General features: G+C 40.4%; 1 protein-coding gene across 4 annotated transcripts; it reads right to left on the bottom strand.

Annotated features, from left to right (window-relative positions):
* Positions 1-84,592: 84,592 nt before the first annotated feature.
* Positions 84,593-230,726, bottom strand: NYAP2 (neuronal tyrosine-phosphorylated phosphoinositide-3-kinase adaptor 2). 4 transcript variants are annotated; one of them, XM_055817562.1, is made up of 8 exons: positions 229,692-230,553; positions 222,847-223,089; positions 167,398-167,696; positions 143,987-145,084; positions 123,990-124,202; positions 115,187-115,290; positions 88,364-88,637; positions 84,593-86,317 (listed from the first exon to the last, which is right to left on the bottom strand). In XM_055817562.1, exons 2-7 carry the CDS (start codon positions 223,050-223,052, stop codon positions 88,410-88,412), a joined length of 2,148 nt encoding a protein of 715 aa, XP_055673537.1. In that variant the 5' UTR covers positions 223,053-223,089; positions 229,692-230,553; the 3' UTR covers positions 84,593-86,317; positions 88,364-88,409. The 4 variants fall into 4 exon arrangements, with proteins under 4 accessions (XP_055673537.1, XP_055673536.1, XP_055673539.1 ...); XM_055817561.1 differs by having other exon boundaries at positions 84,593-88,637; positions 229,692-230,189; positions 230,437-230,523; XM_055817564.1 differs by having other exon boundaries at positions 84,593-88,637; positions 230,437-230,726.
* Between the last annotated feature and the right edge of the window lie 38,353 nt (positions 230,727-269,079).

The following is a 269,079-nucleotide window of genomic DNA, read 5'->3' as shown; positions in this document are numbered from 1 at the left end:
CTCACTTTTACAAATTAAGCTGAAAAAATACAGATGCCATAACTTGTGAGTCTGATAGGTAATGACAATTGTGCTTGCATTTAAACACAAAGTGCATTTAATTCCTTCTTGTGCTGCATTCTCTAGTCAGAGAGCACCCAAACATTTTACAGCAAGAATTAGATCTTAACAGTTTGTTGTACGGGCCACCTCTCGTGTCAAGGGAGACCAATACAGATCACTTCTCCTGCCTGTTGGTTAACTACCAGTAGTACGGCAACTACAGTTGTTTATATCAAGTTCCTTATAATAAAAAAAAAATATTTAGATGCATGTCTTCTAAAATAAATAGGGGTGTGTGTGTAAGGAAGCATTCAGTTATGGCCAGAGCTTTGTGATCATTTAGACTGGGGCCTGTAAGATCCAGGGCACAGGCAGCTATGTGGGCAGCAGAAGCAGTTGGTTTCTGTAGCTCTTTACAAACTGTGTGTAAAATTTCTGTAACTGGGAAATCTCCTACACACTCCCCGTCTAGTCTTAGTTCTAGGCTGGGAGTAAATAAATGTGTAGAGGTGTTTTCCCAGGAGTAGGTATTACACCAGTGCTAATGAGGGAATAAGACCCATTTAGCTTCACTCCTCCCCTAATGAATCCATGCTTTTGTAGGTTTGCCCAGACTTCATGCCAGTAATTGCTCCTTCACTAGGAAGGGAGCTTGAAAGGAACTGGGAGTGTGGTATAGGGTCATTAAGAAAGAAGAAAAATTTTGTAGCTAATCGTAATGCAGTTTAATCGACAGAAGTGAAGAGGAGGGTCCATACCCATGTGCATAGCCAGATCTTTCAACACACTTCAGGCTACTAGTTGGTTTTGGATCACAATTTGAATGTGTGTGATGACCAAGAAAAAAAGTGTTTTTCAAAGCATTCATCACAAGTCTAATTTGATCTCCTGTAAGTCAATAATGAATTCTTGGATTTCTGTCAACTGAAGCAAAGTTAAGCCAATGCTAAACAGTTCTGAAAAACTTGCCCAAAAATCTTATCCAGCCATTCAATGCCGATTAAAGATCTGCCTGTATAAATTCACAAGCAATGCAGATATGCAGTTCCAACATGCAATTGTGCTCTCTGCACAAACAGGACAGGGTGGTTTATGTGCAGTTAGCAAAATGGACACATCTCTGATCCTTTTAAAAATAGGCATTTGTTTTATTTTCATGAAGAATTCAAGTATATGCTCAGCACATATATAAGCCATTGCCCACATATTTTTACAGAGGGGAAGAAGGCTAGCATAAAACATTTTTTGTTGTTAGGTGACTTTTCTTGTTTATGAAGACATTTTTCTTCAGCTATGCAACCTTAAGGATAAAAGAAGGCTCTATTTCACAGAAAAGCTTTGTGCTCTGTTTAAGATTATCTTGAAAGTTAGTCACTATTTTGTTGCTTTAAATAATTATGCCAGCTGCAAACCATAAAGATTAAATATATGATCCTAGCCTGAGCAGAAGGTTAATCTCCTACAAAGGGAGATGAGCCAAAGACTACATCAACTGAAGAAGGGATTTCAGTATTGCTCCTCAATTTTATAAGGAAGGTGTTCATATACAATCCTGGCAGAAAGACAGACAGATGAGGAAGGATGATACATGCATGCTCTGTCATGGGAATTTTGGATGAACTGCATGATTTAGCTAGTTTTTAAGAAACAGGAAAGGAAAACTTGATTAGGAGGAAGTTGGAAATCAGATAAGCAACTTTTTACAGAAGGGTTGATGACTTTTACAAATTACTTAAATAGAAATCATCACAGCTATTAATATCCAATAGCTAAGTAAGAGCTCTTTAGAAATAGAGAAAACAGGAGCCGGTGATTGTGTATTTAAAGTAGAAATTACTTATCTGTCCGTAAGTTGTCCCTGGAGACCTGTGCACTTCTCCTTGGTGAGCAACATTCAATTTCTTATCTTATGTGAGTTTACCCTAACATTTCCAAACCAGAGGGAAACAGCATTTCTTGCTCAGTGTTTGAGCGGCTGCTTTCTCCTTGGCCCCAAGCTAGGACTGCTTGTCAGGAGAGCTCTGTGAGCCGGCTGTGTCTCAGTGGCTCTGTGGACACACCAGGAGGACAGCTCTGGTTTTCAGCTCCCAACCTGTTTTTCAATATGCAGCAGAAGCTTGCTGCCATTCAACTTAGAGCCCTTTCCTCAGCCTTTTTCCTCTGCCATACTGTACCATGCATGCTTTGTAAACATTTTCAGTCATCATTGCAATAAAAAAATGAAGCTTTATAGTAACAAAATACTTATTTGTCTCCTTAAGTGCTTGCCTACAATTGAGCTTAATGATGCTGCACTTTCTTGTGGTCTCTCATTGCCTAGAGGGTACTTTGTATTGATTAAGTCATTGTGTAGGTCTCAGTAACAAGGAACCACATACAATGCAGACTAGAATAGGAAAAAACTTGCTCAGGTGGAAAAACACATTTATCAGAGTAATGAAACTTTTGATTTGGAGAATCATTTAGAAGAAATACAAAAAGAAAGAAATTTAGTGCTTAAATAGAAGAATTTCCTTTGTGGAAAGGATAGGGATATACCCACTCAGTTTGTTCTCTGTCCTTTCATAAACAAACTGACCAGTCCCATCACAGAATACAAAATACTGCTAAATATGCACTGTGTCAAGTTCCAGTGAGCGTGTATAATATATGCAACACTTAACATTTGTTGTTAACTACAACTGGAACAAAACTATTATTTTGCAATTTAGATTATCTCAAATAAATCTATTTATTTTTAGAGAAATTTATAGATAATTAATAATCAAATGTTATGTGATAAATGACAAAAAGTAGTCCAGTCAAACTATTATGTTTATATATTTAATCAATGATCGGAGAAATAGGGCCTATCATTTGTATTGGTATGACAAAGTAAAATATTCAAAGAGACGTTTGAATACTTTAAATGGGCAAGGGTTAAGAAATTTCTTCCATTCCAACTCCAATATAAAGAAAACTCTTTCAACTCTGTGGAATTTTTTCCCAGAGAACAAATTTTCTAATGTGCTTAGGGTAGTCATGTAAGAAAAAGGTAATGAAAAAAATATGTAAGGAGTCTCAAAAAATATGTGGACACCATCACCAAAGAGCCCTTCAGGTTCCCTTCTCTCCACAGGCACCAGACCCCAAGCCTGACCACCAGGCTCCCCACAGCGAGCATGGGAGCGCAGGCATCTCTGATGGGATGCAGGATGGCAGGCAGGGAGCCGCCTTGCACAACCCAAAAGGAAGCAATATAGACAAAAAGCCTGGGGAAAAGTCTTATGTTACTGCCTTTCATGTACAAGTTTACAGGCCGGTGCTCTCCACTAAAAAGCAGCAGCAATTTCAGCTTTCCCTTCTTTGATGGTGATTTCTTGAAGCAAGCTGTGACTGACAAAAATATTCCTTAGATCACGTTGGTGTCCTCTTCTAATATCGCTGTCACCCTGCAAGTTTCCAACTTTTGCAACTTAGTGTAAAATGTAAGCCAACAGACAATATTCTGAGTTCCTCAAACCCGCAAGGGAAGATTATGACTGACTTTTACTTGACAACATTAGCTTCTAGGTGTCTTTACTTTTTGCCCTACAAAAGAAATTGTGCTGGAAGACACTACACACTATGCAGAAATTCAGGAACTGTGGAAATGTTCTGCTAAGAACTTCATCAGGCATGATGGCACCATGTGGGTCTTAAACCTAAGCTTTGGGGTCTCTTGATTGGAACCCTAATCTAAAGCAACTCCCAAACTGATTGCTGGTTCTCAAGCAAGAAGTAAAGCCTCCCTTTTTAATTCAGCCTTAAAGCGGTCATAACCAAGGGACTTTCTAAGTATTTCTCACTGGCAATAACATTTTGTGCTGATTTACAGCTCTCACACTATTAACCACCCGATTGGCAGAAACTGAAAAATGGTATTTAGAATTGGTTTTGGACAATGTTTGAGTTACTGGTTTCTTACGCACTACTGAGATGGATGTGCTTTTTATGCAGCACAGAGCTACAGACAAGCAAAGCTAATTTTTATGGCCATACCATTTTCTTACTGACATTCATGTGCAACAACACTCTTATCACACAGTAGTATTCATGAAGGACCACAGAACAAGCAAAATAAGACCTACAATTTGAATGACTTGGAAATAACTCTATAGGTGGTTTCCCCAGAACAGCAATCTAGCACTAATTGCCTCAGCTGTACAAGAGAATATATAGTCTTGATTTAAGGCCTGGAGTTCTCTTTTTCAGAAGATGCATGGGCCTGGAAACATATTTGTGTTCCTAACTGTAAGCATGTGAATAATCCCATTAGAGAGATTTTTGTGGCTGGTTTTATGCTTGAAGTTAAAATCACAGTGTTTAGAGGATCCGTGCCTAAGGCAGACGTCAATATTGAAAGAAAAAAGCTGGTTAATACACATCAGCTTTTTTTTTTTTTTTTTTTTTTTTTTTTTTAAGAATGATACCATTTCTATCTTATCTTTTCTTCTGGAAATTGCAGGAACTGAATTCAAAATTCAGTTTTGTTTTTGATAAATAATTCATTGCTCTTCTGATGTTTTATACTTAGTGAAATCACTAGAACTGGGAATTTCTCCCCATGCATCTTGTATCTTTTTTCACAGAGGCCTGATGAGGAGGAATCAATGCTGTAAAAAAAAATTGTTACTGGCCACTGCATTAAAAAAATTAATTTCAGCAGCGGACTTTGCCTCTTTGTTATCCATCTACAGGCATCTAAGCCACACTTAAATATATCTATAGCAGACACTTTAAATGAATCAATTAAATAGATTCCTGAAATAAAAGCTACCTTTGTAAGAGTTCCAGATTTTTTGAATGCATTGCTTCTATTCAAGTTATTAGTAAGAAGTATAATATTTATATAAAAATATTACATAGAACATTAATACTACAGCACTAGTAACTGTGCTTGAAGTAATTTACGGCAGATAAACAGCACTTCAGGCATTTTCTTTGGCAATCTTTAATAAACCATGAACTCCAGGATCACTGCAGGTCCTCACAACTGATGTACAGTACTACATGGTGTTGTAGTTCATCCACAAGAGAATAAGAAGGTTTCCACATTCCATATCTCTTGGGCTGAACATTTTACCAGAGCTGAGAGAGGAACAGTTTAAATAAACAGCTTTCAACTTGTAGCTGTTTGGCAGTGCAGTCCAGGGCTTGTGGGTATGAATCATTGATACTGACCCACAGGGGTGCTATCTGGTGTAGGTTTAGTGTGTAACCACCAACCAGCAGCTTGCCTGTGACCGTACATTCAATGTGCTTTCCAGATTTTAAGAATACAAGCTCTATAATTCAAGGCTAAGAATCATAACCAAGATTAACACTTCACTCCAAAGGAGTTAGCATGGCTATATAAATTCAAGAAAGAATCCAAAATAATCTCCTGTAACCTATGTAGATAGCTAAAACACTAGACACACAACTTCTGTGACATTTTCTGTTCATACTTAAAATTCGGATACTGTATAGTACAAGAAATGTCAGTGTCTTCACAGTGTCTGACTCCTATCCTATGCAGGATTCACAGACTAGGTAATTACATTTTGCTAGGTGCACAGTGTGGTGGCTGCTGAAAACAGCATGTGATACTAAAAATACATCAGTCTCAGAGAGGAGCTGCAGGATATTTCCTAAAAACCAGAGCAAAAAGTATCTACATGTAATGTCATTTGGAAGACTTTCTTCATTCAAATCTTTCGAAAGAGAAAATCACAGTACAGCAGGTGTAAAGGGAGGGTAATAACTTAGGTAAACTGTAGTTTCAACAACTCTAGGAAAAGAAGCAACAATCCTATCGTAAACAAATGCCAAGAGAAGCTGCAAATTTGCATCTTTATCTTGTAAATCTATGACCTTCCTGGTTTCCAGTCCTAAGCAATCAGGCTTTCACTGCAAACAACCATTTCTCTCACCTCCACTTAAAATAAGTCCAGCTTCTAAAAAAAAAAATTATAAAGGAACACTGAGAATAACACAATCAAATGTCCCAGAGTGACTACATTAGAAGGTATGGTCTGTCTACATTACAAAGCCTTGCTTTCTGTCATGAATAAAATGCTACCAGGATCTGTTAAATACTCAGATTCCTCCCTTATGTTCACAGGCACTGATGAAAACTGGAAGTCAAGTTACTTACAGAAGTTAGTCTTTTTAGTCCTTAAAAAAGGATTTTGAAAGCTTACATCAATTGCCATATTACTGCCTGGGAATGACACAGCCCAGGCTCCTTAGCCTATATCCTACAGACTATACTTGTTTTTAAAGTAAGTTCTCCTGAACTGGCTGTAACTTGCTCAGGGTTGTAGTAGGTTACAACAGCACCATACTCACAGCCCATTAATGGTGTTCCCACTGTAAGATGGCTTATTACTTTTAATCAATAGGATTAGCTCTGCTGTTCTCCTGCCCAGAGTAAGTCAAAAGTGGGCTTCTGACACCAAGAAGCCATGGCTATTGGAAGTGGTATCCCTGACTTTAGGCTGCTGCTCTGAGGCATCCTTTGGAGTCTGCTTTTCTCTACTGAATGCATAGAGGGCCTTGAAGGATGATTAGCTCTTCATTTGAGGTGTTGCAAATCTACCCACACCAGTCATGCTGGAAGATTCCAGCTTGCCTTTAAAAGGAAAGCTGTCAAGAAAAGAAGGCCTAAAGCAGAAGACAGCTAATAGCACAGGGCACTGGGAGATGCCATCCCTCCACCACCTGGGAGCAATGCTACTTAACTTTTACCAAGGCCCATTCAGTAGTTTTATTGAGATCCACTAATTTCCACAGAAATGTGCTCAGCTGTGGGCAGTGTGCCTGCCCCAGTACAGCCATCCCAGCCCATTTCAGGATGCTGTTTATATGCCGTGAACCATGACAGCTTGGTGTCACTGCTTCCCGAGGGAATGGGAAGAAAGGTAGCTCTTCTGCAGGAGCACAGGAGACTCCTCCTGCCCAAGACCTCTGAGGGCTCCAGGCAAGGTTTGCTCCTAGGCCTGGCATAGAGAAGAATGTCATTTGAGGATACCTCCCTTAGAGACTAAAGCTGCTCAGAAATGGGAGTTCTTAAGAATAAAATATGTCCTAGCACTTAATTTTGTAATCAGTTGTCTTTGTTATATTTTCATGTCTTGGTAGAGTTGGGTGGATATGGCCACAAGGCTGGTGGATATTCACATGGAATCCTGCTGAAGAGGCTCATCAGAGGCTGCAAGATAGCAAACAATATCCAAACATCTCTAGGGAGAGGTAGCTGCTGCTTATCTCCAATTTCTTCGAGTTTTTCTAATTTGTGAAACAGATGACAGCACCAACAACTGACTCTTTCATAACTAAGAAGTGCCCTAGCTTTAGTTTAAGGCATCTGTCTCCAGAATTTCTAGGGTGGATAAGTCTAAGAAAGAATTGTGCTTGGTTCTGTCTTACAGAATTTGTTAGGTAATTCTTTTCTTTCTTGGTACGTACGTACTGTGCTTGAATCTGGTAAGCATTTCTAGATGCCAATATAATAAAGAGCAGAAGGGAAGGGAAGGAATGTGGGAAGATTAGTGTAGCTGCTGAGGATACAGATGTGATTCTAAAATCCATTCAGAAGTTGTCACAACTCTAATCATCCTCTGGTTCAAAGAGAACCCAATCTGTGTGTGAAAAATTAGTATCTGCTTCAATGTTCTTCACCACATAGCTCAAGGAGAGTTAGCAGAGGAACCTGTGAATCTTAACATGCCTTCTGTGATAAAGGCAGGTCATCTTTTTGCCTACTCAGAACACCAAAGGAGGTTCTTCACACAACGTGCAATACTAGATTCTTAAAGTTCACAAGGATTCTGGTCTAAGAACAATCCATCAGGGGTAGTAAAATGTGTTGGTGATGCTTGTGGCTCAGAAAGTTCCTGATCTGCTTGTTTCTGGAGGCTGGAAGAGTGCATCACTGAAGTGTGCTTGCCCTGCTCTCTCTCAGTGAGGTTACTGACCACTGTCAGAAATAGAAAATGCACTAGAGAGACTTTTAGTCTGGTTCAGTACAGTTATTCTGGTATCCTTATTAAAATAAAAAGTGGGTCTGAGTGTGATTTTTAGAGGCACCAACAGTCAAAACCCCTGTCTGAAGCCAATGGCAATTGTGGATGTTCAAATCTTCAAAAAATCAGACTTTAAGTATTATATTTATTGAGACTAACAATCAATTTTGAAATTAAGAACCAGTCTGAATATTACCATTGTAAATGGCACAGCATTCTCCTGGCACAATTCTCCCCTCCAGGAAAACCTTAGGAACATCTTGTAATTTGTGTTCATAGGAAAGCTGAGAAAATGTAGGCTTAAGCAGCACTGCCAGCTCTTGTGACTTTATCATAAACCTGAAAACATGATTTCATGTTTTCTTTAAGGTCTAAACTTCTGAATTTATGATGAGAATCTCTGATTACGCATTTGAAAAGGTGAGCTTCAGGTTCTCATGGCTGCAGAGAAAGCTTAAAAATCTGAATGTTAGACTCCACAATCAGAAGACAACCACCTCTACAATCTTTATGTTAAAAAAAAAACCCACCAAAAAAAACCCAAAACCAAAACAGAAGAAGAAAAAATATTTGAAGCCAATCGTGTACTTTTTGGGAACCTGACAGAATTTGAGTGATTTAATTGGGCATTAATACTTAAGTTCAGCTTTACAAAACAGTCATGTTAACATCTAAGTCTCCATGTTTTCCATATGAAATTGGCAGACTTACACACTTTTTAGGGGCTGTAGCTTTATGACTGGTCAATACAAGTTTGTGAGGACCATCAGCACAGGTCCTTTTTCTCACACTATTTCTGGATCATGACCCACTTGTTGGATTTCCACATCTAAGTGAAGGAGGCAAATATTTATATTTAGAACACATTCTCAAGTTGATAGGCCTTTATCAGCACTGCTGGACTTTGGTATCAGGACTGTGCTGAGACCTCTTCCGTTGGGTTCAGAGCAACGTGCATCTTCATCTTCTCTGACTCCCACCCAAATGTTTAGTTTATTCCAGATTTAAACATAAACTGTGGTTGATCCTTGTTGCTGGCAGAAGTGAGAAAAACAGATTTAAATCTTGCTGGGTAATGGCCATCTCAGGTCTTATTGCAGCTGCCCTGACTACTTTTGCTTTCAGCCTTTACTACACAGCTCCCTTCTCAGCTACCTGTGTACAAATGTTAACATCCTCACAGAGCGCCCACACTCCTGACAGGCCTAGGTAGGAGGGTGGGTAGAGCAGGGCATTAAATAAATGACACAAGCCCCTGTCCCAGACCAGGCTTGCCTGATCCCTTTTGTTGGATTCACTCACAGTCCTCCCTTCCTCAGCAGGATTGGCAGCTATAAAGGTACATCAAGTATCTGTCAGATACCACAACATGCATTCAGAGTGCAATTGTTAGGGCTGCAGCTAAGAGTTTGTTGGATCCCTCTGTGATGCTCAGCAAAGTGTTGCTCCTGCCTCCCCATCTGCAGAGCTTCGCAGAAGCTTGCTTTCCCTAGAAATCCCCAGGTATGCCCCGATTTCCAGAGGCTTTCTGTAATGCTTGATATTCATATTGCTGGGAGAAAAACAGAGAAAGTGAGAAAGTTTCTGTACTGCTCCCTGCTCTCTTGAAATAGGAAATAAGTATAACCAAGCACTTTTTCTCTGACATTTGCTTAAGGCTACAGCAGAAGGGATGACATGAACACAGTCCTCTGAGGACAGGAGTGGAGAGTGGAGCCTGGTGACCCTAAGGTACCCTGTTTACCTGAAGAATTGTCTCTGGTAAAGCCTCTGAGTTTTACTACCTCTGTCTGCTGAAAGCATATGACTTAGCGAGGTTGTATCATGAGGTGAGCTGGTTGTAAAGAGAATTCAACCAGCTACATCCATACCTTTTGCAAGTAACAGAAAGACAGTCTCCAAAGAACAATAAAAGCAATGGACTAAAAATAAGCCTGAGGGTTGCTCTGTGTTTCATAGCTTGCTCTGTGACCAGAGTGAGTTACCCATTCTTGGTGCTTCTTCTGGAAGCTTAGTAACAAGAGGCAGTCCCTAATCACGGAAAGCTGCCAGCCTCCTCCAGCCCTGAGCCAAGACAAAACCCCTGGGAGCCAGCCAGGCAGAGCTGGAACCTTGCTGCCCTGCCCCATGTGCCTGTAGGAGCACCACCACTGCCACCACTTTAGAGCCTTAATATACTTCATCCCAAATACAGATTCATTAAATAAATACCATGCAAAATTATTCTCTCACCAAAATTCGATTTTCTTCTGCCTTCCACCTCCTTACAGGAAGATTTCCATAGATACTGATGACATTTTATGTCAGATTAAAAAAAGATTAAAAAAAACCCAGAAAAATATTGAAACCCATCTCCAGCATGACTGAATTATAGAATATTTAGCTTTTGATAACTGCTTATTGGCACATAAAGAGTGGCTTATTCTAAAATATAGCTCTGTGTGATCCCCAGCAGAAAATTAGTATCTTATTTAATATTTACTTTTTTCACAGAGCAAATTATTACTCTGTTTTAAACTGTCCTGTTCTAGGAAGACTGTAAGGAAGACAGTGCAGTCCACACAAATAGTTTTGGTGTTTTGTCACCAAAAATTTGAGGGGGTGGAAAAGGAAAAGGGTGGTGGGACCTCCTGATCCCTGAGCACTCCTAGGTATCAGTAGTTCCTGACAAAGCCTGAATGGACCTTAGTAGGGAAAAGCACAAGTAAGCTACTATAAATAGATTATTTTAAATGTAATACACATTTTTGAAAAGAATCTAGTGACTTCAGTGTCATGCTTTGAGGCACATAATCAAAAGGTTGTCTCTTTGCTTGCACCCTAAGTAGCTATAACTGAAATGAAGTGGGTCTGAAAAGAAAGATTATACAATAAAATAATTAAGAAATACCATTGTAAACACCATGTGGCATTTGCATGCATTCAAGAACCTTTGATTTACCAGTCCCAGCTGTTAATGGTGAGTAGGAAATTGGTCTGCCCTTAATCAATCTAAAGTTAACAAAACCCCAATAACACTTCATGCCTGTCTATTCTTGAACCTTCGTGGGGTTTACTTGTTTTTGGGGCAAGGGGCAAAATTGCACAGTTAACATGCAACTCTGCCAAAACCCTGCAATGAGCCCATTGCTATGAACCAGTTAATAAGGTAACTTTAGAAGCCCAAGTTTGTTTCCGTAGCTACATAACATTACACAAACATTTTGGTTGCAATTTTGTGGCAATGGTTTCACAGTTATTTGATTAAAATGCAGTGCTGTGCTGCTTGGAGCCTGGGAGTGTCTGATATCAGTGAAAGCTCTTTAGAAGTGCTACAATTTAAAATTACAGCTTACCCTGTTTGAATGGATATTTTTAGTGTATTTATTCAGAGTATAAATATAGTTCTATACATCACTGGTTTAATGTCTCTCTCTTGAGCTGGTCGGAAAGACACTTTACCCAGCACCAGACAAAGGTCAACAATTGGGTATCTTTTCTTTCTTTTTTTCTTTCCTTTTCTTTTATTTCGTAAAGCAGCATTAAGTGCTTTAGAAAGGAAAGTATCTTGTCAGCAAAGGCTGCACGTCTAACCCTTTACTGCAGTGACCTACTTATAGGAAATACTCCTATTGAAAAGGGCTTTTTCCAAGATCTAGCATTTCAAACAAAACCATATCTAAAATTAGGTGGAAAGTGTTTCAGGAATCCCTGAGCAAAGATAATTGAAAGAATAAAAGGCAAGAGAAGGGAAGCAGTGATGAATCACCATGCAGTCAGGAGGAGTGATGTAGTGCATATTTCTATGAATGGCCATTCTCTGGCTTTATTATCAACAGCTTCATGAGTTATTTATTTCGGATTATTTGTTTGGGTGTCAGGGGGATGTTTGTGCCTGCAAACCCCTGGAAACCAAAGTTTTATGTACATACAAAAGGCACAGTAGTGACAGCACAGGCAGCCACATCTCTGCTCAGCTGTTGCCCTTGCCCTTGACCTAAAGAAACCCTCCCTTCCACACAACAACCCGACGGCACATATTTGGTTTCTGTGTTAACATACGCTGGGCTTTTCTTGAGCTAAGTTTGCTGGTTGTGCTGAACTGTGACAAATTCTTCAAGAAGCAGTAGGGTTGGGTTGATTTCAGGTTTCATGTGTGCTGGGGGAACAGGGAAAGAGGTAGAATTTCTTCTAATAATGGCCTCTCCTAAACATGTCACTCTTCCAGTTGGAGCTGACCTCAGTCTTACTGTAACTTACAGACCTAAGCAAGTAGAAAAGATCATAAATATTAAGTGGGCTCTGCAGCCACATGTCAGTAGAGCTCCCACCAGAAAGAAAACAACAGAGCCACTTCTGGGTGGTGTGTTTCTCAGCATCTCATTTGGGAAGTGCAAAAATCTAGCTTCTTTCATATCACAGATTGTGAATTGAAATGTGTGTGTGGAAATGCATGTAGTGTCCCTTTGTTGAGGCAGAGGTGACGGTTAGGTTTTTTGAGGTGAATGTCAATGGGTAGAGGAGCTTGGTAGTCCAGAATCTGAGGAAAGAAGGTAAGATTTCTGCATGTGTAGAAAAAGGCTTGTGACCAGGGGGTACAACACAGACATACAGCATGGGACCACCCTGAGAAATTCATGTTGTTTCTAAGGACACACATTTATCAAGGTTCATAATAGCTATTCAGGCACAACCTTTTTTAAACATCTTTGTAAGACTTAATTTTGGAGATCTTTTTATTACTAGTTGACAACAAATAAGCAATTTGGCTGAGATGGAGCCAGATTTCAATGAGGAATATTGTTCTGATTTTTTTTTTCTTCCCAGTTTTAACTATAGATTAACAAAATTCTCCCCCATAATTATGCACCAGAGGGACAGGAGAGACTGCAAGAGATTTCAGCCCTGTTCCTTGTTTGCTGTAAGTCTGGGCATGTGTCATGATCTTTGTGTGTCCTGGTTCTTCACAAAGTGTCTGGGAAATCTCTCCATCTCATCTATGCAGTCTGAGGCTCCATTCTTAACATTTAATGTAACACTCAGATGCTGATGTATCTAAATAGTAGAATTAAAAAAATAATAATTAAACAGAGAAAAAAATCGTTTAATTCCTACTTCATTACCTAGCCCTTCTTTTATTCCTTTCTTTACTCTTTCCATTTCAGAAAATGGAGATTTCTACTTTCTCAGGAATATTAAAATGCTAGGAACGATCTGGAGAAATATTCTTCTCCCCAGGCTGCAGCACAGAAGAGGCTGTTGATCGCTGGCTCTGCACTCGCCTAGTGTGTGGAATACATATCGACGTCAAGGGGAGTTCCTCCCGCAGAACAAAGGTGGAATGCGCAAGCGGGAATGGCGTGGGGCACCGCCAGAAAAAAGGGGGCTGCTCCTGTTCGACAGATGAAGGATAAAGAGAGTCTCCACTGCAGTCAGAAGAATGGTGTGACGTAAGCAGTTTTCCTGTTGATTTTTATCTCACCATAAAGGAACCACTGACAAAACCCCCAAAATGCACAGCATATAAAATAAAAATATTGGGGAAGTCATTTCACACTACAGTAAGGTACGCAGAAGCCCCAAGAACAGGACACTCATTTCTGTGTTGCCTGTATGGTTTTGTATCCCTGAGCACTCTAAATCAAATTCACAGTATCTGCAGGCTGTGACGGGACTCCCCTAAACACACTGCAGTTCTCACAACACAAAACCTGTGAGCTTCAGTGCACAGACAGCCCTCTCTGAATTCTTCTCATGGAAGCTGGGTGGATTTTACTCTGTTCTCAGCTACCAGCTGTCCTTTTTCATTTCTTTGTGAATTATTATGGACATAAGAAATATACTTTAACCTGGACTTCTACAAATGTGTATGAACCATATTTCTTAGTGAGAGAAGTAAAACATGTTGGCTCTTTCCCCAACTGCTTTTGTATTTTTTAATTGCTACTAGATTATTCATTATTATTTTTATATAACTTGAAGTCTTTGGACTACATATACAGTAGTCTGTATCCTAGTCCCCCAAGAAAAATGCCGTTTCTAATTTACAGGGCAGAAATATGATAGACAGGTGACAATGTAATCACTGCCTCACATATCACCTACCACACAGCAAGGATTTCACCTGGAAAGTGTTTATTATAGCCAGAAAGGCAGCCCTCCCTAAAATATTTTAGGATGTGACTCATGATAATGACTAATAGAAAGTTACTTTACGCATAAATCTGCTCTGTCCCTAATCCATCTGTTATTCTTGTTCTTACAAAAGACAAAACAATTTGGCAGAATGTTTTTACACAGATATAATACATTTACATGATTGACTCTCCATTGCTGCTGGAAAAGCAAGCCATTATAGCATGAGAATATACTGTAGGAATTCCTTTTTGGATAACATTTTTGCAATGGCAGTTCCAGGTGAGCCATCTAGAGGCAAAACCAAGATCTTTTAAGAACACTCTGCTCTGGTAGTGTAATGAATTCCTCTCAAATAAATATCCTAAAAAACTTGTAGCATCATATGTACCGAGCTGAGAGATTGCCATCTGTTAAATTCATAAACCTCTTACATGCTTTAATTTCCTGTGTGCTCACGCTATGAGTTTAAGAGTTTCCTCTGCTTTTAAAAATTATTTCTGAGTGGTTTCAATTGCTTTATGCTAATACAGTATCAAGAAGAGCATATATTAATTGTAATAAATAATGTACCAATTAAAGGAGGGAGTGTAGAGTTAAAAAAAATTAGAATATCTTCCTGCTCTTGACTCTGTGTGACAGTGGGAAATTCTCTTAACTGGAGTCAGTTTTACCAGCCATAAAGTATCCCTCCTGATTTTACTGTCTTTGTAAAACGCTTCATGATCTTTGGATGAAATATCAAAATACCACATTAAAGATACACACACAGTAAATACAATGAATGGCCACATTTTGCCTTTACTTTCCTCTTGCTTAATCCTATTAAAATCAGAACTACATAGTGCATAAATCAGAGCAGTGCAAGCAGCCTTCTTTGCACTTAGCAGTGGCAGCATCACAACACAGCTTATGAAAAGAGGAAAAAGTCACCAATCAAAAACACAGCTGGGGTGATCTTAGAATAGGGGTGCACCTGGGGCACCCTGTAGGAGAGTTTAAAGTACATAGTCATAAAAGTCTTATTTACTATTAAAATTGCTAAATTCCTTTGAAAATATTTCTATTCACACAAAACTTCCCTGTGCCATGTAACTGAATCCTACTGAAGTACAAGATTTTCTTCTCAACATGCTGGCTAAAGTAATGCAGCCAAAAGCCTGACCTCTACTGCAGGCCTAGCGCTTGCGGCTGATTACAGGGTGCAATGTCAGCAGGGCTGCCTAGGCTGTGAAGTGGGAGGTGTATCTTCAGCCCCAGGGACTCAGTCCCAAATCCAGCTGAGACTGCCCTGATTTAGAAATTTCTGGTGTCCACCAGCTACTAAAAGTAGACACAGATGCTCAATTACAGCAATTGCAATGGGAAACAGAAGTGAAAAATCTCACTTAGCAGCATTTCTCCAAGCCCGCATGTGGGCAACTCTGCTGCACACACAGTCACCCTTGGGAGCTGGAAGAGCCTGTCCTGAACTACCAACAAGGCCTGAATAACAGTTTAAAAAAAATCTGCATGAAGCCTGGGCTGTAATCTATCTGTCATTTAACTATTCCCTGTAGTATAAAACATGAAACCTACATCAGCATATGTCATGCAGCACACACACAGTGTATGTGACACTGGTCCACGGTGGCTGGAGGTTGTCCACACGGAGATCATCATAGCTGGGAGGTTCAGAAAAGCAAGGAAGGATGCGGATAAGGAACAGGCTGGTGGTTTCTCCCTTCACCAAGTTCACAGGGCATACTGGGATAGCCACTCTGGGAAAACATAGTGTTCTTGTCAAAAAAATAAATGAAATAGTTGAGGGCAAGGAGCCAACAGAGTGATGGTTCCCACTGGGGGCCAGAATGAATCAGAAAATGTCTCCTAGCCTGGAAACACAAGCTTTTCACGTGGCATGACACTGTGCATGGAAGGGGGTGGTGAGGATACAAGGACAAAGGTGAAACAGGGCCTGGCTGTACATCAGCCAATGAGTCGGTCCCTACCCTCTGCTGTACAGTAACAACTAGCAGAGTCAGAATGCAAGAGCACATGGACTTGTGCCTGATCGTCTCCTGCAAGAGCTGGTGTTTTATGGGGGCTCCTATGGACAGGGCTGTCCGAGTTCACAAACTCACTATCTTGGCTACTGGGGTGTGATTTGGACAAGGAGATCTGACCCACATTTGTTTCTCTCCATACCTCCAGCTCTGGTGAGGTGTGGGGAGCCCTCTGCCTGGTTCACAGCATGCTCCAGATGCATGTTGCTATCTTCTGTGGAAGGGGCCAGTTGGACTCCAGTCCCCATTTGCTCTGGACAGCTGTGGTCTCCTGTGGCTTGCATCTCTAACCCAACATCATAAATGCTTGATAATATATTTTAACAGTTCTTCTTTAATGCTTTTCTTTTGGGAATGACAGAGAATTTTTATTAACCATTTGAATAGTGCCAGTAATTGCCCTCATGTAGTTGGAGACACCTGGTATCAGCCTAATAGTAATAAAAGCATTCACTGATTTTCCACAGATACAAGCAGGGTAAGTCTCACGTATATATCACAGACACTTATTCAGACAGAATAAATAAATTCCATCCTACAGCTGTTTCCTAGGTAACTGAACCAGGGACTACAGAAACAGACTGTATGCAGCTTAAAGAGTCAAAACAACAAAACTGCAGCATTTCTTTCTGTCCCCAAACTTTTGATTTTGTGGAGCTACAAATATGATAGAAATGTTTCAAGAATGAAATATGCAACTGGAAAATATGCACCTATTGTGGTGTAGCCAAAACATGCGATCCCAAGAGTCCTGGGATATGCCACTTCTATAAGCCACTCACAATCTTTCCTGTGCTTGGATTTCTGCCAGTGCCCAAACCCCTCGAAAGCTGCAGAGAGCAATCACCAAAAATTGTGTGATTGTGTTTCAAAAATGTGGAATCTAGCCACCTTAAGCTTAATGGGTAAGCTGAGAGGAAGTCAGCCCTGTACAAGGGATTGGTGAAATTTCTGGCCTCTTCAAGCAATGCAAGGGCTCCCTATCCTTAACAAGCTGGAAGGTCTCAGCAGATGGCACCACCTTGCATCAACAAGGTGTGAACAGAATTTTTCCTTAGTAAAATTCTCTGCACCCACAACACAGACATGAGGAAGGAAAATGCAATCAGATCCTCTGAAGCCCTGTTCTGCCTTATTTTGTTCATTACAAACTGCCATATTTGCTTGGCTATTCTTTTCAATCATATACTTATTATCAGTGGCTGTGACTATCCATGCTTTCAGCAAACTCTGGAGTCCATTTTTTAGGACATAATACCTTTTGACATATTTAATCTCCATTGGATTAACTACAGTTGCTGATGGCTGATTTTCTTGTGGGTTGCTTCTTTTTGCCACCCAGAGCAGCGTGGACATCTTACGACACTGGGATAGTTCCTGGGTCTGTGTGCTGACTGCCAGCCCAGGGAGCCAGCAGCAGCACCTACCTTCCTCAGGGATGGAGGGAGATCATTCCTTTGCCTACCAAGGAGTGGCAACAGTTAGTGCAAAGGCTCTGCTGTCACACTAGTGAGATAGGGAAAAAGACACCAAACCCTTGCACTCTTTGGAAACATAATAGGTGCAACTTTGCACCTGCAACAACAAAGGGAGAAGAGTTGTGAAAAATATATGTAGCCAGACAAAGATAAGATTATTTGGCTGCCCACAGTGCAAAGTCTGAAGTATTTTCTGTTTAGACCTTGCATTCAGCTGGGAAAATTAGAGAAAATAAAATAGATTATTTTGGGTATACCCTTATTTAATCTATGGAAAGAATAATACGCAAGTAATCAGCTGCTAAGCGATGTTTATTTGTGACATAATAATAATCGGTTCCAAATATATATTGTGCTGGTTGAAATGAATATATTTGTTTTGTTGTGCAGAGCTATCAACAGTATTTCTGTTTTATGAAGTAGCACATTTTTGTGGATTAGAATCACTATAAATGTGTTACTCTAATGACAATGATAAATAGTTATTTAACTAAACTGTTGGCTGTAGGGCCATGGGAGGGCAAATATATTTGATCATCATTAGAACTAAGGTGAACTAATTTTCATCTCCTGAGTATCAAAATACTCTGAAGAATCAACAAATAGTTATTTTAGTTTTAAAAAAATAAATAAAAAGAATGTCTTCTTCAGTTGTTCTAATACATCTAGGTATTAAAAAAAAAACCAACAACAAAACAAAAAACCGCCACAAATGTGTATATCAGTGTGAGGAAAAAAAAAGTTTAAGTAGTGACACCAAGGGAAACTAATATTCCTGTGTAAAAGGGTTAGAGGATCATAAATACCAGTAGGGAGAAGAGAGGTCTTCTGTTTTCATGATTAATTACACACCATTTTTAGAAAAGAAATAAGAATATGTGGCTATCCACCCAGAAACTCAAGTTCACAGACTGAATTTCAGGAAACATGGTGCCAGCCTTTCACTGAATTACAATTGCGTGGTCCTAGTGAAGGTAATGGGGTTATATGAGGTGAAAGTCCATGCAAAAATGGGCTCAGCCAGACTCTTTAGAGGTATGTAGAAACCATAGAGCCCGAGTTTGATCTCTTTGGCAGTGATTTAAATTTAAATTATATTAAAGTCTATTGATTTCAGTAGGTGAACCGTGAATGCATGCCTATGTAAACGTAGCTAGAGTCAGATCACCCACAGCTATATCCAGCCCTGCAGCTGTGAAAGAGTGAAATTCTGATAATACGGGTTCAAATGCTTCTGGTATGTTTCACTTCCATATGCAAATGCTCAGTCTGCAGGGAAACAAGCTCCCATCTTGTCTGCTTCCTGTTTCATCTCAACAACTCTTTGAAAATTGCTTATTCTGCTCTCTTGCAGTTCATCAGCAAATGGGACATGCAATAATAACTGTTCATGTACAGCTCCTAGTAAATCAAGGAAAACAAGTCTTCACCTGAACTTCAACCAGAACATCCTTAGATGACTGGAAGAAAGCTTAGCTCTCCCATTAGTTGGCTGATCAGAAGCAACAATTAAAACCAAACAGCAAGCACCCTTTGTCATTGAAATTCAGAGATCTCATTTCAAAGCCACACACATTTGTCAAGAAAATATTTAGTTGCTGTAGTCACTTGCCTGAATGTACCTATTTTAAAATTTGATCACCTACACAAAAGCAAGAATAGGATCACATAATTTTATTGACTGCAAGTCATAACCTTTCTTTAAAACTATGCACTACCTTAAGGTCCTGTGAATACAGCAGGCAGTAAAATCCTAATGTTATTCATATATCACCTAGCTAGGAACAACAGAGTCTCCTGGGGTGAAGCTCTTTAGTAAGCATGGCAGGTCCAGGATTTTGCAGCCCAGACAGTTCAACTTTCCCCTGGGGTACAGTGCGGGAAGTTTTCTCTTTTAACATAGCTGGCTGGCACCTGTGGCTCTGGCATGTCAGATGCAAGGGTTCCTAAGTTACTCTGACTTGTTAAAAGGCTAGAGATGTCTTTCTCCTGAAGACATTGTTCTTTATCACAGAAAACATCTAATGTGAACAGAAAAGCTACAATCTGCCAGGAGAGTGCAGATGATCTGCAGGTTGACTCTCTCATGTGGGAAGCTTCCTCCAACTGCAGTTTTGCTGTATGATTCTTCCTGCTGGGTGGTCTTATTCCTTACAAACACGATTCAAAAGCAACCTGCAGAATTACTAAACCAATGAATCACTAAGACTAGATGGTCTGAATGTGAAAATACAGAAGGAAATTTAAAAACATGCAAGAGAGCCCTGAGGGGTCAGTCTCAATGCCATGCTGATGATGCAGACTATAGGAGAAGATCTATTAATAGTGCCTGATGAGCTTGCTCATCCACGTTTTTTTTTTTTTTTTAACATACAGGTAAACGTACAAGAAAACTGTACGACAGCTAAACTTTAGAACAGTGGGATAAGGCCATAGTCATGAGTAAAGCTACACACACCTACTTAATTCTGTAATGCAAGCTGCATACAATTTACAGGGTAAAAAATTAAACAATATCCATGACTTGGCTTATATTTTCCATTCAACCTGTCATGGTTTAAACCCAGCTGGTAATTAAGTACTACACAGCCACTCGCTCATTCCTCATCACCCAGAGGGATGGGGAGGAGAATGGGAAAGGAATGCAAAACTCAAGGGTTGAGATAAAAACAATTTAATAAGGAAAGCAAAAGCTGCACACACAAGAAAAACAAAACAATTTATTCACTACTTCCCATCAGCAGGCAGGTGTTCAGCCATCTCCAGGAAAGCAGGGCTCCGTCACCAGTAACAGTTACTCAGGAAGACAAATGCCATAATGGGGAATGTCCCTGCCTTCCTCCTCCTTCCCCCAGCTTATGTACTCAACATGATGTCATATGGTATGGAATATCCCTTTGCCTAGCTCAGGTCAGCTCTCCTGGCTGTGTCCCCTCCCGGTTTCCCATGTCCCTCCAGCCCTCTCACTGGAAGGACCCAAGAATCTGAAAAGCCCTTGACTTGGATAAACGTTACCCAGCAACAACCAAAACCATCAGTGTGCCATCAACGTTCTTCTCACACCCAATCCAAAACACAGCACTACACCAACTGCTAAGAAGAAAATTAACTCTATCTCATTTGAAACAAGGACACACCTGTAATTAATGTTACACTGAAGCACAACCAACTGCCTCCTATCTCCTACCAGACTGCTCCTATCTCAGGATTCATACTGGGAGCTCCCCTGGTCTGAAATAATATCCAAACCCATAGCAGTTCACTACTGTCCCAAACAGCCAATGGAAAGTTCATAAGGCAGCCTGAACCAACTTCTGCCTTTAACTACTACAGACCACTATCAGCTGAAGATTTTCCCCATATTATAGATACTACTATGTTTAGTACAGCAGAATGTACTACCACATCAGACTCCGTGCAGAGTCTAAAGGACAGCATATAAGGAAGTAAGGCTCCGCCATCCTTTTTCTCCATCAGCTCTTTGAACCTGGCAAGATTTTTATCCTCTTGCTTTTGGCTGCTTGTTAATTTGTCTCAGTCATTCTCTTCTCCTCTCTTCCAGCCTAGCAGACTGTTTTTTTTTTAATATAAGTCTGAGTGAATTGAAAATATAAATCAGAAGGAAAGAGTTGTAGTTTTAAGTCCACAAGCTGCATCATTTATGCACATATTTAGAAAGTATAAAATGTATACCATTTGAAAGGAAGCAAGCCACAAGTAATTAACCTCAAACACTGTAATTATCAGTGTGTTTTTTTCCCCAGACTCTTAAGAAATCATTCCAATGACTGTTTTGTTATTATGCAAACCACTTAATATGAAACATCTCAGGTTAGAAATGTTAATAGCAGATGAGCTTATGTAATCACAGAAGGTCTTCTAGCGATGGATCAATGGAAGTGGTGTAACTGGTGGGCAGCCATCAGCTCAGGTTTTTTTAATTTATTTTAAAGCTATTTCTTGCAGAATCTGGCAAAGTTTTAGATTTCACTTTCATATAAAATTAAATGGAAAAAGTAGTGGTAGGTTTTCCTTAGGTTTACTCAGTGCTGTGTTTCCTGACTGAAACAACAGTTGTCCTTGATCACAAATACAGAAAGGCTCATAACTCCCCACTGCACAACTGAAACAAAATGTGTCCCCATTTCTTACTCCAGCATATACTTTAACTTTTTAGTAATGACAGGCAGTTTGTACACACCACTTAGTTTAGGTGACTGTGGTTCTCCTCTGCTCCCTTACCTTTCCTTGATCCACTTCAAATCTCACTTTTAAGAAAACGTAGTTAAATTTAGTTTAAATGACCAGTGGTGTTACCCAAATTCCCTTACTTTGTTGAGAGGTCAGTGAGCCATTCTGCTGGACTAGGCTTTCATGTCTCTGAAGAAAACCAGAAGGAGTTAGATGCTACAAGCCCAATGCCAACATTTTGCATTCTTTGTAACTATAAGAGACTGTTCTCTGGCTCCATTTCCACAGAGGATGTGTTAGACAGCAAGCCTTTTTGGCATGAGTAGCTCAATGCGCTGAGTTAGATCAATGCTTCAGGGACCACTTCAGAGCAGGTACTCTGCTTGACTTGCTGATATGTAAGCTTTCAAAGATAACTGAACTAGATAAAATGAAAAATTATAAATAAACATTGGAGTCTGCTAGAAATACAGTTAGCTGATAACATGAAAGATTGTACAGACAGGACATGGTTGTTACACACGTGAAGGGATAAAGTGTAGTATCCTTATTTTAACTTTAAAGTGCGAAAAGAGACAAAAGGCACTCAATGTTTGCTTCACAATGATAAATTTTAAGTTTGTAGGACGTATTATTTTTCCTAGGCCATATATTTTTGTGTGTGGGTGTGTGTGTGTGTGATATTCACAAGTATCTGGAGGTTCTTAGTGGCGAGAGCAAATATCATGTACACCCTGTAAGGTTACCAGAACCCAATGATCCCCATTACTGTTTGAACATGGAGTAAAGGAGAGTGTGTTGGCTCCATCTTGGCAAAACAGGGAGTCTTCAGCTGCCATACCAGAACCATCTATATCACTAGTCCTCTGTGTCCCAAGCTAAGAAATGCCTTTTACCCTTGCATTGTATAATCATTAATAGCAATCATTTAATTGATTTATTGTAATGACAAGCAACCCTGACATCGAACCTGTCAGAGAACTGCACAAGCAATTAAATACAATTCTGCAGAAGGCATCATGAAACTGATAACCAAATGAAATAAGTTACTAAAGTTCCACTTAGAAGCCTTATGAACCTATAAATATATAGTGCTGAAATGAATTATTTCTCCCAAGTGTAGATATCTAGCGCTGAAATATGTTGAAAAATAAGGTATATATTGAGAAACAAGGGGCACAGGCTTCACTCCATAGATCTGAACAACCCTTTATAAAAGGGATTATGGAAAAATGTCTCACATACTAAAAATAAGAAATTCTTTGCTCTCAGGGATGTCATATTCCTGGTGTGGAGGCCGTATGTCCACTTCTTCCAGAACGAGATAATTGTACTGTAATTGCTGATTCTGCAATAAAAACGCAAGCAATATTGTCAACTGACTTCCCCTCCAAATTTCTGTTGGTAATACAGTAATTTTTCCACCTCCAGGATTATATTACCTGCCAACAGAACCCCAAATGGCCTGGAAAAGAAGGGAATTTTATTGCACTGCTTTAGGCCACGTCTACATTGGGTTGTTGAACCACTTTAACTGTGGTTAGCTTGCATTAAAGTAGCTGGTGCGCACATCAGACTGGTTTTCAAAGTGATTTAGTACCTCAGGCTAAACTAAGCATCCCTCCTTAGAACAGACGTTAATCCATTTTGCAGGGAGCCTGTTCCCTGTGGAGTTCATGTGCCCTAGCTGCTCTGCTGCCACAAGCCCTTTACTTAGTAATTCTCTCTGTACTAAGCTGCCTTGATATTTCTGTGTCTCCAGCGTATTGAGGTTGCTTTGGCTAGATGCTTCCTTTTTAATTATCAGTAGCCCTAAAGACACCAACATATCAAGTTTATATATCTGCTTTAGGACACATGTATCTCTCTGGGTCTCCTCATAGATCCATGCATAGTTCTTAGACCTGACTGCACTTGCCAAAGAAACATACTCAGCCTCACCACAGTAAGATATCCCACTATGTAGATGCTTTCAGGGAATTGCTAGAGCAAAAAGGCAAAAGGCTGACCAAAGCTTGACTCAAGGCTAAGTCAAAGCAGAGGACTCTGGCAAAAGTGCTGCAATACAAAAGGCCATGATGGAAACACAAATCTCCTAGACATAAGATGACGACTGCATTTTTGGGTACAAGACACAGACAAAGCCAAAATTAACATGGTGCATATTTTTTGCAGCAGCATTGTGATAAGTACCCACAATGCAACAGGCAGGCTCTGGGAAACCACTGGGAGCACTCAGCACCCCATGCACACATAAGTTCTGACCTTGAAGAGAATTACAGGGTGGTTGAGTCTCAGAAGACATGTTGGAGACACACAGAGCCCCAGAAGAACAGCCACACTGAAACATGAACTCAATAGCCAGCTAAAAACCACTGCTGGGACTTGCCAACAACTGTGACATGATACATGGTTACACAAGTGCCCATGGGGATTTGAAAGGGTTGGGGTTTTTTGTTACAAGCTACATGGCAGGAGATAACCCCCTTCCACCTGCCTTTTAAGCCCACTCACACAGACCCCACTTTTGTCCTTTTGTACATGATAATCACAGCTTTCCTCACTGTCGCACCCCTGCTGCAAAGACTGGGTCCTTCCTCCTCCCCAATCCTATCTCCACATGAAAAACATTGATGCTTTTATTTTCTGATTTAGGGTACATATTTGTATTTTGAGCTTTATCCTCCTCACACAACACAGTACAATGTCTCCAAGAGGAGTACAGCTGTGTGGAAGCAAGAAGAATGGGCAGGACTTGGCCCTTGCATTGAAGATGCTTAGTCCAAGGAGTTGGTGGTGAAGCCCTCGCTCTGCACAGCAGCTGGGGCTGGGTGGTTAACAAGACATGCTGCTGGATCAGGAGCAGCAATATATCCTGACTTTGAGGATGCTGGTTTAGGACAGGAGGGGGACAAGAGAACAAAGCCAGAGTCCTCCCTCCCCTCCTCTGCACAGCAGGGTGAGGGTACAGAGGAGATATGCACCACACCAAATCCTGTCCTGAGCCCAACCACCTCACCATAACCTCTGGGAACCAGATGAGGAATGCAGTTCCACAAGAGATGCTGTCCTCACTATCCTAGAGCTCTTCAGGAATCAAGTGTTTTCCAGGCTCTAAGGGTTTATTTCCTCTTTGCCATGATACATGTTCACTGTGTGTTAATGCTTCAGCTATGTATCGTTCATTCTCTTACTCTCCATTTGGGACAAATATGCCAAGCATAACAAGGGAGTTTTTGCACTTATAACCAGAGCAAAGCATTGCCAGTTTCTACTGATGCTAAGTCTGCTGTCAATAGCTACCTCCAGGAGGAACTGGATCTGCTTTCATTAAAATCAACTATAGGACTTCCTTTGCAAGCCCCTATGTGAAGCCAGTGAAAGTGAGGGGTGTTCATTGCTTCCATGCAGTAACTACAAGCTTACCACAATAAAGTCTTTGGGAAACACACTTTTACTGACATGAACAGAGGACTAGAACCCCCGCCATTTGTGTTTCTATGGCAGAGAACAAATTGGAGTTAGTTTCAGACAGGGAAATAGCCAGCAAAGCCAGCTGAGCCATCAATAGCCCTTGATTAAAACTCTTAAATACAGACTGCCTTGACATTCAAGTTTCAGATAAAGAGGAGAGCTCTTGATTCTCACTCCAATTCTGTTTCAAGGGAGAAGACATTTACTTTCCAAATACAACAAAAGATAGTAAATTTTATTTGTTCCAACCTTTTGAATGAATAAAAGAGGGCTGTAACTCCTAGGCAAATGAAAATAATATATCACAAAGTTGCCTTTGTGTTTCTCTTATGCTGCAAGTTCTTTTCTTTACTCTCAGCTATGAGCAAAGGGAGTGAAAAGAGCTACACATCTTCAAAATTCTGTATGCAAAAGTATGAATTATTAGTGGTTACTGGTGTATTTGCCTGACAACAAGCATCTAGCGTCAGCTAGGTACCCAGACTAGCCTGCCTTGCCTCCATGCTATTGTGCCAGAAAGCTGCAGGTCTGCCTGAAGTCTTCCATTGCAGCTCCTCTCTGACCCCATTCTTAATACCCAAATGTTTTAAACTGCACTGGATGGTTTCCTTTGTTCAAGGTACCTAATTTAGACCTGTTGCTGCTTCCACTACTTTTGATTTCTAAGACAATATATCAGTATGCAACAGGGTTTCATATTTAGCCTTGCATAGATGAAAAACTTGACCTGAATAGGGCCACCAAGTACATGTAAACACACATCAGTCTTACTTCTAGAGGCTTCCTCTTCTGCTATACATTGTGGTCCATGTTGTGACACAGCAATGAAGAATTCTGGGTCTGACTGCTCTTCTCTAATACAGTCTTTGTACCACCTAAGAAAAGGCCAAGCACTGATTTTGCATAAGAAATTAAGAAAGCTTTTAGCTTGCTAATGTTGTGGTATTAAATGTCTTACACATCTATCATTACCAAAGCACAGAACCATTCCAACTAAGTATAAAATTCTGCAACCGAATCTGGATCCCACTGAAACCAAATGGTAAGACTTATGCCAGGCATCAGTGGGCCTGGGGCTTGCTCTACACAGATCATTACTAATACAGTTTTTTGGTTTTGTTTCCTAGGAGAATGGGATTTAAGAAATCACACTGTGTGTACAAGCACGTCAGTCTACCCCAGTAACTTTGTACCCACTGGACAATTTCAAAAGAGCACCCAAAACCACTGAGTTTCTACAAATCCACTAAAAATAAGGAGAGAGAGCCTATCGTTGCCTAGTGAAGGCTATATGGCAAACTAAGCTCATTTCTGGTTACACATCAGATAATCCACATGAGGGACAGATGAAGGACACCAGATTTCTTTAGTTCTGCAACCCATGGAGCAGCTCAATTTTGTTGCTTTGTTTTTTGCCGTTCCATGCTTAAGATTCAAGATTAAAATCATTCTCGGTTTGGGAGTTTTCATGTTTTGGTTATTTCAAATAGAAGACAGAACATGCCAATGGCCACACAAGTGAGCAGAGAGGCTGTCTCAACAAATGCAAGCAGTGGTCAAACACCAGTCCTCCTATGACATTATCAGGCTCTCGAATATCCTACCTGCTGTGATAACTGGGAAGTGATTTTAAAGAACACCTTGACTAATATAAGGTATTGCAAAAGCTGAATGAGCCTTCCTTTTTCTAGTCTCTGATTCTTAGGCAGTCACTGATCACTATATTAAATGATTCTCACATTTGCATCTCTGTGACTTTCGCCAGTAAATCAAGATTTTTGTTCCTAAACATTATTTCTTGGATTTTTTTATAAACACATAGTATCCAGTTTCAGCTGTGTTCCAGTGATAAAGAAAAACATATTCCTAGGGGAAGATGTGCAATTTATAGCCATGATTTTACATTTTCTGTGGCTTTTTATTGGGCTAACACTGAAATAAGTATGGGGCTTTTGTCTTTGTCTCCTTGGGCCAAACTCACCATGGCTATAAATCCCACAATTTATGAATTCAGTGCCCAGGAAAATATCAGCCTATTAGTTTTTACATAGAGTAGAACTAAATAAGACCCACATGAATTGTGACCACCCTACAGCAGAAAAGTCTGTCAGTTTTTTTTTCTGCTGTGCGTCCCTCACACTTGATGAGCCAATAATTGTGTTCGGGCAAATCGCCTCTTTTGGGCTATATTTATAATTTTATTAGGAAAACAATTATAAAAGTATCCATTTAATTCCATAGATACTAACAGGTCACTAAAATACTATTTTACACTGGAAAATTACACTGCACACATTTTTCTGAATAAAGCAGACTATATTCTACTGACAAATGAATAATATATTCTGAATTGTACCCCTGACAGTAGTGCTTTCACAGTCATTTCTTTCTATGTCAAAAAAAATTGTTGGCTATTTTTTTTAGAATGTACTATAGTTGTATGTCACCTGCATTCTCAGAACCATCTTTTCTCACTGTGCACAAACCAATAAATATGAGAAATGTTCCTGAGAGATAGCTCAGTGACAACTAAAGAATGAAAATCTTTAGTAATATTAAACAATTTTACAGTTTGGTTTTTTTTATTTGCTATGACAGAGTTTCTTGAGGACACTACCTAGTGTTGACAACTTCCACTGACTTTGGAAGAACGCATAAATTAGCATATATGCACATGAATGTTTGAGAGCACACACTGGCACCCACACGTCCTTGAAGTCTTTACTGCATTGTAGTCTGAGGACATTTTTGCGTTATCTCCATTTGCATGAAGATGTCACACCTCTTTGGTTTTTGGTTTTCTTTTTTTTAAAATATATATTTTTCTTTTAAGGATTCACTTTTAAATCTGAATGTTTTCTCCATATTTATTTCTTCTAGGATCGAGTGCTTTACTTCCAAAAAATATAAAGCAATTGCTAGTCTCGACAAGAGTTACATCCTTAATAACTATAAAGCTATTTCCCCATATTATACAAGACTAGCTGTAATTGTGAAACAAGTTTTCTTAGCAGATTCTACACAGTAATCTGGTACTTTGAAGTAATATTGCTTTATGAAGTGGAACAGCTACTTCTTGACAGATGCCAGGAAAAGCAAGAGGAAAAGTATGTTAGAAGTATTTATAAACAGAGTTTATCATAAAAAAATTAAAATTAGTGTATCTTACTCTGGGAAGAACAATTATGATTACAACAATTATAGAGTAGATTAAGAATGTCAATGTTTTGCCTGCCCTCAAGAGTTATGTTGCTGATGCCATGACATGGCCAACCAAGCTTATTAGGGAAAATTTTATATAACATGTCAGAGTTTTACCAACAAAGCATCACTGTTTCTCCATTTTCCAGAAATATTTTCTACCAGTTGCAACTATCAGTCCCATAAACACCTTCCATATTAACTGTGGGAAATTATAACCTTGAAACAGAAAAGATCTGAGTGATTTAACAGCTGTAGCAAGACACAACATGTTCAAGATTCCCCAACAGTAAAGTATTTTGGTGGAACTACAATAGTTGATCAAGGAAGCCTGCGGTACTCATAGGTACAGAGAGATGATATGCAGGGTCCTTACATCTGTCATAACACACTAATGGGGACCCACAAGTACACTATAGCCAAGTTACTTCAGTTTAAATCAGGGATCCTCAAACTTTTGAAATAGGGGGCCGGTGCGTGGATGAAGTAGCAGGCAGTCATCTGTGGCTGCTTGGTTCCCTGCCCCCCCCAGCTCCCGGCGGGGGGGGGGGGGGGGGGGGCAGGGTGGGTCTGTAAATACCAGGGGCCAGATTAAGGACCCTGGGGGGCCGTATCTGGCCTGTGGGCTGCAGTTTGAGGACCCCTGGTTTAAATGAATTCCAGAACCTTAAATTATTAAGGACAAACCAAGTTTTTTGCAGCATTTAACTTTTTTTGCCTTATACCCCGACAGCTCTTCATTCCCACTTGTTTTATGAACTATGCAATGACTACTTGGTTTGGGCTGTATTTGGGGCTTTGTATCATATAAAACAGAAATGACAGATATTTTCTTAGGAAAGAATGAGAAAAGTTTCAGCCATCTTGCACAGCGTCTTGGCACTGTGATTTACAAGAGGATGACCCAAATGTAGTAAGGCAGCTTGGTTGGTGCTTCTAAGCTTTTATACTCAGTGAAAGCATCTGACAGCTGAGGGCTCCAACACAGGCTTATAAAAATACAAAGTGCAGCTTGATTTTTCTGTTGGAAAGTAAGATAAATTTTCTACAGGGAAGTTATTACAGGAACCATTACATAAATGATGTAATCACATATATCGAACATGTGAGACTGGAAGTTTAAAGTTTCAAAGAGCCAGAAGCCTTCAGTGTCTAACTTTTATTGAGTTCCCTAAGCCTCTCTTAAAAAGCTCTGCCTTTATGAAGGCCAAGGCTGTAATGTTATTTCTAAAGACTTCAGCAGAGTCAGGGTTCCACACTGGCTATTACTCTAAAATAGTCTCAACCACAGGCGAGAGGAGTTGCAGTGATTTCTGTGAAGTTGTGTCGTGCCTTATGTAAGAGGCTGGCCTAGATATTCAGAGCAGACCCTTGTGGCCTTACGAAACAATCAAACTTCACATGCCAAAAATATTATCATTTAAAGAAAACAAAACTTGCAAAATCAAATCTTCTTGATTTATGCACATATCTACATTCTCTGCCAGATCTAGCTTTTTTGTGTTACTATTTTAAAATCAGATTTTAGTTGGCTGAAGTGCTTAATAATTGTGGTTGTTTGCTGTTACAGAAGTATATGACAGCTATCAATCAGGCATGTCACTTAAAGAATTAATTGCACCAATTACAATCAGCATCATTAAATTCTTTGCACAAGGGGACAGTGGGGCATCCCAGGGCTGCAGATTGGGAAGAAGGTCTTCTCTGCTATCAATAGCTCACCCTCGTTTTTTTTTTATTATTTTATTTTATTATTTTTATTCTTTTGCCTGACTTGATCTCACCCCAGGACAGGCTCTATCCCAGGGGAAAGCAACAAGTTGACAGGGGACATGGTGCAAAAGGGTGCTGGATTCTGCTTGCTTGCCCATGGTAAAGAGCCTTTGCGGCAGGCACAGCCCTGGGATAGCTCCACAGAACTGCAGACATTGGAGATGCTTGTGTAGGAAAGAGACTTGTAATAGAAATTAACTCAAGATGAGCTTTTAGCTGTTCACGTTCATTGGCCAACAATAATTTTCTCCACCCCTTTATCAGCCTGCCATGAAGCGGGGTATTTTGCAGCAAGGAGATGACAGTACACTTCTGAAACTGCTCGAGATGTCTCCCCATTTCCCGCCCTCACATGTCAGGTATCTAATGTGTTTTCAGCTCTGCCTTGCTTCTTGCATTACCCATAGGATTTGTCTGCTGTAAACATAGTTACTCACTTGGAACACCGAAGCTTTCTGTCCTTAGTAGGATTGAGAGCTATGGTCTTACACATATAAATACTATGACAAATACCAATATGTTAAAAACTCAAAGATAAAGTTTGCCGCAGAACTGTATCACACACAGCTAACTACTTATGAACACAGATGTCTTTAAGCTCCCCTCAGATTCACATATAATTTTTGTATCATGTGCCCAGGGACAGTATGGCAAATTGTGGTTGTGAGATGCCTTTTTTACTTTATTCTCAAGTGAATTTTTTTTATTAGTTTTCAGACCTTTGCCATTATTGCATGGTGAAAGCATTTTACACAGAAACACCTAGCCCTAATTCTGGGGCTCTGAATTTGCATTACTCCAATTAAAAAAACCCATACAAACAACCCCCCCTCTTGCTTTAGGCTTCACTCACAGTAGGTTTGGACTCTATCTTCACTGAAGAAGACAAAACTAAGTTCTGCTTTTCCTGTTGAAGCACACGGGATTTGTACTTGCACATCTAAAACACTACTTAACTGGGGGCTTGCTGATTGACTTGTGCAAGCGGGGATGATCTTTTGCATCACTCCAGACTATATTTTATTTAATTCAAAGTTTTCTTGGCACACCATGCTATAGGTAAAATGAACTTATGTATTCTAGATAGAATATTGGTTAATTCACTTACAAAATTATACTTCCAGTCATAATGTTAGGGGGGCTCCCACAGAAATTGTTTTTTCTTAGTATAAAATTAGCCTTCCATCACACAACTATTTGTATGTGAAAAAGACCCAGGTAGCACAGGATATTATATGTAAAAGTGTGATTCAGACTAAAGTCAAATCTTACAGTTGTCATCAGAAGTGGAGAAAACTAAATGCTAAAAAAAGTGTCACCATAAAGAAAGTTAATATTTCATCACAGTATAGTTTCTGCTCAGATACTCTAAGGTAGCTTGTCCATCCTCTTAGCCCTGTACCATTTCCTGTGGGTGCTGCCCTGAGAGCTTGTAACATTCAAGAGCAGACCTAGCATACAATTTTCATATACTAAATGCTACCTTCAGAGTAACAGTTGCAGCTTTGAACATTTAGCTGATGCCTATAGAGAACTGGGGACTTAATTTAGAAGAGCAGCAGCATAATGTTATGTATATATGAACAGTATGCAAGTATATTACATCTGTGTGTACATTCAAATGGAAATTTCTTATGATGTTGCACATCGTCAGCAGGGCAGCCATTTACAATACATTTCCTAATTAATTTGTTATATTAAATGTTAGAAATCAGAGCTCTAGCTTAAGAAGCAAAGTAAAACAGGTCTTAAAATCTATGTTGTAAGTAGTTTAGGCATGTTCTGATGATTTAGTCTCAAGTTGCAAGTTTAAACAATTGGAGCTCAGCAAAAAACCCACTGGATCAAGTTGTACCTTCAGCTGTACCCAGTTAATTAAGAAGAAGAGAGTGTGTTTATAGATTCTAAGTGGTCCAAAAAGCATCTTATGTTGACACCAATGAGACAAACAGTATTTAGTCTTAATAATTATTACGTGAATTATATATTAAGCAGCACAACTAAGCACTGATAAGACTGAAAACAACAACACTCTTTTTTTCAAAATAGAACTTATTTAGAAAGTAATGACCTAGGTGACAGGTATTGATTTTTCTATTTACAGGCAATATTTTCATGTTAGCATCTAAACTCACTTTGAACTTGCATAAGTTAGAACTGGCTGCTGACTGCAAATTGTACATATGTAAACATGGGCTGAACCAGAACAATTTTTTTAACAGATTTTTGATAGCCAAATGGAAGTAATATGGACCAAAATGGACTATGCCACTGAAAATATTACTACCGAGTAAATAGAGTTTTTTCTGAAATATTGTTCTCAACAATTATTTGTAAAATATGACTGATAAAAACCTACTTCATTTATAATGCAGTTATTTAACAGTCTGCATACTAAAAAAGGACTTTGCTTATCCCGGCATCCCAAGCAGGAATTTTCACTTAACATCTGCTTGAACTTTTATAGCTTTTGCAAAACAAAATTCTAAAAAAGTAAAATGCACAATTCTCCTAGTTGCAGAAATATAAAGCAAGAGAGTAGATATGCTTGCTACACTACATGAAGGTAGATATTTCCAAGTACATTAAAGGAAACATTATGCCTGCTAAGCTTTGATTTTACCTTTGAATTCATTATGGGACCAAACACAGCTCATAGGAGCTTAACTGTTCAGAAGAGAGGCAGAAGAGGAACTACCAGAACTGAAGTGCCTTATTTCTGTAAAGAGCATGCTTTCCGCTGGGATATCAAAAAGGAGTAGTAGTGAAAATACCAACAGCTTCACGTTCTCCATGATTACCAGCACAGGAGAGTTTATTTTAATCCTTTAGAGTTTGAGGATGGAAGGGGCAGAGAAGAGCTCTGTATACTTTCTCTGCAGTTAAATAATAGAATATTTAGGTGGGCAAAAAACCTTTAAGATCATCAAGTCCAACTGTTAAGCAAGGACAGCCAAGTCCACCACTAAACCATGTCCCTAGGCACCACACCCATACATCTTATAATACCTCCAGGGATGGTGATTCCCCCACTTCCCTGGGCAGCCTGTTCCAAAGCTTGACAAACCTTTCAGTGAATAAATTTTTCCTAATATCCAATCTAAACCTTCCCTGGCACAACTTGAGGCTATTTCCTCTTGCCCTATTGCTTGTTATATGAGACAAGAGCCCTACACCCACCTGCCTACAGCCTCCTTTCAAGAAGTTGTAGAGAGCAATAAGATCCCCCCCGAGCCTCCTTTACTCCAAACTAAACAATCCCAGTTCCCTCATCTGCTCCTCATGAGAATTGTGCTCCAGACCCTTCACCAGCTCCGCTGCACTTCTTTGGACACACTCCAGCACCTCAACATCTTTCTCATAGTGAAGGGCCCAATGCTGAACACATCATTTGAGGTATGGCCTCAACAATTGCTGACTACAGGGGGACAATCACTCCTCTAGTCCTCCTTCAGATACAAGCCAGGATGCTATTGGCCACCTTGGCACACTGCTGGCTCATGTTCAGCTGGCCATCAACCAGCACCTCCAGACCCTTTTCCACCAGGCAGATTTGCAGCCACTCTTCCCCAAGCCTGTAGCCTTGCATGGGACTGTTGTGACCCAGGTGCAGGACCTGGCCTTTCTTCTTGTTGAACCTCATACAAGTGGCCCATTGATCCGGCCTGTCCAGATCCCTCCATAGAGCCTTTTTGCCCTCAAGCAGATCAGCCTCCCCCTTCAACTTGGTGTCATCTGCAAACTTACTGAGGGTGCACTTGATCCCCTCATCCAGATCGTCAATAAAGATTTTAAACAGGCCCCAGTACTGAGCCCTGAGGAGCATCACTTGTGACCGGCCACCAGCTGGATGTGACTCCATTCACCACCACTTTCCGGGCTTGGCCACCCAGCCAGTTCTTTACCCAGTACAGAGTACACTCATCCGAGCCATGAGCAGCCAGTTTCTCCAGGAGAATGCTGTGGCAAATGGTGTCAAAGGCTTTATTAGAGTCGAGGCAGACAACATATCCACAGCCCTACCCTCACTCACTGGGCAGGTCACCTTGTCATAGCAGGAGATCAGGTTAGTCAAGCAGGACCTGCCTGTCATAAACCCGTGTGACTGGGCCTGACCCCTGGCTGTCCTGCACGTGCCGTGCGATCGCACTCAGGATGATCTGCTCCATGGTCTTCCCTGGCACCCAGGTCTGGCTGACAGGCCTGTCGTTCCCCATATCCTCCTTCCTGCCCCTCTTGTGCACAGGCATCACATTGTCAAAGCTCCTGTCTTCTGGGGCCTCCCCGGTTAGCCGGGACTGCTGATAAATGATCCAAAGGGCTCGGTGAGCTCTTCCCCCAGCTCCCTCAGTACCCTCGGGTGGATCCCGCCTGGCCCCACAGACCTGTGTAAGTCTGAGTGGTGTAGCAGGTCGCTGACCGTTCCCCCTTGCGTTATGGGGGCTTCACTCTGCTCCCCATCCCTGACTGCTAGCTCAGGGGGCTGGGAACCCAGACAACAACTGGTGTTACTGGTAAAGACTGAGGCAAAGGAGCCATGAAGTACCTCAACCTTTTCCTCATCCTTTGCGGCAACGTTCCTCACCTCATCCCAGAAAGGGTGGAAATTCTCCTTAGCCTTCCTTTTGTTTCTAATGTATTTGTAGAAACATTTTCTCTTATCTTTTACAGCAGTAGCCAGCTTAAGTTCTAACTGGACTTTTGCCTTTCTAATTTTCTCCCTGCGTAACCTAACAACATCCTTGTAATCCTCCCAAGTTGCCTGCCTCTTCTTCCAAAGGCTGTAAATTCTCTTGTTTTTTATCCCGAGTTCCAGCCAAAGGTCTCCGTTCAGCCAGGCTGGTGGTCTTCCCTGCTCGCTTGTCTTTCAGCACATGGGGAGGGCCTGCTCCCGCACCTCTCAGATTTTCCCTTTAAGAACGTTCAGCCTTCCTGAACCTCTTTTCCCTTCAGGACTGCCTCCCAAGGGACTCTGTCAACCAGGCTCTGAAACAGGCCACAACCTGCCCTCCAGCAGTCCAAGGCAGCAGTTCCGCTGACCCCCTTCCTTGCTTCCTCAAGAATCAAAACCTATCATTTCATGATCCTGTGCCCGAAACGTCCTCTGGCCACCACATCACCCACCAGTCCTTTGTTCACAAACAGCAGGTCCAGCGGGGCATCTACCCTCCTTGGCTCACTCACCAGCTGTGCCAGGAAGTTATCTTCCACACACTCCAGGAACCTCCTAGACTGTTTCCCCTCTGCTGTACTGTATTCCCAGAAGACATCCCCTAGGTTGAAGCCCCCCATGAGAACAAGGGCTAGCAATCACCACACTTCTCAGCTGCTTGTAGAATATCATCTCCAGGGAGCCTGGTTTTGTTCCTTGCCCCCTTCAATTCTAGCTTAAAGCTCTCATCTCTTGGCCTTGAATCCCTTTCCTCCTTTGTGACAGGTGAACCCTGTCTGTTGTCAGCAGGCCTGTTGCCATGTAAACTGACCCATGATCAAAAGAACAAAATTCATCTGGTGACACCAGGCTCAACTATAGACCTCAACTGAGATAAAGCTGGCTTAAACTTTTTTTAAATTAAAAATAATTTAGTTCAACTATCAACATATCTATCTTACAAGGCAGGTTTCAGCTGGTACTTTATACATTGGAGGTTTCATATTACCATTTCTTATTAACTATCAAAGCTGATCCCATTGTATTTTAATAAATACTTCCATTTTAATCTCTTCTGGAGAGAGGTGCTCATTTTTTGTAAGCTTCATATTTACAGCTCATTTAGTTTGTAAACAAAAACCATCTGTTAGCTATACCTGTATTTATTTGGCTAAGTGTGCTGTGTGCAAACTGTGGCACTGTTCCTGCTTCTGCTTTGGATTACTCAAAACTTCTGAAGCGAGCAGCATCACTAGCACCAGTCAAAAAGAGCTGTTGTAGACACTGTTTTCTAGTATTTGCATAGTTGTACGGATAATATAGTAGATCTAGCATCTTGCTAAAGGACCTATTACAATACCATGAACATCAACAGAGGCTGCAGCTAAACAGACTTTACAGTTAATTAAGCTAGACGCTGCCAGTCTCAGGACTTTTATAACTGGACAGTCAGGAAGTTAAAGTTAGCATAAGGCAACTGGTGTTTTTCAGGTTTTCTGAAAGGTTGGATTCCTATGTCTATGTGTTTCTTAAGCAAGTCAGGTTCACTTCTCCAGAAAAGCTTCATGCATATCACAACTCTGCTCTTTAAGTGGGTTTGTGTTTGGTTTTTTTTTTCCCTAAATCTAAGTCCCTTGCAGCCATTTTGATGACCAAATTCAAGTAGGTCAACTTACTCTTTTAAAGCAATACACAAAAAGTCTCTTAGCATAACAGGAGACTCCCTCCAACAGGGTTATGCTACTAGGAAAAACAAAGCAGGGGAAGATATTTCCCCCTTAATTTCTCAACTATGTGTTTTTAATTACAAATTCAGATTTAATAAACCAAGAAAGAGTTGAAGTCTAGTAAAAAAAAAAACTTCTGTACTTTCCTCTTTTTTCCTCTTAGGAGTGATTTGTTTCTACTTTTTAACATCTCTGAATGTTTTCCACAGAAACCCAAATAAACATGTTTCCACTCTACACTATGAACTCTGACTAGGCATTCAGTGCCATGGCCTTTTGAGTTTTACAGCACACAGATTTTAAGCTGAGAGGTGAGAATTCATCTAGGAGACAGAGACATCCCAAAGGCACCCAGACCTGGGTTGTTTCACAAGCAACATTGAATGCTCTGCACAGAAGTTTCCTCACAAGGAGGCCAGCATGTGTCCTGTTGTGTCACTGTTGTGACTCAGTTCTTTGGAGAGACTGGCTGCTCCATCACTCTTTGCTGCAATGGAGGGGACTGTGTGCCACCAATCTTCAGCATCCTGCCAAGTGATAGAGGCTGAGAAAACAGCAGCAAAGGGAGAGTCTTTGGACCATGTATGTCAGGAGTTATTGTCTGCAACCAGTCCTGTGGCACTCCCATGTCAGTCTGACAGCAGAGCCATTGCTTAATCTGAGTTTTCATCAAATGTAACTATTTCCCTCCCCTCAAGTTTAATTAGATTGAGTTACATCTGTATTAGGGAGGCATCCTTCCATGCCAAAAGCCATAGTTCGAAGCAAGATTTTCCCACTGCAAAAGCTAGGATTAAAACCAGATGCTAAGTTTCCACCTTCTCAAGTCATATTAAAATGATCAGTCATTTACTTTTTTGGGTTGTTTTTTAATGAGATAAGATAGTTACAATAAAATGCTAACATGGGTAAAACTTCTATTACTTGCCAATTAATTTAACTGGTTGTGTGTCAAAACCATGGAAAACTGACATTGTTTAATACAATGCAAGTATATATGCTGACAGACAGATTAAAGAAATTATACCTTTATAGATGTGATGACTTTCTAATTCAGTTTTCATGGAGGTAACAAATATAAAAATGGAACTCCATCTGATGAAAATTCACTTATTCCGCAAGAGCAACAACTCAGATTCCAGGTGCTCACAGGGGAAGTATTATTCTGCTACTGGACATTTGATAGAGGGGTAAACCACAGTGATTGTTTTGGTGATCATTTTTACAGTGCTTTGAAGTGACATCTGAGTTTGTCTGCAAGACTTCAACATCTGAAAACTTGTGTCAAGAAAGAAATAGAGCAGAGGCATTTCTTAGCAAACCAGAGGAAGGGTTACTTGAAGGGTGAGCATGAGCAAATTTGAATGTGAAAATGCTAAATAAAAGATATATCCAAGGACAAGACAAATCATGTTCCTGAGGTTTACAAAAAAAAAAGCATGTGACCTATGTTTTAAGTTCTGTAAGCAAGAAGCTATAAGATACATATGCTGTCTGAAAGCATGCTTATTCATATTCACACTTAGAGAAATAAGTTCCATAAAGTTATCACTAGACATTTCCAACCTTCCAGTTTGCTTCTACTCTGAATGTCAAGGCCTGCTGATGCACTGCTTGTCTCTGTGCCTGCACAGTATACTGGTTCTCAGACAGCCAATGTCCTCCTGTATGACTTTGGAAGCATCTTTAAAGTGCTAAACTTCAGCTTAAATACTAGTATGCAAAAGCTGTAGGAAAGCCCACCAGCAAAATGAAAGGGACAACAGAAATAAGGTAAGAAGGTTGGAAATCCCAGATTCTTAGTTTTCCCCCATCAGGTTTTGTCTTGCAGAAGAAGCTGAAGTGCTGATTCCTTTACGATGAATTACTGAGGCAGGATTTAATGCTTAACTAATGTTGATGGTACCCTGTTGTTCTGCAGCTATCACTTAAATCCACACTACAACCAGAAACAGTAGCAGAACACCAGTTTTCAAGACGACTCCAGGAAGGACACAGAAACATCCAGAACAAAAAATCTAATCTTTGGCATGTGCCCAAGTGGTTGAAACAATAATAAAAAATAAAGACCTGAGAATGTAATGGACAAGAGCTGAGAATGCTTTTTACAAAGGGATATCATACTGCCCAAATCTAAGAGGTACGTGGGGGTGATATTGAGCAAGTGACCTATTAAGGCATCATCTCACAGTGCTCTTGAAACTGCAAGACTACTTAAGGGCTCTAAAGTAAACTGGACTGCCAGAGGATCTACCTAAAATCCTCTCAGGAAAAAAATTGTTCAAGAGCCAGAAAAGTTACTCTACAAAGTAATTGAGTTATCAGTGACAGAAAAATTGCAGGAGAATTTCATGATATCAAACAAGCAATAAAGTGGCAAGTGAAATTCAAAGTGAAATTGCATATGCAAGGAAAATAACCCTAAATTCATTAGAATTCATCATTGCTTAATTTACATGAAAATTACATTGAATTCTATGTAGAGTTGTGTGGAAAAATGCAGCTTGAAGCTCAGCAGCACTCAAGATGACAAAAGGACACGAAAGCACAATTAGAAGTGTAATGAACCTAAATAAAAAATGCCATTGCATTGCCATGCTTATCTGTGGTGCAGCCACTCCTTGATACTTTGTGTAGTTATGGTCACATCACCCTGAAAGATGGGAAAAAGACTAAAAAAAGAGCAGTGAGGATAATTTGATAAATCCATAATAGCCTCCATGTGAAGAGACATCAAACAACTTAGGACTCTGGTGGAACAGCTGGAAAAAGAGTGCCATGGTTGTAATGGAACTTCAAATATCAAAAGGGGTGGGATAAGGTTAACATTACTACCAGGAATTAGCCATGAAAACACCAAGCGATGAGCTCAGAAATAAAAAACAAAGGAAGCACCTTTTCCACACAATGCAGCTAAAGTTGCAGAAGCACTGGATGCCAACAGAGAAATAAGCAAGCATTACCTTCTACATAATTTCTGCAAGTTGACAGAAACAAAAAAGCCTGAAAGGGCTATTAAAAACATTGGAGTAAATGAAGCCTTAGTTTTAAAACCAGATAGCCAAAACCTGATAGTCTACACCAACGTTCATAATATGTTTGCCCTATTTTTATATTCCTTACCTTAGCATGTGCTGCTGTCAGAGGCAACATATTAGTTCAGAGGGACCATTAACCTAATCCAGTAGGGCTGTTCTGGATTCAGCCAGGTCAAAAGAATGCATGAAATAGTGCTGTTTTATTTAAAGAAGTTCAAAACTGTATTTAAAATTATTCAAATGGAAATAAAGATGATCCATGGAATATTTATCTTGTTTTTAACCTTTAACAATTTGAATTTCTTTCTCATTCAAGCAAATCCTTTAACCTCTTCAATTACACTTTCACATTATCTTATAGAAGTTTCAAGAGTGTGTCCCATAATGAAAGCTTGTCAAAAAACACCACAAACATCCCTACTGCATATTAATTTCTCCCTGTATCTTTGATCCAGTCATTTTAATGGTTATGCATCTTTCCTCCATGAAATTGTCAAACTGTTGCATATTAAGAAGAAAAACTACCGCCATCTCAGCTTAAATGAATAATTTTAGAAAATACATAACCAAATAGATTTTATAAGATTATAACAAAACAGTTTGTAAAAGAGAGGCTTTATGAATACTGTTGAGTCTCTCCGAAGAGGCTGTGGGACCCAAGCTCAGAAGTTCTGTTATGTGTGTTCACGTGGCAAGAGGAAACCAAGTTCAGGCCTTTGACTTGGGAGTGTTCCTAAGCACGAGCATATTCTTTCTCCCCTAGACCAAACAGATGATACATACAGCATCCACCCCCTTTGCTTACCAGCAGCAAAGAGTTGAATGAATACCATACATGTCTTTCATGATGCATAAATCCATCTGCTGGCAGAAAAGTGCCTGAGAAAGAATTACTGCTGCTCCATTTTCCCAAGGAATTGACTTTGAAGATAATGAAGGGATAAACACTACTAGGACAAGGAATGGCTTGAACAGGTATCTGGCACTAGTCTCCTAGCAGACAAGTTACAAATAGAGGATCTGTTCTATACACGAACACAATAGTGTGTTTTTCTCCTGAGTAGTTGATGACTGTCAGCAGAAGGCAGGAATCTGATACCTGATCAGATGTCGTCTAGACTTTCTGGGGACATGCTTCATCCCTTGCATAAGCCACCTGGACATCAGCACAAGTTATCTGTGAGAACGTGTATCTATCACTCAGTGTGCCAAAGCAGGAAAATAAAGTAAGAAAATGCAGCAAGTCAGGCAAGTGGAATTTCCTTTTACTTACAAAGTGGTTGATAGGCTTTAGGACAGATACATTACAATATGTCCAAGCACTGGATGCAAGTGGAGCAGACCAACAGAACAACCTCACTGTGTAAATTGCTCAAAATGTGACATCAAAATGTATACTGAATAAATTTGTCTAATAAGAGATGCTACTGCTCTGCACAAACCTTGCTTTGTACTGAATCAATGATGGTCAATGTCTTTGTACTTACTTGGGGCTATTTTACCTTCTTGGTTGAAAACACAGAAAGGAAAATAGATCTATTCTGATTTTCAGAAGGCTTCTGAACACAAGGAGGCCAATCAAGAGTAACAATTTTATATTTTGTCTTAAAGCACTGACTGCTAAGTTCTCTATGAAAGTGACCCAAAATAAATGATTTGTGTAGCCTCATTGGTTGTCAAAAATAGGGCATCTTCACACTAATCCTTTTCACTCCTGGGCTCTGCTTCCCTTTTTAGTACTGACAGGATAATTGACCTCTCCTACAATCATTGTCCAAACCATTTTACATGCCACTGTCAGCTGACTGATCTTCCTTTTTGTCCTAGCTTCAAGATCTGTAACAGTTTCTAATACCACTGTATTTTATTGCTGTTAAGCAATGAATGTCTGCTATTATAATTGGTCTGTGCAATCCGTTTACATATCAGACTTTTGTTTTCCATTTCCAATTTCTCCTTGATTTCTTCCTCTCCTGTAGGCCTATTCTCACAGTGCACCTAACATCCTGGAAGCTTGATATTTGAATCAGCTATACTAGTATAGCAGAATTGCTATAATGACTTCACCCTCCTCCTGAAAGTGTTTAAAAGTATATTATTTTTCCCCAGGGGTCAAATTTCCTTTTAAAAACAGGCTCAAGAAACAGATGCAGAAATTCAAGTTTTTTGTCCAAGTGTATCATCTTCAACTTCATTCTCATTTTGTTATACAAAATGTGTTTGCCAGCTGTTCTTTTTATTATTTTCATACCTCTCTATATCCAATTTTCTAGTTAAATACTTACTATTTGGCTCAAATTCTTTTCCCTAATGTGCATGATCGGAAGTCACAAGCATATTCAGGAACTGGAATTGGCTCTAGCTGCTCACCCACAGCCTGTCATATCTTTGGGTTTTTTGGACTGCATCTGCTTCATTTTTCTTAAATGATCTAAGCCATTTTACTGAGGCAGCTATTAGCAAATACATGTATATAACTAGCAGCACCCTCACTGAATTTAACATTGCTCATATTTGACATTTTTAAATTTAGTGTGAAGCAGGTTATTTGATACAAGACTCAGTAGCTGAACAGAGTCCAGTTCTCACATATCAGTGCAATTTTTAAAATAACTTCAATTAGAAATCCAAATTATGCAGGTTATATAAGCTTTCTAGAAAACATAATTTATAACACAATACCTGTTTGCCAAGGGTAGAAGCATTTAGATAGTGTTATTATATTCCCCTCCTCTTATAGCTCTGTATATATTTCCAAGCATTTCTATCACTTCACCCTATGAGCACATGGAAATCTTTTAGACAAGCATATACAGTCAGCCTGTCTGTATATAACACAAGCTACAGCTGTTAGTTTGTGGAATTCAACATTTTGAATCTAATCATTTTTACATTAACATGGAAGACAACATTTATACTCTTCCTTCAGTTCTTGTTATATTTTTTGCTTTTTATTTTTCCAAACTGACAGCAAGTAATTAAAAAAATGGATAGCCTTTTAATCTGCCTTTTAGTACACTGAACTATCTTTACCAAACTAAGTTAGGGAAGAAAGCCCTGAAGAAAGTCTTAGATCAGCTGATTTATTTGTGCAATTAAAAAATTGCAGCAGGCATTATCTAGACCTACCTTGCTGTAAAAGGCTTTTACTAACTCACATTAAACTTTTACTTCAGCTTTGCTTCACACCTAGTTGTAGCTAGCACCTGCTGCTTCAGAGGAAGGTTGAACTCTCCTTTTGGTTCTAATTCAGGCTCTTGTATAAGGTTATACATAGGAAGTGGCTGTGAGGACACAGTCACAGTAAGTGAATGCTGTTGTTAAAGACATCCATCACTGTGTCTAAAGATTAGCTGTAAAACTTCTAGATACTTTCTAACATGAATGCTATTGCAGCTGTACTCAGTTACATCAACAGATGTTTTAACAAAGACAAGATACTGAAAAGACTACATACCAGCTTGCTTAACTTCAATATCCAACAAAATACTTGTGCCCTTTAGAAATACTTAGAAGATAATGTGATAATCAACACATCCACATTGCACATTACCCTGTAATTAGAAGGGAACTTGTTTTATTTGACATGATTTGCTTTAGATAACAGGTGCTATGGACAGAGAAGCAGCAGTAGATGTCATACCCTGAATTTAGTAAGGAGTTTGAAGGTGTTTGGAAAAATCATATCCAGATAGCAGTTACCAGTTGCTCACTGTCAGTAAAGAAGGGCATATCAAAGCAGAGTTCTGCAAGAGTCCACACTGGCTGTGGCACTGCTTACTGTATTGGAAGCCAGATGGTCAAATTTAATTTGAATTCTAAACAAACAAGTAAAAGCACAGATACAAGTCAATAGTGAACAGACTGAGTATTCCTCTTAAGCAAAAAGAATTAATAATGTAGAATTGTACAAGTAGCTGATCTATAGACAACCACCAGAGAGTTACAGCAGATTGCAAACATTAATTACATAAAACAGTCCCTTTGCTCTATTTATTATACAGGTGCCACAGGGGAAGAAGTAGCTCCACTGTGGTCACCAGACTACAAGAATTATCTAGATCAACTAGAAAAAACAGGGGAAAGCAATAAGAAATAATAAGGGCCTAGAAAACATATAATATGAGGAAAGAATGAGTGAACTGGAATTGTTTAATCTTGAAATAAAAAATGCTGAAGGACAGACATGGTGCACACTGCGGCAAGAAAGGAAATCTTTCTATACCCATAGTAGATAGGTTTAGGGGCTCAAAGGCTTCAGCTCATGAAAATGACACCGAAGAACATGAGGAAAAGCTGTCCAAAAGCAGAGTTCAGAAGCGCAGGACTAGACAGCTGGCAGGGACTGAAGTGGCCTTCACTGCAAGGTTTTGCAGCAAAGAAACACAGGCAGAAGCAGAGGAGGGACAACTGATCTCACCTTGGGAAAGAGGGGTGGTGGATCTTATAGATCAGTAAACATGTCCTATAGAGAAGGTTGGGTTTTAATACTAGTCCTGTTGTGTTTCTGCTGCTGTTCTGAAAATTAGCCCTCAGGTAGATGTTTACTGATATTACCTCTCCAACCTCTACTGCTTGAGCCCCAATTCCTTATGTTTTCTACTACACCTTACAGAATATACTGTTCAATTGCTCATTACTGTCCTGAAAACAACAGCACGCTTAGCTACAAGATATTTATCTGCAAGATTACAAACAGTGACAAGCCATGAAGTAATACTTCCTGCCCCATGTTGACTTCTATTTGGTCTAACTATAGAAAAATTTCAGCTGTTGCCTTGTGAGCTACTCCAGAAGGAAAAGACCAGACAAGGGAATAGGTTGCAAATTGATGAGAAACTCTGGCATGCATTGTTTTAATGGTTCTACCAGAACAGTAATTTCATAGTAAATATTACCATATTAGATCATTCCAATGAATTAGACAAAAACTATAAAATTAGTCTCAATAGATAAGCATGCAATGGAAGATAAATGCTGTTATTTATACCTGATAAAGCGTATAGAGTTTTAATAGTAATTTGTACTATGATTTGCTTATGATCAGCAAAATAAATTTTAAAAGTGTTTTTGATAGAAAATTGGGCTTTTGCTGCTAACCTTTTTTCTGTGAAACAAACCTGCACTGCACAAAGCATTTTGTGTACATTAATAATATCCAGATTTCAGTCAAAGATTTTAAAATTATTTTTCAATGGTTGCAGTGTCATCTGGTTTATGGGATGGGTGCCACTTGCCTCTATTTTGCAGGGAAATTCCATCCCACGTCACAGTAGGGCCAGAAATGGGAACTTGAGAAGCTCATATGACACCTCCCAGATGATAAATTCCTGGTTTTCAGGCAAGATTTACATCCCACCCCAAATAGAGTTTTTGCTTTGAAATTACCTCCATTACCCCCTTCACCTCTTCCTTAGAATTTTCCATGGCACTTGTTTTTCTATTCATAGTGTATGTTCATGCTATCCCCAAATTCATCTAAAGATTAGGAGACTAAGAGACTGCCAGGAGATGTATAAAGATAATTTCTACCAGAACAAAAATTACTAACTATTAATTAGAGGGATATCAGGGCTGGAAGACATGATTTGTGGGATATATACACACATATGCACACACAGTGTCCTGTCTGGACAAAGAAAAACCAACACTCCCCAGCTGTTACAAAACTCAATTTTAAAAACACTGATCATGCAAAGATTAAAACCCCCATTGTCTTCTGTGTCACAACTAGAGTTTGCAGGGAATTCCCACCTTATACCTATGTCCTGTTTTCAAACAGGACTTCAGCATTTAGGAGAAAAACCTAAAGAACCCAAATCATCCTAGCAAGATACTAATAATTTAAATAGTAAAGATGCACACACCTAGATTAAACAGTTTTTGAAAGTGCCTAATTACATCATCTGATTACAGACCTAATTTAGAAAATACATTTAAAGAAATAAAAAAAGTGAGAATTTATCTTTTTCAGTTTTACTTAAAGACCATGTTCCTTGCTCTTGTCATCCCTTTTTGAAAGTACTAGACACCTGCAGTCTGGTGAAGTCCTTTAAGACAGGCTTTCTTTGTCCTTACCACCTCTCTAAACGCTGTATAAGCAATTACCTTGTGCCCCAGTTGCAACCATACAGTGTTCCAATTGCACAACGCAGCCTAATTACTCAGGCTGTATAGGAATGACACAAGTTTCACTATTGATGGAAAAAGTTTGAGGTGAATTAAAAGTAGATGCGGGTAATACTTTTTTCTTCCCACTGCCCAGTTTTGCAACACTCTGACTCAACATTGAAACATTTGCTAAATAGGAAACTTTAAAAATCATGACTTCTAGCTTAATTTACACTGAAGTTTTCAAATGAGAAGATTTATTCCTCTAACATTAATCTAGACATAAATTGTACACATGGGTATGGACACTAAGTGGGAACATTCCTTCTCCATCATCAAGCAAACAGTGTTGAACTATTTTAAAAGAAGTAGTAAATAAAGTAACAATGACATCTTTTGGATATATTCTTTGTTTAAATTGGCAGCTCAAAACTTTATCTTATTCTCACCAAATTACTACATAACCACAGTAATGAAAAATTAACCTTCTGCATCTAAAGACTAGATGCCTGATCTTCCTTCTGCAGAGAGAGAACAGATATGCTGTCCTTGGCTTCAGTGGATGTAAGTCTGTGTTTCTACAGATTGTTTCTTAAACTCAATTGCATTACATTTCATTTCAGTCCTTATTTTGTCAAGGACTTTATCTTTCAAGATGATAAATTCACTCATGCCTTTGGTTTGTGTCTAAATTTGGCACTGAGCTCCAGTATGGCAGTTTGACAGTGACAAGAGGTAATATGACTACCTGGTCAACAACCATTTTGGAAGAGAAAAAAGTAACTGATCCCCCCCAACTCTCCATAAAACATGTAAGGAAGTGATCATGAACATAATTAAGTGTAGTATCAAGGCTCATGTACTCACTGATCAAGTAATTTTTTCTTTAATAATGCCTTTCACCTTCATTCACTTTAACATTGCAAACCTGCCCTGTCTTGCTGCACTAGATGTTGTGGAAACTTGTTACAAAGGACCATTTGTCCTCTAAATGTGTAATGCAACAATAAGCATTATTAAATACACTTACGATATAATCTCTTCTGAGAGCGATTATATACTACACAGATTTTTTTTCCGTCTATAAGAATGAGTTTAATAAAAAGTTATTAGAAAAAGAGAGGCTGAATAATTGCTTTTTCTAGCAATCTCATTTATGCCAAATGTCATTCTATTTACCTCAAATTCCACAATGATGCTTTGTTTGCCTCAATCTGGTTTGCGTCTCTGAACACCTGTCACTATCTGCAGGTAACTATTTTAGTTACTGGAAAAGATATCAAATCCATGTTAACCAGCTTTTCAAATATAATTTCAATCCTTTAAGTCGCTACAATTCTTGCAATGCTTAACCAGGATTTTAAAAGAAAATAGGAAAGAGACTGTGCATTATTAAAAAAGTTTTCATTAAAAAACTCAAATATGCACCATGAGAGTGTTTTAAGAATATATAGCCACCTGTGTGTTCTTCTTACTGACTTGAGATTTACTGATCATTTCCTTCCTACAGCAAAAGAGCTCATCCACAGTAAAACTAGTTTTCTGACTGTTCCCATAGACAACTTCAGCATGCCAACACACATTAGAGTGCTACCACAAACTGTGACGAGGACCCTACTGCACAGTTTAGAGATAAGAGTTAATTTGGAAACCTGTCCTTTGCAGCACTGGTCTCCATTCTCAAATGGTACATCGCATCATGAAATAAATGAGCATGCCACAGTCCAGTCCAAGAATACACTCTCTTTTTCAATAAAAAGCCCTGGCCAGTGTTCTAACATTGCTGCAGGAATTAGTCTCCATTCCTAAGCTTTTCAAGAACATTTGAACACCATCTAGAAATGCAGTTATTACTTTTAAATTAGTTACAGAAAATTTCAAAACAGTTCTTGAAGTGGAAGAAAAACATGCTAGGAATGCACTCAGAATTTGCCTTAAATAGAAATAAATATGTCTCAGCTTTGACTGAGATGAGCTCCAGAATACAGATCAACCTGAAGAACCAGGAAATAATTTCACCCTTGTTTATAAAACCAAACCAGGTAACAATGGGAACCATGTTAGAGGCCACTCACAAGCAACAGGCAAGACAAGAACAGCTCAAATGCACCCTTAAGTACCCACAGGCATGATGCAATGGTCAGGCACTATCGTAACTCACCCCACCTGTGGTGTTACTGGCACTGTCATCTGGGTTTCTCTCTCCTGTTGAGAAATGCTATCTGAGCACAATGCAAGCATTGGCAGGGACTCATCCAGGCTTTGTGGATGTCCAGCAGCAAAGGCAATCCTTGAACCACAAAGCAAGTCCTGCCCACCTCTGAACTTTTTTTTTATCCCCAGCCATGCTCTGGGGTACCAAGGACTTTACCTGCTACATACATGATGCAGTAGAAGGGCTCACACCACACCCTTGAGAATGGCAACTGCTCTGTCTGCTTTTCACAGGTGAACATGGTAACCCCATTCCTGCCTCTTTCACTGCCCAACACTGGATTCTGTCTTGCTGGCACCACAGAGAAAAGCAAGCAAACACTGTCAGGGACCACAGCAATCACTAACATCACCCTGGTGAAGAGGGACATCTGGGGCTACACCAGCTTTCTTGGGAAATTTTGTTTCAATCCACCCTTAGAGGAACATACCAAACTAAGACTGTTCTGTAGTCTGTATAACCATCCTACCTGTAGCTCTCAAATACAAAGTTAGTCACAAATTAAACCACAGCATACCACGCCTGTTGGACAGACTATAATAAATTTAGAGAAATGAATACTTTTTAAGTGGAATTTGACAATTGGGTTGTGTTAGATTACTAGGATTTAACAAGTTTTCAGTTTTGAAATATGCTCTCAGATTTTGCTATAGAGACAGTTCAACCTTGACAGATCCCAAGATAATAATCTTAAGGGCATTATGTACTTAGCTGACACAAATAACATTTTAATTACAGTTAATAAGAGTCAGATTTTGTTTTGAATTCCATGATGTCAAACCTGGCATGGTCCTTTAAGAAGTCTGTACAGAGAACACTATTTTTTTTTTCCTGTAACTCATCTAGACTTTTTTGCTCATGTCAGTTTGACCTTAAAGAGAACATGATGTCCTTTGAGATCCTTTTTAGAAAAGTAGTTACATTCAAGCCAACAATTCTTTCACTGAAGAGACCTCTATATCTTTAGCTGGTGAAATCAGTTGCTTTATCATGCAGAAAGAGGCATGTAGTCCTTGTTTACAATACAGAACAGATACAATTGAGCTCTGGTTTCAGAAGCATCACCGCTAGTACTGGATTTTTTTGCACCAGTGTTGGGAGTCTGATGAGATAGGCTGTTAAACATACACCAAAGGGATGCAAACCGGTACAAGGTCTGATCTTTCAGTTACTTAGATAGGATAAGAAACAAGGATCCTAGAAGTTACTAGACAATGCAAATAGCCCAACTGATTTCAGTAAGGTTATTTATGCATTACCCCTTAATAAAGTATCTGCAAACTGGGGCTATTACACTAACAATTGTAACTGATGTCAGTTAATTCATTACATTTGCCTCCATATAACATCTGGTGTTTTTGCTGATATTGTAAACTTTCCTTCAGATTCCACCATCCTGCAATAATTTAGAAAACAGCTGTAAATATGCCAGCAGTCTCACTAGGATTTCACTAGATAGTTAAGTGGAATTAAACAAACAAGGCTGATAATGGAGATACTTTCCTACCATTACTGTCCTAAGAGGTTGGGGTTGACTACAGGAAGGGTACAGAAAATCCACGTCTAAGTTTTTCCTACATGCAGTGCCAGTCAAGTGCTCATGCACAGTATTCTGTTTACCTGATCTATAAAGCATATATACAAAATTAATCAAACTCAGTAGGGATATTCATCTAAGATTTATACCTCCACATAATTCTGCTGGCATCTACTTAGCCATAGATAGTAAGGCCAAACTGGACCGTTATGATACCATAGTGTGACCTCCAGCATAACAGGCCAGTGAACCTCGCCTAATAATTTATGCTCCAAGACCATAATTTGCTTTTGAGTTATAGCCTATATATATATATATCTTCAGTCATACCTTAAATACTCTAAGTGCAGGTGAAACCATTACATGCCTAGGTAAGTTGTTCCAGTGATGAATAACTCTCACTGATAAGAGGCTGTCTTACCTCTAGTCTGAATTTACATAGCTTCACATTTTGCCATTAGATTTCTCTATGCCTTTTCCAGCTGAATGTAAGAGCTATCTGTTATTTTTCCTAACAAAGACACTTGACTACTCTAAGTCACATCTTAACCTTCACTTGGAGAAGTTAATAGACCAAGTAGACATCTTTCAACATACAGCATGTCCTTGTACTCTAATTTCATAGTCAGCCCTCTGTGCTTGCTCTTATTTGTAATGCAACCTTTCTGAAATTTCATACTAGAAGGGGCCACGTCAACTCTGCGCCACCAAGACTGCTCTTTCTTGCTTACCACATAGGTGCTCATGCTTAGTGAAAAAACTCAGAACCCTGTGTCCGCATGAAACTAGAACAAATTACTTAAACAAAATAGCTTTATAACGTTAAACACAAGCAATTAAAGATTTGTATAGATGGTGTGTCCAACTGACAGGATGAAAAATAGCCTGATCCTGGATTTAAAAACATTCAGCATTAATAGTTACTGCTTAACCTACTGCTTTCATCTATGGTGAAGCCTGATGACTTTTTTCTTCCAATATCTATATAATTTTCTTTGTTTCTTTCACAACCCAGTACAGAAAAGTTTGTTGCATTTTTACTTTATCACAATTAAGTGATATTGCCCCCAAGTCTAGTCCTGGTCATGGCTGAGGTCAGGATTCAGTTTGTTATCAAACACAAGAATTTCTTATAACTACCTTTTACTTAACAGAAGTAAGACCAACCTCAAGCATTTTTAGAATGTCCAAGTTTATCTAAACTTCATACTTGGGCATATCATTTTTAGCTTTAGGCTGCATTTCAGTTCTTAGAACCCAAAAAAAAATCCCACTAACAACAAAAATCACAAGCTTTTGACATTTTTCACACACACACACTTACAGAGTCAGTTTTGAGAGGAAAGCTGTTTGCCGGTGAGGTCTGTATTGTTGGAAAATAAACATAAACAAGTAATTAGTTCTACTTGATGCTGTTTAGAAGTGTCAAACCATTAAATAAGCCCCAACATTTCTGGAAGTTTACGCATTGGAACAAGTACTCCAAACAGCACCCACTAACCCATTTCTTAGCTTGAGTCATGATCTCTTCTGTTTCTACGCCAAGATCTCTCACAGGAAACTGAAGAAAGCAGTCACTTCTCAACTCTCCACAGATTTCTGTACCTTATTTTCCACTTTTTCTTCTCTTTGGTTCCATTGGGACTCTCACTGATTTCTCTGGAACTGATTATGCATTGTATGTGTATATACATGCATTCATGTACGCACATATGTGTGTATATCTACTCCAGCTGAATTGGCTTTTTTTCTTTAAATGGGGAGGATTGAATATGCAGAAAATCTTCCTTTGGCCTGTACACCAGTTCACTGCCTAGGCCAAGGCAATTACTATACCCGGCTACAGTGCATGAAGATCAACAGCTGCTTCTGAGAAGTTAGTTGTATGTGTGCCTCATGGACATGAGCTAGTTATGCTGTTAGTCTCATGCAAGCAGAGAGAAAAATTCAACTCAGAATTTATAAAGCATTTGTGCTGTCTGATTAAAACTTGTTTGATACTGAGCTTTTCGCATTTTTTGACAGATTTCAGGATCAAAGGCAACAGTACTGCATTTTGGGGGGATAAAACAGCACTAGAGAATCACTGAGGACAAACCAAAGCTATTTCACAGAAACGTGACATACTTTTTCTGCATGCTTTGGCTAATATGCATTGAGGGATGTCGGTTTAGTACCTGCTTCACAGCCTTAACACAATATCACATTCCAGACTCATAGCCATGCAAGATGGTTTCGTCTTTTATTGATAAGGCAGCTACCAGAGTAAATGGGGTTAAGGGAATTTCTGTTCCTAAGATTTTTTTAAGACTGAAACAATACCAGGTCAAGATCCAGAGTAATGAAGTTCAAGGCTATTATTAAAAATCTGGGTGACTTAAATAGTAGCATTAACAATTAGAAGCTAGGCACACTGTGAAGATGTTACGTTTTATGAAACACATGCCTCAGGCAGCCAAGTTGGTAATGCATATCTTCATATTTGATGCATTGCACAACTATCACAGATTTTTTGGCTTTCTGCTAAAGAATATCCCTCTGTAAAGGGGACTGGGAAATATATAAGGGAAAGATTTGCTCCGAAAGGTGCCTTTGCCTTTCTGAAATACAGCTTCAGCAGTGCTACTGGCAGCCCATTAGACATTTAGGTGAAACAAAGGGATCAGTACAAGAGACCTGGTCTTCCTCCTCTCTTCTGGCCCTCTGCTCCATGTGAAGAAACATTAGCATAAAGTTACTGTGGAGGTCAGCATAGCACTAGAAACCATGTTTACCAGCGAATGATTTAGCTGTTAGAGATCTCATTTGTATTATCTTTCTGCTATATGGTTCATTTGTCTGCTGTGGTTTTGAGCTTGGCTTAACATTCACATTTCCTGTTCTGTTATTCATTCATGCACACACACAAAAATAATGTGGTCATGTTAAGCCCAACATTTGGCAACCTCCATTCATGTTTTAAAATAAAAGGGCCAAACAGATCTGTACAACCTTGTCCTTGTGACTGAAAGTGGCCTGCACTCATTATCAAGAACAAATTTGTTATCCAAGTACTTCCTTCAAAATGACCTAATAAAGTTCTCAAACTTACGTATTTGTTCTATTAGCATCTTTCAAGTCAGTTATTTTGTATGAAAAACGTCTATCTTTTTCAATTCTATGGTTCCAGACTTCTTTCTTTTACTATGGGAATCTCAATGAACTTGTGTCTTTTCTGGAATTACTGCGGAGTTTTGAAATAGAAGATCAGTCTTCAGACTTGTGTGGAAGTTTTACCAGGTGACAGTAAAACATGAAAGTGTGGCTCTGGTTTCCATGTGTTACATCCTACAGAATTCAGCTTTTTGTACTACTAGTGCCTTGTTCTTATGCATATACAGGTGAAACATTAGAAAGTAATTTCAGCTCTTACAGAAGACTTGCAGTCTGATGATATTTTACAAAGCAGGGCAAAGGGTTATTCTTACCCTTTTTATTACACATGGGAAACTAAGAAGCAGAGGCAGAGTGACTCACTGGCAGAGACAAGAGGTGGTGTTTTTCCTGCCTGTTAGACTGATATACAGCCCAGGAACATAAGCAAACAGACTGAACCAGTCTTTATCTAGAGGCCTTTCAGTGCAAGTTGCACCAATACTTGTAGCATTAAAACTGCTACATGCTCTGCTTCTGCAGTGAGTACTTCTAAAAAAATTAATTACTTTAACCCAAAGGTTAAAAAAAAAGACCCAGAAAAGTTACACTGAGTGATGATATTGAAAACAATACTTAAGTTTCATAACTTTGGGGGCTTTTTTAGTAGAACTGTAAGAATCTACAGAAGCTTGCAAAAGATTAATTCCTTCTATAAAGCTAGAACCAGCAAAAAAATGTGATATAAAGCTTGAAATAAAAAGAAATTTGAAAGAAGTTTTTGTTTTTTTCCAGCTAGAAAGTTTGCACCTTTACTATGTACTGTGAGAAGCTACATGGAAACAACTAGATAGGCCCAGTTTTATCCTAAACTAGGTAAAATTATCAAGTCATGCTTAGAGTTTACAAATGGTGTAAATAAAAAGATTTTAGCTCACAAAGTAACACCTCCTCCAGATGCAGTATCGAAACCACCAAAAGTCTGACTCATTACTATGTGTTATAAATCACAGATTAAGCCTTGATGAAAGGAGCCATAGAAGAACCCACACAGCTGAGAGATCACTGATGGTATAAACAGCTGTTACATTTGTAATTCACATCAACTACATCAAATGAATGAGGACACCAGTTTTCTGAATTACCATGTTATACTCATGTGGTTACACAGTAAAGGTTCAATTAGAATCATAGAATCATTTCGGCTGGAAAAGACCTTTAAGATCATCAAGTCCAACTACTCACCTAATTAACCACTGCCAAGTCCACCACTAGACAAGTCATCTCCAGGGACAGTGACCTAACCACTTCCCTGGGCAGCCTGTTCCAATACTTGACAAACCTTGTAGTGAAGAATTTTTTCCTAATATCCAATTTAAGCCTCCCCTGGTACAACTTGAGGACACTTCCTCTTGTTCTATCACTTGTTATCTGACACAACAACCCTACATGCACCTGTCTACAACCTCCTTTCAAGTAGTTGTAGAGAGCAAAGAGGTCCCCCCTAGGACTTTTCTCCACACTAAACAATCCCAGCTCCTTCAGCTTCTCCTCATGAGACTCGTGCTCTAGACCCTACACCAGCTTCATTGCACTTCTTTGGACTCAACAAGTTCTTCCCCCAGCTCCCTCAGTACCCTCGGGTGGATCCCGCCTGGCCCCACAGACCTGTGTAAGTCTGAGTGGTGTAGCAGGTCGCTGACCGTTCCCCCTTGCGTTATGGGGGCTTCACTCTGCTCCCCATCCCTGACTGCTAGCTCAGGGGGCTGGGAACCCAGACAACAACTGGTGTTACTGGTAAAGACTGAGGCAAAGGAGCCATGAAGTACCTCAACCTTTTCCTCATCCTTTGCGGCAACGTTCCTCACCTCATCCCAGAAAGGGTGGAAATTCTCCTTAGCCTTCCTTTTGTTTCTAATGTATTTGTAGAAACATTTTCTCTTATCTTTTACAGCAGTAGCCAGCTTAAGTTCTAACTGGACTTTTGCCTTTCTAATTTTCTCCCTGCGTAACCTAACAACATCCTTGTAATCCTCCCAAGTTGCCTGCCTCTTCTTCCAAAGGCTGTAAATTCTCTTGTTTTTTATCCTGAGTTCCAGCCAAAGGTCTCCGTTCAGCCAGGCTGGTGGTCTTCCCTGCTCGCTTGTCTTTCAGCACATGGGGAGGGCCTGCTCCCGCACCTCTCAGATTTTCCCTTTAAGAACGTTCAGCCTTCCTGAACCTCTTTTCCCTTCAGGACTGCCTCCCAAGGGACTCTGTCAACCAGGCTCTGAAACAGGCCACAACCTGCCCTCCAGCAGTCCAAGGCAGCAGTTCCGCTGACCCCCTTCCTTGCTTCCTCAAGAATCAAAACCTATCATTCCATGATCCTGTGCCCGAGACGTCCTCTGGCCACCACATCACCCACCAGTCCTTTGTTCACAAACAGCAGGTCCAGCGGGGCATCTACCCTCCTTGGCTCACTCACCAGCTGTGCCAGGAAGTTATCTTCCACACACTCCAGGAACCTCCTAGACTGTTTCCCCTCTGCTGTACTGTATTCCCAGAAGACATCCCCTAGGTTGAAGCCCCCCATGAGAACAAGGGCTAGCAATCACCACACTTCTCTCAGCTGCTTGTAGAATATTTCCTCTGCTTCTTCATCTGGGTTGGGTGGCCTATAGCAGACTCCCACCACAATATCCACATTGTTCACCTTTTCCCCTGATCCTTACCCATTCAACCTTGTTGTTTCTGTCATTGAGGTCTAGGTAGCCAAAGCACTTCCTAATACACAGGGCTACCTCACCACTTCTCCCTCCTTGCTTAACCCCTTCTGAAGAGTTTATAGCCATCCATTGCAGCACTCCCACTGTACGAGTGATCTCACCATGTTTCAATGATCGCGACTATGTCACAGTTTTCCTGCTGCACAATGGCTTCCAGCTCCTCCTGCTTGTACTTATGCTTTGGGCATTGGCATAGATGCACTTCAGCTGGGCTACTGATCCTGCCACCTTTCTGGGGAAAAAAGCCCTTATCACCTGACCATTTTCAGGCACTGCTGTGGTTTTTAACATATCTATAACCCTTTCTGAAAGTCTTTGCTGCTGCATGCATCTCCATCCCCTACCTCCATTGAGACTGCAGGCTGAAGGATCTCTCTAGCATACCATCCCTGAAGCTTTGGCATGCTGCCCCCAGGGTTATCTCTATTGAGCCTGGTAGAGTTAGAGACCTTACTTTTCAGAGCTTATTTCTGTTAACATGTATGTTTAAGATTTTAGAGGTGCTTTTATTTTGAAAGACTATCAGAATATTCCATAGAATAAGCTTGGTTTTCACCATAATGTTTTCTTCTTACCCCTTCCCATCCTTTCAAGCACAGCAAATTCCTGAACTTTCTGTTAAATTTATGATATATATTGTTAAATGGACACATGTTAACTGAAAACATATGGCTTCAGAGACTTTTGCATTCTAAACTGAGTATAGAAGGGTCTAAACCAATATTAACCAGAAGCAACTAGAAAGGTGCAAGAAAAAGATGGGCTGGGTCCTTCTGAGAAGCACAAACAATAGTAAATAAAAACTGTTTCCCTATGGGTCTTCATATATTGCTGATATTCTGAGAAAGATATCAAGAGGATGTTGCATATGGCCTCCAGTGACATGTTATAAAATACTGGCTTTTTAGGTAGTATTTTACTATTGTACATTGGAGTACTATAAGAAATCCAATGACAGTTATAAAATACTGGCTGTTTAAGTAGGAGTCTTGACTGCCTGAAGTGAGCCACTTTAAAGGATCTCTGACTTACCTTCATTCTAGTTTTGCAGGTACTCTAGCAAGTCTCCCTTGTTTTGCAAAGAATGACTTTGTTCTCAGTCCACATATAGGGTGCTACCCACCCTAAAAGGGAAAGGAAACCCATCTTAGCAATGCAGCAGGAGATTTAAAACTTACCACATTAGGGAGAAGCACCTCTGTAATATCACTCGTTTAAGTTATACTGCAACCTTTTCCCAAGCTCCTTTCACAAACCTCCTCACCTCCAAGACACCCATGCTGGCTGCAATCTCACAGCAAGCCAAAAGCAGCCTCATGCACTCTTACAGCTTCTGTGCACATAACTGCACAAAGGCAATGCTCCCAGAACAGCTGAGCAACTCCTACATCAACAAGGCTGACCCTCATTGCCCTTAACAAAACTAGCCCCAGGTTTCCAAGGGAAACCCAGGTGTTGAGATTGGCACTTTTATCACACCTGGGTGTGGTTAATTTAGTGAGAAGCTGTGGATGCACTTGAATAAATGTTGCACATAACAAAGCTTTTCATCCCATCACAGACAAAGCCAACTTTGACATTGACACATTCAATTATACTTGAGATAATCTGTTTTATCTGGCAGAATATTTTGCAGGTGCATATACTGTAATTCAACAGGATTGCATGATTCATTTGATAATTAGTGAGAGGCCTTTTAACAGGCACAAACAAGAACCCAGGAAACTAATACCTTCCAGGAAACTTCCTTCTCACCTCCTAAGGGTTTTATACCAGAGTGAGGAGTGGCTGACCATGAGCAGAAACACCTGGCAATTGCCACTATGGGTTTGCTGCAGCACCAAATTAGAGACATTAGCAATATAAGTTAATTTAATTACATTTTGTTGTTCAGAAGAAAAATCATATGGGAAAAATTTTTAGATTAAGAACAGGTAATAAAAATTATACAATCTGCACTTGTCAAGTATATGCTGGTTTTGGTATTTATATATTCATATGCAGAAGTTAAGTCGTGGCAACATATATATTGTTAGTTAAATCAACACCTACTAGAAATATTAGAATCTTTAAGAGAAGGATGCTCAAGTCACTACTCCTGTAGCACCCTTCATAACTGTTCAGCTACAATATGATTGCACAAGGAATTGATGAAAGAACCTGCTGCAAAACAATGTCCAGTGTCAAGGAAGGGGGTAGGGGGGGAAATGTGTAAAAAGTATTCAGTCAGCTATGGATTGTGTTAGCAAACCTCTCTAGGTTCATATTGCCTAATGACCTCATTCTTTGAATTTCAGTTTGTCACCCTGCAGGCTCATTGTCATAGGCAGAGCATACATTGAGAAATAAATCCTGAAGTTACTCAGGTGCATAGAAACTCACTCACAGCCCTTTTAGTATGGGCCACCTCTAGTTTGTGAAGAGGTCATCCAGACTAGTTTAGCTTGTGCCACCTGCTGAAGGTTCAACATTATCTGACAGTTGAGTCAGCATTTGTAGGAAGAGCTAATAGCCTTGATTAAAAGAACAGAAAAAAAGCAGAGTAGCTTGCAGGCACTCAGCCCATCAGCCCATGGCAGACTGTGCAGAACACAATTTCAGACATGATGACAGGCTGAATGCCTGGAAAGCCTCTTTTTCCAAGAATATCACTAATAAAAATTATTAACTCTGCCCACAGATCTTACACAATCACGGCTTCAGAAGTGATCTTGCATACATCTGGGTGTCACCGCTGGAGGAGACGGGTGAATTCCAGCAATGCTGCTCCCTGCCAGGCCATCCCAGTCATTTCCCAGCCAGAAATAAAAAGATGTGCTCCCTGTAAGAGTACTTTGAAGGGAGGGTGTCCATCACATTCACCACAATTAGAGAGAAGAGTTGTAAAAAGTATGCTCTGGGATTATAAAAGAACAACCTTGCTACTTTTTATTTCCCTAGTTCAAAGATGCCAAGCCTAGCTCTCTATGTTGAAATAAGGCTGATTTAGACCACAAGATACAGATTGTTACAGATAAATTGCCAACTTCAGGCCAAAGTAGCAACAAAATATAGCTTTTAAAGAGGCAGGTAGAGCTCTGAGAGGAATGAATCAACCTTTCCCATTCATCCCTGACCTTTTACAGTATGTGAAAACTCAATCAATTAAAGAAAACAAAAACTAGAAAAGCCAAACCAAAACCCCCAAACCAACCTCAAACCTCTTTTTTTTACTAAACACCACAGCTGGATTTACTAAAATTATAGTTGAGACCACTGGAAAATTGCTAGGGTGATAAAACAGCTTGTATCATAACCACCACTTTTATTCTGCTATGTGGTTTAAAAAAATCATCTGATTTACTCTCTAGCATTTTTCTTCTCTGAAAAAATGTTGCTACATGATCCTTAGTGGTTAAAACTATGGCTGAGTCATTCTACTTTGCCACAATTGACTTATGCTTCAGAAAGCCTGCTCCCACCACAGTGTTTGGAGAATGATTGGACATGCTTTGGCTTCTGCAGAGCCATCCCATGGAAGGAGACAGTGTATATTGCCACAGCTTGAAACCATACAGGAAGTTCTTTGGGAGTGAGGGACTAGCCAGGAAAATGCACATAAGAAGGAGCATCTAAACACAGTAACAGCAAATACAGCAAAGTATATTTCAGCAGTTGTTAGCCTCTTTCATATCTTGACCAAAGGATATTCTGGACAATAGGTTGCTTCCTACACATCTCACCTTCCCACTTCTAGGCTCTCATTGAGAGATTATTGTATGTCTACAGCAGATTATCCATTTGACTGACTGTTTATTCATATAGGAAGAAAGAATGGATGCAAAAGATCCAAGACAGGGAGAAATGAGAGATTAAGACAAGGTTGAGGGACAGTGTGAAATTGCTTGGACAGAGATTTTGAGAGAGAAAGTCTTCCAAATAAACTCACTATAACAAGATTGCTTTTCACTGTCTTCCACTTCTGCTCACCAATATGGCATGGACATCCCATGCTGGCTTGCAAATCCAGTAGACCCTGTTAGCCTCCCTTCTTCTGTCTTCACATGCTATAGATAGGCCAGCTCTGAACATCAGGGACATGGCACATATGCCCCTGTAGACTTGCCAGGTTTTCATTGCATGTGCCACCCATAAATTAAGACTCTGATTTTTTTTTTTTCTTTCATGAATAGCATTTTTTCGCCTCTTCAGCAATGAAATTCAGCAGTCAATGAATGTGTTCTGTTCCAAAACTCAGCATGCCCCCCATTTACTATTTGTCAACATTTTATCACAGAGATGCTGAACAGTTGTGAGATTAGTCAGGCAAAAGAAAATGGACACATCAAGGCAAATACTTGTTTAAAACCATCCTATGACAAAACCTGTTATTTGGCTCTCATATCCCTGGAGTAATACTAGCAGATCTTATTGACAGTGGAAGTTCAGATACAATACAGTCTTAAATGATCAGAGACAAAAAAAAAATAAAAATCCAGCATACTCTGCTCTCAGCTCAAAAACACCATGTTAAATTAAACATATTTAATGCAGCCCCCAAGGATGCATAGTAAAAAGGTGTATTTTGTACTGTGCAAGTCCTATCTCAAACCTATTTCATTTGTCTTTGGAGTCTTGTTTTCACTAGTTTTAACAGAATTCCTTCTGATCTGTGCTCAGTAAAAGAGGGAGTTAGATATAGCCTGTGTAAAAGAACAAGCCAGGTTTATTTATTTAGTAGCTTGTTCTCACTGCATGGTGAGATCTTACAGTGAATACAGGTAGAATTTTTGTGGTTAAGTAAAGCTGCTGGATGTAGGTGCTTTCCAGGGGACTCCTGGCAGCTGATATGCAAATAGCCACAGTAAAGAAGCCCATGAGCCTGTGCTGGAACAGCAATGCAATAGTATTAATGCCCAGGGTTTAAATGCAATTTAAGCACAGCATCTTTCCCTGGACCAAAATGGTCCATCACTGCCCCTTGAACTATTACAAGAGACAACATAACCATGAAGATCTGGCCCATAATACTGATAATGCCTTTAAAATCTGTCAACTGTGAACATACAAAGCCCAAGCTTTATCACAACATAACTCTACGGATCCTTTGAGAGTATAAGAAACAGAAGATAAGAAAAAATATCATATGAAAACTGTTACCAACCATCTATCACAGGTATTGCCATTTCCAAGTGCAGGCAGAAGCCATGGTTATGTTGGACATTTTGTGGCTAACCTTGGCAAATGCCGCAGTTATAATGGCAGGTACCATACATAACATTGACAATTCAAAAGATCATTCCTGAATATTTTTTTAACAGTGCCCTTTTTGTATCCTGAAGTGCACAGGTGATTGCAACAACACTGATATTTTTTAGGTCCATGATATAAGTGTCAATCAGCAGCTGGGAGGGATGGTGCCAGGTGTGTCCTCATTGCCACATAACCAACATTTGCCAGGGAAGGGCTCCTTTGTCACACCCAGGTTTCTCCCCAGCATTTTGAAAATTCTCAGACTATTCAAGATTAAAAATGAAAACGCCAGATTATTTAAAAAAATGCAATAAAATAGAAGTGTTTTTTTCTCATTTAGATGTGTGTTTTAAGCTATCAGATATGAGTCCATAAACTATAACAGCAGTACTAAATGCAGTCTGATATTACAATCTGAAGATTATATTGTCATGACAAGACAAAGACAGCACATTTAAAGTTAGAAACAAAACCTGATTTTTGAGTAACAATGCAGTGAAGTTCTTAATGAAGTATTTTTAGCTAGCATCTTTTAAATCCTGAGTATTCTGTAAATGTTGATTCATTCAAAACCTAAAATTGCCAATACTTTAGATTCTATAAATTTAGAAATATTTAGGCTTACATAGGGAAAAAAATTAATACTAGGTCCCCGCCTTTTTCTCTTGCTTTTAATATCCCTCAAAACAATTTATTAACAGCACATATAAAATAATAGTTTATAAGAGAAAAAACTCAAGCTTGATAAAAGATAAACATTGCACAAGAAGAAGCATTTACTGAGTCCCTAAGGAATTCAATAGTTTTATCTATAATAAAGATTTATCAGGGAAAAAACTATTTTCTTTTTTGTGGTTCATATTGAGTTTTGTTCCTGTGAGCCAGGTGGTACATGAAGGTGCAAAAATCAGATTTTTGAGATAAATCACAAAGTAAGAGAAATTAAGGCTATGGCAGATGGTTTATCTCAAACCCAGGAAAAAGACTACTGAGAAGAAAACAAAGAACTACAGTGCTGATTATTTGCCTGATATGATGCCAGGATAATATTGGTATGTAACTAACCTTGAGCTCAGGAATCCTTCTGTACTCTGGGGTCAACCAGTTCTTGTCGCAGCACTCTCCAAACTAGCCAGCTGCAACAAGGTCTTTTACCATCTCATACCACACTGTTCATGCAAGCCCCTCTGCTGCCTTCTCCTTGCCTTGCCTCATCCAGCACCCACTGTCTCTTCTCTTGCTTCTTCCTCTCTTCCCTTCTTCCTCAGCTGCTCTCTCTTCATTGGCTCTCAACCACTTAACAGAACAGCCACACCTGCACCTTATCTACATCAGCCAACTCGCCACCCCTGAAGCCAACCCACAGCTGTATATTATCAGTGCTAATTAACCCAGCTTCACTTCTCTACAAATTCTAATACAATGAAAAGCAAACTGTGGAAGGCATCCAAGGCAGACTTCAGTTGCTATAGGGTTTGTTTTGACTATACTTCAGTACTGTATTCATTATCTCTACCCAGCTTCTATAAAAATTTGACTGTGGCATCAAATCTATTCTAATATTTTATCTATGTGAAATGAGTTAATCCAAAGCTGAAGCAAACCGGTACAATGCCTATGTTTCCCTGAAACTGAAGTGTTGGCTTTGTGGAGTATGTTCAGCAAAACTGCTAAGAGGAAGAGTAAACAAAGGCAGTTCTTCATCTTTACACAAACACATACTTAACACAATACCTATATATATATATAAAAACCCCACACAAAACACACCTTTGCATATGAGTCTGGGATCAGCTAAGAGCACTTCAGTCTCTGAAGAAAGTCTGCTTGCTGGTGGTGATGATAGTTGTACCCTAGCCATCCATAAGTATCAATGCAAAGTGTGGCATGAAAGTTGACCACACTGGTTTTAGTCTGCCTGTAAAAGCTTCCAGATAAGGGAACCTTTCCCTGAACCTCCTAAGCAGTTTTTTTGGTCATTCTTGGGTTGCCGTGGTCAAGGCATTAGTTCTCTTTCACCAAGTCACATTCTGCAGCAACAGGTAGCCTGACCAACAGACTGTAAAATTAAAAGAAAATGTCCCCTAGTTTTTGTTAGCCACAACAAAATTTCATTAACAACTATCAAAAAGAAATTAACTTGAAACCTATCTCGCTTTCATCACTTCCATTTGTATTTTTGATATTCCTGGTCATATCCCATCTTAATGGGCATCTGGAAGACTTTGTGGAAGCAAATTCTCTCATGAACCATCAAGCACCTTGCATGATCAGGCCTGAGCAAAATCAAAACAGAACTTAAAACTTAGTTTCACACTCTATAAACATAGCCCCAAAGGCAACATGACTTGCATTTCCCTTCACTGGTCACTAGTAAGCTTCAGTAGCAAACAATGGCATGGTACCAAATTTCCACATACGAACACTAAAAATATAATCTTGTTATTGGTTTGGGATAGAGAAAAGCAGAGCTCTAAGGCAAATTAAGCTAAGCTTTTTTCACTTGGGCCCAGATCCAGAACTTTTCAATAGGCACTTAACTCATTTGTCTCAATTTCCCTCACGGAACAGGGCAAGTATGAGTTCTGTCTTTAAAAACCCTTGTGAACCTGGGACTTTAATTTACCAAATGCTTAATGGAGGTTAAGGGTAATTTATTTATGAATATTCTCCCATGTTTCCATTCCAGAAAGTGGGGCTGGCATTTAAGTTAGGTACTAGAAACTGCTTTAACAAAACATGGTCTTGTGAACTAGCAAGTTAGATGCTTGCAAAAAGAGGTTTTGAACACATTTGAACTAGCAAAGGAGATATTTATGTATATCTGCAGTTTGATTTTAATACTGAGCCTTCTGGAAATGATTTAGCAAAACCATTTTTCTCAAAATCATTATTTTTTAACTTTTTTAAATCAAAAAATTAGTATACTCCAAAACTGATTGGTTGATTATAAGTTCAATAACCTACAGAAGACTGAAATAAGTAGCAACTTGACAGATAACAATAAATCCAATCAATTGCTAATAATGGCTTCTTTAATCTAAATCACCTGAATGCCCATGTTTGCCTCTGACAGGCAGGCTGAGACCTCCTGAAATAGGAGTGAGGTTTATTCCTTCTGGCCATTCCTTTCATTGAGCTTCTGCTCCCTGAGATGAGAGGCTCCTTAGTCAGACCTAACTCAGGTTTATCAATAATCAGCCTAAGACTGGAAATTCTGCTTGTTACTCCCAAAGGCAGAAAGGCATTTTCACAGACTAGCTGGTCACACACATGCCTGTGGCATGTAGCAAGTGTGCACACACCCAGCATACTTCCAACTTACTCATTAAAAAGGAAAATAGAAATACAACAGCAATCAACAAAGCAAGGAATATGCACAAATGACAGCAGATCTGCCAAAACTTGTAATCCATGCTTTTTTACAATTGTTCTTAACACATGAACAGCCTTCACCCATGGAACCTTGCACAGTCTAGAATAACAGTACCACAAAACCAAGCAAACAGCATGCTCTGAGCTGATACATGCTTTCCCATTAAGACTGGGGCGGGGGAGGTGCAATCATACCTTTTCAGTCATGTATCAGGAGCTGCAGAGGTGGTGGGACCTTGGTGGGAATGCATACATGAGCAAGAACTTGCTTTTTGGAAACAAAAGCGATATAGGCTGCCTTCTGATGTTGTCACAGGCTGATCAACACAGGAGATTATTTCTTGCTGTTGTCAAGGTATCCTGTGCCCCTCTAAGATATTTTCTGCCTGTGCTCAAGGCCAGCTCTGACATGGGGTAGCTGTAACCCAGCTCAGAGAGGTGGGAAAAATCTGCATGAGAGGCTCCTAGTGAAGCACCTGCTTTCCATCTCAAACCCTCTGCCTCATTCCTGCCTGAGCTGCTTTGCACCTGTGCCTGGCCATGTGCTTCTCTGACCTGGACCTCAGCTTGCTGACTTGACTTACTGGCCCCTGGTAGTAGTGAAAAAGGTGTTAAAAATTTTTTAATCCTTTGGGTTTTTTAAGCTAATATTGTTGCACCTGCTGGTATTAGTTGAGCAAGTCACACTGCAGTGCATTGGGACAGTTTAGTTTCATGCTTGCTCTACTTTCCTCTGAAAGAAGTTTTACAACACCCACACTCACAGTAAATTTCACTGTATATAATTTTTCTCTTTTTTTTTTTTAAGCGCTATGTTCCTCTTTAACAGACAAATAATGCAACTCAAAAACTACTTATCCACTTTGAGAAGGCAGACAGAATTGATTACTGGTTTTACAATCGTTATGTGGCTATGCATTTTCTTAAAATGCTTCTTGAGTAATAATGTCTATCTTCTAACGTTATTTTTTTTTGTGCTGATATTTAGCACATTTGGTCTAAAACCAGTGTTGTATCTACAGTCTTATGTGTTTTGTTTTTTTTAAACTCAATGACCTTAAGGAAAGGGATTAATAGATTAATTTCTGCATTTTTTTTTAATTAAGCTGTTACAATTACTTTTTCTGAAGATACACATAGTTCATAAAAAAACCAAAAAATTTTGACTTTCTTAAATTCCACAAAGAACAAATTCATTTTGGCCGATTCTTGAACTTGGTCAGAGTAATGTAATACTTCATTGCCTGTTTATATATTGGATGCTAAAAATCCATTACAAGATATAGAAAGAGTTATTATGCAATAGTGAATGAAGTTTCCTCAACTTTTTTCCTGAGTAACCAGCAGATTTTAAAAAGCAGAAAATTTTACATGAGCCATACCTTATTTCATAATTTTTTAAAAATTATATTTATTTTAAACTTCAGCACCTTAAGACTCAGTTCCTAGCCATTCAGAGGATAATTTCCATTAGATACAGTGCTGTATGAAAATTTAAAACACAGTAGCATAGGTAAAATTAAATCATTTGGTGACTGAACTTGTGTTTAAAACAGATTAATTCGTAATTCCTTTTAATTGGAGATGAAAGTACTCGCATTATAGGAATAAAATACACTCTTGAAAACTCTGCTTTCAGGAATTCAGCTACTACCACCTCCTTTTAAAATCCCTTAGTGTGTGGGAAAGGTGGGGTGTGTGTGTGTGAAATAAGTCTGAAATTAGGATAAAAAGAAAAAGATACCCATATGCTGAGGGAAGCATAAAAAATAAAGGGGGTACACTTCTAGTAATGAATATTTCTCACTGGAGGGACTTAAACCCCACGACTGAATGAGAGAAGAACATGAAGCGAGATTAATATTGAGAAGGATAAGGTAGTGGTATTGTACCAAATATTTTCTCATTCCTGAAATACTGCCTTCAACAGATATTTTCAGAGAAGACATTGATTGGTCATAGACTTAATTCAAGGTGAAGTTTTCCAGTTTCTGCAAGAACACTTGGAAATCTTTCCCAATAAATACATAACTGTGATTTATAGAAATTTGCTTCAGGCATATTTTACTGTTTTCAGAGAAAATTGATACAAAGTGCACTGAATAACTGCTTGGCAGGAACCTCCAATTCAACTTCCACTTGACAAAAAAAAAATCAAAACAAAACCAAGAGGGTTCTTTCTCATAAGCACCTATAAAGTATATAAATAAGAATAGATTTTCAGATCATTAATCATAACAGCTGATCCTTGCCTCTACAAAGAGGCTCACCAGCTTCAACATGGCTTCTTATGTGCTTGCAGTGCTCCCCAGCGTGAAGGGCTCAGTGGTTTTGTCCACAACCAAGAGATAACAGATAGAGGCAAGAACATCTAGTTGCGTCTTAGTCTCCATGAAATCAGAGGCCTGTGTTCCTATTGTAATTTCTGTTTTGAAGCATGAGCCCAAGCGCTGCTAGTTATAGGGGTTCGGAAGTGCTTTATCAGCACATACTTTCCGTTACTCAAGCACAGGCTGTCCAGTTACGAGGCATGGACAAAGTGGTAGCAGGACAGCAGAACTGTGGTGCTGTTGCATGTTTGCATGTGAAACATTTCAGGAAGAAGGACAAATTATGTATTTTGTCAGGTTTAAATGAAAGTTTTCCAGGTGCTGAATGGAAAAGTATAATGTCGTCTTGTTATATCTTTGTGACTAATGGAATTGGACAGAACATTCTTCTAAATGTTGTATTGTGATTTGACAGCAAGTATAAAGGAAATAGAAGACTCTTGATTTCAAACAATAGAGAGAACTTAAGCAAGCCCAAGCTTAAATGCCTTGCTGTTAATATTTAAATTGCTCAACCTAAAGTAATTTTAATTTAGCAGATTGAACCCTTTTTCTAATGGCAAACCCCAACATGAGTCTTGGATTTAAATACTATTTAACTCCAAGGCATTCTAAAAGCTGAAATATTGTAACCATAGCTAATCTCCAAACAAATGAGAACACTGCAACATGATTCAAACTAAAAGATGGAAGCTGAACATTAAAGAACATCTGAGAGAAGAACAGTTGTATGAAATACCATTATTCTAAAAAAAAAAAAATAAAAAAAATAAATGGACACAAAATATTTTTTTCTTAAGGACACTAGTTAGAAAAGATAAACACATTTTCCTGTAATAGAATAACTGAGTTCTACACAGGACCTGAAGTGTCAAATAGTGTAACTGAGGGGCAAGATACAAAAGCTCTTTCAGAACTGCGATCTATGCCCAAACACAAATGTTGGAATAAGAATTACTATTTCTTTGAAGCCTTAAAATAATTTTAGTGCACCATATAAACAAAACACTCAAACTTTCTCTCACTAGAAGTATCTAACAGCAGAAAAAAGGATTGCCAACTACACTGATTTTTCTCTCACACAGCCTGTTTGGAAATAGATGTGGTTATTTTTTTTCTAATGGAAAAAGTTACAATTACAAAATACAAAGAAATTCTGCTGAATCAGAAATACTACTCAGGAAATCATTATTTTAAAGGTAATCACCAAAAATTTTCATTTAAAATTGTAAGCAGACTTAAATTAAATGCATACCTGCTGAGCAGGAGTGCAAGCAGACTTAGACAAATGTGTACATGCTATAATTCTTTCTGAATTTCTCAAAGTCTGTTCTACTCTCATTTAAGGCCCCAAAACTTCTTAGTCATTTGGAAAATATTGAGTAAATATCAATTCAAAGTAATTAACACAATTAATTCCAGAATAGGGAGCAAGTCAACAAGAGCAAAAAGCACAAAGGCCCTTAAACCACAACAATTTAGATAAAGAAAAAAATACACATTTCACAGATTTGTATTCATATTACTTCCCTGCCATTCTGGGAGAGGAGAATATTATTATTAAGAAAGGTCATGCTTTTGTTATAGTTATCCTTGGCATAAGCCTTCAGGCTGTGCCATTTTATTTCAATTTTTTGCTGTGCCAAAAGGAATACTGGTGTCACTGTAGTTGTTCTCTTCTGTCATATCTTGAAAGTATCTTTAAATATCATAAAGGTTAAAAATACCGTTATCAGGAGGAAATGGGATCAAATACAAGAGATTCCTTGTCCCCCTACCCCCAAGAAGTAAAGTTCTTTGGAAAGAAAAACAGGGGCTTATGTGTAATGAGAAAGGCGACAGAAGATAAACCAGAGGGAAAGATAAGCAGGGGAGAACAGATGGAAAAAAACAGGCATTGGCTAACAAAAGGAATTTCACTAGACAGCTCTCAAAATTTAACACAATACTGTTTTTGAAGCTCCACTGGAGATTACAGCCCTCATACATAGCCTCCTTCATCCCAAAACATCTTTGATCCTCTGGCTAGGGCCACTGAAATGTCAGTGTTTAACTTACACTAGGCACAATGCTCTTTCTCACAACATAGTGCTCCCCACATGTTGCCTATGTTGGGCAATCATCCAGTGAATGTCTCAAGTAGAACAACTGGGAAAGTCACTCTATTCCTTCAAAAGGTGACAGTTTTGAAAGCTTTCTGCCCTTCTAAGAGGAGACAAAAACTTAGAATTATTTTTTTTTTCTGTACAGAAAGGGAATTTAGGAAAGAACTGTTTCAGAAGAACCATAATTTTTCTCTTCCTGCTGTCTTCTGGAAAGGATCTTGGTAATTTTGCAGAAATAAAATTGACATGAACAACCTAGGCTGATAGAGAGAAGCCCAGCTCCCAGATATATATTGCCTCCCTTGACTGGCTGCTGAAGGGGCAGTGAGGCTGTAGGGTACTCAGCATCTTCATCTTCCAGTAAAATAGTCAGAGGAAAAAGAGCATCTCTGTTTTATTTTTCCCTCTTCAGGCAAAATTTTCCTGAGGAGAAAGTATTTTATTTCCTGTAAAGTCATCATTTGACCATAGAAAAAAGTTATTTCACCAAAAAGGGCATTTCATTTCAGAGAATTTACATGATGGAAAAGACCCATGTGATTTTATCATCCAATAAAATTCATTTCACAGTAATTCTTTAAAAATATTTGTTAGGAAAAGGTTATTAGTACTTGAGAAATCACTGCCTTTCTATTTAGTTTATCACAGTTTACACTTTTAACAAAAATGAACTCTTTCCAAAGGAATAACTCTTGAAAAATAAGCTTTCTTTCTGATTGTTCAAGTTACTGTTCTTTCCCATCTCTTCTGCTCTTTCCAGTATTCCAGTTGCTCATCTGGACCCACTGGGACCTTCAAAAAGTCCTCAACCTCATATGGTGAAATGCTCTCAGTGCCTTACAACACAGAGATACTTAGACTGTCTGCTGTACTTCCTGGGAAAGGTTCGAGTCATCAGCTGGGAGATTCAGTTACTGAACTACAAAGTCAGTAAAAACTCACATCTCTGACACGACACGAGAACTGGGAAGGTCAAAATAACTAAAGATTAGATGGGACCTCCACTCTTCTGAGGTTCACACAGTAAAACAAGTAGCAAAACCATATAGCCCCCTTGTTCTCCCTCCACATCATGTGGTGAGTTAAGTTCAAGATCCTTTTAACTTCAATAACTCTGTATTCTTGCTCCATCTTACCAAATTGATCCTTTAGTCTGCGCGTGCCAAATTGAATGCTTTGCTCTCACACAACACATCTCTTCCCAAAGCCCAGCTGGAACCTCAAGGGCCCATACTCTGTTTAGACACCCTGGTAGTTACTGCAGGTGATTTGCCCAGCACATTCAAGAACTATAAGGTCATAACCATTAACACCTAAAATAAACTTTTTATCAGTTTCAGTTTGGGCCATTGTTATTTCTTGATTCTCTCTTAGCTCTGTCTTTTATTTCGTTACATTTAAAAAATAATGTATTGAAAATGTTCCATAAAATCCATGACATACAAACAACTCTCCTTCACTTATCCAGACAAATGTACTTTTAAAGATTCAGTCAGAAAGATATTTGTGATTAGTTGCAAGATTTACATAATGGATCTTCTCTTTCTAGGTGAAGAACATGGAAAGGCAAAATGTCTTTATTTCCTTTATTCCACAGTATAGCTACTATGTAATAGACAGCCCTTTGTCCATTATATCATTTGAAAACTCACCTGTCCTGGCTTTACCAAGTAGTCAATGCAGAATAAATGTCAACAATTCTATGTGAATTTAATTTGACCAAGTAATAAAAAAACCCAAACCAACCAAACCACCAAAACCAGATCAAACCTGTGAAAAGCAAAGTGGGTGCAGGGTGGAATGTGTGCTTTGCTTGGAAACTATGGTTATCTTGTCTCATACACAGCTCTGAAAAGATTAAAAGTAGGAGGCTTTGCAAAAGTTCAAACGACCTTATGAATTAGTCTGAAGGTAAGACACAGTATCACCTGGTTAATAAAATACTTTATGGACCTGTGATCTTTTGAGAACATTGTACACACTATTCCTTGTAGAAAAATTTTACCATTCCTGTAGAAATCAATGAGAACTACTAAAATCTGTTCTTGGAAAGGAAAAAGATAAACAAAGGAAGCACAATCCTGCTTTGCAAAAATTCTGGCAGAGACATCTGATGAGTTAAAGTCCTGACAGCCAGGAATTCTCAGACCTGTAACGATCCTCCAGGTACTTAACAGGCTTAAATAACAATGCCTTTAAAATATTGGCTTCATACAAACCATTAGTTGAGTCATAGATCTTTGTATAAATGAGTACCTGGGAAATTTGAACAACTCTTGCATGACACATTTTGAAAGCTGAAATGTGCTTTATGGAGTAAACTTCATTCCCTAATGGAAGTGACATTGGAGACCTGTATCAGGTGCTGCAGACTACCAATTCAGCCTCTTGAAATCAAAAAGAATCGCTCACACTGTATGTTCAGGAATGATCCAGATTAGTCATACAATAAACAGGGTAATCACAAATGTAGATCATCAAAACGTGATGCCAAGTGACAGTTGTCAGCTCTGGGACAATTTATGACCCACTTAACCTGTCTCAGAACAGGAGGCCTGCAAACTCTCTATGGTGCTTGCTTCTGCACACCTCAGAGCTGCATGTCTTTTTGTAATAGCACAGTAAATGACATATATTTGCTTATGCTTATGGAGCACTTGGGGTAAGCATACGGCATTCAACCTTGCATTCAAACACAGTCTTCCAGACTTAAGAACCAATTGGTCAGTAAAGTAAATAAAAACAGGCAAGTGTATTTTGCTTCATTATAGACTTTACTGCCTTTCAAATTTCAATTGCACTTCTATTACCTCAGTATTTTTTTTCTGGCCTTGAAACACCATTTTTTATGGTATTAATTTTTGGAGATACTTTGTATATCTTTCATTTTAATTATAGTTGCAAGGTAGTTGTTAACCTACAATTAGTACAGTGCGAGGCTGAAGGAGAGCATCAGTTAGGCCCAGAATAACCTTGTAATTTTCTCCTTATTCTCAGTTTTCTAAGCTCTAAGGCTCCAGATTGTTTGATTCCCATTTGGATTTTTAGCCCATCATGAACTTGACACAGTTGCTAAGATACATATCAGTCTACACCATGTTGATACAATATTATTTAAACACTTTAAAGGGCAGTCTAACAGTTCTCTGTAAACACACAACTCCACCGTAAACTGTTCTCAGCAAAAACAAGCAGCCTGACATGAAAATTAAATCCAGGGTATTTCAAAGATTATTATGGAAGGCTTCATGAGCATCCACCCACCACCAGTAAAGCACCTCACGGTTGTGTTGCCATCCTGATCTAGCCTCATTGTACACATATGTCCTCTGGCTCCGTGCCTGCAGCAGACCCCCTTGCCTGCAGCTTCGTATTGGGCAAGGCTCCTCCCCTACTATCACTATTACAAATGTGCAGGGAATTTGATTTGATGTTAGTAGCCCAGGGACAACAGTTGTTTCCAGGCCTGCTTCACTAACCTGCCCAAAGTCAATCTGACCAGGAGCCCTGCTCATAATCAAATGTCTTGCTGCACAGCATGCTGTGGAAATAAAATAAAAAAAGTTCACCTCTTCACAGAGAAGGGCCAGAGATTCACATAGTCAAAATACAAGGAGATAGTACACGCCAAACTCAGGAGGGTTTTCATGTACTTGACAACTGTCTTTCATAATACTTTGTTAGTTTGAACAACAACTGTATGGAAAAAAGCTTTAAAGGCTTGTTCATATGATGCTAAGCAGTCTTTACTGAAATACAAAGAAACTCTTTCACAGAAAAAAAAAGCCTTCATGGCAATATTTTCTCAGCGGTCCTAGCTACTCAGCCTTAGTCCATGGACTGGTGAGCCATACATCACCTGAAGCAACGAACACTACTTGTAATGCAGTTTCTCTCTGATTATATACACACAAGGGAAGTGTCTAACAGTGCCTTGCAAACAAACAATAAACTAGAGCAGCTTGCTTACCACAGGACAACCTTACAACAACATTTTGATTTTCATAGCAGATACAAAACCCAACAACTCCCACAACGTTTTCAAACTTTCTGAAGCTAGCAAGGAACATCTTAAGAGCAAAAGATCCATAGCTGGGACCCAAGATACAGGAATCATGTGTCATGCTAAGTGCTAACAGCATTGCCCTGGTGCAATCAGCTCCTGCACCAAACCAAACATTGGCAACAATAGACCAAGTTTTCAAAAAAAGAAAAAAATTATCCCAAAACTATATATTGTTTTCAGAGTAAAAATAATTTTTATTCACAACTTACCTTGATGCATCCAGGATATTGTAATCTTGAGAGCTATTTCCCAAGGTATAGGTGATGCAGGTGCTCAAAACATCTGAAAATTCCTTTGCCATTTAGTCAGTTAATGCCTGCAGGCTTTGGTTGTTTTACTAATTATGCCAAGTTTCTTTGTGTCAGCCTTGTCTTTGGCTGTTTTCCTGGTGTTATTTAACTATATTAATTACGACACTGGTAGATGTTTGGTTTCTCCCTTACAGCTTTACTTCCTCCACTTGAGTACATTCAGTCTGTTTTTCGATATTTCATGTTTGGCACCAGGCTACAAATTTTTCAGTGCTTTATCTCCTCTCTTCTGTGGTTGTTCAAACTGTTGCATTGACTTTTCTTCTATCTGACTTTGTCTTTTTCTATATATTCCTATTCACCTCTTGAAATATTAAGCTCCCAGTGATGAGATGAGTTAAAGCAGGACAGGGTAGGTTGCAGCCAACAACTCAGATCACCAGGCATGTCCATAACAGCAAGGCAGCTGCAAGGCAAGTCCAAGGCCAGGCAGAACATCTGGAGTCCAGATCAGCAGGGCAGGACTGCGGCAAATCTGAAGACCAGTGTTACCATATTGCTTAGGAAGGAGCCAGCACCCCTGGGCTGAGCTTAAATGCAGTTCCTGGGCCCATGGGCAGGTGTGTGGGAGTGGTAGAGGCTCCAGGTGAGGCTGATTAGGGCCATTGAGGAAAAGATTTCCATAGGGCTCTAACACCATCAAGAAAAACAAGTACATGGGGCTCTCACACCACACATGTATATACAAACGTAACCATGGGTGTTGGAATAGGCCAGGAATACTAGCAAAGGGCTATTGCCAACTGGGGTGCAATGACAGCTATTTAGGAAAGGACAACAATGTAGTATACAGGTGAATGGCTTTTAAATTAGTATTCTCACGTGGGTGATTCTTCTCTATGCACTTGTGAGAATCCTGTCCCGAATGAAGCCAACACAATATTCTCAATATCTATGACTTACAAGGAAACACCTTTTTTTTTAATGCAAATATCCAATCTTGCTAACACATGGAAACAATTATGTATAGATTTCTTTTAGATGCACTATCTAATCTGCAGAGATCTCAGTTACTATATGGGCAAAGACTTTAATCAAACTCTTCTCATAATCATCACAGCGTGATCTCTGGGTTAGTCATGTATCTATATTAATCATCTGCCTTCTAGAGACCATTAGATCAGAGCTAGAAACATATCTTGAGTCAAAAGGTGGAAATAATACAGTGAAAGGAGCTAATTGAAATCATCTGTCTGACACAGTTAGCCTCCCCTGCTTAAAAAGACTTTATATCTTACAGAACTGGCCACAACATGTAGGATTTGTTTCTGCTTTGGTTTTTAGACACATCATTTTGTGTACTTGCAGAGAGAATCACTTGTGATTCTGAGGGCTTGTTTTAGGCTTTTCTTAATATTCATGTTGTCCATTGATACTATGCCCATAGCCGGCTCTTCTGAAAGACCATGCTGTGGCCACTGACCTAGCATTTATGTACCAGTATGCCCTGTTCTGCCACCCTGAATTCCTATCAGAGCTTTTTGCTTTGCAGAACATGCAATCATTTTGAGACTTGTTTCCAAAAGGAACAAGGTTTCTAGTCTTTCCTACTCCCAAGTCCTAAACTTCAGGAACAGCACCAAAATGTTGATTTTTACTTGTTTTTAATTAATTTATAAAACCTACTTAATATTAAAAACATATTTCAAAATAGAAAAACACCCCAACATTCCACTTGCAAAATAGATCATAGGACATACCAGCATTGATGAATTGCTTTGTATTTTTAAACAAACCTAGAATTTTCTCATGTTTCGATCTAAAAAATAATAATAAAGACATCTAGACAAAAGACTTCTGGCAAGAATTTTCTGATCAACTGTGCTTCCTATTCTTTGCATTTATCTTCCTGGTATGTTCTAACATTTATAATATGCAAAGAAGTTTTTCTGGGCCACATGGTATTGTGTTCTGTAGTTAAAATTGTCCCTCTTCCCCCAGTGAAAATGGAAGGCAATCAAATGAATATTTTCCTTAAACCCAGTGCTGAGTAGTACAGTAATATCAGACCACAAAAGGAGTAAGAGATGAGCCTGACCATTTATCATACTACTGCTAATCAATCCAGCCTGGAGCAGATGTGAACCTCCTTTCCTGCACAGCCACCAGTGATGACTCTACAAGCCTGACAGGCACCTCCAAGCACAGAGTGAGTGCTCTGGGCCATCAGAGGTGCAAGAGATGGTACTGATACCCTATCCACTGTACACACTTAGCTGTCTGTTTCTTCAAAACTGTGGTGAGCACCTCTCTGCTTGTAAACTGTATTTTCAAAAGATCATTTGCTTTAGGAAGTATGGCAGGAATAGTCATCTGACATTAATTAGTTATGCAAATGCTCTCTATCTTCTTTTCACTATGTAAGCTATAAGGTTAAGAAGACATGGAATATTTCATTTTTTACAAAGTCCTAAAATGACAGAGATATAATCATTTTTGGAAGGTCACAAGGCTTTTTTTTTTTTTTTTTTTTTTTTTTATAATATAAAGGCTGTGGTGAATGTGAGGCCTCGTGTTTCAGATATAGATGACCATGAAGAAGCCAGAAGAGGTGATGGAGAGCATGAAGGAGGCACACGGTCCCAACAGAGGTAAGACCTGTGAATATGAGGGCTTTTTTGCAGAAAGAAGAACAGCATTATTCTCTATTCCTACTCTGATCCCATGAAACTGTGGAAACTCCGTAAATGAGAGGCTTGTGAAGACCCAAGGTATTCCAGTTAGCACATTCTAAGATCTGTGTCACAGTATTTCATATTTGTGAGTAAATATTTTCACCATTTTTTAAAGAAAATAATCTAAAACACTGTTTTAAAATAGAGCCATAGAATTTACTGTTTTAAGATTCTGATGCTTGGATGAATATTGCACTAAACATACATTGTTTTGTTGTACATTCAGTATTGGTTAAGTGTTCCCACGTGTTCTTAGACCACAATAACACCCTCTAGTTAGGAGTTATGAGGAGGGCTATAATGTAAGAAAAATCAATAGTGTTATTTTAAAATGTTCTGCTGTGAAAGAACAATCAATGATTGAAAAGACCAGAAACAATTAATTTCAATGAGCAGTTAATATTAGGTAACAAGGCAGCACAGAGATAGGTGAAGATTAAACTGGTAGGAAAGAATATTTAAAGCATTAATTACATACACTAGAGCTTAATGCCCCTCAGAAGAGATTCCAAAAGAAGACTCTTACAAGTTTCACATTCCATTGCAGAATTACATCAATCAAATAGCACATGACTAATGTGACACTGAAAACTATTTTCTTTTAAAACAATTATAATTTGTTAAACTGAAGTATATACTGCTGGCTGGATTCTGCAAGAGCACGTAATGACATTTCTTTCTCCCTCTGAAGGTAACATTGTACTCTCCAGAGGAAAGTTACTTACATGCCTAAAGTAAATATGTGCCTAAATCTATGGCAAAGTAAATGACATCTTCAAATTAAGAGCCCAAGCTGGAGCTGCCATAACATAGTATGAGACCTTCTTAATGTGAAAGACATGAACACCAAAAAGGTGTTCTTGTTCAGAAGCACTTGGAATCGGTATCCATTTTGTTTTTAAGATATATGTACATACATGAATATAATTTTGTCATGGTTTAATACCAGCTAGTAACTAATTACCATGCAGCCACTCGCTCACTCCCCCCTCACCCAGAGGGATGGGGAGGAGAATTGGAAAGGAATGTAAAACTCGATGGTTGTGATAAGAACAATTTACTAATTGAAATAAAATAAGAATAAAAGAATATGATAAAAATAACAGTTACAATGAAAAGGAGGGAGAAGAGGAGAAGAATGAAATCCAAAGGGGAGGGAAACAAGAAAAGTTCTGATGCACAGTACAGCTGCTCACCACCTGCTGACCAATGCCCAGCCAGTCCCTGAGCAGCAATCACCCCACCCTGGCCAACATCCTGCCCAGTTTATATACCAAGCATGATGTCCCATGGTATGAATACCTCTTTGGCTAGTTCAGGTCAGCCGTCCTGGCTGTGTCCCCTCCCAACTTCCTGTACCACTCCAGCCCTCTCGCTGGCAGGGCCTGAGAAACCAAAAAGTCCCTGACCACACTGTTCCCACACAAAATCCAAAACACAGCACTGCAGTAACCACCAAGAAAGAAATTAACTCTATCCCAGCCGAAACCAGGACAATATGTGGTGTCCATTCCTTGTCATGGCAAACTGATTTGTTCCTTCTTTCTCCTTTCAAAGATTTACAGAGAGTGTCAGGAGATAGCAACATATCGCAAGACTTAAACCCACAAAACCCAAATAAAAAAACCCCAGAGCAAACTAGCTAATAGCAGGAATCTGGAAGGCATCTATAAGGTGCACATTGTAGAAAATGGGACTAGATTTAAAAATGGGGAGGAGAGGTAAGGGAGTTCTCGAGGCTAACATCTCCGAAGTTTTAAAATGTTCTCTGAAATACAATGAGATAGGTTGACACTGGGACTGCATTAAGTCTTTGATTTACCTTTGACAGGATCAGACAGCCAATAACAGTCTATCCAAAGATAAATCAAAGGTGTATAAAATATTCTCAGCCCAGGGTAAATCTAAAACGGTATTTCTCTATGCTAGCACAGCAGTAAATGTGCCATTAATTATTATTCTTGGTTGTACTGTCTAGTGCTCTTCAGTGGAGATACAGTTTGAAGGACAGAGAACACTTTGTCACAAGCAAAAATCCCAAGTCAGCATTTTGTCTGATTTCCTATTAGTTGGTCATGGGAACAATATAAAACTTTCCTAAGATGTGCCTTGAACTAGCAGAATATGTACATTAAGTGCTATATTTCACCATACCAAGACACTAAACAATCCTTTCCTCCCATACATCCATTAACCTCACTTGACAGAGCATTCATTTGTCTTGTGGACATACAGAGAAAGAAAAACCTGAGCAAAAAGCACTACATATTCATTCTTTCTCAGAGAGAGGACAGAAAGTGATTTATATGTGGTAGAAGTTTGTTAAGATAAGCAATTGTATCTCTGTGGAAATTAAATAGGCACTAAGAAAGCTTTCTTATGGAAGTACAGAAAGCCTGGGCTCAAACTTACTTTTCTGTGTTCCTGAAGGGGAGATTATGCTTACATTATGCTCATATGGATTGATACTCATCAAATTTGAAATTTCTTTTTGATACCAAGTCTCAAAATATCACGTGTGTTTGAACTCCTTACCCAGACGGAAAGTAAAGGAATCTGAAACTTTTTGCAAAAAAAATATTCTGAAGTGTTACTTAGTTCATTTCAAAAAATGTTATTACGAAGGGGTTTCAGTATCTTTCAGACATATGTTCCGAGTATTAATTCAGACATTGTACTGGAGATTTGTACTTCTATGTCTACAAAAACAGACATAGTGATGAAACAGAGGGGAACTTCCCAAGATAAATGAGATGCAGCAAAAGCACAAGGAAAAACACATGATAACTGATTAAATTCACAGCCCCTGTCAACAAGATCATTCCAGCATTGACTGTGGTAACTATGTGCGGTACCTGTTTCTGAAGGGCTTACAGTGATAGCCTGATCACGCATGAAGACACACACATGCTTGTGGGAGTGCCTACAGTGGCAGGGCAGCCTCTGACCTGGTGTTTGGCTGAGATGCCTGTCTGGGCTTTCACTCAAAGGATACCACCTTTCTGCTCCTCAAAGTAATGCTGCAAGCCCAAAAGAGTGCTGCAAGATGCTGTATACGGGGTATTCAGGGACTCAGGTAAATTTAAATTACCATTCTAGGTGTTGGTTTTCAATCCTTTGACCCTTTGTACAGTACTGCAGGTTTTCCCCTATTGACCGCTACTGCCCAAGGAGTAGAAGTCTAGTTTTTGTTGAGGCTGATGGTGTTGCTTGCAACCTTGAGTACCCTGAACAGGCTGGATTTCAGTTTGGAAATTTTCTCTCTTATTCTGTGGTATCACCAGATTAGATATCTTTTAGGAAGTCAGGCCAGATGTTCTGTTACCATGGTCAGGGAGAGAGATGACCAAAGCACAGCAGGGAAGTCTTACTGGTGGTAAGTGTGGAAATTGTAACTGAAGCAGTTCAGAGGATGAAGCAGTACTCCCACATTTATGTAGTTATAACAGCACAGCAGCAATGTATACTGGGAGGACCAGATGTTTTCCTGTGGTGCAGTCATTCTTCCAAGTCAGTCTGTAGTTTTTATTCCTGCTTGACTTGCTTAAACTGCTTGGAGAACACACAAGAGAGCACTCATGACAAAATGTTCTGAAACTTCTTGCTCCTCATGTCTGCCTACCCCAGAAACCAGCATCCAGGGATGATGACACACACCTGGGAACACACAACCTTGCAGACTGCCATAAATTAATTGTGACAAAATTTTGCTAGAGAGGTGATCATGGCTCCACTCCCCGGTCTCGTTCCCAATGACACCGCGTGTCCCAGTACGCTCCAGATTGCCACAGCCACCTGCAGTGGACACCGGGGTGCCACCATCCCTCCTGGAGCTCACTTGCAAGCTACTCAAGAACCCAGGCAGTGCCCAGCCAGTCAAACACATACCATGGAATAACTCATCTTGTTACCTTATTCCATATACAACTTGTGCCACCATATTTCACACACAGAGTAAGAGCCAGGGAAAGAAAGTGTTGGTTTCAGACTTCCTAGGTGGGTCACATATTTCAACAAACATTGTGACAAAATTGTCAAATGCCAATGGACCTAAAAGCCAGGCAGAAAGTGAATATTTCTGCCTGCTTGGCCAAGGACACACTAGAGAGTCAGTTGTGTTTATAAGAACAGTAAAAAACCCAAACCAAACTAAAACAACAACAACAACAACAAACCACATACCCTTCCCCCCCCCCTCCCCCCCAGAACCAAACCTGAAGAACTTGGGAAAGAAAAGAGCTCTGGTGGGAAGCAGATTCCACAGGAATTATTTTGAATTTCCTCAGCCAACTGGAGCTGGGGGAAGGTTGATTTTCCACTGCCCTGCACCTTGTAGAATCATTTACACTTCTCAAGCAGATGTAAAAATGTTACAGACACTAACAGCACCATTTAACACCCACTTTGCAGAGGTGTTAATGTCTAAACAAAGTATAAGGTCATAGAGAGTAGGCATATTCAACTAAGAGCGACTGCTGAGGAAGCACAGGCTCCTCTCCTCCAGGTCACTAACAGCCGGGGTGCTTCCCACTGCTTCTCCAAAGAGAAGCCTTTATGTGGGGAAGCTCTGGCATGGTTACCAAAAAACTGTTTGTAGGAAATTACCTTTTGGTGGGTGTCGTGTCCTGGAGAGCTATGTCCCTGTGACCTCCCCTCATGCAGAGAAGCACCCCTGAGATGACCTGCAGTGTTCTGTCTGCTGCAGCCCAGCCAGCCGAGGCCTCCATCCCCACAGGGTGCCACCATGCTGCTGTGCTCTGCTGAAATGAGAGCAGGGGAGAGAGGTTATGGCAGGCATGACTGACCCAACATGAAGCCTCTTAGCCCAAAGCCTGACAGGTGCACCTGAGCAAGATGTGGCACTGGATCAGCCCAAGGAGCTCAGCTCGTGCCAAGTGCTGGACTGGCCAAGCCATGACCTGGTGAAGTGCTGGTTTGCCAGCCGGAAACCAGAGATCTGGCTGCCGCCTCACCTCAGTGACCTCTGGATGTTTCTGCCTGCCCCGCCATGCTGTGGCATTCTCTGAAGGAATAGGGCAGCCTTTTGGGTGCTGAGCCCTGAGGGAGGCTCCCCCAGGGCAGCTGTGCAGTGCGGCCATGCTGGACGCAGCTCCCTCAGGGGAGAGCGGGTCGCTGAGGGGCAGAGAGTGCCGGCTGCAAAAGTGGCGGGAAAACCCAAGAGGCGCTGGCCCTCGTTTGGGAAATGGGCCCCACCTGGAGTACGCAGAAATGACCCAGCTCAGGGGCACTGCAGCCTGGCCTGGCTGCCTCAGGGGCTCCCTCATACTGGAGACTAAAGTTTGGCATTTACCACCAAATATCCAATCATTTCTCTTTCCCCAACCCAACTGGCATTCTCTCTCACCCCTGTGGCGTGTGGTGCAACACGTGCATCCCGCCGCCTGCCCGGCACCTCAGAGCAGGCATGGAGGTGAGGCAGCTAGCAGCCACCAGCCTCTGCCCTCACACTGGGACTTCACAGGCTTGAAGCCTTCTCGCTCAGCCACAACTATCAGGAGGCTGCTGGAGACCAGTCTGGATTTTTTCCTCTTTTCTCTTTTAAATTAATACTCCTGATACAAAAGATCTAATCAGGTATTGTTGTTAGATTTTGATCAAGTGAGGCTGCTGAGTGCCAGCAGCAGGTGGCCTCCAGAGATCAAAAACAACCAGCTCCCTCAGCCGTCAGACCCCAGGAGCCTGTCCTCTCCCCAAAACCTGGCCGATGGCACCACAGTTTTGGCCTGTCTCTGGAGTCCCTCTCCCCCTGTCCCTCTGCTCCCAGCTGGCACAGGGACATCACCCACTTTTCCATGCCTGCTCAGGAGGGCTGGATTGGCCCTTGGGCATGACAGGAGTTTTCTGCTTCTCACATCAGTGTGTTCCCTTCTCACAAGCTGCTTTCTCCCTCAGCAGCAGTCACATTTTTCTGGACGCTTTGTCCTTCGCAGCCTCCTCCTGGTGCCCCAGCACCTGCGTGCACAGCTCCTCTGTGGCTGCTGCAAGCTCCCAGCAGTCTTCCCACCCCCATTCCCACTCCCTGTTTCACTGTCTGCAGCTCAGGGGCCAAGGCAGGTTGCAGGAAGGGGGCAGGTCTGCACCGGTACCTTGCCAGAGTAGGGGAAAGCTCCTGGTCTCTCGATTGGCTTCTCTGGGGCTTGGGGAGGTCAACAGAGCTTCTCATGAGCCCTTACTGTAGGCTGCATGTGGTCCAGGAGATACACAAGACAGAAGTGAAAGCTGAGGGAGAAGGTTTGTGGGAATTTTGTCTTTTTGTTTTAACACATAAAATTAATTTCCTCCTGGCCTGGGCTGATGTCCTGCCAGCTGCAGTCAGGAAACCTCTCCCCTGGCACCACTCTTTCTATTCCTCCACACAAAGCTGGTTTGGGGGCAAGGGTATTTGGGTCCAGGAGGGATGTGGGCATCAGCCCTGGCTTTGCTGCCCACCAGCTGCAGCTGTGGCCCAGTCTGCAGCTTCTCAGTACCTCTGTGTTTTATCAACTCTTTAGTGATTCCAAATCCCTCCATGAAACTTGCTGTGTATACACCAAGAACAGCATTGATAAATGCTATCCTCTAAAATAAAATCAATGGAGGTTCCTGCTCCTGCTCTCTTTGCATGTTTTCGTGAGGGTTAGAGAGTGTAGAGCCAGCAGAGAACAGAGGAAGGAGAGCACAACATTGACAGGAACAAAAGGCAACAGGAGAATTCTCATTGTACCTACTAATATATTTCCCAAAGCACATCATGAAAGAAAGGATTGAGACAGAAAGAGAGAAGGGGACAAAGGAAGATGAAAATATGCCACAGGCGGGGAGAACACTAAAACCACCACCCACCCCAGTGCCAAAAATCTCAATTAAAAGGTGACAGGTATGTAATTTTGTTTTAAAGGCAAAACCGCACCATAAAAGAGATGTTGGCACATTTAGAAAATAAATGCCAAATGTGTTCAGTCTTGCTTTTGAGCAGTGTTTCTTTTCAGTTGTCTTTTGTTTTTGTAAATTTTATTTAGTTTCCTGCTGTTCCTTTGCCAGCTTTGTCAGCGCTGGCTGTAGATCTGAAAGATGTTGGCCCATCTCTCCTCTAACGGCTGCCTGACTTCTCTGCTTTGCTCAGGGCAGGTTACTTGTTCCCAAGGAAGACAAAACGCTGTGTGCTTTAATTGCTTCGCAGCCACTCTGGCACCAGCTAAGGTCACTGTGAGTGACTGCAGCAGAGAAACACAGTAATTCCAGCCAGTGTTATTGTGACGATTTTTAAAACTCAAAAGGAGAGAGACCCAAGATGGAGGACTGCAGGCACCTTTCCACTTTTAAATAAACTTAGAGCAAATACAAGTGTAAAACTCGACCATTGCTTTTTATGGTCTTGTCTCCTTTTAATTTAAACCTCTTCTGTTTAAGAAACAATGGCACATTGTTTTTGCAGTGGCAAAGAAAGCGAATACACAGATTTCAAATGGGGAAAAATTTGAATTTACCCCAAATTTATGCTTCCTGCTGCACTTGCCAATCCTCCCTTTTTGTTCCTTCTCTGGTTCTGGTGCTGCTCTCTCCAGCAGCAGTCAGACATGGCATGGGGAGTGAGGTGGATGTTGGAAGTAATCCTGGAAAGTCTTTAGAAATAAGCTAGGACACAGGACTTCATAAACTGTCCCATTGAAGCGTACAGACAACAATCTGACTTTTAAACTGACAGGATCTCTTTTCCTCTTTTAAATCTGGAGAAATCCCTGTAAAACCTTGGGTTTGTCCTGTTCATTTCTAGTCATCCCTGTAGGATTTCCCTATGAAACATGGAGAATGGGACAAAAGGCTGGAGTTTGTTTAGGAGTAATTCACTCTGAACACCTATGCCAGGGGCTGGAGAGAGGATGAGGAGCTTAAAGAGGTTACAAAGCTCTTCAGCCATTATATGGGCCTTGGCAATGGGGTTACTGCTGAGGAAAGAGAGGCTGTGCCTCAGGAAAAGCATGCAGCTTGGGCTCCTGAGGCAGGGAAGCCCTTGGAAAGCACTTTCTGGATCATCTGCAACCTGCCTCGGATCCAGCTCCTGCAGAAGACAACCAAAAGATTCTCACTGGCTCAGTTCTGCATACAGATCCATACAAGCATGGATAGCACTTTTTTTGCACATTAAAGGCAGCTTCTTCCATGAAGGGAGAGAAATTTGGTCTCAGTGCTATAAGCAGAACATTACTGTTCCTTTCTGGGTTCTTTATTTAACTACTTGCTTATTTGCTCTTGGAAACCTTTTTAAATTACAAAATGTGTTCTTAAAAAAATTAGAGGAGAGGTTATCTCAGTCACAGAATCTAGGCTACAAAACTTCAACAGAAAACAGAGTATTGAAAAATTGAGCACAGGAAGATCATTATCAATTGCACTTGTTGTACAGGTCCTTTTCTTCCCCCACAGCACCTGTCCCGTCCCCTCCTCCTAAGGTGGAATTCCTCTGCAAGGACTGGGTTTTACATACCAATGGGAGTAAAGCTTCTGTCTGGAAACAGGACTTTTAAAAAGAAACAGATCTTTTTCAGGCTTCATGGAGAGCGTGATGGGCCCCTCTCCCATTTGTGGATATTCTGCAGAGATCTTTGAAAGGGGGTCTTTGAAATGAGCATCTTCCATCACAAACTGTTCACAGGTACCTATACCAAAATTTCTGTCTGCTCTTTGGAGAAATCTTATCCTAAGGATTTAGTTGAGGATGGCACTCATGGCATTAGATGCAACCAGGCATGACTTACAAATACCAACCTATTAAAGCAATTCATTCATTTCCTCCAACAAACGATATGATTAAAAATGTGCCTAGGGAATATTATAAATATACAACTATGACTTGACTTTTCTTCCCAGGAATCTCTAGCTAATCCCTAGTAAATAACCCAGCTCAAAGCTGAAACCGTCAAGTGAAAATGAACAGCCAAATATTTTAAACTATTGCTTTTTATTATAATTACACCGGAGCACAAATAAATAAGCACTAAATTATTGTAAAATATTGTCAATGCACTAAAGAAAGCAGAATTGATCTTCAAACAACATCTTATTACTTCAGAAGTATCAAAGTACATTTAATTACATCTTACCTAAAAAAATCAAGTACAAAAATGAAAAGAAAATTAATATGTATTTATACTGTGTATATAGAAACGGCTAATAATATATGATTACATTTAGCCTCTAGCTACTCCTTACTCCTACACAATCTCAGGCACGTACCTGACAATTTCTAATGAAATATGAAAAAAAGCAACATGACATTCAGTTTCAAGATATTGGTAAAGGTATTACATTGGAATGAACACAGAATGATTTCATTTTATTTAAAAACCCTGTTATTTAAAAACATAGTGCCATTGTCCACTTAAAAATAAACAACCCAAACTGAAAAACCCCATACCATTTTATACCATTTGCTTTAATTTGTCAAAAGGAGCAATAAAGTAGACATACATTGGCTAATATACGTAAACACATTTTTAGTGCAAGAATAACAAGACCTGTGACTTTACTGTGCTTTCTTGAAATCACAGTGCACTTTACACAAATTGCTACACTATAATGTTTAACTTCAAGAGTTTAAAGCAAAATAAGTGCATACCAAACAATTTCATATATACAGTCTTCGTAAGTGTGTGTATATATGTGATCTGTATGTATATACAGATTGCATATTTATACAGACTACAGCTTTAATGACTGTGTGTAACTAAGCACTTGTCATTCACCCTGTGACACAGAAACTGCTGAGACAATAGGTGACATAGAAAATGTTTAACAGCATTTTGATGGCACACTCTCGGCAGTACGATGCACCTTTTACTCAAGCATTGGGGTGGGCCAGCAGTCGTGGGACAGGACAGTTTATCTTGCTCTGGCTCTGCCCGTGACCTTTGGAAACTACTCCACCTGAGCCTCACTTCCCTCCTTTGTAAAATGATTCTTGCAACTGTGAGGTTTAGTTCACATTTCTAAAGTGCTTTGAAGGTAAGTGCTAAGTTATATTTTACTTTTTCATGTACTGTCGCACTTTAAAACGAAAAGCCATTGTTTCCATGGGATACAATGGAGGTCTGGAAGCACATGAACAGTTATTTAGGAAGGACAACATAAACAGTGTTGAGCGTTACAAGCGAAACAAGGAGTGGTTTTATGGTGGGCAAAATGTACAAGCAAGTTTGCTTAGGACAAGAATGCTTCGATTCCCTGATCATTATTCCTATTATGTATCGATATGGAAAGGACACAGTACGAACAAACACTATTAAACATGTAACTGTTTACATTAACATTTGCCTTCCCCCAGAGGGCCTGGCACTGCAGCCCCCGTGCGTACCCACAGGTCTGGACTGCAAAATTGATGCTTCAGTAGGACAGGTTTTAAAGTAATTGCTCTAGGAAGAGACCAATGCAGAGATGGAGTATCAAGACTGACTGAACACCGGCTTCCGTTTTGTCACCAGAGACTTTAGTGCAGCTGGGAGAAAGGGTTGAGCTGAGTATTTCACACATGGTTATGAAAAATACTTCTCTTGCCACATAACAAGGAAGACAAAGCATAAACACTTTCTGAATAATGAACCTGTTATCTCAACAGATTTCTCACGACCAACAAGTCGTCTTCTTTCCAGCAGATTCTGGAACTTTGCGAAATCTCTGGAGTTTTTCTTCTGCCATTTTCTTTCTTTAAAAAAAAAAAGAGAATAAGCAGAATATACAGTTGGTGTCTTTTGGATGTAACATGTATTCAAAGATTCCTTCACAGCCTCTGGCTTTTTTCATGTCTTCTGCATTTTGGCTGTGAGGGGCTCTTTAATTCTGCATTTCAATTGCCTACCCATTCCAGCCACTGTATATTCATAGCACACACCAATATTTAATGTATGTGGGTATACGTATGCACACAGCTATGAGTATATATAGAGATACATGCATATATACAAGTATATGTGTGTACAAATATGCATATATACATATACAATAATGCTAATATACATACACACATATAAACACACACTTTATCTTTTACAGAAATCTCAGTTTGGACATCAAAATATACATTAGTTAATTAGTTATAAAATATTTAAAAACTTTATTTCAGAGGCTGAAAAGAAACTACTACTGATAAAGCATTACTCAAACTCAAACTTTAGCAATATAGATTACAAAAACCTTCTAAAATTTGTTATTTTTGGTTTTTTTTGATCAGCAATTACAGCTGTGGCAATGCTGTCAATATAATTTCAAAGAAAAGCCAATACAGCAAGAAGTTTCAAACAACACACCTTTTCTTCTCGGCGAATATAATACTAAAATGATTGTTTTAAAGAGGGACTTTTGTGCTACCAAACTTCAAACGCATAGATAGAAATTTAAATATACAAAATATATGCCATAGATCTTTCCCCCCCCTACTCCACAGCAGTACAAGTTTCCCTCGCTCTTAACAGATCCTTTTGGAAGATATTTCACCACATGGATTTCACCCTCATAATCAGTATAAGCCATCTCTTTCTCCCGTTAAAACCAGGAGGTTATAATTCTTTGGTCATGACATAATATTCTGTTAAAATGGGTGTAATACATTACAGGATTGCAAGCCAATTACAAAAGCAGCCAGGAAGAAGAAAACGGCATACCCAGGAGAATGTATGGGCCTCCACTTCAAAACCATGTGAAATCAAGAGGGATTTCCCTACTGGCTTTCAAGGGGCCTGAATTCCATCCTTTATAAATAACACAGGGAAATCTGACACAGCGTAAGGTAAGGATGGGTTGCTGGGTTTAAAAATAATGAACACGTAAACAGATTTTGTTACCTTTATTTTCTGGACCAAAGACAAATGTGGACAGGAACCGTGCCTGCAGCGCCACTGCCTTAACCTGCTAAGTGACTGGGTCTCTCCATCACGGGCTGTACAATGCTTAGTCACAGTGAACCATGGTCTCTGCTAGTCAGCTGAATATAATGAAGTAAGAGTTTCTGTTGCAGGCTTTTCTGCAGAAAATTTAGTTTTCCGGCCAAATAATTTTAGTAACGGATGCATATAAAACCAGGGGCAATATATCTGATTAACTTTATAGGAAAGCTGATGCAGAACAATTCATATTTTAAATGCAATTCAGGCATCCGCATTAAGCACTTTTATTTGCATTGCTTGCAGTTTTGCTGTTTCCCACCAGAACTCTCTCCTTTGTCCAGCCCTCCCCTCCCCAAAGATAAGGACCTCCAACAAGTACAACTCTAGGAAACTTCTACAGCCCTAGCACGGCACTGAGTTGTTTTGTACATTGTCCTCTTCAACAAAATGTACAACCACATGCTTTTGTACAGAGGCCACATCTAGGCAGGTAAGAGAAATAAAATGGTGGTGGTGGTTGTGGCGGGGTAACATTAGAATACCACATAGAAAATAGGTAATAAAACAGTATAACAGTAACATTATATAGTAAAATTCTTCATAAATTTTTGAATTTATATATATATATATATATTTAAACAGTGTATTAGTTTGGGTGTTTTCAATATATTGGCGAAATATTTACATTTTGATATCTTCTGGATCCAAAAAAATCCTGGATAAATATGTATGCCTCAATCCAGTTGGAAACTTAAATCTCTCTCTTGATTGACAGGTGAGCACTTATTGGTGTGTTTTTTCCTAGGAAGATCACCACCTGCAGGTAAGTCTTAGGTTAGAGCCTTTGCCTTATTAAAAAAGCAGGCTACCTGTGCACGATGCAACACAGTGGAGAGGGCATCCTCCACACGCCTGTCAAATTGCAGTGTCCCAGAAAACAGTTTGTTGTTTGGAATAAGGAGGAGGGCTGTATTTCTTGGTCCCAGTATTCTTTTTCCAACTCGGCAAAATAGGCATGCTGTCCTGTTTGCAGAGTCCTTTTTCTGATTTCTGTCGAGCTTTTATTTCTTTGCAGAGGCAACGTTTTTTCTCAATCATATCCAGCATTGTATGGTCCCCTTGCAACCACTGCATACATGTCACCTATTGACGGGGAGGGCGGGGAAAGAAAAGAAGGAAGAAGAAAAGAAGAAAAAAGGCATACAAATAACTATTTGGTCATTGATTTAATATATTGTTTCTTTGTAACATTAACATTAGTCTTATTTGAAACACTCCAGTTTCTTTGATGGACAAAAAATATCTATGCCAACAACAGAAACAAAGTTAGTCTTTACTTCTAACTACTACTTTAAGAAAAAAAAAAGGGTAGTAAAAGGTCCTCTTTTTAACTTCTGTAGAGCACTGAAAGCTAACAAAGATAAATGTTTTCAGCAAACTAGCACTGGTTGGATTTTAAATGATGCACTAGATCTTAAAAAGGCACATGGATGTTAACAACATCCTTAAGTTGTGGAAATAAAAAGTTCTATCCACTGAAACCCGTGTTTTATATTGCTTTCCAAATCTAACCTGTCACATTAAAAGCACAGTGTTAACACTTGTGAGTATCAAGCTAAATATAACTCTGTGTTTAATTTTTTTAAAAATACTCTAATGAACTCCATGCGAAGTATATGAATTTACCTACCCTATTCTGTGATGGTATTTAATTAACTGGAAGACACCAAGAGTTTAAGAAACTCCATGCTTTCATGCATGTAGAATATTTGAAAACATGATCCTGATTCATAAAAGGAGGTTAGCATACGTTTAGCGGTAAGTACATGTCACAGCCCCTCTGAAGCCTGAGAATGTGGCTTCATTTGGGTTTAGTGGGGTGCTCATGACTGATGTGTGTCTTCAAAGGCTTTTGATTGGAACCAAAATAGCTAATACTAAACTATCCTGAAAGGTCTTATTGTATTTGGATGACACACTGTATACCTGCAAATGAGAAAACTTCCTCTCAACATTTACTTTGCAAATTTGAAGTGATGTCTTGACTCTCCCACCATTTGTTTTCCACATTAGTCATAAACTGAGGATTTGTGTATAAGTAAACACATGCCATACATTCACAGGGGCTGTCCAAGTACATCTCTGATCTTGTCATGAAAATGCATATGTACAGTAATACTTTGGCAGCGTTTTACGATTCATGAAGGAAATGTATGTTTATTATTAAGAGTATTTGAGTACATTTAATAGTGCATATGCCTTTCATTCACAAAACTTAGAATGCCAAGTAAGGGCATATACCAGGTTCCTAGAACTGGGGACTGGTCTTAGAAACCAGTATAGAAACTTCCATTGATCTTGGTAGTTTTGGTGGTCAACTTGAAGCCTATTTAGCATTTATTGATAAATAGATAAAATGTTCAGATGTTTCATAGCAGTAAACAAAGCAAAAGGAATAAACATCAGCAAGCCTCAGAAAAAGTAATGTGATGTACTCAAACAGAAAAATAAAGACAATACAGTTTTTAAGAGGTGACACAGGATAAAAGAATTTCAGATAGAATTGCCTTTCTTTATACTGAAACAAAACTGTGCTTACCTTATCTATTAGATAGTACTTTGAGTAGAACAAGTTTAAACCACAACATGAATTTTGTTCTTGAATACTCTTGTGAATTTAGTATTACACAGGTAACATATCTGCAAAGTGTCCTTCCAAACAGCTCAGATAAGAGTCTTCTGGAAGCCTGTTGTGCCTGCTCTTCCTAATCAAATACTTATTTTTCATTTAAGGAAAAGTCTAACATTTACTGTGGTGCAGGCAGGTATGAGGCATGTCACCTGATACGGCTGTGAGACTTTCTCGCTTGTGTGTGCAGCCCTGGTCCAAAACTCACCGAACAAACCGGAGATACTCCTCCCTGCCCCCTGGCTCAACTTCACAGGTCTTTGGATGAGGCTGTACCTGAAGCAGATTTTCTGCAACTTATACTCATCAGTGACGCATTAGTACTTACACAGCAGTGTCTTCATTTTGGCTGGGTCCTCCTACGTGGGGTAGGACAGGGACACAGTCTTCACACAATTCATTACACAAAATATTCAGAACACACAGCTGCACACCAGCTTTTGGGCTGGATTTGATGACAAGAGTGTTTGAGTGTGGGTTTCCTCTTCTAGGCATTGGGAAATACCTTGTATTTTATAACCCATCATGTAAGTAAACAGAGCATGTGCCAATATCAAATCCTTACAGTATGCTGTGTGCTCCAGTCACCGTGCATCACAAGCACCATCTGCACCATGTACGACAGACACTGTGAGGGTGTTACATCCACGTCACCTCCACTCTAGCCACTGTACTACACAGAGTACCGTTGCCAACACAGTGTCTCCTGGTAGCTAATCTTCTTCATGGAATCCAAGGGGACTGAAGCAGGATTTTGACATGCTAAGCTCTAAAAAACCAGTTGCAGCTTCCCAAAGATAGAAATGGTGTTGCAAAATGTATCAGTTACACAGACACTCTGCCACCCCCTGCAAAACAGCCCTTAAAATAAACCCAAGTGTAGGCAGCTCCAAAATCCTTTTTTATACTGGCCACCATATTGTGTTGCAGTTAGTGAATCATTTATTATGAAGAATATGAGTTCTTCCACTTTCCCAGACACAGATTTTCAAGACTACTTGTGATTTTTTTAATGTTATTTTTGTTTTAAGGCTGAGTCCTTCACATCGGCATCTTCTTAGAAGTATCATCCACATGGTACATTCCTCTCCTGTAACTGCATTCAGGTAATGGTATGTGCAGCATGAACGTACAGAACTGGTATGTGCAAAGTCATTTGCTAAAATAGGCTAAGTGAACACATATGATGTTGAAAGGCTTGGGGGAAAATGCTTTGAAGTGAGAACAAATGATAGGGTTTTATTTGATAGTTTTTTCCTAGTTATAGTGTTAACGTGCAACAAAATAAAAATGTACTGAACAAGGGTGCATGCCTCTTGAAGTTGCAAGACAGACCTAAGAGGAAGTTACCACTCCATAGATCAATGAACTTCAGATATGGCAATAACCATGTTGCTAATACAAAATCCTAAAGAGTGTTAACTAAATGTTCAGTGTGTCCTAGACACATTACAGACATTAAGGCTCACAAGCCAGCACTCAAGCCAGCTGTTTAATCGCAGCAGTAACCCTCAATGATTTCAGCAGGGCTACTGAGGTGTTTAAAGCTAATGTGTTTAATACTGTAGACTTAGGCCTAATCCTTCCTGTGACTGGTGCTCACACTTAGTTCCAGTACTAATTTTTTTCATACCCTCCCTCCTTTCTGACTTCAGCCTGCTCCTCTGGTCATGTACCAGCTTGGCAGCATCACTGCTGTATCATAAGAAGGGATTTGTTCAGTATGAAAGGCACAGAAAATAATGATGTTACAACTTAATATATGGAAAAAAGTAGTGATCATAACATTATATAGCTATAATGTACACATTATACAGTTTTATATGGCTCTCCTATTCCTGAAAAACCCCATAGCGTGTAAGGAACAGTACACGTACTGCAGCATGTCAGAGCTTGGCTGCAGGTGTAGATGGAGGCAGACAGGCACAAAAAGCATCAGCACTGGAGGTAACAGCCAATGAGACACAGCACGTGAGAAGCAAAGATGGTTTTGACCAGAGCCTTGGCCCAAAGCCTGTTCTTACTGAAAAGGGAAGAAAGCAGCTAATAATGGAATTGTAAGGCGGGATCTCCTGGAAACTCCAGGATACGTATCAGGTACTAGGTCACATAATTGCCTTTGAATTATGGAATTTGCTGATTGTAAACTAATTTTTGTTTCAATGGAATTTTTACTCAGTAAATTATCTGGGGTCTAAGATACTATTTTTTTTCAAAATCAAGCAGAGCAGGAGAGTAAAGGAAAACATCTGCTGAAGTCCTAGAAGCTTGCACATTCACCTAGGAAGTGTTGGAGGCAGGCTGAAATCCTTGCTCCTAAGCAGCCAGTAAAAGCTGCATGATAACTTGCTGTGTAGGAACCATACACAAATATAGAGTGGTTGGATAAATCCTCTCACCTGAACATGACTGAGCGCAGATATAAATGGGGATGTCTCATGAGTTCCTGTTAAACACACTAACCTTTTGTTTATTCATTATTCTCTAGGTTTTTTTCAAAAATCTTCTTTAAAGCAAATGCTTCTTCCAAACTTGAACATCAACGACAAAGAGCAAGAAAATTCTTCCACTATACAAAACTGAATTCTTCTATAGAGTTTTAATCACCAGCTTTCCTGAAGGCCTTAGGAGAAACCACTCTATGTTGCCACCTTACTTTTACTATCTGGCCTTATTTTTCTGATACTTTTATTCCCAAAACATAGAAAATTAATTTTATTAAGGTCTGTTACATACTCTCAGGTACTATGTTGGCAGTGCCGCAGAACAAGAAGTAACAAAGCCATCTTACAACTGAGAAAAAGCAACTTTACACATCCTCAAAACAATGCAAAATGTTTTGTCCAAGAAAACCTAAGTAGAAAAAGATCTTTTCTTTTGAGTGTTCTAATGCTTTATAAAGATCTGAGAAACAAACTAGACAAACTAGTTCCCTTATCTGCAAAGCACAACCGGCATGTTTTGGTCTGTAGGTGCCTCCATGAGCAATGGGCCTGTCTTCATTTCTTCTTCCCTCACAGGACTGAAATTTTGAATTATTCCAGAAAGATAAGTAGCAGTCCCAATAGTTTACAAATAAAAATATTGCTTAAATTGGATTACCTGAGCTAGATCTCAGAACTGTCTTGGAGCAGAGGTTTGATGGGCAGAACATCTACAATTCAGTTGTTCTTAGAGGACAGGGCCTGGAGCCAGAGGTCAGTACATGCCATAGCTCTCTGCCACATCAGAATTTACTGAGCAAAGCTCATAATCCCATGGAAAACTCAAAACAGGCTTTGGGGAACAGACAATGGCTCACACTGCCAGGAACTCCCTGGTGTCACAGCAGACTATTTCTTTTTCTATTGCCCTGGCATGGGCTCTGCCCTGGCCCCAGGCACCACCACTGCTGCCCACAGAATGATGCTGGGCAGCTTCAGCCCACGCTGTGTCATGGCAGCCTGCACCAGCAGATTCACAAGAGTGGTCAGAATATGGGTGTTTAAAGCAAGAAAAAGAAATCTAAACGAGCAGAGTTCTTTCCCTGTTCTTAACTAAGCAGGGTAATTTGGTGTGGCAAAGAGAGTTATAGTTACAGATGTAAAAAGAAGAAATTATTCTCCAATATTACAATTAAGCAACTGCTGATGGATACAACTTTGCACACCTACTAGCTCTGGTCACCAAGTGCAGCAAACATCTTGTATTTTTCGTTGGTGACTATTCACAATATGAGATAAGACTTTCTGGCCCTTCAGGAACTGAACTTTCACCATAAGGAGCACCAGGCAATCATCAGTACAGGGCACAAGCAGGTCTGTATAAGTTACTGAACACATGTATGCTACTGAAAAGAATATGGTGATACCTCCAAGTTATATACAAACCAAGTGATCCCGTGTAGCATAGCCTTTCCAAATGGAAAACAGGAGCGGGTGAAAAGAAAAATCTGGGAGCAGGACTGAAAATATAGAGGGGAAAAATCCTCAGCACCAGGCTTGGGACCCTTAGGTGCGATAAGTTTTACTTGCTTGTGTGTGACATAAATAGCTACATAAATACATAGATAGATAATGCTCTCAGTAAAAAGACTTACATGCTACGCAAGTCCCACTCACATCCCCTTGTCTCAAATCGAGCCCGACATAACTTAATCGTGAGCCACTGCATACCAGGCAGGCAGGCACCCTGCACCCCTGCCTGCACCGGCATGAGAGAAGAGTAAGTGCCGGGAGCAATTCTGCTCCTCCAAAGTCAGGCCACAGGGGTGAAGTGTAGGTAGGATAAAGTCGTGCTAATTCCTGGTGCTGACAGGTATTTCAGGAAACAGCACTGAAAGGTGTGCTATAAATTTTCACACAAGTGCCCATGGAAATATGTGCTGCTAAAAACACCATGGGGAAGAAGAAATATTTAAATATTGTAGGTAGCTCGAAGTTAGAAAATGCTGTCAATTTTCATTCATTTTTGAGGAAACTTTTCTAACATTTGAATTGACTGTCCAATATTTCATGCTCTGAACACTTCTATGAGTGGGTTGGGTTTTGTGTGCTGTATGAACTTTTAATGACCTAAAAAAATATTTTCCACTGTAGTTTACATGAGGGCTTTAGACAACACCATGTCCTGTTCAGCTGTTTAACCTGATGACATCTTGGCTGGTAAGTTCTTGGTTTGCCTATTTTTCATGTTGCTAGTTTGTTTGAGGTGAAGTCAGAAGCTCTGGGCAGTAAGAGAGCCCCATGATTCAGTGCTGCTTCCATAATTTTTCCTAATACTATAGGTTCCCACTTACTGTGCTGAAATTGCAGAGGTTATGGGGCTGAGGAAGGTGCTGTTCTCTTCTGGCCCTTGTGAGTGCCTCCCTCTCCTGCTGGGTGGGCAGAGGGGCTGAGTCTTCATTTACAGGAAGTATGGGGAGAACCACATCACGGGTACGTGACCATGAATGTCACGTACAAATACCCTTTTCTTTGTGACAACTGTGTATCAACAGTTAAAGCGAAAGCTCAATAGCTGATGTGAGGCTACAACAAAGGGATCTTAAACCAATGCATAATACAATGAAATAAAAAATATCAGCAGCATTTGGAGGAGATTATTAAAAATGTCTCCTGGATCCGAACACAAAGCAATCTCTTAACAGTGCAATCTGTGTGCAGTGCTCACATCATTCAGCAGAGCCAAGCATGCTGGCTTGTTTTGGCAGGCTACAGTAAGTGAAGAAGAAAGGCTTTCTGAAAGCCACTTACCATCCTCTGGGAGGAAAAGGCTCTCCCTCCCTCTTGCCTGTTCTCAGGCAGGAGCTTCCAAACTCTCTTTCCCACCGAAACTCTTGATGGCACTTTCCCTGGTGCAGATGGGTCCCAGACATCTGGCTGGGTAAGGTATTTCCACTCGGGAGGGTGTGAAATCCCACTCCTAGAAGGCAGTCATGTGCCACGGGTGCAAGTGGTGGAGGGCTATGTTAAGTAACAACAGTTACTTCACGATCTGCTATCTGATACTCTTAGTTTGACGTGGAGGTCCTCTTAGCGCACGTTCACAAAAGGGGAGTTGTCCAAGGCAGGAGTTCAGCCAGAATCAGGTTTCAGAAAATCTTGAGTAGCAAGATCCTCACCCATTTGAAGCCAACAGGAATGTACCGGCTGACTTCATGAGTCCAAGAAATTACAGTTTGCTCAAACAAATAGTAAAGAGAAGCCTCAAATGATTTAAAAAGCCTTCAGAAGAGCACTTGGAAAATTACGTCGGACAAGATTTCTTTTGCTAACCATTAGCTGTAGTCATTGCACTGCAGCTGAATGCTGTTACTTACAGTGGCTGTGAAAGTCAGTAAGTGAGGATAGAACTACAGGCTAGATCTGCAGTCACTTCTTTCTCTCTGACAGAGATACTCTGCAATAATATTGACATGAGAGACAGCGTAATATGGCCCAGGATAGTAATTTACACAGCTCTGTACTGCTAACTCATTCTCCTGTTACTGTTAAATTCAAAACAACAATTGATTATTAATACAAAGGTGATTAAAAGTAAGAGTATGTTCAGGAACACGCAGGATGTGCAAGGTGAGCTGTGAAAGCAGACACTCTCCAAGCAATTCATGGTGCATGGTAACACTCCCCAGGGACACTGCATAACCTAACTGCAAATTCTTCTCTGAAAGTGTCTGAAGTGTTTTTTCTAGAAGGTGTCCTGCAATGCCAGCAGCCACATTAGAATGATCCCATGCATTCACATACTTGCATCACAAGCACAAGCACACGCAAGGTGCTAAGTAGTACTACACAAACTACCCTTTCCAGCCTTTCACAAATTCTTCTTTTTAAGAGACACAAGTAACATCTCTGTTTTCCCTCCAAGCACTTGGGAAAGATTTCCCCCAGCACACAGTCTTAATTTTGACAAAACAGTTGGGTGGGAAGGAGCCCTTTGCAATTTTACCCGTATGTTTGACATTAAAAGAATTCACTGACACCTATTTCAAGTTATGAAACTGTATATGCATCACATTTTAGGGCTATTGTATCGTTTGAATTGCTGTGTTTAATGTTTTGATTTACATTACTCTAAATTTCTAAACTTCTGGAAATATGTTTTCTTACAAATGTTACTACTACAGAAAAAAAATGAAAACTAAGGCCCCTGTAATCATGGTTCTACCTCTTAATTAATTATATGATGCACTATTGTAAGAACACTCTGGACACATTTTTTTCAAACAGGACTCACTAAAAAACATTACATTGTCTTGCACTCAATGGGTTGACTAATCCACCACTTAAAAACAACTGAAAAGAATCTTTGGAACTCCAGGAATTCCTGAAGATTCAAGATTATCAGCAATTAATAATTATCCTCAAATTAAATTAGCAAATGGCTAGTAAACCTTCAGCACCTCTGATTCCAGACCTCCAGTTTCATGATTCATTGCTTCCAATTACTAAATGTCACAGTTACTCTATACAGAACAGCCCTGCACATATTCCTATGCCTCAAGTTTTCCGGTAATCCTCAGATTACTGCTGAGGCTATCGATAAAACAAACTTTAAATGATAAATTCACTGTCCTGCTTTCCATTTTTATGCTGGCAATCAGTCTAGCTATAGATCTTCCTGACCTTGCATTATTATCTTATTTGGAAACATGTATTCTTCTCATCTAAGCTTTTTTTTAAAACATCCAACAACTGTCTGGAATCTACTGTTTGATCTACTGTTAGTGAACACATCCTGTAAATGCTAGTATGTTTAAAATAAGAGCCTCTAAAGTAACTCATATTATGGATACCGTGTAAAGTTGTCTCATGCAACTCATTTATGCAGTGGATCATCGCATAGTGCATTGCTATTGAGATTACTCATGAAAAATCAAAGCTTAATCTATGCCTTTGCTAAGCAATAAATGCAGAACTCAAGCAACCCACCATGATACATCTTGTCGCTCACTGTAAAATAAAAAGGAAAATTCAATATTGTATTAGGTCAATCACAGGAGGGACAAAGGACAGACAGAATACTTTGCTAGAGTTCAGCGATACAGGGATCACCTGCTAACTGCATTTTGCAGTACAACACCTGCAGGGTAACACTCTAATATCCTAGATTTCCTTGAGAGATTACTAACCCTGTCTCACCACCTCTTCTTCTTGCTGGAGGCTGCTGCTCCATTGCATGTGTGCCTTAACTGCCCACGAAGCAGACTTAAAACAGCAGGACATTTTGAGGCAGTGACCTCAATGACTGCTACAGCTAGCCCTGCCTATGACTGAGTAACCATATCCAAGTACAACACACCTGTAATTAGTGTGTCTCACTCTAAATCATGGTGATTTTGAAAAACTGCCATATTCTAAATGTCAAACTGAGACAAACAGCCCATCACCCTTTGCATTAAGATGTGGCATGGAACAGTGAGAGCTGCTAGTGAGCAAGATCCTTTCCTCCTCCCGTTCCAACCCCTGCAGACTGCAAAAACTCTCATGTACGATGGTGCTGAAGGCAGCAGGGTGCATGCTTTAGGTACTGCTTCTGGTCAAGTAACAGAGGCCAGGAAGAACCCAGAAACTGAACATGGAAGAATGAAAAGGAGTGGAAACAAGACCAAGACTTGGGGAGAATCAAGAACTATGAGAAAGCCAACATTGAGGCTAATCCTAAATTTACAAAAATGTGACATGTGGGGACACCACAAATTCCTTTACTTTCCTCATTTTTTTGGACTTAATTTTTTCCAAGCTAAAAACACATACATCAGCTTCAGCACTCTTCTTATTGAAGACAGTACTAGGACTTAAGATTTAACCTTTATTGCTGTAACAGCTGAAGAACATCAGCACACCAGTTTGCCAGCAAAGCACCCAAGTCTTTGTATTTCTCTAGCATTTTCAAAAAAAATGTACATAAGAATAGTTTTGCAATTTAAAAAAAAAATCAAAATAATATATATGGAGGTAGAATTTTCAACAATTTCAACATTGAAAGGACTGGTGCCTTCAGTTCCTCTTGTTTTGTATTGGGTGGGTGATCAAAATACACAAATATCTCAGTTACAGACTGTGGAGTTGTGTTACAGATGAGAAATTTTGAAATACGGTCTTACATTTGTCTTTTTTGATGGTGAAATTGAGGCAATGATCATTTTCTTAGATTAAATGCCATTTCTCAAGTATTGTACTGATTGTATGGGGGTGGAAATTTAAGAAAGCATGACTGAAAACAACACTGAGTGTACAAAGATGCTTATATTCTTCTAGGTGGTTGCATCTTCCTTTTTAAAGATGCATAAAAATATGATTAAAAGACAGAGATCTCCATTTATGATTATTTTCTGACTCCAATTTGAAAGGCTGTTAAAGAACATTTACTAGAGTTATAAAGCGTACTGGGAGTTTCTAAAGAATCCAGATATGTAAGAGCCTGCCTTAGTATGAGATGCCACATCTGCTCTATCCTTACAGCAACATCATACCGTTTCATTTATATCAGGAACTGCTAAAAAATGTAGTACCCAAACCTAATACAGACATTGTTTCCTGACACACAGAATAGCTGAGGAACAAGCAAGAACCTGAGACTGGCATCCACATGCTTTAGAAAATGGGATTCATTGGGTGCAGCAGTTCCTTGTACCTTGTTTCTGTTTTTCTGTCTAAGAGGCAATCTCTGGAAGGATGGCACTGATACAGCGTGTGACAGTGAATCAGCATTAACTCCTTGAGAAGGCTGCAACACACTAAACCATGAGCACTGGTCTGCTGAACCAGGGCTTTGCTCACAGGCTCCTGTGCATGGAGTGACTTGGCTTAGCCTACAACAGCAGCGTGGGTTGAATTCAAGTTCAGATATCCAGAGCAGGGAGGAAATTTTAATATCCATCTAAAAAGGAATGACTAATGACAATGCACGGCAAGCAAAATGTTCAGCTTCATGTTAACACATGTATCACCTGTAGCATAAGCAAGCAAATTGCCAGCCACCACAGAAGTGCTGTTTTTCTCTGATTAAGTTTGTGTTTTAAAGTTTGGTGCAGAAATCAAGTAAAAGCTATGATCTGACCAATATTAATTTTAAAAATGCATATTGCTATTGCCTTTTCTCACTTTTATTCTTTCCTATTGTGAATTATACAATCATGACTATAAACCTCATACAGTAAAAGTGCTTTTCCAAACTGTAAAAAAAGAGATGGCCAACCAAACCCAAGAGTCCACTAATTGCCACTGACTTGCAAAGGCTTAAGATCAGGCCACTGGCCCATAAACACCAAGCTCCGTTGGAGGAATATGTCCTTTCCCCATCCTATTTGTTGTTGAAAAAAAGCATTCCTTGGGAATTCATAAGTTATAGCTTATGAGTGAAATGGGAATTTACTGTTAACATGAGTGAGGTCAGAATTTAACCCTGTAACTTTAAATTAAAAAATGAAAAGGATTTTCTATTATGCCATTTTAATTGGGGTGAAGGCTCTTCCTAACAGTGGCACTGTCATCCTATAAGTTCCTTAGTATTTCCTGCATAAAGGTCTGTCTCCTGAGATTTTTCTGAGTAGCTAGCTGCTGACATTCTGCTGCAGTAACTTACAATGAGACTAGTCCAACTGGACAAGCTAAATACAATGATAAAATAACTGTAAAGGAAGCAAAGTTATCTCACCTAGGCCTCCCAGAGAAACATGTAAGATTATCATTGAAGCTCCAATTCAGTGAAAAACTTAAACACATGCTCAACTTGAAAATATGTATCTGTCATCCCCTTGATTTACAGGAATATTTTGCTATTTAAGGTAAACCAGTGTTTTGCTGCCTCAAGGCCAGAGAACTGAGCCCACATACAGTTTATGGTGATTAAGAATAATTTTACAAAGGGCTAATAAATGATTGTTAGCTGTTTCAATAAATGCCTGATCAACTGGCAATTATATGCTACTGTGGACTGCAAAGCACAAGATGTCTGACGAATAGTGTCTGTAACATTCCCATAAAACTGACTCATAAAGTATGATATTTTCATTCATTCCTAAGGCTCACCTGCACTGGAGAAATGTTTCTTTCCCACCTGAGGCCCTTCTACATCCAGCATTTATGTGCAAGATGTTATAGACATGGGTCACCCTCTAGATTTATTTATTGCAAGTCCCTTATGTGAATAGAGTTGGGATTTGCAGCACAAGAGTCCGGCTGGTTAAGGGCATTTCTAAACCTAGAAGCACCTGAGCAGCGTTAGATACAGAGAAACAAAACTGCAGTGTGGGCTGTTACCAAACATTTTTCAACCACAGAAAACTGTCATGAGAAACACAGATACCTTTGCAATTTTGGATCTGTTCAAATAATTTTTCTGAAGAACTGGAAACTTTTAAATTAGTAAAAATAATAACTTTTTAAAGTTCTCATTTAAAATACATGACATTTTTATTTTCATTGTTTAACAAGACAAAATGAGAATAAAAGTAGGTTATCAAAAGTGGGTGCTGGCATTCATATTTTTTTATAATCGGCATACACATAATGTATATGAATAGCCACACATTTCTAGTGAAAGACTATGAACACACATACATATACAGAGATATATAAACATACTATACATACATACATGAGTGAATATACATATTCATGTGCATACAGTATACAGACAAGATACTATACAGGTACAGTAAGTGCAATATACTGTATAAGGCTATACAAACACCGAAAGATTCTGGTGAAATGATGACAGCCATGAGAACAAAGCGTGGATGGTTTGTGACTTAACGCAGACGGTGGGGAAAACCTTGCTGTTCTGTGTTTTATGCATCAGGCACACAAAGTCCCAACAGAAACAGAAACAATACATTCAGTTCGTATACAAAAAATGTAAGGCAAGTGGGAGTGCATGGAGGTAACTGAAATGCATATGAGCAGACACATAAGGTTGTTCTACCTAGAATACAGAATGTTTGGTTCATTTACAGAGAATGCCTATATATAAACCCATGCTTTCATGAATTCATGCCACTTTTATTTCTATTTTTTCCTTTAAGAATATTATAAAATTCTTGCCCTGAGTTAAACATAAATACACACAGAAAGGGGGGGGGGGGGGGGGGGGGGGCGCAGAATTGCATGCTTCTGGGGTTTGTGGGTTTTTTTGAATATTTTTTTAACCAAGGCACAATGTCTTTGATAGTGGTTGCAAGACCATTTGAAATAAACTTAGCAACTGCTATTGTTCTGGTACTGCATCCTTCTTAGTATGACTAAACTAATTGTTTGCACACAGAAGTCTCAGAACAAGTTTTGAAGTGAATTTACAAGTTTTAGATGAGAATAAGTAAATTTATGAGAAATGCTCAAAGACAGATTCCCTGAAGAGGAAGGAAAGCCACCAAATTAAATTCCTATATAGGCAACTTACTGATATTTGGACTGAAATTATTTCATATAAATTACATTATATATATATTTGTTTAGTATTACTGGGAAGTTGTTACCTGTTTTTAGTAGAACCATGTACAGTGCTGTAAGAGCAGCTGAAAATGAGATGAAGAACTTCCAAGTAATTCTTAGTTTCTTGTTGTAGGCAGGGCAGGACAGTGATCTCACTGATTCAGGGTTCTGCAAGAGCTACAACTGAGGACACTTGTCCAGTGATGCTGTAAGGCTTTCAAGGCATCTATCTCCCCATCTCATCGACCTGCATAAGTCTTATTGGAAATATTACTTATTAACTTCTATGTATGTCATATTAAATGCTACATACCCGTGTCCAAGTCTGACTCTCAACAGAAAGGTCTGGGTGTGAAGGCCATGCTTGGCTGTTGCCCCCATGTCCAAGCCCTCAGGCTCCAGCAGGACACAGTTCTCACCAGCTTCCAGGGGCTCTGGAGGGTACCTCACCCTCCAGTGAACAACCACCCACATCGTGCTGCACTGGCTGCAGTACCTGTCTCCATGTAGTTCCCTGTTGAGGTGAGACTATTTTCCAAAGTAGTGAAACACACTGCCCCAATTCTGTAAAAAAACAGGCACCACATCACCAACCCCCTGAAACCACAGACCATGCAGATGACATCTTCTTATGCCTGTTCTACGCCTTTTAAAGAAATTGTAGCTCCCAACCTGAGAAACAACCAGGTAAAGACAGCCAAAAAGTGTTGAGAGGGAAGTGAAAACCCTCACAAGTGCTGTATTGCATTCTTTTTCAGAATATTGTTGTATTTGAAAGTTTCAACAACTCCTGTGAGGGAATTAGTCTCTTCCTGTGTACTCTGCTGGCAAGCTTACAAAGCCTGTGCAAGAACCAGAAGAGATCAGAGTAAGGGAATGGAATATTCTTCCTCCCACTCTCTCCCATCCCAGCTGATACAGCGGCATCCAAGCCAGCACTCGAAGGTGAGGAAAGGCATGAACACCAACCCTAGGTCTGGTGCTCAGAGGCTGGTCACTGCTACTGTGGCATTACTTCCACAGCTGACCTGCTCTCACCTGTCACTGCTCCTCCCTGAGACATCATTTCTGTGCCTAAAACCCATCCTATCGAGGTATGGAGGAGAAAAAGCCAAATCCCAAAGCCATGCTTGGGCCTTAGGACCTACCACGACTGTGGCGTGCGCCAAGGTCCGCCTCTGCCTAGCATCCCCCGTGCCCTGAACCAGAGCCCACTGTGGCAGTGCGAGGGTTGCCGAGCACGCACTCCCTCACACTCTTAACTCAGAGTGCTGGCAAAGCAGGAGCCAGCAAGGCAGTGACCTGCTTCTGCTGCACGACCAGTCCAGCTGGATGCTGAAGAAAAGATGTTGGGACAGCAGCAGCAGGGCTGTCTGCCAACAGAAGACAGCTTTGACACATTTGCTTCTCATGCCAATCAGTCAGGCATGCCTTGGAGGTGAGGGATGATGGATGTGGCAATTCCATCCACTTCAAGGTTTGCGTTTGCTTTTCTTTCTTTCTTTTTCAATTAATATTATGTATTTGTATATTTAGAAACGATTTGCACTGCTCGAGACCCATGCACTGATTATGTAAGACCAGCTTCAAGCTGAAACTCAACACAATGCAATGTTGAGCCATCCCTAAAGCATTAACATTCTTGTTGTTCCTCTCATCCAAAATGTTGACAGCATATTTAGCTGGACTGGCGACAGCAGAATTTTGCCTTCATGCGTGCAAGATATTTGTCCTTGCAGGGGAAAAATGGAATTGCTTAAAGTGATCCAACCGCTCCCTCTCGTGGCCCTGGGACTCTGCTGCACTTTGTAAAGGCACAAAAGCATCCTCGGAAATCCAAACTCTCACCGACTTCCAGCAGTGCAAACTCCCCCGATGGCTGTGTGACATTTCAGGACACAGCTCACGCCCCTGCACCTCTGGCAGTCAGTGCGGTGACTCATCCCTGACTCTTGTGAACATTCAGCCTGTACAAGAAGGCAAAATCCTATGGCTGTGTATGATTCAGATTTTTAAAAACACTGAGGCCACATGCTGGTCAAATCCAGGTGTCATCCCAACGTAAAGCTGGCCCATGTCCTGTCAATGAAGTGCTTGTGCCAGGGGTTTCTCATTGTACCCCACCGTGGGTTCCTCCATGCTTGTCCATCCTCCCAGCTAGGACCCCGAGGAGTTTCCTCCTCCCAGATACTTGCAAAACCAGCATCCACAAAATTCAGTCTATACCTACATTCATTTGTTTTCACCTACACAGATACTAAACACTTCACTGGAGGAGCAGGACTTCTCCATGAAAGGGCCATTTGAGAAACATCATTTGTAAAATGTTCCTAGGAAGATTTATCTGGTTTTCTCATTTTAGACATTCAAGTGCATTTCATAGTATTAGTGGCACATAAAACTAATTAAAATTACTGTCAAAGATACAGTAGATTGCACCCCAAATAGTTTTTGCACTTTCTAATTTCACATAAACCGAAGCTTAAGCAATTCCTGACAGTCACATATTTACCAATCTACTCCCATCTGCAACTGCTTACTTTCTCATATTTTACACTGAGTTACATATCCTTGGGGGAGAACAGTCTTTGTTCTACACACATTGTCTACCAACATGGGGACCTTATTTTTAACTGTGACTCTTAGACACCACCACAGATGTTACTGTGGTAGATCCTAGTGGCCAACATTAAGCAGGTTTTGGATCCAGTGACTATCCCAAACTTTATTAAAGGTGATGGTTAAACATAAGGAGTAATTAAGTCCCTTTAAGGAAATAGCTTCACAGGCAAAAATAGAAGCTACCATCCAAAACAATAAATAGTGTATAGAAAGTCCAGACCAAAACCCCATGGGACTCTGATTACAGAGCGAGAGGCATGGGACTGTTCCCACACTGTGGACATACATTTTGAATGAAGAAAAAGATCAAGTATCAAGAAGGAACAACCATAATCTTGGCTCCAGCAGCACAGAGACAGAGATCTCAGAGGCATTGCACTGGCTGAAGTGGAACACTTGGAATTTACACACAAGGAGGAGAAGAACACAATTGCCACATCCCATGAATTGTTTCATATGTTTTGCAATTCTACATCCAAAATACACAATAGACTTTCAAAACTTTGAAAATAAGAGGAAAAAAAGAGGGACAGAGAAAGTCATACCACAGTGGCAATTAGGACAGTAGTTTGATTTTCCCTTTGAATAGGAAATTGGGACTGTATCTCCCCTGAGATCTTTAACCAGCAGCCCAGGGGGATCCTTTTTCCCCTTTGGACAGAAAGGAAATACAACAGAAGTTGGTTCTTTTATTGCAAATCCTTCTGCTTTACTAGAGTCACAAAAGCAGAATCACTACAGTTTGATGCTAGTTTCAGACTAGCATGTGATTCACCAAGGAGTGCATCTAGCGAACATTTACAGTACTGAGCGATGACATGGGTTGATGCTATGTAGCAGCCATGAATCCTCTTACTAGCACACTTTTTGTTTGCTTGTTTTTGTTTTGTTACCATTTCCCTAGTGTTCAAATGGGATGAAAGAATACTTGAACATACAGAGTTCTGCACCCACCTGCAATGACTGTATTTCTGTCATATACGGGAAGTTAAAACCAGACTGCTGGGGTCTGATACGGAACAGTGGATCTTGATTTATAGGTGCTCATTTTTCAGCAGCAGAATTCATTAAATGCAGCAGTCAGGAGCCCAGCCCTGCTATGCAGCCCAGCGCCTACAGAGTGTTTACTGACTCCTTTGAACTCTTGTACAGTATTGCTGGGGAAAACGGCAACTTTAAGCTGAGAATAATAAAAGAGCACAGACGCTTTCTTTATGCTCACAGAGTAGCATAGATCCCATACGCTTTCAGATGCACATTTGCCAACTACAGCATGACGATGTCAATTCGTTGGGGAAGTACTTTGTCTACGTGCCTTCAAAAATAATTATAGCCATAATAGTAACAAACTACCTTTCTTGCATTCATTAACTGGAGGGCAAACACAGTGCTTACAAGGCACACAAGGGCTATAATATGCTTTGTATACACAGCTAAGGCTAGAGACATTAAGAGCTGGGCTTGTGGTGCATAGTTAACCCAGTACAGAGTTATTAACAAACTTAGGTATGAGACAAATATGTAGCTGCATTGCTAAAGAGTACTCAGTACTTGTCCAAATTCAACTCTAAATTATTTCTCTGAAGTTTTGTAAATTTCTTACAATGAGTTTATAGTGCATTTAAACCACATGTTCTAAGAATGCATGTGGAGAGCAGCTAAATCTCTCTCCCAGCTTCTCCTTTGTCGCATTCCCCTTCCTTCAGTCTTTTGTTTTAAAATGGAACGGTTAGAACATGTGCTCAGGATTTTGCAGCTACAGCACAAAACTAAGTAATAGTTGCCTTGAAGAGAAGGTCTCACACCAGTTTTAACGCTGGATTTTTTTCTCCCCACGGTAGACCGCACGTGTTTTAATTGGATCACCTAAATATTGAGTCTTAACCAAGACGTTAACCGCAGCTGCTGTGTGGAAGACCCCGGGATGCAGCAGGTGAGGCTGGTGCGCGCCTCCCCGGACCCGCAGAGCTGTGCAGGGCCGCAGCCCGGGAGCGCACTGCAGCTGGCACCGGCAGGGACCGCGCAGCCGCTCCTGCACCGGTTCTTGCAATTCCCTGATGCAGCACCCACCGCCCCAGCCAGCGCGGAGAGAAAAGCCACCGCAGCACACCCACACCACCCTCCTTAAACTCAAGAATTCCTCTCCTAGAAAATTCGGATGAAGCTCCTGCAGGACGGGAACAGGCCCCCCTCCCCGTGCGCTGTGCCCCGGCAGCGCCGAGCGGCAGCCTCGCAGGCCGGGCAGGAGCGGAGCGACCTGGCTGCGGGGTGAGCCCCGCTCCGCGGGCAGCGCGGCAGCGGCGCGGCCGCCCGCCAGGCGGCGCCATGGGCCCCGGGGCGGGGCGGGGCGGGCCCCAGCGGCGCAGGGCTGTAACCCGCTGCCGGGCAGCGCAGCGCTGCGGGCCGCAGGCAGCCCCCCGCCCCCCGGCTCGGGGGGAAATAAAGCTTGTCCTAATCCTTTTGGATTTTCCAGGCTGTTCATTGTGAACAGCCATTAAAGTGCATTTGCGTCCGGGACTTCTCCGGCTCAGGCCCAAGCAATACGGGGGCTATTTTCTCATGTTGTTGCCAAACACAAACCAGTGGCGTTAACCTATCTCTGACTAACCGGACAAGACAACGACAAAACCCCTTCCAGCGGCATGTGCAAAGCAGAAAATCTGCTTTCTACTTCTCTGCATACTTTAATGCATTTGAAAACGATGCTGGGAAAATCCTTGCCTCTTGCTTTCAGGACTCGGCAAATCTTGGACTGCCACCTCCTTACAACAGCTCCCTTGGCGAGGGCAGGGGTGAGAAGCCAGAGCCAGCCCACCCCCACCCCGAGCCCCGAGACACCAGTGCCAGTCCCACCCAGCCCCTCAGGACCAAGACACCAGAGCCAGCTCACCCCCCAGCACCAAGAGGCCAGAGCCAGCCACCCCCACCCCCCACCCCCAGCACCACTGGGCACACTCCCAGTCTCACTCTGCTCTGAAGCCCAGCAGGAGGGAAGATGCCCAAACCACGGCATTTCAAAGCTTAGGTAGGACCCAGCCATATCACCCATGTAGCTTCTCCACAACACTCAGCACCCATGGGTTAAGTCTGAAAAGGTATAAATGTCCATTACCTAGCGATGGAGGTCTTAACGGCTGTTACCTGCTCAGTCGTACATGTCCAGGAGCCTCTGACACACAGAGCAGGAATGATCCCAGCTGACTTTCCACAGCCAATAGAGGTGGTTAAATGAGGAGGCTAAACTACAGGGTTATCCCAGGTAAGAGATGTACAGCCCTGCACAGTCACTGAGGGTTTAGCTGGGTGAATCCCTCGGCAGGTGCCTCTCTTCATACAACCCACAGGGCACCTATATTATACCCAGCTTAGACATCTCAGAGGTAGGTAGGGTAGATCTCAGCTAAAGAGTACACATGGTCCTTCTACAAGTCTGTTTTATTATTTAACTACCTAAATATGAATTTAAGGAGCCAACCTGTACCTAAAATTCTTGCCTATCAAAGACACATGCTCAAATAAACTATTGATGGATTCACTTCATTTGGTGCGAGACAATTACGGTCAAGTCCATTCTGTGAATGGGAGGCCTTTCCCCTTTGCTATATTATATTTGGATAAATCATAAAATAAGTGAAAGGCTTCCTCAGTTTTGGAAGGTGATGGTTACTTCATCCATCACATGGCCTTTCTGTGTCACATTCACCGATAGGGTCATATGGGGGAAGAAAAATGCCATCTCAGCTGGCTGGGGGCTCAGGCAGATACCAGGCAAGTAACGAACTGAGTTGCTTTTTTGTTGAAAAAATAAGCCACAAAAAAATTCAGTGCTGATTCTGATGTATTTTCTAGCTTTTTCTTCATTCCTTCAACGCCAGTTGAGACTCCTTAATTCATAGCTGTCCTTGTATCTTCATTCCCCCCTCTGAGTTATTCCTTCTAATCTCAGCATGGCTTTTGGATTTTACTTTGATTATCACTGTAAAGTTTAAATCTTCTTCCCTTGCTTAAATTGGAGCTAGATATCTCTGCCCAGTCCTCCCCACAAGAAGACAACAGACCTTAAGAGGCATGCAAACCTTCAGAATTAAGATAACATACCTCAAGGAGGCAACAGTGAAGGACTGTGCTGTCTCCCCATTTAAAAGCCAGTAACAGGCAGCATGAGGAGAGACTGCACATCTGCAGATAAGGTACACAGTTTTGTGGAAATCTGTCTGAAAATAGGCTCTGCTTTGCAGAAAAGCTGAAATACCACACTGTAACCTCCAGTTTTGTTTTCAAAAACTGTCTTTTTCTTAGGTCATGGATCTTCATTATAAACACGCTGCTGTGCTGCTCTGCAGCTTAATACATGGGATTTTCCAATAGCTGTCTACATCTTAACAAAAACAAGCTTCACTTTGCAAAATTCATTTGCAGCAAAATATCTAGAGATAGTTATATTGGTTCCTTTTTCTTTCCAAAATCCAGTGGGTTTTTTGGTGTGCTGAATACTGTTTTGGAGAAGCCTGGCAGTGACCTAGAGATGATTTTATGTACATCAAAAACATGGATGCAAGACGCTTTGCTCTCCAGCAGAGGGACTTCCACAGGGCAGACTGCTTGAAACACTTTCTTCTTTTGTGACAGACATGCTCAGTGCACGTGCATCCTGCATGCAACAGGGATTTCTGAGTCCATCAACAGAGCATAATCCCTTGTTACCCTGAGGTGAAGATGTGGAGAACGATAGAACGCAGGGAAACATCACTGCATTGCAGTGATACCTGTGACTCCAAATCCTGCTTGCTTTACACAAGTGAACAATCTTGTTCATTATGGGGGTCCCCTGATATGACTCAGCATTTACTACTGCAGGGTGAAACACCTGATGACCATGCCCGCTTCAGAAGTCTCAGAAACCAGCACAGAGGCCCCAGCAATATGGGTGAATGAGTTAGTTATCAGCACATCCTTGGACCATGTTTATTCCACTTCATAAACCTCACGTGGTAATTAACTTCTACTGTTCTTTGTCCACTTGGATGGTTACAAACAAATGGTACTAGTTTTTATTTCCATATAAAGGCCAAAATCAGATAGACTTTCACTATTTAACTAATTTTATTCACACATCTCTTATCTCCAAGGTATAACTTACTGTACTTTCTAGAACATTTTTCCATTCTCTTGTTTAGGTTGGAAAAAAACCTTTAAGATCATCAAGTCCAACTGTTAACTTAGCACAGCCAAGTCCACGACTAAACCATATCCCTAAGCACCACATCTACACATCTTTTAAATACCTCCAGGGATCATGACTCACCACTTCCCTGGGCAGCCTGTTCCAATGCTTGACAAACCTCTCAGTGAATAATTTTTTCCTAATATCCAATCTAAACCTCCCCTGGCACAACTTGAGGCCATTTCCTCTTGCCCTATTGCTTGTTACTTGGGAGAAGAGACCGACTCCCATCTCGCTACAGCTGTCAGGCAGTTGTAGATAGCGACAAAGCCCTCCCTGAGCCTCCTTTTCTCCAGACTGAACAATCCCAGTTCCCTCATCTGCTCCTCATGAGACTTGTCCTCCAGACCCTTCACCAGCTCCGCTGCACTTCTTTGGACACACTCCAGCACCTCAACATCTTTCTCATAGTGAAGGGCCCAATGCTGAACACATCATTTGAGGTATGGCCTCATCAATGCTGAGTACAGGAGGACAATCACTCCTCTAGTCCTGATGGTCACACTATTTCAGATACAGGCCAGGATGCTATTGGCCACCTTGGCCGCCTGGGCACACTGCTGGCTCATGTTCAGCTGGCCATCAACCAGCACCTCCAGACCCTTTTCCACCAGGCAGATTTGCAGCCTCTCTTCCCCAAGCCTGTAGCCTTGCATGGGACTGTTGTGACCCAGGTGCAGGACCTGGCCTTTCTTCTTGTTGAACCTCATACAAGTGGCCCATTGATCCGGCCTGTCCAGATCCCTCCATAGAGCCTTTTTGCCCTCAAGCAGATCAGCCTCCCCCTTCAACTTGGTGTCATCTGCAAACTTACTGAGGGTGCACTTGATCCCCTCATCCAGATCGTCAATAAAGATTTTAAACAGGCCCCAGTACTGAGCCCTGAGGAGCATCACTTGTGACCGGCCACCAGCTGGATGTGACTCCATTCACCACCACTTTCCGGGCTTGGCCACCCAGCCAGTTCTTTACCCAGTACAGAGTACACTCATCCGAGCCATGAGCAGCCAGTTTCTCCAGGAGAATGCTGTGGCAAATGGTGTCAAAGGCTTTATTAGAGTCGAGGCAGACAACATATCCACAGCCCTACCCTCACTCACTGGGCAGGTCACCTTGTCATAGCAGGAGATCGGGTTAGTCAAGCAGGACCTGCCTGTCATAAACCCGTGTGACTGGGCCTGACCCCTGGCTGTCCTGCACGTGCCGTGCGATCGCACTCAGGATGATCTGCTCCATGGTCTTCCCTGGCACCCAGGTCTGGCTGACAGGCCTGTCGTTCCCCGGATCCTCCTTCCTGCCCCTCTTGTGCACAGGCATCACATTGTCAAAGCTCCTGTCTTCTGGGGCCTCCCCGGTTAGCCGGGACTGCTGATAAATGACCCAAAGGGCTCGGTGAGCTCTTCCCCCAGCTCCCTCAGTACCCTCGGGTGGATCCCGCCTGGCCCCACAGACCTGTGTAAGTCTGAGTGGTGTAGCAGGTCGCTGACCGTTCCCCCTTGCGTTATGGGGGCTTCACTCTGCTCCCCATCCCTGACTGCTAGCTCAGGGGGCTGGGAACCCAGACAACAACTGGTGTTACTGGTAAAGACTGAGGCAAAGGAGCCATGAAGTACCTCAGCCTTTTCCACTATGCTTCCCCCTGCATTCAATAAAGGATGGAGGTTCTTCTTAGCTCTCCTTTTGTTTCTAATGTATTTATAGAAAGATTTTTTACTGTTTCTTATGGCAGTAGCCAGCTTAAGTTCTAACTGGACTTTTGCCCTTCTAATTTTCTCCCTGCAAAACCTCACAACACCCTTGTAGTCCTCCTTAGTTGCCTGCCGCTTCTTCCAAAGGTTGTAAATTCTCTTTTTTTTTAATCCTGAGTTCCAGCCAAAGCTCTTTTCAGCCAGGCTGGTGGCTTTTCTGGCCAGTTCGTCTTTTGGCACATGGGGATGGCCTGCTACTGTGCCTTTAAGATTTACTTCTTTCCTTCTTCTTTTCTTTTTTTTTCTTTACAAGGCATTAGATTCTGCGATATCTAGAACACTTCTTTGCTACTTACACTTGTCTCTTTATGATATTTATATTAAGATATGTATTTAGGAACTACTGCTATATGCCACTTTTGTAGCTCAAATATATTCCATGCTTCTGCCATATTGCAGTTCCAAGCTCCCCACTTGACTTCCTCAGCTGCTTCCTTAATTTCTTAAACTTTGTCCTTACACAGTTGTTAACTTCAGTTCCAACAAAAACTTCTGTTCATCTTTCAGATTAAATTGAGTCAATTCACAGCCTCATCCAAGGTTACTTCCTGCAACCAGTGCCCTCACTGTTTACCACAACTAAGTACAGACGACATGCTCTCAGGTGCTGGTAACTGCTGCCACTATGGTATAGAATTTTAAAGTGTTCTCCATCAGAGACCAGCCACATTATTCATCTCTGCTTGTAAGCTCTTTCTTTTTATTTATATATGATCACTGTAATGCTTACCATCAATACACCATAAATATGTTCCATGAATATTAACTGGCTAATCCTCACAATTCCTACACCAGTAAACAAGAAAATAAGGCATAGAGGAGTTAAATGTCAATAGTTACAGAATTAGCCAATATTTGATTGGAATTATAACATAGGCTCCCTTAGTTCAGACCTATTTTTAATTACTAAGCATCCTCACCGCTTCCTTGAATGATTCTGTATTAAAAATGATGGGCCTTGAGAGACCAGATGCAAATCTGACTTTTTTTCCCAAGGTAAATATTTTGAAAAACATCCATTTGGGATCCATGAAGATTTGAGAAAACTGATTAACAGTAATCTACCTTCTCCCAGATCCTGTATCCCTGTATGAATGTTAGCTGTGCCCACCTCATCAATAAAGAGATGGATAACAGGACGAGTCCTCTTAATCTTCTGGCAAGTCTAACTGCTGATTACGATGTGGTTAAGGAAACTAGTATCAATACAATCAATAGCCACAACACAGGAAAACAAATACCCTGTATGCCACAATCTGTCAGATTCAGAATGGGCTAACAACCCAGTCATTTCCAAACACATTTCGCCTGTCACAGATTTTTTGCACATTAAGATAGAATCAGTGTATAAAAAAATACAAAGTAATGTTTGTACCTGCCAGGGAGATAGTAAGATTTTTGTCATTCCATCATGGAGGGGAATCAGGGTCAAATCCACAAATTTTAAAAATTATGCCATCATAATAAATGACAACTTAATAGATGGACAGTAAGTAAGAGATTGACAACTTGAAGGGAAGACTTATGGTAGAGAAAGCTTTTACTGTTTTTTCTTGTTTTTCGTGAAGCCAAGTCCATACCATACATTATTCAATTAACAAGATCACCCTTTACAGTCACTTGAAAGTTCCTCTTATCATCTTTGTTCCTTTCTTCTGTATGAAGTGAGGTGGATTTTTCCTCTAGTTTCAGTGAACCCTGGCTGCAGCTTCTAAAAGGCTCATTATCTCTTCTATCACATCAGCTTCTGCTTTCAAGGCTTATTGTTTAGTTCTTAATATAAACTGAGAGACTAAAATCCCTTCAAAACACCCAAGGTGCCTTTGCCACTGAGTAACCAGCAAAGCATCACATCTGCTGTAAGACCCCTTTCATCAAAAATCATATACTATATGAACACTGGGACACTCAAAACCTTTGGAAGTACAGTTACCCTAATTTCTTCCTTAGATGAAGGAACACTTGACATGGTGTTTAAATGGGCTGTCATTATGGATCTGATTTTCTTATGTAAAATATGCTTTAGAAACGTGGAAGGTTTTGTTAGGCATTGTGTCCAGCAGGGTTCAGAAATCATACAATAGCATCACTTTTGCAGGTTAAAGTATTTTAACCTGTATGGACTAGGCTACCCACGTATAACCTTCCTAACAAGTAGCTGCCTGTCTGGATTGAGTAAATTAACCTTACTCTTCTCTATTTTGGTCAAGACCTTCTAGAAGCAACTCAAGCTACAAACAACTTAAATACATGATTATTGCAAAGCAGTCCTCAGGGAGTTTTCCACTCAAATCTCATTGAAATTCAATAGGATTATGGGCACTAATTCCCTGAAAGCCAATCAAAAATTCACCACCTAAATAAGGGTGTTTGTGTGTGTGCATACATATACGCATGTGCACATATATACATACATGTTTATGTCTCTTTGTGCATATATATGTACCCACACACGTACCCAGTGTTATGTAGGCCCGTACATGTGCATACAAGTAACACAATACTGGAGTGCTTTGAGCCTGACAGAAAGCATTCACATTATGTTTAAGTGAAACCTCTTCTCTCAATTGCCACTCTCAGCAGTTAGTTCTGTCAAACTAATAATACAGGTCTGCACAGCAAAATGATACAATATCAGTATTAGCATATAAAATGAAGGTAAGTATAGGTTTCCCATGTCTTTATTTCTTTTCCATTTTCTCACTAGTGGAGAAATTTGCCAAACCCAAACACTTTCATTCCTTTCTCAAGGGTCTATGTGGCATTTTTGTGTTTACTGAGGAAAAAAAAAAAAAAAGATACAAGGAGATATTACCCCTTTGATTTGGTTTTTGATTCCTAACAATGCACAATAAATATAACTACAGTGGACTATTTAATAGCCCTGTAAAGCATTACATGGCCTACAGCTGAAGAGAGTCTAGCTGCCTTAACTAAACACAGTAACTTGCTGTAAGAGCAGTTTTCAGGACAGTGATAAATCACAGTGTAATACAACCATGCACTAAGCTCAAAACAAATGTGAGACTGGCACAAATATTAAAGTACAACTGGGCAGAAGTCAGGTATGTACAAGTCATTGACAAACATTGGTGCAAGTGCTTTAGACAAGACATTTAAAAGAAATTTACATAAAAAACATAGATTAAATTTATCAAAGTTTGATAAATTTTAAAGACAGTAAAAAAGTACAGAAAACATGAAAAAATAAAACCCCCAGCCAATCCATACAGTACAGTTTTACTACATTTATATTACAGAATGAAGACAGAAAAGGATACAAGGAATTAAGAGCAAAGAAAATTCTGCTGGCTGTAGCCAGTGGAATTTCATTGCTGGTGAGAGATGCGCACACACAGATGCACGCACACGCACAGGAAATAAAGACGAAAACCAAAAAAATCATTTACTGTAACAAATGACAGACACAGAGGTGAGAAACATTTGGCATGTTGCAGCACATGAAGTCATTCACGATTGGCTAACGATGGTACCTGGCTCGGCTGAAGATCACTGGCTTGCCTGAGCGGAGTAACGGATGGAGGAGGCACACCTGATGTGGACGCAGACCGACCTAATCTGCAACTTGCTTTAGGCTCTGCGAAGGAAGAGAAGAAAATACATCAGTGAATGGGAGCTGGATTACTGCTGCAGTAAACTGAAACACGGTGGATCCAGGATCCCCTTGAAATGGAGACTCCGGGCTTGGTTTCTAATTGAAGTCTTGAAAATTTGGCTGAATCACGAACAGAAGTCGGGATCAGAAGAAAGGGGATTAAGACAGAACCCATTCCTTGTCCTGGTGCCTTTCCTCTTGTATAGCACCTCTGATGCTGAAAAGCATGATGCTGAAAAGCATAAAACAGCAGACAGATGGGAAGCATATAAAGGAGACCTTGTTGCTCCCTCCAATACCTTTTTCTACTCATAAAACAGAGCGGTGATTAAAGGAGTTACAGTAGCTGCTGGCTTCATTTCTCCATCCCGGAGCTGAGGGAGGTGGCAGCCCAAAGAGTGCCTGTGCTGAAGGAAAGCATGAAATGCCAGAAAATGAAGGAGGGAGTGTATAAAAGTGCTGAGGATACTGTCACACTTGGGGATTTGGAATGACACCAAAAAAACTTGGAAACCTGATATCAATGGCAGTGAATTGAGAGACAGAAAGCAGGAAGAAAGGAGAGCAATCAGAACATCAACAGTGGCAGATTCTCAAGTCTGTTCCCCAGAATCAAGGTGATTACAGAAGTAGAGGTTGCCTTGAGAGAAAGCGCTATTCCAGAGAAGCACTGCACAGAAATGACACAATTATTTCATTTTCCTTCTGCTCTTGTACAGGGAGGCATTTGTCAGGAGGCTCCCCGCTAATTTCCAGCACAGGTTATTACTACTAACACACTGATGCAACAGTGTGACCATGCAGCTTGGGAGCCCTGGGTGAAGGTTTCTGTGTCTGAGCCACTCCAAGACCAGGGTGCTACCCCACTGTTCAACACCCCCGGTCTGGTCTAGAAGAAACTGGCTTTTCCTGAGTAATGAGTCTGCCTGCCCTACAAAAATACATGTCCCTCCATCTCCTGTTTATGGCTGAGGATCTCTCAGCCCTTGACTTTTGACTCAGATGGACATGTGCATACTCCTTATGTTTTATAAACCTTCCTCCCAATCCTGCACCTGTCTTCTCTGTTTAGTGGGTAAACACTGAGATGAAGGGCGTTTGCACTCAGCAGACATTTCGTACAATAACACACTCTCAGTTTTAGTGTTGATAGTACTGCTTTACCATGAATAACAAGTAACTATAATAATACCATGCCCCCTTACAATGGGTTTAAAGAATTCCTCCTATTCAATCTCATGTTTTCAAGAAGAGAGGAAGGACCTGTGCCTTGTGCAATCCTGGTTTAGCAAGTTTGCTTTAGAAGCACATGTTTTCTCATCTATCATTTGCTTACATCTCTCTGAAATTTATTTTCGCGTGCCTTATTTACACTGCTGCTTTGTCTGTGTTTGGTTTACACGAATATATCTATTTCCTATGTGGCTCTCTAGTTTCATCACTAGCCACTGGTTGGGCCATTGTTTGAAAGGAATAAGATGTCCATCACTAGCATGTCCTTCGGGTCACCTGGCACGTCTTGGGAACTCGAGAACAGCCGGTACATTATGCCACCTACCAGCAACATGCTGAAATGTGTTCTTCCAATCTCACTGATGCTTTTTCATTGTCACCTTAAATGCTTATTTTCCTTAGATGTTTCAGAATTCAGTAGGGTACGGAGAAGAGCTATCCACTTAAGCTGGAGCACTTAGACCAATGAAAGCATCTGTATGGGTGAATATTCATCAACTAATTATTAATAGGTTGGTTAACATCCAGCTGGCTGAGCAGCAAAAATATTTATGCTGTTCAGCGAATGCATTATTCAATTCAGTCATTCCTAGTCAGTCTGTAAACATACTACGAGTCAACACGGCAATAAGCATTCAGAAAGGAGCAGACTGATCTCCTGCATAACCTTGCATTTTGTACATAATCTGTTGTTTTGCTTTTTTTGGACTTGGGCAGTTATTCTGAAGGTTTGATTAGATTTGTTTTTGTTCTGATTTCACACTGTCTGTGTGCCAGATTTCTGACTGTTTCTTTCAGTAATATAGATATAATAATGGATCTCATGTCTGTTCTGTCCTGGAATTTTGCTGGGGTTTCACAGAGGACAAGAATTGGGGGTTTTCTTGTTGTTCTTCACTACTGCTAAATAGAGACTCTGTTTTTGCTGTGACAAGCAGAATCAGACACCCAGCATATAAAAAACTCCAAGGCACTGTCTGCCATTGCTTCTGAATTGTTTTCTTTGCTTTGGGAAAGCAGAGAGAAGTGTCATAATTTCCAATTTGGATATATGTGCAACAACAAGAGATTACCATTTCCTCGCCAAAGAGACTCCTTTCATCTGGCATCAAAGAAATAAAACCTATCACACACAGATGAAGTATTAGTTCCTTTATCTCCCTGTAATATATGTTACAGTATTAAGGAAACTACTGCAATTTCCGTGGTGATCCTCTCCAAAAAAAAGGTTTCAGGGATGGCTCCATCTAGCTTTTCTTTTTAAGTTCGGGAACTTGGGTCATGCAGTGAAAGGGAAATGTTGGAGTTTTCTTAAATAACCATTCCATTGGTCTCAGTGGGAATGAATATTTTTAGACCAAATAAATACTCTATTCTACTGTAATTAGTGCTCTGAGTAACATCTTCACACTGCACACTACTGTGGGGGAAAAAATACCCATAAATGGTTTGTTGCATAAGTGATGCCCAGCTCACTGCTCTGTATTCTGCAGCACATCATTTTTCAGCTGTGGACAGCTTATTCACTGTGTTGAGGCTAACTGGATTTTGATCACTTTGGAATAGTAATAGTCATTTCAAATAATAACTTCTGCTTTGGGCTATCTAAAAAGTAGTAAAAGGTCTTCTTGCATAATTATGTCCAATCTCCAGCCACTTTCAGTATCTTTACCTCTCGGTTTTCATGTTTTAAATGCTCATTTCAGGTTGTCTGCAAGGCTTGCATATTGATACCGATTCTGGTTCTGGAATGAAAATGGGTTTTCCTCTTTACCGCTGAGAATCTTGAAGAACAACTTCTGCCAGCAAATCTCAGGGATGGTTTCTAGTGTTTGATTCATGCTTATCTCATGTAGATGGTATTGAGACAGCTCAGTATTAACATCTGCAATGAGCACTCTTGAGACGTCTTAAGAAGTCCTCTTTGTCATAGTAACGCTTGGTGTGGAGCAGTTTTATCAGCCAGCCTGATAAGCACACGGGAAAGACTCTGTGGATACTGTCCTCTGAGGAGGACGCATTTGCTCAGAGTCCACAACGCAAGCTAAAATACATCTAGCTCTGTACTGATAAAGTTAGCATGGCACCCCATCTCTGCACTGTGCTTCACTGCACGGGTGGATTCTCTGTTCTAAATCAAACCTGCCTGAAGGAGGTTTCCAGAGACACCACTCCAAGCACAGGACCCTCTCTGCATCCACAGGTGTAAAGCCTTTTAACACTGCTGTAAGCCACTCAAATGATGACAAGGGCTAACAGCCTACTACCAAGCTAGGGAACTCACAGGCATAGTTCTAAGTACTTTACTGGACTGGGGCCAGGGGATGCAGCACACTTGAGTAGCCATTGGAGGTGCCTGTTGCAATCAATGGGCAGCATGAGGTTACAATTCAACAGATCGTCCAGGGTAGCTAGAAAGCTGCATAACATATTTAGTTATGTTATGCACAAAAATGTTCATAAGATTTAGCTGCTATATTTAACTGATGAGACTTTGGTGGCATTACTTTGCACAGCTTCAAATGGTGCATCCCTCACATTGTGCCATATTATGAAAAGCGCACTGCTCTCTAAGTGCCTGAACCACCTCCAGGAGCAGATACAGCATGGTGCTAGCAGGGTATGGCAGGTCAGCCATGTCTCAGTCCACACATGTGTCACCCACAGCAGCCGTAACACTCCCAATAGCGCTAGTGATTGGGACCACAGCCACCTCAGCATGAAGTAAACTCACACATGTAGTCAGCTGCAATGGGAACAGCATTGTTGGGCATTCAGGTTTAGGCTGAGTCCTGACAATGCCAGTAGAATTACACATGGACATAAGCAAGCAGACAGCCCCAAAGGACAGCATTAAGGATGAGAATTTTAGGAGAAACTGTCCAACACAGAAATACAGGCTTCCCAATCACAAATACGATTGCCTTAAAATTGTGTACTCAGCGATGTATTTAAGCATCCACATAAATGACCTGTTTTGCACAACTGCAAGTGCTGTCATCGTAAATAAAGACATAGATGCTTTGCTGGTTGCATCTGGGGCAGAGGATGTTGCTGAGATTTTCCTCAATAAAGCACAATGCTGAAAAGCAACCAGATTTTGTGGAAATATGTTTGATCAGTTTTATACCAATGCGCTATGGTTTTCTATATTCTCCAGAAATATAAGCGCTCTGCATGATTTTTATTTTTGGATCTTAATGGGAAGAGCTCTTTTATTCATCCAAGGAAGGCTTCATGCTGCCTATCCTAATCTCAATTCAAAAAAAATACTCTGGCTGTCACTTACATTGGAGAAGCTTCTTACCCTGTCACAGTCTCTTCTTTGCACATGAAAAGAGAAATATCGCTTATTTGCTACAGCTGCCAAGAAGCACGTTTTGAATTAAACAAGGCGATGTGACAGGTTGAGAGTAATCACATGCAAAAAAAAGAAAAAAAAAAGGCAGAAAAAGAAAACATCCATAGTGGAAAAATGAATCACACCTATTATCATCATACTGGCCTGGCCATGTTGGTCTCCTAAAGAGAGATGAGTAAGTTGAAACATAACTTGAAATTGTGAAACCTTAAGGTGAAACACAGTATTCTGTTACTTTAAAATAAGTATTTAGGACTTAACCTGCAGAAGCCACTTAGTGCTGAAATAGCACCGCATGCGGCCTGTCAAGCTGAACTGTTTTCACAAAGGGAGCACTGAACCTGTGGAACACAGTGTTGCTAGATATCCATAGGTCAAAAGTTTAGCAGGTCTCAAAACCAGGTTAGAAAATGAGAAAAACTGTCTGCATTAGGTGGGGTATGTTTTAAATTAAGATTTGTTCTGAACTGTCATGTCTCAGGTCTGTGTCATTGACTGAGGCAACAAGGTAAGGAATAATCATGTCCTACTGGCAGGTTTTTTTTCCTTAAAATTTCTTGCTATTTTTCTCTGAAGCTTCTGGTATGGGCTACTGCCAGCCTTGGGGCTCTGCATCAAAAGGACAATTGTGCCTTGTTCCAAATAGCTGTAATGCCACTGCTGCAGAGAGCAGTGTGGACTTCTGCAGTCAGGCTCTGTGGCTACACTCGAGAGAGCACACACCCGGCTCCTGGTGCACTGGCTCGATGCCCTTAGTGTACGGCTCCAGTACTAATTTTAATTTAGGTAAAACTGCCGGCACTGCTAGGGGGGGAGCATGTATGTGGAGAACATGGATGATCAGCATAGGCAAGGTCTGGAAGTGTCACATCCTCATCTGGACCTTGTTGGGCAGGCTGCCCGGTAACATAAAACTCCAGCATTAAGTTGCCTTCGCTTAAAGAATCCTTGAGGATTTAATAGCACAGTGATGTTCTGATATTGCCTGTGAGAAGAAAATATAGGTGTTGGTGGGAGTACTCAGTCATCTTTGAGTGGAGCAGCCCTAGCTAGCACGAACTGGTACTTTGTCGCTACTCCCTTCTTGTACCAATGAATGCATCTTGCACCTTGGGCTTCCCAGGCATTGCTTCATTCCCAAAGAGCTTGAACTTAACTATTCACTACTTTTGCAAATCCACAGCGTTAGCCTGTAATTCCAACGAAGGGTGGGCATTTACCTTCTTCCTGATTCTCTACAATGTTTTCAGCCAGAATACTAACGGGCTGGCGGAGTGACAAGGTAACTGTGATTCAAAACCAGGACACAACAACAGAGTAGCTGAGATCTAAAAGGCAGCGCAGTGCCTGTCTCTAGCAGCAGGTGGCAATGCAAAATGCTTCATGGTTGCAGTCAGGAAAAAAGCAGCAACATTCCAGAAAATACTCTTCAAAGCTCCTGGAGTGAAGTTATCACAGCCTTCTGTTTCACAGATCTCGTTTGGCTGTTCACTACAATTGCGCTGACTTTCCTAAATGCCAGCATGCCCCCAAACCACTTCCACTGCTTTCCGTAAGAAACGCTAGGATGCCAAGAAACAGAAAGAAGCCTTGACAAATTGTGTGACAGATGAGAGAACAATCAGACATTAGAGGCAGTGATACCCACATGCACCTGACAGGCCAGGCTCATTTAAACAAAATGACCAGAAAGCTTCTGTTTGGAGATGGATCATTCCCCCTCTGATCTTCCTAGCAGGCACAGAGATGGGAAGAACTCACAAAAAATCAGTACTCTCACTCAGGTATTTACTCAGACCACTCCAGTACCTAGTTAATCTGTGCCTCAGCGGAGCTGCCTGTTGAGCACACAAGTCCTTTCACATCCTTTCTGTTTTATAGCAGAGCAATTCAACCCCATTTTCTTTAAATTATTCCAACACTGCCCTAATAAATGCCTGTACCAGTGTGAACTAGGAAGTAGGCAGCGAACTGTGGTGTTTCAAGGACATGTCTGCACAAAAAAAAGTAGCCTTTTTTCTCTTATCTCTGATGTTGGAAAGAGAGCAAAGGCAACTATGACCGTACTGGGGACTGCCCTGATTTTATTTGGTCCTGTGGTAAATATAAGTTCTAAATTCCTAGCACAGAATTTCTCTGACACCAGAAAGTATTTGTATCCATACATATGTATTAAAACTCTCTTCTTGCATTCTGTTACAGTTCTAATTTAATTGAGGAGAATGAACTGTTACAGTTCATGTTTAAGTTCATTGAGGAGAACTGTCTACAGCATTTTGAATGCAATGCTCCATCGATTAAAGGTAAAAGATGTTGCTCAGGCAACAGCTAGAGACACAGGGGAAAAAATATTCATGGCAGATGAGAGACTATTCATCAAATGAAATGCCATAAAAACTGTGGGGAAAGAAAAATCATAATCAGCTCTCAGATTTTAATCATAAAAAAAGGAGTTAAAATTCAGCCAATAAAATATTTCCATAATTTTTCTTTGACAGTCCTAGCTGTGTAAGACAAAGTCACAGCTAACTAAATCAAGGCATGATTCAACAACTATTACAGTTTGCTGATGCCAAATGAATATTGAGGCCAACATGTTTTGTCTGCTTTTGGAGACCAACCAACCCTTTGAAATAAAACTGATGCAGGAAGGTTGGACAGAAGTGCTATATTTTGCTAAGAACTTACTCTCTAATTTTCATTTCTTTTCCGTTCTGCTCCATACTGTCATCTCGCAGAAGTAAAAAGGTTGGTACACACCTTTGGTCTAATTATCAGATGTCCCAATACTTTGATGTGGTACCTTTAAACCCATCCTTTTTCCTGCATTAGCACAGATGACGCTCTAATACACTTGGAACAGAACTTTTAACAACGCTATGAGCTAATCTGGAAAATTCCTACCTACCAGATTGTTTTGTGAGAACAGACTCATAAGCAAAAGGCAGTACCACCCAAATAACCTGTGCTAGAGTAATAAGATTTGCAGATAAGTCACTTTTGCTGCCCCAGGAAGGACAATTTGGGGGGTCTTTAGCAAGAAAAACTGGACTACACCATTGCCGCAAATGACATGTCACATCAGCAAAGCCTATTCAAGATACATACTGAGTTTCAGGTGTCGTTTCCAGCAATGCGGGGAAAATGTGAGTCCTATTATCACACAGGGAAGCGATGCCCCAGGTGAGGGGTGAGCATCTCTGCTAGCTCGGCACTGTGAAGACTCATCTCTGCCATTGACTGCCCAGTGGATCTCTCATGCAGAATAATTTCTTGTTTGAGTAGCTCATTCATGGTCTTATGCTTACTGAACATTGACCATGAAGCTCCAGTACCACATATGCCAACTGTTTTTAAAGTAGATATTTTTCACAATCCAACCAATAAGCAATGAAGCTACTCTTTTAAGAGAACTGCCAAATCTCAAAAATTAGCAATGTAATGCTTATGCCAGGGATATAAATATCTGTTTATAGAAGACCATTCACGTATCAGTTCTGTTTGTCTTAGTCAATTTATAAACAAGGCTGCATCATTTTTCATCGTTTATGGCACTTCACTATTTTATATATATAAAATTTGATTAATGACATTGATAGGCATGAGTTTGACATTTCTGAAACCCATAGTCACTTTTCTAGAAATTTATGTACAAACATAAAGCAATGGCTGCCTGTGTCCACTCACTGTGCTGATCAGTAAGATGGCCCTGTTTCTGCATAGTGCGGTTTTGTTACTGTATGTGATACCTGAATTTATGAGCTTCCCTCTGAGGTGCCATCCTGGGGGTGTCTTTGCCATAGTGTCCCTTTTCAATGTCAAGTGAAATTCCTTACTTCTTTTAAAACAGATGAACGGCATGCTTACATGATTGTATCACCTGCCGCCATCCCAATCCTGTTCCAGTGCAGAGCACAAGCAGGCCACGCAATGCTTGTTAGTGCAGCAGTCAATGGGCAGGGCAGGTTCTAGAAGATATTTGGAATTCTAAAGAAGCCGGATACTTACCTATACTGTCTATCTTTAGAGAGCCTTCAGATCACAAAGGAGATTAATGAAATCATCCTTGCTCTGCTACTTGACATACCTGAGCTGTTGCTTCCAGCCAACATGGTGGGACTGACAGAGGATCTCCCCAGCCTGCTGGACACCACAGGCGGGCCTGGCGTTCCATCCCATTCCTGAGCTTTCCCTGGCTCCCTGGAGGAAGCTGTCCCGTGATGGCCTCCCCTCTCTTTGTTTTCCAGCTTTGGTAGTGGTTCGGTGCTATGACTTCTGATCTTCAGCTCATCTAACGGTTCTACAAAATACACAAGTGCACATTTTGTTATAGAGCGTCTACTAATTACCCATATCATGTAACAATGTCTTGCTCAATGCTCCATATATACCAATCATAAATCTTTTAAGGCAATTTACATCACAATTTTACTCAGTTTATGTAGGTTTCAATACCCTTTTTAATTATTAAAACCATACACAATGCAGCAGATGGATAAAATGTAATTTTTCTGTTACAACTTTTAGATGTCAGGAAAATATTTTTGAAAATAGGATTTTATTAACAAGTTATGGAAATACTTGAATTCTTCTCAGCTGTCATTTCAGTGGGAACAGGTTCTTCCTCAGATACTTCCTAAGGAAGCTCTCTCCTAAGGCAATACTGTGCAAACAACATATCTCTACTCCTCATAAGCTCTAATAAAAAGCACACAATCCAAAAAACTGTCCAGTATTCGTATTTTGGGTCTGCCCAGCATAACCAAGGGAATAAAATTTCACTTGGTTGGAAAATCCTTGGAGTCAGAAAATGACTTTCTGCTTGCAACACCATGAGTCAATGCAAGGAGGAGAAATTCAAAAAAACAATTGAAAGATTTTTCAAGTGAAGCAGAGATGTCTGCTTTCTTCATGGCTGGTGATTTTCTGGTCTTTTCTTGAGACCCTCATTTCTTGTCTTGCAGGTTGAGCAATGAACAGAGAAACAATTCATTCCTGATCTTTTCCATCTGTAGCTGTGAAAAATTCACATGAAAAAGTAGACACAGAAAAAACATGAGACTGCTTTTAGTTGTAACAGCTAATTACAGTGCTAGTCAGTTATTCAAAGCTTGCTGAACTGTTTTACCTCCTTTTACCCCTCCCCCCCCAAAAAAAAAAAAAAAAATCACATCTGAGTTTGGAACATTATACCTCATATTTAATCCCAAAGACATCCTTATGTGATACCCTCAGTTCTAGCCATTCAGGTTTGGTAAATCAACCCCCTGATGTACCTTAATTTCTGTATGTATCTACAGTCTTGGACAGAGATGGACAGTCCTCCCTTAAACCCTATCTCAACATCTTTTTTTGTGGCTACAAGGGACATCACAAGATCTGGGACAGCCAAGGAAAGGGAAAACACCAGAAGCCATTTGCATCTCTGTCAGGAGATGAAAAAAGCTCCCCATGGAACCCATGCAGAACACCAGTGGCTTTGCAGGACTGCCAGAGATGCAATGGCGAAATTTGTCTCAGCAGCCACTTCCTCTCCCAGTTATCCCCGCAGCCAGGAACTGGGACTAGCCAACAGTAATTGCTACTCAGAAGATAGAGTCCCAGAAAAAGAACTACATTCCAAAAACTTTAACTTGCGGCTCAGAAACCCACACAGTTTACCCTTGCTACTGCAAACAGTGGAAGGTGCAATATCAGATATGTCTATGATATGGTAGAGACCCATCCATGCACAGCAGAAACAAAATCTCATGTTGGTTTTGATTTCTTTGACATCCCAGTCTGCAGATGAACTTGATGAGCAACAACACAGTCAGCCTGAAGTTTCCTCAATGAAACATCATGCAGGAAACATGTAAAAATGTCTAACTGGATATGCAGTGCAATATGTAATATTAGTGTATTTAATAAGTTATTACCAGTTAATAGTAAAAATTAATGTTAAGGATATACTAGAACCTTAAAGATACTGGTTTTAATTGCTCACAGTAGTAACACTACATGAGACAACAATGAAACAACCCCAGTTTAACAAGTCTCATAAATAGGATTCAGTGACATTTTATGTGACAAAGACCTTCAAAAATCAAACCTCTTCCTTGAACTTTTAGGTCACTTACCTACTTTAATGTATGCAAAAAGACACTTTAATGAAAATAAAACATGTTTGCTTTTCCTAGTTGGTAACCCCAGCAGGGTACAAGGTTGAATAACAGTCTGTATCAATATAACATGACATCTGCCTTTCAGGGACCTTTGCTACGGAGTGTCTGTAACAAAGCTCTGTCTGTGACTGCACGGAGAGGCTTGCTAATACAGAGCTGTGCAGAGACAGAGAGCCCGAATTATGACTAAAACAGTTCAAAACTAGTTATCAACAAAAATACATTTATATTTTTTCTGAGCATTGATCTATCAAAAATAATGATGTACTTTTTTGCATAACAGCTACATGCAATCAGATACAATTTTTTTCTTTACACCAATAACATGCACTTCTTTAAGATACTGCTTATCTGGGAAAAGCAAAGATAGGAACCAAGTTCCAAAATTCTTTGGAAATGCACACAATACTTTTTCCTACTGATACCGGAGGCTGTCTAGATTGCAGATTTTCCTCTCCAGCAAAATGAATAAAAAGCCAAAAGAATAAAATATGCTTTAAAAAAGGTCAGAATCTGACCCTGCAAGTGTCCCACCAACTTAATGCATCATTCAATAGATTTAATTTACTATGTCATGCAGCTGCTACTGGAAAGGCTGTGATTACCTTGGTGAAAATCTTCTCTGTGTGCGCCTCATTGACACTACTTGACCACCACCCCTTGAAATTTCACACGTTCATGCAGTCAGCCCTTAGTTGCAGTGGAAACACTCTTGTTGAGTGTGGAGCTAAGGATTTATCCACTTCAGTTTACTTAACAGAGAAGCATTTGTACTTGTTGCCTGATAAAAATGATTTGTGCATTCTTAGTTTCATTATCAGCTGAATCAAAGTACAGCAGTTTTCTGCAACCAGCTGGAAACTATGGAAATATTCAGACTAAATAAAGATTTGGCTTATAGTCTATTTCTTTATAAGGTGAAGAAAATCACTTTTCAACTGGCTGTCTAGACTTTGTAAATTTGTATTCCACTATCCTTTCTCAGGGATTTTCAGTTCTCAGTTTATCTGAAAAGTAATATATCCTAAAAATGAAAAGCAGATTGAATCAGATTATAATGTAGATTATAATGTCATGTAACCCATCGCAGAGCCTGAATCATTATTATTTGGTGATCACTATCAGTAACATTGATACACAGTCAGAAAAACAACAAGTCAGTGCTTTATATAGTTTTATGTAATACTGCTTTCCTGCTCACTTGCAAATACATAAAAAATGAAAAAACAAAATAATGTCTCACTTTTTCTCAAACATTTTAGGAAGGGTTTTAGAATAATTTCAGCTGCCTTAATAAATGTCAGTAGGAATCATATTCAAATTCAATAAAAAACCCAAACACTGTGCTATCTCTTGCTCAACTGAAATTCTAATGTGCCTGTGACAGCTCCAGAAATGTAGAATGCTCCCCTCCCAGGTCACAGTGCATTACTGGGACTTTTTGTTGACTGTCCCAGTCACTTGGATGTTTTTATACTGTTAACTACTCCCTGCTGCAAATGTAGCTCCATGGAGCAAGCTCAGTGGCACAAATTACTGAATGTCTCATAAAAGCACAGTCATTGCTCCGTGTTTGCATTCCTGCAGTCAGGCATGAGGCACTGGCAGAAAGCAGAACACGTGTGTAGCTGCCAGCTATGGTTACCTATGGGGTGGTGACCTTATCAACTAAAAATCAAACCGGTGTATTTTAAACGGAGTAACTCTTTATAAAAGCTACAACAGGATTTAAATGACCACTTTATCCACATTGATCCTATACGGAAAACGTGAAATACAATCAGTTATATATATCTATCTATATATTTTCTGCTGAAATGTAACAGTAGCTTCTGCCCAGCTTTTTTTTTATTTTTTATTTGAGAAGTCCAGAAACACAGATGCGATCTAAGTTACCTCATGCTGTTAAAAACCTTAATTTGGAGTTAGGAGATATTGAAGCTCAGTGTTATGCTGGGAGCTTACTCAATCATATGATGTCCACAGGCAAATCTTTTCACAGTCAAGTGCTATATTTTGAAAGCTGAAATTATTATGGAAAGCATCTTTATTGTTCAATAATTCTTAAGCCAAAATAGTACATAAAAATGTAAATTTCAAGAAATAATTCACTGCTTTAAATATTTATGGATACAGTTGGTTGAACTGCCATAAAGGCGTTCAAATGTTTCAAGCACTTCCAGGTGTCATTTTCTTTCAATATTCAAAGATATGCATTTTTCTTATTTGTTTATTTTACCTGAATCTCAGGCTTTTCCATTTCAAGAATAAGATGGTGGCTAAAATCTCTGAGAGAAAACATATTTTACAAATAATTGACACGTACAATTTCCCTTCTATGCTCTACAAAAGGTCCCCTAAGAGCTGCAGACTACGCAAGGCTGGCACATGAGCTGTGGTACTGGAAAATTAATAAATGCTAAAGAAAGTGAGAAACAAACTGAGTGAGTCAGCTGTAACCTGGACCAAAGCAAACTGAAAAATACACCTATGGAGAACACCTTACCTAAAAAATCTCTTATTCAAATTAATGTATAATCTGTGGCCAGTCTGGCACACTGCTCTTAAGCACAAATTGATTTCAGTCCTGGTGACTTCTTAGCGTAATGCTAAAGTGATAAAGAGCAGAACCTTTATTACAGCTTGAGGTTTTGGGGGGAAGAAAGAAAAGCAATTGTCTTAAGGAACTTAAAATGAGGGTTGCTGTCTGCCATCTCTCTCAGCTGTGAGCTGAAATGTGTAAGCTAACCATCCATGCATTATTCATTTACTTTTTTTTTTTTTTCTGTGTGTTTGTTATAAACTTAAATAAATAATGCATGACTCTAGGCAGAACTCGCATACTGGGGGAAGCAAATGGTACTACTCACAGGGTCTAAAATTCAGTGTATGCATACAGGTGTAAAGCAAAGTCAGTCACTTGGGATGGAGTTTAGATGTGAATCAGATCTCCTGGTCTCCTCCAGTCCCGATATGTCAGACCTCACCTCATACAGCCACAAGGCAGGGAGCACAGAGTATCCCCAAGGGCACGCCTGGCCATCAGCAGGCGTGGCGACACAGGATTAGACAGCAGCCAGCACGCGTGTGTGACCATCAGAGCTACCAGAGACACATCCCAGGCTCCAGCTCTCACCCTTGTACCTGGGATGGAGCTGCCGAGCTGGCAGCAGCCCTGCTCAGCAAGCCATGCCTAACCCAGGGCCCTGAGCAGGGGCAAAGCCAGGCACAGCCCCACCAGTGTCCCTTGTAACACCGCCAGCGTGGCAGCAGCATGCCCCATCCGCTACAGCTGGACCACTTCCACGGGCATTGGGTGTAGAGCAATACTCAGCCCAGGAGGGAATCCCACGGCTTCTTCTTTCTGCACACCAGGGATTTTTATTTACCTTTATCACACATTTAAAAATTAGAGCTGCCTTTTAACAGCTTTCTTGACATGTGGTGGTTCGCCTGATCTACACAGCTGTAAATTTATCCCAACCTCTCCTAAAGAAAGCTAACAGGCTATTAAAACCACATGCAAGAAGCATGGATAATGCTCAGTACTTAAGCCATTTTTCCCAAAAAATAGGAGTATATTATACTGTCAGTGAAAGCCATTTCCTCATCTTTATTAACTATGGTGGTTTGTCTATTCTGACTTCATCTGCTTGCTAATTAAGCAGAAGTTTGCTTTGCATATCAATTTTTTAATACCCCTTTTTTACAGTTAAGTGAGACTTGCAGCAGCCAGCTTGTTCAATTAAAAGCAGCTCTGACCTAGTTCTATGCAAAATCAATAGAAATCCTCAAAAAGTCTCACAAACCATCTAACGTTTAAGGAGACATGGCTGAAATGCTTCTCAGTGTTCATTGAGCACATGTTTCTGTAAGCAGTGTAGGGTTTGTTTTGTTCTGACTTGTTTTATACAATGAAATCCAGTGGAGATCACATCTGCTGGCTACAGACAACAAAGGGAGGGGAAAGAGGGTTTGCTGAAGATGTGTGTCTGGTTGATTTTGTATGGCTATCCCAAAGCTGCTACGTGGGCAATCCTGGCTAGGAAAATAAGATAGGAAAACAAAAAGCTAACAATGCAATGTGGTGCAAAAGACTAACAAAAGAAAAGATGGATCTATACCAAAAGATCATACAAAACTTTAGAATAAAAATACTCAAGGAAAATTATGTGTTATAATCTGTTTGAAAAAAATAGAATAAAATTGAATTCTTTATGTTTCAATAAACTTCAGCTGGCATTATCAGTCACCTAAAAGATGAAATTTTAACAATTCTGTATAGTAAGACATACATTTAACATTGAAGTCCTAGAGTAAGAGAAAAAATCCTCTTGTATATTGATGATTGATTGAAATACAGGAAAACCTGGTTTTAGTCGTACATAAGGTAAGCCATTTGATCCAAGATGATTATATTTTGTCATATATTATAGAATGATGATAGCATGACGTGTTTCCAACAGGGCCATCATCATTTCTTAATGATGTCTTCTGATACTGTGATTGATCTTTCCAGTGTGCCTATTCTGCTGCAGATCACCTCACAGCCCAACTCTCTGACTGAAGAGGCCACATCTGGAAGATACACATTGTACAGATGTATTACCAAAGCAAATAAAAAGCAATGTCCTGAGATTTGCATCATTAAATCAAACAGCATTCTTGGAAAGGATGTTCTTTTGGCACTCTATTAATAGGTTTGCTGTTTACCTCAGACCAGTCACATAATTAAGCACAGCACTTTATTCTCTGATATTTACTGCATATTTTTCTTTTGTTTTCCTTTCAGAGCTGGCAATGTTGGGAACTGTTGACTTGCACTTCAGAGCACCTCAATAGAAGCCTCTGTGTTCCCCAGTGCCTTCCTGGGCCAAAACCTAAGTACAGAAATTCAAAGGGAATTCTGTCATTGACTCCAAAAGAGCAAGGGTTTTCCTTCCAGCAGTTATTATTTGGGGTTAGCTAGCTATGTTGATTCATATGACCATATAGCGCAGTTGGTCCTGCTGAGCTGCAAACATCTCTCTTACATAGCTTGTGCACCCAAATCTCCTGCTGATAATCCAGGCTGATCTTTCAGTCAAACAACTACATGTGTGTGCTTATGTTTCATACCCATCTACGGTACCCTACACAGTCTGTATCTGTTTGCAGCAAATAAGATTTAAGAAGGAGAAGAAGGAAGATGACTAGCCTGAGCAGTGTGAATGCACCTGTCTTGTGAAACTTCTCTCCCCACCTTCCTCTGCTGGCATCACTGACACTAGCCTTGGACTACTTAGCGACACGCATGTGCAACACAAGCATATACTGCCATCCCCACCCTAAACTCAACGCCGATCAAAGAAAACATGGTTAGATGGAATATGTTATTAAACTGTGGAAATCAGTGACTGTAAAAGGTTGCCCAACTGTTGCTAGCATTTGATTTGAAGAGAAGGTGGTGCCTGCTCTTCCTTAATTGCCTTCCTTCCCAACCCTGTTCATTTCACTGCACGCTCATTCAGGTTCTTAAATATACAGGCTTCACGTTTGGATGAAGAAACAATGGTTTGGTGGGCACTGCACGTCTTAGCACTGTATGGCAAGGGTAGGCCAAAAAAGCTAAAATATACAGGCACTTTCAGAAAAATGTTTTTGTTGAAAGTTCATGACCTTAAGTTTCAAAGCTTCACTTCAAAAATATCAATCTTTCACAGAAGTGCTGACTATATTAAACTTGCCAACATTTTTTTGGTCAAGTTTTCTGCTGAAAAACAGCCTTTGAACTACATCAGCATTTGAATGCAGGGGTTTTCCATTGTTTGACCACTTTAATTTCTTCTAAAGTGTACGCCTTCATCCAGCAGCAAATGAGAATCTTTAGTTAGTCAGAAAAGTGCAGAGATAGTAATGGACACTGTGAAAATGGGACAGAAACCCCCACTTTCATATTGTCACATACAAAAGTCAACTAGAAAGTTGGAGTGAATATGAATTCTTTCCTGGCTATTTTGTCTGTATTTTAACTACATTTATGAAAAACATTTCTATTAAGGCTTTTCTCTTTATTGACTGCATTAATGAATGAGAAAATTTGTCTTTCATTATGGGAACAAGTGTCCCATTTGTACAGCACTCCTACTACAATACCTTACCAGCAAAAGGGAATCCTGACACTGCCTTAACATTGGCTCTACCTGAATTTTGCTCTCGTTTTACAAAGCCAGGCACAAGCGTATGGGCTTTTCTGTGCAGCCTTTGTGACAAGCCTAGATGGGTCAGGGTCCCAGGCACTATTTGCTCTGCAAGTTCATGCTCAAGGTTTCTTACTATTGTAGAATGAAACTCGTATGTCATTCTGTCTTTCTGTTCTTTTTAACAGAACCAATAATTTTAGGCCTTCCCCACTTTCTAATCAGAGGTATCATTTTGTGAACTGGTTTTACTCTTGCCGACTAAGCAACCGTTAATCTGTGACAGCACAGACTTCAGATCCTCAGGAAATAAATAGAATTGCATGGCCTTATACAGCTCTGGCTGATGCCTGTGCTTGTAAGACATTACTATTATTGCTTCCACAAGTGTGCAGAGCAGCTAGTGGGGCTGGCTCAAGTGTCTCTGTATGTGTTAAAGCATATATAAATCAAACGTAAATTACGCAAACTGCCAGAGCAGTAAAATAGCTATAGATTTTCTGGAAGTAGGTACTTTTTGAGTTATGTATTTAAGTCACACACAAAAATAACTTCCATCTCCAGCAAAATTAAACATGCAGCTTCTCTGTTTCAGATGAGTAGTTACAAGAACAATGGTACTCCTTACTCATTCTTAAATGCCAGATAAAGCGCTAATTGCATGTTACTGTTTTAACAAAAAAGTAATTATTAGGGATGGATAATTCTCTTCAGAGGAGTAAAAGTAACCTGAACCCCTTCACATCAAATTGAATGCAAATGTAGCTAATTTTTTAATATGCATTATTATCCTGACAACTATTTCTTCAATGTTCCTGTACTTCTCACCTTATCTATACCCAGCATGTTTGTACAACCCTACAGTTTCATTGTTCAATATTTGAATCAATGTTACATGTATAATCCAAATAAAGCTATTTCTAACTCTGATTTCTCATTACCGATAGACTTCCGGAAGGTCCAGAGAAAACTTAAGGAGAAGCATATCCACCTTTTCTCAGTTCAGTCTGAAAATTTTTATCAGAATATTATAGGTAGATTAGATAATACACTGACAAAAGTGCGTAGCATATCATGCGGTCATCCACTATCTTTTCTTAGCCTTTATATTATTTACTGCCACATTCTGGGCACTTAAGTGTCTTGGTTTGCAGCGTGGTTTTGCAAGGAACAGCAGCCTAAGATAAGGAGAGGATTCCTTTTGCCATAATTTGTCATGGGATCCCTGAAATATGTCTTATCTTGTATTTCAAGGACCTTTGGATTGGACCTTAAGAATTGAGCTCCCTCTGCCAGGAATCAAATCAGACACGCCAAAAAAAGTATGTTTTTAAAAAATGGGTATATAAACCAATTAGACCAAGAAATTGTCAGTCTTTGTTACACAGATCAGTAAGGTACAGGCATTTTAAGAAATATCAAGAGGAGAAATAGCAGAAGTATTGGAGATTTTAGAACTGAGGGAGAAAACCTTGTTCATTCCTTTATTCCCCCAATGTTCTCACCATCTTCTCCTAAAACTGCATAGCTTCTACAGCTAGAGGTATGTCACTGTAAGTACAGATTAGGCATTTAATTAAACTCCATCTCTTGTAAATATAGAATGACAGCAGCTCAAAAGATCATGAGAACAGGTTTCAGATCATAAGCTGGCATTCAAAAGACTTTCTTTTAACAATGATCTTGAGCAGCTCCTCTTGGTATGATGTAGATATTCCAGTTTCTTGGAAAAAAAAGCATATTTTTGTTTGCAAAACTTTTTTCGCTCACAACAATTTTGGGGAAAGTGTTATGTTCTGCTCTCTCTGAAACTCGCACAGTATTTCACCTTCCTAAAGCCCGCTTGGTGATGGTGATGGGGTCAGGGGGACGTTGGTTGTTCTTCCTAAACAACACTGTGATGTCCTTCCCTGTGATTTAGTTTAAGCAAGCCTAACTGCGATCTTAATATACCTACCTGTGGCACTTGCCAAATCTGGTTCAAAGTGCTTTATGAACATCGTACTTCTTAAACAACAAACACAATAAATGTAGGTCTTCTTACTAACAGTCCCTAGATTTAATTTTAGGATTTAACAAACAATAATGCACTTGAATCCTAATGCAAAGAAAATCTGATTCTTAACTTAGAAAAAAATGCAATTCAGGGTCCAGTGCTCAGTTATAAAGGCAAGTCCTGAAAGATCTTGCATCTGCCTAGTTAAAGCAGCACTGTACTGCCAAAGCCAAAGGCAGGAGCACCAGCTGGTCCCACCCTGAAAGTCACTGCTTCAGCCAGTCAGCCAAGCCGAGGCACCAAAAGATGCACTACGGTCCCCAGCCACCCATTTGGTCTGCAGTCTCGGGAGCTTGCTTTCTCCATTCCATAAAGCTAACATGCACAGGTATCTTCTTCACATATGAACTGCAATTCCTGCTTAAACTGCTAACTCTCCAGTTGCTGCAACACATGATATGATTTTTGTAAGATGCTCTACAGAAGTCCTATAAACCAAAGCTGACACCCTACATTTCCCCCAGCAAGAGGCTCCATTTTATTTTCAAATAAATTATCTCCAACTGACACCAGGTTAGAGATAATCAGACAATCCTCTAACAGCTCTACAGGGTATAAAGTTTAAACATGTCTATGTTCAAGACAACCGTAGCAGACAGAAATAAAGCATGGCTCCCTTTCAAATCCAGCAACCCCAGGGAGAGGGCACTGATGGGAGTGCGGGGTTGGGACAGCCACCCACCCCGAGTGCCACAGCTGCTGCCCTCTGGGCATGGCCTCTCAAGCCTCTGGCACTGCCAGCCCAGCCGGCTTCAGCAACCTCCTGAGTAGAGGCTATGTAAATAAAACTGCACCATGCCTTTAAATCAAAGTAGTTTGATTCCTATTATCTTCATTTTCCCTTTAGATCTTTCAGAAAAGGAGGACCCTGATACCCTATGCTGATACCACCTTTCCTAAAAAACACAGTGAGAATTTTAAGAAATTCTGTTTAGCAGTTTCACTGAAGGTAATATGTACTTATGGAAAACATCACCAGATTAAGCATGTCTTACCATTATTACTGAGCACCCAGAAATTGGTCATAGATTGTCTGGTCCTGTTTGAAACAAAAAGACAATAAACTCTCCAATTCACCATCCTGCTGTATGACTACCCCATTTTGAATACAAGCTGTTCTAGTCACAAAGGACACATTTATTTTCTTGAAGCCAGAGACACAGATGGTGTAAACTGGAGTAGCTCTCCTGATTTCAAGTAAGAGGCCGTGATTTATAAGTGCTGAGGATTTGGCCTAAAGGTCAAGATATTTCTCTGGCTTAGAAAGCTCTGTTGGGGGGACGGGGGAGGGAAACAAAAATCAAAGGCACTTAAAACTCACAACCTGTTATCATTATTTACATCCTCAAGTGCAGCACGTGTTACTTTGCTTTGCTTATTCACAACACAGTGAAGTAGGTGCTAGTAAGTGAATTTAAGGCTTCCCCCCCCCCCTTTATTTTTAACAGCTTTCAGACAACTCACACGTTCCTGTACATTAAACCAGAAGAGAAAATGTCTTTTCTAGTCCTTTACCTGAAACTATCTTTTTCTTGAAATCTAACAAAAGGGAATAGCTTTATCTCTATTAATTTTTCTTTTTTACCCTGTACAAGTTTATTTCTTCTTCATAAAAGGAAATGTTGATTAAATTGCTAACCACAAATTCTATCAAGCAGTCAAGTAATATAAACAGGAGGAATAAATAAATCTGTATACATCAATCAGATAGAGCAGCTGTTTCCAGAAAAACCTGAGCAATTATTTATGAAATTATGTCTTCTTCAATGCTTCTGTATACCATCATAATCCCAGGAGGACCTGATTTTCTGATGAGCCTAAATTGCTGAATTAGAAGAGGAGACAATGTCATGGTACCAATTAGCAAAACCATTGCATATCATCCCAAACCGCGTGTTTTCTGTTTTAATAACTGCATGTAACAAAGACATTCCTTCATCTTAAAAATGGAGGGGACGTCCCACCCATTTGTGACTTGAGCGACTAAACACCCTTAAAACAGACATACTCGCTTTTGTGTGAGAGCAGCAAGACAACAAATGACATAGCATGCATTTCAATCAAGGAACAGATACCTACTGACATCCATTCGAAACAAGTTCTCAAACCTGGCATTATCCTTGGTGCCAGGAAAGAACTGAATTACTGGCGTGCAATGCAAAATGAGGCAGCGATGGCGCAGCTACAGCAGGGGACTAGCACCCAGGGCCATGCGAGCTGCCCCTGAGCTGCCATGCATCCTTTCACACATTTCTTCTTTGTACCTTTGCTTCCCAGCTCACTTTTTCCCACTTAAGAGTAAAACTAGGTGAAATGACGGTTTCCTGCCTTTTGTGTGCTTAGCTGAATGACCTTACTATCAAGTTATCATTTTTTCTTTCCAATTGTTTCCTGTGATTATTAATTGGGGAACACATGTCAGCTTCAACAAGTAAGAGGCTCCAGCTGGCCAGGGTAGCTGATCTGGATCAAAACTTGTAGTCCAGTGCCCACATCTTTTTGCTAATGAATCTCAGGATTAGTGGTAAAGAACAACCACAGGTATGGCTGAAGCAGCACTCAAGACTACTCAACTGCAAAATGAATCTTGTTTTTTCCCCAAAGCTTGGTTCCTGAAGGATGCTGACAACAGGTCTGGTCATCCCCATGTTTACACTTCAGTTGTTTTCAGTTTTCTCACAACATCGCACACTCACCCCAACAGGCATGTCCCTTAGTGAAGGGCAGAGTTCAAGAGACCTAACTGACACCAGCAGACCACCTGGCTCACGACCTGCGTGTGTGCAGGTGTATGTAGCTCTCACCCTGAATATGCACTCACAAGCGAGCACTTGGAGAAAGTATTTCTGATGCTGCCACTCCTTAGCTTGCTTATATCTTGATAGATAGTAATTGACAGGCAAGGACACAGCCTTCTTCAGGCTTTAACTAAATGCAATTACCTGTGGTAAGACCATACCCTTCCAGTGGTGAACAAGTGTCATTCTCTTCAAAGCTGGTGTTCTCTTACCTTCCCTCCTTTTCCTCTGGCGTTTCCCCCTGCTCCCTCCTCTAAGTCTTTTCTTTTAGATCTGCTTTCAGGACTGTCAGATGAGACATGACTGCTGTGATCTCTTTGTCTAATCTCATATATATCATGGGTCATCAGACTAGAAAAGCTAACTTCTAGTGAAACAGCTGCTCCACCTGTGTCGGAGGAGCCAATACACCTCTGGCTTAAAGGTTCAGGAGTAACTTCAGTTATACAGTACTATTTCTGTAAAGCTGTGCTATCTCATTAGATGAACACAGCATTCATAGTGCATGAAATCAATTGCTACAAGGCAGAAAAGGGCTGGATAATTAGGCTGACATCCCTTTATATAAAACTACAGAACATATATTTACCTAGAGGTTAGAAATTACATAGGCTTCCAAATTTCAGTCTCTGACACTGACTCCCAGCTATGCAGTAGTTGAGCAATGGTATGTAGTGGAGTAGCTATAATACTTTTTAGGGCCAACCTAGTCTTGTAGGGAAGCTCTTCCTCTTTGGAATCCCACAAGCTGAGCAGGTATCCAAATGAGAAGGTATGCATAGTTCAATAGCATACCAAGCCCATCCTTCTTAGGCCAGTGTTTTTCATCCTAACTCTATTAGAAATACATAAACTGAAATCCTGCCCTGTTTACATCCCTCATCCTGCATTTAATGCACAGAGGTGCTGGTTAAACAACCCAACAGACCCACATGGGGTGAATTTTCACTTAACTCATTTCCCAAACTCTCTTCTCCCCTATTCTATCGAACAGGGTGCCCAAAGCTGCTTTCTAGCTCCCTGGAAAGCAGCAGCAATTAAAAAAAAACAACAAACAACAAACAAACAACAAACCCAAAAAATCTAAACATTTCCACTCTAAATCCATATTTTCTTCATAGAATTATAGAACATCCCTGGTCAGAAGAGACCTCACAAGATCATCTGGTCCCACCTTCCATAGTAAAGGGAGCCTAGATAAGATTATCTGACACCTTGTTCAATCGCATCTTGAAAACTTCCAGCGATGGGGTCTCTACCACATCCCATATTTGAAGTCATACAAGGTATTGCATGTTGTGTAGTGTTTGTAGACACTACATGGCATGATTTAGAGACAGATTTTGAAAAAAAATTAACATAGCCAGTTCAAACCTGCATGCATAGCTGACTGATTCTGTCAAGGAAAGCAGAAGGAAAGTACATATATCTGTGCTTAGTTCTGTTTCATGGGAGCGTCTCAGCTGCCTGAAATCAGCATGAGCTCCTTTTTAACGAGTTGAGCCATCTCTGCACCCCTCCCCTCCCCACACTATTTGACAGTTTATGATAAAATGTTTTAGATTCCTAAAGCAGTGGATACCAGCCAGGAACAGGAAATGTTAATAATTATCCCGATTTTCAATCATGTTACCTGAATTTTCAAAGTAGCACATTCACAAATTTCCTCCCTGTATGTGGCTAGAAGCTGAAAAGTGAAACTCTCCATAGGCAAAAGTCAAAGCAGCTACGAAGCCCTGCAGAGCAGCTAAGGAAAAGAGCAAGAATCTGCTGTGCATTGCATGTCCTGATCTCACACCTCGTGCAGAGTCAGGGCGCACAGCAGAGGTAATGGTTACATTGTGCGGTTCGTTAGGATGAATATTTGCAATACTTGCTCAAAACAGGCACCAAGTTCCTGGGAAATTATGAGGAAACTGAAGTCTTAGCGAACGGAAACAACTGATACACAGAAGAAACAGCTGGTCTTAGCAAGGGTTTACAGGACCATTTCACCCAGAAAAAATGTCCTGCCTGGAAGCTGGAAGTGGGTGCAGTTCAGATGCACACCAGCAGCTTCTCCACTTTGCTTTTTAGGATGTGGGTATGCCTATAGGCACATGACTTCAGTTCTGTATTTTCACAGAGTACAGCATGTTTCTATGGTGCAGAAAAGACAGGCAGCACAACTCCAGAAAATCCAAAGAGCATTCCCTCCCTCTCTCCCTCCATAATTCCCTCTTTACTGAAGGATGTGGATAACAGACACGCAGTGCATATGCTAAAAACAAAAGGAATGTGTCTTCCAACACAGCTGGATTGAGTGGGCATACTTAAACACCTTCCCACTGTATTAGAAAAGGGCACTGCAGCAGTCCAAGGACACCAGGCAGTATTGGTGCCCCTTAAAGAGTTTCCCCCTAACCTCTGAGGACTGATGCTATATTTCACAAGGGTTTGCCAACTGTTAGGGTACGCTACCATGTCATCCCACAGAAAAGCAGGAAGGGTGAAAGAACAGTCAATGACAATTAATAATATCTACCTTTTCCACTTTCTCACATTTTTCACACTCTACATCTTTATTCAGTTTTCCGTAGAGGTTCTCTCCATCTTTTTGCTTTCCTTTGTGATCATCATCTACAATTTTTTTTTCCTTTCTGTTTTGGCCTTACAATTTATTTTTCTTTGTTCTTTTCTCCCCACTTCATAATTGTGCTGTAATGCATATTTAAGATGCTAACAGCGCACAAGAGAATTTTTAGAAGAAAACAGCACAATAAATGAGCTGCTTATAAAATCCAGATACAGACATAACAGCTGCAGCCGGTGGATGCTGAGTGCATTCAGCAACATGTCTGGTCTTCAGTGGAAGCTCATATCCTCCAAAAATGTGGCCCTGAGGTGACAGTCTCCTTAGTATCACTGATTTATCCCAGCTTCCCACTAATGCAATTCCAATGAACTCCATAAGGAATAAAATGGAGATACAAAAGCAAAAATGGCGAGAGTCAAGAAAATAATACAGAAAGGCTACAAGGGCAGCTTTGCTTGTATATTAAAGCAGTTGAATGGAAATAAGTTTTGTGCAGTCCCCCTCCTCAAAAAGAAACCCACTCAAGAATGCCACAAATTAGAAGCCAGCAAAATCTGAGTTTAGACTCACATGCCAAATTTCCACAAAGTCAGTTGCAGTAATAACAATAAAAATGAAAGAGAATTTTCTCTGTAACTGTTGCAATAATTTACAAATACACTCAGCTGAATGTAAATTTTAGTATTGTGCTTTTTTTTTTTTTTTTTTTTTTTTTTACTAGCATATGGCAGTGAGAGGTTCAGCCAAGTCACAGAGGGTTGAGTCCTGGAGGACTCAATGAGAAAGTTGCTTGAGATGTGCTCAGAATAATTTTGTATTTTAGAAACAAATATACTTAGATTGCTAGCGTGATTTCACAAGAGTCATATAACTTTTTTATTTTTTTTTGGGGGGGGAGGGTGTTATTATCCTCTAGATTCTGGAAATCTTTCTATCTGCTGAGAGCAAATTACACTGAAGTGACAACTATAAAACCATGGCAGTCCCAGTTAGTCCCATGCTATACATTTGCTCTCACATAGCTTAAAAAAAACCAACAACCACAACTGTATGAGTGTCTTAGGCTTTTTGTGTGATTTGCAGGAGCAAGATTTCCTTTAACAGATCATATGATTAGTCCAATCTACACCATCACTATGTATAAACACAGCATGTAAATGTGACAGTCCGGTCAGATTCTACATTCAAACCCCACAATGTAAGAACCTTTATGGTGGATCATTTTAATGTAGAATTGCAAGACATAAAATGCTAGACCTGTACGTGTTTTCTCTAAATCTTAGAGTGTCTTCTATCACTGTAATATCTGAGCACAAACCTGTTTCTTGCTCAGTGCAGTAATCCCACAGGATTAAGTCATACTGTAAATACCAGGCAAATCACAATCGGCTTAGATGGTCAGTCTGTTCATTTACTCAACACAGCTGCACTCCAGAGTCTTTTCACCACTGGTATCTATTTATAACATGAAAGCTTTGTCCTTAAAGTAATTGATCAGTGTTTCTATTTGTGCTGGTTTTGGCTGGGATAGAGTTAATTTTCTTCATAATAGCTAGTATGGGGCTATGTTTTGGATTTGTGCTGAAACAGTGCTGCTAATGCAGAGAGGTTTTAGTTATTGCTGAGCAGTGCTTACACAGAGCCAAGGCCTTTTCTGCTCATCCCACCCCACCGGCAAGCAGGCTGGGGGACACAAGGGATTGGGAGAGACACAGGCGGGACAGCTGGCCCCAACTGGCCAAAGGGATATTCCATACCATAGGATGAAACGCTCAGCATGTAAAGCTGGAGGAAGAAGAAGGAATCAGGGGACGTTTGGAGTGATGGCATATATCTTCCCAAGTAACCATTACATGTGATGGAGCCCTGTCATCCTGGGGATGGCCGAATACCTGCCTGGTGCTGCAAAGTAGTGAATTAATTCCTTGTTTTGCTTTGCTTGTGTGCACGACTCTAGCTTTACCTATCAAACTGCCTTTATCTCAACCCACAAGTTTTCTCACTTTTACTATTCCAGTTCTCTCTCTCATCCCACCAGGGGGGAGTGAGCAAGCAGCTGCGTGGTGCTAGTTAAGCTGCAGTTAAACTACAACACTATTTCATGTCTCTCATTTTACCATCCGTGACCAATAAGGAGCATGTTTCTACTTCCTAAGGAGCAAGCAGAATACTCCTTGAGAGGCCAAGATGCTGTTCTTGGTACAGATCTTCAGGGCAAGACTTATTTCATATTTATCAGTGAAAGGTCCCTTGAAAGGTCTGCATTCAATTTCAGTCAAGAGGTATATAGAGAACATTTTTCTGGAGGTAGTTACGAGGCAGCAGCACAGATTCACTGAAAACTCCCAGGACTTGCTGCATTTGCTGCAGGAATTTCTACAGTTTCCAAAGCTGGTATGTCTGCCCTACTTGGTGAGCATAAACCCATCCCATTTACCATAGTTCTTGTATGGCATAGGGTTTACAGGGGATTTTTGCTCACTTATGAATAAGAAGTATGTTTAAGAATGTTCAATATTGTCTGCACTTTACCAAAATCTCCCTATTACTTCACTGCAATTATTTATAACTGTCACATCACATCCCTCATTATTGTTCCTAATTCCAAGAATCGTCTTGCCTTTTAGGTACAAACTTCCATCCAGCACACAAATCCAGCATTACTGTATTTTTATTACTGTAATCACTTACTGAAACCCTACTGAATCATGTATCTCAGACTTCTGTAAAACAATATTTACAATTGCAGGCCACAAAAATATTAAAGGAAAATTAAGCAAACTGCTGCACCAACTCGTATTCTCAGTAATGCTAACTCCATTCTCACCTCATCCTTCTGATTTCAGAGTCATTGTTTCTGATTTGGACAGACATAAATAAGAATAAAAGTGCTGAGGCTGAGGCAGTGGAGTCCATGAATCTGGAGGAATGCTTTGTATGTCAACCCAAACCACTGCCACCAAGCTTCTCCATACTTAGATGTTTGCATGTACTCGGCTGCGGAGGTGCGAGGCAGGCAACCTCCACCCATGAAAACCCAGAGGAGGTGTTCCCTGAGCATGCCCCAAAGTGATGTGACCACACTGTGAGGTGTAATGTAACAGAGCGGCACAAACACAACCAGAAAAGCAGTGCAGAACTCACCTCTCTTCTGCAGCAATATGGTAGCCTGGAAACCAGAACACCCTCCTCTATCAGGTATAAACCAGCATAGTTTATCACACAGTATTTAATGTTACAGCTGCCAAATAGATATAATATAGCACTTACACAAACATAAGATCAGCTGTTCTCCAAAGAGAGATTTTTTGGTTAGGCAGGTGTCAAGAATTCAAAGTCATAAACTGATTTTACTGAAGATGGAGGAGAAATTGTACTTAGCCCACTTTGCACTCTGACGTAAGGTGTTACAACTGCCTTCCACTGCAAGACGTTGTCTTTGGCACCACTGAACGGGAATGTTTTTGCAACAGAAATACTGGTGCCAGGTTCTGCTTTCACTCACACCTGTGGCTTCTGCTGATTTCCTTAGAGGTTTCCTTATTTTCCTAGCTCAGAAACAGGTGTACCTTGTGTAAACCTGAATGCATATAGGACAACAATTTTATGATAAAGCATATGAAAAGTCGATATTGGCTTAAGGTTTTCCTGCACAGCTTCCTCCCGTGCTTTTCTCTGTTTGTGGGTCATGCATTATAGGTCATGTTGGTTTTCAGATTGATTCACAGTATGGCCTCCCTACCAGTCACACCAGGACAGCTGAAAGAGATACTCCATGGAACAGCATGGAATGAGGCAATGGGAGAGGAATGGTTTAAGCTGGTACCTCAGATTGCTATCATATATGCTGTGATCACTGGCCAACTTAAGGGTGATCAATGGATCTTTGCCAAAAAAGAACTACTGTTACAAAAAACCCAACTATTAGTTATTTTGCTACAAGCTTCTTGGACAATTATTGCGTCTTAGTATCCATCAAGAAAGAATAGATGTGACATGGTGGGAAGATCTCAACTCACATGGGAACCTTACAGCTATGGACAAATTAATGAAAACTGACTTCTTTTACAAGACCAAGCCATGAAATGTACTTCCTTAGTGCAGTATGCATACTTAAAAATCTTAAAAATATAACAATATGAAGACTAAAGCAATCTTAACAACAATAACTTTTCTTCCCATTACAAGGAATTTAGGTAAGGAATTCAGACTTCTGAGGTATCTGATTTTTGCAAGCATTTGATTTAGTAAAGTACAGTGAAATCTACTATTACACAAGGAAAAACGAGGAAAAATTACATCAAGAACTTACTTTCTGCAGGTTCCTTAGATCTTCTGCCACTGGAGGACTTCCGCAGGAGACTTCGTCCTGAGGTAAAGAGGCTGGTTAGTTCCTCCAGAGGACTGGTGGGTGTCCGAGAACGGGAACCACTCTGAGATGTTGACCCGTAGGTACTGACCGAGGCGTTTACCATCTTTCCTCCTTCTTGCAATGTGTTTCTGGCTGTAGAATGAGGCACTGATGGAGAGCTTCTTGAGAGACTTCCTGAATGTACAGAGTCATAAGGTGGAGGTCTTTTGAGGCTTAAGGGGGTAAGAGACCTACCCATACTGACAGGAGAAGGTGAGGCAGAGTGACTTTTAGGATAACCATGTGGAGACTGTGTTCTGTATAAGGTAGAAGGATGAGGAGGTGAGGAGGTGTGCCCAGGTGTGTTAGTTCCATGAGATACTGTCTGGTCTTTCTCCAGTTTTTGATGGCCTGGTGTATGAGGTGGCAGTGAAGATGGAGAAGCTCCAGCTTGTTGTTTGATGTAAGACACATTTTCTAAAACAGGAAGCTTTGTGACCTCTAATGGAGTTAGAGGTGACTCGTCAGAATTCGGGGAACACTGTACTGGTGCTGGTGGGAACACCAGCAGTGGAGGTCTGTGAGAAAGCAGATTTGGAAATGGTGGGGGTATATCACAAAGCAAGCCCTTGGGAGTAGATGGCACTGAAGACTTGGTGAAATCTAGGTCAGGCACTGTGGGAGTAGCACACTGAGAAGAACAAGTGTGATGGTCATATTCACACTGACACTTTGAATCTTGGCCTACATCATCAAATATAGGGTATTTCATCTCCTCATAGACTGCTTCGCTTTGGTCATCCTCGTCTTTTTTGAAGTCTCTGAGGATATTCCCAACCATTTCAATATAAACAGGCTCTTCTTCCTCTGTGTCTGGGGCAGGACTGCTGACCTGTGATAAAGAGGCATCCCTAGTGAGTGTTGTCTTCATAGGGCCATGCTTTTTGATATACGTTTCATCAAAAGATGTGCTTAGCTGAGTGTTTGGATTTCGTTTCGGCTTAGGGGGTGGAATCTTCTTTGTGTATTCATCACTGTGAGGTCTTGGTTTGGCTGACACTGAAAACAGAATAAAATACAAATTCATCAGAAGTATGTAACATACTTTGTCAACCATAGGATCTCTTTTACAGAGTCATATTTCTGGGATGGATTTCCTGTGACCAACTTGTTGCTGGTTTTCTCTGGTATTACATTAGTAGAACGCTATAAAAATAACTCCCTATTCAAAACATTCCTAATCTTCCCCCAGAATGCCCTGACACTCCACTGTTAAGTAGGTAGTGAGCACTTCCCTTCCTCTGAGACATCGGTTCTCTTCCAAACTCTGGCCAGGGGACTTTCCATTTTTAAATATTATGTTTTTCAAATATCACTGTGGGCCTTTAAAGACCCAAAGAGTTGCCAAAGACATAACAGTAAGTATCCAAATGAACTCCTTATGGCTGCAAGAGAACAGTTAAGATCCTGGACATGCATACTGGAATGACAGTGGTGTAACTCTGCAGTGACACAATTGATGAATCAAGACGTTTTAATTTATAGTAACTTCTTGCATAAAGCACAGCAATTGCCCCAGCACTGACTGAGAAAGAAAACACATATAAATACTGTAGAATTTGCTGATGGGATAATCCTAATAATTTATCTGCACTTTATCCTATGAATTACTGAGACTTCAGTGAAGTGAAAGGGGAATAAAGTATCTCTCAAATTCAGATCCTTCCAAAACAGATTTCTTCTAGAAATTATAAATCAAATCATTATAAAGAAATTCATTTGAAATGAGAGGTCAAGAGTTTCTTAGAAATTATCCTTTATGAATTAAACAATAAATATACTTATGGAAATTGCATTTTGTTCACTTTGCATAAATAGTTAATAAAATATCTCATTAAATGTTGGGGTTAATAAAATGTCTCATTAAATGTTCGGGTAAAGTAATTTTTTATCCTAAGTGGACTCAACAAACCTACTCAGCAACAAAATTTGCCACATACACTAAACCCAATTTATATTCCGATAGGGTAAATAGTTTTTACATTGAAAGCCTTGATGGGTCATTGCTAAGTTTCCCAGTTTAAAAAATATCCTAAACTACAGGCCAGTTTAGAATGGCAGCCTTCCTGTCTTTCCAAACTTTGCTGCTCCTTGCAATTCACTGCTACAGATCTCCTGCTGCAAACTCAGTGCTCAGAGAAATTTCCAGACACCTTCTGATGACCCATCAGCAAACAGCCCACAATTTCTAATGCTAAACCAAGCAGGCAGTGCTCATGGAGTTAAAACCCCTTTTTTTAGAAGCAGCCTCATGCGTATTACTAAAGCCAGCAGCGAGGCACTGCTCTGCCAGCTGAAAGACAGTATTTTGACAGTCTGCAAGGATGCTGGCTCAGGGCTGGAAGATGCCTGCTTTATAGCATCTTACTAAGGTGATTTGGTCAGCATCAGAGGAGCATTCAGAGTGTTAGTACTTTGTCACACTTCTGCTTTGATGTGTTAAATAACCTCTCTTCAGTTCTTACAAGGCATGGCAATAAAGGGAGATGTTAAGCAAGATTCCAGTTTTCTTTAGGAATAAGGAGCTGAGAACATATGCATGTGCACATATATGAAATAATGAGACCACTCTTTGTTGACAGCATTTGTTAAAGCTTAACATGTAACCAAGATGCAACAAAGGAAATAGAAAACTTGCCAGAATTTTTTTTTTTAAAAGAATACCTCAAAAATTGATATGCTCTCATGATGGTTCCAATTAACGTGTTCCACTTTCCAGCAGGCTAGGGACATGCAAAAGTTACCACAGATAAAAGTGTTTGGTAGCTTGATAGTTTTTCACTATGTGGATATATCCTAATGTACTTTAAATTTGTCTTTTTAATTAACCCAAATTAATTTTCTTGAATGTGTTAGCATAGACTTTTGGGAATAAGATGTAGGCTACCAGAATCATTTGGGCTTTGCAGAAAATATTCTTCCTGATGTATTTGACAATACCAGCAGATTTTTCTTGCTGTGTTTCCAGTAAATTACTATTTCCTTTCTGTTTAGTCTGTTTGTATATTATGTTCATATATATTCTACTGACATAAACTTAATCTCAGCCCTCTTTTCCACACCTCTGTTAATCTGATTTACAACCCTGGCAAAAGCAACCTTCTTCAGATTGGTATCAACAGAATGAGGAGACAGTCAATGAGACCGGTACAAACTGCCTGATCATTTCTGAACATGTTGCCCAGGACCTGAACTGTACTTTAGACTCATTAAAGGATTATGGATTTTGTTGCATTTGAAAATAGTGTATTTTCTATATAGAGGCTTCTCACAGTATTCAGTTCCCTGTGCATCATGCTACCATCCTTAACAGATGCCTGATACAAGTGTTTCCCGCAGCCTCAAGTTGTGTCAGTGGAGGTTTAGAAGGGATACTAGGAAAAATTTCTTCACTGAAAGGGTTGTCAAGCACTGGAATGAGCTGTCCGGGGAAGTGGTTGAGTCACCATCCCTGGAGGTATTTGAAAGATGTGTAGGTGTGGTTTAGGGACATGGTTTAGTGGTGGACTTGGCAGTGTGAGGTTTACAGTTCAATTTGATGATCTTAAGGGTATTTCCCAACTTAAATGATTCTATAATTCTTTGACTCCTCACACCCCTGTTCCCTATGTTGTCTTCTACATCTCCTGTGCCATAGGTGTCACACTGAGATTTCATAGCCATATCCCCACTCCTCCATCTCTTTATCTGGAGATATGTTAATGATGGGCAAAGTGATCAAAAGATGCTCTTGTGCTGGAGGACATTCAAGGTTAACATTACTGGTCATTAACTGTTTTTTTTTTTACCTAAAATTAGCTGAAAGTAGTTAAGAGTACTGAGTTCTCAAAAAAAAAATTGCTAGAAATAGTATATTTCCCTCTTTCCTTCTTTGATTCCTTTCCAGTTTTTATCCAGCTGATGAGGTTCTGCTATGTAGTCGAGACCTCTCCTTAGGTGTTGGGTTTGCATATACAGATTCACAAGTTAGAGCATTACAGACAAGGAAATTAGAAATGTCACAGGAAAATTATTGACTTTTTGCCATCTAGTTTTGTAGAGTATTTTTGCAAAGGGTTGAAATTAAGTACCACAGTGACACACATAGCATTCTTATCTGCCATTGCATGATATATACCATTAGCCTAAAATATCCTGGTGACATTATCAACAAAAAGGTCAAATAACCCAGTCTTGCTGTATGATACACACAGTAAAACATGACAAAGTGAAAGATTTGCTTTCCGTTTTCTAGTAAAAACATTTTTTCCTCTGCCACAGTTTATTTTATTGAAGCACCTATTTCCAGGACTTAGTATGTTACTGAGTTCTTTTTCTCTCCTTGACAAACTGGACTTTTCAAACTAAAATTTCAAACTAAATGCTTTAAATATGTTATAAACCTTATAAAGGGACCGAGGTACCTCTTCTATTCTACATGGAGCAGGAACATTGGGTGCTATAAGACTTTCTAGAGAATATACACAGGTAAATGGATAGGTTAGATAGCAAAGAAAACTATTGTGACTGGGATGAGAGGAACTGCTCAACATCTACTGGGAACTCCCCTCAGCTGCAGCGGAACATTCAGGAGGCCAACTGAATTATCTTTAAGAAGCCTATGATGTAAGACGCTTATCATGTTTATTTAACAAAGGTTTCTACTCTGAAACACAGCTCCACAGCAAGGGCTGAACTCTACAGAGCACCTGATAATGGAATATGGATCAGGAACTACCACTTCAGCCCAGAATAAGAGAAAAAACCCAGGAATCCTGCAATCAAACAGAGCTGTGTAAAGCTAATGAAAGGAGCAGGGAGTATTTGTACAGTTCCTGTGTTACCAACATTTGGCAGGGATAAATGTGCATGAATGCAGAAGCCCTGGCAAGATCCCATAGCCAATGAAAGGAGATTATTTGGCAATCTCCAGAGAGGAACAGGCAATCTTGCTTTAAGTACTTGACATTTATCAGGCAGAAAAAGCATTTGGTGCCTGCTGGGAACATAAACTCCTATGAAAAGCAAACCATGCTGACATATTGGTGATACACATACTGCCATGTTGTCTGTTCTAAACATGGGGGAATTAAGTACTTTTCAACGTGGATTACTATGTCCTTGGTGCAACTGTCACCAGTAACTTGCCTTGAGACTCTGCCACTCATCTGTCAGAGCACATAGGGCCCAATTCAAAGCTAAATGGAAGAAATGAAAGTGAGGGCTATTCCTCCCCCTGCCACGTGCAAGTTCCCTTAAACAGCTATTTCAAAGTGCACCACAAAAGTTCTTGTGGGTGCTTCTATTATAGATACACACAAATGCAAGAGACTGCCAGGTCCGCGAGGAGTTTGAGCAGACAGGAGATGACTAGAGGAAGATAGCTCAACAACTGCTAGATGGTCCTCTGCCCTCGCAGGAGCTGCCCTGGCCGAGGAGGCTGCAGGAGCTCGGGATGCTATGTTCCTTTTTCACATCAAAACTGCCCAAACTACCACAGCTGATAAACTGGAAGCACAACGATCCTTGCAAACAAAACTGAACTTCACAGAGTTTACACTGCTTGGGCAGGAACTATCTGTGCTTAATAGCATCCTACTACCAAGCAATTAGCTAGCTGTAATAAACTGCAAGTGAAACAAAACACACAGGCTCTAATAACTTCAGTTCTCATCTAGAAGCAAGAAGCACAGTGCTTAAAATAGCCTTACGGAAGCCCTACTGAATAAGCAGAATATGACATTTTTGAAATGAGATATTTGTAGCGCAAAGGTTACGCATAGCTTTCAGACATGCCCAGATAATCTGCCTTTCATAGTTAATTTTGGAAATACAGAATGCTTCTGGTCATCTTATCGTTCTGAAGTGTTTTTTTAATCTTTAAGGAGAGACTGAAATATGAAAATGTGTTATCAGATTGTTTTTTATTATTTGCTCACTGTATAAGGAATGAGTGTAAATGTCTAAAAACTAAAATGAATTTTGCCATTGTCCTTTGGGTGTTTACTAGCTCTTGCAGTTCAGAGATCAAGCCAATTTATTTTGCTGTTCAGTGTAACAAACAGAACAAAAACACATGCAACAGGAAAATTCCTCCCTTTCAGTTTCTACAAGAGGCTATAACACTCAACTTCTTTCTAAATGAAGGAATGATTTGGACCCTAAATTTTTTTAAAATTCTTTAAAAAGTTACCCTAAATGCTGAAACAATTAATATTGCTGTATTTTGAGGGGTACCTCTATCAAAAATAGCCTACAGGAGTGAAAGGAAATAGAATTTTCTTAATTAGACCCTGAATGTGCTGTATATTGAATCAAAGATGCACAGATTTTGATTTGCATCACAGAGTTCATCAGAGAACTCTAGGATAGCACAGAACCTACATATGTACATCTATATGTATAAGTTCAAGACTGTGAGTAACCCCTCTGGCTTCAATGAAGTGAACTGCTTGTTCAAAGTTGCACATGATCTTCAGTGCATTTGTGCACCAGTGCTTATATCGGTTTGGATTTCATTAAGTCTATAGATGAAATTTGAATATTCTTAATGAAACTGAATTGAAAAAGGCACAGTCCTCTGAACTGTGCAAAAGATTAGCACTCAGGAGACCTGAGTTTAATTCATTCTTTTTCTCATGCCATAGGGCTTTGCCTGTCATTTTACCCCTTAATGCCATTTTTCACCATCTACCTTTTGCTAGTTTAGGCTTTAAGGTATTTTACACAAGGTTTTATTTTAATTTAATTTATTATATCGATTCTTTCCTATCACTGGAAAGGAGCAGTAGAAAACAAAAGAAAATCTAAATGCATCTATTGGAGGCATGCAATGTTGAACATGCATCTTTTCTTCTTCAAGGAATTTTCGAAGGCAAAAGTTCCTACATGGTTAACAGCCATACAATATACACACAAAGATACATCTTAGCAAATGACTATAAAAACGTCTTCACTGGGCTGAAATAACATCAGAGAACGTATCTGTCACAAAACCAATGCAGATTTCAAAATAGCATTGCCCTCATGGACACAAGTCCTTTCCTTGCAGGTTACCTTTCCTTTTTCTAAAAGGTAAAAGCAGAGGGAAAGAACAGGGAAGGAATAAAAAAATACAATTCATCCAAACAACTTGCAAGCAATAGGTGGTTTCAGCACAATGATTTCATGCAGTACATATTTTTTCCCCCTCCTGAATCTATTAGCTCTTACTGGAAATTAATTGGACATTTAAAGAGGACACAATTATACTTCAAGTGAAAGGACTAAAAGACGGTGTCATAAAGTAATACTGATGTGCTACTCTGATGTCTCAAGGCTATGATTAAGGAGACTTCTTCAAAAGTATTCAGGTCCCTTTATTTTGGCTGCAGCCTCTTTCAGCCTTTAGAATGATTGATATCTGCTCTAATTCAAAGTGGTGGAAACCTAGTAGCTTCAGTAGTGATATTCCAGAATTAGACACCAGTATAACAAAGAGCAGAATTGGACCCTGCAGTTAGATTCAGTTCTGCATTAATCCAGCAGTACAACTACTGCAACTGAGATGCACCATGGTTGAAGACATGCTGTTGCCAGATTCAGCTTAGAGCTGCATATCTGCGCCACAAAACTGAATTCTCAGCCCCATCACCACAGCTCCTTACATGCTATACATGCCCAGTTGGCCGTGTGTGCCTGGGATTCACAAAAGACAGCCTAGAGCACAACCTGCCCTGCTGCCAGAGCCTCCTCCCAGCACAGCAGGGGCTGCAGGTCCCTTGCCATGCATTATCAAGATGAGGGCAGACCCAGAGATCGCAGGACCTTTCTAAAGCTTTGGACTATCAGCATGTGGGAGAGAGTCCCTCCCCAAACTGCCATGCTCCCAAGCAGACGGACTTCCAGGTTTTCTCCTCCATAGCCCTCCACTTCTCTGTGCACGTCTGACACACTGAGCTCTCCTTATTACCCTTTCCCACAGTGAAAAGGTCTCCAAAAGCTTTCAGAAAATTACAAAGAGACCGTCTCCTTCTGAATGCCCAGGCTCATGCTTTCATATATTTTGAACTTCATATCCTAGTTCTTTTCAAGAATGAGTAATTGATGTTCCTGATTTTTCCAGATAACATTGAATAGGCAAAGAAAAAAAGAAAAGAGTGTTTGAGAAATAATTACAAATTATTTGCAAGCAAGTCTTTCTGTACTGTTAGCTAAAGCTAAAAGTTATTGTTAGTCAGAACAGCCCTGGAAAGGCAGAAAAAGCAAGATTTTGGATAAGAAAAGTCAATTTGAATCACCCTCCTTTTACAGGAAAACTGATGAACTGAATGCAAATGGAGGCAAACAAAAAATTTCACAGTAGGTGCAACTTCTAGGTTGCAATGATTTTTGAGTATCCATTTAGAAAAATAACCTTGAACTAATATGCCTGGACACAAGGGGCCAGGATCTGTGGCATGATATGGGTGTAAGTTACAGCAGTTCCAGTGGAAGCAGGGTCTGAAGAGGGAGAGGTGGGAGGATTACTGGGGAAATAGGAATCTGAGTAAAGGATCCTCCCACTGCCCACACGTTCAACCAATATTGCTGAAGAGCTGGTTTGTTCTGTTTCAGATAGCCTGCAGTCTGCATATGTGAAACAGATTTTGCAGCCTGTGCAACAGCATCAATAAAAAAATCTGTAACTATATAATCTAAAGGAATTCTAGATATAGAAAGGCAATTGGCATGGGAATTTATCAATCGCAAGCATCATTAGATGAATTACATGAAGAGTGTGCAAATAGAACTACTGAATCATGCTTGCAGAAAAATTAATTTACAAAGCATATGTGCTTGGTTGTTGGTGTCTCTAGTGCTCTAGTGTGGGAACATACAGAGTTGGAGCACTGAAGAGTTAAATGCAGTCACAACAGAGTGCAGAAAAACAGCCACACATCAGCAACATGAGTAAAGCCCTTCAGTTTTAAAGCAACATTTATGGTATCTTGGCTGTCATCTTGAAGATGAAACCTGAACAGCTATCACTGTTTTACTGTAAATTAACTGTTATCGCTCTATTCTTACAGCTACCCACAAACTGACTGCATTTTGCACTGAGAATGATGGGCGACATCAGCCCCCTCCACCCCCCTGCCAGCGCCTTCATTGCAGTGCAGCTATTAGAGCTCAGTTTTCATATAGCTGTCATCCTGCGCTAGCTGCCCCCTCTCCCTCTCTGTAACTACCCATCTCACATTCCCCGAGTATCATGCAGAAGATGGTGAGGCTCTGCATTTTGTCTGACCAAGTTTCTACAGTCTGTGCGGTGTGATGACTACAAGTGCAGCAGCATTTCTGTTGACCTGCTGAAAGAAAAAGCTCTCTTCTGCTCAGAAAGGGATGCTTCTGGGTATGTGTGCAGAGCTAAGTCCCTTCGACACATGCCTTATACTCCTACATCTTATGAGCTTGTTACATAGCAGACACCTCTATGATACCAGTAAGTCTTTGAGGGCTGAGCTGCTTATTCATACATTATCTGCTGCCCAAAGGGCACTGAAGACTTCTGTGCTATCATTTGGCAATGCTCATGTAAACAAATCATAGAATCACAGAATGGTTTGGGTTGGAAGGGACCATCCATTTCCAGCCCCTCTGTCATGGGCAAGGACACCTTCCATAGACCTGGTTGCTCAAAGCCACACCAAACAAGGGCATACTCCAGCCTGAACGCAACTCCTAGCTTCAGAGGGACAACCCTGCTATTGATTACTAGCTATTGTAGCTGAGGGAGATGATGTGGGAAATCCTTTGCTGGACTTCCATGAACTTCTTGGAGAAGGTATGGTACGGGGCTTTCTGAACCCAGTGCTCATAAAAATACTGAATGAAACTGATCTCTGCAAGAGTTCCTGGGTCTGGGTGATTTCTAAGTCCAGTATCTGCATCCAAATAGTGGACTCTGAAATGATTTACAGGAGTAACAGGAAAGAAAGAAATCAAGCTGGAGAAAGAGCAAATGCTTAATGAAACAAAGTGTGGCTCACCTACTTCATTTATCTAGAACAGCAGTCTGTCTGTGCTGACTTGATTTAATTGTTGCTTTGGTTCGCAAACATCCTGTCCAGAATACTAGCAGGGACTACATGCAAAGACTTGAATAATTTGTCCAGAGAGATAAGATTCTTCATTTTTTAGATCCACAGAAATGCTATCTTCCACTTACAAATACAATAAGTAGGTCAAATCCGTTATTTGCTTACATAAGTAGCAATCTGTTTGCTGAGCTTCTAAAATAATTACAGCTCATTAAATCAAGCTGGCAGACCTACCGAGGTGATATTGTGCAGAATACTGACCTCTTGGGGACTGCAATGTGAAACGTATTGTGTCCAACTATTCCACAGGCATGGCAGCTCCACAAATGCTGCTGTGCTTCTTCAGCATCTCCCACCAGCGACAAGGAACCACAGATTTCACCAACCTCCTCCTCTCCCCCAGAAGTTTTGCAGGCTTTGTACGATTCTTTTCCCTGAGGCGGTTGTACAGAAAGCCACTTGCTGCTGCTGAATGACACATCCAGCAAGCCCTTCTACCACGGTGGGAGCTCCCGTTTCAAAATAAAGCAGGAAGTTGATCACAGGGGTCAAATGAGTCACCACAGCAGGAGCACTGAGAAAGCAAATAAGCCCCAATGAACAAGAGCTCACCTAAAGAGGCACTCTTGCCTCTACCAAAAGGACACAAGGTGACCCTGCAGCAGCAGTTCCTGCAGGTTGTCACTGAGCACCTTTTGGGTGAATATGATCATAGCTGAGGTGGACAGAGCATTGTCAGAGCAGTTCGCAGGCAGGCAGCAGTGTCTGGAGATGTAACAGCTCTGTGGCCAGAGGCTAAGCGTTACTGAAATACTCAGTGTAATCAGCTTTAGGAAAAGAGCCTCACAGCTATTCATTTTATTTCCATCTCCATAGGGGTGACTCCTCTCTCCTCCTCAACTCTAAATAAAGTGTTGACAAAATTACAGACAAGGCACACATTATCAGCTGCCTCCCACTCAAAGCTTCTCTGTATGCCTGGCATCTATCATTTCATCTTGCATTTATTTGCAGAGCGGTGTAGTGAAACTAGTAGAGCCTAGAATAGTTTTGATCTACAAGGGTCATGCAGCCATGTCTAATCACCATAAATTCAACTGGTTTGGTTGCGGTTTACAGTACCATTTTGACAGTGTTTTATGCAGTTCCAGACAAGCTTTGGGAGAGCCCTTTCCTGTTTCAAATGTCAGGCTTAACCTCATCGCACCACCCTAGAAGTGAACGGAGGATGGAAAGACAAAGGTGAAGCATAAAAAGGAACAGAATTTCTGCCAGAAGCTGTTCCTACCTCACCCATGACTGCAGAACCTGTTCAGTTCAACTCACAGGCAGAACTAGCGGGAATAAGAAAGAGACCTGATTAAAAACCAGCACCCTGCAAGAATAGGGAAAAGACCAAGAAGCAGAAGACAGAAGATGGAACAATGAGGAAAAGTGGAGTTCTCTTGCAAAAATGTTTGGAAAGCTGAGGTAAATGAAAGGCAATTAAAGCAAGAGCAGTACCACAGGCTAAAAGATCTTAGCCCATATCTACGGGAAGAAGCAGGCATCAACTACCAGAGCATGACTGGAGAGACAGCACCAAGGTCACTTGCTCCTAAAAGCTCTTTAGATGAATGAACTGTTATTTCCTTCTCTCCCACACTGTGTTTGCAGTAAGCACACACACACAACAATCCCCTCCTCTTCCCCTTTTCTCCTTCCCTTCCATTTTTCCCTTCTCCTTCCCATTTAATATAATTTGGACCCATCCAACCTTGCAGTGCAGCCCCTAAACCAGCCCTGATGGTTCAGCTAAGTGCAGAACACAATGCCATGGATGTAGGGACAAGCCAATGCTGGTTTTGCCACTGAAAAGCCAGTGACTGAGGAAACTGTTATCCCAGTGAACTTTCTCAGATAACATATCTTCTTATCCTTTCCATTGCCAAGTGACTTTTCATTGCAAGAAATGTTCTTTTATCCTATCTTACAGCTGTTGAAGTCCCCCATGGAGACTGAACTAGCACCTACTCTTACTGTCATTAGGACACAGGGATGCACCCACGCTTTGAGCAGTTGCACCACTACAGGAAACCAGAAGCTATAACCCAGTGTTTACAGCCTGCTTCATTTTGCTGTTGCTCAGAAGCAAAGCTCTTTGCAGGAATTCATCCATACCACTGACGCACAGCCTCTGGTAGAGGACAGCACAGAACAGCTTAAGCTCTGAGGGGGGTTGTTACTTACCATCTCCTGGGACTAGCTGTGCTGTAAACTGACGGCATTCAGTATTTCACAGAGCAGGGCCATAATTCCAGCCCAGGTTTTGCCATCTTATTCATGCACTGCAGCATCAGTGATACCAACAGGAGGTTAGGAAAGGGAACTTGTGCAGTTCCTATGCTGAGAAGCTGCTTGAAGTCCTCGTTTCCACAGTGACTGCCCTGAGTTCACAAATTAAACCCTGCCACATTTGTAGAATGTCATGTTAAGCAAGGACAGTCTTTTTCACGTATTCCCTTCTCTGCTCAAAAGCCTCTTTCTACACTGCTGTTCACAAAAGCACTCACACACGTAGCCCAAGTTTTGACTGTGAGCAGAAATACTCTGATCATAAGTTGATTGCAAACTACTCCACAAAACAAAGCCCTTGCACTATCTCTATTTTACAAAGGAGAAATCTGGGACACTGAGAGCCAAATGAAATGCTCAAGGTCATCCAAGCCAGTGGCAGAGCTGTAAAGAGCCTTGCTCCCCCACTTACACCACTGGGAGATGGTTGGTAGTATCTACAGAAGTCTCCGTTTGGTATAACACTTACTCACATGCAGGCATGTATTTGCAGCACTGGGATCTTACGGCAATTAGTCACCATAGATATTTATCCACAACAGCTGTAAAAATTATCTCATCTTTAACAGAAAATAACAAATAATTCAGAACCATAGAATATGTTGAGCTTCAAAGCTTTTGTTTGCAAAAACTTATATTTAAGAAAATAAACAGGCTAGACATATTAAAAAGTTTTTGAATCCACACTACTGGTATAGCTTCAACTTTGTGCTTGGTGCACATTTCTGTTTGCTTTTTTTGGTTGTGATTTTTTTTTCCTTTTAATCAAAGGATTACTTACCATCTTATTCATCAAAATCCAAGTATTAAGAGACTTCCACTGCAATAAGCAAAAACATAACCCTATTAAAACTTCCCCAGTTGAGGAGACTCGTGGCATTACCACACCGACCCTAAGGGAAGATTTATAGCCAAGCCATCCTTCAGTATTCTACCAAGAGGAAATGGGAGACAGCTCCCTTGGCAGTCATGCATGAAGGGGAAAATGCCAGAAATCTTCATCCCAGAAAGCACTGTTAAGGCCAAACCCCCAAAAGTTATACTGCTCCCAAGACAGTTGAGTTTTTTCAAGGTATGTTTCTGCTTAGAGTCCTGTACTGATTTTGTTTTACTACTGAGAATAAGAGAAGCTGGAATTATTCGGTTGTTACATGCAAGCTGGTTGTGAATTTGAAAGCAGAGTATTGTTCATGATTATCTGGGAGAAATAATGGAAGCCATGGCAAATGTTATACCACTGCACTGGAAATGGATATTAAGTTATGCCTCTTGATGATAAGTACACCATGCTCCAGCTTTTTACTTCCTATGTCTAAGCCTTCTCCCACCCTGAACCAGCAGCCAGCTGCAAATCATACTGGCTATTGGGGGATGTGCTTCTTGTTTGACATGCCAGCAGTTCAAAGTTATGACCACTCAAATTAGCACAAAAATTTCTGTGTGCTTGTTTTATTTCCCTCCTCGTGCATCTGTGGAAAGCCCAGGCTGATAGACTGTGACCTCAAGGCTCAGCTGATGGCATTGCAAAAAGGAAGCTGCGCTCTCTTGAGCTGTCACTACTGTGCACGTTATCCCAACACAGCACTGTTTGCACACGTATGAACTGAAAAGCATGAAGTGCCAAACACAGTTGTAGCATGTCAGGTATATGTTGCTTGATGTCATCCAGCATTAAACCAAGTGGAAGAGACGAAAGCAGCACATCAGTGCACCAACCAAGACTACTACATTCAAACAGGCATTGGAAGGAAAATACCAATGAAATAGAGGATAGCCATGAGGACTTCACCTGAAGCCAAACTAAATCTCTTGAGATGTGATTCTGTTAAGCACTATGTGTTCCAAGTAAAGCCAATGTGGGTGTAGGGTGCTTGACACACACACACACCCTTCGCCTCCAGTATCAACCTTATGGCAGGAAATGTGTAGAGAGCTCAGTCATGCCTCACCCCATTATCACAGACCAGCTCTGGAAGTAAACAAGGACTTCAGGATTTCAGTCTGATCTCTCAAGCCCTTACTCATTTGTGCACAATGCCTTTAACAGACATGCCAAAGACAATATGGAAAACCAAAACGTAGTATGAGTATTCCAATACATTTTTGTAGTTTCATGGGCATTTCATTTTACTTAACAAATTCTGAAGGGCTGTCAAAATGAGGCAAGGGAATTACCTGGATTTCTCCTCCCCTCCTCTCCTGGCCCTGATTTCAGAACATTCAGTGATGTAAAATAATGCAAATATCTAGTGTTTCATAGTATTTCAGCTCGCAGGTGGAAATGCTGAGAAGGCCCTGTTATTATGGTTCCCTGAGGTATAAACAAAATAAAAAATGAAATACAGTCACAAATGCAATGACTTACAGTTTTTTATAGCAGTATTTCAGGCTTGACATACAGTGACCTGGTGATAATAAATGGATTTATTGACACTATAACCTTCCAGTTACATAGGGGCTGTCTATCAAGGTTGCAGATGAACCACACAGTGGACAAGAGCAGCCACATGATAGCTTTCTTCAGAAACTCTCTCTACTTTTTTAGTCTTTCTGGTAAAGGTTATTGTTTCAGACACCTCAAGAGCACAGCTGAAGTACTTCCAGGGCTGGGTTGGCTCTAAAAGCAGCCTAGTGACTTTCATATGCTGTGAAACCTGTGCTAATACTCCTAGATCACAGCTGACTGCATGAATAACTGGCTTACATTTCCTTCCCTTGTTGGTGCTTCTAGGGACTACAGTGGCCCTATACAGTCAGCGACCTCAGCGTGGCAGCACCCTGGAGAAAGTCTCTTGTTCAGCATGCCTGCATTATACCCAAGAGTGCTTTGAGGTCCTAGATGGTTTGCTAATTCCAGGGCAGAATGGCGTGAATTCACAAGTGCAGTTTGGATCTTGGGTTGCCACCAGGCTTATAATCTCTCCTGAGCCCTGAAACACTCGGGTACACAGTACAGAAAAGCCCCCACACTCAGCAGGAGTCACAAGCATTTAGCAGGGCTTACTAGCCTTAGCCTAGGGCAGGCAGCCTCCTTCTGTACTAGCTGCATTTGCAGTCAGTCTGGTGAATCAGCACAGCACTCCCTGAACTTGCATTATTAAGACTTTTCCATTATCAAGAACATCACAGCTTCCATCACCCTTGAAAGCAGAGAGATATCTGTACTGCAGGGGGGCTACACATTTAATTTTGTGCTTTTTTACATAGGTGCAGTATCTCTCAGCAAATGAGCAACACCCTAATTTGAAGAGAGAGATGAGGAATATATAAAGCAACTCTGTTAAATTAAAAAGAAGAAAAAAAAGGACACTAAGTACACAAGATAGACTAGCACAACGTAGCTAAAGTACCAACTGCCAAGTCTTGGGCACAATGCAATTCCCAAGTGGGTAACTAGATCTTCGTGTCTTTTACCACTGCATGGTCTATTTTCTGTTCAATGCTTGCAGCTTCCATTAACGTTAATGAGTATGCATATGTGCCTTGAGGGTAAGAACATACTCCCTCTGTGGCTTCAAAACTTGTTTATAAATCCCTCCAAAAATCACATTGTGCTCATTGCTCTGCGCAGAAAGCTATTATAGCAGCTATAAGAGTGGCTGCTTTCATTCCTTCCTTCGCCCTTGCCCTCCCTTATCTAAGGGACCAGAAAATAGACCTGGAAAGATGAAGGGCTGCAGGAGGTGGTAGGCAGGAAAGTAACCCAGCTCTGGGAGCAGCAATCTGAAAACTGACCGCTGCAGGGAGGGACAAACTGAAAGATCAGCAAAACCAAAGAAAACCAAACCCCCAAACCACTGAAAAACCACCACCCATCCCTCCACCCCTTGAAAAGCAAAGCCTCTGAAAATCTCTACGCTATTAAATGCTACAGAATAGACCCAACTCTTTTCTGTGTCCTTCCTGCTACAGGTCAGTGGGAACAAGCTGCTTCAGCAACCAAAGGGGCCAAGGACAGCAGAGGGGCTGCTGGGCAGCCCCACAGTGAAGTCAGGCCGGTGCTCTCCTCCAGCCTTTTAACCACTGCAGCAGCAAGGAGGCTGCTGGGATGCAGAGCTGGACAAAGGGAAGGAAGGTCTAGGTTTCTAGTAGAGACTGCATTGCTCTAGTGCTGCTGAAAGCACTGTTATCCATCCCTGTGCCAGCTGGACGTGCAGGGCAGTTCTCTGGAGTCTCGTATGGTAGTTAAAAGCCAGCTCCACCTCACTCTACTGACAACAGGGCATGTGCTTTCTGACACTGGCTTTGACTTTTCCCTCTATCATTGCCAGCTGCCTTCTCCCAGTGTGCAGTTTCAAGTTAAGCCCCCTCAAGCCTCACATTCCCCAAGAGATACATTACAGTGTACAAAAAAGAATGGGTAATGCAGCACTGAGATCGAGAATCAGATTCAGGTATGTGAAGGAAAACAGACACTGCTTTACACGTGGCTGAATACCAGCTTGCATTATGCCTGTATAGCTAATGTGGACACGAGCTGGAGCTTTCCATGTGTCAGAATGCTGTGCTTAAAATACAGAGCAGGCTGTAGGAAAGAGGAAAATGAGCTAAAAAACATACAGTGCACAACACCCAAACAGTCAGGCCTCTCAGGCACAATGGCACACAGGGGCTGCAGCTGAGCAGCTGGCTGAGGAGCCCATGCCCTGGGAGGATGCTTCGGAGGCTAGACCTCAGAAGGCAGCACACCCCATCTTGGCACAGCCACACAGCCTGACATTTCCCTGTTCACCAACCCACACCCCAGCATTGCAGCAGCATCTCAAGCCACAGTGACAACTGGCCCTCACTAAGAGGGAGCACACTGCAAAAGCCATCCACGTGAGCCCCATGCTTACTGCGTGGGGCTCTGACAAACTTTGCCACAGGATGCTTCTCACCAGACCTGCCCACCCCACTCCCCTGCCACAGCTCCTGCCCAGCAGCCAGGCGGTGCAGAAGCATCTGTGTCTCAAAGATCCATTCCTAAAATATTGCATTCTGCTACATCAGCGCTGGGTTGTCACATCTGGCAGGAGGCCATGCAGATAGCCCAGAAGCAGTAGCATCTTAAACTGCCCACAGCTATACCCACCCGAACTCATCTGTCAGTCGCTTTAAGACTCATTAGGTCTGAATAGGGTGCATGAGTGATATTTCTTCTTTTAGTAGGCACAGATGAAAAGATGTAGGAATAAGACCTGGCTATAAGTAAGGACATGACATGGTTACCGCAGAGGACACTATTTCAAAGTTCAGGTTAAATACATTATTGGCTAAGGTAGGAAATAAAAGGAAACCAGCACTATGCAAAAAACAGCAAAAGTGCTAAATCCCTTCAATCCAAGTTCAGTTTAATGAGAGTAGCAGAAGTTCAAGTTTACAATGCAGAGTCGCCAGTCCAGCTGACAGAAAACTAGATTTATGAGAGAGACCAGCTGGACTGCAACCCCAGTTACAGTTACTGTAATTGTTTTTCTCCAAAGGAAAATTTTCCTTACAAGTTGCCCACGTTTAGACCTGGCTGAGCAACAGAGAGAGGTTTCTACTGCACAGGCTTAGAAAGCAGCAAGAAGAATATCTTATTCTACACATGACACACAGAAGGAAAACACTAAACAAATTGAATGGGTTCAAGAGGTGGGGATTCCTGCAACCATTTTCGTATCAGACAATTTACCGTGGGCTCTGGCAGGATCAAAATTACAACCATGAATAGCATTTTAAAAATGCTGCTCTGAGTTTTAATTTGCACTTGGGTGCACATGTTTGAAAGTACATGCAAGCACACACAACTTGCATTTTCATGATACATACATGTGTATATTATGCATACAAAAATTGCATTATAACTATTTCATGTTCACATATTTATATAACGTAGTCGTCATCTGTATTACTAAACGGGATTTAAACAAAAAGCTGACTTTCAAAATGCAATTCACTTACAGCTCTTCATTTATGTTTGCACTGCAGTGGATCTGTAAACCTTTCTTGTGGACATGCAGTGTCCACAAAAAACACTGCTTGAGGCTGGTTACATTCACCAATTATACTGTTTTATTAATTCCTTTTTCTGCAAGATTGGGCACTGAAAGCACATCAATTAATTAAACTCCTGTGCTTTCTCAATAAAGAGCCTTTCAGGATCAAGATTAGATATGTCTTCCATGCTGAAATATTATTTAAAATTACCCTTTTCAGTTTACTTTTTGCTTCCAGAGTGCAATGTATGGAGCACAGCTACATTTGTTTGCTGTTCCTACCAGAGTTTGAACACTCTGCAGAAAAGACAACCCACATTTTTAAAAACAACTTTCTAGAAATCTGTCAGAGAGAAGAAATGCAATGGGTGGAAGGCGTTCAGTGGGTGCATATGAGAGGTAGCCAGAAGAGTAAAAAAGGAGTATTGAAGCATAAGAAGGAACACAAGTGTGGAAAGACAGCCACAAAATTATAGTCGTTAAGGAGAATGAGGCCTTCAGGCTGGAGAGCACTCTTTCGGGCAGAGCCAAGATAGACTGGGATGAAACAGCCAAACCAAAGCATTATGACACTGCTGCACAATGAGACAGGGTTAATACATGTCATTGCAACTTAAAAGAAGATTCTCACACTCCCACAAATTTGGAAGAACACTTATAACAAAAGTGTACAGATCCAGCATGGCTGTTACTGATGCTATTTGTGCTTCAGGAGGAAAAGGTCTTTTAAGCTCATGACCAAATTTCTTCTGTCACTTCTGCAGTAAGGTCAGATTCATATTCAAAACATAATCTAATGTTATGGTAGTTATTATGATGGGATGGATTCAATATTTTGACTTTACCGTGATCAGAAAAAGAACAAATGTTACCATCAGTAACTGCTTTTGTTTGTATAAATTGGATCCTTATCAAAAAGCAAAAAGTAAACATATTTAATAAAAATGAGTGGTGAGGCTGCCCTTGGTTGCCTAGGAAATGTAGCAAATTCCTTTTCAAAGTAGCCACAGGGTCAGAGAATAGACATTATAGTCTGAATTATTCTGCATTGCCATAAAAAAAATGAGCTGGGAACAATTGTGTGACAACTCCTTTGTAGAGATTCCACAATAGTTGGAGAAACAATAAGGTTTTTCATCATTGTTTTCCATAGTTCCTTGAAAAAGCTGTAGCCATTCAGCCTGCAAATACCACATATACACACAAATGTGTGAGACATATGCATACACAAATATCTGGGTACAATACGGACAGCAGTGACTGAAAGTTAAACCTGAGTGTTCTTGGACTTGAGTTTCGAAAGACCTCCCTAAGAGAACAGGAACATTGCTTCTTATGGACTATCTCATCTGAAACCGGAAGACAAGGCTTTACTATTCCTTGAATTCCAAGACTGCTACTAGAATGAGAACTATTAGATAAGGAAAAACTTTACCACTTGCACATAAAAACCAGACTGGCAGAATCAGAGCTTCACAGGTTTCTTTGACCTAGGAACAATTTCAGATACTAAATTTGCCTGGAACTAATTGTAGAGCAACAGTAATAATTTCATATTCTGGGACAAAGCTGGTTTAATGTTTCTATCAATTCAATACTGCAGGTAATTGACTTTCATCTAGTGCTGCTCATCTCTAGATATACTCATGAACGTATGAGCACGGTTTTTATATAAGTATTGCTATGCTAGCCAGATGATGACTGTGAAAATTCTTTCATCAAAACAAACTTGCTACCTTGGAGTGCACAGGTGATAACAAAGCCTCTCCTGGTGACAGGAAAGCATTTCAGAAATCCAGCCTGTTCACTCAAACACCGTATCGTACCACCTTTGAGTATATCTCAGACATTAAAATATGATTGGTTACTTCAAAAAAACCTTACAATCTGATCTTATTTTATATCTATCAAACTCTTTGATGAAACCCCTATAAATCTGGCACATATAACACCAGATACATACAAACAGGGCAGATACTCTGAACAAACTAAAAAATTATATAGTTCAAGGGTTCTGTCAATTCAAAATCTCCAGGAACTTCATGAGAGTCTAGAAGTGCCCATTGCTACACCACATATAAACCAGCAAATTGAATATAATACAGGTCATATATGAAGTATCACATTGATTCTCAATATTCCATGAAGGTATTTAGTCACACATTGTACGCATTACATTGTATGAATTTTTATGCTAGTGATGGAGTATTACTCATTCATCAGTTCTTTACAGAGATCATGCTATGAATATTCAGCTTTTTATTAGAATAATGATTCCAAGATGCTCTGCAATACTTAGTACTATGGGGTAGTAGTACCATTGTCAGTGAACACTATTACAATACCACGCATGTCACTCATAACCATCATGTGATGGGACTGATCAAGCTCAACCTGAGCAGAGCGGGAGGAGACAAAGGGGTACTTGGCCTTAGAAACAGAAATGTCAATCAATCTCAACTTTCAAAATCTGTCAGAAGGGCCGTGACTACATATTACATCCTTGATGTCAAATATCAGATGGCAGGAGGAGATGAGGGAAAGGAAACAAAACTTTCAGAACCTTCCGTAATAATAGTGCTGAAGAAGACCTGGCTCCATGAGGACACACGCTGCTTAAGGAGTCTGCCATAACTTCTGTGAGATTGGTAAAATACCTGGATGCACTTCAGTTATCATTATCATTATTGCTACTTTAAGGCTGTCAAAGTCTTTTGCTTCTCTGTAAATGAGGAAAAGGGCTGGGGGGTAGATGTAAACCAGACCTCATTTCTAATCATCCTAGAGATATGCCAAGGTCAGCTATACTAAAGAGCACAGTATACTGTGTGACTCAATGCACACTTGCAGGAATATTCATTAAACAAGTTAGAAAACGTTAGAGCCTATCTTACTGCCCTGTCTGCAAAACAAAATTAATTTAGCTTTGATAATTCTGGTTATGCAGACTCAGGAAGAAATAGTGCTAATATATATTAAGGAATTTTTAAAATATTTTTAAATATAATTTTTTTTTTAAATACTTCTGGGTAACTTAAAAGCTCCCACCTTTCACCTCAGAGCATATCAGACTGAGAAGTTTGTGCCTTGTATTCTTTTGTATTAAATATAGGAGTTGAGAGACTTTCTGCTATGAGATTTTAAATCTGTCTGTGGCACAAATCTGAATGGTTTCTGTGTAAGGCTTGCTCCAGTAAAATTGTGGTAAACTGCTTTTATTAAGGGAAGCTACTTAATGCTTGGATTTGTCATATTAGTCTGTTCAGTGGGCTTAATGTAATAATGGTCACTGTAGAGGTCAGGCTATGGAAGTAATGCTAGGTGTCATATGCAAAATAACTACCAACAAAAGCATAAATAAATCTACAGTTTTGTTCAGTGTTTGTGTTCAACCTTGCAATTGTAGACACATGTGCCAGCAGTTGAATTACACATTCCTTTGCATCCTGATCACTGATGATTGTTTAAAATCAGATTTCCATAAAAGGGGTTGTAGCATGAATACTACTAACAAGTATTTCTGGCCACAACAACAAGTAAAAGGGATGCGCACTAAGAGTACAACATACTGCATGGGATGTCAAAACTGATATGTAACATAGCAGTGGGAAAGACCAGCACTGATCAAACCCATTTGTCCCTAAGGGTTCCTTCTTACAGTTCACATTGTGAAGCAGAGTCATCCTGATCTCTCCTAGCAGGGAGTACAGCAGGTCCTACTGCTGCACAAAATGCATTTCCAGCATGGAAGAAAGGAAGGAGAAGATCCCTGTAGTGTTATTTTATCTTTAGTAGTTCAGAGTAAGGAAGTGTCGTGGTTTAACCCCAGCCAGCAACCAAGCACCACACAGCTACTTGCTCACTCCCCCTCACCCAGAGGGATGGGGAGGAGAATGTGAAAGGAATGTAAAATTCAAAGGTTGAGATAAGAATAATTTAATAAGGAAAGCAAAAGCCGCACACACAAGAAAAACAAAACAAGGAATTCATTCACTACTTCCCATCAGCAGGCAGGTGTTCAGCCATTTCCAGGAAAGCAGGGCTCCGTCACCAGTAACAGTTACTCAGGAAGACAAATGCCATAATGGGGAATGTCCCTGCCTTCCTCCTCCTTCCCCCAGCTTATGTACTCAACATGATGTCATATGGTATGGAATATCCCTTTGCCTAGCTCAGGTCAGCTCTCCTGGCTGTGTCCCCTCCCGGTTTCCCATGCCCCTCCAGCCCTCTCACTGGAAGGACCCAAGAATCTGAAAAGCCCTTGACTTGGATAAACGTTACCCAGCAACAACCAAAACCATCAGTGTGCCATCAACGTTCTTCTCACACCCAATCCAAAACACAGCACTACACCAACTGCTAAGAAGAAAATCAACCCTATCCCAGCTGAAGCCAGGACAGGAAGCGATACCCTTTTTCAACACATTTGTTTATTTTCTTCTGAATGCTGTATTGTCTGAAATGTAACCGGGAGGAATGGGAAAAGAAAACGTAGACTCATTTGCAAACAGAAAATTTGGGCAATGCATTATATCATAGCGGGTACAATTTTTATCATTGGATGATATTTCCTTGTTGTAGAGGTTTAGGGCCATGCAGTATTCTTTGTGGAGGAGTACCCTTTCCAAAGCTGTGGTTTTCACAGTGCTAGTGATATAGTGAGTGGTATCAGCGCAGATAACATTGTCCTACGTGCCATCTGACAGCAATCTCTTTTCCCCTTCATTTGAAAAAATTCAGCTCATTCCCCAGTATATAACAAGGCCATATAAGTGGTGCAGTCTGTAAGAAATGTCAAAGGTTGGCAATTATCCACTGGTCCAAAATTGAAAGAACAGTGATCTAGCGTATCTGTACTGGCACTGTCCCACAGACAGGGAAACATACAAGTAATTCTTAAAAGCAAGATTATCAGCTGGATAAACTTAACACTAGGTCACCAAAAACCTTTTTTCCAAAGAATTACAGTGTTTACCTTCGGTCCTGTCCGGTAGTTTCCCACTTTTACTTGTTGTTCCAGTGTTGACTGTTTCAGATGAGGTGCTCAGTTTGGTGCTGGGGTCTCGCTTAGGTTTTGGAGGCGGCTGCTTACGAGAGCTGCTACTTTCATCATCAGTTCCTCCAACAGAATGAAGAGACTGGGATCTCACGGTAAAGCCACTGGAGCAAGGATGTGGCAGTCTGTCCTGAGGAGCAGGCATTGTCATAAATCCCATGCGGAAATGTTTCCCCACATAGCTTCCTTCATTTCCTCTCACTACTTCTCCACCTATGCTGTAAGAGAAAACACGCACATAAGTAAATGATCCACCTTTGACTCAGTTGTACCTGGAACCAGAGTCTCAGTTCTGCCTGTGATAAGTAGATTGTATTCTTCAATTTGGAAACAAGCAATGCTCTTAAAACAAGATGACTACTAGAATAATCTATTTTTAACATAAATTGCCAACAACTAAAACACAGATATACCACTATGCACTCACTAAAAATTTTAAAAGAAATTGAGAAAAGCTTTTGTTCAGGTTTCATGGCATTGTGACTATAGATTGTATTTAGAACAAATCTCAAGCCTGAGAAGTCAGAACTGAGTTTTAAGGAAGACAAGAGACTGCAAGTAAGGCAAAGAATATTGCTTTATAAATGCAACATCGTGTATTGATCCCCACTCCCCTGCACTTGTCTTTGACTACAGTCACTCAGGTACTTGGGGCTCTTGGGGCCCAATTAATCATTTTGATTCAGATTAAAGAATGGTAAGAGAAAGAAATGCTCTAAAAATTACTTGAATATAGGAAACTGAACATTCAATATCTCATCAAATCCACATGAAGCTGCAACATAAGCAGCATCAGACTAACAAGCGTAGAAGATGAAAAGGCAGTGGGCTGTGGGACACCAGGAAGAAAATAACCTCCAGCCACTCAGAAACACAGGTACAGAAGAAGGAAAGCTCAGCTGAAACAAGTGCTGTCCTACCAAGTAGTACATTGTATTGTGGATGGCAGGACTGAGAACCTGGTATTATTCCTGTATACTCATGCACACTTATCAGTTCTGATAAACAGCTCTTACTAATGCTTATACCGTAAACCTATAGCATATTTCAACTAAGGCAATTCAGTGACTATGCAAAGAAACTCAGCAACACACACAGATCAACATGGGCCTGTTTGAAAGGTGGTCTGAAATGGTACCACCATGGGCATGTAGAAATGTCAGTATGTGAACTGTGAAGGCACAGAAAGCCCTAATTACCTCCTATTTCCCCGTCACGCAGCATGAAGCTCTAAGCAGGGTCAAGTCTGCTCCTCTGTAAGTTTCCTATTCAAAGTTGCCTTGGGCTGGTGCAGTTTATTTGGTACTGAAACACACCTCCTTCTTTAAAAGACAAGAACATTTTTCAACAGTTCATGTGAAGAGTGAGTAAGGTTTCATTCTTCAGTTATCATTCCCTGATAACTGTCTCCACCTTCTTTGTAGGAAATACTTAAGCTGTATCTAATTGTCCTAAAAGCATCAGACTGGCACCATGCAATGCACAACTTTGTGCATGATAAAACAGAACCTCAGTTTGCTTACTATAGTCCTTGCATTTTTTTATTTCCACTAGTGGAAAGGTCCACTTTCCAAACTGGTAACAATGGAACAGGTCTAACCAAACGTGCCACACTCCAGGGACACTGACACCTACCTGCACATGGACACACACACGTGCATACATGCATGTCATGCATATGCATATACTGGTCCATGTTCATAATCAAGTTATTACCAAATCCTAATTGGCATCTATTCCAGAGGGATTTCCAGCCAGAAGGATCAAGAGGTAGAATTCATTAGTTTGAAGATTAATAAAAAACCTGTACCTAATTTAAATGATTAACTATGCCTCTACTAATCTTTCATAAATTGTTCTGAAAATAATATAATCCTCTGACGCTGGACTACAAAAAGGGCCTGTCACATTATTTAAAGAAGATTTCTATCCAAACATGCTGAAGAACGTAGGTGGGGAGTCTGCTTCCTTCCTTAAGTCTATCGGATAAATCACGTTTAGCAAACACAATTTCAGTTCGTCATGTCTCTGACATTAAAATTCTTATCAGGTTACACTATTTAATCAGTACATTTACTTCACTGCTGCATGGACGTGTTTAAACCACACGCTATAAGGCAGTTTCTGTTCTGGATGGACTTGCACAGATTTCACGGAGGGGATAGGTTTCACCCTTTTCCTAGGAATACACGATACTGCGTTTATACGAAGCATGTCGGTTTTGCCAAAGTGCTGCATCTTGTATTCCAGAAATCAAAACTTTCAAAACATAAGTCCAGTGTCTAAAGGAGCTATCTCATTAAATAATTAAATCATGTCCTTTCTTTTTCCTTCCCGTAATTTTTTCATTCTTTACTGAATTCCTTTCAACATCATGGGTGAAAATCCGTTTTACTAGCTTTTGACACTTACTCCAGAATAAACAGCCTATAGCCAGGTCAGAGGGAGGTTGGATATACAGATAGGAACAGACCTTGCTGTTCTGCTTCATGGCTGAAATAAATCTGGTCTTGATATTCTACATCCTCTGCTCAGGAACTAGACAAAACCAGCAGGACACCATTTCCCTCTTGTCAGCCACTTTTAAGAGAGTCCATTTCTCTTTGAGCATAGGAGCCAACCTTCAGCTGATGGTAAGGCACTGTAAACTCCAGGCTGAAGAAGTCTAGCCTCTAGTTCTAGCTCCTGGACCCTGGTCTCATCACAAAAGGCTGAGGATTGTTACTTGTGCTGGTAGTGATTCCTGAGTGTCAGGCAGCAGGTGTTTCCTAGGACAGCTTGACTAAGTGCAAGTGTAACATTGGGTGGAGTGTCAAGTTCACATCTCAGTAATACAGACTTAAATCCACCGTGGTGCAAAGAGAAAGGAGTCACTCCAGACTCATACCTGAAGCACAAGCACAAAAGCAGGATGGCAGACTTCAAATGTGGCATCCCCTACCCTCAGGCAGCAGCGTGCTGAAGCTCCACTGGGACTCGTGCAATACAGCTTTGCAATGCACTGTGCTGCTGATGCTACATCATGAAACCAGACAGAATTAAAGGATTTATTTATGTAGTCCTACTGCTTGCAACCACAGGAGTTGGCTGGGGCTGGTATATGTCCCACTACAGCACAACAGGCTGAGAGAGATTTATATGCACCTTGCTGCATAAACGACTACAGAGACAGTGAGGGAAAGTAACTGTGTAGATCTCACTCCATTATTTCTGACAGGAAAGAGCCTGTGCTCCTCATTGTACTGATAATGAGTTCTATCTCATTTCAAAACTGTATTGAGTTGCTGCAAGTATTACACAGTTTATTAATATATATGGAAATACAGGTTTGGATTATTCCTCTGGGAAGTTTCAATTTGAACTTGGCCAGGTTCAACTGATTCTCTGACAAAGAATTATGTACAACGTTCAAATAACCGTTAAAAATGCAAGACATTTGTCTACAAAGAGAGACATGAATTATATGAAAACCAAGTTAATCATACAATCACTCACATTACACACTTACAGCAAAGCTGACTTTGTGCTGAAAATGCACTTGGGCATTTGCCTAGGTCTAGTGACTGACTGTGCAGTGGGTGGAAAAAAGGGCATTGCAGCGGGGTTGGCTCCAGACACCCTTAAGAAGAGAGTTCTGAAGCAGCTCTTCTTTCAGAGACAGGATGCTACAGAACTTCTCCAGAGCCTACCTAATAAGTCCAATGTAGACCATCGAGTGCTGCCCGATTATATGCTCCCTCCTTGGCTGCACTGAAAGGTAAGCAAGCGAACTTCCCATCCTTCTTCCACGCGGTACTGGAATTGAGTTATTACAACAAACGCCAGAAGAGTTGGATCTGCCTTTAATCAGCATTAGTGGATTTCAGCTTTCATTTCTAACATATGAACAAGAGCTCCAAGTGATGGATCTGATGAGTCTTGTTACATCTCCAATACAGGTTTTACTTGTCAGCTGAGATTTCTGAGGTCAGAACTGGCATAAAACCACACCGACCCTGCTGCTCTTACTTGCGTTATCAGCCTGCCTGCACATAAACTGTAATCATCACAGTCCTGGACACATTACAGCTCAGCTTACTGTGCTCTGCCTGCTCTGTTCTAACAAGTAAACACTGGAGCATTGACCAAACTACAGCACAGAATAACTGAATTGTTTATGTGTTTGAAGAACTACAGAAGGAAAAGTCTTTTATATTATTCATTTTATCGCAAGAGGGCAAGTTATAGAGGAAGGAGGACTAAATATTAAAAATGAACACAAAGAGTACTCCAAATGGGCAAAGTACGGACAAGGTCATTTCCACATTGCTTTGCCATGAGTCGTAATGTTCCTATTGACTAGGAATATATTTTCAAGTTGTTAAGAGGTTATTTTTCTTAGTTTTCTAACTTATCACTTTACTGAAAGATACAAGGCAAAGAAAAAGCAACCAGAGACTGCCTGCCTCAGTTGGTGCGGTCTCTTTCATTTGCACTGTTCCGACTTAGCATTGCAAATAACAGTTTTAATTTGCTGTGAAGTTTCACTACTTGGTCCAGGCAGAAATTGAATTCATTCATGGAATCACTTCAATTGGAAGAGACCTTTAAGATTATGAAATCCAACCATTAATCTAACACTATCAGGTCCACCACTAAACAATGTTCCTGGAAATTTTCCTGGAATAATTCCTGGAAAACAAATTAATAGTTGTGTGAAAACTTTTGTTTTACTTGGTGTTACTGCTGTAACTATAAACAATGGTGAATAGTAAATCCCTCAGTGCAGTTGTAAAGAGTAGGAGAATGCCTGGGAATATCTAAGTCTCAAAAAGTAAGAATACCCTAGAGCTACATTTGCTTCCCAGCCATCTATCTACCCTTGTTCTCGGTATTCATCCAGAAATTCTCCTGCTGGTTCAGACTTACAATGGATTAATTTCATGCCTCAGGCACCAAGAACCACTTGGTAGTTCTTACCTTTGCACAGTTTCTGTTTTTCCTTCTGTGCTCCTTTACATGAGATTTTATGACTTTTCCTCCCCAAGTTCAAAAGGGGAACTACAGCTGATTAGAAGACTTGACCTCCTAAGCATGAGAAAGGGGCATGTACTCTGTGGGTGACGTGGCATCTTTGAAGGTATTTTGCCATTTCTTTGCTGTGATATACCCCAGTCTGGGACCACAGCAGGTTTGTGTCTACCAACATCCTTCTGAGTTTTGAAATTCCAGACAATCAAGAGAAGGCATTTCAATAGCACCTGCTCACTCCTCCTGCGCTTCAGGAAGACGCAGTCACAGACACTGGCTTGTTAGCTAGCAGAAACTGAGCTGGGGGTCTCTGTAGGCTCCTGTGCAATAGTGGGGAGAACTATGAAATACAGAGCAAACAATGCATGTGGATGGCCAGTCGTCTTTGCTCTGGGGAGTTAGCTGCAAGCCCACAGAGTGCTACCCTGCCATGATGTGCAGCTAACCCATCAGGGAAGCCGTCTGAGTCACAGACTGACGAAAAGTCACAGAAAATTAACTGTGATGATGTAGGAAGATTTTTATAAGTCCATCATAAAAAGACTAATCATCAGCAAAAATACAAAAGGAACAAAAATACTTAACTCAAAGATTGCATATGAGCTGGTTTGACTGAGCAAACAGCAGTTCATCCCTTGGTGCATCTACCTTTTTTAGGTTAAGAGAATAGCTACTGTTATTTTAACTACTTCCTTCCTCTTGCAGCAATGAACACCCAGCTCCTCTGTTCATATCAAACGTTCCGAGTATAAAGGGCTGAAATGGTTTTGAAATGTCTATTCCCCATCAGAATAAATTATACACACATATACTAAGGATGACACATTCTACTTTGTATCTGAGAAGCACTTTCAAGATTAGCATAAATTATATTTGTAAATTAGAGGTTGGATGCCAAAAAAACAGAAGATATACTATTTTTATCCCCTTAAACATGATTTCAGCAGACCATGAAATGTAATACTGAAGAAAGAAGGGCAGGATCACAATCATGAATTCAGGAACTGCACTGTAAATAAGGTTTTGCACAAATCTGCACCATTTTTGCTATAGAAATTAAACATACAAACAAATTACATGTCTATTTTTTTAATTATTATTTTTAAAATTACACTTCAGAGGTCTCCCTCCTTGTTTCCCATGAATGTACATACACAATTTTATTCTGCATTACTTTTCTGAAAGACTCCAGATTACTCACAATGATCTTACATCAAGATCCAGAGATAATACTACCACCCTTCTAGGTACAGGCTCAAGTGCGAACAAATCATGACAAAGGTCAAATTAAGAGTCGTTTTGTGCATCTGGAAGAAAACCTAAAGTGAGCAACTGACATGGTTGTGCACATCAGACATCTTGCCTCTGCCATATGCCTCTGCTTTTGAGGTAGATCAGGTGCTGCTTAACAAGTCAGGCCTCTCAGGACACAGAATACATTAAGCCTATAAAATAAAATTTATTCTTTTATCACACCTGTCAAACCCACAGGCCCAGGGTTTGATCCTGCAAACACGTAATGAGCTGACACTCTCTCTTTGTGTACCTGCATTATCACACTGGAATAACTAGGAAGCCTTGCAGAAATTGTTTGTCGCTTGCAAGTCTATTCTAATCAATACCACTTGCAGAGATGTGCCCCCATAGTCCAACACTAGCTTTTTTTCTAGGAGATCATTTCTTCAAGCCAACCTATATAAGTAACAGTACCCTAACAGCATCCTCTGCTGCTGTTGAGAGTCTGGCTCCTGCCATCTGTGACAGGACTGAATCTTGCATGCAGAAGGTTCTCCAGATCAAATAGAACCACCATGTGTTGTAGCTGCACCTTTGGTGAGCAACCAAAAGACACCTGTAATTCCTGTGCATTGCACAACGGATGATAAAAGCAAAACTAACCAAGATTGTCCACAACAGGTTTTCCATAAGATGCCAGATAACCTAATTTCACGTGATGATCTACTATGCTCCACAGTCAGCTATTTTTGTAATGCAAAAGGTTGAAAATGCTAGCAATAGTTGGGGTTTAAGAAACAAAAAAATCAAAAGCGAAACAAACCCAAAACACTTTATAAGAAACATTGATAAATAAAAACTATGTATGCTATTTTTACAACAAATTAACATAAGTTAGCTTGGAAAGGAGTAACCAAGGAGTAAGGACTTTTCTGACCCTCAGAAAACTTAACAAAAGTGCGTTTCATGAGTTTGAATAGAAGTGCAAGTACTACTTCTTCTTTCTACTAGCACTCCTGTCTTTAGTAGGTTGCCTCTTAAATGGGGGACTAACAGCAAGTACATTGGGCTGAACATTCACAACGGCCTGATGCTGCTTACCTCAGAGGACCAACAGTTACTACTGTATCTGGGGCACAGGGTCTCCAGTGCTCCAGCCCCGTGTATGACTGGTGACTAACTGATGCATATGGAAAGCTTTGTAAGTTGTGAATACAGGGGACACTTAACAGGCAGGAGTGAAAAGCGCTCTGCTTTTATATGACTACAGACATTTTTAATTTTGCATGGGAGATGCACAGCTAAAAGCCAGTAAATGAAAGCTCATATGTTCAGAGTCACCTAGAATTAGACATCAGCCATATGCAATGTTTAAACTGAGTGCAAATGCATGTTCACTTTAATGGAGTGGGATCTTGCATCCTGTCAAAAATGGGTGGAGCTAGAATAAGGCTGTGTTTTTGTCACATTCAGTGGAAGATCACACGGCGCAGACTCCACTATGCTCAAGTAACTGTGACTAAGTAAATATTTCAATGAGATATGGGATATACCTTACATAAAATATAAAATAATTTTTGTGGATTTTTGCAATGAAATGTTGCTTTGGTTTTGAGTGGAACAGTTCTAATGGAAAGAAAATATGTGAAAAGTAAAAAAAAGCCTTTTTGTGAATCAGATGCTGAGAAAAGTTTAAATCCAGATGAATGAAATGTTTCGACACTCCAAAAGTAGCAATTTGTAAACCAAGTGCACTGTGCCTGCTGAGATATTACACTGTGTCTAACCTTTCCAGGTTCGGTCTTATTTCAAACAGTGATTGTACGGATGCTCTTCGAGTCCCTCAAGCAAACATGACTACTTTCCTTTTAAAATCCATACACAAATACAAGGAAATTAAGGTTTAAATAAATGCTTTCTATGGCCTCCCACCCCAAAGAAAAAGGAATTAAATCCTGACCTGGCAGCAAATAGGAAGAACAACATTTGTTTCTGGAGGAAAACCCCCCACAAATTTCACTTCAGCATGATCCACAGCAAAATGTACAGGGGGTTTTTGTTGTTGTTGTTGTTCAAATAATGACCTGAAACTCCAGTTATTCACGTAATTCTGCTGATAATATTGTAATTAATAACTCTCAGTCTAGAATATACTCCCTGGGCTGGTTTGTCTCTCTGTTTTCTTTTATAAAAGCCATGTGAGTAGATAAAAAGGGAGAGGCACTACCTGGTATACAGAGCTGGGGGGGAGGTCTCAGTAGCACAGTCACAGCAGGAATGAGACAGGGATGCAGGCTCCACTGAAGGGCCAATTTTATGCAAATGTTTTTATTTTGGCAGCTCCAGATCTACTATATTCATATAGGGCAATTTTGATTCCAGACATCTCAGCACATGGCAAAGCTCATGGATTTGCATTCTCTATATCCAAATATTCCAGGTACAATTTTAGGTACTGTTTTCGTAGATATTCAGGGCCAGTTTGTAGTTACTAAAAACACACCTACACATTAGTAATTTAAATGGGAATAAATTCATTTTAATCTAAGAATTCTATTTTTAATTGTTTATTTAAGGGGAATGCACAGTGCAATTTCCTACAAAACAGCACAAGGCTCACTTCGGTATTTTCCCCACGTACAATGTTTCTGTATGCTGAACTGGTCTTCACACAGGAAACAAAAAAATTTAACTTACTTCAGCTTACCCTACCCTAGCTACATAAATCTCTGCTGCATACATCACCTTACTGTCACAGATGCTGGAACTCATACACATCTTCACCAGAGGATCCTTTTTTGCATTGAAACAGTGCTGCTGGAGTCCATTGCCTTGACTTCACAGCTAGCATTACTAACCTTGTGCTACGAAGCATACATGTTATCATCTCTCTGTTCCTTCTGATTTCTGGAGAGAAGGTTTCAGCTCATTTGTCAGTCACCACTTTGTGATTTAACTGGACAGCACGAGTATCTGTCTGTGCCTCACAAAATGAAACAAAACCTCCAAAACCTAATTGAAACATTTTTCACAGGTGTGATCATCCCAGAAAACAAGAAAGGGAATCACTCCACACAGACACACTGGTCTCTCTCTTTTTCTTCCCCGGACAGTCTCAATTTGCTAAATAAAACTACATGAAATCCTGTACATCAGTACTGACAGCTCTCAGTGTCAAAGCCTGGAGAGGCTGGTTCACTAAGATATAAAATTGCTTCGAAAATATCTCTGCTTATACACTTCCAGCAAAGTGGTCTTTATTGCCACAACAGAATATTAATGTACTTCATACCTAAACTAAGAAATAATATAAAACAACTCCTTGCCTGTCTTGATGGGTTAGTTTCCTCACCAGGTTGTCAGAAGCTGGTTATTTGTTCAGAGAAATAAGCACAAAACGGACATTATGTTTTCAGAAATGCCGTTGATTTACTATTGCATGTCAAAGCATGTGAAAAACAAGTGTAATGGCCATATAGGTGGTTAAGACATAGTGATTTCAATCAGGACACTGAAAGAGAAAAGAGACTAGCCAGCAAAAATATAGCTTGCCCCAAGCACGCATGTACCCAGAGTACCCCTGAACCAATTCCACACTTAGGTCTCCCAATACACTCATTGCATGTCCATGTATTCCCTTTAGAAATCAAGGTGAATTGTCTAAATGCAAAGTACAGAAATTCTTTTCTCTTCTGAATTCACGCACAGAGCTAATGGGCCAGATCCAGTAATTCTAGCAGACTACTAAAAAGTCTCTCCCTATATGGGAATTTAACACCAGAGACAACTTAGCAATTAAAGCTGCTAATAAACTGCCAAAGTTGCCAAAAATCAGCACATGCTGATTTTCATCACTCTCAGAATTACTTTTACAAATGGGGATGTTCAGCTAATTATTATTTTTTTGTCACTGTTGTGTTGTCATTTATTTTTATTGCAGGGGTAGCGTTTTGCCAAATGGTTGAGCAAAAACCACGTCCGCAATCTCTGACACCAAAGGAAGGTAGTGCTTAAATGCTCCTTTAGTAACATTGTCCAAAGGATCATCACTACAGCCTAGGAAGCTGCAGTGAAATGAAAGTTTGCTAAATCAACAATAAGTAGGTTTTCCAAATTGTGAAAATCTGTGTGAGGATTTGTTTAGGCAATTAAAACGTTAAAACAAAAAGTAAACACCCTTGTAACCTGCATTCAATGTTGTAATGGTAAATTAAGAGGGGAACATACTCGTTTAGTTCCCTGCATGACAGGTGATCAGCTCAGTGCTGTTCATATGAAAAATGTGTAAACTCTCTCTGTTCCTCAGGCAGCCCTTTGGAGCTGTCAGTCATTGAGTGGCATGTTCCAAGTATTATCTGAGCTTGCAAGAAATAGTGCTTCCTGCGCACTGAGATGGTGAGCTGTGGCAACCAGGGTCATACAAAGTCTGGACCTCATTTTACAAAAAGATGACAAACCAAAAAAATAATGTGTTGCTGCTTTGCACCAAGAATTACTATTAAAATCTGTAAAGCTGCTAGTGGTAAATTTCAGTGTATGTACATTTCTAGGTCACTTAAGCCCATTTGAAAGGTCTTCTATATAGAAACCATAACTCTGACATAATATGAACAGCTTTTCCATCTTCCAATGTTACAGTGCAGGCAGCAGTCTACTTTAAAATAACTGAAGCCATTAAGGGGATCAGAGACACCTTGTATGTATCCATCAAGTACTGCAGCCCCAATCAGCTAGTTGACAGACTAAGCAGCACAAACGGATATCTGTATGTCTTTAGCAAGAGCAATTCAACTTTGCTCTTTAAAAAAAAAAAAACCAACAAAAAACAAACAACAAAAAACCAACAAGAAAATACTGTGGTTCTCTGCTCCAGAATACAGGCTGCCCCTTTCCTTGCTCTGCTGCCCAGTGCCCACAATGGACACAGAAGCCTGCTCCTGTGTCCACAATGGACTGGCTACACCAGCACTCCAAGTTTCGTAATGCTAAGCTAAAAAAAAAAAATCCTTCAAGATGGTCTCATGATAAAAAGCTTAAATCACAGCAGCCTCAACCCAAACAATTTGGGGCCATTATTTCTAGTACTGGATCAGGCAGATCAGATACCTATAGAGAGATCATGACATCATCTCTTTTACTAACTGCAGTAAAGGGCTACTGAGTTCTAGGAAGGATGAACCACACTGGACTTTGCACACACACTTCTTGAATTTGCCTGGGAAATTACTTTCTAGGCTACCTACAATGGCATGCAAAAATGTTAACATTTCTGGTGATGACCAGCTCATTATTCTGATCTCTAGAATCTCGATATTCTATTTTTTACTCAATAAAGAGTGAGAGATAACAATTGGTAAATAAAGCCTATCAGCACCTAGTTAATTAGCCAGTGGATGCATTGCTTTACAACAAAAGGAGATTAGAGGTAAGAAAGATAGAAGCAGCACAAATACATTATTGCAGCTCTAATAAGCACCTTCTAGAATACATACAGAGGTAAAGGGAGAAACCAGCATATTTCCCATTGGGGGTTTTGAGTTATATGGTTACCTGTGGTCTTGTTTTCAATTTTTGCTTTATACCCACAAGTAACAACACACTCTTAAAATGAAAGCCAAGCCTCCTCTGTAATCCTGCTGTTGGATTCTGCAAGGGAAAACTAAACGTAATCTAAGGATTGTGAGAGACTACTAGAGAAAAAAACTTGTGAAATCAAAACTATGGTGTTTTGAAGATGACTGTGAATGATCCGAGCTGAAGTTTTTAATCCATCCTCTGATATTAAAAGGGAGATCATATTTCACAGGTGTGTCCAGTAAAACCTTTAGGACAGCTTTGATTTAAGGCTCAGATCAACTTCAAGAGGGTTCATGAAAGAATAGTATCAAGGAAAGAAAATATCTCCCAAGGAGAGATTCCCTACTGTGGAAGTAACAAAAATGGCTTGTCTACTAGATGCCAGCATCTATAATTCTTGAAATGCAGACAAAACTAAATGCAAATTATAATATTTCATAATACAGAAGAGTTATTTATGCATATGCTTATTAATCTGTGTTTATTGCCCTTCAAGCTGAAGAGAGAAACAATTAGATCCCTTTTTAGCAGTAGTAGTATGGGGCATGTAGATATATAACTTTGATTTACAGAGTATGACAGGCAATCAATGTGCACCAGAGAAAGCCCATATCAGCAAAGAGACATGTGAAAGCTGCATTTGAATTTTCTTTTTTAGGACTGAACAGATGAGTGTTTCCTTCATGTTCTGAACACAATGGGATTGGGAAATAACCTGAATTTCAGGCTAGGAGAAAATGGATTGCTTCAAATTATAGGAAAAGTGAACAGTACTGATTTTATTCTCACTTAGCGTTTACCAGAAAAAGGAAAGCCAGACATATCCGTAAGTGTATTATTAGACCTTTTTACTTGCATACACCACAAGTAGTACAGGATTGACAGTTAGAAATCAACTCTTTTCCCACATTTTTCACTCTCATGACATAAACATTAAATATGGCTGATGAACTGAAAAGAAAACAGAAAGTCTATGGAATTTATTATATTTCTTTATGTTATTAAACAGAAACAGATCCAGGAAATGAAAGACCAAATTCCTATATTAATACTGATGTATTAATTAAGAGCAGTTAAAGATCCCATTTAAAAGACATCGATAATACTTCCATGAAAGATTTACAGCAGTTGTCAGAATATAAACCAACTACTTATTTCAGCTGGGAAGCATCTGATTGCAAAGTCATGAAGATCTCAGAGGCAGGGTTGTAGGAAGAAAACATCTAAGCTGTAACACACATCTTGCTTTTGAAACCAGAGGGTCAAATTCAGCATAATGTCTCAAGTTTGAAAAAAAACACTACAAACCTGAGAAACCTGAGCAGGACTACACTGCCCAGTTGCCGCTGTCCCATTATCACAGACTGTCACATCACATCCTTTGCCAAAGCCAGGCTTGGACCCTTCCCAACTAATACTTTATGTGCTTTGTCAGGACTACAAGGGTAGACCCGGGTATCAACAAACGGTACTGTTTTCCATAAAAATAAACAGATGTCAGCTTTTTTCCTTACAATTCAAGTCACTCACTGTGACTACAGTGTATATGAATAGCTGGCCAAATGACTAAGGCTGTCCCTGGAGAGGAGCCTCTGTGCCTTGCTGCATCTTGTGGCTCAGCAAGGAGAAGTGTGAGTCAGATGGGTCTTCTGAGCCACTTGGTCACCTCAAGGCTGTTCATCTGTCCTGCCTTTTAACTGCAAAGTGCAAGGTAATTGAGAGATTGTGGAGACTAAATTACCCACAAAACTAACTTCTTGAGATTCAAGCTTCCCAAAATTTTCTTTAGAGACAGAATTATACACACATGTATATAAATAAATAAAATTTACATATCTTATGCAGAAAGTTTCAGTTTCAGAGTGTGATTTTCCAATGACAGTGCTCCATTACATGATTTAATAATTCTATCACTATTCTTTGGAATCAATAATGACCATTGTTGATCCTTCTTGTTTTGCTGCATTTCCTATTTTTTTGTTAGCTTCCATTCCTAATGCGTTTTATTATTATTCTGGTCTTTACCAAGTCTGTCTGTTACCTGCTCATTAGAACTTCTGTGGCAGAAAATGTTCCTGCAAAAAACTAATTCTAGTACCTTTCAAATTATTTTCAGGCTGAGTGAGTTTATAAGCTTAGATTATTATTATTATTATGGTGAGCTTGCAGTGATATGTTTGATAGACTTTGAATCTTGTTGTATTAAGGCAAAGGCAAATTCATCCATATACAGTTTTAACTTTATACTTGAAAGGCTGAACAAAAAAATAAGTAACACTAGATCCTCAAAGAGGTTTGCCTCCACTGCGGTTCAAAGTGACTAGAGGTCAATGGGCAAAACAACTTAGAGAGTTACTTTGTTAAACATATGAGAAGGATATATGGAAACCAGTGATACAAGCTTGTTCTGATGACTCTTACAATGGAAACACACTTTGGAATTCTCCAAAGCAACGTTAAAATTTCCAAGAGCAGGTGTACAAGTGGTCTTAGTTAATATTGGTAATAAAACCACTGAGTAGCTCAGTGACTTGAACCTATAGCAAGCTCCAGCAACACAGAGGTTTTATATGCAATTTGAGGGCTGAGTTCCCTACAGAATGATTCCAGGGTTCTTATTCCACTGCTGCTATGACTATAAATATGACTATAAAATATTAGCAATGTTAAATAAAGTACAAGAGATTACATGAGGAACACCTTCCATCAGTTAACACCTGAGCCTCCAAGCTATCAAAACAGGTGTCTAAGTTTTTTAAAAAATCCTATTACATTTATTTACTAACACCTAAACAAACAAACAAAAAACCCCAAGAAAAACAACAAACAAAACCACAAAAAAACCCCACAAAAAAAAACCCCAAAGAAAAAAGCTCTGAGAGTTTAAATAATCATAGCTGAAATGTTTACAGCATGCATATTTCCCCTGATTTGTTATTAAAAACAGCAGCAAAAAGATGACTGTGATTTTGCAAGGGCATGAAAAAATTAAGCAATGTCTCACCTATGACTTTCAACTAAATTTTAAGTACTGTGAGGCTTTTAATATAAATGGCCATTTTATTGCTAGCATTACAGATGTAGTCATCCTGATCTCCAAAAACGCCTGCCACTTTCTGGGCAGTTGTGTGAAATGTGTATACATTATTAACCACAGGACAGGTCATCTCAGACACAGAGCAATTACAGGCTATTGCAGAACCATGTGTTCTCTTTGGGTACCAAACTTTAAGGCCACAGGCCAACAGAGGCTCAGGATTGAGAGAAGCAGACTCAGCCACTGGCCAGCTACCCCTACCAGAATAACGTGGCCTCAACATCCACATCCTCCTTCCCCTTTCCCTACATTTATTTCATCTATACCATCTCCTGAGCCAGAGGCAGTGGGCATGTGTCCAGCAGGCAGCCTTGGCCCCCACGAGGCTCTTGTCTCCCCAAGAGCCGTAACAGCTCAGAAACACCGTCAGGCTAGCAAACCTGTACAGAGGGAGCTTGCCTTAACCCTAGTCATGCCTTAACGAGAAGATCATCTGCCTTATTACAAAAGGCATCAAATAGAACCAAGTATTTAGGAGTCAATGTCATGAGAGGGAAAACTGCTACTAAGTATTAACTTATCACTAGGTACCAACCAATTTCACAGAACACTAGCATCTCATTAGGTTTAGGAATATAAACTGTCATCTGTTCAGTCCATTTATAAAATGTGGGAAGGCAGCAGGAAGCCTAAAGATTCATGAGGGCTTCCTGGAGAAAAACATCCACCGCTCTCTTTCTCATTTCTCTCAGCCTTTGATTTTAACCACATCTTTTCACAGCCCTTTTTCCCCCTTTCTGTATGCCCCTGTACTGCAGGACCACCAATCACCCTGTGCACTCTATGTTATGCACTGAGGGAACTTCTGTGCAAATGTCTAGCACCACTACGGTTCTGATGTTTTACAACAGTTGATCTTAATCTGGGAACAAGGGAAAAGGGGAACATGAGGAGCGCTGGGGAAAGTAAGGGCCACCCTTAAGTCTACACAGATAGATGCAGTTTGCTTTGGCAAAGAGGAGCTAGGCCTACAGATGTTGCTGCATGGCAGGACGATGGCAAGGACTTCAGAAGACCTGCTGAGAAAGTGAGGTCCAGTCTGTACAGCTGTCTTGTATAGTTATATAGTCTCATAGACTTACAGTACCTGAGCATCTCCCAATCATTTACTTATCTCTGTGGGATAACTGCTGTTGCCCTGTTTCAAAGGCTGACAGATGATGCAGAACATACAGCTGAGCAAAAGCCTGAATACACATTCCATAACTCCCAAGCAGCAATCTCAAACTCAGAACCACCCTTCCTCTCTGTCACACTTCTGCTTTTCTCTGTGGTTAGAATTTCACCACTGAAATACACACAAATACTGGTCTGAATGCAGTGCAGCATGCCAGAAGACAGCCCCAGAGCCTTCAGAAGGGTGCATCACAAGCCATCACGGATCACTGTAATTCAGGACAATATTGTTGACACTATAAAGACCCCTCAACTCACTCTCTTTTGACACAATTGACAATGGCAGTCTCTCAGGAGAAGGCCAAGCCTTCTGGCCTGAGAGCACAGAAAGGGTTTGCAGTGAGGCCTCAGCCCTGGAAAGCAAGGGCAGAATGTGCTTTTGGCTTATCTACAGCTGTCATCTCGTTCTTTCCCATGTTGCTTTCCAAAGTTCCCCAGCACATTGGCAGGAGAAGCAAAAGTCTGATGATATGTAAAGTACAAGATATATACATAAAGGATAAAATAAATTCTCATGTCATCAATATGATACAGCCCTTAGCCAGCAACCTGTGAACAGATTCAACTATTTGGGCAATCCGCTCCTGACAAAAGATGTGACAGAAATGCAAGAGTGTGTCCAGTAAACGTGGTGAAGTGCCAAAGCTGAGGGGACCAGTAACACCTGGAGTAAAACAGAGACAGGTTATTTTGACTTTCAGAAGGCAGATAAGCAGGAAGAAGAGGAAGATGAGAAAGAAAGGGGGAAGTCTGACCCTGAGCATGCTAAGATGCTTCATGGATGGATTCATATTTGCTGCACTGCAGATACACTTACACATAATAAACCTGAATTCATTAATACTAAATATTTACGCTCAGCTTGTAACTGGTCCAAAAAAGCAATTATGATACATCATGTTGACGGAGAGTATAAAGCCATTAAAACTTGGATCATTCACACAATATACTGTGTCAATGCACAGTTAACAGTAACATCCCTAGTACAGTACATTTAAATGGGGACAGTCCAATGCTTTCTAATAAAGCAATGCAAAATTTATGTTTTGCTGTGACACCTATACTGCAATGAGATCTCTTCAACTGCAAATATACTACAGTGAAAGCCATGAATATAATTTCAGTTGCCCATTAAATTTAGCACAGTTTATCTGGTAAACTCAGAGGGAGCTCTTGGGACTGTACTTTGGTTGCAATATTTTTCCAGCAGCCCAACATGTTATATGTGTCATTCACGAAGGACTTAAAACATAGAGATGAGCTGGTAGCAACAGCACCTTTAGCCTCATGCTGGCAGGTGAAGCCATACAAGGAGAGACTCTGCAGTACCCATCATCAGCCTGTTTCCAGTCCACTTGAATCTCTTGGAGAAAGAAATAAACAACAGTCATTCCTTGGTTGGAAAAGAAGAGCAGAGCTGTCAAAAGTCAGACCTCAGGATGTGACAGTCACATTCTGTTCTCTCTCTCACAAATAACAGTCTCAAGAGGTTAACCACGTGGTCTTTTCAAAAGTAACATGTTCCCTGCAGAAGTCATTGTCCATAGAAGTGTTACTGTATATGGCTTCCAGCTCTTGTAACCCACTGGTCTTGGAATACAAGTCTGGTGAAGCAGAGGTAGTAAAGGGTTTTGAAATTACCAATAGCTACTTAAAAAATACGTGACCTAAAAGCAGTCCAAATACACTGCAGGGAAATTGAAACACAAGCTGATGACAGACATACTTTATGGGAAGTTGCTGTCCAGTTTGGCACTGAGAATACATTACTACAACAACATGACTTACACAAGTCATGGGTGTCCCCTCATTCCATTTACTCTTCTCTTTGGATAACCCTGTACATAAACACATGGTGCCACTGGTAAAACATCAGCTGCCAAGATAAATGGTAAAAAAACATAGTATTAAATCAGCCATTTTAAGGGCCCAGATCCAAAGACACTAATCCTTTCATCAGGATTCAAACTGGCAATATTCCATATAGGAGAACATTTGTTCTCTCTCTGGACTGAATATAAAACCCATCTGTTGAAGAGAGCAAACTCTCTTCTACTCTCAACTCCACTACTGAGTAAAGGCATAAAACATTTGCCTTCTGTTTGCCTTCAGAATCACCAAAGTGACCACAATTACAATGGTAATCCAATGACACTGTTTGGGTAGATGTTGTAATCCTCTGGTCCAACTCAGATATAAGATTTTGTGTTGTATTTCCTAAAGCCCATTGATGGTAGAGGTATGCGACACGTTTCACCTACACCAGAATCAAATATACTTACCTACTGTGTTTTGAAACATGCCCACCTTTGCACATGACTTGATGAGAGCCTTGAGTATACAAACAAGCCCAAAGTTTGTATTTAGATCTGCTGACGCAGCTCTCATAGCTGGCACAGCAATGGTATACTTCAAAATTTCCCATTGTTTGGAGTAGGGAAATCATGCCAGTGTTTTAGATACAACTGCTAACTTTTTTGTGGTGACCTTCATTCCCTTGCAAAACTCATCTACAGCAAGCAGCTTTCCAAAACAAAAATTGCCATTCTGATATTGAAAGATGATCTGGTGATTTAAGTTGAACAACATTTAAAATGAGTTGGAACTACTTTAGAAGATTCAGTCTATGAGCATTTCCTTGAATTCCAGTTTTCCCATTTTGTTCATTTTTGAGGCTGAGCCTGAGAACTTATATCCATGCTTAGATCAAATTGTACGTTGCTACTTTGGGCAACCCACTGTAAATGTCATTGTATGTATAAGTCAATAAAGATGTCTTATGTATTTCTCTGCTTGATTCCTATGCACTAGGATGTTTACAAGATGACTGATTTACTAAAATAAATCATTATTTTTTGTGATAGGAATAAAAGTCTGATTGTTAACTTGGGACATTCTATTTCACCCTAAAAACACGGGACAGGAGTGTGATACTACCACTGAGAATAAACAAGAAGCAGCAGTATTTCAATGATCCAAACAAAAATCCCAGTTCCAGTTTACTTAAATACAGAAGGTCCACAGAAGTGTTAAATGAAATGTTAAAATTTGCATCTACATTCTCTCCCAGGTAGTTTATTTAATTACTATAAAGAAATTCCTCCAATTCTCTGTTGGCCACCTTATGTAATAAATGAAGAACCTCATCCTGTGGATTCCTATATGTATAAGCAGAGTATTTTCAAGGCCAAGTCTTTTCTACTAGTATGTGTTTATGCATCTTATAATGTGTGAAATATGGTTCAGGCAACTCAGTCTGAAAACAAATTCATTTTTGCTATACATACTTGCCATGTTGAGATGGAAAATTTTTGGATAACAAGCATGTTTTAAACATAGTTTTCTCTAGCTTAAAAATAAAACCAAGGCTTGATAAGCTGTTTCAGCAACTTCTGTAGGAGAAAACTACTTCCTAGAAGCATGATATAAAATATTACTTAACAGAAACTATCAAGGAACTCTCTGTTTTCCCAATGCTTTATAAAGCACTTTTGTGCACAATACCTAAAAAGAAGTACTTACTATTATCATGAACTGGTAGAACTCATGGCCTTAGGATATAGTGTAAAAAGCACCAAAATCCACAGCCCTTATAATTTTCTGTTCATCAGTTTCACCTCAGAGAAAAGTCATGGAAATACGTTAGAAGAATGTTTTCTGTTTCCAAAGTCAAGTGATCCCTGCCTTTTCAGGTATTCCTCATGTTGCTGTGTAGATGCGGTTACCTTGTCAACAAAGTATCATAACATTTCTTCAAAATACTTAAAAATACTTTCTAGGTGTGTTCTTTTAGGATAGATTAAAGCATAATAAGAATTCCAGTGTCTTGGAAAGATTATAAATAGCTTAAACCTGCCTAAATATTGATTTAAGTGCTAGAACAAAATAACTCTCTTGAGTAACCCTGAAAAAGGATTTAAAATACTTACTAAACACGTACAATCTACTGGGTAAACATGACTGTGGAGAAACCATTTCAGTCTCTCAAACAAAACTTTACATATTTTATAACTTTACAGGGAAAACTTTCAAAAGTTCGGTAGTTTATTACATATTTATCTTTAAACTATACTAGGGATCCAATTTGAACTTACATCATGTGAGATCGAATTAAGATTGCTGTCATTTCCCAAGCTTGTACTGTGTTTGTCCTGGATCTGAGCACCAGGAATGTGAGCACCTTGCACCAATGATGTATTTTTACCTCCAAGTTCAACAGCTCTAGGATTTTAGTCTCTGAATTAAGACTGAACTTTGACTTCTTCTGTGGGCTTTCCTTGCTACTCTTTTTCAGGGCACAGACTTACCAATGAAATATTTCCTCATCAGTGGAAAGAAACCGGGGAATAATAATGTTCCTGGTAACATTGGCTAAACATGTACGAGCAGGCTGTGCCTTCAGATCAGACCTGCCTGCAAGTGCAGGCTACCAATAAGCTGTAAGCGAGACCTAGGTCACTGGGTTTTAGAGGCTTCTGTTTCTGCGAAGGGATGCTGAGAGGATCCTTACACTTTTTACTCACTCGACTAGAAAAATAATTTTGCTTTATAATTAGAAGAAATAACTGCTCTAGGTGAACCTGCTTTAGCAGTGGGGTTGAATTAGATTATCTCCAGAGGTCCCTTCCAACGCCAACCATTCTGTGATTTTGTGAAATACATTCGGATCTATGAACAGTCACCAATTTTCTTGGATGCAGCAATGCATGCTTTGAGCCTTGTCTTCTGCCCAGTCTGAAGTCCTTATGCAGCCCAGACATTTTGTAAGAAAATCACAGGGGTGGGGAGATGACCCACTTCATGAGATGAGCCACCTCTTAAAATAGGAGTTCCTGTTAGGAGACCAGGACTTCCCAAGTTCTTTCTCCTTTAAACCAACCTCCAGGGGAATGATGTGCCTAATTACTGACTTTTCATACACTAGAACAATTCCCTGTCCTTCATGAAGTATCTCTTACTGACCAGCACATAACCCAGGTAATTAGGTAGATTCCTAGATGGCAAATACCCAAGATCAGTCTTTAATCTCAAGGGAAAGAATAGTGACAGAGCTTTTAAAAGATTTCCAGGTAATTCACGCAGACATTACATCCCTCATTACAGTCATCTTAAATGCAGCCGAACTGACTGAGTTGAAGTTTCTAGAATGAAATGAGATACAACCTAAAGCATGCTGAACAGCCCTTTCCTAGGCATCTCTCCTGTTTTCTACTCAGTCTCCTCAGGCAGGTGATAAATGCAGTCTCTCCATTTACTGGATCATATTTTATCAAACACAAATGTATGCGTCACCATACATCTGTGCACTTTCTAGACGGCCTCTCCAAATTGTGCTAATGGGGCTGCAGCAGGACAGAACTAGGCTCAAGTCCCCATGAAGCAGAACTGAGGACAGCAAGAGAAGCTGGCACAGGGGAACAGTTTAATCTGGGTATTTTCAGGACCTATATGGAAAAGAAATGATCCATTTATTTAGAGGACCTCTCTAATTTATTCTCAGCTAAACAGCAAAACAGTTTCTGCTCTTACCTGACCTAAGAGATCCTGGGGTGAGCAAATCCCCAAGTAAGCATTTAAGGAAATTCACCCTGATGGAAATTCACTGAGGATTGGTTCCAACTTGGCTCAATTTAGGGCTAAACATTAGAGAATGTTCCCAGACAGCAAGATTCAAAGTGTGATGGTCATACCAGAAACCCAATATGCTGCACTGCTAAACCAACCCAGTTGAAGTCACTATTATTTCTTTTCTACTGCAATTGCCCTTAAAGGTCCCACACGGGGACCCAAAACTCATCCTACAGACCATGAAAAAGCAAGTCATGAACCCAGGAACGTATGATGCAGTATCACTTGTCATGCAGATCAACTCTAATACTTTAGCCATACAAATAGAAAAATTCCATCTAATATAAAAAGGAGTCAATTAATTATCTACACATATTTGTATGTAAAATAGATGAGTGTGTGGTAATTTTTCAGAGTATGGTCACATCTATACTTCAAATTACATAACTGCTAAAATTTCCATGCTTTAGATATGCAGTAGGAAACATGTGGGCTGATTTCACTTAATCAAATAATTTAAAGTTTGAACTGCTTTCTTATTTAGCTAACAGCATATAATAATCATAAGAACAAGCCATAAAGTTATCATCTTATTTGCATGAATACTGTACTAGAGTCAGTGAAAGCATTCCAGATTTACACAGTCATTGGAAGGAAGATCAAGTCCACAGTGTATAAACATTAAAGAGACCTTAATTAGGATCAAGTATTTTTGACAATTTTATTTCTAGCTAATTAGCACCGATGTTTTAGTACTGGGACCTGACTGCACTGTATTCTGCAATAAAGAATGATTCATATCTACATGCAAATAAATAATTCAGCAAAGAAAGATGCATAGATGTGCTTTTGTTTATAGTGCTGTCAAAATGAAATACTTGGGGAAAAATGTTAATAATCATACACTTTTAACAGGTTGAGACTAGACTAAGTGCTATTTACAGGGAGTCAGAAACCACCTTGCAGACTCAGGATAATTAGTCACCGGAGCAGGCGTCTTGCAATTTGGCATGTAAGGGCCAATTTCTGGTGTGTCTACACACTCCCCCATCTGTAACAAGAGGATGGTTCTCCATGTACAACTGGGAGACTGCAGCTACAACAGTATCATTAAGTAACATCTTGGGTGGCTTCTTTTCTCTAGACCTTACAGGGACTGTGGAGTCTGGGGGGCTGCTGGCTGTAAGGGGGAGAGCCCTGCCCTACATCCTGTGCAGGAGCATAACCATGTGCTCGCATAACCCAGCACCAGAAACTAGAGTGAACTTCCAGGACTGTGCTGCACCCTGGGGCTTGAGTGACACTCCTATGCAGGTCAAATTGCTGCCAGAATTTCACATACCTGCTGTATGAATGCGAAGGTACACTGAATCTGCAGGTACAAGCCCAAGAAAATGGGACCACTGCACATGGAAACATGTATTATCATGTATAAAATCTTCTGTACACATGCAAAACTGTTAAAGTTGCAAGTACAAGCCTCAATATTTAATGCAGAATCTGTAGATGAAGCAACCTGGAAATACACTAACCGACAAGAGAGAGAGGCTTCACAACCAAACCCCAGAAATATATTGACAGTAGTAAGCAGAGAAACCTGAAGCACTCCTGTGACACTTGTGCACAAAACAATTATCCAAGGTGATTTTAAGAAAGAAATGATCTCTAGGCACAGCTGCTATTGAAAATGGCATAGAGAATAAGAACAAAACATCAGAACAGTCTCTCTAAGATTGCTGCGAAGGAGATGACACTCTTGAAGTTACAGGCCATTCAAAAATTGGAAGACATCCATTCATCTCTCTGCTTCACTGCACACTGCTCAAACAGCCTGGCTCCATCATTCATATCATCATTTATAAAAGTGTTCACCCTTTGGCAGCTCTTAGCCTTCTGTAGCAGGTGCCCAGGCAGTTCAAACATGTAGTTCTAGTGATTCAAGCCACAGGAGTAAAACGGGATGAATCTAGGTTTTTGCCCCATTTTACAACCGTGTTGTTGAGATCAGGTACACTGGATCAGAAGGTGCAGAGGTGCTACAACAGGCAACATAGGTACTTAAGACATGCAGAGAAGCAGCGGTGCATTACAGTTGTCATTTATTTAGTATGTTAATAAAATCAGTTTAATATGTAACTAGCAGCAACTGAAAAATGGAACCATATTTTTTACTCCAAATTTCTATCAGTGTGTATAAAACATCTCAATGAGTATAAATAATATTAATGACCTATTTTGCTCCTCTAAGTGGCAAATCATTGACTTCAGCCAGAGTAACAATCCTATACATGAACGCCTTGTAGGTGACACTTCTTTTCCTTTGTCTCAGCCCTGCTTTGGGCCAGATTCTCAGCTGGTGTAGGCTAGCAAAACTTCACAAGACTAAAGGAATGACACTGACTTAATGGTAGCTAAGGATCTCTGTTTTGTTAAGTATGAGGAGGAGGGAGAAGGGAAATTTATTAGTGTAGTTACTTTAAAAGTCCAATTACAATTTTATTAGAGGAAAAGCTTCAGCAGTTTCAGTTATTTACAATTTAACAACCATGCCATGAATTAAATTTATACGGAATTTTTTTTCCAACAAATAATTAACACTATAAACAATAAAAATGAATTGAGTGTTGATCAAGACAGTTTGGAGTAGACTGGTGGTATTTTCCATTTGGTGAAGCCTTTATTATTACCACTTTAACGACCAGAGCTAGACATTCTGCTTCCTTTTACTATATGTCACTTTTATTCTGCCCTTCTGGATACATGTGTGAGAAGGAGTGGGACTGATGCATATTGGAAAAGTTACCTCAGTCAATTAATTAAAGCCTTTATTTTTACATAGCTAACATTCATGAAGTGGGAAATAAGAAATTAATTCAAAAACAATAACAAAGAATCAACAGCATTAATTAGACTTTTAACAATGAGTGACAGTAATAATCCCAGAGAATAAACTCCATTTTAACTGTGGTAAATAAAAGCTGGTGCAATGGACTTGTGTTTTTTGTTCAGAAGCTAAGATTCATTTACCTCACCTGGTACATCACCCGAGGACAGTGAAGTCCTTGCTGAAGTCTCAGGCAGGTACTGGATAGCATGCAGTGACTGATTCTGTTGGATGGAAGCATTCAGTTCCTTCCTTACTCCCAGGGAGCTGACACGAGCAGCTAGACTCTGATTTCACACCAGTTTAACACATCAGTAACACTTCAGTAGTATAATTAAATCTCTGAAACTATGCCTTGACTTACACTGATATCCGGGCAAGGTGAAAAATCAGACCAAAAGAACAATTCCAGAAGTAAGGTGGTTATTGCCTGGAGACTGAAACACGTACCTCCCACATACCCATTCTCCACAAAGAGAATCAATTCAGTCCATTCACCCAGAGCGAGCAAACCCAATAGAAGAAATGAAGCATTCTCCTTTGTGCTTGGATCCACAGCATAATGAACTAAGATCCATCCTCTCTGTCATGTGCATATTAACGAGCAGCTCCTACTGCCTCAAGAGAAGAAGAAAAGGGGGGATAAGACAACTCCATCATGCCCACATCTACCTGCTGCACCAGCAGGACAGGCAGGACTGAGGCACAGCAGAACTAGAGCCAAGAAATGAATTGGTTCTTCTCTACCCAGCCAGATACAACCACTTCTCCTCCCTCCCTTCCTTATTTCTGTAGCTGTTACCCTAAGCTGCTAGCCTAGCCTTGTACTTCTGGTAAGTATATCATGGATCGGAGGGAAGCAAAGACACCTCCATCCTGTGGCTGCAGTTCCTCCAAGTACAGCCCTTCCCCGAGCTTCTCCTGGCTTGCAGCAGTCTTTTCCCCTAGCAGTGCTGCCACAAAGCAGGCTAATCCCTGAAGGGAAGAAAAGAGTTTGCAATCCCCAGTTCTAAAGAGAAGGCATATTCATTTGAAGCAGGCTCCAAATGCAGCAGAGCTGCATCCTTTTTCACGAGAACCAGTCAGTCATTAAAACTGACTGGGCCTGACTGCTGGATTCTGCTTGCTTGCATTTTACAAAGCAGCTGTGGCAGCACCTCATTTGCTCCTTTGTGCAAATGTTAGCAATTACAGCTCACACAGACAGGAAATGTAGGTATATGGGCTTAATTACAGCTGAAAAGATTTAAAGACAAATATTTTCCTCAGAGAAAACTCATCTGAAATCATACTTCAGACACTGGCTCGGACAGGTTCTTTGTGCTAAAAAAAGAGTTATCCATATTGCACTGTGCTGGAAATCTTTAAGGAGAGCAAAGGAATCAAGAGCTCAGAGCAAGCTTTAATTCCAAATGCACTACTGATGTCTATATTCCTGTGATCCCTTGACACATTTCTTTAACCAGCCAGCTGGGATTGCAGCCAGGCCAGTAACATTTAGTTCCAGAATAGAGGAAAAGCTATTTGCACATTCAGCCCTCTACCATAGATCAGCAACCCTAATAGTTATCACTATGCTATAGATAACAATGAATTAGAGTTCAAACATAAACTAGCTTTTAGAAGATGCTTTCATTAAACCAGACTGCAGTGAGTCTGAAACCAAATAAATTGCTGTCACCTATCTCATCTGAGTTGCCTTTTACAGTTCTATACAGTCTACTGTCATTTATAGTAATAGGAGAGATATTTTTAAACACCTTTGATCAGGCTTTTTTTGTGGTAAAAGCTGAAAATAAGGAGTGTCTGGTGCCACATCATCCTGTCCCATCTCCTACCACTCGCAGCGACTGATTCCAGAGAAGCGAATTCCTTGGCTGATGGCAGGAATCCTGTGGCTTCATCAAAGTCGGTGGCACAATACAAGTTTGCATGCTTGAAAATTTGACTCAGTAAGGATTTATCTACCACACCAAAATGTGGTCCTGCATAGCAATTTGCTTCCTCCAGCTAAATTAAAACTCTGAAGCTATATTTGTTTAAAACACTAAAACAGAAAATCTATTTTCTTCTTGAACAGACCCCATGTTGAAAGTTTAGAAGTCTGAATCTTCATAAGCAGATTAACTTTGGCATCTCCCACCATGAACCAGGAATATTTAAATCTAAAAATAGCATACTAAAGCTGTTTTAAGTTGGATAATTCAGCCGGAGGTGGCTCTCATTTCATCTAGCTCTACCTAATTTGCTACAGCTAAAATCTATTTGAGACATGCTGAGCAAAAGGGACAAGCAAAGCATCCCCTTGTCCATAGCTTAAAACTCCACATTAAATCTTGCAAGTCATTGCACACATCCTGTCCTATATTTAAAAGGTCACATTTGACCAAGCTATCATTAATCACACATCCGCACAATTTAATCAGTTGGTAGAGAGATTATATTAGTAGCTTCCTACAGCAGCATGCAAATCTTTTTGCCCTAGTTCAGCTTCTTTCCAACAAAGCCAAGCCAGTTTACAGCAGAAAGGTGAAAAGCTAATGCTTGTCTGTTAGAGGAGACAAATGTAGGAAATACCTCTTCTTTTCGGTTTTGTACTTAAAGATCAAGGAGAATGTGCATCCATATGGGGAGGTTGTTGTTTAATTATACAATAGCTGTGGAGAGATAACAATCTCTTTGAAGTGCTTTAACTTCTGTACCACTTTCTCAAGTGGAAAAGGAAGAAAGATACTCATCACTTTGAATGCTGCCAGCTTAGATCTGGGGGAGGAGACAAGGGGGAAGAATGTCACATTGAGAAAGATACATATTCAAACCGATTAAAAAATGTAAACACATCATTAGATTAAATAGCAGGTTAGTTTCCTGACAGCTAGGTTGTCAGAAGGAGAGAAAAGAAAGAAAGATAGATTGCAAAAAACCAAACAGCAGCTAAAATGCTAGAGTTACTTGGAGCTTGATGCTGTTTCTATTTGAGTGGGTGAGAATCCTTCCATCAACTGGATGCAGCAGGATCTAGCCCTGGGTGGTTTCCTGTGATTCTTTGTGTCAGTGTCAATTAACTGATTCCTACTTTATTAAGCTTATGCATGATTAGAATCTGATTTTTAGCCACATAGTGATTCCTTCTTCCCTCTCCAAGACTAGGACTCAAAGTCCTTTCATGGGGAATTTCTTCTTTTAAGGAGGTTATTCTGGCCTGGGGTAGGTAGATATACACTCCTACTAGCTACAGAAATATTATCTTTTCAGCTACAGAAATATTTAGTGGTTGGGAAAAGAAAAATTCTACAAGTCTTGAACTGATAAAATCTGGCAAAACCAAAAAGGATACAATTTAGGTAGCTAACTTCTTGAACAAGGAAGGCAGAGTACACTGACGACATTTTTCCTTCCACTGAAATCCTTTAGAAATGTGTATTTTCAACAGGCAAACTATAAACTTTAAACCAAACCTTTAGAAAAGAAGTACATCTAGAACAATAGCATGAAGAACAAATGAAATTCATTCCACTGTCTCTGTTAGTTACTGAGTGATGAAAAATCTCCAGCTGTGAATTTCTCTATTCAAAAACTCATAAATTTTTTAGACATAAGGATGGCTGAATATAGTAAAAAATATGGACTGATAACCTAAGCAATTAAAGTTTTGTCAATTAAATTACACAGCTGATTAGTATCCAGTAAAGCAGAGGGAGAAGGGAAAGATGATCATTTAAGCACAATATGTGAGAGGACATTAAAAGTGATACCTTTTCTTGAGGTCTCCAGATTTGATTGAGTAATCTTCAGCTGTTGCTTACAGAATTTTGGCCCTTTCCTTTCCATGACACTTATTTTTTTATTCTCACATACAAGATAAATGCCTATACAGGGTTTTAAATGAAATGTTGCTTAATTAAAGAAAGAAGGGGTTTTATTAAATACTATATCTTTTCTATGTGCCATATGACACACATGGTTTGATTATCATAGCAATAACTTACATTTATCTCTGTGTACTTGCAAATACTCCCTAGAGATCAGTAAAAGGGCATATGGCATAATGGCATCTCTTCAACTGTAATCATTATTACTGGTACATATTGCAATATTGAAGGTGAACTCAGGGCTTGTAAAAGATGAGCCCTTTAATACAGATGCTTGCTTTTTTGTTTGAAAGAAAATCAGTACTTCAAAAGATGTTACCTTATTCATCATTTTACATTGAGGGTGCAGCTTTAGGAAGCACTTGTTTTGGCAGCAAAACCTTAAGAAGTTCTACCTTCCCTTTTCTTCTTTCACAGCTCAAAAGTCCTTTTGTGTTAAAAAATCCCTCCTATTTGGAGGCACAACAAAAATTTCTTCTCCGTAAACATACTGCTCCAAATGTACTCTGTCCCTGCCTTGGAAGGCTTACTTCTAGACATGGGAAAATGTTTCTCGTAACTATCCAATCCCACTGCAGCAGAAGAACTGGCTGCATCTTATTTGGACAACACAGCTTTGTTTCTGTGGCTCATAGTCTGGCAAAGCCTGTGAGAGCATCTAATAGGCAATGAAATTTGAATCCAGAATTAGATCTTCAGTTAAATTTTCCCAAAATTTAAAACGGTGTCTGGATTCAGGGAATTATGACTGAAGGCCAAACACCAAGGTTCATTGCCTAAACTCACATAAGGGATATGTTTTTGTTCAGAAACTGGGATAACATCCTATGATGGCAATGGGGATGCTCATTTCTACTCTCCTTCCCAGTGAAGGACCAGTGGTTGTAAATATGAGAACTATTTTTAAACACACCTGCAAAAATTGCTGTCTGTTGCAATGATGATAAGAGGTCACTGTGCTGTGTCTGACACCAAGCAGGTATAGTCATCACAAAACTACACCCTTATGTGGTAGCTGAAGGTCTCCAACTTTCATCCTAGTAAGTCAGAGGCATCCAGACCTCCCGAACAAGCTGTCCAGACTCTCCTCTTGGCATTACAGATACTGCATAGAAACACAGACACTGGGTGGGGAATGGAACTTGAACAACATCACACATCTCATGGGAATTCTAGGCTGTGTACTTTCTGATATAATCCCAGCATTCAAACACAATCTCAAGTAGCCAATGCCTCAGATTTTCTCATGAGCTGTACTCAATACCCAGGCCTTCAGAAATGCCATTCTATAAATTTCCTTAGGGCTTGGTGGTGCATTTGTAAAAATATCAGACAACCTTGATGTTTATTACTTTCCAAACAGGAATAATTAGGATGTGTGTGACTTTTACTCATCAAGAAGGTGCATATTAGTAACTCCAGGACTTTATCATGTGTACCTATGTGTCTATACACAAAGGACGGGGTTTGCTTATCACTCCAGATGTCTGCTGCACAAAACAGCTGATGCCTACAATAACAAAAACCCTGGGACATTAAACGTACAGATGGAACTAACAGTTTTATACCATATTCTACTTCCCCTCACAATAGAATAACTCTGTATCACTTTGAAACAGACCAAGGTTAACAGTCTGTTAACCCATACTACTGGCTCCAAATTTACATCTCAACATCTGTTTAAGGAGTACCTTATCGACTCCTTTTCATAACTTATCCCCTCACTCTAATGAAGAGAAAACTGAAAACTTGCTTCCAGTTATTTTTTTACAGACTAATGGAATTAAACAGCTTTTGAACTTTAGTCTGTCTCAGAATCCTCAGTTAAGGAATGGTACCTCCATTTTATTTAGAGGTTTTCCATTTTTAATAAACAGGTATGTCAAGACATAAGCGAAGGAAAACAGCTGGAGATTCCTAAAATGATCAATGGCTACTGAGGCAGCAGCTTTCAGCTTAAGTTGATGAAGAAAAAAAAATTAAAGCAACATTACTCAGGAAGTACACAGGATACACCACACCAGTGCCACAAAGGCTGAGTGAAACGACCTGTAGGCAGGTCACCCCAGTGCCACTGTCTGCAGTATCACTCACATGCCACCATGACCCCATCGTATATACAGCACTGTTACAATTAGACATAGTCACTTCTGTAAGTAGTTCATGGACTGAATAAAAGAGGCATGAAAAGAAGGGAGGTAAAGGAAAACAAGTTTAATTACTTTCTTAAGGTTGTATTTCATAGAAGTGACAGAGACAGAAGAAAATCTTTTTCTCCAAACCCCCACTTTGGTACCTTGTTGCCCACCAAAGTGCTGCTTATGGCAGAGAAGAATAAATGAGTCCCTCCAGCCTTCTTCCTCTGACCAACAGGAGACTCCCCACACTTTAACCTCTTGTCTTACTTAAAAGGAGATGAGGATTTCTTTACATCAGCTCAAGCCCTCCTATTGGAGAATTTTGAAACACGTATGTAATTTCCAGGAGATCTTTTTTATTATTGTTTATCTCCCTGTTACATCTCCTACTCTCCACCCTTTCTCCCTTCCCCAGTACCCTACTTCCCTGGAAACAAGGTGAACCACAGTTTTCATGAAAAGGAAAGCATCAAAATGCAAAAATTCAGGGCCGGGGGGGGGGGGGGGGGGGGGGAGGGGGGGAGTGGAGCGGCATGAAGAAGAGAGGACTAGTTAGGCATTTCCGGAGAAAAATCCATGGACAACTGGATGACACTAGGAGTTTGGACTTACAATCCTTAAGCAGAGCAGGCAGAATAGACCCAACTGAACCATATCTCTGTGGGCTTCTGCTTGAAGATGTAAGCAGCTACAGACCCACCAATGCTTTTGTGCAAAAGCAATGATGGCAAAGCACGACATAATTATTTTTTGTCTCATACAGGAAACGTACTCCATTGGTTTTGGGAACAATTCAGTGTTCTCTACTACCCTCTAACTTAAAAGTTGTGTGCAGTAAGAAAATAAAACCATGCACCATGATCACATACTAAGAATAACAAACACAAAACAACTCACGGGTACTCTATAGGCTGAAATTTGTTTGCACAAATTATTCAGTGAGCACTTATGAATAATGAATGCATTGTGGAAGTCACAATCAGCTTATGAATGATTTATGAACTGAAATACGGGATGAATTTGTCAGATAACCTTATTTTCCACAAATCACTCAACCATCTCTTACATTAAATGGTACCAACTGGTTTCCAAGTAGCCCTAACTGCAAAATACAATCTCTGCTTTCTGTGGCGTGAGAAGAACTTTTTTAAACCAAATTTCTGGAGACCTTCCATAATATTGTCTGTCAAAGCTTTGCTCAAAAAAACCCAAGTGATTACCCAGAACCAAGAATAATGCCATCCTATATTTTAATTACCAAAGGTTATAATGTGACAGTTTGGCATCTACCCTATCAATCCCAAATCTGCAAAGAGAATACGTGTGGAAATTACCTATCACATAATACTTTCTAGACTAGGCATAGTCCTGCCAATCACAGTGCCTTTAAACAGAGTCATTATTTTTGTGTGAGTTGTCTGGGAGAGAAAGAATAACTAAAACAACCACAGCAAGTGAATGAACATGACCAGCAATTTAAAATATTTAATTCAGAAGTATTTTAAAATACTTAGGAATTAATTCAAACTTGAGAGTTTATAACATAGCCTCATTTCTTGAAGATTTTGCTCTTAAAGTCAGTTTAACCAAGGAATCTGAAAGTAATTTATCAGTATATGCAAAAGACTTCCACATGGTAGGTAGCATTGGTACACGGAAATTGTCCTGCTGGATTGGAGCCAAAGTCTAGCTAGCCTGTTCTCTTTGGTGGCACCCAACGTTTACAGAAAGCTGTAAAAAACCTGCAGTAAGAAGTAAGACCTCAATCATGCTAATAAACATTAGAAGGGCAACCTGCTCCTTCTGACCCAGTTCCTTGGTACCAGAGGCATGCAGAAGGCGCTATCCCTGCATCCCTCCAGATCTCAGGCAATGCTTATCCCTGGCCCTTTCACAGCAGTCACAAAGCACAATGAGAGCCTCTTAGTGCCCTTTTTTCCCCAAGCATTCCCACAGAGCCAGGAAAAACTTGGCTGAGGGTGCAGGGAACATCCTTTCAAAAAGCATTGTGATTTTAAGGGTAATCCCTCTAATGTACAGACAGCAACGGGTTTAACACACCATTACTGTCAAGCGGCGCCTACTGCCTTAATTTAATGCTCTTGATTTGCTGAGTGAACACCAGGATGCAGAGAGCAGGCTAGCCATCGCACGCGATGTCGGCAGCCACTTCGGCTGTTCCTTCACACCCTGTCACACCTTCAAAGACAGGAGACATGAAACAGCTGGCGTACACAGCAGCTTAAGAAGGAACAACTTCTCAGGTGGGATTTCATCTCCCTTGGGATGGAACAACTCCACATGGTAGAAAGCCACTAATGATCATGCAGTGCCGAGATGAGAAAGGCAACTTGATTGTACTGTATTTGTTGCTTGCTTATGCAATTGTAAGGAAGGATTGCTGCAGTATTTCTAAAAGACCTGGAGTGCTTTGACCTTTTGTTTTGCTTACTGCAATATTTGACGGTTTCAGCAGCATGACAGTTCATAGAAGCAGCAAGTATGGAACTATTTGAAGTACAAATGAATAATGAATAGAAGCAGAATCAGGACCCCTACATTCTTACTCAAATAGTGCCAAAATGCAACTGGTGACTCACAAATAAATCATAAAGAGATGAAAAAATTGCATTTCCCCAATAAATTATTGCAAATAAATTTCAGAAAAGAGTTAATTCCAAATGCTGCTCTAGTAAACAAAGGGAGCTGTATTAGATCTGATATTAGCCCTCACTGCTTCAGGACAAGTCATGGGTTTGGGGAAAGGGGAAGAACATATTAATTAAAGATTTTTGGAAATAGTTGGAATTGATTTCCAGCTTCTCATCTGGACAAATACAATGAAATCAAAGTGGAAGCAAATGCAGCATATTTTGCAGAGGTGCTTCATTCTCTTTTTGTTTGTAACTACTATCCCAAATCAACAGGTATTCTAACATGGACGAGACATGGTTATTGTAATAAGATGTATTACTAGTGTGGTCAGGAAATGGTTCACTTGAGGTCATTAGGAGAACAGACATACAAGCTTTCATTATAATTACAAAATCATGAGGGCTTCTGACCACCCAGAGCTTTTTTCCAGTGTGGGTATAGTATGATCTGGCCATAGACCCATCACACATTCACATTAAGAAGCAACAAAAAGCCTATCAAAAGCATCAGTCTGCAAGGAAAAGGATAAAGACTAAACTGTCTTGACTGTTTCCTTCATGAGTAGGCATAAAGGACTTAAATGAATAGCAACACAGCTGTTACAAGGAGCAGGAATGCCATCTTATGAAACATGGTCACAGACCATGCCTTGTAGAGAAAATCTCTCTCCTTCTGTTGCATTGAGGTACTTCATAAATACAGGGGGGGTGAGGGTGGAGAAGAAATGCCACAGAGTGAGAACTCTACTCCAGAAACCTATTTACTTTAGGCTGAAAACTAAGTTTTTAATCCTCTAAGAATGAATTTCTAAAACTCCAGTGGGAGAAAACTGGCTACTTTTAAGATTAAGCTCAATTTGTTCCTGAATGCTTCATCAGCTTATAAGAGACATTTGTTCGAAAGAATGCATAACTGGATCTCATGTTCCCCTCTATGTTCAAATGAGTGGGCTTAGAGTGGGGTCTGAGCATATGTCATAAAAGCCTTAGCCACCACAGGCTCAAAAATGCTCAGATTATGAAACATTTCTCTGTTTCCCATGCACAGACAGAAAGATGAAAAGAACTGAGAAAGGTGATTTGCATCACTTCTAGCAGAAAGTATTGCAAAAAGACAAATGAGGACACAGCAGTGAAAGCAAAGCAACTACAAAGCTTTAGATGAGGCAATTGGAGAGTATGAATCATCTAAGGAACTTTGTCACTGCTTGTCAAACAAATTATTCATCAAATAACTTCTGCTAGTCTTTGACTGGTTCTAATAAATACCCTAAGCTTTAAAAAAAACACAGTGGTAAAACAATGAGACTAGATATCTTTATATCCTGAGGTTTCATAACCGCAATGAAGAAACTGAAAATTCTTGCAAATTGAAGACACCATTGGGAAGGCAAAGAATCAATTTTGATTAAACAACCTGAAATTTGTTTTACTTCAAACTTAAAAAAAATAATTAATGTTTTGACTTCATGAAGAAGGAAGAAGACTTCATGAAGAAAAATAGCAGGCAGTATATTTCTTTCTCAAGCTGTCATTTCATACTCACCCTTCTGAACAAGTCCTACTCACCTCAGCCACCCTCAGGCTACCGCAGCCTTTTAAACCAAAAGCTCTGGCAAGTCTGCACCACACTGAGACTTGCATCCCCTTGCAAATTCTAATACTAAATTACTTACAGCTGTACCATAAACGTTCAGACAATCCTGCTCATCCAGACACCTTCTGTTACAACTTTAACACCTGGGTCATATAGGTGGAGGCATTTACATTGGGATATAGTTCAAAGTTAAACCTGAAAATGTCTAAATCTGAACACCATGTGCTCACAGTTGCAGCTGTGGTTTGCAAAGCCAAGAGATGCCCAGCTTCACAAACCAAAAAGCGACTGTTTTGTACTGTAAAACCTTGCAGTCACCAGGACTACAACTCTCACTACACACATAAAACCGTCAACACAACAATCAGTTCACTGGGACACTAAAGGTGGATTTGCCATGTTTTGCCTTTTACAGGTGGAGCCTAAACTTTGCAGTCAAGGCTGCAGGTCTCGAAGTACTGGGATTGTGCAAAACCAGCCTGTATAGGAAAAGGCTCCCACTAGCAAAGCAGCACCTCAATTTTCTGCATGTGTACATCTGCTTTCCTGCTTTGATCTACATGACCAAAAAATGGGAAAAATAAACAGTCAAGTATGTAGATAATAACAGTAATATTAACAGTCTTGGACTTAACTGAGGAAAAAAGGCAAAGCATTGAAAATTAAATGTTTTAAGTGAAACAAAGTTCAATTAACTTTTCCAATGAAATTAAAAGGCCTTCTTCAACGCACAGCCTAGCACTGTAATTTGCTAGAGAAAGATTATATTGTAGAATACACATGGATTCATTTTTTTGTGTTACTTTTCTGTCGTCATTCTGTAGAGCCCTTACCTTCTCTTCTTTGCTGAAAGTGAAGGTTTCCATATACTACAGAGCACGTGAGAGAAAGGACTTCCATTTCCCAAACCAAGAAATGGAAAGGGTGGGTTGTGGCACTGCAAATCACCAACAGCATATAATTATGTCTGACCACTGTGCTCCTTTTGGTTTGGCAGAAAACAGCTGAGAATTTCAGTTTCTCTGCTGGCTCTCTTTGTTCTCCTACTTCTGCTTCACTGATTCTGGTGGTGAAGAGTTTCTTCTACAAGACTAACAACATGTACTATGAAACAAGCGGCACTTGAATCACTGATGGTTCATAAAGCACATTGAAATAAACATAGATCAGCTGCTGTTGACCTTCACACAATCCTAGTCTCTTAAGTGTATACTAATTCAGACCCCCTTTTGCTGCCTCTAGACTTTTGTATTGGATTAATCTAAGAAAAACTGCTCAATTGCTCTTTATGCACTTCACTGAAAGCCTACACAGTCACATTTTCTTGCTGTCACCAGCACAGGAACCAAAGCAAACCCAGAGGACAGAACAAGCATTAAAGGGATCAGCAGTGCCACCTCACAGGGAAAACAGATACAAGTGATTGTTTTAAGCAAGCAGAATCAATGTTTTCAATAATGGGGGTGGAGGTGGCATCTGCTGAGTATCACACACACGTTTATACCAGAGCTTATCTGGAATCTTCTGACAGGATACTTCATGTGAGAAAATCATAAAGGATTTTCCTGCAAGCAAGACTTCCTGCAGCCTATGCCACTTTTGATAGTTTTATGTTGTAAAACAATAAAAGTGAGCATATCCACTTAATCAGTATTCAGTAGTAACATTTGAACATTAAGATGTTTCAACATGAAGTGACCTTTAATTTCAGTATTTTACAATTATAAATAGAAAAAAAAAATGTGGACCTTGCCTTTTAAATTCATTTCACAAGGGGGGTTGACAGATGACACACAAAAACCCAACAAAACCAAGCAACTCTAGTTTAGGGTTTTGTTGGAAAAAAAGTTTGGAAGATGTAGAATTTCCTACAAAGCAGAATTTTGAAAGTCTGCGTAACACTTTCTCAACTGAAAAAGTTTTCTCCAACTTTTGTAGGAGGAAAGCATGACTGTGGAGTTGAGAAAAAATTCTCATGGCAGTCTTAATTACTAATGATCTGTAGAGGGAGAAAACAGAAGGACAATAGATACTGGGTTATTATTTGCTACATTTGGTGATATATTTTTACTTTTTTGTGATTTATCTTGTGTGCTTCTTTGCCTTGCTTTGATCTCAGCTTCTTCAAACCACCATTTTTTCACCATTCCTGAGCTCTGTTCAGTAAGAAGGGAAAGTTGTGGGGATCGCTACCTGCAGCTTTCAAAGCCCACAGCTCTTAACTATCAGCATGCTCTTGCTGTCCTGTTAAGATTAGAAGTGGAAAAAGCAACTTTATGCAATATTCTGCCATAGTTGACAGAACATGTGTGGGCCTAATCCACATCTCAGGCCTGATAACCAAGCAGCAGATAGGCTGACAGAGGTTTCTAGTGGAGATAGATTTCTGTTTGTCTGAAAAACTAAGAGAGGAAGAGATAAATTAAACCAGACTTCCCAGTGTTGTGCCTGCACTGCAACATACAGGCATGCACCAGTATAACATCAATGTGATCTTTCCTCTATCAACAGGAGGAAAGCGAATGGTCTCCAGGTACTCACTTGGACAGAGGGCAGGTCTAGCCATCTGTAAAGATGCAGCCATGCCGCTGGTGAGTTTGGGCAAGATTTAAGGCCTGTGAGTGAAGCAGGGTGGGTATGTTAACAGGAATGTTTCCTGTCATTGCCTTCAGAAAGAGCCACAATAAACACAATAAAGAGCTTAATCTGAGAATCTGCTGCTTTGTTCAGCATATATTTTCTTGAGGTGTTGGCTTCAAAATGGAATTGCCTTCACCTGAAATTTCCTGTTCCACTATTTGGCTCTGCTTATGACTTGTAAAGTCATTGGACTAATTCAGACACTATAGTAAGTGTTTCAAGCAGTATTTGTTTTGAAGAATTAAAATACTGTGTCCTTGTATTACAGTACTAGAAAAGAGAATAATTTTCCCTAAGATCTCTGATTACATTTGGGAAATACTACTGTTACTGTAAAAATCAAGGCCATGAATCTATTCCTTTGAAATCTATACCAGCCAGAAAGACCAAATAGATATGGTAGAAAGAAGGCAGCACTTGCATTTTTACTCCTCACCTAGTACTCCACAAGGTGAGCACAAGAGGTATTTACCTGCCCCCAGCTGGATTCCCTAATGTTCTCATCTTCAGCTTTCCATTGCATATCAAAGCATAAAAGAGCAGAATATGAACAAGCCATAACCTTCTGTGAATACCAGTCCTTCATACAACAAGCAGATCTCAGTTTCTTTTCCTTTTACATAGTAGTTGAATTCTCCAATGTATTCAAAGGCTGATAGGCTGAGAGCCATCATGGTAAACAAAGTAAGGAAGACTGTGCACAACCTGTGTACAAACATTACTGTAAGTAGTCGGAGCTATGTTCCAACCACAGCCCCCACCTCACTCCAACACCTGTAGCTGGTATTTTTACTTAGTTAAATAAAGGAGAACCTCACATCCTCCAACAGACACCTTGACTTAATTGCAACACCTGTTCTGAATGCAGTTAATAAGCATCCAAAGCTCCTGAAGCTACATTCTTATTTGTATAAATCCCCTTTCTCGGGGGCTGCAAGCTGTACCAGGTTGGCTATAGCACAGAAAAGCAGCTCAAATTTGTGCCCTGGGTTCATGCTTAGGTGGGACTGGCAGATGCCACAGAGGAGCTGAGCCGCAGAATTGCCATCCAAGCCACCTCCCCACTACACTGCCTGCCCACAACACTGCCTGCCAGCCTCCTGCAGCCCCCAGCCTTCCTGTTTTCTGGCCGAGGGAGCAGGAGGCACCACAACACTGTTGATACACAAACTGGCTACTGCACAAGCAGTAAATCCAAGTACTGAGCAGCTGGTGGTTGCTCTGCCCACTAAAACTTAACGTATTCAGAACTTAACAACTTAACAACTAAGAGTTGTGCCCCAGTGGACTCAGAAGAATGACTGTCAGATACAGTGAGCATGAAGTCTTGAGCTGAGGGAAGCACCTCTGCAGATCACACGGAATTTGACCACAAGCCATAGAAAGGCTCAAGGCAGGTTAGTGAAACCAAGCAAGTACCAAAGTACAACATGTGTCAATCACGTTAAAGGCCCTCAGGTATGCTGACAGCTTTTTCCACCAAAAATAATTTTATTCTGTCCTAATGCAAAATATCATGGTATAAATGAACATATGGAAGGTTAAAAGATTTTTTTTTTAATGATACAAAAAAGTGATGGCGAAATATTAATTTTCACTAACACAGAAGATGTACTACATGCCATTTAACCAAGGAATTGACCTTGCAGCAGGAGGTTTAACGTGACTGCATACAGCACTAGGGGACACATTAGAAGAAAACACGACTTAAATTATGCATTATCTCTTGAACTAGACTGCTGTAGTTAATGTGTATATCAAGTTATGCATTACCTCTTGAACTAGATTGCTGTAGTTAATATGTATATCTGTAAACTAACTGTTCATGTGCATGGAACAATTATTTACATTTATTTAATTAAATAAAAATACAAACAGTATATAGTCCATAAAAATGTATAGGTCTTTTTTTGCAAGTAAGTATGAACTAAAATGACTGGTTCTCATAATAAAATTATAAAAGGCAGGATTATCAGCAGTATTTCAAAACAGAAAACATGCCAGGGAAAGACCATTCTGCAACAGTCATTCAAAGGATTTCAGTATCAAAGACATTTAGTTCCTTTTTTAGATTTTACTTATACTATCTCCATATTGCAACATGAGGGTGGAGACTTGTTGATTATACACAGCAAAATTAGAAATTGTGTAGGAAAAGCTGTGTACCAAAAAAACAGCAAGGTACACATAGCATCACCTTATTCAGAGTATCAACATCACTAGAGTGTTTATCCCAGTCTTTTAAAAAACACTTTACATTATGAGGTCTACAATACATATGCCATTCTGATGACCTTATCATTAAAGACTGAAAAAAGCTTTTTCCTCCCCCTTATTTGCATGAAAGAGGCAAAAAATGTTGAAAATAATCATCCTCCCTTTCTGCTTTTTGTCACTGCATTTCATTCGCTCTCAAAGAACACCCCAAAGGAATTATGAAAAATGTAAAGGAAAAAACTTAGGCAATTCTGACTGCTGTACAAATAGGGGGGGGAAGTTTCAGATTTAATTCTTTTTCGTCTTGACAGTTGTGGATCTAGAAGTTGAAATGTGCTACCAGTGGAAGTGGAAGAACGATCACTGGTGAAACAGGCCAACATGTCTGCAGCTCTGTTACTGATGCAATCTTCAAAAGATGAGTATCATCAGAACTTAACCAAGACTCCTTTTGCAGCCACAAGGATTATAGAATGAGCTAGTGACACTGAGGGGCCGATACCATCTCCCTAGCACTGGCTTATGTCCCTGAAGAGGTAGCTAGGAGGTGACAGGTTACCTGCATCAGTGAAGAAAAAAAGGCTTGGCAAGTAAAGCTGTTCCGGGACAATTTTTTCAGTGGAAGCGACCTGCAGTTTGGCTATGATGGAGCTTGGTGAAAACACCTACTTTCATCTGTCCTGATGAACTTCAGTGAACAGGATTAACAGCCCTTACTGGGGCAAGGTGCAGAGGCCAAAAACCACACACCAAGACAACCTTCTGCCCCAACCTCCCTGGAGCAACATCCCACAAAACAGTAACACACATCTATGGACATACTTTAGCACTACTATGTCAGAGCTACTGACTGAACACCGGCTCAGATTTGGCTAGTCAGAAATGCTTATCCCTTAAGTATTGTGGTGAGTTCTTCAATTTTACAGCTAGAGTTTCACATTAGCTAAAAATGAATCTTTATGTCCATTGAAGAAAAAGTGATGGAAGATGTTACCATTGTGAAAACAGAGTGAGAAACATCTGCTTCTCTCTTTTTATTGCCAGTACTTAATTTACCAGATGCATGCCCTTAAAACCAAGAAAATTAATAGCTTAGGATGGCATAAATCTTATATTGTCTACATAATAGCCACAGTGACACAGAGAAATGTAAATTTCATTGTGGCACAAACTTAGTTTGCACCCAAAATAAATTGCAGTACTTACCTCAAAGTGCAAGCACAACACAAAACATTTTAGAAAAAGAAACATACAATAAGTCAATGACTCATGCTGGTCAACTGTAAATTAACATCACCACACATCAATAATGGAACCATAATGCAGGAACACTGTTACTATTAAAGCAAGAACATATCATTTTCAAGAAAGTATAACCATAAGTGTTTTACTAGAAAAATTGTATGTTTCTATACATTTCATTTTTTCCATTTTCTGTAATATCAGTTAAAACACATGCAATGTATGTAGATTTCAAGAGTGAGAGGGAAATGAAAACAGCTGATATTATACATTTAGGAAACAAAAACCAAAGGTCAAACTTAAAGCTCTTGTGTCATTTTCAAATGCCCTTCTTAAAACTGCATTTACAACAAAATGCATTTGGCATATTTTTTGCATAGCTTAGAATTCAGAGCAGTCCATAGCTCTTGCCCTTCTAAGTGTTTGAGAATGGTAAACAAATTGGCAGATAATTACATTCTGTTTCTTAGCAACCTTAACTGTCTTGCAATGAAGTTACTGGGCTTTTTTTTCTGATGTATTCTGGTAATGAAATTATTTCCGCAAATTTTAGACCCAGTCTGACAAACCCCTCTTGTACAGAACCTCCTGGATCAGCCCATCATTAAATGACAGTAAAGATCAACTAGTGAAAGCTACCATCTTGTTTATAATCTCTTTGGAAGACAATTCACAATAAACATATACTGAGGACAAACAAGTGACTAAGTAGGAAGAGGCTAGTCAAAATATTTTGTCAGGAGCTGAATAGCCTTTCCCACTGCCATAACTGTAAACAAACACAACACAGAAACCTGTAGTTTAAATACAAACCTTTAAATAGCAAAACTCCCAATTATTTAACCGAAGAAAAGGAGTTTGAAATTCTGGAATAGAAGAGAGGTTTGGCCCAGTTTTTCAGAAAATATTTGATTTTGGTAATCTCTTTTGAACATACAGTCCTCACTTGCAGGCATGAAGGAATTCTAAAAAGCCAGTTCTTTGACTGCACATGAAAGGGGAAATATTGCTGCCACTACTCCACATCTGCAGACCTAGCATAGCACAAGTGGTAGCAGACTGCTAGGAGCAGTTGTTAAAATTGTCACCACATTTCAGTGGTGTGGGCAGGACCTTCATTCAGTACCTTCCTATGAAAAAAAATGATCCCTTAATTCTCTTTCCCTCTTAATTGTGTTGGAGCAGGTATTAATAACAACGTAGTTTGAGATGCTGAAAAATCAGTACTGTCATAAAATACAACTAAAACAGTAACCTAAAATACCTGTTCCTTGCAAAAGAGGTTCTATTACACGCCATTTAAAAATGTCTTCTCACTGAAATTCTGATTTTTCATTAGATTCCTTGTACAATCATTGGCAGAGACGCACGGATACACACTTCAGAAAGAGCACCTTTCTTATCTCTGTCCCTACTAACAAACAAAATACTGCTTCTCTGTTTAATGGTCAATTTATGTACAAGTACCACTCTAAATTAATTCCCAGGGCAGGTTATTGTTCCCTTACTGTGGACCATCTCCAAAATGGTAACCAAACAATAAACTGATTTGAAACAGAACAGAAGGAACCAGCAGTCCCTCACTGAATACTGTTAACTATAAGTATTTACACCTTGACTGATTACTTGGGAACTAGAGATGAAAATTGACCGACTGGAAATGCGCATTGAAAGAAGATTTTCCTTAAGTTCAAAAGCAACACCATAAATCACAGAAATTAATAATTTCAGCACATGAAACTGAGAGTTGGTCTCTCTGTAACTATTGGTAAATGCACCTGCTCAGCAGACATAAACTAAATAAGGTTTTTTGGGGGCAATTACTAATTAAGACTAATACAGTCTTTTCTCAATGTTTTGTTGCTGTGCAGAGTGTTGTTCTCCATTTTAGGCAGGCACCTGGCCACGTATCTGGGTTCAAATTATGTGCTTGCCACAAAAACCTCAGGTTCCAACTAGATGAGAAAGAAAAAACATGCCACTTCAGTCAGGCATCCGAGAGAGGAAAAGCGAACAGATTCCTACCCATTGTGTGTGCTGTTTTGGTAAAGAATCCATTTTCCAGCAGCTCATCTCTGAGTATACTAGTGTGCTCCTCCTCAAGAACAGTGCCAGTGGGCAGCTGAGATGACACCACGGGCAGCATATACTGCGCCTCCATTTTAGCAATGGAATCAGGGCAAGACTGTATTTCTGCTGTTCTCCTTTCCTTCAGGAACATTAAGGTGCAGACAGACATACTTACTCAAGTCCAGCCCCACCTCTTAACTTCTTTTTGCTCACCACCACTTATTCCCAGTGAGGTTGCAGCCCCTCAGATTTGCTAATCAAGTAACTTAAGCAAAGTTAGGAAAAACTTCTATCAGGTTACATTTTGCTGGGTGAGGAGTTAAAGATCATTGTCACCATCATCAGGTCTAAGAGGAAGTATGTTAAGCAGCAAGGAACAAGGGTGGGTTTAGGCAAATGTTTTGAGAATGCGTTGTTGTTACTGGAATGGACCAGGGATTTTTTTGCCCTGTCCTAATTTACTCTCCTGAAATCTAGTAAAAGCCCACAGGAGGTGAAAGCAGGAAATGTGTCCATAAACGCAGTATATTGTGCACTCAGCTGCAAAGAGCCCCTTAATTTCTAATTAAGCAAAAAATAAAATTAACCCCCACCTCCCCTTTATTTTAGCTTCACATATAGATTCTTTTCCAAATGAAAGACAGAACACCTATAAGCACAGTCTTGTCAACCTTCATCCATTTTTTACAAACTCAACACAGCATTTAAGAGGAGGGGAAGGAATTTGGGCAAGATGGTGCTGATAAAAACACTATGATGCTCAAATACAGTTTCCCTTTAAAACGCTGCCAGGGCCAGAGCCGTCACATAGCAAAATGGTGTGTGTCTGGGTCTGTGCCTGCCTGTTTAATAAGCCATGAAGCTCTTTGGCTGAACTAGCGTGTGTGTCATGTGATACAGGGGTTGCCATGGCAAGTACATATGCAGTTCTTGACCTGCTTCATCACAGCCATAGCAGAATGCAGATTAACAATGCAGAAATATGATTTCCTAGGAAAAAAAGATGCACTCTGCTTAGCCTAACAGTTAGATGTAAAGCCAAAACAATTTAAATTATCTCTTAAATGGTATTTGTGATATGCTGATTAAAAACTTGTAATCTCAAAACAATAGCCATGTAGCACAACATTATCAGTTCAGTCTTCAAAAGCATTTATATTTGGCATATGTTGTAGTACATGATTTTTGGTATACTTTTCCATTTAAATACACAGAAAATTGTATTTCTGCTTCAGCCCTCAAAACACAGATATAACTGGTAGAGAGAAGAAGTGGGGACAATAGTTCCAGTGAAATAACAAACAACATGTGGAACCACTGTAAAATTCAGTCATTGCTTTTTTTCATGTGGTAATCCACAAGCTGACAGTCAACACAAGAGATTCCTATGAGAGACGTTCCTGACACTGAGGCAGAAAACATATCAGAGTTTTAACATTTCATACCAAAACTAAAAGCCTGCTAATACAACAGACCTGCATCATATGGGCTGCCGTTCCTAACTTGGTGACAGAATACGGCTGGAGGTACTGGCAATCCAAAGCCAGGTTCATAAAGTTGATTCTCTTCCTGCAGGGGAAGCCATAGGACTGTTTCACCTGACTGAGGCCAGTTCCAGTGAGGCACACCGCCCCTGCACTTTCAGAAACATCACTGTGGGGCCAGGACGTAACATGAAGTGCCCAAAGAGCTTTGGCATACCTTGATCTTCAGCATTTAATACATGTTTAGATGATTTTCATGTGTGCTACTGCTCCAAGAGAAAAGATATCCAAGTCCTGAAATAGTTTTTGATACTACGGAACAACCAAACTTCAAGCAAAAAATTACAAGGAGCCTAACCATAAAGAATGAGTGCCTGGGCCTCTAAGCAATTACATAAAAGCAGGCAGACCTCAATGCAATTGGAATTTTTAATAAAAGTTAGCCCTTTGTCTCCATGCTTTCTGTAGAAGTGCTTGAAAAGGGATAACCTGTATTGAAAAGGCAGTTGAAAGGCAGCTGATTCTCTCAATGTTTCCTTCCAGCAAGAAAACAAACAAACAAACCAACCCCCCCCCCCCCCAAAAAAAAAAAAGAAATTTGAATTACAGCCAAATGGATTCCCCCCCAACCCTACTCTGGCTTCCAAATTCTTCCCATCAGTTACATAGGGCTGGTCTCTAAACCTATGGCACCACTCATGCCTCTAATTACTACCAGCTCAGGGCATCTGGAAGTGCAGAGGTCTCCCAGAATGTAAAGAACAAGATGTTGCTTTTGTTCTTTCCCTTTTTTAGAAGATACTGTGTTGGAGCTTCATGGGTTAATTTCAGATCCTTCTCTTTTTTAACCTTATGCTTCTTACTTCAATTACATTCTTCATGTCCCCATACACAGCTCATTTCCACTGTGTATCATAGGTTTTTCTCCAATAGCAATAAAAGGAAAAATCTCCATTGCAAATCACTTGCTGATTTAAAGGAATCAGAATACTAAAACACAGAGCAGTGTTTCAGGATTTCCTCTCCATTACAATGGGCTGCATTTAACGTTGATTGTTATTACTTTTAATCAGATGTCCATAAAATCAAAGACCTGCATCACTACTGATCCAATCAAGATGTTTCTCCCATAACAAAATTGCTTAACAGATTATATGGATTTTTACTGAAACTACCTTGAATCTCTCTGCTTATGGGAGAGGAATATCAAAATCTAACGACTAAAATATCAGATGCGGTTTCAAGATGCAAATAACTGATTTATGGGTTTTTTTGACAATTTATGACAAAATTGCTGACATCTCTCTCAAGTTCATCTCATTACCAAAAATTAGAAAAATGAGATCACTAGTCAGAGCTCCTACTAATGTGATTTTGGTGTTAGCAGACTAATTTTTTAATTAGCCTCTCTTTGGTTACTTATTGAGACTTGCACATGATAGAGGGCTGCAGGACTGTCTGATGTCAGAGTTACAAAGCCGAGCCTAAGATAAATAACTTCTCACATTCCCTGATACCTCTCTTTCAGCCATGAGCTTTCTGCAGACAGCAGGAATTTGCTTCTCCATAGCTGCATGCAGAGAAGCAAAACAAACTTTACGTTTAATTATAGAAGATTATTCTCTAGATGGGCTACACTTTTAAACAATCTCTTTTGCAATACTAAAGGACTCAGCAGTTTCCTTTTGTCTTTAAAGATTCAATTAAAAGTATGTTTCAGAAATTAAATTACAGCATGAAATTAGCTAAGGGTATGAAATACTGCATTTGCCCTAGCATTCAGGGAAAGGCTGTAAAAAGCAATTCACTTAATGGCTCCTAACATGTGATCTCAACTTAATAACTAAAGTGCCCTCAGCTACCAGAGGATCTACTGGTAAGATACGCCCTATATAATCCACCAAAAGGAGAAACGGATTAAACTCAGGTAAATCTTATTAATGTATGATAAACCCTACAGTTACTCTCATTTGTGATCTTTAAAAATGTTACAATTTTGTCAAGTAACACACTTGTTGGCAGGAAAATTTCTGTGGGTTTTAGCTGGCTGTGGCCTTCTCAATCTTGACACGTTCCAGAAGCATCTGCCAGAGTCTATTGGAAGCATTTGTTCTTCTCCAGCTTTCAGAGAGTACTGCTGGATGTAATTCATCACAACCACTGGGGATACACTCCAGTTTATTCTTTGCTGTACTAATATAGGGAAGGAAACGAGCAGTCCCTGAACTCTTCAGCTGTCCCTTTAGTCACCTGTTGGGTACAATTTCAGCTCATTGCTGTGAGCCGTCTTTGTGCTGCATGCGTGCACTGGGTTAGTGTTTCATAGGAATCTAATTTCCATTTGGGGTCCTTGGGTACTGTGCAATAAAAATAAAATACAAATCTATTCCACTTATGACTGCCTTCTACAGGACCAAACCAGCTCACTGCTCATTTGCAGGCTCCCAGCAGCTCACTGGGGGGCTGCAGCATTCGCCCCCAGCAGCACCTCGGCACTGCCAACCCCCAGGTGCGCAGGGCTGTCCCAAGGCTGAGCAGCACCCACCCCATGGCAGCTCTGCCATGCCCGCTCGGCACAGGAGATGGCAGCTGCCTCTACGTCTTTGATGAAGGCCCTGTGCCAATGACACACCCCACATGGTGGAGATTTTTTTTTCTTTGGTTCGTTTTGGGGTGGTTTTGGGGGGTTTGGCTGTTGTTTTTTTTAATATTTCTAAACTGACGTCACTTAGGATTACAAGTCAAATTAGAGTGGAAAGCCATGAGGGAAAATAAAAGCAGTCTCAAATTAACTATAAAATCTACAGCTAGTAATGTCTCTACAATTCATTTCTTTTCTAATCTCTCCTTACACCCATTTTAATCCAATCGTGTAAAAATCTAATCAGTACACATGCACATTCCTGTTTTCATATAAATTTTAGCCACTGATCTAGTGCAACTCAGCAACAAGATACCCATCACCAGATGCTTCTGTTGCAGAGATGGTCTGTACTGACATTGTCTGCTTTCAGGGGTATACCCAGGAGCAGACTCTCTTCTTTAGCCTAAGAAAATACACATCCCAATTAAATTATCAAGCACCATATTATGTTTGTGTTTTCCCATAGAGGAAAATAAATAAATAAAAAAGCATGCATCACTTGTCAGAAGGGTTCTGAGAAGGAGAATATGCAAAGGGAACAAACACCTGCCAGCTGGGTCGGGCATAAAGTAATCTTTATTATTATTAAAAACAGACAAATACAGCTGCGATTTATGGTCCCTGAAAGAGCAATGCACTGAGCTGTTTTTCTCAAAGAACATGTTGGTTTTTCTTCAACCTCATGAACAGGTATTGTTAAACAATGGATTTTCCTGAAGGCACAGAAAGATTCACTCATATTACTCAATGCTAGCAGATCTTCAGTTCTGCTGGGTTCTCAGACCAGTGCTGTATGCTCCCAGTGTTTATTATAGACTGTTTTGGCGGTTTCCAAAGGGCATGTGGCTGAATGTGCATGTATGCACGTCTAGGAGTGTGACTAGCTGCAATTTTGCTCCTTATGGGTCATGAGACTACTTTCTGCGTGTCTTCTGTATGAGTATCCATCCTTCAGGTTGTAACATGAATTCTTAATTTAGGTCACAGGCAATTACAACTTTTGTCAGGTGCAGTGAACTTCAGCATGGAGTACATTTTGGTTACTGGAAGCCTTGAACCAGAACAGATCAATGCTTCAATTTTACCAGCAGTCCTGCACTAGACTTTATTAATGTTACATGATGTATTAATTGTGCTGTTCTACTGAATATATTTCTCCATTAATTAAGTCCATCCTAGATTAGTTATAAAGACTCTATCTGAACATGCTTGAAAACAGTCTTCCTTTTTTAATCCATTCTTCACAATAACAGTTTATTTATTTCTGCTCTACTCTATGCAGTTTTGTAATACACTTGAAGACATTTTCCAAACAAATGCAAACTTTTGACTAGAAATAGCAACAGCACCAGAACCCTAGAGGGTTATGCAAAATATCTACCTCCCCACAGCTCTACATGCATCTCTATCTTGTTAAGAGGGGCATTTTGCTTAGACACAATGCTGGATAATTTTAACTACCAGATTAAAATTACAATCCCACAACCTATAGTTGAAAAGTAATAAAGGGGCAGCAAGAAAAAACCCTGAGAAATAAAAGTGGAATGAGAATGAATGGCTAAAAACTGGACATGAAGATCCACACCCCCCCCACCACCATCTTTCAGCAGTGGGATGCCAAGGAGTGTCTCCCAGGGGTACAACAGACCTCCTCCAGAATGACTCGGTCTGCCCAGGAGGCATCAGCCTGTGGGCTGTACACGAACACACCCAGGCAGAGTTGGAAGAAGGCCAGTTCACTCATTTACACAGGTGGTCAGACAGCCCACGAATACCAATAGCATGGAGCCACTTAGGCTGGACTTTAACAAGAAGAAGAAAAGGGGTCTGTAATCCTTTTAGAAGTCCTCTGGGCTCCCTATGACCCCATACTTCTAATTATGCTTTTAAATATAGCAAATTAACCCTGAGCAAAAATCTACCCACTTACATAGTGGGCCAGTATACGTCTGAGCGATTTGTGAAATTATGAAGTGGATGAGATACAACTTCCCTGAAAAAGAGTAAATGTTGTTGGCAGGAGCCCTAAAATCATGAAAGATTTATTGAAAATAACATCAAGATTTAGATACCAAACTGATAATGATTTCTGCTTTATTTCCTTGGTACTTGGGATTACCGTGCAGGCTATCAGCCTCTATGGTAAATTTTAAATTACATCTGTTGCATGACTGTCCTAAAATAAAACTTGTCAGAATAACAGCCACAGCAATATAATGTAGTTTACATTGTGTCTGTTGTTTATTTTGCGTGGCAATGATACAGGCAGACATATGGATTTGAGCATTTGGAAGGGAGGATTTGTTGGCCAGATCATCACATCTGTTTACTTATAAATGCAACAAAAATACATTTGGAGGTCACTGACTGCACAAACATTTTACTTACTCTTGGTGAAAAAAAAAGCTATCAATGCTACTCTTTCTACATCAACCCAACATCGAAAGAGTTTTTATGATATTTTCATGAGAAAAAGGTTTTGAAATCATACAAAAATCAGTCTCTACCAGACCTCATCAGTCACTTCCACCATAAAGATGGTATCACAGCAATAATTTAATCAAGGATGAAATAAGTGTGCAATATGTCCAGGAGGTTGATAACGAAAACTACCAGTGCCACAGTTCAGCATCCTCATAACACGTACCCATTAATTAAAGGGGCACATACCACTGACCTTGTATCCAAAACTCACATTCACTGAGTGAACTCAAGATATTGCAATTAAAAGAAAAACTACATAAACAAACAAAACCCAAAAAACAACAGAAAAAAAACCCAACCAAACAAAATAACCAACACACCAAACCAGTAACAAAAGGTTCACAAGCTTGTAATTTATAACATCTCAATAATGTCCTTGAAGGTATTTCAACTAAGCCCCTCACCATGATCCAAAATATTTATTGCATTTCCTTCACCTTTTTCTTGAGGTCTGGCTGTAAGCATATTGCAACCTAGCAAGCATAGGTATTCCTGTAAACATAGAAATGTATAGTTCACTATGCAACATTTCAACTGCAGACAAATGTTCAAAAAAAGAAGAAACAGTACTTTAAGCTTTCTTTTACCTAAAGTATTCTTCTGGTTCCAAAACATTATAAACAGAAAGTTCATAATGAAGTTATTTCACTGAAGTTATTTTGTATTCTGGTAGAAAACTTTTGGTAGAAACACCTCAGCACGTCCCTATACTTTAAGATTACATGTATTTTCTCAGCTGAACAGAGCTTTTTGCAGTGAGTAACCCCATGCATAGACATATTTTTATATTTGCTTGCTGTTGCCCACGCTTGATAACACTTAACTCTTAGCTGAAGGACACATAACTTATGTCGTGTTCACAAAGGAACCTAAAGACAGGAATTACAGAAAACTACAGACAGATAATACCTCAATTGAATTACTTCCACAATCTTAAAAAAAAATAGAGCAAGAGGAAAATATGATCTTACTTTTGCCGATGGGTTAGTCTTCAGTATTTGATTTGCCAAAAGAAAGAGAGGTTAGGATGACAGCTGTTCATTACAATTCCTTTTTTATTACAAGAGCTTAACTCTGCCACTGGCTGGCTGGCCCATTTCTGCTAGCTTTAGCACACAACAGTGCTCCTAAAAGCTCCTCCTCTTAACAGCATCTGTCTGGATACTTCCCTCAACAAGCAGAAACAAGGCTTTCCACAGAGCCATTTAGGTGCTGAGAATGAGCTACAAGTAAGGGAAGCCATTAGAAGTAGAAATAAATCTTTTGATGGCTAAGTCCAGGGTTTGATAGGTAGAAATTCGTGCCCACTAACACCATAAGCTTTACACCAGAGCAATCACATCTTCATAGTGTTACAAATCAAAATGATGACCTCCCCAACAGAAACAGTAGCTTGAATAACACCTAAAAACTAGAAGCCACAACTCTGAAAGCATACATTTCCTATGAAAATGTGCAACCCCAGCCACTCCCTATGATTAATACAGTATGTCTCAGCCTTCAGAGAAGGAGGAGGGTTCATTATTTGTTTCTTACCAAGATTGTGTATTTATACAACCAAAAAAAGCACTGGTGAAGTATCCACACATGACAATATATAATAGATAAAAAACATCTAAATATATGCATTTCAATTATGGATGAGTCAGGAATCAACTGCTCATTCTAACAGATGCCCTATGTAAACTCAAAATACTCACCTTTTCCCTGGCACCCATAACAGCTGAGGCAAATCTACCTTCTGTTCCCAGAAACGCTGCCCACAGCAGATATTGTATCATGGCAAATGTACATCTCGCAGTACTGCAACTTTATTGCCAGTGAAAATGATACTGCTTCATAACTTTATTTGTGATTTATAAGCTCTGTGGGCAATACGCCAGTCTGTTCTCTTGGTCTGGACACAGCCGGCTGAACAGACAATGATAAAGTAGTGAGACCAGACAAATAAAAGATGGGGGGGGGGGGGGGGGGGGGGAAGGTCTAAAAATTAGGCCCAAAATATATATACCAACATATTTATTGTGACTTACTCTCAGCTACTGATCAGCACATTAACCTTATTTTCTCTGCACGATTGCTAAGTACCATACTAAAATTAGGTCAGAAATTCAGATCAGCTGACTCAGCCCAGCAAGATCAGACAAAGACTAGCTGCTTTTTTTTTTTCAATCCAATATAATGAGGTTTATCCCCTGCAATGTACAATAGATCCATACACTTTTCCCCACAATTAACCTATCAGAAGTACACACAACAGGACAGGAATCACACCGAAGATACATCAGTGCTACTGAAGAAACACAAATATATCCTTAGGGAGGCAAAATGTACAATCAAATGGCTTTTTTTTTTTTTACGTCTTTTTTCAGATCTTGTTTCCAAACTGCTCAGGCTAATACATTTCAATGAACTTTTAAGTCATTCAGCATGGTTATGAGATGATTTAGGTAAATAACAGCTGCTTCCAAATAGTGTTGCATGTGAACACCACCACTTTATTAGATAATAAATTACTCATTATTATGTTGTTAATATACATGATCACCCTTCTTCTAAAAGAGACCATCTGAACACTAGAATTGAATAGATTCTCAAAAAATTCAATAATTGGACTATTAGGTAATTTTCAGTAGGTGCCAAAGACTTACAGCCGCTATATTTTAATTCCCACAAGCAAAAGCAGAGTGTTTGCTGGAACCCCCTCTCCTGCTCCAAATTTACCCATAGTTAATCACAGGGGATGACCCCCTTGTTGCTAAGGAGATTTTCGGCTGTTGGTAGTCCCTAGACTGGTAGTACTTTTACAACTGCACACATGTACCACTTGCTATCTAGGCCACACTATCAGGAATTGGGGATAATATAAATAACCACCAAGATAAGATAAAGACATAAGGAATATCGTACAGAACAAAGAAGAAATCAATAATCCTACTTTACCTTTCCCCGACTGCTGTGTTTCAGTAGACAACATAGTCTTGAATGAATCTCTGGAGGTTACTACAAGGAGAAGACTCAATTGCAATCAGCCTAAGTGACTTCAGATATCATGGTTCCTTTAGTCAAATCAGATGTTCTCCCTTGGTCTGCCATAGCTTTTAGTTTTCCTAATCAATGACTGATCACACATATCTAATTTTCCCTTTCCAAGTTTACAAAGGAATGAGACAAAAAGACTCGAAGACGATGTTTTCCAAGATTTCCTAAGGTGTTCTTCCTACCTTGTTTCCTCAAACAGATATTGTTTACCCCATTCAGTGTTACTCAGATAAACCAAGTGGGGAGAGAGGAGACCACTGCAAAGATGGTTTCCCAGAGAAAAGCACTATATTCAGATAATGTTGATGACTCCAGCCCACATACATATACATGCTGTTCCTCTGGTAAAGCCATTATATTGCCGGTAACCTTCCTTGTGTCTTCTGACTGTATCTGGAAAGAAAAGCTCTGTTCTTAGTGATCTCAGTTTAGCATAAGCAAGAAATTCATGGTTTGGCTCAGCCCTAAATCATCTGCACTCATCCAGAACTCTTCATCAAATCACTTTGCCAAGATCAATAAATAAAACCACACAAACCAACCACAACGTAGGAAATATTGTTACCGCCATTCAAGTTAGGTAGACAAGCCTGGCTAGAGGACTATGAAGAACGAAGTAGCTCCACAACTTACTCTCTCATGCCCCAAGAAACTTCCTCATAACAAAACCTATTCTGTCACTTAGTGACCTTTATGGTCACACATACATAAGTGTATGTAAACAGGTTAGCCACAGCACAACATAATTAACTGTCATGCCTGAAGACTATGTTCTAAATACATCTGTATACATTGCAGTTTAATATAGCTTATCACCAAATGAAGAAGTTGCCACACAGGCTAGGGAATTTAATTTTCCAGCCAATGCTAAATTAATGAAATAATGATGTTTCAATAAATACAAAATATTTGCAAATTTTTAAAATTTGATTTTCATCAGTGAGGAAGAGCCAGCAATGTAAGATGAGAAAGTATGCTTCATCTCACTACTCTTAAATTTATTGACTAGCATATTTTTATGTGCTCACTTCACAGGTGAGAGAGATTAAAATCCTTCCTCTGCTTAATGTAGCTGGAACTTAACTTCCCTCTCCATCATATTAAGAAATACTTTCAGGTGGGTCTCTTTACCCTTTCCTCTTGGAAATCCTGCAGTTTATGTAGCTGCTGAGTAATCAAGACAGAGATGAACACTAAACGAGGATGGCAGGAATGAAACCAGATGTGTATCCAGCATAAAGTGAAACAAACAAACAAAAAAACCCTCCTGCATTAATCTGCTGCAAGGAAAAACATTTTTCTCATGAAGGTGTGAATAGTACAGCTCCTGCTACAAGCAGCCTATGCCTTTCACTCCCCAACAGTTTGAATCCCCCTAAAGATCACCCAGAAGTTGAGCTGACAAGATAACAGTCCAGAAAGTACCAAAATGCACATTGCACGGGCTGTCATTAATCACCTTAATTTCACATTATTTTTATCCCCCAACCAAATTATTAAGAATCCATAAAACTGTATTTCCTGGAATGTGAAGCAGCCATAATAATTTTGCTTATATATTTTTTTATAATTATGTATTTGCTTATATGCTTATAATAATAAACATTGCTTCTTTTCCCTCCTCTGTCAAACCGTATGTGCTGCTCTTTTCCTTTTAACAATTCATCAAAATTACCAGACTACCGAGGCATTGCTGGAACATTCACAGCACAGCATGTCTGTTATACCTGGATGTACAGTACCCAAGATATAGCATAAAATGTAATCACTTAAACTGAAATACAGAAGATTCATGCTGGGGGAAAAAATTCAAAGGACCTCCTATCAGGTTTTTTTATATGCCATTCATTTGCATATAAAAGTTTAACATTTTGATGGATGATTTACCTGTATTGCACAATTTTTCCTTCTCCTTGAGAAAATGCAAATTTTATATGCAAATATGTACATAATAAATATTTATATCTAAGCCATTCAACCTTCTTTTCCTCTCCAAAAGGCTGCAGAGTTTTCACTGCTATCCATTGGCACAAGAGGACAGGTCATGTGAGTGCTCCTCTCATTAACTGTCAATTAAAATCAATGGAATTGTTCAAGGAGAGCCATTATAGGGTTCTGCCCATCAGGGGCTTGATCCATTTTCCTTTAAATGATTGCAGTATTTTCACTGACTTCAGAGCATGCAGAATGGTGAGGAAATCATAAATAACAGATATATTATTTTGTAAAACCTCAGACAGCAATTTGAGACCTTTGAAAATTTACTGGATTTAAAATATCAACTCCAGGAGAGTCTACTTTGACCTGTGAGGCTGTCCCTGTCTTGCAAGAGCTCACGCACAAATACATCTTTGCAAAGTACACACTGTTCATCTAAAAGCATCTAAAAGCACTGAGTGAATAAGAACCTGTTTTCCACTAGATCCAGATCTCCTATTGCAAACACCTAAACTTTTTATTACAAATCACGCCTGCTGAAGATGCCACACATGCTCAAACTGAATACTTTTGGAAGGGAATACGCTCTTCCTTTGAGCGATGCAGAAACTATTCAGTATCACATCTACACAACATAAAACATGTGCAATTTGCAGCCTGACATGGGCCAATGGTCTGTACTGCTTTAACCAGCAAGCTGCTTAGAAATCAACTGGTCCACACACATTTACCAGAGACCAAGCCCCTCACTGTTCATTCACTTTGCCAGACCACTCATCTTTTTATCAAAATATTTACCGTTTTATTGCTTCTTCTTGTTTTCGGCGTTTTTCACTCTTTTCTTTCAAGTAAGCCAGGTTTGTTTCATTCCTCATGCGATCATTCTCTCGAGCAATGTCTGATGCATTCTGTATAACCAAGCCATCATAGGCCTTCATCCCCAAATCTTCAATATACTGGAGAAAAGCGCCCAAAGTGACCTCCTCCTGATTAGAACTCATCATCTTGCAGGAGATAATGAACAAAGGAAAGCAACGTTTCCTGCAGGTTGAAAAACACATAATACCTTAATCAGTAGGAAAATAGCTTATGGTTTATGACAGCGAGATTGTGTCAATTGTAATTAACATCTCTGTAAGAGACATTTTTTTAGACTTTCTCCTGTCTAAAGGATAATAAACAAAGCAATTCAGAGCACAGAACATTACTTGAGATGAGATAAAACCCAAGTCTCTTCTTCCAAGCAATGCAGATCCATCGAGTTATACATTCTTCAAATCCCAAACAGGTTTTCTCCCACCCCTTCCCTTTTCCTAATACCCTTCAGTTGCAATGACACTGACTTCCCTGGATCTCAGTTTGGATTGGACCGAAAAGGCTTCCATCCCAGGACAACAGGTCCTTTTTGTAGTTTAGATAAAGCTGCACCAAAGCAGATCACCAGACAAAATTCCTATTCTGCAGGATATTCCAAAGTTCAGGTGAAAAATACTGTTCCAGTTCTTGGAACAAAAAATTTCACAGTTTTCTTCAGGTTCAAAATCTGGAAAGAAATACTGTGGAATAGTTTCCTATATTACTTAGTAACATAGATATGAGCCCATAAAACCTGGTCATCTGTTGCTCAACAGCTTGTTCACTTGAAGCTCCAAGAACGGACAAGAAATCCCAGCTGAGCTGGGACCTTCAGAACTCTAAAGGCCTTGAATTCTCCAAGCTTCCATACTTCTTTCACAGGTATTACAGCACCTCCAGCTAAGCAGCATGAAGCACAAACACACTTAGATCCCTAAGTCATTCTGCTCCATGGCAGGCAGCCTAAAAGCTCTCAGAAAGGCCCCAAAAGTTTTCCACTCAGCAGAGACCCCCTGCAAATTGTGAGAACTCTGGTGTATAGACACATCAGTAAATACTACAGGCAACTGAAGTCAAGGTATAATTTCAAGAAACATACTATGTAAATTATATGCAACTGGATTAACTACTTATTAAACAAGTAAAATAAAACTTTAATAAAACAGAATTGTGACATCTTATTTAAACAGTGATTATTGAATGTCCTGAGACATTATGATTTTGCATGGCATTATCCTCACAGAGCCTTGTGAGGGGGGTCTTCACCTTACAAATGCTGAGTTGATGCAGAGAGTGACCGAGTGACACACCAGCAGACCTGGCAGCAGAACTCAGCCTCTCTAAGGCATGTTTGCTTCTTCACTACTACAGCATCCTTCCCTTCCCCGAAGAAGGATGGTGTGACTTCTCGGAATGAGCCTGAGAACCATGCCAGCACTGCACCTAAAAGTGATCTTACTGAATAGACAACAAGTATCCTGTCTCCACACAGATTTTAGGGGCAGAGTTCCTGTGTAATCAGCATCCAAAAATCTTTTCTCCATTTCCTAATATATGGCCATAATTCTAATGTATTACACTGCTGGGCAAGCAAAATTCTGATAACAGTAGGCAGTGATTCTAAAAAAAAAAAAAAATAATATTTTTTTTTAAAAAAAAGCTCTTGTAGATTCTAGCAACCCACTCTGGGCTTTCAGACACACCCCTGAACACGAGAGTGAAATGATTTTACATCCATAGAGTAAGCAACCTGCCAGGGATGAAAAGAAAAGAGAGAGATATTTTTCTACCCTTTAATTTTTTTTTTCCTGTTTTTGATCACTTGAAGTGGCAATGGCAAGAAGCAGCTGGTTTCAGGCAGTTAATGCTTAAAAAGAACACCAATATTTTTTTCCCATTATTCTCAGTGTCTCTATACTGAAATTATTTCTGTACAACGGTAACCTCACTGTTAAAATCATGAAGATTCAGAGGATGCAAAAGATTTGCTCCTATCATCTCTTCTACCTCCCAAGACAACCTTTTCTATCAGCTAAGCCTGAACATGAGTGTAAGGCTGATGTTCAGGGTCACTAAATTGATCTTTAAGTATTTTCAGGCATGGGTATCAGTATCTCCTACTAATCCCTGCAGGGTAAAACCAGTGAAGGAGGTCTTAGTGCAGCCCAATGTGCATGCATGCAATTTCACAGAGCTTTCACTTTGGAAGTGGCTAGAACTCCACTGGGTTGGAATATGCATTGAGCCATTCTATATATTCACCAATAGTGGTACAGCATCTGCAAAGGAGTGAATTGTGAAGCTGACAATGAGCTAAACAGACTCTATCAATGTTACTGATGCTTCAGTAGACATTTTTGACCAGTTCCTAACTTTTCTGATTAACAAAAGTAAGTCCAGATACCATAGTCCTTCCTAAGAATCTCTGTCTACAGCCTGATTGAAGCCTACCTACCTGATTAAATGCTAACAAACAATGCTAACAAAATAGACAGCTCTAACTCCACTGTCTCTGAACTGCACAAATGATATGTGCCTTTTGATGGTTAAAGTCTGGGTAATTTCCCCAGTAGATGGCTATTTCACTTTATTTTCCATTTTGGACTTTCAGTAAAGCCTAGTTTCTGTGTATGTTGAATTAAATTCAGATAAACCTGTACAACAAAGAACCCCCACCCTAGCCACCTTAATGGCAGTTTTACTACTGATTTCTCCAGTGACTTCTCCTGAAATATAATGTGAAATTTTATACTGAAGATAACTTCATCAGGCTTTCAATAAATGCAGTTCTGATCCGTTTTTCCCTGAGACATACAGAGCTTGATCTGCTTCATACTTTCTTTTAGGACACCACCACCGCATATTTTTTTTCTCATTGTTTCTCTTTCTTTTTTGAGGTCAAAATTGAGCTGACATTGAAAGATATGCTGAATCTCCTTTTATTATATTTACTTTTCACACGAGAGGATAAAGTCATTCCAATTGCAAAAGGACTGAAATAAAAAAGCCTTTATTCTGCTGCATGCACTGACCAGATACTTTATATGCTTGTTTATCACTGATGTTTCCTATTACTAATCTCATGCAGAATGACAGACTATTTAATAAACAGATCAAGTTATATTCTTTGTCCTAACAGGGGTCCAATCCTGCAACAGTACTGAGCAACTGTAGCTACTGAAGTCCCACTGTGACTGTTGATGCTTGCATGCTCATAACACCAAATTCAGTTTGGGGTACTCCTGGAGGGGGTTGCAGCTCTCCCAGGTATTTCAAAACCTTGAATCGGCTCTTATGGCACTAACTCTGAAAAACATCTATACAAGTCACAAGCATTTTTTGGATCAAAACCCATGTACCTCCTGCATGCATGGTATTTTACAGCCACATTGCATTTAATAATATTGGATAGTTGTGCATGATATGCTTAAACAGGGAATAAAAATGCAAACAGCTGGAGCAAAAAGCCTAACTAATTACTGTAAACATTTTTACAGTATTAGTATTCCCTATACAGCACATTAGGACCAATTTTATTTACAGGTATTAATGCCACTTCAGAGATACTATCTTACCTTAATAAAAGTGCTTTATAACTGCAACAGGCTGCAAACAATACATGTGGCCCACTGAGTCCCATGCATTGCTTCTTGTCACCCTCCTTGGAAAATGTGTGGACAGCACTGATCAACTTTTGATCAAAGGTTCTGCTGACTGGTAAACTCAGGCAGTGAGCAATTCCCAACCATCTGCCAGGGCAGATACAAGTACAAGCATGCGTTCTGTTTTGAGTACATTTATAGTTGATTAAAAATATGTAAATGCAAGTTGTAGGTGAGGCACCACCATTTTGGTACTCCTAACATGCATACTGTGGTCAGGTATTTTGTTAGCTGATAACAAGAACCATGTAGAGTCACCTGTGTATTTGCAATCAAATTATTTTCAGTGCATTTTATTTTCTGAAACCAAGCAACCCTAGAAAATTATAACTGGGAGTTGCTCTGTTTGGGAGATTCTTTTGACACTCCTTTCTCTTCTCCTCCTCATTGTGAAGGAACAGAAGGAGACAGCAGGGAGGAGGAAAAGCCCTGGATTTCAGCTATTGAAGGCAGCATACTGAGAAGTCAACAAAAATTGATTGGAGGAACTTTGTGGCGAGTGTTCACTGAACATGAATATGTTTGGAAATTCACCTGAGTGCAGGGACATAAAGAAAGAGTTTTCCAACATGTTCACCTTGCCTCTTGAAGGTCAAACTAACACTACCTGAAACCTCATTGAGGAAAAAAAAAAAAATAAAGAAAAGAAAACAAGCCAACCATGCTACTGGCACCTGCCCCTCCAGGTATCCCCAGATCAGAGGGATATTGGCAAAGGAGCACAGAGCAGCTCACACTGTCGTGGCCCAGGCAATCAGCTGTCAGCATGGGAGGAGTAAAGCAAGCGAGAATAATTTTTTTTTCTTCCCTGCCAGTGCATCTGGTTTACTGGCAAGGGCAAGCAATCCCTTTACTGGTTTGGCTAGAAATATTTACATAACTAAATTCAAGATCTTTGTATCGATTCAGACAAAAATTCTGTGGGAGAATAATGCATTGTGCTTCATGAGACTGTTGCATACCTTACTTCTAATGTAACTCTTTGCTCTGATGCCAAACACATAGCATTCTTGGTCAAACCCAAACCACCTCCTTTTCATATGATCAGTGTGCAAAAATATTGAATTAAGAATGAGGACTAATCGACCCAGTATCACAGTATCAAAGCAATGCTATACATTCATATTCAGACATGTAGTTCTCCCTCTTATTCACATGAGGATCCCCAAAATATCAGTTGCTTTTCAGCATGCTTGACAGCCATAAGCTGCAGCTGTGCTGCATTGAAAATTGGCAATGCTGAAATTAAACTGAAGGAGCTTTTAAAAGTAATGACAAAGGCACTGATTGCCTTCTTCCAAACCATCGTGATTTTTTTTTTTTTTTTTAAATTAACATAGGAGAACACAGCTTGGAAACACAAGAGTGGGGTTGCCCGTAGTCCTGAGTCCAACCCCTAATTTATAAAGGTCTACCCATCTCTCCAGTCCTGCCAGTCTCCCTTCCAAATACTGTCTCCTCTCTTTAAGAACACATCTTCTTTCTCATTACCTGTCAATTTCCTCCACTAAATTCAGTATATCGGAAGGATTCTGCACAAGTCAGGGGTGCTAATCAGCCATTCAACCCTTGAGTTTGAGCTGTGCATTCTAGTTGCATGCAAGGCAGTAACAGCAAAGTAGGCAGACCAGCCATATCCAATTTTCATAAACTGCTGACCACAGCAGCACTAATAAGGACCTAATGGTATTGGATGTACAAAGAATACTTTCACTGCAACCAAGAAAAAATTCAATGATGGAAAAACGTACTAGAGGCTACTTTGCAGAACTCTCTCTCTTATCATAACTGTGCCTTACACCAAGCGAGCTTTGAAATACCTAAACAGTTGAATGTGATGAGACAAATTACTAAGACATGCTTTTTAGAGTTGCATTCCCTGCTCATTCTTAACAATGAGCTGGCATAACTGTTTTCACACACAGTGATGCATTCAATTCTAATGTCAAAGAAGAAAGACCTTCTGAAATAGGCTGCAGGTTTCCTACTATCTATTAATTGACAACTTTTAAAGCAGATATTTAAAGAAAAACAGCCATTACACTCATTTGAAAGTACAAAATATACTTTGTATTTTGACTGAAATTACAGATTATATACCTTGTCCTCATTATACTGCTCTAGCACTTGGGTGAAATCATTGAAGCTAAGCCGTGCCAAGCCCTTCACTTAAAGAGGTTAGAAGTGGCTCCTTCAGTAGAATGAAAATGTTATTGCATGTGTTTAAAGAAATAGTCTGTTTCTATAGACGACCCACCCTTCATAGGGAAAAGTTATGCTCCCTGTAGTTTTAAGAACTGAAAAAAAATTCCCTGAGCCTTGAATTTTGGCTCCCTTATTAGTGCCTTTTGAAAAGGGAAAAGGTCTTTGCTAACAATGACTCCTCTATGACTCCAGAATGTAGAGAGCTGTTGTTTACTTTGCAATACAGTAATACTTTTATCACTTTTATCTCCTGAGGAAAATAATGCTTCCCCCTAACCACACTGATCTTGGACAATTACAAATCTAGATTCAGAATAGATAACACTTAAAATGCAATTCTGACATTATATCATCCCAGCATTATGCAGAAGGCTTATGAACAACAAGAAAAAAATAAAACCACAAAACACACACATTTTATATACAAACAGGAGTGCATTTGAACTCAGAGGAAAGAGTGAGCTTCTTGCTGAAGGATGTATTTTTTTCTTCCTCCTTAAGAAAATGAAATGGAGATTTCACTACCACCAACATCATGTTAAGATGCTGTAAAATATTAATGGTGCAGTGGGTCTGATAAGTAACACAGATGTTAGAAATTATTTCAATTAATTCATCAGAAAATAGCAAAGAATGTTTGTTTATTATTTATCAGTGCTTTTTACAAACAAAAAAAGAAATCCAGATGCAAAATGTCTCTATTACAAGCACAGTCAACATGTGAAGTACACAAAAACAGTGAAATAGACTTCATCTTTTAGGTTAGCAATGGCTTGATTAATCCCTTCTAAAAATACATGCAATTTCATCATTATGCATTCTGACTACTCATTATTTCATTTTGTAATATTATTTTTTTCATTCTAATCAGCACCATATTTTATTAGCATGCTTATATAATGTATTAAAATATGTACGTACCAAAATTTAAGTCCACGGGGACTGCTAAGTGCAATAATCAAAGGTGACTTTTGCCTGTAAAAGCCCTTTCCTGTGGTTATCTCAGTGCAGTCGGAAGGGATATTTCAGCACCATAAGAAATAGATTTGCAGTTAGGTTCAGTTTTTTCTTCAGTTAAAGTGCATTAAATCTTGTTGGCAAAACTGCCCAGATTGTAGAATTCGACATCACTATAAGTCAGTGTGTTACATTACAGATCTTCTTAGCATACAATTAAAATGACATGGAAAGTTTGGCTTTTAAAAAATGCAGTGGCAAGAGAAGACAGGTGCTTGCTTCTTTAAATCCACATTCAGAGAAGAGAGGGCACAGATAATGGGAGGGTAAAAACAACACCCTGCTTGGAGGTCCAGCAGAGAAGAAACTGGATGATTTTTACCCACTTTACAACACAGAAGATTACAGCACCATCATATGCACTAACACAGAGATTTCTAAGGTGCCTCATTTGAATATGTTCTGTGGAGACAAAAAGAAAGGAATATAAGGAATAGAAAACATCCTATCCAAATGGCTTCTTGCAGCAGGAAAGATGCTCGGTCTCTCATTGCCACTTAGATACAGAAGGTCTGAGGCAGTCTAGCTCGTGGCATCGTCTCTCTCTCTCTCCCCCGTGACTACAGGCAGGCTTGCTCTCTCCAACTGCCTTAGTCTGTTGGTGCTGCTGTTGATTAATCAGGGATTCTCAAACAAAGAGCAAGCCTACCTTCGGGTGCCAGCAGGACTGTGGGGCTCCTCTCCTGCCGCAATCCGGCTGCCCTGACCCCCCGCGCAGCCACATCCTAGCACCTCGGACAGCTCCCCCGCGCTAGGCCCATCGCCGGGGCGGCGGCGGCGGCGGCGGCGCCCGGAGCGCGGCAGCCGCTTCGGTCCTCGGCGCCGGGGCTGGGGCGCCCGGCAGAGCCGCCTAGCTAGGCACAGTCTCTGAGCTCCACTGCACTGAAGTCTGATTAGCAAATAATCCAGTGGGAAAAAAAACAATCTGCATGAACGGCACTGTACATCACATTTAGGCTATAGGTAGGAACGAATATGAAACAACGCCCTTCCCCCCTCCTTCTCCCTTCCCAAAAAAAGAGATTGTTCTTCCACGAAGAATGTGTCAGTTAACCTTTAGCCCATGTTATGGCTCAAGGAAATGAGCAGCCACTTAAAAGGAAGATCTAAGCCTCGGTTTGATACCTCATATTGATGTATCTTTTGCACTCACCCTCACTGAAAAGCAGTGCAAGGCACACAATTACTGCTGACGCAGATTAGACTGCTGCTTGGGGAAAGAGGGGAGGAGCTTCTTAACCTCATCAAAACAACCTCCCACCACCTGCTCCCATTGCACGAGAACAAAACTATGCTACTCGGACAGAACAAGCGTGACATTTACGCTGGTTTACTTATATCGATACGTGCACTCTGGAAAGAAGCATTCTGTTTTGAAAAACATTCAGGGTGAAACTACACAGTTTTACGCTCATCCAGAATATGTGAATGTGATGGTTTGGAAGAAAACGTTCCCTTTTTTTCTGAACTGGATCTATCTGTGTTATAGCTCCTCCTTGCAGAGTATGTGCAGTTTTGCTTTCTCTCCCCCAAACCTGCAGCCTGGACACAAAGCAAAAGCATTCACTCCCTGTGCAAAAGCCAGTAAAAGTGGCGATGTCTGAATGCTCACAGAATGCGTTACCTTATTGTTACATGCCATTTCATCCTTCCTCCTTTAAGTTAGAGACATTTTTTTTCTTGCATAAATCTTGATTCTGATGCTACAACAACAACTGAATTTATTTCTAAAACTAATAACAGAAATTAACGTCATGGAATAAAGTCCTTTCAAAGTAATGCATGTTCCCACAAAAAGCAGTGCTACTACACCAGCAAGACCTTGCCTACAGAGCACAGAACTTCCTGAAGATTTACTAACCCCTGACTGGAATGTCAATATTACCTCACATTCAAGAGCACTCAAGATAGCCATCTAGCCACACTGCAAAACATGGTGACCTCCTCCAAGCAGCAGTGGCCAACACTGACATTGGAACTGCAGCCTGAAAAAAGCCTGCTCCTAAAACTCTCTCATATTCACTAGCAACTTGCTCACTGCTCACTGTAACAGCATACGTACTAGCACACCTCTTGCAAGGTGAAACAGGGCAGTGAAGCTCCACAGAACATCTCCAAGAGAGAGACCTTTTCAAAAGGGTGCTTTAAGAAGGATAACAAAGACAGAAGAACATGGTTTGCAGATATGGAGGGTTTTTCTTTTTGTCAGGGAAAAAGGTCTGGAAAGGAAGTATCTACGGTGTAGAAGAACTAGAGGCAGTCCTGGGAGGAGACTTCTTTCCCTAGCCCAGAAGCTAGCCCACTGCTTCTGGTTTTTTCCTTCCTTGAAGGATACCTTAAGAAGAGCTGCGGCTGTGTGGTAATTGGGGAATTCTTTGATTTTCATCAATTGGAGATTCCTGACACATAATAGCCTCTTATTTCCAATACTCCTTCAGAATTAAAGACCTTCCTTATCACTGCTCCAAGTCATACTCCAAAAATAGAGAAATTGCCCAGTCAGATTTCTTTCCATGTTTCTTTAGCATGTCACTGTAGTCATTACAACTTCATAAGCAATTTGAAGAACTACAAATTTTAAGCCACAAGTGAGAAACACTTGGCTATGCCGTCACCACATGGTTCATCCCAGTAACTGAACTCACTCAGATACAATCACTTTACAGATTACCTATGTTATCACACCTTTTGGCAATTTCCATATCTTATCATTCTTGCACCAAGGTTCCTTGGGACCATATCTCTATCAGCTATGGAAGGAAATGTCCATTTTTACTTTCAATAGCACTGGGGGAAGGACACTGGGGGATATCATGACCTCTGCAAGGCTAGCTGTTCCATTCCTGGTTAAAACACAGAAAAGTCTTTCATCTGCCTCCACAGCCAGATAGCATCAATCCAGGAAAAAAGCACCTACAGAAATCAATCGTGGGACTTTCTATGTGGATGGCAGAAGAATTGGATCAAAACTCAGGTAACATGTTTTGTCCTTCCCCCACCCCCACCGCCCATGCCAAGCTTCTTATAGAACAGTGCTATGTCATCTTTAAACATGTTTAATGACAAACCTAATTAAGCTGTGACTGGCTTTCACTCCTTAGTTATAAAAGAGGCCTAATCAGTACAAACATTGGCACCTCCACAAATTAGTACCTCTGTTCTCATGTTGCAGAGGTGCACACCTGGCTTCCTGGTCTCTGAACAGCTAGCAGTGGAAAACCATTCATTCCTCACAGTAGCTGCCAATCCCCATCTCCTTTGCTCCACATCCCTCCTGGAGGTTACAACTACACAGAATTCTGGCAGATGTAGATTATTTGCACTCGCTTTGAATTTCTTAAAAACTTGTACAAGGCTTCATTACATAGCATGTAGATGAACCCATTTTATTTGTTTATTTATGTGTATGTACATGCTCACAAACACACATAAATATACATAAAGACAGGGAGAGACATTACTTGACCTGTGGTTGGCATTTGCACACTGGAAAAAGAGAAGATGAACAACCTGCTGTGGAAATGCACCCTGGCAACTACTCAGTCTTGAAACAGTTACGCTATACTACAGTCTCTGCTTGGCCATGCTGTAAGTAGGCTGGAAGCACACACTATATAACAAGAAGGCGGCAGACCTCTGCAGGAGGCTCCTTTGCCAAGGGGATGACAAGCCCCTTTCAGGCTCAGAGACAAGTGGATTTATAAGGCCTGAAGACTGCAGGCAGCAGAGACAAAGAGCTTTCAAGAGGAAGAGAATATTCATTTAAGATGTTAACTGACCTTGGTGACTGAGAAAGACTGCCTGCCTGTCCCTGAAGTAAGGGAAGCTTGAGGAAAAATGGATTAGGGTTCAGTGCTAAGTGCTACTGACTCAGTCTCTGCTTGGTTGGTGAACAGAGGAGGAAGGCTCTCCAAGAAAATGAAACACTATTGTTTTCAGGTCAACCCTGTAACACCTGACTTGATGCAGGGACCTTATGAATTTTTTTTACTTTTATGAGGGTCAAAAAGGAAAGGTTTCTTCACTTCAAATGCACCACCCCCCAGATAATTTGAAGCTTCTCCTGAGAAGGCAGTCACATGGTAGATTTTTATATATGACCTCCAGGCCGTAGACGAAGAGGTCTGTGAATGGAAACTCCATAAGAGCTAGAACCCCTGAAATTAAAACCAGAAATTAAGGACTTAAACCTAGGAATTCCTGACATTTAATGAAAGGGAGTGTGATATCTGTGTACCCAAACTCCGCATCCCAGTGAATGGGAAGAGAGGGGCTACTGAACAAGAACTGTCCACACAGCAACCAAATGAGACAGGGTTCCAGGTTTATCACGCCAAGCTCATCACAGGGTAAGCTACAGGTTGGCAGTTTACTGACACTTACAAATACAAGACCATCAAGATGTTGACTTTGGCTAATTAACACATCCTATGGCTAAGATAAGCTAAACTTGTTGTGCTTATTTCTCCTTTACTCTGCTTCCTAAGCTTCAATTACTTTTTCCTGCCCCCTGTGTGCTTAGCCCTGATTCTTAGTTTCTATTATCCCAGGCTGCAATTGCTCTAGCCACTTCATGCCCCTTGCAGTATGGATGCCTTGCCTGATCTGGCCACATCTCTTAACCTAGGCTTTGCTACTATCCTTGACCTTTCCAGCAGTTTTATTTGGCTTTTCTTGACTCCAACACCTGGTATCTCATTCTAATCAGTCCAAACTGATTAGGACATGCAACACTACAGGCTTGGAGAAGTGGTTGCAAAGCTGCCTGGTGGAGAAGGACCCGGGGGTGCTGGTTGACAGCCAGCTGAACATGAGCCAGCAGTGTTCCCAGGTGGCCAAGAAGGCCAATAGCATCCTGGCTTGTATCCAAAACAGTGTGGCCCGCAGATCAAGAGAAGTGATCATCCCCCTTGATCAAGAGAAGTGATCAACCAGTACTTAGCACTGGTGAAGCTACATCTCAAATACTGTGCTCAGGTTTGGGTCTCTCACTTCAAGAGGGACATGGAGATGCTGGAGCATGTCCAGTAAAGGGCAATGAAGCTGATGAAGTGTCCGGAGCACAATTCTTATGAGGAGCAGCTGAGGGAACTGGAATTGGTTAGTCTGGAGGTGAGAAGACTCAGGGGGGATCTTATTGCTCTCTACAACTACCTGAAAGGAAGTTGTAGGTGTGTGGGTGTAGGTTTCTCCCAGATCACAAGCAACAGAACAAGAGAAAATGGCCTCAAGTTATGCCAGGGAGGTTTAGATTGGGTATTAGAAAAAAATTTTTGACTGAAAGGGTGGTGAAGCATTGGAACAGGCTGCCCAGGGTTGTGGTGGAATTACCACCCCTGGAGGTATTTAAAAAATACATAGATGTGGTGCTTAGTGACATGGTTTAGTGACAGACTTGGAAGTCCTGGGTTTATGTTTGGACTTGATGATCTCAAAGGTCTTTTCCAATCTAAATGATTCTATGACCAAGTTAATTGTCTTAATTTCATTATAAAACAATAGTTTCCTCGCAGAGACTATCATCATTCTCATATGAGTGAGGCAAGTGAAATTTTCAATGACAGTCTATCCTATGCTGCATCTTAAGTCGTGGTTTAGCAATCACTATGATGAGCCTTTAGCACTGAATTGTGCACACATGAAAAAAGCTGCTTAGATTTTTATTTGGTTTTAAACCTGAGTTAATAAATATGTTAAAACAGCAGTGGGTTAATTCGAGAAAAATGTATAGAAAACAAACTACATGCAAAATCAAGCAGTGCTCACCATAACCTTGACCTTTAAGCAGCTTTCTCAGATTTGGTTTGTTTATGCTCTTAGTATCCAACTATGATCATAGTAAGCGAAGTGAAAACCTAAGGATCTATTTGCTAGATACGCTGAAATACTAAATTAAGCATTCAAGGCCACTTTTCCCAAATTATTCCACTCCATGCCCCAGATAAGCTTTAACATTTGTGTCTTTTCCCCTCAAGCATTCTTAAATCCCTGGAATTTCTTCTCCTTCTCTCAGCCACGTTTGGCTCCTTTTGCCACTCTCTCCCTTCTTACATGTACAATGTTGCCACAACAGGTAAAACTACCCACAAGGTAACAGTAAAGGAAGCTCTCACTGCTCCTTCTCCATCTTGGCATTTGATTCAGCTGTTTCACACCCCTCTGTAGCACCCTTTCACTTACCTGGAGCACAGTGGCTCTATCCCTCCCAGCAACTGACTATCCACAACTGTCACACATATTTCTCTTTTCAGAGTACTGAGGAGGAATCTTCTAAAGGTACAACAGTAGAGGGGTCCCCACTCATGTAAAAAGCCAATTAAAGTTAAATGCTTAACTGCCATCTGTGCCTTTAAGAAAAATCTCTTATTTTTCCCCAGTGATCAATTTTTTTCACATGGGACCAATTTTGCTGTTATTGCTTAGGCAAAATTCCCATTGAAGTCCACAGGGAACTTTGCCTGAATACAAAATGTGGAGCAAAACCCTGTGCTTATTTGCATAGACCACAAATCACAAAGATCATGTCCTGATGCAAGTGATTTATCCTACATGACAGCTGGTGCAACTAGGCTATTTTTAACCATGATTTGTTGTAAAATATTTCATGATATTTACCATTCAAAAAAAGAGTCAATTGATTCTTTTTTCTTAAACTGGATTAGATTGAAAGATTCTGGCTGCTTTCCAAACCCATTAATTACTAAATGGTACATTTTCAACAGAAATGTTAAGCTATAAGTAGTTCTTCTGGAGCCAGTTAGCTCCTAGCTAAAATCAATTAAAGCTGGTAAAGATATATTTCTATGGTCAGGTCCCAAACACTGACATCTGTATTTATAGCATAGTGGATGCTGGCAAATCCTCCAACACAGGTGCAGTTGTACTAGCAAAACTGTGCTTTTACTGTTTAACACATACAGGGGGTATTAGGTGGGTGTATTATTCCAGGATAAACCCAGCTGTGTCAGTATGCTTGCATTCACACTATGCTCTATTTCTGCTATAGTAGCCTCGATTTTCTAGCCCCGAAGAAGCACTCTTTATCCTATGAAGTATAAAGGCAAGGCGGTTTAAGCTTGCTTGTCACCCCACCCCAACGCTGCTGCTCATTCCCATTTGTGTGGCCTTGCAGGGAACTGGGTCATGGAAATGATCCAGAACAGAAATAATTTTGGGTGGGAATGAGGAAGAAGAAAAAAAACCAAAACAAAAAAACACAAAGAGGAGAGTGTTCTTTTCAGCCAAATCACTTCCTTACACTACACAATGCAGAGGGCACTTCACAGCGTGAGAATGGTACCCCTGCCAAAGTGGTGGGTGACTTTTAAAGTAAAAAGTCCTTATGCTACAGACACTACCAGTGTACTTAAGCTTCTATCTGAATGACTCCAGTGCCCAGGCAGCACACATGCCAAAGCTGTTGCACTGAGACTTGGCCTGCTGAAGCCTACAGGAACATAGAAAATCCTGCAGGCATTCGGGGAGCTGACAGGCAGTCCTCCCTGCCCTAGAAACTCCACAACAACTCTGACAAGCACATGCAACCACTCAATTACTTTAAAGCAGGCAGAGAAGGGTACATACACAGCATACAAACGTGACTATGTAAGCAAGTTGCAAAATGCTTTACCAGAGCACTTGACAATCTCCAGGCATTTCAAATTTAAGCCAGTACTGCAGCTAAAGAAAACCAGAATGAAGAACGCAGCTCTGCTCTTCTCCCACCCCCAGCTATTCCTCTGGCCTTATGCTGGCACAAATGCTGCCTGGCCGTGTGGTGAAGCAGATTGGGAAACTGATCAAGCTGAGAACTAGCCTGGGATTTTGGCACCACATGGATGTTATGATTTGTGAGAGGACCACCCTGCCTATGTAATCAGTGGGCAGCAGAAACCCAGCGCAGCCCAGCAGATGGAAGGCAGGTCAGTTGGGTCTCATTCAGGGGCAGCCAACTTCTTGCTTTCATCCGAGCTACTCAGAGACTCAGCTGTGAACAAGGAGCTCCAGTGAGCCCACAGCATCTCTGAACTCTGCAAAAAAAAGTGCCTGGGAGCCCATAGAACACAAAATCTGTAAAAGTGACCAACAATGAAGTCTAGAGCAAAAGGTCTGGGAATGGGAGTTAAGAAACTTTCTCGAAACTTGGAAGTCTCTCTGCAGTCATTAATACAATCTGATATTTTTTTTCCAGCACTCCAGGCAAGTCAGTCCCATCTAGTCAGGAAATGAGCAAAGATGGGGAAAGTCAGAGTTGCTCCCTTTCATCAAAAAAAATCATCAGGACCACTAAAATAAAGGTATGGTAAATACTGAAAGACCTAAAAGACTCAGGGAAGAAATCGCAGTTTGTACTTTAGACCAACAAATTGGCAAATTCCTCTATTAAATAATGTAGTTGTGCTACGTACATGAAGATGGTATTTAATAGCAAATTGTTGCTGTTGGCTAAATTCTTTAAGGCACTTACTTTATAAAGAAACTAAAAGATGCTATTTGTTCAGCAAAATATACTTCAGCTTTATAAACACCACAACTAGATCATGTATTTTCCAAATGCGTTTGTTTTCAGTACTTAATAAAAACTCAGATGAAATCCTTGTTGCTACACACTTCAGGACAAGACAGGAGGGCAAATGAAGTCTGGATGAAAAAGCTGTTAGACCCCTAGAGAGAGCATGCACAGCTCAGTGAAGGCTAGGGGGAAAAATGGAGGAACAATAGGCAAAAAAAATGAAGTTGGAAAACGTGGGGAAGGTGACCTCATGCCAAAGAAGAGATGGTGGTAGCAGAAAAGAAGAAACTGAGGGCATGGGTGGGTGTTTGTTTCTTTGTTTGCTTTTCTTAATGAGACAAAGATTGTCTCATTAACTCCAGAGCTGAAGAAACAAATGACCTATTGTGGAGGAGGAAGGCTTCATATGAGGGATTCTAAGTGATGAGGGAAACCAGTCACATTGTCCAAATCAGCAAGTCACACTCAGAAAGGCAGTAACTATCTAAGGTGCTGGGTAGGCTCTAAGCTTCCTTATGATCCGTACGCAGCCCGCATTAGGAGCTCATCTGTCCCTGGAGCCCAATCCAGGTGTGGAGAGTGATGGGCAGAGGATGGAGACTGGCTGTCGTGTTGTCAGAAGTCACTGCTGGAAGCTTGCCCTGGTGGCATGTGGCCAGGCTCCCCCAGCCCTCATTAGCTGTTCCTGCCTTAAGCCCTGTGCAATTATCCAAGGTTAAAAAGCATGAGGGAAGACATCATTGACAGAACAGGCTGGTGACAAGGTGAGAGATAACATGATAGCCTTGGCTGGCATCAGCTGACCAGTTCCTCTGGTCATGGACCAACTAAGCTCTTATGAGGGCAACAGGGAGCAGAAGCCCAATTTGTTCCCATCAATTTAGAGAAATAAACCTCATTTTGTATGTCCAAGTGCCTAGATATAGGATGTGTGAACACTTCCCTCACCACCTTAGACTAAGCAAAAAGAACAGTAGCTTCTTGTACATTCAGAAAACCCTTATCTCCACACAGAAAAGGTTGAAGTTTGAAATATGTAAGTCATGCTAAACACTTTGACCAATGTGAGCTTTTTTTCCCCATGCTCGGATATAAAGCAATTAAAAAAATTAACTCTTCTAATTATTACAGAAACAATACTTTCCTGCAGGCACTTTTTAAATAAACTCTTACAAAAATCAGTTTGCTCCACAGCTATAGCTGGCTAATCATCACATGTCAGTTAACAGATTTCTGGTTTTCCCTCCTGCTTATTCTCTTGGAGAAAATATTGTGATCCTTTATATTCTCTCCGTATAATAGCCATTCCTATCAATGGATGAGCTCAAATTGCCACCACTCAGGAAGAAAGGAATGCAAATGAGGAATACCAATTAACCCCTTTACAATTAAAAATATCTCTACCTATTATAGCACCCATTAGTGATACTCTAGTTAATGGTCTGTCAACATTTCCATTAGACCTTTTCCCCCTGCTCCCACACAGAACTAAATCCTAGCTAATCACCTTGAATATACCTCTATGGATTTACACAATACATATAACACAGTTCAAATGAGGCAAAATGCAGATTTCTTTGTTATCTTGAGCCATTACATTCTCCTAAGTATCTGTTTTCTAACATATAATTCTAAATACTCTGTACTCCACATACACTGAATAATGTCTCAGGATAATTTTTTTCAGTGTTACAAATACTTCATGTATGAAAACCACCAAGTAATGGCAAAGACCTGTCCTAAACATACACTGTGAAAACTGTAGAGTGAAACTCAGTTCGCAGCAGATTCCTTCTGCCTAATATACCTCACATTATACCATCCTGGTTTTTTACGCTAGATATGAGACAGTGGGTTACAGTTGTTGCCATGTACCATAATACCTAGAAATGACAGGGTGAATTAAGGACAAATCTTCAACCTTAATAGCTTAAGATCCCCTGGCATCCTTATGGTCAAACCACATTCTCCACACTACTATAATGTATTTTTGTGTGAGTGTCAAATTCATTACAAATGTATCACATTCATATATATTGCATTTGTTAATACTTTCAACTCTTAAAATACACTTATGCATTTTATAGTATGCTCATCATTCGTACCCGGTTAAAGTGCTGGCATGCTAGGAGAATAAGAGCTCTGTAACAGATATCCAGACTGATAAAGGGAGAGGTATACAACACGAATCCTAGGCGATAGTTTAATGCTTATTTTAACCACAAGATTTCTCAGTAAATTGACAATGGTATTGTTCGGTATCTATATGCACCTTGGCACCACTTTGAGCACTGAACTTGCACATAGCAATTCAGCTACGCCAGGTTTCCCTGGCTTGTTTATAATCCTCAAATAGGGGATCCATAGCTCTGATGAAAACTCACTACATACATGTTGTACACAGACCACCCTTCAGAAACAAAAACTGCACTCTGTGCACCCGAGTTAAGTGTTTAATACAGCATGACTGACTTTTGTTTGGAATGATTGTTTGCAAACTCTAAGTAGACCAACTGAAAATTACTCACATTTTATATATTACAGCTGATAAAATACTGGTTGGAAAAACTATGATTTTCATAGTCAGTCTATAGGCATACAAACCAACGTCGCTGCATACATAAGTGCTAGAAATACTGCTTTCTGGCAGCCCTGAAAAGATGTCCTTAGTTTTAAAGATTGGTTGAATTTACAGTTCCCTGAATTCATGAGGATGCTCCAGTTCACAAAGTCAGAAACAGACAGAACTGCCTGTAAGACCAGGTCTTATCTACATTTGTAATACCAACTTTGCTCAATCTATGTTTAAGAATTCCATTATTTGTGGGATATCTTCAACATTCAAGTGTTTTTCTTTATCATCTAAATTGCACCAGGTACTTGCTAAACTAACCCCATCCAGAAAATAATAAGCAACAGGGCAACAGAAGTTGCAGTTCACTTTTTCCAGTATAGAACTCCCGTAAAACTGAACATCCTGTTTCCTGGAAAATGGGGCTGGCACCACTTGAGGCAAACCACAGAATTACTTGTTTCTGTAAAATAACCATCTGTCCTTACAACAGCCCCGTGTGGTGGGTTGACCCTGGCAGGATGCCAGGTGCCCACCAAAGGTGCCCTATCCTTCCCCTTCTCAACTGGACAGGAGAAAGAAAATACAACAAAAAGCTCATGGGTGAAGATCACTCACAGGGAGAGATCACTCACCAATTACTGTCATGGGCAAAACAAATTTGACTTGGGGAAAATTAATTTATTAACAATTAAGTCAGTGTAGGATAATGAGAAGTAAAACCAAGCCAGAAAAAACCACCTTTCTCCCAGGCTCAACTTTACTCCCAAATTCTCTACCTCCTCCCTGCCAAGCAGCACAAGGGGGATAGGGAGTGGGTGTTTCAATCAGTTCATCACATGTTTGTGTTGCTCCTTCCACTTCACGGGGAGCGCTCCTCCTCACACTCTTCCCCTGCTCCAGTGTAAGATCCCTCCCATGGGAGAGGGTCCTCCATTAACTTCTCTAGTGGAAATCCTTTCCATGGGATACAGTTCTTTGTGAACTGCCCAGAGTGGGTCCTCCACAGGGTCACAAGTCCACCAGCAAAGCTGTTTCAGCATGGGCTCCTCTCTCCACAAATCCCTAAGTCCTGCCAGAAAACCTGCTTCAGTGTGGGCTTCCTGTGGGGTCAACAGCCTCCTTCAGGCATCCCCCTGCCCTGGTGTAGGGTCCTCTGTGGGTTGCAGGTGGATGTCTGCTTCATCATTAACCTCCATGGGCTGAAGGGCACAACCTGCCTCATTGTGGTCTTCACCATGGGCTGCAGGTAAATCTCTGCTCTGGTACTTGAAGCACCTCCTGCCTTCTTCTGCACTGACCTTGGGGTCTGCAGAGTTGTTGCTCTAACATAGTCTCACTCCTCTCTTCCACTTCAATTTGTTGTACAGGTTTATTTTTCCCCCATTCTTAAATATGTTATCCCAGAGGCACTACCACCATTGCCGATGGGCTGGGCCTTGGCCAGCAGTGGGTCCATCTCAGAGCCAACTGGCATTGGCTCTGTTGGACATGGAGGAAGCTTCTGGCATCTTCTCACAGAAGCCACCCCTGTAGCCCCCCTGCTACCAAAACCTTGCAGTGTAAACACAATACACCCCAAAACACCAACTAGCTTTTTGGCCAGCCATACCAATAAGTATTTTTTGTTTCCATAAATACTCAGCATTACACATCATATCAATAATGGCACATCTAGCATTGTTTCAGGGTAAACACAAGAAATAAACAGGAACAACCTTTTCTGTCTTGAGCTAAGGCCAGTTACTCTTATTTTCTCTACATATTTCATAGCAAAAACCTGCCAACAACTAAAACCCAGGCTAGGGAAAAAGGAATGGACAGGAAAAACAAAATAAAATAAAATAATTTTTTTTTTATCTTGGCTCAATCACGCACAGAGACAATGATAAACTGAATGAGACTGAGACTTTTTTCCTTGCATTTTATTTGTGTTGAGTGTGGGATGAATAAACTACAGGTGGCATTAAGAATAAAAAATTGATGCAACTTCTGTTAACGTATCCAGGTGTGAAGAAACAGCAACATGACCTTATTTGTGAGAACAAGTCAAAGGACAAGTGAACATTAAGGGGGCACCAAACAGAACCACATCAATAAAAGATTCCATATGTGAAAATGTTGAACTTGTGAAGTGGGAAATGGCCTTGTTTTGCTCCTTCTTTCTAAGCTAAAAAAAAAAAAAAAAAAAGTAAGAGAGAAGACATCAACACTTCCAGGAGTGTGCTAACAGGCAGGAAATGAAGTGCAGACTTTATATTATTGCACGTTTGACTCAGTATTCCCACCTTTCTTAACACGCAACTGGTAAAAGGAAAGAAGAGTTAAAGCTTCTGCCCTGGAAGGGGAGAGGGCAGGGAAAGCACAATTTGGAGTATTTGCTGACTTGAGACAGAACAGATGACCCCATAGCAAAATAGATCCTGTCACCTAAAGACAGCAATGAGACATTTCAAAGACTGAAGATTAACCTTAAATAATTAATCCTTTCTGTAATCCCTGGGAAAGAGGATCAAAAGGAAATGTGAAGTAAATTTGTGGTTTGCCTGAACTTATTTCTGGTTTCTAAGATCCAAAATAGAATCGTTTTTGAAAGCCAGACAGTCACCCTGATGAAAGAAATTACAAATCAGCACATTTCCCAAAAATGTTTTGGCTTCTGTAAATCAACATTTTCCAACTGAAAAAGCATTTAATTAAAATTGCAATCAGATCAAACTTAAGGGAGGCCCAGGAAGCCAGGAAAGTCTCTTGAGCCAGGTAAAACCACATCTGACGGACATCTTTCACTTAAAATAAAGATGGTGACTGCAGAGCAGTGGGCAGAAATTACAGGCATTTCTAAGCTTTTTGTTCTCAGGTGCCATTAACCATTTTTTAGAACAGATCAAAACCAATGATTAAATAAGCAGCACAGCCCAAAAACTAGACAGTGATAGTTAGCCTTTTTATTTTCTAGATTAAACATTCAAAATCCTTCCAAAACAGATGGCATTGCGTGCCTCTACCTACAGATCTACATAGATCTATTCTGATTCAACACTTATACCATGCTTTTCTTAATGGAAATTTCAACCTAACTTATACATTTTGCAGGAACGTAATGACAGTGCTTTCCCCTCCATTATCAGGAGAATCTCATATTAGTACTGTTTCAAGGCTTTCTACCGACCAAATTAAAAATTAAATAGATGGATGTTTTGCCAGAACTCCATTCTAAAGAAAAAAAAAAATAAAGGCAGGGGGGCAGGGACAGTGGATTTTGCTTCTATTCTAACCCAAGAACAGCAGCAATGGCATAGCTTTTAAAACGTTTCATTATATAGGTCTCCTATATTCCAGTTACTCAAACTATAACACATAGTCAAAATAAAAAAGCCTTCCTGGTCATGGAAAATTCAAAGGTCGGTACCCTGTTATAAGCTATGCAAACAACGTGGCACCAGGCACTGAAATTGTTGTTTTCCTTTGGCTTTATTTATAAAAGTGGAAAATGTTTACAGCACATTTCCTCTCTTTTGCAACTTCCTTGAACAGTGTCATTCCTTCCTACCCAGCATATCTGTTCTCAGATTATTCACCATTGGCCTCTCCCTTTAGGGGAAATTATAAAATTTAGAGTTATTAGAAAAATGGGTGAGTTGGACAAATAGAGCTTGGTCCAGGGTGTACTGAATTTGAGGTACTGTCACTGAGACAGTTTTGCTGACAACTGGATTAAACAGTGTTATCTAGGTATGTAAGAGGAGCAGAATTGCAAGCTGTTTTCCTTTACACCTTCTGTAAGTGCAAGTAGGTACAGTCGTGGGTCAGTAGAGAATGATCTGTGTCAACTAACACTAGCTTTGTTATCCATCCAAACAGGTAGATCTCACTACACGCTTGTCTAGAATGATGAAGTTGCCACTACAAATCCATTTCCTGAGATGCTACTACAGGGAATTAAGGCTATTTTCAAAGGGTCTGCTGCAGTCCCTCTAGAGGGGGCTTCTAGATGTATGAAGGTTTCTTTTCTACTTGAACAGAATAGTTACACTGTAGGTCTCCAACACAGAACAGATGGAGCCTGCTTTCCCTAGTGCAGTACAGAGAACAAATGTGAAGAGCTGGTATTGTTTAAAGGCTCCATAGCATACAATTTGATTTCACACAGAAAGAAGAAATACGTTATGAAAAACCACCACAAATTCATTTTATTATCTGAGTTTCTTTTCAATTTTGAATACCTTGGTTAATGGTCACTACAAGTACTTTGTGGATACTGATGAAGAGTTACTCAGACATGTTCTGACAAAGCTTTCTAAAAACCAGAAAACAGCAGCCTGTTAAGATGAAGAGCTTTTTGAGGCAATATGAAACTGCAGTAGAAACCTGCCAGCTATGGCAAGCAACAGGGCAACCCAGATCTTTGAAAAAACAGCTTTAAGGTCCACAACAAACTATCAGGCATACTACGACACAATTTAAGGGACTCTAAGGGCTCCCATCTCTTCTACTACAAAGATCACCAGAAACCTTTCTGGGCTGCCTTATAGCCATACACAGTAAACACGGCACTTGGATCAAACTATGTGCTGATTTATCTACTCAATCCCACCGCATGCTGGGAAGAATAAAAACCACAAAGCTAATCCCATGCCATGTTTTACTGATAGCAAGAGGATGACATCAAGTTGCAGTACTCTGCATAATTGATCAGCACTGTGCTAAATCCTTCAAACACATTGAGGAACTTTTCAAGGGATTACGTTCTCCTCTGCATAAGACTACCCTTTTGCTTTTGGACCTTTGCATTATACCTTTACATTGGTTTTCCTTCAGAAAGTTTTGCCAAATATCTCTGCACTACTTCAGTTATTCATAGTGTTGAGAAGTCAGACCTAATGCCTCCGCATTTCTCTCTCACTGCTTCTCTGTCCACACTGACTTATGCAAACTTACCACTTAAGCCCACCATACAGGAATATTTAATAGTAATTTTGTTCCTGCTTTCCATATTGTTAAATACAAGTTTAAATAAATAAGACCTCTACATAAGAAGGACATGGGCCTGTTGGAACAAGTCCAGAGGAGGCCAGGAGGATGATCAGAGGCTGGAGCACCTCTCCTAGGAAGACAGGCTGAGAGAGTCGGGGCTGTTCAGCCTGGAGGAGAGAAGGCTCCGGGGAGACCTTATGGCAGCCTCCCAGTGCCTAAAGGGGCCCGCAGGAAAGCTGGGGAGGGACTTCTGACAAGGGCATGGAGTGACGGGACAGGGGGAATGGCTGGAGGCTGGAGGAGGGCAGATTTAGATCAGGTATTAAGGAGAAATTCTTTCCTGTGAGGGTGGTGAGACACTGGCCCAGGCTGCCCAGAGCAGCTGTGGGTGCCCCATCCCTGGCAGTGCCCAAGGCCAGGCTGGACGGGGCTGGGAGCAACCTGGTCTGGTGGGAGGTGTCCCTGCCCATGTCAGGGGGGCTGGGAATGGATGATCTTTAGGTCCCTTCCAACCCAAACCATTCTACGATTCTAAATAGCACAAAATTGATAACACCATGTATTCATGTATAGAATGAAACTCCTAAAATATGCCTAAGATCTTTGTCATCCAAACAAAAAAGAGAATTTTGTGAGCCTTTATAAGTTGCCAAACAACACAGGACTCAAATTTCTCACAGTAGTGAGAATTATCAGAACATTTCACTGAAAGCAAAGGAGAGACATCTGTATAAAACTCATGTAAACAAGTAGAGAAACATGTCCACTGAGTTTTATACCTCTAACATGTTTTTCTCACATAAAAAAATAGTACAAGAGCTAAGAAAGCTGTAGGGGAAGTCTCCAGGTCCCTGTGATTTCATGGTCAGTGTTCTGAGCTTTGCTTTCATACTTATCACAAATGTACATTATCCATGAACACAGAATTGTCTCAGGTCAGTATCTGGGAAGAAATGAAAAGGAAGCAGCTTATGATGTTGTGTCAGCCATACTCATGCACAGCTCTAAACAATCATATCCATGAAAAAAACATGAGAGTCTCCTTCCTTTATCCCCACGCTTCTCTAAGTTCAAATGCACTAGCAATCTCAGATAGATACTTCTTAATCTTTAGCAAAAGAGGCCTTGAAGTTTCTCATTTCCATAATTTAAACAAATCTGTGGACTGTTCTTTGGCGGGATTTTTTTTCTTAATCATTCCTGTGACTCATAAATAGGATATGAAATAGTAAAAGGTGATGTGAACTCTTTGCCAGAATAGGCACTACAGAATTAAAGTGGCATTACTGCTTCTTATCTTCTGCTTCTCATTACTCATCTGTTTCATGCTTTTTCATTGCCAAGATAGTTTAACATTTCTGACGCTTCATATTTTACTGAGGTTTAATTGCAAATAGCTTCAAGGGAGGAGAAGAAAAGGCAATAAAGACAGACATGGGCTAAGGGATTTTTGTTTAAACAGTAAATGTTGTCACTGCACAATTTTAAAAAAATTAACTGGGAGGGTGACACAAAGGATTAGAAACAGACTTGACTGTTTCTTGATCTCTAGTTGATGAAGGTCAGCATGACAAGTGTTAACATAACCACTGCAGATTGTGTCCCTCTCTCGATTTTTATGGTTACAAAGATCCCATTCCAAATAGTAAGAGATATGTGCTTTGAAACAGACTGACTTTCACATTAAATAAGAGTCACTTAATACATTTCGATCTGTTTAAGTGGAAGAGGTTTAACAATGGTCTCAACAAGTGGAGGAATACAGGAAAAAGTTCTGCATCTGGATTAAACCTGAGCAGTGGGAATCAACTGAAAGTTACATGATGGATTCATGCAGAAATGCTAACAGCCAACTCAAGAAAGCCCCTTTTTCCTACCACTGGTCAGTATGATGTACTCAAATACTACTACTAGCCACTTTAAAAGCAATGCATGAGATGCTAACAGACATTGGAGTTTGATGTGGATAACTATGATACTCTGCCCCGTAAGTGCAGTAAGCAGTCTAATTTCAAATCAAGTTGTATGGATCATGATAGTATTGACTCACCTGAAGAGCACAGAAATCCTTTCCCTGCTATCGATTTCCCACTAAGCTCGCCTCCCTCTGAACAGTAATGTATGACTTGAATCTGCTTTATAACATCTTAAACTTCCTTGTAGGCATACACACATATGAAAATAATCTCACAGGCATCCCAGTAGGCATGTGACACATGTCCCTATGCACTCCAGCATGAAACAAAGTGTTTTCTATCATGTGCCTTCTTAAGAGTTTTGTTTCCAATTAGCCTGACCATCTAACCCAGCCCTCAATAAGATCCACTCGCTGCCATAACTGCATATTCCACGAGGAACAGAAGTGTGTAGATTGGAATACAACTCTCTCTGTGACCCTCCACTGCTGATCTTGCAGATAACTTCTTGAGATCCTCTTTCACCTGTACAATAAACCAAAACCTAAGGAACAGTGAGATGTTCCTAACAACCTCCAATTTCCTGGAGATTTCTCACTCTTGCTGTGGAACAAATTGCAGAGGCTTGGAAGAAAGGCAGGCTAGCAGTAGGAAAGTGAGGAGGTCTGTTTGACAGACCCAGGTTTTGGCCAGGTTTTTTGTGTCAGGCCAGGCAGGAAGAACTACTCTTCCAGCAGATCCCTCAGGGAAACACTAACATCAAAAGGGACAGAGGAAAGAATGAGGCTGCTAGCACAGACATTGTGCTACACCTCACGCAGAGTACAAATGCGCATGATGACGGGTGGTATGATTACTGCTAACATTAGAACTACAATAATTCCTACATAAATTAATCCACTCTGTCTCAAATCAGACAGTTGCTTTCATTGGACTCAAGAAAGGACCAGAAACAAGACCCTAGCTGTGGGACAAAATTATCCCCAACCACTGCATTTACGAAAAGGGTTTTAGATTCCTTGGGCAAACACAAGTTATTTATTATTTGGAGTACTGTTGGTCAAAGGATACCTAATATATGGAACTTCAAGTATGTGTAGTATATTTTCCCCTAACCGGTGGTAACATCTTCTTGTGGTTTAACCCTGGCTGGCAACCAAGCACCACGCAGCCACTCACTTACTCTCCCCACAGTGGGATGGGGGAGAGGATTGGAAGAGCAAAAGTGAGAAAATTTGTGGGTTGGGATAAACACAGTTTAAAAGGTAAAGTAAAAGCCATGCGTGCAAACAAAGCAAAATGAGGAATTAATTCACTACTTTCTACCAACAAATAGGTGTTCAGCCATCTCCAGGAAAGCAGGGCTCCATCACATGTAACGGCTACTTGGGAAGACAAATGCCTTAATGCCAAATGTCTCCCGCTTCCTCCTTCTTCCCCAGCTCATATATACTCAACATGAGGTCATATGGTATGGAATATCCTTTTGACTAGTTTGGGTCAGCTCTCCTGGCTCTGTCCCCACCCAGATTCTTGTGCCCCTCCAGCCTTCTTGCTGGCACGGTCTGAGAAACTGAAAAGATCCTTGACTTAGTATAAACATTACCTAGCAATAACCAAAACCATCAGTGTGTCATCAACATTGTTCTCCTACCCAATCCAAAACACAGCACTGCACCAGCTGCTAAGAAGAAAATCAACTCTATCCCAGCTGACACCGGGACATTTCTCTAACAACAGCTTTTGTTTAAGGTATTGTCTGTTGTCCCAGCAGCGGAATACAGTTATTTCATTTTATTTTTATATATTCAGGAATTGTACATGGCTTCTGCAGCTAGATGTTTTGATTAACCAGAAGAGATCAAAATGTCTAGTAGCTGAACTAAGTCCAAGTTATGAAACATTACCAGTATTTAAACACTCTTAAAATATTTTGCATTTATTCATCTATAATTCTGTTATTTATTAATATATCAAACTTGACTTACATTTTCTGTGCATCAGATGTCTGACCTTGTGCTAGGTCTTTCTGTCAGTCAGGTGTCAGATACAAACTCAGTCTGAACTTCCATTCATTTACCAGGCAAGTGGCATTTGTGACTACAGAACACTTGTGGAAAGCTCTGCTGGGTGATAAAATTGGCAGGAGGTTAAGAACCAAGAGCTAGAGAAAACTCTGTTTGTGCTGATTTAAAAGTAATTTCAACATTGAACAATTTTTAATAACCCCTTATTTATTTGAAGGATAAATCTAAAGCTTTTAGATAGGCCTCTTTCTTTCCTAATATTTTCTCAGAGTTGTGAAACATTCCTGTACTGAGAACAAGATTCAGATCTTGCATGTCTTCACACAGATTTAGCTATTTTACAATAAACCTTAATTTGTTTTTCACTCTCCCGATCTTCCTTCAGACCCAAAGCAGCATCTGGTATTGCTGTAATATATAACTTCTCTAAAAATATATTGCTGTAGGCAGCCACTCTGACAGTGAAGACCTGATGGAAAGCCACCAGTCCAGCCCCCGCCACATCTCATTTCTGATCATGCCTTCTTTGCTCTCTACATCAACAGAAGCAAGGTGTATAGAGTTGCACCCACTCACAGCCTTCCCTAGATACACAGGGACTTGCCAAAATGGTATTTACACTGTCTCCCATGTCACAAAAGTTCATAGCTCTCTTGAGTGGATGGGCCAAAAGACAATGGTGGCAAGAAAGCCTGAAAGAGACTATGCAGAGGGACATGCAACAGTAATCCACGCCGATTTAAATTTACACCATATAGTTTTCTTCCCACACTTTGAATCTCAAGTGCCAACAGTTTGGTACTTTAAACTCACTTATTTGTCTCAAAACAGGAAGGAGTGATGAATTTCTGACAGTAGCAAAGTGACTCTGCAAGCAAGTCCAGGTTAGGACTACACAAAAAACAGAGCTCACAACTTCATCTCCAAACTGAGACAGAGTTAGGAAAAACGTAAACAGGTCTGACTGGAATGAACTGTAATCTTTTCAGCTTTCTCACTCAACTCAGAGAAACATACACCATGCACATTTTGCTCAAGGGCCTTTTCAATCAAGACAGTGCAAAAGAAATGGCAGGTTCTGTTTAGGCATCGTTCACAACACTGGATATCTGGTGGGCACATTTTCCAAAATTGCATATTTTGGTGGCAGTAATTAATGCTACCTCATTCTTCAGTCACTGCCTTCAGATGTGTGTCCTGACTATTAAAACAAGAAAGTACAGGAAATATTAAAGGAAAATTTTCCACCAAAGGAAGAGGTTGGCAATGCAGTAACAATACAATTGTTTTTCTTTTATGTATCAGATGAAAAATGATGGATACCTGCAGGTAATTTTGTAGATTGCTCCAGGAATTGGCTGGGCTCCTATAGAAGAACTGAGTTTTCATGTCTCCACTATGCTTTTCAGTTTTTGGTGGTGTCTGCTTATCTACACACATGATATCCTAAACTGTTGCTCATTTTGCACAACACGGTTCCAGGCACAGAACATCACTAGAATGTCACAGGACACCATCACTATGGATTAAATTAAAAGATATTCAATATGAGCAAAACTACATGCAACAGTGGTGTTGCCAGGAAATGCTGCAACGCGCTCAAAAAGCTGCTAATTATAGCCCTGTCCACATTCAGGGCTTAAAAAAATCCTCAAAACTGCCAGGCCGAGGTACCAATACAGAAAAAAACTCATTTCTTCTCCTGTCCAAAATAACCTCTGGCCAAAACCTGATCTTCCATCTTTGATTTGAGGCTGGAACAAATAAACACAAGATCTTTCTTAACCACATTTTTGCTCAACTTTGATCTACTAAAACATATGCCAAATAAGTCAAAGTTACCAATGCAAAAGCGATAGAGAAAAGAGTCTGGCTGACAAACAAAGAACTACAGCTAAGTGTATTTAAGGCACATATGTATGGCTGAATATTTTATTTTCATTTCAGATGCCAATATTCAGCCATCTGGCTTTCCTTGAGGCATTTCTTTTGTGGCTTTTTTTTTTTTTAATAGACACTCTTCAATAGTAAGGCATTAAAAATATAAAAGAAAAGAAAATCATGTTCTTTAGTGTGAACCACTGCAGGCTACAACCACCACTCCATTGTTAAACCTACATAAAACACAAGATCAAGAAAGTTTCTATTTTCTAAACCAGTTCTTTATTATCTAAAATATTCATTCCCTCTTTATCCTGCTAAATGTTAGTCTTAATGGCCATATGGCTGGACATTTATAATTAACAGTTTTTATCTAAATAAATACAGTGCTTTGAATTTTTAATAGGTTTGTCCATTAAGGACCCTCAAAGAAAGGTGAGAAAAAAAGCTCTTCCTAAAATAAGAACAGAGGGATATGAACTTCATGAGTTGCCTGCAGGCAGGAAGCAGGTAGGTTGTCTGTGATACCGACCATTCATATCGAACAAGCACTGCATACTTGCATGGAAATTTCAGCATAAAGCAGATAAAATGCTGGATGAATGAAAAAGAGTTCCAGGCAATAAACAAATCACAGACCTACTGCTTGTATAGTGCAGGGGATCTGCTAGCTTGAATTAGCCTTAGAGATCTCTGCACCCAAACATTAGCCTACAGCACAGCACCAAGAGACCTCACTTTTTATGTGACTTTACAATGTAACCAAGCTGATTAAACGTGCTTTCTATTTTTGTATAGTAAGTGTGAAAAGCAGAGAACTAAAACATGGGACTCACTTTGAGAAACCTGGTCTTCTGGGGGCTGACGGGGTCCATCTGACAGGGAAAGGAAGAGCATCTTAGGTTGTAGGCTTGCCAGGCTGGTGAAGAGGGCTTTAAAGTTGCCAGGGAAGAGGAACCTCAGTCCATCCCACTCCTACCAGTTTGATGCCAGTGCCAGCAAGAGATGCCCAGAGCCTGGAGAGGGATCACAGGTCAGCAGGAGAGCACCTGAAAAGCAGTACAAAGGAATTCCAGCCACTCCAGCCAGTAAACCAGATCCATTGGAGGGCCCAGCTTAAACGCCTCTATGCAAATGCACATAGCATGCAGAATAAACAAGAGGAGTTAGAGACATGCACATGCCTGCAGGGCTATGATATTACTGGCATCACAGGGACTGTGGTGGGATTGCATTGGAATGGAATGATCGGGATCACAGGAAAGGCAGGGACCAGTGACATTGTAGTGAGGGTCTGCTACAGACCACCTGACTAGGAAAACCAAGCAGATAAGGCCCTCTACAGGCAGATAGGAGTAGTCTCATGTTCACAAGCCCTGGTCCTCACAGGGGTTTTCAACCAACCCTGTATCTGTTGGAGGGACAACACAGCAAGGCATAAGCAATCCAGGAGGTTCCTCGAATGTGTGGAAGATAGCTTCTTTCTCCGAGTGATACAGGAGCCAACGAGGAGAGGTGCTATGCTGAACCTTGTTCTCACCAAGAAGGAGGGGCTGGTGGGGAACATGAAGGTCAAGGGCAGCCTTGACTGCAGTGACCATGAAATGGTGGAGTTCAAGATCGTTAGGGCAGCAAAGATCGTTAGGGCACAGCAAGCTCACTACCCTGGCCTTCAGGAGGACAGACTGTGAACCCTTCAAGGATCTGCTTGGTAGGGTACCATGGGATAAAGCCCTGGAGGGAAGAGGGGCCCAGGAAAGCTGGTTAATATTCAAGGGTCACCTCTTCCAAGCTCAACAGTGATGAACAAGGAGCTCCTGGACAAACTCAAACACAAAAAAAGAAGCCTACAGAGGGTGGAAGCAAAGACAGGTAGCCTGGGAGGAACACAGAGAAATTGCCCAAGTAGCCAGGCATCAGGTCAGGAAAGCTAAAGACCTGAGAGATTAAATCTGGCCAGGGACACCAAGGGCAACAAGAAAAGCTTCTATAGGTACATCAGCTGATAAAAGCAAGACTCAGGAAAATATGGGACCTCTCCAGAAGGAAACTGGATACCTGTCTACCTGGGATATGGAGAAGGCTATGGTACTCAATGACTTTTTTGCCTCAGTCTTACCAGCAAGTACTCCAGCCACACTGCCCAAGTCACAGAAGGCAAAGGCAGGGGATGGGAGAATGAAGAACTGCCCACTATAGAAGAAGATCAAGTTTGAGACCATCTAAGGAATCTGAAGGTGCACAAGTCCATGTGAGATGCATCCACAGGTCCTGAGGGAACTGGCAGATGGAGTGGCTAAGCCACTATCCAGCATATTTGAGAAGTGGTGGTAGTCCAGTGAAGTTCTCACTGACTAGAAAAGGGGAAATATAACCCCCATTTTTAAAAAGGGAAAAAAGGAAGACCTGTTGAACTACAGGCCAGTCAGTCTTACCTCTGTGTCTGGGCAAGATGACAGAGTAGACCATCCTGGAAAGTATGCTAAGGCACATGGAAAATAAGGAGGTGATTGGTGACAGCTACATGGCTCCACTAAGGGCAAATCATGCCTGACAGATTTGTGGCCGCCTTTGGCAGTGTTACAGTGTTAGTGAATGAGGGAAAAGCAACTGACATCATCTACGTAGACTTGTGCCAAGTTTTTGACACAGTCCCGGCATGACATCCTCGTCTAAATTGGAAAGACATGCATTTGATGGATGGACCACTCAGTGGATAAGGAATTGGCTGGATGGTCACACTCAAAGAGTTGCAGTCAATGGCTCGATGTCCAAGTGGAGACCAGTGATGAGTGGTGTTCCTTACGAGTCAGTACTGGGACCGGTACTCTTTAATATCTTTGTTGATGATATGGACACCCAGACTGAGTGCACCATCAGCAAGCTTGCCAACACCAAGTTGTGTGATGTTGTCAACATGCTGAAGGGAAGGGATGTCATCCAGAGGGACCTTGACAGGCTTGAGAGCTGGGCCTGTACAAACCTCAATGTTCAACAAGGCCAAGTGCAAGGTCCTGCACACGGGTCGGGGCAATCCCAAGCACAGACACAGGCTGGGCAGAGAATGGACTGAGAGCAGCCCTGAGGAGAAAGACTTGGGGGTGTTGGCTGACGAGAAGCTCAGCATGACCCAGCAATGGGCACCTGCAGCCCACAAAGCCAACCGTATCCTGCGCCGCATCACGAGAAGCGTGGCCAGCAGGTCGAGGGAGGGGATTCTCCCCCTCTGCTCTGCTCTCGTGAGACCCCCTGCAGTGCTGCCTTCAGCTCTGGGGCCCCCAACGTAAGAAGGACATGGGCCTGTTGCAACAAGTCCAGAGGAGGCCAGGAAGATGATCAGAGGCTGGAGCACCTCTCCTAGGAAGACAGGCTGAGAGAGTCGGGGCTGTTCAGCCTGGAGAAGAGAAGGCTCCGGGGAGACCTTATGGCAGCCTCCCAGTGCCTAAAGGGGCCCGCAGGAAAGCTGGGGAGGGACTTCTGACAAGGGCATGGAGTGACGGGACAGGGGGAATGGCTGGAGGCTGGAGGAGGGCAGATTTAGATCAGGTATTAAGGAGAAATTCTTTCCTGTGAGGGTGGTGAGACACTGGCCCAGGCTGCCCAGAGCAGCTGTGGGTGCCCCATCCCTGGCAGTGCCCAAGGCCAGGCTGGACAGGGCTGGGAGCAACCTGGTCTGGTGGGGGGTGTCCCTGCCCATGTCAGGGGGGCTGGGAATGGATGATCTTGAAGGTCCCTTCCAACCCAAACAATTCTACGATTCTATGATGCAATTGCAGTCATTGCTCCAGCCTTCTCAGGCTGGCACAGTGTTGTGACTATTTCCAGTGGGGCACTGCACATTAGTACTGCCTCATCACAGCAGGGGCTCTCAGTTTTCTCTATCCATACTGCCGCAATGTTTTGTGCTGTACCAACAACCAAATTCTTGTTAGATTTCCACATCCACTCATTATTTCCTTTCCTTGTTTATATAAATTACCATGGCTTGTTATTTGTCAGGATTCATATCTGTGAATTTAATGGAACTGCACTTCTCAAAATCACCCACACTGTCAACAGCTCTAATTTGTTTATGTCAAATCAGTCTTTTTTTCCCCATTTACCCTTCTGTTTCATACCATTTATATTAGCTTGTCAGCTGGGATTTTATTTATTGATTTGCTTTGGAAGGTTTGCTTCTGCGAAACCCTGATGGCAGGAGAACTGCACAACTCAAAGGACAAGTAAGATATAAATGCTTTCAACACCAAGTTGTTACTTCCAATTCTGTCCTGGTCAAGAGCAAGAGAAGTTCTGGCCAGTTTTGGCATTTACTAGAAACAGATAGGAGGTGGGTTTGTTGGGTTTGGTTTGTTGCTTTTTTTTTTTTTTTTTTTTTTTTTTTTAACTCTGCAGATTGCTCTTTCTTAACTTCTACTAGCCACCACCCTAGAAAATGCTTAAGAAACACTAAACCTTTAAGTGGAAATGTAGGCATGTAGACATATTACAAACTCTTCCAAACACCGACACTTTAAGAACCTAGAAGGCTTGATAAGCACCCCATCTCCCATAGCAATCTAAGCACTAGGACTGTACATTTCCTCTCAAAAAGTTATCAGGTGATAGGACAAAGAAAATAGATATTCTTTCAGTATTTCCATATACAACTTTGCACAGACGTAGCTACTAAGAGGTCAAAGCATGCATGAAATTTAATATGTACTGAGAAGAAATGGAAACCATTGCTCACATACATGCATAGTATTTGCTTTCCAGTGTCATCCAAGGTGTGATATCCTATACAGTGCCTGCACTGTGCTTGATACTGCAGAAACCCAAAGCAGAGACAGTCACAGCTTACACAGATCATTTAGGAAGGACTGAAATAAGCTGTAGCATAGCAAAGGAAAACTCACTCCATGAAAAACTAGATGAATACTTCAAAGGATGTGTTTTTGTCTAGATTTAACAGGAGTTTCAGCAAACATTTAAGGCTCTAATGATTTAGAATGGATTGGGAGGTAAGGGGAAAAATCAAGTATTTTTCTTAACTGGATCCCTGACCCTTAAAGACCAAATTATTGGCCCAGAAAGTGGTTCTGGTGGTTGTGCAGTGCTCAGTATTTCCAAGGAAAAAATACATCCAACTCAAGCCATGCTTTTGAAGGGGCATGATCCATAACACCACCTCCTATGCCATGGAGGAACAGCAGAGGCTCCATCACTCCTTTCAGACACTTTCCATTCTCTTGCTGTGGCCTTTCTCAGCTCTGTCACCACCCATAAAAAAGCATGCTAACAGCTCTTTGCAACAAAGGAAGCAAGCATCTGGGCTCTGCAGGCAGACACAAAAACCAGTTCTTTCTGTTCTCCACCCATTTTTGTGCTGTACCAATTTAATCGAGCAGCAAGCTACTTTTGTCAGTGTTCTTAGGCAGCAGCCTGGCACACCAGCTCATTTGCTGGCCAACCTGCTTTTTAGACTTTTGACAATAGCTCAGCATTTTGAATGCTCAACACATCATATATTGCTATTGTGAAGCTTCTGATTTCCATTTCATTTTGGGTAGTCATTTTTTCCAGTCATTGCAAGATTTACATGTTGGCAAAGCCTTAACAAAGTCATTAATGGGAAGTATTTCTGGATATTATGGCAGCATTTTGTTTATAAAGAGAACAAAGTCCTGTATTTCAGTTATTATGCTGAAATCGTCAAACTCTCCTATTTCTGTTAAAACACCTACTAGAATCTGTGTATTTTTCCTTTTTGTAACTTTCTCCTAAAAAATAAAACACCTTAGATTTCACAGCAACAATGTTAGAGCAACTACTGTGTCATCTGTAGCAAAAGTAGTTGCTATTTTAGGAGTTTATAGATCTTCCCAGCTTTAAAAAAGTAAAAAAGCCTTGGGCTAAATTTGGCTCTCGAGATTTTAGCATTTATGTAAGGGAGGAATGGACTCTGGAATCCTGGTGCATCTGAAGTCAGTGTTCGTACTTTCCAGAATTTAATAGAACAGGATTTATTCCATTCATATTTGCTGAGTTGAGGAAAAAAAACCCAACAGAATAATAACAAATATGTAGGATCAAATCTTCTTGCTCATTCAAACAACATGCCTTCAGCTGCACATAAGCATAACTTGCACTAATTTTACAAACAATTTGAAACCAATTTAAGCTCTGAATGAGAAATATTCTAAGTACCTCAAGAGAGAGTTGCAATCATCATTATTCTCCTTGCAGCATACTGAGATGGGACTGATCCCATCTGCTCAGTCAACGAAGCCAGAAATCAAAGTTGAGATAATGCAAAATCTGGACTGTGTTTTTCTGCTTGTATCAAAGAGATCTAATCTTTGAGACAAAACCCAGGGTGGTTCTTAATCTTGACGACTAGTAGTTCTGGCTAAGATTTGAAAACCTGCACAAACTATTCAGCTAGACTTTGAGATCATCACTTCGAAAGGTTCCACATGCTAAATGTTTCACAGAAAGTAAACCTAGAAAAGTTACATCATCCATTGCCCAGCTCCAAGTCAATGGAGGGATACATAACCCAATGCACATAGGTGCTTTGAACCTGTCGTTAAAGGCTTCCAATGATGGAGAACAGACTCTCTCCTTGTGAAAACTGCTCCAGCCTGAAAATTCAGCTATCTCTACTCCGCTCTCAGTGGAAGACAGAGAATGTCATCTCTGTTTACAATAAACTCTAAATTAATCACCTCAATTTCTCCTCATAGCTTGTGTTATCTAAAAAGAGATCAATGATAAAACAGAGCTAGATTTTTTTGTCTATATCTTTCTCAAAACACGGCTCCCAAAAGTGAACTTCCACAACTGCAATAATGTCTTACATATGACAATCCTATTCATTCACCCAAGAGCAATTAGTTTGCCTTTTTCAAGCAGCAGCATGGTACTGAAGCTTTATGTTCAGTTTGTGGTCTGCTAATGAGTATTTTTGGCAGTACCCAATTTTTTCTCATTCTGTATTTGATCATTAATCTGCCTTTTTCTTCTTATATGCAGCATCACCTGGGTGAGTTTGGGTGAATCTGGCAGATGTGTCATCATTGCTCACTGGTTCCCTTTTAATGTTGTGTGGGGAAATTACCATTCTTGTAAATAGGTCTTTTATACAAATAGCCCACTTTATATCAGAAGCCAATGGTCCAGACAACCAAATATACAGCAGTAATAGCTGTTGCCACAATAGCTTTGCTACTAATTCACAACAGCCTTAGTAATGACTTTTCCTTCATTATTACTGTTGGATTGATATTAAGCACCCATTAGCCTCAGTTCTTCACCAACAGAACTCTGAGCAGACGGTGAGGACACATGAAGTGATAAGGCCGGAGGTGGCAGTTCTAAGACTTACAAACCATATTCTGGAATAATCACAAAAAGGAAATACTGCATTTATTTTCTATCACTTCTGTTCTCCAGAGGGGACTAACTGTAGGTATATACTGTTGGAATTGAGACAAGAGCCCATTGGAGACAATTAATTATATTTGTGTACATAACCAGACTAGTTAAGGCAACAAACTGGCACCCATGCAGAAGCCTCAAACATAAAAAAGCCTTGATTTTTCCATTCGGCAAGAACCAGAAGCATTATATGAGATTTATGAGAAAACAAACTTGGCTCATTCAACTGCCTAATTGCTTGCTACTGCTGCAGTGGAGGCTTGAAGACCATGAACTGCAAGGGGTGGAAGTATTGTAGCAGGGAGATGTGAACTGAAACCTTGCACTGAAAACCTTCCCCTTTCAACCTGGTTACAAGAGGTCTTTCAAAACACAAAAATAAAAAATGACTAGAAATGATGTTAACTACAGAACTTCTGTGGCTTCTGTCAGTTACAGACCTTGGACAGCTTTAAACAAGAAAAGGCACAGGACCCCACCTGGTGAGGGCACAATGTCAGCCTCTTTTGACAAAAGCCAAGAAATAGTGCAGTTTCCTCCTTCTCCTCCTTCCCCCCCCCCCAAAAAAAATACAGAAAAATAGATCATTATTCTGGACTCACATTTAGATCTCAAGTAAATTGATACTGACTGCTGACACAGGTGTTGAAATTTGGAAGCTTCATGGAGTCCTTTAACATTAAAGACACCAGGAGTGATCTCAAGTATATTCAAATCAGAGAATGTGATTTAGACCTACATGAACAGAATAGGAAAGAATGCATTTTACACTTCACTGTGACTACTGAGTTATACATCCCTGCAGCATCATTACAGATTTTGAGGACACCCAGTCCATTACATTTCTGATGATATTGTTAGCTTACATGGAGTCAAATAGGACCATAAAACAGGATGATCTGGCTCCTCATTGCAGAGATGACACAGTAGAGCTCCAAACACTTGCTTTGCTGCCTGTAATATGGCACTGCAATGAACAATTGAAGATATGTAGCACAGCTGGCATTTGTGTCCAATAGCCCATGCTGGTTACATATCCCTGTATCTGTGGCAAAGGTTGCTTCTGAACTTTGGGGGGAAGGAGAGATGGGGAGGAAAATTGTGTGTTTTGCAAGAACACGTTCACCCACAACACCTCTGTTCACTTACATTCTCACAAACACCATGAGAATAGCAGCCTGGTTATCCTGCTGCTCCATGAACTTTTTTATCTAGATCTACGCTCATGCTTTAGATTCAAACATCCTCCACAATTACCACAGGACCTTAGTCTGTTTATGGGGTAGAAAAAGTGAGAAGGGGGTATTTCAGATAGTCTAGCAGTGAAAAAAGTCAGGACAAAACAGTACTCTTGAGTATTTACCTTTTAAAGTAAAAAGAAGTTGTAAACAGTAACTATTTGTACACTATGTAGTAATATTTCTTAGTGGCTTCATTTAACAGAAAAAGCACTCACCTGAAACATCCAAGACTTACATCTTGGTCCCAGCTGGGATCATTGCTTTCACTTACTAAATGTATGCAACATATTCCATTAGGCAATTGACTGCCCATCAGTGTACAATCTGGGCTAAGATGTGGCCTCTTGAAAACAATATATTTGATAACATCATAAGGATTGATTAAATTGCCTCAGATAAGAGTATCTGCTTCCATCAGGTTAGCTAGTTATGCTAGCACCATGTGGCAGCAGTTATGAAGCAGATGAATTTGTGAAAATTCCTATAGAAATTATGAGGATATAATGGCAATCTCATTTTGACTCTTGAGATTAACACACTTGCCCCATCAACTGCCGAAAAGCATAGATGTATAAATACATTAAAGCAAACAATTTCTAGCCCCCCTTTTTATTTAAAACTTGCTTAATTAAGGCATTTATATTTCTGCAAATTACTGCAAAGTGTTTGACCTAGAGGTTGCTCTGAACCTTACAGATGAAAGAATTTACATCAACAACTTCTCAGCAGCTTTTTTCCAAGTTCATTTGGTTTAAAAATCTTTTCAAAATGCTTTTTATTTTTTGATCATTATCACTAAATGAAACTTCTTTTTCAGGAACAGGAAAATATTTGACCATCTCACCACGAATCTGTTCCTTAAAGCTGATTAGCTCCTATTTCATAAGATCTCTAAGCATTCTATTATCAGCAGTGACTCCCAAATAATCACATTGGACACTTACAATGAAGTAAAATTTACTTTAAAGCACACAATTGCAAATGCAGCATGCTTCAGATTTCCTAATGTCATTTTAAGTATTATTGCCTATTAGAAACAACAACAGCACAGCTGAAGCGGTTAATAGAAATGAACACAAGTCACCGTTTTAATTGGAGCCTTAGAGCCATATTCATTAGAGATGAACATATCCCCTTCACATTGCAAGTAGGATGCCTGCATATGGGATTTCAAGAGTGTTACACATCTGCGCAGAATATGACACCTGTCTTCCCATACCTATCTGATGTCTATGATGAGGACAAGAATGCTTCTCCCTTAAACTTACTAGCTCTGTAATGTAAAACAGTGCATCCAACAAAAAAAAAGATAATTATACTGTGGTATTTCTTTACACAGGGCCTTAGAACAAGATACAATTTAATATACACAGATACATGGAAATGTACGGACTTGCTATTCTTGTTATATCTGTCCTACTGTAAGAAACTGTGTATTTCCAGTACCAGATCTAAGAAAACTATACCTGCCAAGCAAAAACCTCCTCAAACTTGCAACACTATCCCTTGGAAACATAAAAAGACATTATATGATGCTATTTCCTGTGCTGGTAGAGGTCAACTATTGCACAAGGGTCATTTACATCTCCAGAGGAAAATCAGTGCTTGTAGAGCTCATAACACCACCCTGTTTATGTCAGTTCATGCAGCTTTCAAGGATACAACATCTCGCATGTTTCCTCAGAAGTCCCAAAGCAGGGTTCTGTAACTACAGCTGGTAACAGAGAGGCTAACTGGGCAGAAAAAAATCCAGGGAAGACTGTATAAGCTTGAAAAGGATCCAGGAACGGATCTGAGTGAATTAAGTGGGAAACCAGTGTATTTGGCTGCTCTGAAACTAAATATGTCAGTCCATGATACCTGTCTAAAAAGGAAAATGTTCAAAATGCAGATCTGGAATACAGCACTTCTTACTGTGACATGCTGAGTGTATGTAAGCAACTGCCAGCCTTCCAGTCACTGGACTTCAGGCAGGATAACTCTGCAGAGAGAGAAAAACAAACAAACAAACAAAAAAACCCCAAAAAACCACAACAAAAAAACCCCCACCAAAACAGACTGGCAAGCTCTTCAAATGAGAAGAGATGAAACTCTGAGAACGCCAGCTCACAAGCAGAGTGGAAGACTGAAAGCAGCAGAGGGAAGATATTCATTCCACCCCTCTAGGCTTTAAAAGACTAGGAAGAAACTCCAGTGACAACAGGATTCCTGAGTTTCCCTTCACCATTTACCTGCCAGTTGGAAAAGCATTAGTGTGTTACTCTACAACGGTCAAATATTTCACATACTCTGAAAGTCCAACAGAAAACATTTACATTGCATGTGTAACAATGTTGTATTCCTGTATTCCTGAAACCTGTTTAAGAGGAGGTATTATATAAACAAATAAAAGGCAAGAAATCAATGCAAGGCTTTTTTTTTTTATAAATATATATATATATATCTACAGTATAATCTGCACTTGTATGCTGAAGAAGTGTTCCTCTTACACGACTTATTTTCATGGTCTACCAATAGACAGGACTAGATAGCTTTTAAGAGTCCAGTGTAGTGTGATGAATCCACATATTACCAGTTACACTACACTGCATTAGCATGTCATCCACATAAAGTACACTTTAATGTTAAGACAGTATGGTTAGTCATTTATTAATTAGAAGTTACGTTGAACAATTTAATTCCTTCAGAATGAACAAGTTTTCTTTTTGAAACTCAATACAAACATGAAAGGAAAATACAAACTGCAGAAGAAATATGCAATATATGCTGAAAATAAATTTGGCTGCACTACCAAAACATTTCAATGACTTACAATTTACTGGAGAGAACAACTGCCAACTTCAACTAGTGAAATTAATTCTTCCACTATTACTACTTCAGCTGATAGCTGTATTGGCTTCACAGGTCTTGCCTGAATCCTGCCTTTGGCTCCAACCTCAACAACCTTTAAAGGGTGGTCTCTAACGAAACAGAGGCCTTTTCCATTGTTAAACCCAGCTTTTCATCTTCATTTATCTGTAATGCATGTCAACCTGAGCTACTGAGCAAGGAAATTATGCCAACAGTAACAGCATCACACACAAAATGGCAGAAATAAGACTGCAGCCCAACAGCCAAAGCTTTGCTCCTAAGCCTTCTCCCCATCATTGTGTTGCAGCTGCTTTGGGAAACAAAAAATAAAAAAAATTGATCTCTGGCTACGAAAACTCTCCTTGAGACTCTGACTTAATTTTAGGCTCTCTTCATAGCCCATTCAAACTCACCATCCTCATCTTTACATCCCCAGTTTCAGCACATACATTCTTCTGTTTATGATTTATACTGCCAGTTTACACTTTGCATTTGAGACCTCACACACCTGACCCTGTCCTTTCTGATTTCTTGTCCTGATTTCTCCTGAGCCAGAAAAAAAAAAAAAATTGTCATGATTTAACCCTGGCCAGCAACTAAGCACCATGCAGCCACTCGCTCAATCCCCCCACAATGGGATGAGGGAGAGGATTGGAAGAGTAAAAGCGAAAAAACTCCTCGGTTGAGATAAAGACCATTTAATAAGTAAAGGAAAATCCACACACGCATGCATAGCAAAACAAAGAATTCATTCATTCACTACTTTCCACAGGTGTTCAGTCATCTCCAGGAAAGCAAGGATCTATCACGTGCAACATTTACTTAGGAAGACAAACGACACAATACCAAGTGTCCCCCACTTCCTTTTTCTTTCCCCAGCTCATATATACTCAGCATGATATGATACATATATGGTATAGAATCTCTTTGGCTAGTTCAGGTCAGCTCTCCTGGCTCTGTCCCCACCCAGATTCTTGTGCCCCTCCAGCCTTCTTGCTGGCATGGTCTGAGAAACTGAAAAGTCCTTGACTTAGTATAAACATTACCTAGCAATAACCAAAACCATCAGTGTGTCATCAACATTGTTCTCCTACCCAATCCAAAACACAGCACTGCACCAGCTGCTAAGAAGAAAATCAACTCTACCCCAGCTGAAACCGGGACAATTTCAGAACTCCACCTTAAACTTCTATGGAGAATTTTCCTCCAGTGGCATGGACTGTACCCTGAGAGCACTAGCGCACAAATGTTTTTTAATGAAATTTAACATTCAGGAAATCTATGGAACAATACTGCCAACCAGTCTCTTTTTTCCCCTGATATTTTTCCAATAATCAAAAGTGTACTACTTACCACCACCCCCCTTTTTTTTTTTTTTTTTTTTTTTTAGGCACAATTACAATTGATTCAAGAGCAACATGAATTGAGAAAGTTCCTGATGCAGCTGTGGCCTTGCCTCCATGGTAGTGGGTTAATTGACATGGATGATGTGCAGCTGTAGCTCGTTCCTGCTAAGTAGGTAAATAGCCCTGAGGATGGTGGGATTGGTGGTCTGATGGAGGAGGAGCATTGTGGTCTGGCCTCTGGAGGAAGGTGAAACAGCATGGACAGTAGAATCTGATGGTAAAAGTCTTGTTGTAGCCTACTGTTTATGATGCAACATGTGCTTGTAAATATAAAGATGACACAGCTGAAACACAATGAACACTTTTGATGTTCTCACTCTCCCCAGCCTTTCATCTTGGTTTCATACCTGGTTTTGATGATAGCCTTCCAAGACTGAGAATTTGGCCTTGACATAAAGCATCAGATGCTAAGTCTCTGATGCAGTATGAAAAGCAGTAATGGAAATTTCCAGTGAAGTCAGAGAAAAATCAGGAAAAATGAATTCACACAGTTAGGATATGCTTTCCAAGATGCTACCTCATCAGCTTCCAGAGTGAGCTCTGCATCCAGAGAGGTGGGAGGACCAGGCCCCCTACTGCTCCCCAAGTAGTTCATTTCGGCATTTCCCTTCTGTTCCCATTTCAATGTAATGCACAAATGCATGCTCACCAGTATGTCACCTTCCAGATGGTATGCTTCTGCTCTATATTTTTGTATTGGAGGGACCATTTTGTCATTAAACTTGAGTGACCTATAGCAACCTGATCTGGTGTCTTACTCCAATCTGGATTTCTGGTCACTTTTCATGAAGGTTTACTTGGTATTTCAGCAAGAAACCACTACTGCTTTTTTTATATAGACTTCACTAACACATAGCAGTACAGTCTTTGAGAAATACCAGAAAGAAGGGCAGGGCACCAAAGGGAGAAAAAATGGACAGAAAAATGGTGTTTACAATGAGTAATTCACAGACCTGAGGCAAGAGACACACAGCTTGATGTTCAGAACTACTGAAAAGCAGCACAGTGTAGAAAACTGGCAATGTTTTCACTAAGCATCTCCATGAAGGCCCCAGGCCAGTATGGTAAATACAGGCAGGACTGGAAACAGTTTAGGTGCTTAACTGAATTAGAGCATATCCTGGGTCTTTCCCAGGCAAGCCACTGTCAGGGATGTAGGTGCAGTGCACAAGTTTGGACTTCTAAGAGGCTTGGGAGACATGTTCCCTTACAGAGACCTTTACATTAGGAAATTATTTCCAACCCAGGAAATGTAGGTGCTGTGGTCTTGCTTTATGTTTTCTCAAAGAATGTCAAACCCCTAATTCTAGTCCAAGCTCACCTTAAAGCTTGATTATCTGGCTTCACCCACAGGATGAAGCAAATTCCCTTTGTAGTCAATAGAAAGCCATTTTCCTGCCTATCAGAATCAGAGAGAAGGAGGAAAAAAGCACTAGACATAATACACTCCTTGTTACAAAGATTTTTTTTCCCCTAAACTTATTAGGTATCATGTCCTTCCTGGCAAAAAGAGAGATGTGTTTATCAAAGGCACATGAAGAACAGGTTGAAAGGACAGTAACATCAGAGACTTCCCACTGCTTCTCAGGACACTGGAAGGACAGCAATAAGCACTGAGGTTGTTGAGACCCCCCAGGTCTCTGCAGCCTTGCAAGGAAAACTAACAAATTGCAAAAACTGCAGTTAAAGGCAATGGAGACACTCTTTCATAAAAGCTGCTAGCACCTTATTCCAGGGTCCCCTGCTGTAAACCGCTGCCAGCCAAGGAGAAGGGGCTGCTCCTTAGAGCAGAGCTCCAGCTCCAGGTGGCAAGCCTCAGCCTTTGCTACCAAAAACCACAGTCCAGAAAAGCCAGTTAGTGTTTGAAGCAGCAAGAGTGCTTTCTCTAAGGCAGCAACTATTTGCACTTCACGCATGAAGCCATCCCAGCACCAGTGCTGTTCCGCTGCTCTGGGGACTGGGATTTTATAACTGCAAGCCCTTCCTGCTCCCCTCCATGCTCTTACATGCTACTACATCCTACTTTTTTGAATGTAAGATGTATCAAAGAGGAAAGAGTAAATTAAGCACATAGCAATGTCACCACATGGACTCCACAGACTCTAGCTGGAGGACCCTCAGCAGTGCTCCCACCACAGCACCTGCCTGGCACCAGGCTTTCCCTCAAAGCCTCCAGCTCTGCGAAGCCTCAGCAGTGCTAACAGCCCTGCTCCATGCCCCACTGCACCTTGACAGGCATTTCAAGCTGGCCAAGCCTTTCCAGCTATCCTCAGGCCCTGCCGACACCTCAGCCCAGCGCCCCAGCCTACCTCAATGCCACAGGCGGCCCACCACAGCTCACCAGCTGCCATCTTTCCAGCCCCCAGGGCTTAACATCGCGGGGCAGCCATGCTGCCAGCAGGCCTCGGCACAGGCCCACCTCAGGGGTGCACAGGGCAGGGCAGGCCTGAGGTGACAAGTGCCACCCCACCAGTGCCAGGCAGGCATGTGGCGGCAGGGAGAGTGGCTCGAGCTGTTGCCATCGCCTCAGTGGCTGCAGCTGCTGTTTGCTGTGCAGGTGCCTGCTGTCACCTCAGGCGGGAGGGGCGGCTGGCACAGCCCTGCCCCAGGAGAGGGCCCGCTGCCCCCGGCACCCTCCAGGGCAGATCCTGCCTGAGAAGAAGCCCAGGTAAGGAGTCACTGCTGCCTGCAGGGACACCTGCTACATGTGGGCTGAGCCCTAGCTCAGCCTGGGTGGTCTCATTACTGCCTAAGAGCCCTTGGCTGGGGAGGGGTTTTGGCAGGGGGTGGCTTGCAGGGAAGGGCTGATGGCAACTGTCCTGTGAGGCCTGGCAAGAGTTGCTTCATGTCTGTTTGCAAGTGGCTCCACATCCAGCAGGAGCAATCCCTGAGAAGCAGGAAGCATGTGTGGGAATCAGGGAGACAAGGCTTGCAGAGAGGTGGTGTCTCTTCCTAAACCAAATGGACTGAAAGAAACCGAGAAGCTTTTAGGTACGTACACCATTCCTCCCAGTTCAGTGTGCCTGCCACCATGCTATCTGTGAGGAATGGGGGGGAGCAGGAGACCTGGAAGCAGAAGTGTTTACCAGTGCAGAGCAGGCCCTGGGAAACAAGGAGAGCAATTGGTAAAAGACACCTGGAAGCAGGTGGTGTGCAGGTAGCTGGGTTCACAGGTAGCTCAGTCACCATGTCTCATTCCCTCTGGAAAACACCATGGGATATCGGAGGCCTGTTTGTGAGGAGCCTGTGTTTGTATGTGCCCACTAGCCATGGCTTCACATGCACACTTGGTAATGGCTGCACAAAGGAGACATTTTTGCCAGCTGGGTACTGGCTGGTCATTTCCATTTTTGTGAGGGCAGCTGGGAGCGTTCAGGGGTACCCAGACTCAAGGCCTGGCTGTTGTGCACTTCTTCTACAGCAGCCGAGTGACTGCATGGTGAGCGCTGTGTGCTGCCAGTGGGGACCTCCCTCGCGGTGGCCTGCCCACGTAGTGACCCAGCCTCACCCAGCACAGTTTGCGGGATCACAGCCTTCGGTTGTGTGGCTGCAGGCTGTAATACCAGTAGGCCACTGCTTTTATAGTGACTCCAAGCCTTCTTCTGGCTTAGTGGAGGAAACAGACAGGTGGTGAATGTCCCAAGAGTGAATACAAAGAACAATTCACTTGCAACAGCCCCTCACTTGCTACTGAAAATGGAGTTTCTTAACGAGTGTTATATTCCTCTAAGGGTTTTTTCTGCTTCATTTCTTGGGACCATTTGAGGATATTCATTGACAAAAGAATATGAGCTGTGCAATTGTTTTCATGGTTCTGTCTGCCTGGTGTTACAGTAGACGTTCTTTTATGTATTCTTATAGTGGCTTTGGTGGCATAATGGATGATTCTGATCTCCTTTTTTTTTTTGAGAACCCTACTTGCCTCTGGCTTCTCCATAGAGGTTAAGATAGAGAAGATTAGCCTTGTTTTCTGCCTCAGATGTAACGCTGCTTTCCTGTAAGCAGCTGTGGGCTGAGCTGTGTAGTCAGTATTTCAATGTGTTTAAAAATGCAGAAGCTGCAATAAATGCAGTTGAAAGGTTTAGTAATCATGAATGAAAGGGAACAAGCTTGTTACTTTGACCTGCCTGCTCAGGGGAATTGAATATGTGTAGCACTAGTTTAAGTAAAAATGTAGGGGGGTTGGGTTTTATAACACATTTTTTAAAGCAGCTGTAAAATAAATGATCACTTATAAATGACAAATATAACATAATGGGAACTCCAGGAACAGTATGTTTTCCCTGTGCTAATAAAAAAAAAACCCTGAACTACTATATTGGACAACAGGAATTGCTGCTGATCCAAGGGGCTTTGGGCAGTCTGATATGCAATGGTCAGGACTCTCACTTTAGGGTTAAATCGGCCAAGACCACTTCCTTTCTACTGATAAAGTATGAGTTTCTTTGAATAGAGTTATAAAGAGCGTAAGCTTAGTATTCCTCTCAT

Source organism: Falco peregrinus, chromosome 12, assembly GCF_023634155.1.
Source record: "Falco peregrinus isolate bFalPer1 chromosome 12, bFalPer1.pri, whole genome shotgun sequence".
NCBI classification, from domain to species: Eukaryota; Metazoa; Chordata; class Aves; order Falconiformes; family Falconidae; genus Falco; species Falco peregrinus.
This window is presented reverse-complemented; position numbering and strand designations above follow the sequence as displayed.

What these genes read in the sequence shown, in the direction of transcription:
- NYAP2 (XM_055817564.1), bottom strand. Translation starts at nt 223,052, where the DNA reads ATGATGAGTTCTAATCAGGAGGAGGTCACTTTGGGCGCTTTTCTCCAG. An exon ending in ACTACCGGACAGGACCGAAG is followed by an intron (nt 145,085 to 167,397) that starts GTAAACACTGTA and finishes TTCTGTTTTCAG; the next exon opens with TGTCAGCCAAACCAAGACCT. An exon ending in ATCTAAGGAACCTGCAGAAA is followed by an intron (nt 124,203 to 143,986) that starts GTAAGTTCTTGA and finishes TGTATTTTGTAG; the next exon opens with AACCGTTAGATGAGCTGAAG.